The sequence below is a fragment of the Archocentrus centrarchus genome, chromosome 16, assembly GCF_007364275.1.
Source record: "Archocentrus centrarchus isolate MPI-CPG fArcCen1 chromosome 16, fArcCen1, whole genome shotgun sequence".
Taxonomy (NCBI): domain Eukaryota; kingdom Metazoa; phylum Chordata; class Actinopteri; order Cichliformes; family Cichlidae; genus Archocentrus; species Archocentrus centrarchus.
In genome coordinates this window covers 24,579,978-24,832,543 of record NC_044361.1, presented here as the reverse complement: position 1 = coordinate 24,832,543, position 252,566 = coordinate 24,579,978, and the positions used below count along the sequence as shown (strand labels likewise).

The window sequence follows — 252,566 nt, the reverse complement described above, 5'->3', positions numbered from 1 at the left end:
CAGTTGGTTAAATGATTCATACTTTTCAAGTCCTAAAAGGTTGCTTGACTTCAAGGGACATGTTGTGTTTTTAATACACTTACTTACTTTCCAGTCAAGAGTTAGATGAAAACACTGATGCCACCCACACAGATTAAAGGCCTATACACGCATACACTATATGAGCAAAAGCACTGGGCCACACCTCTTAATCTTTGAATTCAGGTGTATAAAATCAAGTCAAACAAAACATTTGTAAAAGAACAGGTCATTCTAAATAGCTGAATATGAAGGCAGTACTGTAATAGGATGCTGACACTGGGGACACAGGGAGAGAGAAAACAAAAATATAACAATATGCTGCAGTGGTATAAAAACATGTGTCAAGTGAAAAGAGTTACTCAGTGCATCATGGGAAGCCCCCCCAGCAGCCTGGGTCTACAGCAGCGTACCTAAGAGAGAGTTCAGGGTTACCTGATCCAGCCCTAACCATGAGCTTTATCTTAAAAGTATAGAGGGTGTCTGTCTCCTGAATCCAAACTGGGAGCTGGTTCTGCAGGAGGGGCCTGAAAGCTGAAGGCCCAGCCTCCCATTTTACTTTTAAATACCCTAGGAACCACAAGTAAGCCAGCAGTCTGAGAGTTAAGTGTTCTATTATGATAACAAGGTACTCTGAGGACTTTAAGAGAAGATAGGACCTGATCATTCAAAACTTTAAATTCAGTCCAGGCTTTAATGGGGAGCCAATGAAGAGAAGCCAATATGGGAGAAATACTCTCTCTCTTTCTAGTCTCTGTCAGTACTCTCACTGCAGCATTCTGGATCAAAAGAAGACTTTTCAGGGAGGTTTGAGAGAGACCTGATAACTAGAAATTAGACTAATCCAGCCTAGAAGAAATAAATGCATGAACTAGTTTTTCAGCATCACTCTGAGACAGGATGTTTCTAATTTTAGAGATATTGCGTATATGCAAGAAAGCAGCCCACATATTTATTTAATGTGCATACTGAAGGACATGTGCTGGTCAAAAATTACTCCAAGATTCCAAGGTAATGCCACCCAGAGTATCTAGTTAGATGCCATGTTTATAAGATTTGTAGGGCCAAGTACAGTAACTTCCATTTTTTTCTGAATTTAGGTGAAGAAATGTACAAAATATCCTGGCCTTTATGACTTTAAGATATGTCTGTAGTTTAACTAATTGATTTGAATAAAGACCACATATAGTTACAGAGTAGGGTTGCTAAGTGCTGAGGCTCATAGTGCATAAAGATGTTATATCTTAAAAAACTAAGTCTACAAATGTCAAATGTTAGGACTAAAACCTTGCTTGAGTCTTTCCTTCTTTGCTGCTGTTCAGTATTTTTGATTTTGGCTTTTTTTTAAATTTTATTTTATTTTACACTTTATGCTTTAGAGGTGCTGGTAGGTGGGTGGTTGTTGATGATGTTAGCTAACTGTCCATTTGACATACATTAGACACAGACACGAGAGTGGTATTGATCTTCTCATCTTGGGCAAAAAAGGTTAAAAGGAATCGCTCCCAACATGTCGGCCTAATCCATTAAATGTCCTCATTCATAGATTTTATGTTATTGCAGCTGTGGAGGTTTACTGGACAAATAGAGACTCGAAATCTTTTGGGCTGGACAGTGAACCTCTTGACCAATCATCAAATGGTCAGAGTTCGGGCAGTGGGCATGCCTCTAATGGCAGGAAATGCCACTTGGATTACAGGGTACAGCTGATTGACAGCAGATGTGCTTTAACAACAAGCAGGCCGTTAAGGGTCCTGGAAATGGAAAAGAGGGTGGGGGAAAATGACAAAATGATATCAGACAGACATTTACATTGATGTAATAAGTGAAAAAAGTACAGATGGATTCCTGAAGGAGGAAATCAGAGTTGATAAAACTTTAAAAAAAACAAAACTATCTTGTCTTAACTCCTTTTCTTGCCCTGCAGCTGTGTGTAGTTACGGTGTGACCCCAGTAAAGTCCCCTCCTCTGCCTCCTGCTCTAATAAAAGAGGTAAATAACTACCCCTCCCTCTCTGTTTATTGCCCCCTGGGGCAGTAAAAGGCAGCTGTCTGGCCCCCTTCAAAACGCCCTGCTTGCACCGGACTCCTGTAAAAAAAAAAACACACACACACGGACACCCGTGCCCACATTCACATCACAAACTAAAAACACACATTGTGGCAACTTTTCTCACACACCATCAAACACTCACACTGTATATGCAGTTTATAAAATGCTACGCACAAAAACCTTTGAAAAAGGTAGCCTGAAAACGTTCTCTGTCTGCTGATGACATCCTGACTGCATCATTATTTCTGCAGGTTGCTGATGTTGCAGAAAACATAACAAGGAACAGGAGATAACTTTTCTTTGGCAACCTCCGGACAAACACGCTGCACGCCAACGCTCTGTAAGAGCAAACCAAGAAACAGAAACGGACATGCTGGTGAGGGGAAAATGCAGACATGCATACACACAAGATAACAAAAAATAACATCAGCATGATTAATGACGACAACGCTCCATCTATCAGATTTAAGTGGAAACTTGACACCACCTGAACATGTATAACAAAGTAACCATCAGCAATCTTAGATGTCTGAACAGAAACTAGACGTTGGTGTTGTTGAAGTTCGTGGGGGAACAAGTTAGATTAGGTTCCCCCGGGCCGCGGCTGACTCAGGGTGGCATTTGATAAATGACTTACATGCGTGCAGGAGTTGAGTGTGTTCTTGTCTGCATACTTGAGTGTGTGTCACAAAAGTCAAGACAGGTGATTTGTGATCTGGTTGAAGGAATTACTGTGCAAAAGGGTCAAGTGCATTCTGGGCTAGATAGTAAAGAAGTGGGAGGCCTCAGAGAAAAATGTCCTGCGGGTGCTCGGGGAGCACGATGGGCAAAAAAGAGGTGCATTCCCACTATGCCTTCATGATACACATATTCATAGGAAAAGTATGCAGATGGCAGTGTGATGACAGGTTAAACACCCTCACACACTGTACTGCCTGTGTCCAGAATATTGATTTACATTCAACACACATACATCTGCAGGTAAAGTGCACCATTCTCCTGTGGTAAATACTATTAGACCACCCAGGATCCTTTGAGGTCTCTTGTAAAACACTGGTCAAGAATAGCGCACATGACATCATACCACACACACATTTTACAGTGTAGAAAAAAAAGTCACCGCAACCATGCTGTCCCTCGACACATGGAAATCCACAATTTTAAACACATCCACAAGCTCACACACAAAAATGAAATTAACTTTTCTTCCCCCAATCAAATTAGAAGTTATTCAGGCATGGGAAAGACATGAGAGAGAGGGGAAGGCATGCAGTGAAGGTCAGGGGAAGAAGCCTGGAAATCAAAAGTATACGACCGGCACCCTGACCCACTGTGGCGCACAGCACACTCAAACCAAAAATATCCACACTTTAACATCTGGGCAGAGAATCCTTCCATTAGGGGAAAATAAAAGAGGAGCGCAACAGGGAGACATGGAGGCATTGAGTCAGAGACTGAAGAGGCAGTCTAGGGTCTAGTTGTATAAAAGATGACAAATTCACTTATACACAATGAGGCCAAGGATTTACTTTGCTGAGGCTTGCCATGTCTACTCATTGAGGGGAATCTCCAAACTAGTATCACAGTGTAGTATGAGCATACTCATCCTTCTCCTCTAAGTACAGTACAATGGTCTTACAGTATGCTGGAAATGGACTGAATGAAGTCTTTGTAGAGTTGAAGAATGTAATAAATCTGATTACAGACTCTTAACGTTGAACTCTGGATACACTGCAGGACACAAAGAAGATGAGAGATAGTGTCTGAAGACGGAGAGAGAGAGAGACAGTGAACTTTATAGGTAGAGTGATTGCAGTGATCTGACATTGCAGCGATAGTATTTACTTGTGAATTAATTTTCCCCATCAATAAAGGGAAGTTAAATAGGTACAGAGGCAGCAATGCAGTCATTATGCTCACCCGCCATATGTCAACATTAAGCTGGTATCTTGCTATTGGTTTTGCAGTGAACCTTTTATACCTTAATCCCACCTTAGTTTCATCAGCGCAGAGTTTAACCTCATTTGGCATTTAAGAATTCCTTTAGGGCAAGTTTCCTGCAGTCTCTTTTTATGGGGGCATGGTTCATAAATAGCAAACTCAAAATGCAAGTCAAAGTAGCTCTAACACACTCACTCCTGACTTCAATTATCTTTTGTTGATGTCATTAGCTCAAGGGTTCACGTACTTTTCCCAGCTTACACTGTTAGTGTTTAAATTATTAAAAAAAAGAAGTGGAATGAAAAAGTGCAATATTTAAAACAGATCATCTTTCGACCTTACAGCAACCCGTATCTGAATAGAACCCATATGCTGTAAGGCAGAGGTCCAGGTCTGAGTCCGCCCAGAGGCAATTTACTGCTTGTCATCCCCTGGTCTTTCCCCTGGTCATTTTCCCAGCCTTCTTGTCTTCTCTGCACTATCCTATCACAATATATAGATATCCACCCATCCATTTTCTTCCACTCATCCAATTTATGGGGCCATGGGTGGTGTGTGTGTGTGTGTGTGTGTGTGTGTGTGTGTGTGTGTGTGTGTGTGTGTGTGTGTGTGTGTGACTTCACACCCATGGACACAAAGTAACCTAATCCCACTAACCCCACTGTCTTTGGACTGTGGGAGGAGAACCCATGCAGACATGGGGTGAAGATGCAAACTTCACATAGAAAGGTCCCAGCAAATATATATATATATAACAACAATATATACCCCAGGTAAAAGTTCCTTTTACTGTAACTAAGGGGTCGAGCCCAACTCCTGAAAAACAACCCCACACCACAATCCCCCCTACACCAAATTTTATGCTTGGTACAGTGCAGTCAGACAAATATCGTTCTCCTGGCAGCCACAAAACCCATACTCATCCATCGGCTTGCCAGACGGAGAGGTGTGATTTGTTACTACAGAGAACACTTCTGCTCGAGTCCAGGGGCAGCGTGCTTTACACCTCTATATACGCCTTGCATTGCACTTGGTGATGTAAGGCTTGGATGCAGCTGCTCAGCTATGGAAACCCAATCCATGAAGTTCTACACAATGTTCTTGAGCTAATCTGAAGGCCACATGAGGTTTGGAGGTCTTTAGCAATCGACTCTGCATAAAGTATGCAACCTCTGTGCACGATGCACCTCAGCATCTGCTGACCCTCTGTGATTTTTTTTTTTGTGGCCTACCACTTCGTGGCTGAGTTGCTGTCATTCCCAATCACTTCCACTTTGTTATAATACCACTAACAGTTTATTAGCAAGGAAATTTCATGACTGGACTTGTTGCACAGGTGGCATCCTATCCCGGTACCACGCTGGAATTCACTGAGCTCTTTCATAAATGTTTGTGGTGCTTCATTTTATACACGCCTGGAAGTGATTGGAACACCTGAATTCCATGATTTGGATGTGTGAGTGAATGCTTTTGGCCATATAGTGTGTCATACCACTCTTGAATTGTAGTTTGTCCACTAAAGTAGCTACATGCACGTGTGCATATGCTTTGATCTAATAGATCATCATTTATACAACATGAACTGTTTTTTGTGTTGATTGTGAGTGAAGATCGGTGTCCAGAAGGATCATTAGGCCTTACAACTTCTGCAACCATTAAATCTCCATGACCCACTCCCTGTAAAGTTTCATACATGCACCAATACATAAAACAACACGGACACAAAATTGAACACACATGAAAGCTGAAAAAGCATATTTCAATTGTGATGCTTCTAAAGATTAACTTATTTTAATATTCTTTCTTTTTTTTTTTTTACCTGGACTTGAACATTTTCTGTCTGTTAAACTTCACACATGAGGTTCATCCTCTTTCCTTTTTTTATTCCCCCCCATCGCTCCCTCTCCCTCTCTCGCTGTCTCTATCTCTTTCCTCTTTTAAGCACGCTGCGGAACAGCATGCAGTTGCAGAGCACTGTGATTTGGGAAGCAGGGGTGGAGGAAGCACACCTTGTGAAAACTTTTATTGGCTGCTGCACACACACACACACACACACACACACACACACACACACACACACACACACACACACACACACACACACACACACACACACACACACACACACACACAAAACATGTGTGTACATGAAAACGTCCCAAAGCTGCTACTCAGAATTTGGTGCATGTGTCAGAGAGCAAAAAGAGTGTGAGTGTTTTCCTCATGGGAATAGATTAAAGGTGGAGTAATCCATTTTGGAAAATACTCTTAATACTTGAACACGGTGGCTAAACAAACACGCCACTCCTGTCATGGCTTCATGGATGCACAAACAAGGCAAAAACACAATTTAACAGTTATAGGCCCACCAATAAGCTTTTGTTTTAATGTTTAAAAAGTCAACTTCATTTACATTTAATGACCAGTGTACTACTTTTAGCTCTGCTGACCCAGTTTTACTCGGAAATCTCCGGGCATGCAGTTCAGTCAGGACTGGGAGAAACTGAGACTTTTGGAAACAATGACACATATGTCTGCACTTGTTTCCTCATTTGGTCTTTGCTGTCACAAAAATTAAACCAGTAATTATACCTAGGCTCCCTGATTTCATCATTCTCGTGCGGTTACTCCAATCCTAAGGCTTCCTCTGACCAAGTACCAATCTAAATATGCCACCGTATTCCCAACAGCACCCAGTCTTCATGTGCTACTCTGATTAACAGTTCCACTTTATCCCAAAGAAATTTCTCATCTTCTCATTTTGTTCTTCTTCCCTAGTTTGTTCTTCAAACAACCAAGCCACCACTTTTACAGCAGCATGGATACTCAACACATTTGTCAATTCTACCATATGCACAACACATTTGTGCCTCACACATTACAGCTTTCTGTGTTTATGATTGGAGTTAGGAGGCACAGCCACCAACAGAGTGGATTAGGACAAAACCCGACCAACTCAACCAGCTGCAAACAAAGTTTCAAAACAATGAGAGTGTCACAGCATTAAGCATCTGTGATGTAATTACAATCACAAGTCTCATCATCATCTACAAAGGCTCTTTCTGCTCTTTGGCATGTTAACTGGTCTGGCTGAATAGAGACTGCAGTGCTGTCATTAAGCTATATTTTTTATGAAGACAAAAGCAAAGCATTCACACATTATACTGGGGAGAGAAGATATATGTGATCCATTTTATTGATGTGTACACTGTCAAGTTGCAGGGTAGGAACCTTGCCAGTCATTGGGTAAGCCATTTGACTAGCCTCGATACCTGTTTTCTGCTTCTTCTCAATTTGCTTCCCTGCAGTATCAGCCAATCAACCAAGGAAAAAGCAGACTGAAGGAATAGCCCAGCATTCTCAAATTCATTGATTGTGTGGATTTCAGGTTGTTTTCTTCTTTCTGCCAACGTCTACTGAAATCCTAAATATGATGACAGAGACAAAATGCAGGACAAACTAGAAACCCAAAGAAACACCAGTTAGCATAACATGGATGATGGCACTGTACCGGATCCTTTGAGAGGCCATGCAGACTGACAGAAAAACATTATGATAAATGTTAGTATAAAACACTGGCAGAATTCCAACCAAACCCAACAGGAGTGACGTCTCAGGGGCACCTGATGATAGAAAGGAAAAAAGGCTTGTCTACTAACACCACACTGTCACTACTGTCTAACGAGCCACAAATCACAGTTACTGTACTGTACTGATAAAATGTAACACACTGGTGCTATAGTCTCCTACAGCCCTGCATCTATCTATCTACAGAGCCAGACTCAAGGTCTGACGTTGATTTACGTATGATACAACAGGCAAAATATCCCACAGAGCCGCCAACTAATGCAATACGCCCAGTGGGCATTCCGTGTTCAGCTCATGCTGAAATGCGCATTTGCTTGGAAAGCAGACATACTGAGCAGCAGACATCAATCCAACATACAGCTCCTGCTGCTGAACTCACAGTTCCACAGTTTAAAACCCAGTCTTTGACCTGAAAATACAAGAATGTAGATCAGTCTAATATACTATCAGGAATAATAATCAAACATGCATGGGATAACTAACCAAAAATCACCAAAGTCTTGCTAGTCTTCATCTTTAAAGTTGCAGCAAAGATCTAGAAATAGTAAAACAGTGCTTACTTGTGCATCATCAGTTTTTTAGGCAATACAGGGAATAAAATAAATAAAATATATTTAATGTGCAGCAGTGGTTTCAAAAGGCTATAAAAGTTATCTACTCAGCTTTGATTTAAGTTGTGTTGTCACAGCAGCATGATTCTGCAAAGTTTGATTTTATGTCTGATGTTAATGGGCTCCTGCATAGTGCCAACTGGTGTGAAACAGTGTGTGTGTGTGTGTGTGTGTGTGTGTGAGAGAGAGAGAGAGAGAGAGAGAGAGAGAGAGAGAGAGAGAGAGTTGGCTCTCACACTGGTTTCACCTCAGTGCAAGACTCAGTGATTGTGTACAGTGACGTTTGGTTTCGTGAGAGCGGGTGTATCTGACTTTAGATGCAGCTGCCAGTTCGCACAACTATGTTGCCAATCGAGTAACAGAAACCAACACGTGCCAAACATGCTAGCATACATAATTCCAAAAATAATACTGGCTTGGTGTTTCTTTGAGTCACTGTGCATGGATGTCATGGGAGTATCTAATGCCTCTCACTGGATTCTCTGTGAGGAAGACAGTAGATGGAGAGAGAAGGTGGAGGCAATAATGTCAAGGACACTGATGAAGACCAATGTCAATTGCGCAGTAAATGTGAGGGGAATGCTGGAGAGAGTGAGGTCAGTTTTCCAATAATCATTAACTTTACCTCATGGACCCATGAATCAACACAAATGGAGTCCTTCAAGATGTGCTGGCCAATTATGAGTTTGCGCTGCAAACCCACTGCACCGAGTGCTGCCACTGGCAGAAACCCATCACCACATGATGAGCCTGGAAAAGCTGATTTCCAGCTCGCAAGAGACAGAAAAAAAGAGAGATTCCACAGCATTCCTTCAAGTGTGAATGGAGTAATTCAGAATAATATGAATCTGACATCAGCTGACCATCATGAGACACTGCACTGACAGTCAGAAGGCAAGCTGGCCTCGGATGAGCTATGCAATTAGCTTTAAAAGGAGACCACCAGTTTTCAAGAGCGGTTACAGAGTGTACGTGCACAATATGAGGCTGTTCAGCCAACTCTGCCCAGGGAATTACAAGAGCAGAAACACTGCGACACCATGTGGTTATAAATGGAATAGCAGCAGCAGCCTTTTTAGCACTAGCTGCATTGAATAAAGCATTATTTACACTCTTAAACACAATATCAAAAAGTATTATATGAAATTATTTACAATCAAATACTAGTGACAGAAGTGCATACATTTATTTTTGCAAAGTTCAGTGATTCACTTATTGAGGAGGGCCAAAAAACAGGGTCAAAAAGACAACTTTACACATCCTGCAGAAAGTGGGTAACAGGTTCTCTTTGCACCCCACTAAGGAAGTAAGACCAATTTTCACAGAGGTATTTAGGAAAAAAATTACATAAGCATGTTACTGTTCAAGTACCTCAGTAATGGGAGAGAGAAACATGCAGTTATCTAACAGCTGCTGATGACAATGAAGGAAAAAATACAAATATTTACATCACTGCATTAATTTTACTCCCTGTGAACAATACTGCAAATAATGGAAGTCAGTCTTTTTGGACACTTATCAGGTGTGTGCGTCCGTGTGCGTGTGTGTGTGTGTGTGTGTGCATGTGTGTCTGTGTGTGTGTGTGTGGGGGGGGGGGGGGGGTGTAACAATATCAGGGCGGTGTAAAGTAAGAAACACGAGCCTCTCTTAGTGACTGTTTCCTCTAAGCTGAAACCACATTGATGAAGTAAAACTGCAAATTTAATATCTCAACATTATCTGGACATGTGAACTATAGATGCCCAAGGCAGGGGAGCCCACAGGTGTACAGGTAGTAACAATTCAGGTTTTCTACAGGAAAGAAGAAATAATTATGCTTTAAGTAATTTTAAGTGTGTAACTTTTGAGAAATTTAACAGAAAAACAACTTTTATCCCCATCTTGTCCTGTAAATACACTGTATTATGTCGTATTATTATGTATTTTTATCATGCATTATTGGTATATATACAGTACCAGTTAAAGGTTTGGACACACCTTCTCATTCATTGTTTTTATTTTTATTATATTTTCTGCATTGCAAATTAATATGAAGGAATAAAAAGGAATCATGTAGTAAACTTAAAAGCATTAAGCAAACCAAAATATGAAGAAAAACTCCATCACCCTCTTTCTTTGTCAATTAGCCCTTTTATAGCGTGGAGGTGTGTTTGGGGTCATTGTCCTGTTTAAAAACAAACCATGGCCCCACTAAGTGCAAACCAGATGGGATGGAATGCTGTGGTAGCCGTGCTGGTCAAGTGTGCTTTGGATTTTAAATAAAAAAACAACCAGTGTCACCAGCAAAGCTCCCCCATACCATCACATTTCCTCTCCAATACTTCAAGCTGGGAGCTACACAGGTAGGTACCATCCGCTCACCTTTTCTGTGTCTCACAAAGACATGACGTTTGGAACCAAAAATCTCAAATTTGGACTCATCAGATCAAATGAGAGATTTCTACTGGTCTGATGTCCATTACTTGTGTTCACTGGGCCAAGCCATTCTCTTCCCCTTGTTGTTCTGCCTTAGAAGTGGCTTCTTTGGAGCAATTCGACCATAACGTCCAGATTGACGCAGTCATCTCTGAACAGTTGATGTTGAGATGTGATCTCTTCACAACACAAATAATGGTTTCAAACACATTAAGAGGGCAAGAAATTCAAGAAATTAACTCTTGGCAAGGCACAGCTGTTAATTAAAATCCATTCCAGGTGATTGCCACATAAAGCTGACTGAGAAAATGCCCAGATGTGCAAAGCTGTCATCTAAGCAAGAGGTGCTGACTTTGAAGAATGTAAAACATAAAGCGTATTGTGGTTTGTTTAACACTTTATTGTTTACTAAACAATTCCACATGCATTTCTTCATCATGTGGATGACTTTATTATTAATCTACAAGGCAGACAATTTTTAAATAATGAAAAACCACTGAATTAGAAGGTGTGTCCAAACTTTTGACTGGTACTGAATGTTCCACTCTTAAATTGCCCTCTTATATTACACTGTGTTATTACAATGTGATAAAGATTTTTCTGCCTTTCCTACTTACAAGACAAAATAAACACAAGCAAACACTGCAGGGCCCATGTGACCTAATAATGATGACGCCAAGTTGATTGTCATATTTGAGTGGAGGGAGGCACGGTGCCAACCCATGCACACAGCAGTGTATCCACAAGGGGGCTGTCAGGTAGAGCAAATGAAACATTTTCTTAACAAGGCACTGCACACATCTGCAAAGATAAAAGTCCAACAAAGCATTGCATGATCTAAGAGGGCACGAAGAGCAGAAGGAACAACACTGGTAAGAAAACAGGAGGACCAACCAAACACAAGAGGAAAGGCAGGAATACATATGCAAACAGATGAAACTAATAAGAACATGGACTGCATGGTATATATATAGCGTTTTTCTACTCGATTTGAGCACTCAAAGCACTTATACTACAAGCCCCATTCACACAAGCACTTTTAACCTAACAGTCTCACTCCAGTAAATGTACCCCAGGCAACTCAGGGTTCACTTTTTTGCCCATGCAAGCTAGAGGAGCAACCACCCGATTAGTAGACTTCCTGCTCTTCCTCCTCCTGATGCACAGCCTCCCCAGCAGGTGTGACGACCCTGCTGAGAGGAAGCACACCTGCTGGCACTTGGCTAATTGTTTATAAAGGTTTGGTTATTAACGTTCACTCTTCTCCCCAGCAGGCTTTTTTAGATTTGTTTAGGTTTATTTTTCTTTTTTACTTTTAAAAATTGGCTGAACAACAAAACCAAGAACACTATACAAGGGTTAAAGTAGCCCTAAATATACACTCACCGACCACTTCATTAGGTACACCTGTTCAGCAGCTCGTTAACGCAAATATCTAACCAGGAAATCACATGGCAGCAACTCCATGCTTTTTCTTTCCAGGGTTCTGGCACCTTGAACATCGCAGCCTATGTGAGTATGGGTGCTGACCATGTCCATGCCTTTATGACCACAGTGTACAGATCTTCTGATGGCTGCTTCCAGGAGGCTTACACACCATGTCACAAAGTTCATATCATCTCAAATTGGTTTCTTGAACATGCCAATGAGTTCACTGTACTAAAATGGCCTCCACAGTCACCAGATATCAATTTCAATAGAGCACATTTGAGACACGGTGGAATGGGAGATTCACATCATGGATGTGCAACCGACAAATCTGCAGCAACTGTGTGATTCTGCCATGTCAATATGGACCAAAATTCATAAGGAATGTTTCCAGCACCTTGTTGAATCTGTGCCATGAAGAATTAAGGTAGTTCTGAAGGCAAAAGGGAGTCCAGCCCAGTACTAGCAAGGTGTACCTAATAAAGTGTGTGGTGAGTGTATACAATTTGCCACGAGCACTGTTACTGGTATTGCATTGTAGATCTTATCATAAAGCATTAGGCTGTGACGGAAGAATGGGAAGACATGTGCCACATGTTTAAAATGACATCTCTGAAGCAAAGATGTCTCATTTTGTTTCTTCCTCGTGTCTCTATCTCTCCACCCCTCTGGTGGGAGGACTAAGATGCAATAAGAGGATGCGAGTGCAAGAATCGAAGATGGAACCGAGAAATGGAAAGGGTCAGGTGGGCACAGAAGATAAGGTCAGTTATCTGTACAACAGGACAGATGCAAAAAAAAAAAAAAAAAATCATAAAAGGTGGTTACACCAAACCAACACTAAAAATAATGATCACTGCATGACTGCAATTTAAGGATGTGATAATAATCAAGATTTTATGTGTGTTCTTGGTTTTGATCAGATACTTATAAAAAAGCCTCAGTGCTCAGATTATATTAGATCTTCAGATTACTTTTTTGGCCCACTTTATGCTAGTGTAGCATTGTGAGTTGGATAACAGCTGGAAAAACATCAAGTAGTCCGTCACCACAAACCTCGAGAACATTAGTGCTCCTTGTTTTAGACTCTCAAAATTTATGTATGACATGTTATCCCAAACCCTCTTACAGTAGCTCAGTGGGGCTGAGATGAGGTGACTAAAAACAATAACTGGTGGCTCACAACATGCCCTGTAGATGGCGCCCTTGTCATTCCCGAAGAGATGCCTTTTAAGATAGACTCATTTCACCAAAGGAGCACTCAGAAATTGGAGCACTCAGGAATGGCTTTAAACACGCGTTATAAGGCACGTGGATTTAAATTTTCTTACACTAAAATTTTATCATTAGTTAGTAAAGAATTAAACATAAGTAGCTCAAGTAGTTGTTCTAATAGTTTTTTTTATGCACCTCCCAGTCTAAGACATTGAAATTAAGGTTTACTGTCTACAGTGTTCAGTGGCGGTCCTAGCCTGTTTGGCGCCCTGGGCGAGCATCCCCGCCGGCGCCCCCCCCCCACACACACACACACAATAGCGATCGCCGCACTACTACACTTGGGGGGGTAATGAGCGACTGCTGTGTGGTGTATGTAGCTTTCTGCCATGGTCTGACAGACAGGCTTTAACAGAAGGTCCCCCCACCATCACAGGCACACTCAGAATTTCTTTTAAATTTTTATTTGAAAAAACATGGAAGAAACTGAAATATTACACAGCTTCTGCTTACCTTTATCTTTGCTTGTTTCTCCTCTTCTTCTTTTCTCTTTTTCCTAAACTGTGCACCTGATGGCTTTGACCTTTTCCTTTCCATCTGCCACAATTCGCCACCACCACCGCCCATCCCCAGGGTTGTCAGATCTGACTGACAGTTGCCAGCCCAACACAACAAAACCTCCACTGAAACTCATGTTAATAGCACCAGGTGTGATATATATTTAAATATACAAGCTTTGGGTAACTTGTTAAAATTTTGGCTGCTTTTCACCATATTTGGTAGGTTTTTAGGAAGTTTTTATTGTAAAATTATATATCTATATAATTTTATAATTATATAGAAATATCTATATAATATTCCACCCCAATGTGTTCACAAGCTGCCCAATCTGGCAACACTGCGCCATCCACCAACATTTGTCCAAACTGTCTAGATTCGTATTTGTGTTATTTTTTTTATCAGGATTCGGGTTCACACAAATACTGTGATTTAATGACCATATTTACAGTATTATAAATGAAATTGGCTTTGTGTTCTATCAGTTGTGTGCATCTAATTTTATTAGACGCACAGATTCATTCTGTGGAACATGGGAGGAAAAAAAAAAAAAAAAAGTCAGTTTTGCATATCTCGCAAAAGTTTTGCGAGATCCTGAGTTACTTTTGCGAGATCTCGCAAAACTTTTCAATATTAGGACATACACTTCGCGTTAATCTTGATATGGCAGTGTCCGTGAGGATGAAAGGTTTGGCGAGAGACTGCCAGCAAAAGTCGCCTTTATTTATAATTCAGCGGTTACTGTTGGCTGTAACCAGGCCCAAACTGTACAGGCATGAATGAATGAACCCGGCTGACAGTCACAGTCTCACGCCATCACTGCTTCACTCGACTCGCACCCCAGGCTGAGAGGAGAAGGGGGCGGGGCAGCGCTGTGTGTGTGACGATCGAGTGAAGCAGTGACAGCGAGACAGAGAGAGAATCCCCCGCCTGCCCTTTTTCTTCTGTTACAACCTGTCAGACCATGGCAGAAAGCTACATGCAATACACAGCAAGCAGAGGGCGCCCATTATCCCACAAGTGGAGCAGTGCGGTAGGCGTTGCTGCGGCGATCGCAATACGTTGGGGGGAGGGGGGCGGTCATGCCGCCCTAGATGAAATGCCGCCCTGGGCGGCTGCCCATGTCGCCCATATCAGAAACCGCCACTGACAGTGTTTGTTTGTTTGTACCAACTTAATTTGACAGGATCAGAGCACTTCGTTCTTTTTCATATGAGTCAGATTCATGCCACTTTTTGATCAGACGTTTTGATCTGTTATAGCAGAAGCAGCACCGGGTTTATGAAACTGGTTTTTTATGAGCCTCCCGTTGAGTGCTGTTAATCATTATTTTCCCGTTAATAAAATATTTGATTTGCCAGTTTAGCGCAAATTGACGGCTTTGCCTTTTATGACCGCATCCCTTCTGAAAAGGATCTATCAATGATGTATTAACTGCAGCTGACTCTTACTCTCACCGGTGGCACGCATATAAAAGTGGAGCTTTATAAAGTGGTGCTAAAAGTCGGATAGGCTAGCCGGTGAAATAGGACGCTTTATTCATAAATCACAAAACAAGAAAAGTGAACAAGATTTTGAGAGTAAAACTGTCCGAGTTTATCTGGGAGAAAAAAAAAAAACGAGTGTAAGGAGAGAAAGGGGGAGATGTGGGGTTGAGGTTTGTGAACCAGTCGCTCAGAGAGGAGTCTGGTGGATGGAGGGAGGGGAGCTGTGAGGATAAATGCGCTCTTTCATTTCAACGTGAGAGAAATCCGTTACTAGAGGCACATATTTACATGAGCAGAGAAGCAAGCTGAAATAAGGGGAATAAGCGGAGCGGATCATGAATAACGTGTTACCAAACATACCGCACACAACAGCTCTCCTCAGATTTTGGGATTGATGAGCGGAGTTTTTGTCAGAGGAGAGTTTGAGCTTCAAAGACGCGCTCCGGAGACCGGAGGGATAAAGCCCTCTGCTGACTGCCTGTTTGGGAAGGTGTTACGCATTTGCAATGGTTTAATGACTCGGAACTGCGGCCTCTTGTTGGATGGGACAGGTGCAGTTATTTTCACGCCATGGGTCACTGAGGCGTCACAAAGTTGTTGTTTTTTCTTTTGTTTTTACTTGCTCATTAAGATTTTTTTTTTTTTAAACATAAGACTCGTTTTCAATAAGTTTATTTGATTAAAATCAGTATTTACAGACTGCCTGTGTAAACGAATCGGTCTTAAACTTTAATCCCACTCACGCACAGATGCCACCGCGGCACAGTTTGACCGTGGGTTTACGCATCTCTTGGGAAGAGAGAGAGCTGAAAAAAGCGTGTCTGTGTGCATTTTTGTGAGGTGGGCATCAACGCGCTGCCTTTCCACCAGTTCACTTTGTAAACAAACGAGGGGGGAAAAAAACATAAGAGAGGGACTTCTTTCATTCGGATTCATAAATGGAGCTGCGTAAATACCTGTTGTGCCTGGAGTTTATCCTCCTTCTTAAAGGTAAGAGACACATTTCAGTCCATTTATTATTTATTTTACCTGAAAACAAAAACCTAAAGGACAGTTTAAATTCAGGTGAAGCTGCTGAATAAATATAAGTAAGTAAGTTATTCATTCATTGATACTGTGAACCCACATCTGGGTATGTTCATCTCTATGTAAAATCAGCCTGGTGTCTCTCCACTGCCCGGGTCCTTGCCTGTCCCTCAGCACTCTCTTACTGGGTGATATTGTAACTTACTCAGCTTTAACAGACGGCATGTGCCAATGGTGGTGTGGCAGCCTCCCTGAGGCCCATTTTCCTCTGCGTGACAGTAAATTACTGACCGTGAAGACAATCCTCAGACGATTCTGTGCATAAAGAAAAAAAAAAAGCAGGCATCTTAAAACACCTGGACACACTCCATTTGCCAAATAAATCAAAGGTAAAGGAAGTTGTGCATGAGTCCAAAAAAAAGTACTGGTTCTTGGTTCAAAGTCTGATCCTTTGGTAAATCTATCATCTCTGTTAGAACTGAGGACATATTTCATTTTTGTTGGAGGCCTTCAACTACCATCAGAGATATGTGTACTAAGATCTGAAAGGTTACTGGTTCATCTCCGCTTATAGCTGACACATACAAGCCCTGGCAGCTGTGTAACATGACCTTAGTGGTCATATCAGCCATTTCCATCTCTTAGACTTGATGTCTAAAGTTCCCCTAATAAGGTGCCTATGCCATGTGTGTTTCTCCATGGAGCATGAACATCAGCTCCCCTCCAGTACTCATGTTCGCTGTGGCACAGAACAAACCAAGACATTCCTACTCACCAGAAAGTGAAGAAAAAGACCATTGTTGTCTGCATACACTGCAGCTGATAAGCAGCGGGTTAACGCTGCGTTATGGCATGCAACCACGATCCGAAATGAGATCAATAGACTTAGAGATTGTGTTGTGCAAGGCATGTTAAATCTGTACCTGTCTCAAATCTCACACAGTCGCTGAAGTTAATCTATAGAAGGAAATGTTGCCAATTGCGGCAATTTGTGGCGTGATTACCCATGCTGCCCATTTTCACCCTTGTTCAGAACCCGAGGAATGAATGAGGAATGCACGGAGTACGGAGGTTTCACGCTTTACACTCACAGGCACATATACCCTTTATAGAAACACCAGCAGCCTGTGGTTTGGTTTTACACATTCCACTCCATTACGTGTTTAAATAACGCATGAACAAGCCAGCATTTTTTCTCACCTTTTTAACCATGTAATCTTTAATTTGTAAAGTAGCTCAGTGTTTACGCTCGTGCCTGTGTGTGAGTTTATAAGCCTGAGCATGTGTCACACAGGAGCATGTAGGTGAGTGAGTATGTGTGTAATGTTAATGGTTTCAGCAGAGCTTCCCTGATGCGGTCACCAGGCATCCCATGTCTGTTACACTCTGTTATGCTTTTACTGAGATGTCAAACACAGGTGTGTTTGCATGCATGTGTATTTCACTCTGTTTCACCGCTCATTCATAAATTCTTCCTATTATCCTCCCAGCTATCTTCTTGCATGTTTTTTTTTTAACTTTCCCATAATTTGCTGACTTTCATTCTTACTCCCCCTCTTCTTTGTCCACCCCCATTCCCCACGAGAGGGTGACAGATATGAGAACAGAACACGATGGAGATAATGGAGAGAAAATCTGTGAAAGGGTGTAAGAAGAGGCGAAAGAAGGGGAATGAGTGGGGAACATTATGAGTCAGTTCAATGCAGATGATCGAAACAGACTGTAAACAAGACATCTGTACTGACGGACGTTTCACAGAGGTGCCAGAAGTCAGATGTGTAAATTAAAGAGGCTGAGAAACTGATGGGGGGCAGGGACATACATCACTGTCTTTCCTTAATGCTCTGAGTGCTGGCATGTCTCTACAGTCTCCAAAACACTGTAGTGTCAAGTTCAGTTCCTTTTTCCCAACATGTGCACACACTGCGCACATACACATACTGTACTACACAATCATAACCATTCACATTGAGCAGCAGTCGCGCACAGAGCTGAGCGTGTGGTTGAGAGAATCTGGACTTACTTTGGCTTGATAAATGTTTGCCGGCAGTTGTCATGGCAATGGGTGGTCAGACAGCTTGTGGTAAAGTGTCATATATAAACCAAGATGAAAACAGTACCAGAGGAGGGAGGACAGGACAGGGAAAACAGGGAATGACGGTATTGTGTTCTGGAAGCTGTAGGGGTTGAGAAGGGAGATGGGGGCCTTGTGGTGCATTTACAGCGTGAGCGTTTGTGCGTGTCTGTGCATTTTATAGCATAGTGGGCAAAAAAATAAAACGAGCAATTTAGGGTTCATGAGAGAATGAGTTAAACACGAGGATAAAAGAGAACATCAGTAGCAGGAGCCGTTATCAGAGGCTTGCTTTGTTGTGGGAAGAAATCTGGAGTTGGAGTGTGGGTGCTGTTGCCACAAGAAAAGAGAGGAACAGTTTACTACAGCGTGTGTGTAAGAGGGGTGGAGGATGTCAATCTAAAAGAATAGCTAATTGCAAAAAGCCTGGGAAGGTGGATTTTCTTTATCTGGCAGTGAAAATAAAGACTGCAGAATTATTATACTACTGCCTACGCACAGCCCTGTTGTTGAAGCGCATTAAAACATCTGTGTAGAATTGGATGGATGCATGAATCTCGTCATAGCCACTGGAGGCTTGGATAAAGAAATACTGGAAGCTCACATTGATGTGCAAAATCAGCAGAAACCAGATTTAACGGTCTGCAGTTATGCCAGCAGCCCTGTGAGGCTGTATTTGAGATAATGCTAATCGGTTCTTCCAGTGTCAGAGCTTCATAAACTCGTACCATAGCAGCCATACAGTCCTGAAAGGTTCTGGCTACAGGTTGACTACGTTTTGAATAATACAGTTAGCATAATAGATGAATCCTTAATTATGTAATTTATATATCACTCAAACAAAGTGTAACATGAAGACCATATTTTGCTAAAATAATTTGAACTGCAATTTCTCAATGGAATACGTATGTGAAGGCCCCAAAATGATTATAAATCACTGTAATAATGAAAATGCTTAGGGATGAAATAAACGATTAATCGATCGATTGATCTAAAAATGGCCTGTAGTTTGGCGCATTTAGATAAATTCAGTGTAAGATGAGAGCTAGTCATAGAATCTGTTGAGCTAACTACAGCCCACAGAATGTCTTTACATTTTTTTTGCTCATTAAAATGCAACATTTTAATGAGCAGTTTATGTAATCAGACAGCCACATAATGATCAACTCCAAGTATTCTGACTTTGTGTTAGCTATGTTAGGGTTATGTTGGCGAGTTGTCTAATCTTGTCTTTCCTCTCATTTTTTAATCAATGGAAAATTGCTCAGTGAGACTTAACAGAACACAGATGAGTCTATTAATCGATCCATTATTCTCATCCAGCTTGGGGTCATGGGGGTCCTGTGGCCTAGCCATAGGCAGTAGCTACCTTGATATCACCCAGTGGTTTCTGAAGTCCCGTTGTGAAGCTTTGAGATGAGCATTTTTGCCACCTCCATTTTGGTGGGGGTTTTTGTTTTTTTTAAATTTTCACAATGTTTATTTCTTTTATGACACAATTTCCATACATACAGTGGCTTGCAAAAGTATTCATACCCCTTGAACCTTTCCATATTTTGTCACATTACAACCACAAACATAAATATATTTCACTGGAATTTGAAGTGAAAGACCAACACAAAGTGGTATACAATTGTGAAGTGGAAAGAAAATTATACATGATTCAAAACATTTTTTACAAATAAAAAACTGAAAAGTGCGGTGTGCAAAAGTATTCAGCCCCCCTGAGTCAATACTTTGTGGAACCACCTTTTGCTGCAATTACAGCTGCAGGTCTTTTAGGGTATGTCTCCACCAGCTTTGCACATCTAGTGACTGAAATTTTTGCCCGTTCTTTGCAAAACAGCTCAAGCTCAGTCAGATTAGATGGAGAGCATTTGTGAACAGCAGTTTTCAGAGCTTGCCACAAATTCTCGATTGGGTTTAGGTCTGGACTTTGACTGGGCCGTTCGAACACATGAATATGTTTGGTTTTAAACCATTCCATTGTAGCCCTGGCTTTATGTTTAGGGTCGTTGTCCTGCTGGAAGGTGAACTTCCGCCCCAGTCTCAAGTCTTCTGCAGACTCCAACAGGTTTTCTTCCAAGATTGCCCTGTATTTGGCTCCATCCATCTTCCCATCAACTCTGACCAACTTACCTGTCCCTGCTGAAGAGAAGCAGCCCCAGAGCATGATGCTGCCACCACCATATTTGACAGTGGGGATGGTGTGTTCAGAGTGATGTGCAGTGTTAATTCTCCGCCACACATAGCATTTTGCATTTTGGCCAAAAAGTTCAATTTTGGTGTCATCTGACCAAAGCACCTTGTTCCACATGTTTGCTGTGTCCCCAACATGGCTTCTGGTAAACTGCAAATGGGACTTTTTATGGTTTTCTTTTAACAATGGCTTTCTTCTCTTCCATAAAGACCACATTTGTGCAGTGCACGACTAATAGTTGTCCTGTGGACAGATTCCCCCACCTGAGCTGTGGATCTCTGCATTTCGTCCAGAGTCACCATGGGCCTCTTGGCTGCATCTCTGATCAGTGCTCTCCTTGTTCAGCCTGTAAGTTTAGGTGGACGGCCTCGTCTGGTAACCCAGGAGGAGAGGATTCTGGCCTGAATGGCCAATATAAAGTGCTCTATATTTGGTAAGCCCCATCCCCCCTGTACCTCTGGCAGTTGTAGAGTAGCTAATTTTACTTTAGGTTTCCTGCCAGCCCAGATAAAATCTGTCATTGCTTTATTGATAACTTTAATATCCTCTGATTTTAATATCACAAACAGCATAATTTTTGGGAGTACTGACATCTTAAGATTAATTCTGCCTAGAAATGATATTGGAAGATTCATCCATCTGTTTAAACTGTCTTTAAGTTCTTTTATCCGTTTTGGTGTTTTTAAACAAATGTGATGCAAGAGGAGCAGGTTTGACTGTAAAACCAAACACTCATTGGCTAACAACTTGTCAAAAAGAGTCATTAGCCAATGACTCCTATAATCCTCCTTTCTGAAACATAATATGACCAAAATTTACAAAATTGACTTAATATTTTATTCAGTATTACTGAAAATAAGTAAGACTATAAACTCAGCAGGAAAGTGCCAGAAAGGATCTTTTCCATACATGAGACTTTTTGCCAATTATCTTAACATGCATGGATGATTGGAAGGACCCCAGGAAGCTACAACAAGAACATGGAGATCTATACATAAGTGAACCAGTTGGCAGCAGGTTTGAACCCAGGCTCTTCTTACTGTGAGGTGACAGTGGTGCTAACCACTGCACCATTGTACCATTGATAACTTAATTTGCACCAAAGTGGGAGAAGGACACTGCCAGAACCATGTGCTGCTGCATGGCTGAAAACCTCCATCTTTGTAGTGATGTGCAGTGAATCCATCTAGGCAGAAGAAACAGAAGAAATCTGTGTGAAAAGTGCAGTTAAATTGCAAGAAAGACAGTCTGTTGAGGAAAGTGAAGAAGCAGATAGGAGAAACTACAGTATGTGAGAAAAGTATGAGCAGAGCAGAGAAGGAAGAGAAACTTTAAACATATCTAGTTTCATTCTCTAAACCAAGTGGAAGCCCAATCTGACTGGCTTGGCTGAGGTACAGTGCAAAAGTCTTGAGCCACCCCTCAGCAGATGAACAGTATCTGCTTTAGATAGTTTTTAGGTTTGCCACTTATTTTTTTTCTTTTCTTTTCTTTTTCTTTTTGTCTACTTGTCCAGTTTCTTCAAATTTTGTAAGGAAACCGTGCTGAAATATGCCAAGTTTTCAGCTAACAGCTCTTTGGGAATCACCTTGTTGGTACAAAATATTAATTTGTGCCTGTCAAACTGTGCTATCATTGGCATTTTTCATAAAAAAAAAAAAATAATGTGTTTTTGTGCCTAAAGATACAATTAAAAGCTGGTTCTTTGCTAAGTTGTCTGGTATGTGCCGACACAACACTGGTTCATCCCTCAAGTTAGGCTTTATTTTTTTTTAAGTTTGAATGATTTAAAGGTCAGTGTGTGAGTAGCTGTTTCATAATTATGCCAGCAGTGTTTTATTCTATTTCCTAGTTTGGGAGTACAGGAAAAGTTACAGTACTATAAGGAACTGTAGATACTCTAAGATGTTGCTAAACTGCTTGGTAAGTTGAATGCATTCTGAAAACCTCTTTTAGCAACCACATTCAACACACCCTACAAATAACATACAGTAGACACACAAGTAGGACAAGTTAAATACTGACTGTCAAGAGCTACACAGGAAACACACATATAGCTACTTACTCATCAGTCTATTTATGAGTCTTTGGAAATAACCTGGACATAACAGTGGTGTACATGTAAATACATTTAATTACATTTTTGCACTTAAACACAAATTTCACAAATTTGTGGTCCACTTGAGTTTTTTTTCATGCTACTTTCTACTTGTACGCCACTACATCTCAAAGGGAAACATTGCTTTCTCCCTCACTGCCATTATCTGGCAGATATAGTTACTCTTTACTTACAGTATATGATGATACTGGACGTTCTGTTATAAATTAAACTTTTCAGCAGTTCAAACAAGTACAGCTGAAACAATTAATTAATCAGCTATGCAAATATCAGAAAGCTGGCAGTTATTTTAATAACAGTTTGACCCCGTTTGGTAGCATTTCTCACTGTTTTGTGAATTAAAAAATGTGAAATCATTACATTAATCCATAATGAAAACAAATATAAATTGTAGTTGGACTTTTCTGCATCTGCTGTGATGGCCACAGTGCTGGCCTTGTTTTCTTTGTTGCCTGTGTCCATCTCTTTGAGGTAACTGGTGGGTAGAGCTGACCCAATTTAGGATGCAGCCTACCTGAGCAGGTGGGGCTCAGGGCACTATAAAGGATCACTGCCAGAACTTCTTGGGGGCTCTTTTTCTGCTCCTCTCCCATCCCCATTTGGTTTCTCTTGTACTCTGCACTCAGATATAGCATACACACTGATGTGCTGACAACCACTCATACTAATCTTTTATTTAATTAAGTAATTTAATGCCATCCTAAGACTCTGAGTGGTCACCCTCTTTTTGCCACATACTTTGAGCCAGGGTGTGACACACCTGAAACACAAGCTTGCCAAGTCTTCGCTATCAATTCCAAACACCTTATTCTGCTATTGAGTCTTGTTTGGTGTCGTTTATTGGATTGGATGATTGAAGTCTAAAGAACCAAGGCATATCGGTAATTTAACAATTTATTCATTTAACAAGCAGGGCCCTCAGTAGCATGTGGAAGAACCATACACAGCCACAACAGCCTGGCACCTCCTCCTCATGCTGGTCACCAGCTTGGTCACACACGGCTGTGGGATGGCATCCCATTCTTCAACCAGCATTTATCACAAGTCAGCCAATGCAGTTGTGCTGGTCATTCCAAGCTGATTCCACAAGTGTTCAATGGGGGTGAGGTCAGGACTGCAGGCAGGCAATTCCATCTTCTCCACTCCCAAATTCTGGAGGTAGTCTCTGCTAAACCTGCTCTGTGGGGGCGAGCGTTGTTATTTTGGAGGCTAGAGTTCGGTCCCAGACTGTGGAGATATGGGATTGCCGTTGGTTGCAGAGTCTCATCTTGATATCTCTCTGCATTGAGATTGCCTCCAGTGATGACAGGCCTGATTGTCAGGACCGGTGGAACCAGAAGCTCATGACAACAGTCAATAGCAGAATAAGCTGTTTGGCATTGACAGAGAAGATTTGGTGATTTTAATTTTTTTTCATGGGTGCAACACATACTCAACTGTGCAGGACTGTGTGTTTAAAGTGTAGTATAAGTAGTTGTATTTGAGTAAATGATGTGAATACTTCCTCCATCACAGTCCTTACAGTATGTTGGCGTCTGTTGGGACTGAAGATTACAAGTCTGACACTGAAAAACAATCTGAGGGTGTGGTGTTAGAAGTGAGCTTAGAGCTCTGTGGCCTGTTCCTCATCTCAATTTGAGACCAGCAGCTACATTAGCTGCCCCTAGCATAACACACCTGAATTACCAGACTGTCTGTTGCTTAGCTGTGGCTCACGTGCGTGCCATGTGCAAATGTGTATGAATTAACAGTCCAGTGTCTGTTTTTCTGCTGCACCCGTTTCAATTAGGTTGAAATGGATGCTGAATAAGTGCAGTCCTCCTTTAAATTCTTGGTAAACACAGATTCATATATTTTACAAACTTCAGACAAATTCACGAACTAATTGTGACATCTGTGTTATTCATCTGACTTAAACTGACTCCTAAATCTTTATTCATTTACCTTACCTGTGATCAGAGTAAACCGTGCTGTGTGTTTAGTTTTGTCAGTTCAAACATGCTTCAGCTTGCATGTAAATATAAACAGCTCAGTGAGCTACCATCTTGCTGATCTGTCTTCTCTGTGTCTCCCTCACTTCTCCCTGTATGCATGAAGGGCGCGCTTGTGTGTCATAACAGGGAGCTTACTATACTTATAGTTTTTCTAACCCACACCCTGCTTTGCTTCTTCTCTTCTCTCTCCCTCTTTCCCCTTAGGCTGAACTCTCTTTTTCCTCAGAGACGGCCTTTGGTCATTTTGTTTATCCATCTTTTTGCACCCCCCTCTCCCTCCCCCAATCCTTCTCCAAGGGCCAAGACAAGAAATAATAATCTGACTCTGCACTGTAGCTCTAACTACAATTGAGTACACACAGTTTCCAGCTCCAGGTTTTGCAGGTTTTTCACTCATTTTAATAGCTTATGAAAAAAAAGTTTATGTAGTGCCATAGAGGAAAAAAAAAAAAAAGAAGAAGAAAATGTTGCTGAGGTATATGAGATTTATATCTGCACTACCACGTCTATAAATAAGAAGTTATACAGAAATAACTTTACAAAGAACCCTCCCCAAAGACATTGCTTGTTGTTGATACAATATTAACATTTTAAAGTATTAATTGGCAATGCCCTTGGTGTGGCAGTTAGCACCGTCTCCTCACAGCAAGAAGGCCCTTGGTTTGAAACCAGGAGCCTTTCTGTGCAGAGTTTGCATGTTCTCCTGGTGCCTGCATGGGTTCTCTTCAGGTACTCGAGCTTCCTCCCACAGTCCGACATGTATATTAGGTTAACTGGTGGTTCAAAATTGGCCGTAGGTGTGAAAGTGAGCATGAATAGTTGACTGTCTCTTTGTGTTAGCCCTGCAACAAACTGGCAGCCTGACCATGATGCACCCTGCCCTATGACAGCTTTTTGTTTTCTCCATTTCAAACTGTTCCATTAATGCAGTTTCCCCACTTTCATTTTAGGCTCATCTTTAAGTGAAAAAAATGTCATTCTGCACTTAAATCACATCAACACCAACTGGCTACAACACATAACACAGCAAAATGTGGGGTAGTGTACTGTAGGTCCCTCCTGCCAAAACAAATTTGACTGGGGCACTAACATTCGATCTTAGGGAGTGTCCTGTGGTGTCTGGCACTCGGACACTGGCAGCTGGCAGCCATGGGTTTCTAGCAGAACGTTGCATTGTAATGAGATGATTATTATTGGTCACTGCTCCTGTTTGCAGTTTTCATGTTGTGCTTGAACAGTGTTTGCTCTGTTTCAGCCTGTTTCGACTCCCTATTGATTAGTTGATGTTTACACCTGCTGAAATATCGGAGCATTCCATATTTTCTGTGGCTGCATCATTTCATTGAATAAAATTAATATAGCTATGGGAATGTCAACAATATTTTATTGTCTTTTTGTTGTCATCTGCATCATACTCTTCTTCCTCATGTCTTCCAGAGCTTTGTCAGTGTTTTAACATAGATGTAAAGCACCCGCGAATCTTCACCGGTCCAGAGGATGCACTGTTTGGCTTCTCTGTCTTGCAGCATGAAGCAGATGGGGAGAAATCGTAAGTGTGTGAGGGAGACAGTGAGATATAAGCTAAGAGAAAGACGCATTGGTAATTAAACCTTCATAGTATGTACAGAAAGAGGATGCTGGATGACATTTTGATGATAGATGAATGACTGTGTGACTCTGTAAAGGATGCTGGTTGGTGCTCCCTGGGACGGGCCTCCCAACAACAGGAAAGGAGATGTTTACAAATGCATTGTGGGAGAGGAGAAGAACTCAAACTGCAACAAAGTGAATCTAGGTGAGAGAAACAATGACTTGCAGAAAATATGTGAATTAAAAATCATCATTTCAAGTTTGGATATGTTGCCTCAGTACTAAGCTGTTTGTCTCTCTCAGGTGAGACGGCTCTCCAGAATGTTTCTAAAAATCTGAGGAATTCTCACTTGGGAATGACCCTCACACCAGCTTCACCTGATGGCTTCCTGGTATGTGGCATCAACACTGGAAAACAGGGCTTTTTATTTTTGTTATGTGGGCAGTGGGCTTGGGCGTGGGAGCCTGAAGGGATGTGGTCAGACCAGGCTGAGTTTGTTCGACAGAATTTTGATGAATTAGCTCCCTTGGAGTGTTTTTAGTTGAATTTAGATTTGACCACATATGGTTCACTGAACCTCCTCTTCCTTTTCCTTAATTTTGGAGATGCATATGCACATGGATTTACTGTTATATCTGTGCAGTATATAAAATCATTCAAATCTCAAGTGTGTCAGAAGTCTTAAGAGTGTGAAGCCAGTTCATGTCTTCAGAAGCAAATTATAAGTCTAAATAAAAGCCTTTTAGGTTTGAATGGTCAGAGTTTCAAAATATTTGCATGTTTTCATTTTAGAATTACAGCAATGAAGCATATTTAGCCTGTGAGCCAGTTAAGGGAGTCAACTTTAGTCTGCCAACACATGCACAAAGCATACTTCTCTGACTGAAGTGCCCTTTTCATTATTCCAGATTGCTACCACACTCAAAGCTCTGCTTTTGCTTTTCCTGTTATAAGTTAATGTATGGATACTTTTTAATACCTTTTAAAAGGAAAAATATAAAGTGAATGCATAAAAAGGCAGTGCATAATGTAAATTAGGCAAAGAATTTCTAAGGTCCAAGATGATGCCGAAAGACTGGTAGTTTTATCTATCCTGTAGCCCCCACACCTATTTATGGTGATGTAAAACAGAGAGAGGCAGGAGATATTCACTAGATACTCCAGATATTCATTAGTAGTTGGTAAATGATTACAACAGCAAACAATAGATCAGTTAGGTTAATTACTGCCGATCAACTGTCATTCAAGTGTGTGTGAGACATCAGTAATGATCTTAGAGAAGCAGCTATTGCTGCCCATCAATCTGGGAAAAAATTACAAATTTAAATTTAAAACAAAATTTACAGTCCATCATTGGACTGTGAGAAAGATTTTTCACAAGTGGAAAACATTCCAGACAGCTGCCAATCTTCCCATGAGTGGATGTCCCAGCAAATTCACCCCACAGACCCCAAGTGCTGCATCTCGGACTCTACAAGCTTCAGTTAGCATGTTAAATATTAAAGTTCATGACAGTGACAGTACATTAGAAAAAGACTGAACAAGTATGGCTTGTTTGGAAGGGTAGCCATGAGAAAGCTTTTTCTCTCTAAAAAAGAACATGGCAGCACAGTTTATGAACAAACCACAAGACTTCTGGAACAATGTCCTTTTGCATGGTGCCATTTTTGGTGAAAACAAACACGGTATCACCACAAACACGTCATACCAACTGTCAAGCACGGTGGTGGAGGGGTGATGATTTGGGCTTGTTTTGCAGCCGCAGGACCTGGGCACCTTGCAGTCATTGAGTCGACCCTGAACTCCACTGAATACCAAAGTATTTTCGAGTCAAACGTGAGGTCATCTGTCTGACAGATAAAGCTTGGCTAAACTGAGTCACGCAGCAGGACAACAATCCCAAGCACAGCAGCAAATCTACAACAAAACAGCTAAAAAAAAAAAAAATCATAAGCTGCAGCGGCCCAGTCAAAGTCCAGACCTCATCCTGATTGAAATGCTGTGGTGGGACCTTAAGAGAGCTGTGCATGAATAAATACCCACAAATGAACTGAAGCAACACTGCAAAAGAAGAGTGAGAGACTGAAAGTCATACATAAGTAAAGCCACAGTGTAATATGTCAGTATGTTGTTGTTCACCTGAGGTTGTCTTTAAATAATCTTAGAACCTGGCAAGGACCTGGCAACAATTTTTTGTTGTTGTTGTTGCGATGGGTAAAACCTTAGAATCGAAGAAGAAATATTTTCTTTTTACCGTGACTATAATCCATGTCAGTTGACTGAGAGATCTTACTGAGCTTGTAGTCACTGACACAACAACCAAAAATGAATAGTGTATGGTTCTTCAAAGTCAAATTCATGAGGTCACACATCTCAGCAGTCAAGTGCAACGCAGCATTTAGTGACAGAATCCAACTCAAGTTTAAATTGAAGTTAAGTTTGAGTCTTTAGCTTTGACGTATTTCTCTCATCTACCCTAATTTCTCCTCCTCTGAGGCTTCTGGCTTGCAGACAGACACATTTATGCCTTAGCCAGGAGACAGCAGTTTGTGTTACATCCCCTCTTTGTATAACTGCATGTGCATGTTGGGCAAGTGAGCTTGCGTGTTTTGGTGTCTGCCAGGTTTTTTACTGCTTCTTCGGGCGTGGAGTTGTGCACAGTTCAAAAACGCTAGCCAGCTTAGGCCACTTGTGTGTGTGTGTGTGTGTGTGTGTGTGTGTGTGTGTGTGTGTGTGTGTGTGTGTGTGTGTGTGTGTGTTTATCTTAACCCCAGTGGTCAGGTCTATAACAGGATCGGAATGCGTCTCCGGCCCTTTGTTAATGACAGACCTACCAAAAGCCATAGCACCTCTTTCGCTTTTCTCCATCTTCTCCCTCCATCGTTTCCTTCCAGCTCTCTCTCCATCCTTTCTTCTCTGCCTGTCTGTGTGCCTGAGGAGAAACCCTTCCATAATGACAGGGCAAGAAAAACCAGGATGTTTCTCTTTCTCTCATTCTACCCCCACTTCACCCCACTTTCAGTCTCCCTCTTTTGTCTTTCTACTAACTTCCTTTTATCTCTTTTCTCGGCACTCTCCCCTTATTCTTTCCTCTTGCTATGAAAAGGCAAATAAACGGCACGCTTTGAAGGCAGAAATATTTTTATAGGGTGCCCCTCACCCTCACCCCCAATGAACCTCCTTATTCACCCACCCTACATTTAACACAATCAAATTTAAATGGCTCATACTGGTCTTCCAGCTCTGTTAAACCACTCATGACAACAGTGCCTGCCAGCATGTCAACAATAGTCTCCCTCTCTCTGCCTCTCCCTCCTTCTTCTGTCCTCCAAACCACTCTATTGTAGTTTTTCCATGACTTCTTCCCTCTTGTGACTTGTTTTCTTTTTGTTCTTTATCTGACCCGATTCACTTGTTTTAGTTTTGTGCATTTGTGTGTGTGTTTATACTGGGGTCACTCCAGCATTTGTTTACATTTTTAAACTCTTTGATACACATTTAGTGTGCATAAAACAAACACTTAGAAAGAATAAACTCTGCTCAAATTAATTGTAGCTACTTCTAAAATTCACCTGTAAAACAGATGCTTGTGTGTGTGTGTGTGTGTGTGTGTGTGTGTGTGTGTGTGTGTGTGTGTGTGTGTGTGTGTGTGTGTGTGTGTGTGTGTGTGTGTGTGTGTGTGTGCACGCGCGCTTCTGTTTTGCAGGCATGTGCTCCACTGTGGTCGCAAGAGTGCGGTACATCTATGTTCAGCACTGGCATCTGTGCTTCTGTCAGCGATGACCTAGAACCAAGAGGGACTATTGCTCCAACAGCACAACGTAACTACACACACACACACACACACACACACACGTGCACATTGTGGGAGAGAAACAAGTTGCAGGCCTGCTTCAACCAAGCAAACAATTGTAAACTCCCATATCTGGCAGGGTGCTCGACATACATGGACATCGTGATTGTGCTGGATGGCTCCAACAGTATCTACCCCTGGTACGAGGTCCAGAACTTCCTCAGTAACATCCTCAGCAAGTTCCACATCAGCTCAGACCAGATGCAGGTAAAACTCCAAGTTGACATGTATTTGCACAGCCGATAAATATTATTTACATTAGTAATGGAAACTTGTGGGTTTGGATTTGAGTGAGTCTCCCACATATCTGGAACCCTTTAGCTGCTGCCCAGAGCAGTAAGACAAGCTAGTCCCTTGAATGAAAACATGCTGACAGGGACATATTAAGAACCAGTTTGGCAAATATGTCCAGAATGAATAGTTGGAATAATGTAAAGGGACATGAGCCCAGCTCACTTGAGGTTGAGGAGGAATGGGAGTTGGGGGTTGGTGGTTATGGTGATGGTGATAGTGTGTTTGTCTGTGCGTGCGTGCGTGTGTGTGTGTGCTGGGCAGGGAGGGGGGCATCTAGTGACATTATTCAGAGCTAAACAACTAGAAGAGTGAGAAGGGAATTGAGTTACTAAAAGGGGAGGTGGGGGGTAAGGGGTAGCAGGCAATGTGAGGTGAAGAGGAAATACCTCTGGTTTTTGAATGAATTCAAAAATTCCCCAAGTGCACTGTTTGCTTTAAGAAGAGGACTGGTACTTAAAGAGATAGTTCAACCCAGAAACAAAAGTCTCAGATGTTGCTTTCCACAATTATGCACAAGCACAACCAGTAACATGTGGCATTGTTGAAATGCTTGTGTGTTTCTATGTGTGTGTGTGTGTGTGTGTGTGTGTGCGTATTTAGGTTGGTATTCTGCAGTATGGCGAGGTAGCTGTTCATGAGTGGTCTCTGAAGGACTACCAGACCACACAGGAGGTAGTGGAGGCCGCCAAGAACATCAGCCGCCAGGAGGGACGGGAGACGCGCACTGCATATGCCATCGAAACAGCCTGGTAGGCATGGCAATTACTGATGAGGGTTGATTTTTCACAGTTTAATGCATGATGTAGATTTGGCAGGCTACGTGGAAACTGTGTGACTGTTTGGATTTTGTTGGTGTTTATAAATAGAACACTGTATAATTTGTAGTTGTGGCAATCAGATCTGTTTTCTTCTTCTCTGTTCTTCTTTCCAATGATATGCTCCATGTTTGATTAATGGCAACCTATTAGATGAAGGCTCACAATGTATCACCTGATTATGTTATCCAAAATTAGTCAGTAGTAGTGACAGTCCACCACACAAGTATGATAAATCCTCAGCAGTATTTGGAGCACTTTAATGTCTTTCAGCCCATTGTTTTGGTTCTGGCAGTTTCACAGTCTTGGTTCATTCTCACTGATATCAGGCAGCTGTTGTCTGCAAAAAAAGCTGAAACAAACTGCTGTGCACTCCCTGCCTAGTACCCAACAAGTTCAGAGGTAACTGGCAAACACTGTGGAGCATTTAGGAGCTTTAAGTCCAAGCTGTTTGCCTTAGGGACCGGTGGAAGCAAAATATAGATTTTACATCCACCCATTAAGGAATCACTAGTCTTAATTTCTTTAAATACTTCACTGGGCTTCTTGAAGGATACTCAAAGCTCTGGTTTGTATGTTGGCTGCATTTTATTTTCTTTCTCTATAAAGATGATCCCACACCGCTTCAAGAATTTTGACATCTGGGCTCTGGGGGGGGGGGGGGGGGGGGGGGGGGGGGGGCAATTCATGACTGATAGAGACTCATTGTGTGTTTTTCTATCCAGGTAGGCTTTTACTACATTGGCAGTATCTTTCGGATTATTGCCATGCTGAAAAATGAAGTTGTTACCAGTCAGACACTTTCCAGATGGTATTTTTTATGGTGGATCAAAATCTGATGGTACTTTTCTGTGTTCATAATTTTATCAGTTTTAACAGCACCACTGGCTGAAATGCAGCCCCAAACCATGACAGAGCCTCCACCGTGTTTTACAGATGGCTTTAGACCCTCACTTTTGTGCCTCTCTCTGGACCTCCTCTGTACATGTTGACAGCAGCTTGTACCAAAGATTTCAAATTTGATTCATTACTCCATCAGGCCTGTTGCCACTGATTTTCAGTTCAGTCCTTGTGTCCTTTGGTATACCTCAACCTTATTTGGTTGTTTCCCTTCCTTAAGAATGGCTTCTTGACAGCCACTCTTACACAGACCATTTCTGATGAGCAAACAGTTCAATTCAATTCAGTTTTATTTATGTAGCCTCAAGGCGCATTGTATTGTAAGGTAAAGACTCTACAATAATTACAAAACAGTAGATGGATCAAGTGAAGGGCCAGATGCATCTCTTAGGTCTTTGCTGTATTTTTTTGTATTTCTTAAGGACATTCTATTTCTTAAAATAGTTTCTTTGCTAAGTTGTGTACACAACACTAGTTCATCCCTTGAGTCAGGTGTTATTTTATGCTTGAATGTTAAAGAAAGTGGTCAGGTACAAGGACTGGACTGAAAGGAGTGAAAAATCAAAGAAGCAAAAAAAAAAAGCTTTTAAAGACTATCAGAAGCCTGAAGAACTATTGCTCAAGATCACTTAAAAATGAAGAAAATCTGACTCCTCGGAAGCAAAGTATAAAGAAATGAGGGTTGGCTCAGTATTGTAAGCTCAAATCTCGACAAAATGCATGAGAGATCTTTAAAGGGACCCATAAATTACTCGTGGCTGTACTGTTACCCAGTTTCTCCACACCTTCAAGACTTTGTCGAAGTATGCTGAGGGGTATTAGTGCTAGTAACCCAAATCTAAAGAAACACTTGGCAGGTCAGTGACTAAGTGAAAAATCTTAAAATATCGCTTTCTTTTCAAAACAAAATTCCTGCTTTATTAAAATCATACCCACATAGAGCACCACACCCAGACCTGATGTGTGGCCACGACTGCTGTTTTGGGATGTGTGTCTCTGAGCTGCATTGTAGTGCCACAGACTCATGCACACACACACATAACCACACAGGTAATTGGAGGGTTCCTGTTTTCTGGTACATTTAAAGGTAAAAGCTTGACATTTAAAAGGTAGTTGAAAAGCAGTGGCTACAAATGGAACCAGTAAAAAGTTTTAAAGCTGCAGCTCTAAAACACCAGTGACACTAACTTTACCTTTCACTGTAACTGTCACCTTTCCTTCCTTCCAGATGTAGCACTTGTCACACTTAAGTCATGTACTGTGTACATGTATGTGTGTGTTGCATAAACAAGTAAAATACAAGTATTAATTTGACATCAAGAGGCGGTACTATCAAAAGATAACTGCTAAACTGACACCCTACTTCCACTCTCACATACTCATGCACAGATGGGCAGATAGCAGCCCTGGCACTGGCAGGAAAATGACGGGGTAAAAAAAACAGCAAGATTAGCTGATCTGGGCCGGCTGGCTGCTGACTCAGCACGGCTGCAGGTGTGGCACGACCTGACCCAGAGTGGTCAGCCAAGTACTTCTTCTACAGCTGTAAAAATACACTCAGAAACACGTACAGTATGCACGTGCACACGTATGCACACATCAGGCACTCATGCATCACTCATTAAATTCATGGACACTATTCATTCAAGATATTTACAGCATTTGTTCCCTGACCTCCTAACCCCAACATTAACCCTATTCACTGCGAGTTTTACTTTCAGCCTTTACCCTAACCCTAACCCTTAACCTTAAAATGAAGCACTTACATAAAATAGCTCCTGAAAGAACAAACAGAAGATTTCAAGTTCTTGGGATCTTGGGAGAGTGATCAGTGCAGATTTAAACTGGGCTTTGAATTTTGATGTCAGACTTTATTCACACTAATGCCATAAAAATCAGGAATTTATGTTTGATTTCAAGTTGACTGCTCTGAGTCTTTGCATATTTGAGAGCTAATTGTTTTGATGAGGAGAGCTATTTGGGAATGGAGGTATGGTAGTTTATTCAAAGTATTAACTTTTCACACCTAATTTAGTAGAAATAATGCTACCAAATCTACTGTGTGTAACCTGACAAGCCTTCTATGAAAGTGCAGCTGTGGAAAAACACACAAAGAAACCCAAAAAATAAAGAGATGCTGTGAGCTAGGCTAGCTACTGCTAGTGAAAACTAATAACATACAATGAGATGGCCACATTCAAGGTAAACTTGATTTCAGCATTTGCCGTCTTATTTTATTTTATTTTTTTCAGAAAAAGTTGTGTTGCTGTCTAAAATGTAAATAAAAACAGAATGCAGTGATTTGCAGATCTCATCACCCTATATTTTATTCAGATTAGAACATTAAAAACATATCAGATGTTTAAACTGAGGCATTTTGCTATTGTTTGAAAAATTTTAGCTCATTTTGAATTTGATGGCAGCAACACATCACAAAAAGTTGGAACAGGAACATGTTCGCCACTGTGTAGCATCCCTTCTTCTTTTAACAACAGCCTGTAAACATTTAAAAACTGGGAAGACCAACTAATCCTTTTGTAAGAGGAATGTTGTCTGGACAAAAGACATCTGGATGGGAGCAGATGTTATATATACCTTTCAGCATTAATGGTGCCTTTCCAGATGTGCAAGCTGCCAGTTCCATGGGCACTACTGCACCCCCATACTATCAGAGATCCAGGTTTTTTTTTTAATTGAGCATCTCTTCAAATTTCAAATTTTGATTTGGCTGACCACAGAACAGTTTTCCGCTTTGCCTCTGTTCATTTTAAGTGAGATTTGGCTTGGAAAAGACAGCAGCATTTCTGGATCATGCTCACATATGGGTTCTTCTTGTTGCATGATAGAGCTTTAACCTGTATTTTTGGATGGCACAGTGAACTGCGCTCACAGACAGTTATTTCTGGAAGTGTTCCTGAGCCCATGCAGTGATTTCCATGACAGAATCATGCCTGTTTTTAATACAGTGCCACTTGAGGGCCCAAAGATCACTGGAAATCAATGTTGATTTTTAGCCCTGTCTCTTGCACACAGAGATTTCTGCATATTTTCAGAAGCTTTTAATGATATTAAATACAACAGAAGATGAGATGTTCAAAGTCTTTGCAATTTTATGTTGAGGAACATCATTCTGAAATTGTTCCAAAATCTGTTAAAACAGTTTTTTGCAGACAGGTGCCCATCTTTACTTCTGAGAAACTCTGCCTCTCTAAGATGCTCCTTTTGTACTCAGTCATGTTACTGACCTGCTGTCAGTTGACCTAACTGGCTGAAACATGTTTCTCTGTCTGTTTCTTTTTAATACCACTTAGGCCTGATTTAGACTTCTGCATTGAGTCTTTGTGGGGCTCACATATGTAACCGGAAACCCCTCTCAACCATACGCGGTAATTACAATTCTTGTGGGCTACATCAACCCAACCTGTAGTTACATTTCTTGAAAGGTGCACTCAGGTTACGATGTAGGTTACTGTGTAGGGTTCAGAGGGGTTTCCACTTACGCTTGTAGGTCCCCACAAAGACCCAATGAAGAAGTCTAAATCAGGCCTTGCTTTTCCAGCCTTTTGTTGCTGCTGTCCCAACTTTGTCGCAGACATCAAATTCAAAATGAGCTAATATTTTTCACAAAATGGCAAAAAGACTCAGTTTAAACATTTGACATGCTTCTATATTCTGTCGTGAATAAAAATGTAGGTTTATGCAGTTTGCAAATCATTGCTTTCTGTTTTTATTTACATTTTAAACAGGATTTCAACATTTTAAGAATTAGGTTTGTAAATTGGATTTGACAAACAAGCAGTGCATCTGACAGAGAAACTGAGCACACTGCATACTCGTACAGTAGCAACTTATCAATCAAAAGATTGTCCCAATCTAAAGGATGCTCTGCTTTATTGTCTTTATTTTACCGTAAATGAGAGAATGAACCACCAAATGAACATAACATTGTATTAAAAAGACCTGAAACTAGCAGCTGACATCTTAAAGACTATTAGAAAAATTTTACTGAGGTATTAAATTAAGTGAGTAATAGGATAGCTTATATATAGATTTTTATGCAGTGTGTTTCAGCTGTGTCTGTTTGGAAGATTCACTCTCACCCATTGAAGTAATCAGTGGGTGAGAGTTTTTATTAGTTTTTATTCTTGATTTAGTTATGTTTGGGCACAAAAATTACAGAGTTACAACCCCCCAAAATCTAAAAATGATATTACCAGCGCATATTTTGCATGTGCTTCTTTGCACTGCTGGAAGTGCTGCTAGAAGTTCTTTAACTCACAATAACCACTTGCACGAGTGACATACAGTATCCTGTCTTTTGTGTGGGAGGAAAGTCAAGGACCTGACCTGAATCTGACTGCCGCTTGAAAGCAGCTGTGTAGTCTAGTCACACACTTTAACTAAAACTTGGTTCTTTTATATTTCTTTACAGTATTATACCAGACTAGTACCAGACTGTAGAGTACAATTTGAATGCAGACTAGATGACTGCTCCATTAACATGAAATAACCCATCCACAACTGGATTTGCCACTGATTTTTATATCACTCCACCCGTCTGAGACGCGCGCACACACACACACACACACACACACACACACACACACACACACACACACACACACACACAAACTAAAGTACACACACAGACCGCTGTGCTATGTCATTACCACACTGCTATGACTCCATAAAATGGCTAGTAAATACAGCCAGGCCTCCCAATTAGCTCCCATCACTTTCTCTGCTCTTTCATCTTCTGTTCTTCTTTCTCATCTTACTGTTTCTTTCTTTAAATTTTTTATTTTTTTTTCCATCTTACCTGTTTGTGTCTGTCTTGTCTCCTTATTTTTTTGTCTCCACCACTGCCCCACTCTTCTGAGTTTCTCTCTTTGCCAATAAAATAAAATTGTTCTGCTGTATGATTCACTAAATTTTAACATTATGTTTACCAAAGCTGGTTTTGTACTCATAATGTTTGACTTAACTTTGCTGTCTGTATTTGTCTTGTTCTTGAAGTTTGTATTATAATTCCATTCTTATTTCTCTGCCTCTTGTGTTTGTATTTTACCTATTTGGTGCTTTTTTTCTCATCTTAATGTCTTTTCTCATTTATTTGTTCTTTTTCTTTTAACTCCTCGCCTTTCTTTCTCCTCTCCGTCTCTGCACCCTGTGTAATTTGCAGACTGCATAGGGGAAACGGTTGTTTTTAACTCAGAGTTTCTTGTGGCTGACCACAATGTTATATTTAGTCAAAGGCTGGAGTTAGGCCTGAAAATGACTGAGTTCACTAGCAGTGACTTCTCTGCCTCGTACACTCTGTGTGTGTGTGTGTGTGTGTGTGTGTGTGTGTGTGTGTGTGTGTGTGTGTGTGTGTGTGTCCGTGCGTGTGTGTGTGTGTGTGTGTGTGTGTGTCCGTGCGTGTGTGTGTGTGTGTGCGTGTGTGTGTGCGTGTGTGTGTGTGTGCGTGTGTGTGTGTGTGTGTGTGTGTGCGTGTTAGTCTGAGGCTTACCAACCCTCTTCAGCGCTTGAATCAGCTCCCACCGAGAACAGGTTTCCTCCAGACAAACAGGGTGCAGCTCGGGTCTGTTTGTGTGTTTATCATTTAGGTTTTCATGCCAGTGTCACAGCACAACTGGACTGGAATGCACAAATGTGGTTGCTGTGGGCAGTGACATGCAGAGACCAGTTGGAATCAACAGACAGCTGACAGTGTGTCACGTCGGACTAATAAAGTTGTGGAAATATCCAGCTGTAATGTGGGCCATTTATTTTGCGCTTGATGGAAACCAACAGTGTCTCAGTGTTTTTATTAGCTTTTCTTCTTCTCAGAGAAATGCTTGATGTTCCGTGTTATCTTACAGAGGATGTTTATTTGAGTTATTTGATACTCAGTGGTATCCTCCCTTTCATTCATTTCCTAGCTAGACTCTGGCTCCCTTTTCCTCTCGTTCTCAGAGTCTCAAATCTGATTCAGTTTCACAGGATCAGCGTGATCACTTGACTTTTTTTTTTTTTTTTTTAGCTTCATCTGTCTCGTTTTCTTTCTTTGTAGCACAGAGGCTTTCAGTCCTGAGCGTGGAGCGAGAGAAGGTGCCACTAAGGTGATGATTGTGGTCACAGACGGAGAGTCCCATGATGGGGACGAGCTAGAAGGCGCGCTGGAGAAGTGCAAAGAAAGAAACATCACTCGATATGCCATCGCTGTGAGTACATTTTTTCCAGTCTGGGCAGGTGTTGCCCTGACAGAATGATAATTCTTGGGCTTTTATTTGAGCATTTGAGAGTGCTATGGTGCTCAAATTGTTGATTCAGAAACTCTTTCTACAGTACTGGTAAAATTATTGTGGGAAACACAGAAACAACTAACCTACATGATCTGTGGGATGTGAAGAGCATCCCTGACATTCCTCACACATTGTGTGAAAGTGGTATAGTGACTATACACCCCAAGGAACCAGACAATATCACCACCACCCCACCCCAAAATAACTCCAAATTGCAAAATGAACCACTTGGATCCACTAAAATAGCCAAGTGGGAACAAAAACTCTTCCTTTCCAGCCCCACCCGACCCCCTCAACACACAGAAATACACCGAATGGTGGCGTGGTTTGTATCTGAGAGCCAGACTGACTCTAGTTGGCAGGACTGTTTGCAGACCCCTCCCTACCCCACAAGAGAAGCAAATGAACCTAAAGACTCCACTGGAACCGCAGAAGAGGAGAACATGAGCCAACCATGCAGGAAGAGTGGCAAAGGGCCACTGTGGAAACAGATGTAGATTGGTGAAAATCAGATAAACTGATCAGTGGATGGAGAAGCTTATTTACAGAACAAGTCAGTTATAATAATTCATTGTGTTGAAGCAAGGGGTTTGCCCTGCCCTGGGAACAACAGATCCTGCAGTTTCATCAGACCAACACTGCAATGAATATTCTCCCAGGTCTCGCGGAATCTGCTTCTTTAATGCTTCACTACAGCAAAACATGTAGGGAAACTATTCATTTCACTGCTTCACAGCTTTTTTTTCCCAACAGCTTTTAGTGGTATCATATGCAGATAAGTTGTGTGCCTGTGATACCCAAATGGAATTTTAAAATATTCTTTATAATAGTTTGGGGCTATAATAACAGGTGTGTGTTACTTGGAGCTAGATGTTACTTTTTATATTATTTTCACTAAAAAATCATATTTGTTCAACTTAGTGTTATTCCATAATTTCCCTTTTTTATGCTAAAATACAAAAATCAGCCACATGGAGAAAATGCTGGATTATTTTTCCAAAGCAATTTGGATTCACCATCTACAAACCAGAGGATGAATCCTTTACATTCTATAGTTGTGTCAGCCAATGGTGTGTCTTCAGAAATCACCTGAAGAAAGTGATAAAATATGCTGTAGAAACAAAGTGCTAGGTGAACCACAGTTTCAAAGAGGGAATGAGACAGGCAGCGCCAGAAACCTAAGAATCTAAGGTGCAGTTAGAGCAGACATTACATACACAGTCACAACTTTAAATAACAAAAGAAACAAACAAAAAATGGCTGAAAGAAACAACGGGGAATGATTCGGTTTGGTGGTTTGAATGTTTGCCCGAAAACGTCACTGCGATGACAGGTAATTATTGCTTGTAACAGCTCTGTGTGTGTGTGTGTGTGTGTGTGTGTGTGTGTGTGTGTGTGTGTGTGTGTGTGTGTGTGTGTGTGTGTGTGTGTGTGTGTGTAGTGAAAATGGCTCGCAAAGGAGGTCGGAATTCTCAAAATAAGAGCAAAACATGAGTACAGTCACTGAAAACTGTGTTTTATGCATCAGCGCAGCCCAGAGGCAAAAGCATTCCTGCAGCACCGTGTGCAGCATGTATGGACGCTCGTAAAGTAGAATCAAACCAATCAGGAGATTTGTTACATTTACTTCACCGTTCTTCTTTTCCTCTTGCCTTTTCATGACCATGTGAGAGCTCGCAGCACTTGGCAGTCTGCGTGGAATTTCTCAACTCCTATAAGTTCATAATGTTCATATTTATACACAGGCTTGCCTTATGTTACACATACACCCTGCTCTATCCCCTGCCCTTTGAAAACAGAGGATTTCCTTAGTTTGCTTGGCAGGGAAAGTCACAGGGGGAGATCTTGGGTTTGGTTTCTCTTATGGAATTTTCTCATTTGTACTTGAGGCGTTAAGCCATAAGCCTTTGCTGCTGCAGTATATTCTCTGCATCAGTCATCTCTTCACCTCTCAGCTAGGCCTGTGCTCCTCATTTACAAGTCTCTGGTGGTTGCCATTTCCTTCCATCTTATGCTTTCCAGTTGATTTGTTGACTGTAGGTATCTGTTTATTACTGGTAAATTACACAGACACTGGCACACCTCCAAACTGTGTTGATTTTACTGACAGGCACTCTCCAGCAGAAACATGGACATGTAATCACTCTGATACCTCTTTGCATAAATCAGAATTTCATCTGCTGTCATTTACTATGTCTTCATTTTTTAAAGTATTTTACCTATCTAACTTTCTTCAGGTTCTGGGTCATTACATCCGGAGACAGCAAGATCCTGAAAGTTTCATTAAAGAGATCAAGTTCATCGCCAGCGACCCTGATGACAAATATTTTTTCAATGTGACGGACGAAGCTGCGCTCAATGACATTGTGGATGCACTGGGCGACCGCATTTTCACTCTGGAAGGTGACAGTGTTTAAAAAGAAAGCCAAACTGGCCTTCATCTGCATGTTTAGCCTTTCAAACCACACATTTATGACCATTTATGAACAGTATTATGTAGCATGATACTAAGTACTAGCTGTTGCTCAAAAGCAAAGAGATAATGGTTGCACATTACTGGGCAAAAGTATTGAGCCATCCCTCATTTTTATACATTCTGCTTTCAATGAGGCAGATGTCCCTGTGCATTTTTAAAGTGGCCTTGAGCAATAGTTCTCCATGCCTTTTTTTTTTAAGGTCTTTGAAAGTTTTTCTTTGGATAATGGCCACTCATTTTCAGTCCAGTCTTTCCACCTGACCATTTTAGATAAATTTTGTTTTGTTTGTTCAGCCACTTAGCACAAATGAATCATTGAAGAATAAAAAAAGGTTATTGAAGCAGTGTGGGATCATCTTGAGTGAGAACAGAACAAAAGGCAATCAAGATCCAAATAAGAGCTTTGAATGTCCTTCAAGAAGCCTGGAGAACTATTCCCGAAGACTGCTTAAAGAAATGACAAGAAAGCTGCCTAACAGAGTTCAGGCTATGTTGAAGACTAAAGGTGGTCATACCAAACATTGGCTTTGAAGCTGGTTAGAATTGTCTTTGCCTTAGTTACTATATTTCCATTTATGTTTGCATGTTTCAATAAACCCTTCTTTGTGTTGGAGTATTTACAATGTAACAGAGTGTACAGATTATTTTCAATAATGCAGTTCAAATGCTGACTCCTTTGAAGATGAAAAATAATTCCTCAATCAAGCAAATGAATCAAGAAAAATATATTTATCCATCTGTCTATTTGATAAAGAAAACTACATATAGAAAGAAGTGAGTGAGGAGTATGTACATAGGAGAGGAAAACAGTCAAAGGAAGCTAAAAAAAAAAAGAGCATGTTCAGCTATCAGTAGTTGTGGGAAGATGAGAGGAAGGATGATGAAAAGCGATGCCACCCTTGAATGTTCAGGGAAATCTGAGAGGAAGAGACAGTAGAAAAGGAAATGTCTGCCACCTTCAGTGTCTGTCTTCAGCGTGAGTGAGGATGCTAATGATCAGATCCCAAGCGGGAGAGGGAGGAAAAGGAAGGGAGGAGAAGTGCAAAGGAGCACGGTTTGACTTGTGCTCCACCTTTAGGTACACTGGGTTACAACGAGAGCTCGTTCCACATGGAGATGTCTCAGATTGGCTTCTCCACGCACACTCTGGATGTAAGTCCAACCTTGAATTAATTATTTGAGAGCCTGATTAATTGAGTTTCACCTGTGCACGTCATTCATATCCCGCCCCATTCTTCAGGACGGAATTCTGTTTGGCATGGTGGGGGCCTATGACTGGGATGGCGGTGTGTTGAAAGAAAGCACCAACGGACGAATCATGCCATCGAGAGAGGCCTTTGAAAGCGAGTTTCCTCTGGAGCTCAAAAACCATGCTGCTTATTTAGGTAAACAGAGATCACACCACTGAATATGATGTTTTTGCTTTGTTTTTGCAGTCATTGTGAGGTATTGTTTTATCTGATTTAAAAAAAAAAAACAAACAAAGTCTGTCTTCATGGGTGAAAAATTCATGTGATGATGGGAAGCTCTGGTATTGCAAGCACAGAAGACCATATTAAACCACGAAGAACCTACAAATACTGAACATATTAAATGAATCTGCTGCTTATTTTCTCAGTTAACTTTCTGAGGACATTCACTGTTTTGTTTATAAAATATCAAATAATGACTCCCGAGCTTACCATTTAATATCACACAAAATAATTGTCAGAGAGAGAACCTTGAGCCATTTTAAAGCCTTTACACAGCTGATAATTGAGCTTTGACTGGGTGAAATATGTACATGGGAGAACTTGCTTTCTGATTTCTGTGTCAGACTACACTTTTCACCGTATGAAGTATATAACGCAACAAGATGTAAATTTTCAAGTTGATCTTTATTGTTGGCATAATTGATTACAAATATGTTACAACGTTAATACAACTCTTTAATGAAAGTCATAGATAAGGTTTTCAGTGGTGAATGAGGTGTATTTTTATGTGTTCCCAGGTTACACGGTGTCCTCTGTGATAATTGGTGACTGGAAGAGGCTGTATGTAGCTGGAGCTCCTCGTTTTAAACACAAAGGCAAAGTTATTCTGTTTGAACTCAGTGATGAAGGCGATGTCAACATTCTGCAAGCACTCAATGGAGAACAGGTAAAGCCCTTACATGATTTTCTCTCCTCCCCACAGCTTGTTTTTCTTTTAAACATTTCAGCAGTAAACTGTAGGAGTTCATGATTTTTTTTATAGATTAAGGCAAGCACTCCACCTGCTGGCAGTAAGATGAAATAACGTGTTTCTGTGTTCAGATTGGCTCCTATTATGGCAGTGAAGTGTGTGGGTTGGATATCGACCAGGACGGCATCACTGATGTCCTTCTGGTTGCTGCTCCAATGTACCTTGGCTCAGGAAACAAGGAGGCTGGTAGAGTCTACATCTACACCCTCAGTGGAGTAAGACAGCGGCTGCATGCATCAGTCACCTTTATGTCAATTATTGGGCAAACATTCTTATAATATCATTGTATTCCTACAGTGTCTTCTGTTACCATCAACTCATCCATCTTTCTTTCCTCCTCGTTCTGTCTCTCAGGAGGAGGTTTTTGTACCCAACGGTACACTGAAGTCAGACAATAAGTCCCAGGATGCCAGGTTTGGTTATGCACTGGCAGCCGCTCCAGATCTTAACCATGATGGCTTCACTGATTTGCTGGTGGGAGCCCCACTCGAGGATGAACACCGGGGGGCCATCTATGTCTATCATGGAGACCGTATTTATGTCATCCACAACTATAAACAGGTATCCTCTTTTTACAATTACAAGTTTTACTGGTACATCTCAGAACTCAGTCAAACTAATTTCTGCCTCTTTCCACAGCGTATAGCTGCATCATCAGTTTCCCCATCGCTGCAGTATTTTGGCCGAAGTTTGAGCGCTCGGTTAGATTTGGATGGAGATAACCTAATAGACTTGGCAGTGGGAGCGCAGGGAAGTGCTGTACTGCTCAGGTGGGTAGGTACTGAGGAGGAAAGGTATAACGTGAAGGCAAAATCATACATCTCCAAGCACTGGGAGATAATGAAGCCACATAAAACATAAAAATGTGTATCAGCTTTAAACAGCTAGGCCCCCCACCCCCCCCCAAAAAAATCTACTGGCTTTTACAACTGCTCAGTGTCACATGGCTAAATACTGCTTTTCCACCATCACTCCTGTCCTTAGCTCTCGCAGCATCGTCCAGATCAATGTGAGTCTCTCCTTCCAGCCGCACTCCATCAATGTCATTCAGAAGACCTGCCAGAGGGGAGGGAGAGAATCAGCCTGTCTGAACGCCACTGCCTGCTTTACAGCCGTCTCCCGTTCCCCCGGACCACAAAGCAACAGTTTCGGTTGAAACCTTTCTTTTTTTTCATAAACCCCACATTCAGTAGCTTACTCATTCTTTTTGACAACAGGACAGGGATTGAAATTATTCTCTACTATTCTAGAGTTAGAGTTTTATAAATAAATCACCTGTCTTCTCTTCAGATCTGTGGGTGTGGGCCATGTTGGATGACAGGAAGTTGTCAGCACGAGCCCTATTTGATGACACCTCCCACCGGCAGACCCAGCTGGCAGTCCAAGTCCAGACAGGGAAAACTCTGTGCTACAAATTGCCCTTCCATGTCTATGTGAGTGTCGGCACACTTCCATCCTTCATTCATACAAAGCAGGATGAGAAGAGTCACTCTCTCTTTTTTTTTTTTTTTTTTACATTTGTTTCTGTTTTCAATGTAGGATACAGCAGATTACATCCGTCCTATCAGCTTCTCACTGTGGTTTAAGATCAACGATACAGAAAGTGGTCCTGTGCTGGATGAAGGGTGGCCAACTACTGTCAAGAAATCTGTGAGTGGCTCAGATTTAAAGTTAGATATCCTTGATGTTTTCCACATTCATTAAACATGCTGCCCGTGACTTCTATACCTGTCCAGATCCAATTTTTTAAAGACTGTGGTGAGGATGATGTGTGTACAACTGACCTGGTACTACAAGCACACATGGACATCTCCGGGACAAGGTACAGATTAGAGAGATTCTGGTGCTCCCCTTCTTTTCCACAGCAGTTTAACAAGCTCAGCGTTTACTCAGTTGTTGGGTCTCAGTGAGCTTTTATTGTGTTTTCTCCACAGACAGAAGCCTTATGTGATTCGCAGCCCTCGTAGGCGTCTGGCAGTGGAGGTGCAGCTTCAGAACAGACTGGAAAACGCCTACAACACCAGCCTGACGCTGCACTACTCACGCAACCTCCACTTCTCCAGCCTTAGCATCAGGGTAAACAAAACATTGCAATTACATGAGGAACCATGTATAATTAACCATAAACATTTATCTACATGCACAGATCCTCTCTTTATTCATGTCTTTTTTTTACTGCTGTAGGAGGTTGCCCACTTCAAGATCGAGTGCACAGCACTTAGCGCCAACAGCCACTCATGCAACGTCAGTTATCCAGTGTTCCGCTCCCAGTCAAAGGTACGTTCATGCTGAGGAAATAGCTCCATCAATCACTCAATTCAGCCCACTCGTACTTCACTTCCTCCAGGTGAGATGTGGCACTTCAGCAAGTTGCTGCTCTCTTTTTTGTTTGCAGGTTAACTTTATGTTGGAGTTTGAATTCAGCTGCACATCTTTGAACAATCGAGTGCAAATGAAGCTCCATGCATCCAGGTAGCTGTCTGCAAAGTAGTATGCATTCACGCACGCTTTGAGTTGCTGGAGTATTTAGCAGATGATGAGACACTGAAACTGTTCTTTGACAGGATGAGTTTCTGTAATGTTTGTCTTACAGTGACAGTGTGGAGAGAGAAGACACTTTGGGGGACAACAGTGTTCAGCTGCAGACTTTTGTTCAGTATGAACCAGATCTTTTTGTTAGCAGGTATGTTTTGTCAGGATTGATATATTTAAGTTTCATTTATAAAGCAGCTTATCTCTGCACAAGTATTCATGCGCTGCTGTTCTTTCCCCCTTTTTTTTTCTGCACAGTGAATCTAATTTAAACCGCTATGAGGTCCATCCTACTCGGACAATGTCGGAAGCAATTGGACCAGAATTCTACATACAGCTCAGGGTAAATATATACAGTATAGCTTCTATAGCTGTCCCAATAAAAAGCATGTATTTCTGATAACAGTAAGAAAAATAAGACAAGGCAAGCATTTTAGCTTTGTTTGTCTGTAGCTGCAGAATCTCGGCTGTTACTCTGTGAGTAATCTGGAGCTGCGGCTGCATCTGCCCTCTGTGGCTGCAGGAGACAGTGTCTTCATGACTGTCACTGATGTCTTCTCAACAAACGTGAGTACTACTACTACTGTGTATTCTTATCGCACTTTAAGATCACACCTGACACATTTAAATGACCCCATAGGCCACAGTGAACTGCAGTGTGCTCAGTGATGTAGTACAGCTGAAGGCCAGACAGGGAGATGTGCGCCCCCTTCATCCTGAAGACATGATGCAGGATGACATATTGGTGAGGCCCCAAATTGCCGCACAGCAGCTGCTAAAAACTACAAAAGCATGGATGTTGATATGGCTTGTGTTTGTATGTCTACGTGCCTAGAACTGTAGCAGGTCATGGTGCACAGAGGTCGTGTGTCAGGTCAAGCAGCTTCCAAGAGGGAAGGATGCCATTATTCGGGTCAGCCGCAGGGTTCATGATGATTTCTTCAGACAAGTGAGCAACAGAACAGCACGCAAATTTTTCAAATTTCTGTTCCTGTGACACAAACATTGGTCATAAATGTGTGTGTCTCTTTCTGTAGGCCAAATATAAGTCAGTGAGGATAATAGGTGTATATCGCCTCGCGGCTCAGGAGACTAACCTCATTACTTTGAGCGCAGGAACAGTCTGGAGGGAGGTAAGACCCCAGGAGGATTCTGAGTAGCACAATATGCATAAAATTAATTTTCTCTCATCTCATCTCTCCCTTCATCTCTTTTCTTTAGACTGTGCTCGAGGTGCTGAAGGGCCGAGCTATTCCCATCTCGCTCTGGATTCTGATTGGTAGCATCATAGGGGGTTTGCTGCTGCTGGCCCTCATTATCTTTGTACTGTGGAAGGTATTTTGAACTCAAATTTCATGTCAGATTTCTTCAAGGAAATCTCAAAGTATTAAAACAATCTCAATCTTTTTTTTTTTTTTTTTTTTTTTTTGGTATGTCAGCTTGGATTCTTCACACGCAAACAGAGAGAAGAGGATGAAAACCACGAGGACTGAGCACAGCTTCTGCTGCCACGAACACACTCATCTGCAATGAAAACGACCCACCTCCTAGCAGACAGAGATAATCCTGGGATGGGACTTGAGTCACAGACGCAGCAGGGATCTTCAGGACCAAAGAGAGTATTGGGGGGGATATAGGGTGGGGTTCAACAATAATGCACTACCCACCATTTCCAGGGTCAGTGGCACTTATGTAAATAATCTTTTTCTAATTTTAAAGAAACGCAAAGCGTATTAAACCACAGTTCTTCTATTTAACTTGCAGACATTTTTATGGTTTTATATTTCAGTCACTTGGTCCTTCGGTTTTTGTTTGTTCTTTAAATAAAACAGTTAAAAGACACATTCTTGTTCTTTATTTATTCATTGCTGATATGTAATAAAAAAGGCAAAAGAAATCTGATTTTATTTCCCTCCAAACAGAAAAATCCCAGTTATAAACTATATAATAATCATACTTGACAGCATTCAAATGAACTGCACAGATGAAACGTGAAGACTGAGTCATGATGTGGTGGTTGAGCTGATGTAGGACTCCAGAAGAAAGATGGTTTCATCTACTTGATTTTCTGCAGAATCTAACCTAAAAGACAAAGAAACAATGAAAACAGGAACACCGAAGAGCCCTCATCACCTTTAGAAAAGGGGAATTTTAATTTTGTCTTCTTACTTATTGATATGAACCCTTAAGGTATGCAGCTGTTGCTTTTCAGGAGCAGTGATCATCTCCTCAACTTCAGTTAGCTGCTCAGGCTCGGCCCCGCTGGCCTGCAGAGATGCCAAGATGGCTTCGATTCGCTGAGATTTCTCCAGCAGGCGCCTGTTAACCAAAAACCGTCAACCACCAATCCATTTCTCTGCGGCAGTGTGTGTGCCAGACAAAAGATATTATTTGCCTTGCAGTAAGATGCATCAAAATAAATCACTAATGAATCAGACTCACTTGCTCTCTTTGGTCTCAAAGAGGCGTCGCTCTATGAGGTTGGCTACAGTCTGCAGAAGAAAAATATTCAGATAAGATATTAATGAAAGCAAAAACCAGAATGAAAGATGATTTGCGGCCTTTTTCTGTTCAGAGCTCTAAAAGTTACATGCACCGAGTTTATCGGCTTACCTTGTAGCAGTTCTGTAGCAGCATTCTTGCAGTAGGGAGTTGATTAACAGTGTAAAGGTAGAAGGTGCGAGAAGGAGCATAGTCAGGAGTCTTTGGGATTTCCTGAAAAACAATAATGCATTAATGGTTGCTGTGAGATTGAGGGCAGGTGCAGTGCTGTGAAAAAGGATCTGACCCATTCAAGATTTCTTATTTTTTGCATATTTGTCACACTTAAAAGTTTAATATCAGACAAAGGTAACACGAGTAAATACAAAATGCAGTTCTGTTAAATCATGAATTAACTGTGATTAACCACAATTTTGGGAATCAAGAAATCACCTATAAATTCAATTTTATTTGTATGGCACCAAACCACAACAACAGTCGCTTTATACTGTAAAGACCCTACAATAATAGCAAGAAAATCCCAAGCAGCAAAAGCTGCCAGACAAGATAGGCTAAATAAATAAATAAACTTAAGAGCAGATGAGAAACAAAGTCCTTGACATCTATCAGTCTGGAAGGAGTTACAAAGCCATATTCATGATTCAACAATAAGAAAGAAACTAAGCAAAAATGGCATCCGTGGAGGAGCTCCAAAGAGAAAAGCACTGCTGACCAAAAAGAACACAAAGGCTCGTCTCACATTTGCCAAAAAACATCTTGATGATCCCCAAGAAAATATTCTGTGGACTGATGAAACAAAAGCTGACCTTTCTGGAAAGGTTTGAGTCCTGTTACATCATAAAACTAACACAGAATTTTAAAAAAAGAACATCATACCAACAGTCAAACACGGTGGTGGTAGTGTGATGATCTGGGGCTGCTTTGCTGCTTCAGGATCTGGGCAACTTGCAGTAATTGATAGAAACATGAATTCTGCTCTCTACCAAAAAATCCTGGAGGAGAATGTCCGGCCATCAGTTCATGCTCTGAATCTCAAGCACGCTGAGGTTTTGCAGCAGATCAAAGTGGTGAAAACTCCAGTTATCGCAAACACTTAATTCTAGTTCTTGCTATCAAGGGTGGCACAACAAGGTATTACGTTTTTTACACAGGACCAGGTAGGTTAAATAAATAAATTAAATCATTTAATCGTTTAAAAACTGCATTTTGTAATTACTCGGGTTATCTTTGTCTGAGATTAGAATTTATATGACGATCTGAAACATTTAAGTGTCAAAAATATGCACAAAAAAATCAGGAAGGGGAAAAATGCTTTTTCACAGCACTGCAGATTAAAAAGATTGACTGTGGCCTTGAGTTTTACAGTTTAAATAAACTGTGTGCACACTAAAACTGTCAACTAACCAATTTTATTAAATTCTCCTTGTGACACCATTCCAAAAAAACCAACTTGCTTTTGAAACATATCTCATCCATTTAAAGCAAAAAAAAAAAAAAAGTGTGCCAAATCATTTTCAAAGTAGGTTCTGGATGAGATTTTTTTTGGATTACTTCTCTTTTCTCATCAGTCACTCCTGATAACAGGCAAGTATTCTGGCTCAAAAAGACCTACTTCATCCATTTAAATTCATTTTGGTGAGAGTTTTATCTTATTATTCATTCAGATTCATCAATTCAAAAACTGCAGTCCATGATCCACATACCTGTAGCTGGACCAGGTTCTGTGACAACAGTGTGTACAGCATGTCTTTAGCCTCTTTGGCTGGAATCATAGCAAAGTCCTCCACCTGCTTCTGCTCCAGGTGGCGTTTTCTTAGCAACAGACGAAAGATGCGAGCTGATCGGGAGCCAAACCTGATATCAGATTAAAAGTGTCTTAATTAATAAGGAGCTGATGATAATAGGACAATCACATCTATGCATATTTAACATACACGCTGTCTTACCTCTCCTGTACTACAGACTCAAGTGTGGCCCGTGCCAGATTGGCCAGTGCTTTGTGCAGATCTGAGAGAGGAGCTTAGAAAAGCTACTGTGATTCATGAATTAAATCATACAAATCAGCGTGTTGGTTCAGCTCAGGACACTCAGGACCTCCTAAATTTGTAAAAGGATACTGACAACAAACATCCCTCCTCCACTTTCACCAGCCTTCCCCACGAACTCCATCTTAAAAATGAAGAGGAGAAGAAGACGTAGACATTTTGTGTGGATTGAAGAAAAAAAAAAATTAGAAAACATAATGTTAGTCAGAGGTCATACCGGGTCATCCACCAGCAGAGTGAGGTACTGGTCTAAGATGGGTCTGGGGATGTTGTAGTTGGGGGGGAGGGACCTGAAGATCTCATTGGCTGAGAGGGGCTTTGTGCAGATGGCCACAGGTGAGGTTGTAACCTCACTCATCCTCAACATGGTCCTCACGATTTCACTGCTAGTCTGTGTAGCAAGATGATAATTAATCATTATACCCCTAATCAAGTCAAGGCTTTCAGATCTGGAGCTCCCTGCGTGAAGCACTAATGCTTACATAATCAGCAAAATCTTTAAGTGTATGGTCAAAATGTACCTTTTATAAATAAACTCAATGTTTGGAATTTGTTGCACTTTTATTGCTGAATCTTTAATGGTGTATTTTTTCACCTGGTCCAGCTTGTTGGCGACAGCACTGATGATGGTTTGGTCTCTGAAGTGGAGATGGAACCGTTCAAAATTCACTTGCCAGTAAATCCCCTCATCACCATGTGTCTGACCAAACAATGCACAGCATATGGAAAACAAACAGAGAAATAAAAGGTCACAAGAACAATAAGTTAGATAGATATAAGGGACCGATGACTAAAGAGGTAACTGGAGTTTATGCTGCAAATTTGTTAAAAGTAATCAAAAATATTCCAAACACTGACCTCTGGATCCATTCTGGCCCTTTTTGCACTTCTTTGCTCCTCTCCATCCTCACTGGCGAGCTGGCGTTTGCCCCGCCCCACAAGTCTCACACTGGGCACCTTATAGCATTCAGGGAAGCTCTCTGGTGTGGGCGGGGTGGCGTTAACAGGGGCAGCAGGAGTACCAGGAGCGGCAGGAGTCTCACTTGGAGCAGAGCTGTCTTTAGCTCCAGCTCCTGCCAATGGAGGGCAGCGCTGAAGAAAATGGGTCTCCACCAGTTTGGAAAAGGCAGAGGACACTTCAGTGTAATCCATGCTGGAGCCCTCTGCAGCAACAGCAGAAAAAAACTGCTGTCAAATCCCTTTTCAAACAGTCCAAGTATTAGCGGTTCTAAAGCTATTCCAACATTAATAAAGTCAAAGTAGAAACTGAGACTCAGTCTAGTTGACTCATGGGTTTTGGAGATATTCATTTGAAACCCTATTTGTTAATGCTGACCTTTTTTTTTTCCACACAAATCTTTAATCTTGTGTCCACTGGCTGTAATAAAATGGCAAACCCACGTACTCCACCAAAATTTAGCCTTCAAAACATCCATTCATTAGATTGCACAGGATTCTTTGACTGATGCCAACACTGACCCTCCATGTTCTGCGTGAGGCGGTCTGCCACCGTCTTAACCGTGCTGCTCATCGTCGTGTGGCCTCTCTGTAGTAACTCTTCTATGATCAGCTCTCCCGTGTCACCATACAAGGTTTTTGCGGTGTAAATGTATCTTGGGTAGCGCAGAATCCTAAGGATTCGGTCACAGCTGGCATGATACTCTGTGGGGCTCCCGGGTCCTCTGCGGCCTGAACTGAATGTACAGGCCCCATGCTGCACGAGGACGCACAGAGACTTCTTCACCTGGATTAAGAAAAAAAAAAAAGACAGAAGAAGAAATAAATCGCTTCCTTTGGTATGCACTAAAACTCACAACAGTCAGGTGAAGACAGAAGCACTAGCATAAAAAAACATTAAGTCCAAAAAAAAGCAAGTGCCATAAAATAAGTAAAAAGACATGTTAACTGTGTGATTCAGCTTTCACTGATACTGATGAAAAAAAAAACAAAAAAAAAAAAACAGGCATTTACATCATTTTCATTGTCTGGTTTGCTAGCTCTGAAGTTGCTGTTGTTTCTACTAGCAAAGTTTTATTTGAGAATGGCAACATGGAGAAAGCTTAAGAGGATAATAAGAGCATAAAATGCGTGGCCCGTGACAGGCTAATACCTGTAATCAACATCCAGTTAGTTAGATTATGCAGCACAAGTATGAAGGTCTCTGCAGAAGAACTGCAGCTTAACCATTTTCTCCCTTACAAATGGAAACCAAATTTTTTTTGCATTAATAAGATGAAAGTCGGATTTAATGGCATAACTACAGAGTACATGCACTTTCTTGGCTTTTGTCTTGTGTGTGATGCTCACAAAACTTGATACCCTTAAAAGCTACTTTTTATTGATCTCTTATTCACAAAGGGCCACCACAGTGGGCAGCTCTGCATGTTTGATTTGGCAGATTTTCACACCAGATGCCCTTTTTGAACCAGGGATCTTACACTTGTTGGGCAAATGCGTAAACCACCACACTTTGGAGCCATCTATCATACTGTACTGTATGTCCTTAGCTTTTATTAAATACAAGACAACAGAATTTCCAATTAAATGGCCACAAAGTTGTAGCTGTCATAACACTGACAAGCAAAAAGTGCATGCGTGGGAGAGATGGTGTGTAGATGATAAATATCTATAAAAATCAACAAGCTTAACAAGCTGAGACAGAGTTAGTCCAGGAGTCCTACCAAGTCCACTGAGAGGCCCGTTTCATGAATGATGGTTCTTAAATTTTGTGCTCCACTTCTGAGCAGGTGTGTTCCCACTTTCTCTACCACCTCTCCAAAGTGCTCCCGCAGCAAAAGACCACACAGGCGCACCTCTTGGGCTGTCATCTGCATAAACAAAACAGAAACACGCAGGTGATGAAAGCTCTACAATCTAGGTTAGCTGTAAGTTTTCATACAACCAAAATAACCATTTATATCCATACAAAATTAGTACACCACTGTCTATACTTGTTTAACATAGTGTAGTGTCAGATTTTTCTGAACACCTGAATGTAATAAAGCTCCAACTAGAAGCATGCTAGGATGCAAGAGATCGGTAAAGGTTAAATAAATTTGGCACTAGAAAAAAACAAACTCTTATCTTTGTAAAGAATTACACAGTTCTACAGAGAAATAAATCCTTTTCATGCAGTGTGTTAAATGTATTTTTATTATTTTTATTATGTCAGAGGTGCACTGTTGTTGCTATGTGCAAATCACTTGTTATATGGTTTTGTACGTTTTCATATATGTTCATATATAAAAACGTACAAAAAAAATCATACATTTGTGTCTCCTTACTAGAAAGTGCTGACAATTTACACTGTCCATCTACCACCACGTAGGGGAATATAATTCAAAAAGGCAAAATTTTAAACTGTAAAGGAATACTAATACAAGAAATACTGGATGTGTCACATACCTCTGAGCCTGTCAGCTGATTTTATCAATATGGGCATGCTTTCTAACAATGGACTCTTCATACACTTGTCTTAGCTAATTATAGGCCAATCTCCAACCTTCCTTTTATCTAAAAATTCCTTGAAAGAGTAGTTGTAAAATAGCTAACTGATCATCTGCAGAGGAACAGTTTATTTGAAGTGTTTCAGTCTGGCTTCAGAATTCATCACAGTACAGAAACAGCATTAGTGAAGGTTGCAAATGGTCTTATGCCCTCTGACAGTGGACTCATCTCTGTGCTTGTCCTGCTAGACCTCAGAGCAGCTTTTGATACTGTTGACCACAATATTTTATTACAGAGATTAGAGCACACTGTAGATATTAAAGGTACCAAACTGCAGTAATTTGAATCATATCTGTCTAATAGATTCCAGTGTAAATGGGGAGTCTTATTCACACACTAAGGTTAATTATGGAGTTCCACAGGGTTCTGTGCTAAGACCAGTTTTATTTACACTATGCATGCTTCCCTCAGGCAGTATTATTATTAGAAAGCACTGCATACATTTTCATTGCTATGCAGTTTTATCTATGCATGAAGCCAGATGACATACACCAATTAGTTAAACTGCAGGAATGTCTTAAAGACATAGAGGCCTGAATGACCTCTAATTTCCTGCTTCTAAATTCAGATAAAACTAAGGTTATTGCAGTCTGCCTTAAAAATTATAGTGCCTAACTAGTTACTCTGGATACCATTACCTTGGCCTCCAGTAACACTGTGAGGAAACTTGGGAGTCATTTTTGACCAGGATATGTCCTTCAATGCTAATATTAAACAAATATGTAGGACTGCTTTCTTGCATTTGCGCACTCTCTCTAAAATCAGAAACATCCTGTCTCAGAGTGATGCTGAAAAACTAGTTCACGCATTTATTACTTCTAGGCTGGACTATCGTAATTCATTATCCAGATGTCCTAAAAGCTCCCTGAAAAGCCTTCAGCTGATCCAAAATGCTGCAGCTAGAGTACTGACAGGGACTAGAAAGAGAGAGCAGATTTCTCCCATATTATTATCCCTTCATTGGCTCCCTGTTAAATCCAGAATTTATTTTGAAATCCTTCTTCTCACATACAAGACCTTGAATAATCAGGCCCCATCTTATCTTAAAGACCTTATAGTACCATATCATCCCAATAGAGCACTTCGCTCTCAGACTGCTGGCTTACTTGTGGTTCCTAGGATAATTATGAGTAGAATGGGAGGCAGAGCCTTCAGCTTTCAGGCCCCTCTTTTGTGGAACCAGCTCCCAATTTCGATTTGGGAAACAGACACCCTCTCTATTTTTAAGATTAGGCTTAAAACCTTCCTTTTTGATCAAGCTTATAGTTAGTGCTGGATCAGGTAACCCTAAACCATCCCTTAGTTATGTTGCAACAGGCCTAGGCTGCCGGGGGGTTCCCATGATGCAGTGAGTGTTTCTTCTTCAGTCACCTCTTTTCACTCTCTGTGATTATACACCACTCTGCATTTAATCAGTATTAATCTCTGGCTCTCTTCCACAGCATATCTTTTGTCCAGTCTCCCTCCCCTCATCCCCAACTGGTCGTAGCAGATGGCTTCCCCTCCCTGAGCCTGGTCCTGCGCAATCATCGTCTTAGTCATTAATAATGATAATGTTATTAATAATGGGAACTGTAAGACCTAGGGCTTTAGGTAATTAATATTTTTATCAACAAGCGAAGGTCCATTGCTTGGTAACTGACTATGTAATTAACCAGCAGCATTAAGACCCAGCATAGGCAACATGGTGGTGCAGTGGATAGCACTGTCGCCTCACAGCGAGAAGGCCCTGGCCTCATCCATTGGAGTGGAGTTTGTATGTTCTCCCTGTGCTTGCCACTCTGACTGGCATTGTTTAGGTTAACTGGCAATTCTAAAATGGGCATAGGTGTGAATGTGAGCGTGAATGATTGGCTTATGTGTTAGCTCTACGATAGACCCCTGAACCCTATCCCAGCTGTCACAACCCCACACAACCCTGCATTGGATAAACCTTTAAGGAAATGAATGGATGAACTGTACACCGTACAATACAGAGAATATAGTTTCGTCTAACTACAAGCGAACCTCGAGCCCTGCACGCTGGCCAGCTTAAAATCTAACATCTACAACTAAACATTCCATCTGTTATTTTAGATTTCACACAAACCTTTTCAGCTGAGAAGTTTCTGAATACACGCTGCTTTTTTTTTTTTGTTTGTTTGTTTGTTTGTTTTTACAGCATCACCCGGACTGACCCCTTCACATGCGACTTCGCGATGTCAACACACCAACACTTCTTCTTCCGCTCCTCGGTGCGCTGGGACTCGGCCAAAGGCGCCGCGGTGCATGCCGGGCTGGAGGCGGACGGCTGTCTTCGTTTCGTGGAGGACCGACGTCAGTGTTTGTGCTGCTCTGGGGAAGATGGCGGAGGCTGCGGCTGTTCCCCCGCATCGGTTTTTCTGTCACTGTTGTAAAGGGGAAGTAAACCCCAAACTCCCGGTAAGCAGGAGGCTTTTTTTGTTTATCTATCATACTCTTGTAGAATAGCAGCGGCTGACAGGTCTGCCTCACCGCTAACAACCATTTGTTCCGCTTTGCTTTCTCGCTACAGCTAAACCATAGCTAGCCTGTTAGCAGTTAGCGGCGTTTGCTGTTGTTAACTCAATAAATAAGCTCCAGCTATGGTCTCCGTCAAAAGAAAAATAAAATAATACAGACATCAAAAACAAACATCGACAGGTCTCGTTAGACTTGAAGGTTTGAGGTGGTTTTGTCAAAGCACTCTACTCGAAGCTCTGCTTTGACAGTTTGGGGGATTGTTGTGTTTTTCCTCAAAACAACAAACACTTGGCGAAAGCATTTGTGTTACTACGCTTTTGTTCAGTGCTACACACTTAACTTTAGTTGACTGACAGCAGGTTATTTTTTTTTTTTTTTAACGCAGTGTTGTCAGGACGAGTTGCGGGGATTTTCAGAAACATACTTAAACATGTCGCATTCAGTTTCAGTTTTGAAGTTAAAAGTAGAGGCTAAACTCTGAATGAAGGAATGACCCAAATCGTGACGTATGTAATAACCTTAATGTGCTTTAAACATATCCTCTACATCCTAAATAGTATGGAGGTATAGCACGGAAAAGTTTATTAAATACACCAACCTAAAATGAACCCACTCGAATACAATCTTATAGTCAGCTGTAGCTTTCTTACACTTCTAAGTGGCAGTGTCTATTTCGGTGGTGTTTTGTTGAGTAAATCTTAAACCATTAATGAATTAATTGATTCATTTGATTAGTCTTGAAGCTGAAATATACATTTTTGCCCAAACTTGCTGGTTTTCATAGTCCTTTATGATAGTATTCTTTTGGTTAGACAAAAACAAAGTGAGACTGTATTTTTTTTAGGAAACTGTGATGATAGCTTTAATTGTTGCTTCACAAACAAAAATATTATATCACGTACACATGTACATGTGGTTTAAAAATATAATATTCACAGTACACTGGGAACTGAGTTTATATTGCCACTAGAGTCGCATTAATCTTTTATTTTTATTATCCAGCTGAGGGTAATTCCAAGCCTCCCTGTCACTGACTCTAAACAGTGTCAGGCACACTCAGTCCGATGGCATGTCTTCACCAACCCAGTTGACTACAACACATAAAATTATCGCCCTGTGCTACTGCAGTACAGCCCAGGGCCCATTTCCCAGTCATTTGTCCATTTTATACAACAGACTAGATAACCTGTGAGCAAATGACACAACCTATTTTGCTTACGGGAAGGTTTCTTAACATATACTGACCACAAAATTAGTTTTAGATCCCCAAATTTCTGTAAGCCGAGTGAATACAAATTTTAAAATTGTCATGTGAACTTAAGCATGGTATAAGTGTAATACAAAAAGCTAATATTTTTGTGACCTACTTTGTGATACACATATGCTGTTCAACAAGGGTATCACTTTAATCTCTCAATGCCCTATCTGTATATTAAATGACCTCACTTCTATCCTGTTTTCATTGTTTTAAGAGTCTGGGCTTTCAGTGCACAACTGCACCGGCTGCACAAACTGGCAGCAGTTTTATTTTTTGTTTTTTTTTTTTCTCATTCTGTTCTACGGTTTTCTATTGCGCCTCTCTTTAGGTGTGGTTGGCAGACCAGCTCTACCTCCTTGGTTGCATTCACAAAATGCAGGCTGTCATACAGTTCTGACAGATATTAGCCAACTCTAATCTTTTGTGGACCAAACTAGCCAGCCAAATGTCATTACAATGCTTTTATGATTTCCTGGAAGGTTTGCTGATTGACAATAGAATATTTTTTTCATATTTCAAAGTATGTCAACTGTAGACAAACACTTTCACACATTTAAAACAGTCTGTAGTTAATCAACACAAAGCTTGTCAGTTGATTGTTCAATTTAATTTTAATATAGAAATTTCAGAAATTTATTGATTCCAACTTCTTCAGTGTGAAAATTTATATCATAACTGAATACTGGGTAGTTGATGTACCTAAAACACATTTGAATAGGGGAATTAAATGGTAAGTGGACTGGCACTTATATAGCAATTTTCTACTCAATTTGAGCACTCAGAATGCTTTCTAACTACAAGCCTCATTTTTTCTGTACCTAAGCATTTTTAAGCTAATGTTTACACACTCACACTAATGGAATTGAACCAGCAACCTTCCGATTGGCAGACGACACGCTCTGCCTTTTGAGCCTCAGCCACAGCTGATTAGGGTCTAGGAAATTAAAACGATCATTTGTCCTATCCTGTTTGACTCTCACATGGCTCGATCTGTTGTGACACTTTCCAGGAGTACATCTGTCCAAGATGTGATTCAGGTTTCATTGAGGAAGTAACAGAAGACTCCAGGTAAGATCTTTTTTTTTTTTTTGTAGCATTCTCACTATCCATTTCACTTCTCCAGACAGCATATGATGTTAAAACTTGCATGTGTTAGTCTGGAACAAGAGCAGGGGCATGTACCAAAGAACGCTGATGTTGCACTGTTGAAACTTGTAGGCTCACTCTGCAGTTTTGTTCCAGGCTTACACTACAGCTGAACAGTGCATGTTGCTAATAATGAGTCTTTTGTCCCCTTGTGCGCTGTTTCCCTCAGTTTCCTAGAGGGTGGCGCTAATGGGCTAGATGACACAGCCACACAGTTTGCAGAGGTATGACTTGATTTGGAAGGATTTGGAAGTATAGGAAAGAAAATGGGATAAAGAGGTTTAAATAATGTGATTGTGTGCTTTACTTAATCTTTTTCGTTTTTTCTTCTCTCCCTGCTCTTTATTTATTCATCAAGTTGTGGCACCTCTTGTTAGTTGAGCGGCCATTTACAAGAGACATTGACAGCCCAGACTCAGAACCTAGGCTCCCTGGTGGGCGCCTCGGGAGTTTCAGTGACCTGGGAGGGTTAGGACGGGGACCAATTGGGGGATCTGTCCCAGCAGGCTTAGGAGAATCCATGGGGGGCCTACTAGGACCCGGGGAACACTGGGGACCAGGACGCCCGCCTCGTCTGAGCAGCCAGAGGAGATACCGGTCTAGAGGCAGCAGTAGGCCAGAACGCTCACCCGCTGTGGAAGGGTGAGTAGCACTGGATCGTCGTCTTTCCTGGCTCTTGTCTCTGCCTTGCATACTCCCACTTATAATGACAGTGCTATTTATGCTCTCACAATTTGAACTTGTTTCTTATTTTTGACAATGACATTAACTGTTGTACATTTTCTGTTTGTCAGAATTGTACAACAGTTTCTTGCTGGTCTTTTTGCCAACTCTGGAATCCCTGGCTCCCCTCCCCTGTCATGGTAATATGACATTACAGTTGCAACAATGTGTTAGTGCAGTTTAAAATAGCATTACTGTTTATTATTATTATTATTATTATTATTATTATTATTAAAAAGGTCTGTTTGTGTCTCTTTCAGGACAGGGATGCTGCACTCTAACCCTGGGGATTATGCGTGGGGGCAGGGAGGATTAGATGCTGTGATAACACAGGTAGACAAACTATAAAATGGCTTACAAAATTTATGTTCTTTTTGTGTATTTACAGACGTCTGTGTCTGTCTAGTTACTAGGTCAGCTGGAGAACACAGGACCTCCACCAGCAGAGAAGGAGAAGATTTCTTCTCTCCCAACTGTTAATATATCTCAGGAACAAGCAGGTCAGTCACCTCCGATTTCAAATTTTTAGTAACATCTGCTTGGTTTCAATTGGTGGCTGCACCATTCATACCCCTTGAAATCAGTGGTGCTGTATGTTGCCCATTTACAAAACAATCAGTAATATAAACTTGAAAACCATCAGTCAGTCTTCTGTACTTTGCTTTAGTTATATTTGCATACTCAGACGTGTTTCCATATAATGATGTTTTTATTGTTATTTATTTATTTTTAGCTTTGTAAAAACTAGCTAAGGACATAATGGCTAATGTTTGTTTCCAAATCTACATAGCATTTGAATACAGCATTTAAATTATTTATGTACAGTTGCTGCCTGCTAAAAGGAGCTTCTGAAACTGTGTCTTGTTGGGATGAAATGCCGAGTAACTTTGACTATATATACATGCATACATTTTCTTGCTTTTTCTTTCACCTCTCCCAATTTTCTTTCCTCTTTTGGTTCTGTTCTTCTTGACTTCCTCTTCTTTGTATGCTGTCCTGTTTTACCACTCAGCTATAAGTGTGTGCTTAGTTATGCAGCCTGGCTCCTGCAGGACTGTTGATAGTTGACTTTTAGGGATAGATAAATGTCTGTTTGGGGCTTTGTAAAAATTAGTGAAAATATCCCAATCAAGAATGACAAGGCTATTGATCCCTGGTGACAGTTTAAAAACACATTTCTTTGTCAATAGACTGCTGTATGGAATGCCCTGTGTGCAAAGAGGACTTTGGAGTTGGAGAGCCAGTCAGACAGCTACCCTGTAACCACTTCTTTCACTCAGACTGTATAGTACCATGGCTGGAAATGGTGAGTGAACAAAAATGACAAACCTTTATAAATAATAAAGGTTTGTCGAAATCATAAATCACATGTAGCACTCTGTGATATATATTGACTGAGCTTATGAAAGTATTCAGCTCTAAAGGAACCTCAAATATGTGCTTTGGTTATCTGAGTCATTATGGAAATACCATGTAGGTGGGATTTGAGTAACACTTAAATTGATGTTAATGGAGTGGAACTGATGAACTGTTGTTGTTTAATTCTAGGTCTGTATACAGAATAATGCATCATTATTAGGGCTGCAACTAAAGGTTATTTTGGTAGTCGAATAATCTGTCGTTTTTGTTATCGATTAGTCAACGATTATTTCAGTCTTAATTCACCTGTTCAAGCCTGCCCACCTGTTAACACCACCTTGTTCTCTTCTCACAATTAAAATAATGACCCATAAAAATACGAGTTTGAAACTAATCAAATGTATTTTTAACATTAATGTGACCATCACAATAAATATCAAATAAAAAATGCATATTAAAGTAAATGCCATTTTTATTTTTAAATGAAAATATAATGTGCAAATAAATAAAAATGGCCTCTGTCCAAAAGTTCAAATAAGGCTTCAAATTAAATCAAAAAGATTTTTCCATCCAAAACACCTGAAAAGTTTACAGACGATTCAGTTCATACAGAGGTTTATTATTCAGGATGAACGCTGATATTAATATGAGGGGGAAAAAAACAGGAGCCAATGTGGCTGCTCATATTGTCCTTCACTCGTTAGCTAACATCACTGAAATGGCGGTGCTTAGCAAACATTATCCGTTAGAGCTTGTTTCTGACAGGTAAACTAACAGAAACTTTACTGTACAAACATTAACAGGTATCTACGACGCACTAACGTAAACATCCAGAGCTGACGTCACAGCTCCAGGGTGCCGGCGATTTAAACGCTCAGCACTGCAGTGATGCTGCCGTGGAAGGAAAGCTCTGCTTTGCACAGTCTGCATTCAGCTTTATTTTTTTTTTCTGTCAAATGCTCCCACACCTTTGACAGTCTGTCTCCATTTTCTTTCATTTTCACTACCCTCCTCTCTGTTCCACTAGCCTTACGCTGTTCTGTTACTTTCTTCTTCGTTAGTATTGTTGTTGCTGGCAGACAATGGAGGCAATACTGCCCCCATATCTTCCTGTAGTGTATTGCAATTACAAAATCACACGATAAGCGGAACAAAATAGATGGATGGGTTTAAAAGTACGACACTTCGACGATGAAATTCCACGTCGACAAATTTTTGTAGTCGACGTCATCGATTACGTCGATGAATCGTTGCAGCCCTAATCATTATAGTTTATTTATTGCAGTGATACAATCAGTGTGTTGCTGGCCAGTTAAATACAGAGTGTTTTTATTAATGTTGAGTGCTTTTAGTATGTTATTCTCTTCTGTGAATACACTACTCTGAAAATCTGCATAGAATATGTATGGAGTTGGGACAAAAGGTAGGTGTACGACAGAAAGAAAAAGAAAATTTGGATATGTTCATCTTCCAGTTATTTGATGTTAGCAGTAGGGAGGCTTTGGTAGTGTATAATTGGCTGAGCAGAGAAAAAAAGAGTCACAGCCAAAGACAAAGAGTGGCCTGAGTATCATTTAAAACAGGCCTGAAATGAGGTTCCACTTGTCAAAACTCTTCTCAGACACTTGTGAGAAAACTGTGCTTAGCAACTGTTTTCTACATTTTGTTCTGGGGCCATGCAGCATGACACATGTCCAGTGTGTAGGAAGAGTTTGAACGGAGAAGACAGCAGCAGCCAGCCCCCATCAGAGTCTCCCTCGCTCTCCACGGACCCTCGCACACAGGAGAGATGGTCCTTCTGAGACACCCACCTGTCTCATCCCTTTAGTTCTCCTCGCCTACATTAAATAACCCACTGGGAAGACGAAATGCTTCTCACTTTTCTCTGTTCATCTGTTGCAGTCATAATCATCTCTGTCTGACTTTTTTGTATTTTTACTTTTTATTATAATGCCTTTCTCCTCACATGTGTACCAATGCAGACGTCTTAATAGTCAGTTAAGTTCTGATTTCTTTTTTTCTTTTTTTTTTATTGCATAATAACAAACCAGCCTAGATTGTTTATCAACCCCATGTCTTCTGTACTTTGAACCCTCCAGCAAACTGCTTTTACATCTTTCTTTAAATGTGCCGCTGCAATACACTATGGTGGAGAAATGCCAGACTTGTTCATGCTTTTCCCTCTTTTCACATCTTAAAATGACCTAAATCCTGCAACTGAGCCCTGTAAGGCATATGATAAGACTGTAGGGGATTTGTTCACTCTACTCATGCACAGAGGCAAGAGAAAACAGCGTGAACACCTTTAGCTCTGAAATGAATGCTGTTTATGAAGGGTCTGTATAATGTTTTTGTTGAGATTGTGTCAGAAAGATGTCGAGTGACTGTTGATGTTAGTGTCTAATTGGATTGGACTGTAAAGGTGTTCATGTCATTGTGTCCACACTCAGTGTATTTCAATACAGGAGCACAACAGAGTCTTGTGTAGGCATCATGTTGAGTCACTGCTGTTAAACAGTCACAAACAGAAGGTCTGACTGACTTCAGAGGAAAGTAAGGGATTCACGGCACCTTCCAGGACTCTTCTAAATTTGGAAAAAATGAAGTAAAATAAACCCAGTACCAGCAAGGGAATAAAAATAAGCCCTCAGAGCTTGGCCCCTTATGTAATGTTTAATATTTCAACATACTCCTCCTGGTGTGTATATAAACAGACAGCATCCCTCTGTCATTTTATTCCTCTGTTTACGACTGTCTTTTGTTTCACATTTTTATCACTTTTTTTGATGTAAATAATTTTAGTCCAACAACTTAAAGTTTGCAAAAAAATGAGAATGGAGGCTCAAATGTGAAATACCTGGTAACTGTATATTATATATATGAAAAAAAAATGTCTATGATAAACTGAATAAACTGTCTATGATGTATTAATAAACTGAAAAAAGTCCTTGCTTAATTTTCACTGTTCACAACCCATGTAAATAGGTGTCATTTGAGTTCGTCTTTTCGTTAAAAGACACTTTTCAAATTTTAAACGGTATTTTATTTAACATAAAAGATTAAATAGCAACAACTTAAGGAATTTACAAATTCAGTACACCAAATGATTTCTTCAGAGCCATGATGCTGTGAGCATATTTTCAAGCGTCTTATTAAAAGGAAATCAAGGCACCGGTGAATTTGTAGCAAATTATTACATACATTGTTTTCATGCTGAAATGATTAAAGTTATGGTAAAAATCACAGCAAACAAAATAAGATGTCTCTGTAAGCATGAAATTGAAAATGCACTCAAAAGCACTTTGTATTAGAGGGGGTTTTGGACCAAACAGTTCAGAGGACTCCCTAAGCCCCCACTGAGGAGCTTTCTCAAGGGCTTCAAGGACTTTTCTCCTGTTTGTGTTCACACTGCCAAAAGGAATGCTGAAATGATGCAGTTGTCCTATATTTATGTCCTCTAGTTCTCTTTGGTCCAGAGGTAGGAGATAATTGAAGAGTCTTTAATTTTATTATTATTTTTTTTAATCTGGAGTCTGTAGATCTGTGAACATCTTGTGTGCAAATGTGCAGAGAAATTATTTTGACGTGGTTCTGCTGAAACCAATATAAAGTCTGTGAAACTGCTTTAATGATCACTGCGTTTTCCAAGCGAGTGTGAGTAGAGAATGAGCTGGAGCAGTGGAGGGGATGTAACCCACAACAGGGTCCCAGACTTCAAACTGGATCTCTGATGATGATCTTTAGAGGAAAAAAAAAAAAAGCACATGCCCAGTTCAACATTTACCCATCAGTCACATTTTCTAAAACAGATTAAATATGCGTTACCTGTTGAGTATGATGAGCACTACTGAGCCATCTGCTCGGATGAAGGCAGAAAATTCCAGGTGTGTTTCTCCACTGGCAGACACCCCCACTCTCTGAGAGCCCTCCCATAGAAACGCACTGTGTAGAAAGACCATGTCAGAGGATCTCACTGAAATACAGCATTCAGTGTGAGCAGAGATCCAGGCTACCTGAAGTGGGCCATGCTGTAGAAAGATGGCTGCTTGTAGAAGACATCACGCTTTGCATCCACTATAACAGCGCTGTCCACGAAGTTTTTAACCCAGTTTGGGCCACCATTCAGGTCCAGCGCCAGGTTCCAGTCAGTCCATCCTACCACATAATGATTTAAGTCCTGCCACAGGGGAAAACACCAGCAGTTTACTATCTGCTGCCTCATCTGTGTTTTGAAGCTTTCTACTAAGATGTGTAGTTTAGTCAGTCTGCTGAACCAGTGTTTTGTTTAAATATTGCAAGGATTGCACATCTACATAAACAAATCCCTCCAGATTCTCAGAGCATCTGCAGCCTGAATTCACCCATGCAAAAGAGAGCGAATGGAAGGAGTCCAATTTCCCTTGAGACAGAGTAAAGAAAGAAGAAACAAAACACCAGTTCCAGCTTGCTCTGACAGCCTGCAGGCCTGCAGTCTCTGAAGTGTGTGCAGCAGAGTGCAACTTGTAAACCTGCACTGCAGCACGGAGGGAGGTGACTCACCTTTCTGGAACAGCTCACAGCTTGTCAAATTGTCTTTTTGCAGTGGATCTGACTGAACAAGCACAAACCTCCACGCATCAGATAATATGATCTTACCTCTATAATGTCATGTGCATACTGTTCAGCTCTGTCCCAGCTTCCCAGCTTCACTCCTCTGTCTAGCGCATTCCAGCCAGTACAGGCCTCTGTGCCAAACAGGTAATACTCCGGGTAGAGGTGATGGGTGGTTCCCAGGCTGATCTCAGCTGGGACAATGTTGTCCCAGTACCAGTGGACCGCCACACCATGAATGTACCTTCCTGCATGAACATCACTTAAGATCTGGAGGGACAAAGGGGAAAAAAAAAAATTAATATAGAAAACATTGGCTTTATTTAGCCCCCAAAAGTGTCGGTGAAGTCTTTAAATACACTGCTCAAAAGAATTAAGAGAACACTTTGAAAGCACGTCAGAGCTCAATGGGAAAAATATCATGCTGGATAGCTATGCTGATATGGACTTGGTAATGTGTAAGGAACAAAATTATTCCATAATGTTTGATGGAAATGAAAACTATTAACCTACAGAGAGCTGAATTCAAAGACACCGCAAAAATCAAAGTGAAAAAAAAAGTGATACAACAGGCTAGTCCACTTTGCCAAAATGTCATTGCAGTAAATGTCATTGCTGCCCTCTGGCAGGCGATACAGGTGTGTATATTGTGTAATATCCAATATTCATTCACTAGTGCAATACTCACCATCTTCATTATTATATGTATACACTTATTTTATTTTTTTACAATGTATATATTTTTATACATTCTCTTATTTTCTGTATTTTTAATACATTTTATTTTCTGTATATTTTATACATACTGTTTTCTGTATATTTTTAGATTATATTAGATTATTTTATTTTTATTTTAGAAAGTTAGGGTGCTTAAATGCATGATTGACAACATTGGAGCACGCTCCTGTCAAAGAGACTGAGATCCCCGAGGCCTCATCCACCTGGGACTGTCTAAATAAGGGGCATCATATCCAGCCCTATTATAGCTGGTAAAGTATGGAGTTCAGAAATAAATATATATGTGATTGTGCTAATTGTAATTTTGCTTGAAATGCAATAATGCAAATGCAACAAAGCAAGTGAGTGTAAATATTCTATAATGACTCTGAATGAAAGAAGTGTGATGATGTTATGAACAGAAAGTTACTCTGCACAAGGGTCATGATGTACAGAAAAACACTGGAAAATAGGAAGTAAGCATGGTGCAACTGGAGACGTGGGTCAAGACTGAGCTCAGCAAGAGTGATGAAACAGAAGTGAAAAAAAAATGAGGTGGCAGGACAAACCCATTTTGCCAAAATTTCATTGCAGCAACTCAGCAACTTTTGATCCAAAATGTTGCATCTAGAGTACTGAAAGGGACTAGAAAGACAGCAGATTTCTCCCATACTGGCTTTTCTTCATTGGCTCCCTGTTAAATCCAGAATTGAATTTAAAATCCTTCTTCTTACATACAAGGCATTGAATAACCAGGCCCCATCACCCCAATAGAGCACTTCGCTCTCAGACTGCTGGCTTACTTGTGGTTCCTAGGATAATTAAAAGTAGAATGGGAGACAGAGCCTTCAGCTTTCAGGCCCCTCTTCTGTGGAACCAGCTCCCAGTCTGGATTCGAGAGACAGACACCCTCTCTATTTTTAAGATTAGCCTTAAAACTTACCTTTTTGATCAAGCTTATCGTTAGGGCAGGATCAGGTGATCCTGAACTATCCCTTAGTTACACTGCAATAGGCCTAGGCTGCTGGGGGTTCCCATGATGCACTGTTTTCTTTTCATTCACCTCTTTATACACCACTCTGCTCCCTTCCACACTGTGTCCTTTGTCCTGTCTCCCTCCCCTCAACCCCAACCAGTCACAGCAGATGACTGCCCCTCCCTGAGCCTGGTTCTGCCGGAGGGTTCTTCCTGTTAAAAGGGAGTTTATCCTTCCCACTGTCGCCAAGAGCTTGCTCATGAGGGGTTGTTTTGATTGTTGGGTTTTCTCTGTAATTACTGTATGCTCTTTATCTTACAATATAAAGCTCCTTGAGGTGATCATTTCTTGTGATTTGGCGCTATATAAATACAACTGAATTTAACTGAAAATGGAAGTCAATAGGTTGTATGGCCCCCATGTGCTTGTATGCATGTCTAACAACATTGGGGCATGCGCCTAATGAGATGGCAGATGGTGTCCTGGGGAATGTCCTCTCAGATCTCACCAGGAGCTCCTCTCACTGAGCTCCTGGATAGTCTGAAGTGCAACCTGGTGGCATTGGATGGACCGAAACATAATGTCCCAGAGGTGCTCTATTGGATTTAGTGGGAGCCAGTCAATGGTATCAATTCCTTCATCCTCTGGGAACTGCCTGCATCCTCTTGTCACATGAGACCAGGCATTGTCATGCACCAGGACGAACCCAGGACCCACTGTACAAGCGTAAGGGTCTGATAATGGGTCCAAGGATTTCATCCTGATACCTCTTTTTTTTTTAAATTGTTCTATTTTGGGCACCTACAGGTGAAGCACTCCTAAGTTTGTTGTGTTTTTTATGATACAATGACTATAAAGGCGTCTAATCTAATCATCTAATCCAAGGTTCTCCACAGCTTCTCCAGACTCTTCCATGACTGTCACATGTGCTCAGGGTGAACCTGCTCTCATCTGTGAAAAGCACACTATCGTAAATATCCTTTTATGATTCCAAGCTGTCAGCACTCTGACCTATTATTTTTATTTTTAAAGTACCTCCCTGAGCTACAGTAGGCCAACTAGGAAGCTAATTATGTTATAATGGGTAAGTACTGATTTTATCAAAAACTTGGTTAAATTCGTATACCACTTTTACCTGTTCATTGCACTTGTCTGTTACTAACTGTTTTCGGCTCAACACCTGCCCCCCCCCTTTTGTATTTTATTTTATATATATCATTTTTTTAGGTTGTAACTGGTTAATTCAACCATACACTCTATACTGAATATCCCTTTGCAGGTCATTTAATAGGAATTATTGTTCAACAGTGCTAAACAAGACCTTTAAAATGCAAAATAATGCATTTTATTCAACATAATTGTGAAACAAATTACAGTGTTAGTGGCTTTAAAAATGTCTTCAATTTAATGTGTTGAACTGCTGCAGAAAATTTGCATTAGTCTGCTTTTAGTCTGGTTTTATTGTGTTCTTAACATTTGTGGAATGGCAAGATAAGCATCTTTACTTGTGTTGATTCCTATCAGCAGCAGATTGAAGCGCTTCCCTTTGCAGAACAGTTTGGACGCCAAGCACGTGAGACTTCAAGTCTATAAAGTCCATTATTCCCAGTAAATGAACATATTTACTTAACAACATATCATCTTCTTTATGTTGTTAACTTGTATTACACTACAGTAAGTTATCATGTTAAAATGTTTTGGATTCATTTATTCTTCTAAACTGATTCATTTTGAATTTCTTATTCACTTATCTGCAGCCTCAGACAGCCTCAGGTAAAATAAAGTTCGCCATGACCTTTCCCGCTACCCTTCTGTTTACTGACTCACCACTTTGGCCCAGTGGGGCAACAGTATGCGGATGTCATCCAGTATGAGAATGTGTGTATGTGGGTATGACGAGGCATGCAAGGCAGGGCCCAGGTCCAGAGCCACCCAGTCTCTCTGCTCCTCGGGAGTGAAGCCCAGGGCTTGAAAACTGCAGTAAGACAAAGATACTTGTCAGTCTGCTGCAAAATTTAGTATCCACAGCTCAGTGTTTAATATTGTTTTCCATAAAACCAATTCAAATGCATGTGAGGAGACCTGTAGTTTGTCATCTTTCCTGCAGAGGGCTCATTTCCTGTCGTCACTGCCCAGAAGGTCAAGTTATGTTTAGCGTATTCCTCTAGGAACCTGAGAGGAAATAATTAAAGTGGCCATCAGAATAACTTTCTCTTCAATCATGTGCTTCCAATATGCAATATTATTCAGAGGTAAAGCCACAGAAGTCACCTGACATAGTACTGAGCCCAGGTTTTATGCTCCTTGCCCCCTGGCTCGCCCTTCAAGGAGCCCTTTCCTGTGAGTGCACCATTCGTTTTCATCCAGGCGGGGGCACTCCAGGCGCTGGCCAGCAGAGACAGGGGGCGAGGAGACAAGGCCTGTGCGCGCTGCAGGAGAGGGATCTGAAACACAAAACGGGAAAGATGAGAAAGGTGCAATAATGGCCACGTCAGCATGTAAGATGAAAGACAAACACCTTCATTTTGATGTCTTCTGGTGCCAGAGTGAAATTGTCCAGGTTGTAGTCGCCAAGCGTGTCAGCGTAGGTGTACAGACGAGTGGAGAAGTCACAGCTGGCCATGGGGACACGCACTACACTGTAGCCAATACCTGCCACAAAACACATTATAGCATGTAAATAAGTGAGACCCTTTCAGCATTCAGCCTACAGTTTGTAAAGCTCAACCAAAGCTTGTAATTTTAGTCTATTGGTTGATTATAGTGAGTTTTGCACACCTAAGGTAGACTTTACACTCATCTATAAAAAAAAAACAAGTGAAAAAAAAATATGTTTTACAAGATTGGTGTTCTAGCCATGCAGTAGATTTCCAGAAATCTGAAGTAACATCATGCACTGAAGCTGTTCTGGCAGCATGCCCTTCATAGTAGCTGAGTCATGGCTGTAGTCATGGCCAGGAGAAGAGCTCTGCAGGTGTGCTCAACCTTCATAGTCTTTCAGCTTTTTCTGCTAACCTATGCCAGCCTCGTGCTCCAGTCCTAGTGACCAGGCTCCACACAGAAGGGAATCCCAGACAGCTCAGCTCCAATGAGAAAAACCATGTCTGCTCCCCTTTTGTCCGTACATTTGCTGGACAGCTGTTGGCATTTACTGGTCGACCGTTTTCCCACAATACACTCAGTTTCACTCAAACAATTTCCTCCCTTCTCTTGACCAGATAAACACATCTGGCCTCAGCAGAGGAGGGAAGTAGGACATCTGGGAACTGGAAAATAACTGAAGTAAGGATACGTTTTTGGCTAGAAACTCTTTCCTTCCTGAATGAAGGTAATTGTGTCTAATAAGCTGGTATTTTTTTTCCTTCTCTTTGGCTGCTCTAATATATCTACAAGTGTCAATATTACTTTCATCACGGCACCATCTATACCTGCCTTGGGTTTTGTTTTTCATGCCATCAGGGTTTACATTTCTGACCAAACTGTAACTAAATTAGATAAGACTCTCCTTTAAAGGGGGATTAATTATTAATTTCCAGCTCCATATTTTTATTCTTTGACTCTACGAGAGTAATGTTGCATGAGTCACAGTTCAAAATTTACCATATCTGCATGTTATTGGGCCTTGGGGCAGTTTCATACATCATGAAACAAGTTGTTTTTGGGGTTTTTTTCAGCTCCCTTCCTCCTTACTTTAAATCCACTTTGTTCTGATTGACTATCCCTCATACACAGACGGTCTGAAGTGTCTGATGTTGTATTGCCCTTTCTCAACCTGCAAAGCAGTGTCTCCCTGGTACAGTGTACCTTCACTGGAGAAGTACTGTCTCAGCAGCTGCTCCTGTGCACCAGCAGAAAGAGAAAGTATGTTGATGGCTGCTGCATCTGTCATCGCTCCACCGAATCCCCTGATCTTCTGGTACTTCTGGTAGGGAACGATAGTCAGCCTGAGCCCTGAAAGAAACACAGAAACAGACAGAAATGCTCTGCACCTGCTCCACCACCACTGACGGCACAATAAATTGCGGCTCCTCTACCCACCCCCTCCGGTGCTCTTAGGCTGGACTTCACCCTGACAGGCCTCCAGTCTGCTGCCCGCCATGCTGCTCAGGTAGGAGGAGAACTGGCCCAGTGGAGGGAGGGTGACCGATGCGATGCTATCACAGTATGTCGAATTACACTCACACACCACAGAGTCATAGCCAAAGTTTCTGGCAACACATTTATTATATCCTAGGAGGAGAATAAATCTAGTTAACAGTTATTCTTCTGCAGCAATAGAGGATACAAGCAGTGTGTGTGTGTGTGTGTGTGTTTGTTTTGCTGGTTACCTGCAGAGAGGATCACTTGTGCTGCCATGAAAACAACAGCCAAAAGGACAAATGATGGAGATGAAAGGGCCATTTTATCTGGAAACAGAGTAGTTTCAAACATACAGGTGCGAATTTATATTTGGCAAAACACGAAGTGAAATCAGAGCTGCGTGCTGTTTACTCAGCTGACAGATTTCATTGTCATTCAGCGCATTTTACACAGTAAACTTGGAAGAAGATCATGATCTCACCTTAGATGTTGCTATAGGTTAGCTCATGTCCTGTAGAGTAGCTCAAACATTCAGTCTTCTACACACTGCCATATATATATATATATATATATAGAAATATGCCATACCAGTGTTCCCCACGCACTTCCTACCTATTTGCCAGTCATGTGACTTTACAAACGTTCACGTGAACACCCATGCAATAATCCGTACCAGCAGCCAGGTGGTGCTGTACCTTCTTCTTTTTTTTTTTTTCACTTTTTAAAATGTTTTTTTTTTAGGTCAACTTTATTGCAACATACGGAACATAAAGTGCAAAGAAGGGAATACTCAGGAAATACCCATAACCCAACAACTGGGCAATAGAACAGTATAATTTAAGTAAATAAATAAGTAAACGTAAAAAAATAAGAAAAAAAATGCCAGGCGTCAACAAAGCTTTAATAGCTTTGTTCTGAGGAAATAAACCATGATCAGACTAGCATGAGATCATTTTAATTTTGATCATACAGACACGCAAGAGAGTTAACTAGAGGATATTGAAAACACTCCTCCATTCATAAATTCAGATGAATATTTTCAGATTAAAGAGAGTAAAGTTTACATCCTGCAAAAATATTGCTGTAAACCAGAAAAGACAAAACAGATAAGTTGTCCAGGATGTGTTTAAATTCATTAAACATGTATCCACTTTTCATAATAAGTAGTGCTGGAGATCCCAGCAAACTAATGTGGGGCACAGGGTCTGTTTGTGTAAGACAGTGTTGCATGTTTTCCTAATGCTCAGTCTGAAGTTATTGAGAAACTTTATATATAAAAAAAAAAGACCACAAATTATTGAGGTTACTGGCTTTGATCTTGTAAGGAATAAATGCACTTTACCAATTAAATAGTTTTTAATAAGTATAAAAGTAAACTGAAGCTCTTTGTACATTTCTGTATTGTCTTTTTTTCTTACAGTAAATGTTAAAATTGTTGTGATTTCAGCTGCTTTTCTGTCTGGTAATCATATTTGGGTTTCAGTGTGGATGCATCGATCTCTTCTTCTAGCTCTTCATCTCTTTCTGTGCCACACATGTGCTGTGAGACATGAGTTCAGTTTTTGAAACCTGAGCCAATCAAGATGTGGGCCATTGTCTTAATATGTGGGACAGGAGCACAAGGGATAAAAATGCTGTGAAGTGGGACACATGCTGGAGAACTGTGATTTATTGTTAATTACATGGAAATGAACTAGTAGTACGATTACTAGTATGGCATTTTGAAGCAGCTTTCTGCTGTGACTTGCATAGTAGCTCATGCTAAATCAAGCAATGTATTTAGTTTTGCATACATTTTAGTGTACTTTTTTTTTAAATATACACACACTTTCTAAAACTCAATCTGAATGTATTAGATGCTAACTAGTCATAAAAGACTGATTACTGCCATTTATTAACAAATGTTCAGAGGCTGTTATATTCTGCTGCACAAGTTACCTGACAAAATAAAGCCTCGGTCACACAGGCGTACACACTTAATGACTGAAATTCAAATTTTCATTTACTAGCTGGTTGGATAGAGGAATGCACATTTTTCCCTAGCAGATGGTGGTTGCCATGGAGTTGCCAACCAGTATCTAGGCCTGTGTGACTGGAGATTTAGTAATCCTGCTTGGTACAATAGATGCACCTGGACTTTGGTCCAGATTTTTGAAAGGCATGTTTCTGTACCTGAGATGCACTCTCTCTCATGAATGGTATTTTGTTTTTTTGTGTAATCTGAGAACAAGTGCAGCCCAACTGAGTGGTACCTTTGCTATCACATGACTTTTATATATGTTGTTATAATTTCATATCACAAGTTGGTTTTTTTTGTTTAACAATATACTTAAAAAATACTCTGTCAGTAGTTTTGATGCACCTCAGTGTAAAAAACATTCAAAATGTTCAAAGTAAATATCCAGATGCTGATAAAACTAAAAAGTGCTGCTGGTTTTAACATTTTATTATCAAAGTAGCACACGTACATCATAGTTTACAGTGGTATACATATTAATAGACATGAACATTTGTATGTGTTTGCACTTCTGGTACATTTATATTGTGTGTGTGTGAGATGTGTGTCTGTGATTTAAACTTTTATGCAACCTCATAAGAAGCCACAAATTCTGTCCACCACTGATGGATTCCTGTTGGTCAAGAAGATGAGTTCTTTCTTCCCTTCCTCAGTTCGGCCTGATGAGAGGAGGAAAAAAAAAAAAAAAAAAGTTAAACTATCAGTAAAACAGCCTCATTTACATGTTATCAGCACCATCATTATCATCACTCACTCTGTGGATGCTGCAGCCAGTGGCGGTCCATATAGTAGAGGTAACAGCTCTCAAACTCCTTCTCGCTGTAGTTGGGCACCGAAACCGGGATGAAAGGATCCATGGTGTCAAACCCCCTCTGATGAGCAAAACACAAACAAGAGATCAGAAAATAGACCCTGAATAACATAAAAACATAAACATTAACAAAAATCCAACAATACAAATATCAGTGTTTCCATAATTTAGATGCACAAGGAGGGAGGGGGGGGGGGGCAATAATGAATATTTCTAAATATGAAATAATGTATTTAAAAGGAAAGAAAACGTTCGGGTCAAGCCCACACACTGTGAACTTCTATCACAGACACCTTTTAATGTGATGGGATCAGAATGTTTTATGAGCCTGCTCTGAGTTTTATTGTTTAATCGTTGTCCAGAGTCTGAGGTGGCTGACAAAGATGGATTTATTGGTCTATTTGTAAATGAATCTTGTGACACGCATTCATCTGAAAAATATGACTGTGATAAACAGAATCGACTGACTTGCCACAGTCACGCTATATACCTGCAAAACTGAACCGAATGAGCAGAATGGGGACACTACAGTTGCTTATAATGTATCTCTGCTGCATATAAGAGCCAGCTTACTAAAGGCGTGTATGCACTTAGAGAATGAGACTCATTCTTTACTGGCAAATATCACAAGAAATCTGTTTTCTGACAATATTTCTGGATATAATGCCTGATTTGTTGCTCACAGTCAACAAAATGTTGCTCAGTCTGCAATTTCCCAACTAATAGCCAAAGCTGAAACTGACAAGCAAAAGACAAATCTGCTGTCACAGCTTGAGGGCGAGTGCTACAGATAATAAGGCACAATCAAATGACCTCTAACCTCTCCGAGTAGCTCTTGAGGCAAGTAGGCAGATTTTGGGATGTAGAGAGACCCTGTCTGGGACAGAGTGGTGATAATGGCACCTCCAGTCTGAGACAAGAGAGTGAATGTTAATGGAAAATTTCTGCAATCTAATATTCTTATGCAGCTGTGGTGAACACTTTGTGTTCTTCTCACCCAGTCGTTCCTCGTGAGCTTCCTCAGGTTATAAATCAAAGTGAGCTCCTCGGGATCCACCTGGTAACAGTGAGAAAAGTGAGACACGTAAGATTTCCCATCTGTGGCAGCTGCAGAAGAAGCAGCACAAAAAACAACTACGAGGCATGACAGGACTGTAAATGTGTCTGCTCACAGCACTCTTATCCTCCTTCTTGATGGCAGATCTTCCCCACAGGGCATTGACACCATCCACTGCTACAGCCAAGCGGAAGTCTGATCCCGGTTGCCCGCTTTGCAGCCTCAACTCCTTCATCACCGCCCCCACCACATCACTGCTGCTCTTCACACGAGAAATACCCTACAGCAAAGAAAACACCATTTGTAATGGAAGTAAAATCAAGAATATAAATAACAGTAAGTCTGCAGTAGAAGAAAATCTGAGTTATTGTAGCGTGTGAATGGGGGAGGGGGGGGGGCAGTGAAGTAGAGTCAATTTATGCACAATTTATTTCATTTCTAAACCTGTAAACATCCAGCTGTTTGATACAAAAGCCAAAACAGGAGAGAAAAAAAAAATCCTGCATACCTGTCTCTCTACCCACTGCGGTCAGAGTGCTGCTTAATGTAAGCTTTAATCACATTAATATAGCACAAGCTTACGTCTACATTAAGAAAATAATAAATAAACAAAATATTTTAGCTCCATCTCTTAAATAAATGGGATCAAAACAACTGATACAAAGTGGGAAATACACAAGCAGCTGCTTTCTGCAGGATTTGTCAACGTGCATGGTGCAAAAACATTATTCTGATCCATCACAGTGCTATTGATCTCCACCGAGCACAGGCAAGGTGAAAGATGAAACTTTAATGACCCCTGTGTTGGGAATCAGTCAGGCAGTACAAAAGAATCGGTAAAGGATGATGAAAATGTTTTGGAGGATAAACATAAATCCTCAAAGGCACAAAACTAACCAACCAACAAAACTCCCACTTATTTGTATAGAGACACACCTGATCCACCAGCTCTCCTAGCTGACTTCCCTCCTCGGTGAACTCTCTCTTTGTCCAAATGTAGCGATGCTTTGTCTTTATCTGGAAGAGAAACAGAATGATTTCATTGATCATTTACTGAAGAGCTTTTATGACCACCTGCATATATGCGCCTGCAATGTGTGCTGAATCTCCTCCCGTGTGTTCAAATGGCAATCCTTCAATTTTATTTTAAGAGTTTAAAGTCACAGGGCAGCCAGATCTGATGAGTAGGGTAGGTGAGGAGCCAAGGCTGCGTTAGTGCAGCAAAAAACATCCGGCCTTACAATTATGTAGCCTGTCCTACAGTTGCAGTACAACAGCAGACAACAAACCGCGGCCATTCAGAAGCATTTTTTTCTGTGTGCAAGTTTGAGGTACAAGTGCAAGTAGTCACAACAGAACTAGACGTGCATGAGGAGAAGACCTTGTAGAGGGAATTTAAAGGACGAAAATGTACATTTTGAGTTTGATATTTATACATATTTTTCTTGGGGCTGCATTTGAAGCCTTTATGAAATAGGACAGTGTAGAATAGTCACAAATGCGGTGTGTGTCAAACGTAATTTTAATGGGTAGATTTAAGTGGTGTCATTAAGCAATTTAACTTAGACCTAAACTACATCACAGAAGGGTCTTGTAAAGCTTGTTGATGAGCCTTTTTCTCACTTTGGCTACTCAAAGTGAGTTAAAAAAAACAAAACAAACACAAAAAAAAAAAAGACTCTCTGTGTTCATACTGTTACCTTTGACAGGAAGCGTTCATTGGTGATTCTGAAGTTGCGTAACCATGTCGTGGCTTGTAATGGCTGATCAAAGCGGGATTCATTATAGGATGAAGGCAGCAGCTCCTTACAATTCTTCACCCATAGATGAGCTGCATGAGCGAAGAAGATATTGATGGTTAACTTCTCACACAAGAGATGCACTGATTGTGAAATAAACAATACGCCTTCTTTCTGTTTACAATCAGATATTTGCCCTGTGTGACCGTGTCTGTCTCACCATCAGGAACATGCAGCACCAGCCATCCCTGTGTGTAGCAGAAGTGGACCGCATGACAGAGAGACATCGTCTTCCCAGTACCCTTCAACCCATCTGAAAACCCTGATAAGGACGACGACAGCTTTATGCAGGATCAAGAGATGAGTATGTTCGTGTTTTGAAGGATACAGAATAAATATCGCAGAGGAGGTTTGCTGTAGTCTGTTTTCTTCAGGTAAGAGATGACCTCCACAGCTGGCTGCCTCACCATGATGCAGGCTTCGTTAAACGTCTTTACCTAAAATCGGAGAGAGAAATTTATCAGTGCCAGATGTTTTAATGCTTAAAAAATAAAGAAATAAACAAAAACAAAAGATGATGCCGCAATCTACAAACCAGATCACATTTGCTAATTTTCTATGCACATACATTCTCACATCCAGAGAGAAACCTGCCTGTTGTTGATAGCGCCAGGGGAGGCCACTAGGGAACAGAGTGCGAATATGTGCAGAGGGCAGAGTGTAGTACTGTCCAATATGCTTCTGTGAATGACATGCCTAGAAAGAGACAAAGGTCAGCATCATAAGCTCCTGTCAGACATACACTCATCTCCATTTACGTGACAGCATATTAAGATGCCAACTTCATGTCCGAATAAACACTGCTGTCACATTTCCATAAAAGCTGCAAAGAAAATGTTACTAGGTTGGGCCTTTGTGAGTTGCTTGGTACTCTAGAGATTGCCCTAAACAGAAATACACATCTACAGAATAAAATTTGATCTCACCAACTGTAACCATTTGTAATTTGCAATAAGCTTAAGGCATTCGTCTATGATGCATTTTCAGTAGATAAATCTGAGTCTGTGTGCAATGGTCATAAAACAGCTCTCATGCAGTTTGTGCAGCACATACAGAGATCTTTGGGACAATGGGAGAAAGAATGAAACATGATAAAATCAATGCTAACAACACTGACAACGCTCATTGCCACACGAGCAACAAATTCTTTGCAAACACAGCAAATATTGTGAGTACATCACTGTTCTAGGGACTACATTCTTGTAAAGTTAAGACTAATGAAAAAGTGACTGATGCCTGCAGAGTGAGAGGTAGAGGAAGACAGTATCACTCTGCTCTGGAAGGAGGTTGGACTGACATGTGAGAAGACTATATCAAAGAGCTCTAGATCCAACACCATTTATTCTTGCTTCCTCTGCAGAAAAATAATTTGTAATGAAAAAAAATGAAAAACACCAATGAACCTTGTTTTTTTTTTATGTCAAAATGATTACAGACTCACACTACATATTATGCACCGGATGAGACAAATGATGTCAAACAACAAAAATATATAAAGGTTTAAGAAGGTTTGGGGAACAGATAGATGGAATCACAGAAAGGTTGCCTTAACCATTTCAATCTTTGACATTTTCTGCCCCTCTCCAAATCATTTCTGTCTCAGAGCATTAGCTGTGTGTCCTCAGAGCCGGCTCTGCCTCGTGTTTTGCTTACCGGATCGTTCTCCCGGGTTCTGAAGACTGACATGGGCTCAGCTTCTGAAACTGCAGCCACAGCCTCCTGCTGCTGCCCGCATCCACTGCTATGAAGGGACCTTACGTGGGTTACCTGCAAAATTATGCCATAACAGCTCTCAGTGAAAGCATTTTTGACCTCCTGTCTTTGACAGCTTGACTATGACAGAAATATTTAAGCACTGTAACTGTTCAGATTATTCAACTGCAGCTTCCGAAGTGGCACTAAAGCCTATCCTCACCGCTGGCCGTAGCCTGAAGGACAATCTGTGAAGGGCCATGATCTGAAACAGGGTGGACAGAGAGAAATGATTCAAACACCAGATGAACCCAATGCGCAGGGAATGTATAAACACACAGCAGTGCCCTGTAACCTTGCATAAACTCAGAGCTAACAGAACAGAAAACACGACCCCCCCCCCGAGCTGTGAGGACACCGAAAGCTGCTCACCTGCGAGTCACTTCATTCGATGCGCAGTGAGGAGGATTTCGACAAATGTCATGTGCTGAAAACGCTCCCCAGGCTCAAGTCACAGAGAGTAAATACTGCAAAACCCGACTCGAAGTCAATGTGCCAGACCTGTCATGGACACCGCCATCATGCTGTACTGAAAGGAAGTGACGAAACACGGCGGTTAGCCAATCAGACCGCACGAGCGAGGCGACAACAAATGAGGAAAATGGAGTTTATCAGACTTTGACGTTTGGCCTCTGATAATTACGGTACAGTTATTATGAGTGCTTAATAGACATTTTAGGGTAAAGACAGCGCCTTTTAAAGCCTTAGATATACCCCTGTTCTCCGAATTTATGTAAGGTTAATAGCAACAGTACAGTAATCTTAGTTAACCATCAGATTAGTTGCTGGGAGGTTGAACAAAGTTGCAAAGCCCTTTGAGAAGTACTCATGATGAGAAAAAATCAGCTAAATATATATCTAATAATGCAATATACTTTGTCTTCTTCTTTCAGCTGTTCCCTTTAGGGAAGTAGTGGATCTCTCTCCCCATCTCACCCTCTCCCTGGCATCCTCCTCTGTCACACCAACCATCTGCATGCCCTCCTTCACTTTATCCACAAATCTTCTTCCTCTTTTCGTCCTGTCTGAGAGCTCCATATTCAGCGTCTTTTGTCCAGTATATCCACTATCCCTCCTCTGCACATGTCCAAACCATCTCAGCCTAGCCTTTCTAACTCAAACCTGATCTGTCTCCCTGGTGTACTAATTTCTAATCCTGTCCCTGCTGGTCACACCCAATGAAAATCTGAGCATCTTCAACTCTGCCACCTCCAGCTCAGCCTCCTGTCTTTTTGCTAGTGCCACTGTCTCCAAACCATACATCATAGCAGGTCTCCCTACCTTCTTCTAAACCTTCCCTTTTACTCTTGCTGGTATCCTCGTCTCCACCCTGCTTGCACTCTCTTCTTTACCTCTCTTGTGCACTGTCTGTTGCTTTGGATGGCTGACCCCAGCCATTGAAACTCATGTACCTTCACTATCTCTCTTCCTTGCAACTTCACCTTTCCACCTGTCTCCCTCTCATTCACACATCTTTCTTCTTGCTTCTACTGACTTTCATTCCTTCTGTTGAGAGCATACTCTCCAGGCTCTCTTCCACTTGCTCCCTACTCTCACTACAGATCACAATGTCTTCTGCAAACACCATAGTCCATGGAGACTCCTGTCTGACCTCATCTATCAACCTGTCCATCAAAACTGCAAAGAAGAAGGAGCTCAGAGTCAATCCCTGATGTAATCCCACCCCCACCTTGAACCTATCTGTCACTCCTACTGCACACCTCACCACTGTCTTGCTGTCATATCTCCTGTTCCTCTTTTATCACCCTATCATATACTTTCTGTAGCTCCACAAAGACACAGTACACCCCCCTTTGACCTTCTCTGTATTCTCCATCAACACTCTCAAAGCAAACATCGCATCTGTAGCGCTTTTTCTTGGCATGAAGCCATGTTGCTGCTCACTGATCGTCACCTCTCTTCTCAGCATAGCTTCAACAACTCTTTCCCATAGCTTCATGGTATGGCTCATTAATTTTTATCCCTCTGTAGTTAGTACAACTCTGCACATAACCCTTGTCCTTGAAATTTGGTACCAGTGTACTTCTCCATTGCTCAGGAATCCTCTCACTCTCCAAGATTGTTTCAAACAATCTGGTATAAAAATAAATAAATAAAAACTCAGTCTCGTGTAGACATCTCCATACGTCCACAAGTATGTAACCTGGACCAACTGCCTTTCCAGTCTCCATCCTCTTCATAGCCGCCCTCACTTCCTCTTTACTAATTCCCTGCACATTCTGATTCACTATCTTTCCTCCATACGTCCTCCTCTCACTCTTCATTCATGAGATCCTCAAAGTACTCCTTTCATCTTCTCCACACTCTCCCTTAATTTGTTAGTAGATTTTTCTGTCTTTATTTCTTCTGTATATTTTATCCTTTAGCCTACAGTCTCAACATCCTCCCCTTATAATGTGCTGTACATGGTTTCACTCATTTTCCCTTATATTTTGTTTATATTTGATATTTATGTAATACAAAAAAAAAAAAAGATTTCTTTGTATTTTTCTTAGTTTTATTCATTTGAATTGCAAGTAGTATGCACGTTTTACTCATATTATGTGCAAATGCACATGTGGTAAATAAATATTGTTTCCAAACATAACATCTACCCAAAATCACTAATTAATGCAACCTACAGGAAAATTGCTCCCATGACTGACTAAATTAACCAAGTTCACTGTATGGCAATGGTAATTTATTCATTAATAACTTTATTTTGGAAAATTAGAGTACAATATAGTATAATATTTACTACGACTGGTCTGCATGATTACCTAGTGTTGTTTATTTTAGATTTTTAAAGTGTTTGAGATTGAAAAGCTCTGCACACTTAGGACTAACGCAGGTGTTTAATGAAAAAAAAAAAGACGTATTCACTTGTTTATCACAACAAAAAGATGCAGAGCATTCCTCACTTAATGTCTGGCATCTGTAGCACTTGTTGCTAATAATCTTGAAAGTTGATGATCTCATAATGCACACATGCACATTTATGTGACTTTTTGAGCAAAACTTCAGTTCAGTATTGATTTCTGCTGCTCGTATTTTTTTCCCCTGGGCGCTAGCACCAATGCGCGTATTTAATAAAACTTTCAATTGTTAAACTTTCACCTTTGCAAAAACGTTAGATTGTGACCTAAAGTCTTTCATTCTCAGGACTTCATGTTTTTGCACTGCGTCATGAGTACACGGATCCTAAAAACGCACGAATGCGCTGATTGAACATTTCTAAATAAGGCTGTGTTTGATCAATATGCTCCAAACTGATTTACAGATCCTGGCTTCAGTGTGAGTACTCTTACGCTAGACCCTATTTATGGCAAATTATGTTTGACAGAGCACAGAAAATTGAATGTAAGAGCTCACCGATGAGTCATAGCGGCCAAACAATTTTCTCTGATGGCCCAGATAGCCAGAGGGACTACCAGAGGGACTATTTGATTTGTTGTAATTTACATACTTGTTAATTTGCCTTTCAACTTTGTAAGACTTTTTGGAACAAAAATATCTGCTTTTTGTGATATAGTCCTTACATGGTGCGTATTTTCACGAATTTCTGGAACTACTAACAATTGCTGGGCATGCAGACAAGCGTCAGCAGGTAGAGTCTGCAGTGTGTGTTTAATGGTTATTTAGAGGTCACAGCGTAAACAAGGTGTAGCGTGTAGGAGGTACAGGGGGGCCAATCCTATATGCGTAAGAGGACCCCACAGTAGACAAAACCAGCACGCTCTATGGAGGAATTGCTGCTTCTACTGCAAATATACAAACTAAACCATTATAATACTGTAATTATATATCGGTTACTGCTGTTTTTATCACTACTGGGTATCACTGTGTTTATAGTAAAACATACTTATGTAAATGCTTCATTTTCAGATTGTGTGCCTTTCCATTATTCGGGGGGAGGGGGGTGCATTGGATCGTTTAACAAACGCACGATAAACAGCTCTCACATATCAACTTTTAATATCCCCGTGTGCCTCTCCCACTCGTGTAAGCTGGATCGTGTATTGCATTACGCGATGCAACTTTTCAGCTGCTCCCCCAAATCCTACCAGCAGCCTACTTTCGCCAAGTCGTCGCCATTTTATTAAGCGCCCAAATAGCCCTCCCCAATCGCCTATTATGAACCGCTATGCGATCCTGTGCTGTGTTCACCGTTTTATCTCCTCCTCTGGCCACATGAAAATGGCCACGCAGTTGCATTCCCGCACATCCAACAAACCCTCTGCGCTGCCAGCCTGTACCCCGAGCACACACACACACACACGCACATACGCACACACACACACACACACACACACACACACACACACACACACACACACACACACACACACACACACACACACACACGCAGCTGCAGCCTTCAGCCCGTCGCCACGACACGTTAGCAGCCTTGTGCGCATACGAGAGCACAATCTGAGCCATTATAACTGGCGGGAGCGGTATAACTTTCCCCGAGAGAGAGAGAGAGAAGTGGTCAAAATAAGATCCAGCGTAACCAGTCCGCCACCTAGCTGCGGAGACGCGCCGACGGAGATCTGTCGACTGTATGATTATGAAAACACCCGCGCCAATGTTGTTGCACAGTAGGCTCTGCGCTCTGATGGGACTGAAACTCGGTTTTAGGGGGTGTTTTAACCTCCGCTGGCCTTAGTTATGTAATCAAAGCAACATCTAATGCACCAAAAGCTGTGGATTGCTGTTGGTGCGAAGGGGGAGAGCAGGACAGCAACACCTTAACCTCCTGCCTAAACGCAGTTGGCTCTGGGACGCGCTCTCGGGTAAGTAGCCTACGTAGCCTTATTACAGCTTGTCATGGCAGTCTGTATTAATGTGTGCAGGCCTGTCATCATCAGCGGGCTCAAAGCACAGCAGGTTAAGAATTTTGTGCATCCGCTTTGCGCTAATTTTATCCCTTGTTGCTGAGTGTGTTTCCCTCCCCTCTGTTCTCCTTGCACGGTGATATTTCTTATTTCAATGTTGCTGACACCAGCAGAAGGACTGGCAGAGGACAGATAGAAAGAGGGGGGGAAGGTGGCTCGGTACTAATCCGCACCACCACAAACACCACCAGCAAGCACATTTTTTCGTGCTACGTAGCCTCCCACTTCCATGTTGAGTTTCAAATGTGCGGCTGGGTTAGGTTTTAGGGTGCGTAGATGTGCGATATATTTTTTTTTTTATAATGGAAATAGGAGTGACGACAACAACAACACGTGCATGTGTGTATCATTCGTAAGTGCGACAGCATCAGGCGGATAGTGATTTTCCGAGGTGCGCAAAGTCGTTATGGAGAAGGAAGCTCCTGTTGACGTCCTCGGTAAACCAGTGATGGGTTGCTCCAGTGCGGTAACTCCCCCACTGCCCATACTGTATCTACAGTAGCAACATCAGGGAGCCTACGCAGCTGCGACCTGGGTACACAATGTACGGCCAACACACTAAAAAGAGGGAAAATGTGGGTGCGCGTGAGGAGGGAGACTCACGTGAGAAACTTCCCTGTACGTGGAGTGAAGGCTGCGCTTACCGCGAGGCTTCATGGTTCAATAATTTGAGATGCCATCACAGAAGCCCAGTTTCCAGCCTGGCTCATGCTGTTGTCAGGCAGATGATAACGGTGTTGTAGTTATCGATGATAACAATGTCATGGGATGGTGATGATGGCTGGAAATATGGTGGGCCATTATCATGATTTAATCGTTGCTTCAGCGCTCCCGAGGAACCACGCTGACTACAGTGTCAAGTCCACCCATCATCCTGTCACTGGAAATAGCTTCTGGTCTAATGTTAGAATAATTTTGAGTTATGTTTGAGAGGTATAGCTCTGGAGACTATAAAAAGCCATTAGTATGCACTTTGACTGATGTTGAATGGGCTTGCCCTTTTAAGTCAGAAAATCTGCCACTCGCACTTTACTCTTAGAGGGAGTTTTCATAAACAGGATTGTAATCCACAGTACTTCTCCTCATGGCCCCTCCATGCAGGCTTCTGGAGCAGACCTCATAATAAAAGTTCAAGAGGACCACTGTCCACCTCTGTGCTCATTTTCTTTTATTGTGAGGAGGATTGGCCTTGAAAATGCTTTCCAAAACGGTTACATAACAGCTGTTACTGGAACAGATGTTGATTTGAGCTCGTAGGATTCAAGGGAAGGGTTTGGGTGTGGAGGGACCGAGAGGCACGAGAGATAGCCCACTGAGCTCTTAAATGAAAACATTATCTGAGATGCTCTCGTAAGTCTAAGGGGGCAGTTCAGAGCGCTGAGAGACAGATGAGCTATTTCATAAGAGGCTCTCAGGAGAGAGCTGCAAGAATGCTTGCCAGGGTGTGTTTTATTAGAAAATGGATGAGTGTCTCCCTTAATGAGAGGGAGCGAATAACGAAGGAAGCATGACAGAAGATGCTGCTTCCATTCAACATGTTAAAAAAGCTGGTCTGGAAACAGCACGAGTGAGAGTGAAAGTTTTTTTCTGTTGGGGGAGAGTGTTGTTTAAGGGTGTGTTACTTTGCTATAATGTCACATTAAAAGTCCATTTACAATGGGGTCAATGAAAAGCTTACTTGACTTAGAGGAAGCAATGGGAGGAGAAGGAATTTGCACTCCTTTCCAAAAATAAGTTTTACCCTTTCCTACGGATTTGTGTTACCACTACTGAAAGGGGAGGAGGGGAACAGTCAGACTGTGAATGGAGAGATTTAAGTTGGAGAGACGGAAAAGAACGACAAGGAAGAGGAAATATGGTTCAGATTAACATGGATACATTGACCATTTTACTGTGTGGTCTACGCAGAGAGCGAGAGAGAGAGAGAGAAAGCGAGAGAGTGGAAGGGACTAATAGAGAATGCATGCAAAAGCTTGCTGCCAAACATGAAAAGGGGAGTTTCGGAGAGAAAAGAAAAGTACAGCAGCGGGAAGGGTGGGAGGAGAAGTGCTTGTGGGAGTAGCTGAGAACAGAAGGCGCAAAGACAGTGGAGAGAGGAGGGGAGGAGACTGGATCAAGTGTTTGAATTAGCCAGGAGCTGATTGATTGATAGATTGATTTGCAGAGAGATACAGGAAGGATTACAACATAAGTGTGAGTGTAGAGGTCTGGGGTGTGTTTGCTGTCTTTTAGATCCATCGATATTTACGGATTGTCGGCGCAAACTAGCCCAGGCTGTTTTTGGGGAGTGCAAGTCTGTCTTCCAGTTAGTGCCGACATTCTGGGAATCGGCGACGTTGATTGGCCCCCTGGGTTTTCTGTATGATGAGATCATCTCTGTGGACACAGACTTTAGCACCTCTCTACAGCTGCCTGCAGGAAGGGGACTTTCCCCTCAATTCCTGTACTGCTGCTGTTCAACATCTCAGCTCACTGAAATGACTAATCACTGGCCTCTCTATCTTTCTGTCTTTTCTTCCACTTTCCTTCTGCCTCATATTTACTTTGTCTCAGTGTAACCCTAAAGGACATCAGAGAGACCTTCCCTTGCTGGATGAAGGCATAGAGCTGCACTTGGACTGTTACTGGAACTTTTTTTCTAACCCTTCTGAGTGATACCTGCGTTCTGCTTTTCACACTTAACCACACCAACCCCATTGGAGTCATTTAAAAGTGTTATACTGGGAACTTCACAGCATCCTACTTCTCCCCTTGACTTCTCTGATGGACCAGAGAGTGAAGGGGGGAACCCCTCCGACCACAGGCTCCACTCTGGACCCCGCCTCTGCACCTGAAGACTCTGAGCAAGACCAAGTGGCAGAGAAAAAGAGGAGAGGGGAGGTGGAGAATGGCGAGGCAGTGGGAAAAAAGGAGGAGGAGAAAAAGGGAGGAGGAAGAAAGAGAGAAGGAGACAAGGGGGCAGTGCTGGAGCTGCTCATTGAGGGGCGCTGTGGCAGTGTGGGGCAGCAGCAGCTTCAGCTCTCTGGCAGAGAGACCAGCTGCCCTGAGGGGAATGTAAGAGTCCGAATTGGTCTCCAAACCAAGCGTACCAAGAAACCGCCTAAGATCTTGGAGAGCTACGTCTGCAAACCCACCATCAGGACCTATCAGAGACAGGCCAGGGGCGGGCTGCTGAAGGGCGATGGAGAAGGAGGGGGAGCGGGCCAGCAGAGTAAAACCAGCTCTGCCCCAGACGAAGCAAACAGAGAGCAACACTCAGGCTTGGATGCTGTCCAGACCACATCCAAACAAACTGCATCTGCTGCTTCACCACCAGTTACATCATCAATACCGGTGTCGTCTCCGTCATCACAGTCACTGTCGCTATCACCGACATTTCCTACAGCTTCCAGCCCAGCCTCTGTCCCTGCCGTAACCAGCCAAGGGACAAAGTCTGTCAAACAGGTAAGTTAAGGAAAAGGGCAGTGTGCCTCACACACACACACACACACACACACACACACACACACACACACACACACACACACACACACACACACACACACACACACACACACACACACACACAGAGCCTTCCTCATGTCAGCTGCCAACACTACTTCTGCAATTAGGTGAAGTTACCCTGAAAAATGGCGCATGTGTGCTCTGTTTGGGTTTTTACAATTAACTACTATTCTTATAGATTCCTTGATATGATGCTAAATCATCAAGCTTTCAACTCACTTGCAACTCACTTTCCTCTAATAGCCATTGTCTCAATCCTGAAAATCAAGCAGCACATTTTAAAAAACAGACCTATAAATAGGACAACAGCACGGCAACCACTTGGAGTTCTAACAGACACTGGACCATCAGTCCTTATGACAATCACCCAAGGGAAAGCTTATAGCTTTAGCTGCACAAACGCCACTCAAGCTGCAGCATACCAAAATTACTGAACAAGTATGAAATGTCAAGCCTTCTCATCTGTATTAGTGGCAATTTATAGCCACCAATAGCAAGGCTTTCTCTCTCTCTTTCTGTCTCTACTTGGTTCTCTATATCTGTCCCTCTCTTCTATTTTTACATCCCCTTCTTTCTCTACCTGCTCTCATTTATCTTTCACTCCCCCTCTGTCCCTGTCCCACTCCCTTCCTCTCCATTTCTCTGCCTTTGTATTCCTCCTTTCTTCGTCAACCCCATTCCTGTTTCCACTCTCTCCTCCTCAGTGTGCCCTGGTTTCTCTGCCTGATTGAGTCGTTTTTATATTCACTCTCTTTTTTAATGGGCGAACAATAACAAAAGCATTTCAGTTACTGTCTCTTTTCCATTGTCCGCCACTGTTTTTGACAGCAAGCTAAAGGATGACTGTGACAGAGATTTTCTTTCTTTTTTTTTTATTTGTGTTTCCCAGGTTCCTATCAAGCTGGCCGATAAGACAGAGGTGAATTCAAATGGCTCATCCGAGAGAGTGAAGAAAGATAAAGCTCAGAGTGTCAATGGCCAGCCCGTCCTTGCAGGACCCAAACCCTGCTCACCCACAACAGACCAGGCAGCTTCAATTACTCCTTCCAGCCCATGCATCCAGACACAATCTCCACTGGAAACCAGGAAAGATGAAAACATCTCCAAGAAGCATAATGGTTTGGTCCAGACAACCAAACAAAAGGGACTGTCGAATGGGAAAGGCTCCTCTAACATTCTTGGCACTCCCACTTCATCCAAAGTCAGAGTTGGAAAACACAGCACTTCCACCTCTACTTCTTCCATGGACTCTTCAACAAGACCTCCAGTCTCCACTGGTTCCCACAAAGAACTTAGCCTTTCCAATAAGAGCAGGCCAGACTCTCCCTCCTATCCCTCAATTAACCCAAAACCACAGTCCTCCCCTGCTGTGGAACTCTCCTCTGCCCAGTTCCAAGGTCACGATCCCTCTGTAGAGCCCCTGCTAGAGAAAAAGAGAGAGAAAGAGAGAAAAGCAAAGAAAGAGAAACGCAAAGACAAGAAATCAAAGCGAGATAGATTGGAGGCTGATAAAGCAAAAAACGAGGGCAGAAAGGAGGAGGTTAAGAAGAAGAAAAAGGAAAAGGGGAAGGACGGGAAATCGAGACATGGCAAAGAAAAGGACGAAAGACATAGAGGTGATGATGTATGGAAGGATGATCTAAAGAGTGACAGAGGGAAGGCTGAGAAAAAGAGGGATAAGCTGAGCCCAGACAGACAAAGAACAGAGGATAATAATACAAAAAGTGGGGAAACAGCTGACAACAGCAAACTAGATAAAACCTGTAAATTAGTGAATACAGGCAGAGCAGATGAGAAGGAGAAGACAGATGACAGTTGCAAGCCAGTTAAACAAGCTGAGGCAGCAACAACAACAGGTGACACCAGTAAATCAAAAGAGCAGGACGTCTCAAGACATTCAACAGTGCCTGCAAGCCACCCCTCCTCTTCTGCTCCTCCCCCTGTGCCCACGCCTTCTGCCCATTCTCCCGTTTCTCCCCCTTCTTCCCCAAAAGAGCAGGATAGCCGACCGCTCAAAAAACGTAAGGCCAGAAGGCCCAGCTGGACCAAGCTGGTGCATCGGGCTCAGAGAGTGGAAAATCAGGAAGCCACTTCTGATTCTCTACAAAATCCTTCACTCAGTTTCCCCCAGAACACCAAGACGTTCCTTCCTGCCAAAGCCACTATTCAGCAGAGTGATGAGTCACACCCGGCAACCTCTGGCTCCCTAACCAGCAGCTCCTCCCCGGTGTCTTCTGCAACCAAACCTCCAACCCCAAAGCAGAATCACCCCTCATCAGAATCTAGCCCCCCTGCTTCCAGAAGCCCCATAAACACAGTCCGAAAAAGGGGTCGTCCTAAATCCTACAGCTCTAGTTTAGATGAACCTCCCCCTCAACTTACACCAAACGATATCCCAACTGAGGTGCCTCTCCGGTGCTGTGACGGAGTTCAAAAAGCCCCTGTGCTGGAGCCAAGTACAATACTGCAGTGTGCCGCTCAGTCTAAATCCAGCCCCAAGAAGCGTGGCCGGCCTCCGAAACGACCTTTCCCTGAGGACACGAGTGGAGATGCACTGAATCACACTGGTCATACAGTGAGCGGTAAAGATTTTCATCCTCCTGAAAAGGGAAACAGGCAGCTAAAGATCAGGAGGCTGATTAATGAGATGAAGAAAAGAAAGAAGAGGAGATTTCACAAAGTAATGTTGTCTGGGTATGTAGGAAAGGAAGGAAGGGCAGGAGAGGCAGCAGATGGTGAGACTTCTCAGAGAATGTGTAAATCAATAGAAGCTACAACAGTACACACTCTCTCAGCCCTGTCCTCCTCCTTTGGGAGTAAGCTGGGCCCTCAGATCAATGTGAGCAAGAGAGGGACCATCTACATGGGCAAGAGGCGAGGACGCAAGCCTAAATCCCAAACTGCTAACCTAAATTCCAACTCCCAGAACTCCACTCACTCATCTCTGTTTACCAATACCTCGGAAACATCTCTCTTCTCGTCTAACCAACCTCAGCCTCCTCCTTCTCACCCGTTTCCCTCCCCATCTCTTACTCACTCCAGCGGGGCCCAGAGTCCTTACAGTGAAGGCAGCCTCACAGAACCAACATCCTCCCTACTTTTCCCTCACCCCTTCTCCCTCCCATCCCCATCCTCCTCCTGTACCTCCCCTCGCCCCCCCTCATCCTCATCACTCTCTCCCTTTGTGAAGAAGAGCTGTCCATGTCAGGGAAGGCATCACTTCCCCTTTCACCAGTCTTCATGTAAGCTTTCCTGTCCCACTCCTCCACTGCATCACATACCTGGCTCTCCTGGCCACCTGAAAGAGGCCACGCCCTCCCCGAGGAGTGAATCACACAGTGAAGAGACCCTGCCTAGTGACAGCGGGATTGGAACAGACAATAACAGTGTCTCTGAGCGAGGTGAGATGAGGGGACCTCGGGGCATGCTGAGGATGGGTCAGGGGTCAGGAGTGATTCTAGGTGGTCAAAGGCACCCTTCTTCTATCGTGGACCGTCCCTCTCCAGTCTCTTCGCCCCTCTCTCACATGCCCAGACACACAAACCCCATGGCTAACTCAAATAGTGCGGAGCGGCACAGAGACCGACATCGGCACAGGCGCAGGGATTTCGACTGTTCCCCTTCCTGTACCTGCTTGTGTCCTTGTCCCTGTCCAGGACACAACAAGTGCGCTCATTCAGACTATTATTCATGCGTTGGGCACAATGCGCTGAAGAGACCGAAAAACAAACATAAGAAGAAGCACCAGCAGCTGCACATGCAGGATCCAGAGTTTCTGGCCGATCTCGAAGATTTAATCGGTCAGTTCAGTGAGGTACATATCGGACGGCGTAGTTGGGCGAGGACAGGACTGGGACAGGGCTTTGAAGGGAGTGCAAATGCTGCTGGAGGAAGGCGACATCACTCTTCCTCTCATTCTCACCGCTCCAACATCTTCAGGATCAATCTAAATGGCTTTTACTCTCCTCACCCATCATCTTTCTCTGCTAATCCCACATTCTCCCCCCAGCCTTTCTACCCTTGCCACTGCAACAGGAAGCCAGACCGCAGGCAATGTGGCTGCCCTTCAAAGTTCCAGGAGACCATTGAGAATATGGGCTTCTACAACAGCTATCCCCCAGCCACAACACTTTACCACCACCTCCCCAGCTCCTACACCCTTCCATCTCCTCACCAGTATGCCCACCATCAGCCCCACCATGCCCACTTTCTCCTTAACCCACCTAGATTTCACAGGCGGAGGAGTAGGCTGCTGAGGGAGGGGGCTTTAGGAGGGGAAATTGAGGGAGACATAGGGGGAGGCAGTGGAGGACGCCCACACCTCAGCTCAGGGTTCACATCCGGCTTCTCTTATGGCTGCGGGAGGAGCGAACACAAACACAAACATAAACATCGTCACAGGCACTGTGAGCGAGACATGGATGACGAAGAGGAGATACATGAAGATGAGGAGGAAGACGGAGTGGAAAGAGAAGGGCTGGCCTGTTCAAAGTCAAGGTTGGGGTTCATTTTGGGGCAAGGAGAAGGAGGAAGGAAAGGGGTAAGGGCAACAGGGAGCATGCTGGGTAAAGAATCAACTTGGTTACGTGAGAATGGAAATGATTCCTTTTCTGCTGCTGCTGCCTCATCGTCATCATCCGCAGACAGATACAAACACACATCTCTCACCTCACTGGGTCTGGGTTCCTCTCATCTGTCTTCTTTTGGAGGAGGATGGGGTGGCTTGGGCCAGAGCTGGGTGAAATTTGGGAGTCTGGGAGCTACAGGATTTGGAAACTCAAACCCCAGCTGGAGAGGTTTCACTGGAGACCAGCATACAGGCCGAATGATTGCATCAGACGGAGAGGACGAAGATGGGGACGAGGACGTTCAAGAGTCGCACCTGTACAGGACGTCCCCATCGCCGACACACACCAACCTGTTCACGTCTGCTGTCATGGCAACAGGAGGGAGGGGTCTGAGGAGTGGATTGGCCATTAGGAATCAAGGAAGTGGAGAGAGGTTGTGGAGGAGAGACGAACCAGCGTGGACAGAGAGGAGAGATGCAGGTGAGGATGCATGAATGATTTGATCACTAACAAGTCTTTGCTTTCACCTGATCAATCAGTATGAGGCTGTAATCGCATGAGAGTATTTCTCTGTGCTGATGAATGGTACAGAAATCTTCACTGAGAGCTACTAAGTTGTGTGAATAGGCTGTCGTATTCTGTTACTGTTTCATCAGCGGAAAATATGAATATATAGAATACTGACAGTAATCTAGATAAAGCAGGGAATCTATCACCAAATGCACCTACCACTGAAATATGACAGCAGCAAGCAAATCATGACAGCTAGCTGAGTGAATAAGATTTATTCCAAGAGCCTCTTTCCACTTGCACAGTATGACAGATTTTTATATTTGTACAATGTGGAGATGAAACTGTGGTTGCGGTACTCTTCCCGGTATAGGGACAGCACTGCTTTTTCTCAAGTGTTGTTAAGCCACACATCAAAGCCTGGAGGGTGTTTGAGAGGAAATCAGACTCCATTCTTTTTATAGCTAATTTCAGACTCTCTCTGCTGTGCGAGAGACGTGCCTGACACAAACACGTAGCCTCTCAGCAACCACTATCTGCTGGAATTTTTATAAAGTGTTATAGCAGGAGGGCAGCGTCTTGATGGGAATCTGCCAGAAAATCTTTGAAATCTTCCTGGTCTGCAGCGAACCACACGCTGTTGCAGCCTAGGGCTACCCAGTGAGAACAGTCATTAGTTAACCACCAGATTGGCTATTTAAAGATTGGCCTATCCCTCACTGCTGGCCAACAAGGCCTGTTTGACTTGGAAAAATCCAATAAGGAAAGAGTGGTCAGTCTTGTCAGTGACTGTGGAAAATGGAACAAAAAGACAAATGATCTCAGAGAGATGGATAAAGGAATAGCGCAGAGGTCAGACTGCGGGCAAAAAGAAGCGGTGGAATACATTTGACATCCGTTCACCGCCTATAGCTGCTAAGCTTTCTAAGGTTGTGTTTCAGAGTAACTCATTTTGTAAAAATAAATTGTGTGCTCAGTGCATATTTGTGCATGCTCACTGAGAAAGTATGCATGATGCACTGTGTTTATGTCTGCTTTTTGTTTTTTGTGGTGTGCATAAATCACTTTTTAATGTGTTTCCCAGAAGTGAAATGGTCAGAGGAAATGTTGTGACTCACCTAATGTGCGGCCTATGTGCATGACTCAGCCTAGACTGGCCTCACCTCACACCTCCTGCCGGCTCAATCACAGATCCACATCTGTCTCATTTCCGCTCCGCCATTTACACCCCACCCTCCCCTCATGCCTCCAACTGCCCCAACTCCCTACCCCCGATCCCCCCTCCCTCTTGTTATTTCGATGACTGCAGGTTTACAAGGTGACTCGAGAAGCCGAGGGCAGCAGAAAAGTGCGCCCACATCAGACAGCGTGGCTTTGAAAAACAAAAGAAGGCCGGGACGGCCCAGGAAGCACCCGTTGCCCTCCTCTGTATCCTCTCCCGCGCACTTATCTGCAACGCCGTCCATGTCCGCACCTGAAATCTTGCCAGGACACAGCCACATCAGAGATGGGAGAGGAGTGGGAGGGAGAACAGAAGAAAGGCTGCCAGAGAGAGAGAGAGGAGGAGGTGACCCAGTGCAGCAGGTGACAGAGTTGGAGCTGCAGGCCAAGAGGAAGAGAGGACGGAAGAGAAAACACAGTGACTCTCCCTGTCATCAGAGGTAAACATCTGAGCTGGTTGACTTGAAAATTCAATACAACCACTCACTACTGTCCTATTAACCCATTGTTTTCAGCACTGTGTGCTAAACCAGTGCCTTTCTCTCTTTCTTTTTCCTCTCTATCATTCTATCTCTCTCTTCATGCTTTCCTTTTAGTGTCGCTGAGGATAAATCCGAGTGCGACGCCCTCCCTGAGTGTTTTAGCCAATCAGATGTCGAGCAGGCTCCGTCCCAACCGGTTACCATCCAAAGAGAGGAAAAGGCTGACGGTCCTCCGAGGAAGAAATTCCTGAGGGCAGGTCTTTACTCTGATGACTACAAAACTACCGAGTGAGTTGACTGAATCCATAAACAAACTATTATAACATTTTTTTCATTATCTGGGTTTTTTTTTTTTGTTTATATATGTATGGTGTGTCTTTCCTAGCCCCCCCTCCCAAGCCCAGAAGAACTGCAAAGAGAACATGGTGTACACACCAGGGGAGCACGAGTATAGCCTTTTACCTGCTCCCATGCATGTTGGTGAGTATATAAGAGAATGGAAACACTGTTAATGTTTACTATGTTGTAGTAACTTGACTAAGCTCCCTTTATCTTCTTCAGGGAAGTACTTGAGGCTAAAAAGAATTCATTTCCAGCTGCCCTATGATGTGATGTGGCTGTGGCAACACAACCAGGTACAGATGCGCCACATCAGAAAGTTAGCGGGGCTTGAGCCCAAAGCATCTTTGGAGACAAATGAGTGTGGATTTTTTTTGGAGCATTAAAAAAAATGTACTAGGATGTAAGTTTCATGTCGTTTGGTTACAGCTTCACCGGCAGCCTGCTGTCCCCCTGAAGAGGAAGCGGCGTTACTGTGAGTTGCCGTTGCTGGATGTGTTACAGTACATGTTAGATGTCATCAGGTTTAGCTGATGTGCCAGATCATTTCTCTCTGTGTTTCTTTCTCTCGGGTTCACTCAGGCCGGCTGAAAGAAAGGACTGAAAGAAAGCAGACAGTGGTGAGTTTTTTGGCTCGTGGTTATTTGATTCCAGTGATGAATGTTTCTGCAATAATCTGTTCAGAATCTTACATGCATCTCTGCATTTATTGTAAAGGAGGAGAGCTCGAGTGACATTACCAGCTTGTTCCCTCACCTCGACATGGAGCCTTTGACCACCAGTGAGAGGTATGGAAAGAACACGGCGATTCACGTCTCATATTAAACTACTTGATGCACTATTACTGAATTAATGTCAGTGGTTAATGTTTCTCCCTGTGTGCCGGGCCAGGAGCTTTGTGGTGAAGCACCATGTGTTCCTCGTGAGGAACTGGGAGCTGGTGAGAGACAGGCAAATCCGAATGAGAATAGAGAGGGAGCGAGAACAAGACGCAGAGGGAGAGGGAGAGGAGGGCGACCCACGACATCTGTCCTGTGAAGGAGCCAATGGGGACGACAGCCACATCAAGTCAGGTCCATGAAGCAAGTGTGTGTGTTAGTTTTTGTTTCTGTAGGTGTTTGTGTATGCACCCGTGTATGTGGTTAAACTCTATACGTTTTCATTTTTACCGTGCAGACTTCTGTTTGTGTCTCGTGTTGTGTCTTTCACTTCATGTGTGCATGTATGTGTACGTGTGTGCTGCACAGCCTGCCATCCTCACAACTGGCTTGTCTCTGCATATCATACTCAGCAGCAAAAACTAAGTGGTTTTCCAACCACAGAATTCAGCCTGCAGAAATGTTTCCCCATTTCTGTCATCCACCGCTGGTGTCCAAGAACCCAGCAGGCATCAACTTTCCCCATTAACAGTGAAACCACACACAGTTTCCATCAAAGACTCCATGACTGATTGCAGATAGAAATCAAGGGAAAAAAAGGACACTTGCATAATTACAGACATTTCTGTAAAAAGAAATGAGCAAAGTTTTCATTCCCTCCTACATCGCCTTCACTAACATATAGAACACTCTTTGGCCTTTGACCCTCAGATCATCCAGTGGGGGTGGAAGTGACGGTAATCAGCAGTGACCCCCACCACCAAAGTCAGGACACCTCCAGCTCGTTCACTGCCAGCCCCTGTGTGAGTCAACAAATCTACAAACAGAAAAAAAAAGAACCACATTTTAACAATGCAAATTTCCACAAGGATAAAAATCTGCTTTTGAAATTAACTGTGCATACTTGTTCACTCCAGCCCACCAAAACCCAGAGCAGACAAGAGGAGGAGGGAGAGGAAGAAAAACAAGGGGAAGGAGAGGTCTGCAGCAGAGAACAGAGGAGGAAACGGCTGAATGATTTACTTTTGAACCTGCAGCATTCATAAGCTAAAAAAGAGGGGGTAAGTGAAGCATCTGCCACAGAAGCAAAAGCCACAAGTATGTGCACTGTTTAGTTGACAGTAACTTGTCTTTATGCAGGTGGGACCACTCTGAGAAAGGGACCAGGCCCACCACTGGACAGATGAACTGATGTCACAACACTGCTACTAACAATAGCAGTGCCACAGAGAAGAAGCAAGGCAAGGGAGAGGAGAGCTGGAGAATTATTAGCAGCTGAAAAATGCAAAAGAAAGACATCTCACATGCTGACAGATGAGTGTGTTGAACCTAGCTTTCTGAAGGGCATCCACATCAAGGATGAAACCATGGCAACACATCTTTTGTCCGAGTGGTGAGGGATGAGAGAAACAGAGATAGACTGTCCTGTATGAAAGAAAAAAGAAAGAAAGAAAGAAAAAAGAAAGAAACAGACCAGCTGAAATGAATTTGCACTAGTGCTGATTGAACAAGCACACTAAAAACTGTATGTATGCTGAGTGGACACACTATAAACACACACATACTGTACACTTTGATTGCTCTTACTTCAGCACCTTAAGCAAATTTGGGAAAGACGGACATTGCAGGGGAGTTTGCAAATGGACTTATATGGTACTCAGCATTTCAGCTCTGAGGTTTCCAAGAGACGAGGAGCTCACAAGCTGCCCAGAGCAATAGAAATGTAGCCTGGGCCCTAAGTAGGTCAAAATTGAACGCTCATTTAGTTGTTAAGCTTTCAAAGTCACATTGCACCTTTGGGAAATGACACGAGAGGAGAAGTGAGCCAGTTAAAAGCTGTTGAGACAGTGTTAGGGGTTTTCTTCACTTTACCAAGACAGTGTCTGCTATGTACCCATGAATAGGCAGGGGAGGGGGTGGGCTTAGTGATAGGAATTTTGGCATCGCTGCAAGAGAATTTGTAATGAGGTTTTAAGAAAGAAGTTATTTTTTTTGAAAAAAAACAAACAAACAAACAAAAAAAAAAAAAAAAGATGGCTCGAGTCCTGTCCGCTAAAGAAATGAGAGAAATATATTCACGATAGGAATGTTTATTGTTAACTATTTTACAGTATTGCTTCTGAGGGAGGAGAGGTGGACGTGTAAAAAGTGTTTTTGTTTACTTCAGACTGCCTTTGAGAATGTTTCACTCTTTGCTTCAGAGCATTGACAATCAGAATGTCCTCGGCGGGAGGGAGAAAGGAGAGCGGAGAGGGAATGAGAATCGATTTGCCCCAAATGCTCTGTAGAAGTGCCATGTTGTCTTGTGTACGTACCTAAGCGAACTCATGCAGTCTTTAAAAAGCAATATCTCCTCTGATAAGGACTATATAAGAACTTCCTTTTTTTTTAAAAAAAAAAAAGAAAAAAAAAGTTGTGAATATTTGAGGCTTGGAGGTCATTTTTCTGTACAGATGCAAAGTAGTTTGTTCTCATCTTAGGAACATCGGGCTAATCCACTTATTGGAAGTAACATAAGCGTTTAGTTACATGTGAATGTACAGTACATCGAGAGACCTGTTTTCCTTCTGTCAGCAGTAGCGTGTAAAATTAGTATTATACACAATACAGTCTGGATTATACATAAAAGTTAATAATCAATCCTTTCATTTTACTAAGATGTTTTTAACAAACTATACAGCTGACCAATATATCAGACATTTCTCCTTATGATTGACTATGATTGTATATGATTTTTTTTTTTTTGTAGAACATAACTTGTCTGTTTCTTTTGTTTGTTTGTTTTAGCTGAGCGTACTTTTGTTTTTGGTCAGACAATCAGTGACAGTGACTTAGTTTTTCCAGTGTTACATTTTTGCTCTCTTTCAGTAGTGTGGCTTCTAATAACAAGCCAAGAAAGTGCAATTTCTTTGACTGTTTACATACTGTATGTATATTTTTCCCTCTTTCCTTTTTTAAACTAAGAGCACTACATTATTGCCAGTGGATGATTAACTTTATAGCAAAGGTACACGTAAAGAGTTATTTATCTAGTTTGCATGACATGTAACCTTTGCCTGTTGCCTCTGATAATGTGCATAAAAAAAAAACAGTGATAACTCAATGCCATAGAATGTCAGCTCAAACTTTTTGCCTCTGTATCCATAATAATAAAAGCATTTTATGTCTACTAGTACTAAACCCTGAAAGCTTGTGGTGTCTCAGCTAAAAGGTCTCCTTCTTGCTGTGTGTGCTATTGGGGGGTGGGGGTGGGGGGGTGGCACTGCAGTGATGTTAATCAGCTTGAGCTAACAGTGCTATCTAGTGGCCTTAGATTGTATATCTCACTGTGTTGTCCTCCATAATGACCCACAATGGAGGACGCTACCAAAGAAACACGTTTACAAGATTGTGGGGTGGGGGGGCTGCAGCTCGCCCTGGAGACGTTTTCTCCTCTTTCTGCCCTTCAGAACATCCAAAAGGCACTCGAGGATCTTGATCTGAGCAAATAAAGTGAGAGAAATCTTCTGAAGGATTTCCCAGGAGCTTAAAGAGATTTTACAGGAGACTACACAGTGAGCTTTCTTCATTTCCTCTGTAATCTCACACATGCAGGTAGCTTCCTGTTACATTTCAGACAGCAACAAAAAAAGGAAATGTAATTAAGAGACATGCAGAGCACCCCCACCCCCAACTGCTTAACATAACTCTTGCTTGAAGGAGACCTATTATGCTCATTTAAAGCTCCAAGTTTTTATTCTTAAGAGTAGTTATGCATGACTCGCAGTTTAAAATAATCCTTTCTGATCTTATACTGGGCCTTGATCAGAGGGGCCGTTGGGCTCACAGCCAGAGCTTCTTACCTGAGATGTCCCCTCTATGACAACATGAAGATCCAAGAGTCTGAAACCTTCAGCTTTTTGCTCATGGATTACCTGCACATTAGCTAATCTTATTTGAAACTTTGGCATGTTTACTATGAGCGTCCACCACTGTGACGCATATACAGGACAGAAAATATGGAAAAGTATAACAGAGCCTCTTCAATATATACTATAGTGCAAAAAAAGACTCAAACAGGTGATCAGGTTTGGTTTATACATATTTTATTTGGTGTATTTACAAACAAGCACATGCAGGAGCTGAACAGTGACTGACACTAAAGGGGCACTCAACTATACGCAACAGTAGGACAAAGGGATGTCTACAGGCTACATGACACCAGAGAGAAAGAAGAGGAGGAGAGGGAGGAACAGAACTAACTGACACACACACACACACACACACACACGTGAAAGTGCAGGATGTGCTGACACATAGAAGTGCTTACACTCATCTCTGCTTTCACTTCCACACACGCCACCATGCGCGCATTCTGGCACACAAAGAACCCGGGTAGATAGTGAGCTATTCCTTTCAGAAGCCTCGAGATCAATAAATAATACATCCCATAAATAAATAGCTTTCAAACAAATGCATTTATAATCTCACATCGGAAAGAAACAAACTAAACAATTTAATGCGTCTACTGATATTTTATCTGTTTATGGACTTTGTTTCTTTTAAACACCCAGATATTCGCGTGCTGGCATTTTTTTTTCTGATCATGAGTTATGACTGTGGTTTAAGTTAATGCCACTGGACTGTTGCCAGTAATCTCATGCTACACTGAAATTCTGAAAAACGGATCTTTCCCTGATTAATCAATGGCAATAAAACCTGATGATTAAATAAAGGTCCATTAGCGTTTGCCTTTCCTAGCCACGCTCTTTAATTTTTCTTTTCTTAATTTAAGCATTTAACATTTTATGCTTTAGAATTTCCATTTGCATGATAACATCAAATTAAAACTGACTTTGGAACCAACTGAACACACTTCTAGTTGCACATTTAAATATATGCATAGTCATCAATACAGATAACTAATAAATATATGACACAAAACAACAAATTTTTTTCATTTAAGCAACAACAAAACAAACAAATCACTTCCACCGCTACCACTACCATTAATATCAATGATTATGATCGGCAAACATGGCAGGAAGGGGTTAAGATAAATACAAAAGCTGAGGTACGAGGTGAAGACCAGCCACCAAACCTACAGACTTTACTTGAAGCAGTTATGAGTTAACATTACATCTGGAATTTTCTCACTGCATTAATTTTAAAATCAGATAATGCTGAACGAGAGCAGGGCAAAGTTTTGGCTCTGTGAGATTTTGGCTACAGATTGCTGCCGTCTATAACTGTGTGGGATATCTAAGATATTTTCATTCAAAGCATTCATGGTACAGTGCATACAGAGTTTGAAAGGTATGAGCTAAAGCTAATCATGTTATGACAATGGCAATACATAAAGCACACAATAGGGAAGATACTGGATTGCATACTTAAAATAAACACATATTCATTTGTTTTTGCAGGTATGACAACTGCTTATTGTTGTTGCAAATGTAAAGATGAACAATCACTCCATCAATACGGCCACAGTCTTGAGCTGCTGCTTTCACTTGTTTGTCTACCTTTCTATCTATCTTGGCAATATCAATCTCATTATATATACCTATATATATTTTTTTTATATGTATATTTATACAGTCAAATACAGTAGCAGAAACATGTCAAACACACATAAACCAGGCGAGAAAGATCAGAGGTCAATAAGGGTGAAAGGTCAATAGAACAGGTCTACACAGCTACAGTTCACTACATTACTACGCAGTATGCAACAGGAGCTACGGCCCACTACTCTTAACATGCTTTCCCCACTCGACGATGTGCCAAGACTCTCTGCAGCCAGGGCTGTCGACCGTCGCCTCCTCACGACAGATAGCCGCTGATCTGAAAGCACTCGAGTGTGACAGACTGCAAAGAATTTTGCGATCGCTTTCAGATCAGCAGCCGGCAAGGATGGCGGACATTGAGAAAAAGTCATTTAAAGGGATACTTCACTCGGAGATCAAAGGTCTTCTGGTTTGAAATGATCTAAGTTTGAGTCGAGTCATTATTTCACACCATCTGCTCAATTCCTGCTGCTAAAATCTATTAGCTGAATGCTACCAAACTGAACTGATTGTGATGGGAAACGCTCCAATATGTTCATAACAGGAGGGGGGCTGCAGATTGCCTCTGATGCACATAAAGCACAACAGATGGTGCGCACGCTTAACTCAAATTGTAACCGAGCCTGTGTGAAATATCCCTTTCAGAGTAGTGCAGCCTCACCATAACCTCTCAATACTCACCTAAAATATATATACTTTATTTATTTATTTATTTTAGTATTGATTAAGTGCAGCAGTTATGGTCACATGATGAGAGAGGTGTAGCCAATAGGTACCAGCCCCTCTTTGTCTCCCTGACGACAGCGAATCCAATCTTGATCTACGCCTCCCAACACCACGAGCTCCTCCCCTTTGCGGAAGCTGAGCTCGGAACCGGATCCAGCGTGGTCACACAACGTTCGCACTGACCTGAGACAGAGGAAACTCTCAGCTGCAGTGATTGACAGTTACAGCAGCCACAAACAGTAACGTCAGCATGTGATGTCAGGCTGGATGAGTCACAATCAGGATCACTCACAGTCAGGCTGGTGAGTCACCATTTATAAGAGTTCACAATGATAACAGCAGATATTCTGGTGTCTCTTACCGCCCCTGCTGGCCTTTATCAGGGGGAAAAAATCTGAATTTCCAAAAGGAAAATACAAAAATAACCATGTCACCCACTGTGACCACTGTAGTTTTTTTGAATCCAGATAAGTGAAATCTGAATGATAAATTGAGGACTCTGCACACTCAGAAGGCAGGCAACCTTATCATCTAATTTACTCTGGGTGGAAATGTGAAATTTGACTTAAAACCAGCAATTGAGCTCATAAAGTCATGAGGAAATTTTACTGAGGTCACAGAAGAAGGGAGATGTAGGATTGTTTTCTCACAGATTTCTATACAATGGGACTTCTCAGATGAGTAGAAGGATGCAGGCTTGAGGCACTGGGCTGGCCTCGCTTTTCATGCCTTGAAGCTGGGTCCATCTTTCATATACAGACTAGGATCCCACTTATTGTGTAAAGTTTTGACTCAAAATTACAGTGCTGTCATCTGGTTTTGTCAGTTTTGGGCTTTGAGATGTTAGCATTCACTTAATGAAGACAGCATAAGTTATTTAAAGCTTGTAAAATGTGACAAAACACACCATTCCTCCAAATTTAATTAAAACCTCATAAACTTATTTAAAACTTGGAAGCAGAATCAGCGGTTGCAAAGTTAACTGTGATAAAACAATAGCCCTGTGTCACTGCTCCTCATCCACTGTTGCCATTACTTCCTGTCTGCTGTACCTGAGTGGTCTGGGTTTGTCCTTCATCTCCAGCGTGTCGACATCTTTCTCTGACTCTGATCCGGTCTCTCCCGGGGGCTCAGGGGCCCTTCTTAGTATTGGCGTGGAGCTGCTGCTCACTATTCGGGTCAGTGCAGTGACACCAGGAGCAAACCACTGAGAGGGACGTCTGAGGAGGGATACAGAAGATTTACAGATACAGATTTAATCTGTTTTCAGAAGCTGTGTGTTCAATAGCTAACACACTAATGATATGTTACTCGGTAAAAACAGTGGCTGCTGTACAGACCATATAAAAAGTATTACACATTTAAAGGCGGACCTGGTTGGTAGTGTGTGATCTGTCGGGCTGCTGGGAGTTTTAGAGGCTCCAAAGAGCCGGCCCAGACCCCAGGGAACCTGAGTGCCACCGCTGACTGGACTGTAATCACTTCCTGCCTGAGCCTGGAGATCTGGCAGATCAGTTTTCACTTCATCCTTCTTCACTGCAGACAGGCTCAACTCAGCCAGGTTCTGACTCAGTCGGCCTCCCCAGCGCACCACTGCACCCCATCCCTGTTGGATCACCTATAAATAAATAAATAAATAAATAAATATTTCTGCATAAACACACAATCATAATTGAATACAAGCACAGAGCAGCTGAACAGTTGTGGCTACCTGTCCTGCCTGCTGAGCGAGGCTGTCTTCCTCAACATCAGGAGGAGGCAAATCTTCAATTTCTTTTTCCTGCACCCACAACAGCTGAGGACTTGTCTCTCCCAGAGTGACTGAAGCCTTTATGGGTCCAGCATGGGTATCTGTTGATGCTCCTGATCCTCCGTTTTCAGAATTAGCCAGGGGTGATGATTTAGCATCTTTAGCTGCCTGATGATCTGGGTTTCCAAAGTGTACTTCTGAGAGGCTTTCAGTGTACCTGCTGCCTGGAATCTTGGATTGGGACCCCTTTATTGCTGTCTCCTTTATTGACAACTGGAACCCAGAATCCAGAAAGGGAGGGCTGGGGATCTCTGGCCTGTGACTCTCTGGCTCTAAATGGTGGTGCTGGAAGAGCAGGTCGAGGTTGAAGGTCAGCAGGCTGAGAGGCTGCAACACAAGGAGCAGCTCCTCAAACAGAGGCTGGCAGGCAGTCAGCGACAGACGCATAAAAGAGGTGGGGTGGTAATATGTCTCCAGCACATCTGAGAAAAGAGAAAGAGGTCACTGTTACAATACTTACATTCATGCCCTTCATTCACACCTCACCTTTGTAGGACATTCTGATTTGACTGTTTCTTATTTTGGCTGATAAAATTTTATCCCTACCAGGGATGATTTTTTTTTTTTTTTTTTTTTAGCAGAAGCAGGGACATGTAGACCTGATCCCCGCATCTCACCTGGCGAAGGGTGTGACTTGCCAGATGTGATGCTAGAAGAGAAGGAAACTTACCACTGCAAGACTGAAGGTGAGACAGCCAGAAGTCAAGAAGCTTGGTACTACGAGACAAAAACAGAAAGAAGATCAGTAACGAGGATACAAAGCCGATATTTGCACAGAAATTAATATGCAGTTTGGGCCAGATTTACAAAGGAGGGCAAATTAGCAACCGCAAAAATGTGCCCATGGGAGTGGAAAGTTCTGTGGGTGTTCTACTAACAATGTGCTAATTTATAAACAAGGACACAGTCAGTTCACTTCAATAAGGACCAGCATTCTACCAAGAGCAGCATGAATTAGCTGGTCATAACCAAGCGGACTCAGACAGACAATTCACACAAATGTCAACCAGCTGCAGGAAAATCAATTTGGTTTTGATACAAGGCTGAACTCATCTGTTAGAAATTACTGGGGAGTGTGTGCAGTCCTCAGGTGGAGCACAGATGAGAGCTGTGTTATTATAAACTATTCCACTACATAAATCTGTGTAACAGCTGACCTGTACCACGCGTAGAAGAACACAAATCACGATTTATTGTCCATGTGTTAATGAAGATACTGTTACTGTGCCACGTGTGTAACTGCACGCATCCTCATTTTTTCTCCCCCCTGCAGGCTGTGTGAAGCTGTAAGCACTTATTAAAGTTACTATCACATATTATAAGATTAAGATGTTTTTAACAAAAGTCCCGTTAATACCATTTTCATTTCAGTTCCACATTTCAATAATGGTATGTAATAGCTTTGACAGACAGATGTAAAAAAAAAAAAAACAAGAGAGAAAGCTAAAAGAAACATGAATATTGCTCTATATGTGCGTACTGTTGAGAAAAAGACACACATATGCTTTCATTGTGCACCTGATCTCTGTGTAGAAATGAGACTAAAAGCCTAAAACACTGCAAATCTATCAGCTCACTGTAAAATATAACTCGGCTGCCTATTTAACTTCAGTTCAGTTCAGTCCAGCTCTGTTTCATCAAAATACCAGGATTACTACGGACCACAAATATGTGGAGCTCGGCTCTAAACACACAGGGTTAAGACTGAATGAAGAATTACAGGATGCAGCCAAAATGTTTACACCACACTCGTTTGCGCCATCCACCCATGTTAATTACGCACTCTCTCTGATAGCCTCTCCCCGTCTCATTCCAAATAAAGGAAAACTCCACTGCAACTATCACAACCACATCAGGCGCAAAGTAAGACATGCTCTTTTCTTCATTAAATTTAGTGCGATTTGCGGTAAAACGAATGACACAAACTTTAATAAATCACATTTGTGAGACTGATTTGAATATTCTCCCAAAATCTTGCACGCTTGAAAAGGAGTTTTTTCACAAATACATCTACAATAAGTTCCTGCTGCAGAAATACTAAACATCTGCACCTTTTCACCTTTATTAAATCCCAACCAAATATTTTTTCTTAATGCCAAAAGAGGGTTTTGTGCTGGCGCACACCATTAGTAAATCTGGCCCTGTGAGTGCAACAATGAAATGAATAATGTGCTCCTAAATGAGTTGTCAGTGGAGATCAGGAATTTTTATTAGCTACTGCTTACTTCAGTAGGCCGAGGAGGAATGCGTTGAACCTGTGCTTGCTCTGTCTGAGGTGGGGCAGCTCGCCAACTCGCACTTGCAGGTTGAACAAGGCATGAGTTTTAGGACCTTGGGAGATTGGGTTGGAGGAACATAGAGAGAGATAGAGAAAGGGATCAATGAAGCAGTTTACAGAAGTGAGTGAAAAATTGCTGTGAAGCTTGGCACTCACATACCAATCAATACCTGTGTCCCGTTATTCACTTTATTCAGCATTTTAGACAATAAAATCAACAAGTATTGAGTGATGTGGGAGAAAATTGGAGACAGACGAATCGCAGGGTTTATCACTATCAACCAGGCAAAAAAAAAAAACAAAAAGCAAAACAACCAAAAAAAAAAAAAACACAAGAAGAACAGGGTAATATCTGATTCTTAATATTCCAGGCTATAATGCATGATATGCTACCTGCCCTGGTTGAGGCCTGGACTAGACTCCAGGCAGAATTTGGCCTCCTGCCTGCAATCAGGTCACTCTGGTAAGGTTTCAAGCCATCAGTCAGCAAGCTGTGAAGGGCAGGGCAGAGGCACTGCAGCACCAGGCGGCCCAGTGATGGATTTATAGCGCTGTCTCCTGATAAGGCCTGAGGAGAGGAGAAGAAAGGAGAGGAGCACGGGTTGGGAAAACGGTCGGGTGAGGAGGAAGATTTGTCGTGATTGGGAGAGATGGGGGAGAAGATGTGAAAGGATGACTCAGAGAGAGAGGGAGGGGAGGAAAAGGGGAAAGTATGTGGTGATGGTCAGCATGATGTGATGAGGGATGATTTGGGAGGTGAGTGAGCAATAAGTTGATAAAGAAATTTGTCTGACTAAGAGACTGGGTTATCTAAAGATATTCTAGTACCCTGTTAACTGAGAGGGACTGAGGAAAGAGAAACAAGAGTCAAAACAAGAAGGAAGGGGGAAACATTTTTGAAGGTAAACAATAAATTGAATATACATGACATTTAGCCAAAAACACATTGTTTATAAAGGATGACAAACAAATCAAGAAGCACACAAACACAGGAACATAATCAATCATTCTAGCTAGTGTCTTCAGTCCAGCAGGTACTGACCTTCTGAACTACAGTCCTTGAAGAACTGAACTGGGCCAATATGGCTTCCACTGCCACACTGACTGCACCGACCAGAGCTGAGGAGAAGAACCAGGGGCCAGAATTAAAGAGTAAAACTTACAGCTGGATAGAAGAGCGTGCACGAGCAAACACATGCACATCCTGTACATGTATATCCAATCCCACCTTTCTTTTCCTGGAGGCACAGAGAGGACAGGCCAAGACCTCTCATTGGATGCTTAACATCTTCACCCATCCAGGGTGTCTCTGTCTTCTGCACAGAGCCAGCGAATGAGACACTGCGAACAGCTGACAGCGACACTTAGAAAGAAAGAAAGAAAGAAAGAAAGAAAGAAAGGAAAAGAGAGGAAGAAAGAAAAGCAATTACTTTGTTTGCAAGTGTTTAAAAGATTTACAAATTCACAGATTAAAAAATGAATCACCACCAAAAGAAATAAAATAACTAAAATATTAGCATTATTAGCAGGAGCAGTTAAGCAATGAAGGAGCCAGATAGAAGCAGATGGAAGCAATTGTTACTGCTGACAATGAACAGTGAGTGAGCACATCCTGTAAGATTACTGTGATGAGGTTTTCACAACTGGATCTGTGAGGACAACTTTTTGTCTGCTTCAGGGTTAAACAGGATCCCATGCATTAACCTCAAACCACACAAATACACTTATACAAATACTCACATACTTAATATAGGCATACACGAAGAAACTGCAGAGCTAGGAACAAAGAAGTGTAGGAACTACCACAAGAATCAGGTCAGAAGAAAGTACATACATGTGCAAAGGGCAGGTGTAAAGTACATTTTGGTGTTTATATAAATGTATTTATATAAACTAGATAGATAAATGCAAATGTGTACAATGAACAGGATGCTGTGGATCTTAACTGAACACAGAACAATAAAAATGATAACTTTTTAATTTTTTTAATTCTTTATTTTTGCATCACATCATCAAGCAGCTACTTGAGGTTCACTCTGCATGAAATGCACGTCTATGCTGGCGCACCATGCAAAAACGCAAAAGAAGACACAAACAACATCGAGACAAAGAGACAGACAGGTAGAGAAAGACAGAAAGAGTGATGAGAGTGACTCTAGACACCCTGTGACAGAAACAGCTGTTACCCTTCTGAAGGCCCTTTGCAGATTTGAAAGGACAGAGTAGATAAGATGTATCAGATGGCCCGCGGGGAGCAGCTTTCTGATATATGAAACAGCTAGAGTTACCTAGTTCTTTCAAATCTGTAAACCCCCAGGGCTGCAGGTGACACAAGCGTGTAGGCCACCATATCCAGACGAGAGAACAGAGACAGAAATAGAGACAGACAGACATGCACGCAAGCAAGATGTCAAACAAGGCGAGAAAGTGTAAGATGTATGGACACATAGAGAGAGAGAGAGAGAGAGAAAGAGAGTGAGAGTGAGAGAGAGAGAGAGAGAGAAATCTTACTCGCCACGCGTGACTGCAGAGGAGCCTGGTAGAGTTTTGGGGGTAGGGGGGGCGCCCTGGGCGGTATAGGAGGGTAGAGGTTTGGATAGTAGAGGGGAGCAGCGAGGGCAGGCAAGGTGTGAGAGCGGGGGAAAAGCGGAGAGCTGAGGGAGGAGCTTCCTGCACCTGGAGGGGGTGCTCCAGAGCGGTGGGGAGGGGAGAGGGCTCCGATAGGGGAGAGGCGAGGGGGAGCACCCCTGTGAAGCGGGCAGTTCTTAGGGTGGTACAGGTAACAGGTGGGGAGAGGAGGAAGCTCTTTGGATGCCCTAGCCTTGATGCTGTCCTGGTCTGACTGTGAGTGTGAGCGCTTTTCTGAATACAGCGAATCCATAGCACTCCTGCTGTTTGAATACATCAACATAACATCAATATTCTTATATGGTGTGGTGCAACCTGGCGCTTCATTTGTGCTACTAACAGGTGCTTCAGAGGCAGTGTGAGCATCATTCTGCCTCTCTGAATCACTTCCGTAAAGGGAGTCAAAATTACAGATTGAGTCAGTTGCAAAGTCCGTTTCACTGGTTTTGGGATCGCTGTTATATTGGTATGCTGAACGTGTGCTTTGCTTAAACTTATCCCCATAGTCACGTGGAGACTCTACACCAAAATCAACCAGGGATTCATCGTTAAACCCAGAGCTTATAACAGAGCTGGATTCATCTCTGTGGCTATAAGCTGAGCTGGCAGCAGGGGTCCACCGTGTGGTGCAGTGTGTGTCTGTGGGCTCTTGGCCTACATGACTGCGGGGCCTGGGATCTGCAAGGGGGTGGGAGTAACAGTAGCCTGGGCGAAAGGAAGGGACAGCAGTGTGGAGGAAGTAGGGTTGGGAGGACTGGGCGAGGGAGAGCGGGGGTGAGGAAACTGCTTAGTTCAAAGGGAGACAAAGGCCAAAAAGTGCAGGAGTTAGGATGGAGAGGGCAGACGCATAAGCGTAAGTGATATGAGGGAGTGATGCCAAAGTGGAGACACCCAAATGGAAACAAACCGATTGGGATGGAAAAGTGAGAAAAACAAGGAAGATAAAAGAAAAGGTGGCAAAGAAATGGGAAGGAGAGAGAGATGCAGAACATGTTAGTGTCTGTTGAGAGAAAAAGATGTACATGTGTATTCTAGCAGAAATCGTCATCTTCAAAACACGGAGCAGTATTCAAACCAGTCAAACAGCCGATTGATAGTTATACACCGACAGTGCATGGAAGTCAATGGAGCTGATTTATGAAGAGCAATAAACACAGTCTTTCGCTTAGGAGGGGGCTGACACAACAGGAAATGATACAGAGGCTGTAAAAGAATAATTACCGAGCAGTCTCACAGCTGCACAGTAGAAGGACTCGGGGCTGTCATTCACTCGCTTAATTCATCATAATTAAAATGCCAATCCTGAAGAGTCACCGTATTCCAACATATGTGAAGCATTCAGGTTTTCTTTATGGCAACAGATTTCTGTTTCACACCTGAGAGTTATGAGTGTTAACCACAATCAGTGCCTGATGTTGTTAAACGTTTTGTACTTTACTGCAGTGCGTGCTACCACCACCTCTGGATCACCTTCTCTCTCTCTCTCTATTCTCTGCTTTTAGTTTCTCTCTCTCTCTCTAGCTTTTTCCCCACCACCCCTCCCTTCTCCTCCAGTAAGGCAAACACTGTACTGCTGAGTCAGTTAACAGATAACTGATTTCTGTTCCTTTCTGCTTAATCACCGGGTCTGCCTTTGTGGAATTTCACAGTGGCACCATGACTGTCACTACACTGCATTACCTTTAACTACAAAAGGAGCTAGAAAGGAAGCATACCTTGGTTAGCTGTGTCTGAAGTGCAACACATACATGATACTTCCTATTTTTCTGACACTGGCTCAGTGTAATTGGTCCATATACTAGGAGCCACCCCCTTGAGCTCTTAAAGGTGTACACACCTATTACTGCTTTGCGCCCCATACTTACTTTGCTGCAGTAGTTTTGAGGAAAGATCTGAATTTTTTTACAGGGTAATCCACTTGAATTATATGTAAACCTATAAAACTTTTATCAGAGAAATAGTTTCAATAACAAGATCAGTGATTTGGTATTAAATACGCTGCTGTATGTGGACACCAATGATCTAAACCTTAGGTTTAATGTAGCCTAATGCAGGACCATATGAGATAAGTAACTTGATCTGAGCTATCTGTGCTGCTCCAGGGAGCAGAGGGTGGGGTGATGGGGAGGAAACAGGATAGACAGCAATTAAAAAGCACATAAATATCCCAAAGATAGAATTTAAAACTGTTTAAATATTTTAGGATGCATACACAGAAAGAAAAGACAAAAAACGGGAAAGAGGAAAAGTAGGATTTAAAGGGAGAAAGGTAGTGAGCTCTGTTATTCCTCTCCCTTCAATCCAAAGAGTGGATGAATAATTGAATAAGGCTATGATGACATCACATGTTGATAACCCATACAGGAAATACTGGCTGGAAAGTTTCCAACCTCCCCTTTCTCCTCATATTACCTTCACTAGCCTCACTATATTCCTCCATCTCTCACTGTTGTTCACATTTTTTTACTCCACTATCTAAAATCACCCTGTTTATCCCCTGCCATCATATCATGCATCATCCTTTTCGGTGACTCATGTTCCCGCTCCATCTCTCTTCTGTGATTCCATTTATTATTTTCCACAAAAGAGTGTATTTTTTCCTTTTCCCTTGGCTTTCTTTTTCTTTGTATTTTAATGTCAAAGGATATTATTTGTGCATCACTGAAGAACTGAGCAAGCCGACTGTTAGTCTGTCTTTTCCCCATCTGTTCCTCTCCATCATCTGCCCATCCCAGATCTGTTCTGTCATCCAATTTGCACTGACTTATTTTTCGTGTGTTTACTTTCTTCTATGCACACACACACACACACACACACACACACACACACACACACACACACACACACACACACACACACACACACACACACACAGGCAGGAATGTACAACTGAATGTATAACTGAATTTAATTTCCAATTTACGATAATTAAAATCATACTCACCTGTATTTCTTGATTCAAAAGTCCATCCTCCATCAGCTTGCCCTCTCACCTCCACCTCCTTTTGTTCATCCTTCCCCTCCTTTTCTTCCTTCTTAATTTCTTCCCCCTCCCACTCTCTGTCCAAGGTCCACAGGCTGCTATCACTGATCGAGCAGCCAATCTTCTGTGATGGGCACAGTTCTAACTGTTCCCCCTCCTTATCAGCTCTCTGGAGCATTTCCTGCAGAGCAGCCATTGAGGTGAGGGCTGGCGGTGGCTGCATGAAGAGGGCCTGAGCTTGAGAAGTGTACTCCCACTGGCTGCCATCACTTCCTTCCTTCTGCTTCCTCCACTTTAAGTTGTAGAGTATATCTGGATCTGGAGTGATTACTGTGGGGTCAGGATCAGGCTCAGTGATCACTTTAGTCGGAGGAGAGGCGCTTTTGTTGCGGAAACGCAGCTCTTTAAAGGTTGTGACCTTTGGAGCTGACCTTGGAGATGTACCTGATGAACTGGGCTTCTTTGGGGTTTCTATGAGAGATTTTCTTTTTTCTAGGGGCGGCTGCTGTGGTGGGGCTTCACATTCAGGTGTGAATGCTATCAGCCAATCAAACCGCTCAGGTTGTTCAGAGTTGGCAGGCAGAGTGCTGACTTTGACGGATGGCAAAGAAGGAGGAATGGGTGGCAGGGGGCGAGGAGGTGGAGGAGGTGGCGGTGTCTCTGGTGACTCAGCAGAAAAACGGGAAGCCTCAAAGCTCATATTCTTTGCTTTAGCTTCATGCGTATTGCTTAAACTGGTGCTGTAGTACTGGTCAAATGCCAAACCAGTGTTCTTCTTCCTTCTTCTTGCCATTTCAGTAAATGAAGTGGTTCTCTGTGTGTCCCTACTCTCCTCTTTCTTTTTGCCTTCTTCAGCCATATCTGCTTTACGATCTCCATCCAACTTTTCTGTGTCGATCCATCTATCTCTGGCCACCAACTCTGTGTCAGGTTCACGCTCCTCTTTCCTGTACTGCAGACTGAACTCTTGTGACTCCAGAGATTTAGATTTAATGAAATTATCTCCATCTCCCTCGTCTTCTAACCCCCCGATACAGACGCCAAGCTCAGGGCTCAGTTTGAGGAGCTCAGCTTGGGTCAATCCAGCAAGCATGAGCAGTTTCCGAATCTCTACATCCAGTGCATGGAAGGAGGGCGGAGGAGGCAGTGCAGGTGGAGGTGGTATGGCAGGAGGAGAAGAAGAAGAGACTGAGATAACAGGTGGAGGAGGCAGAGGTGGGGGGCGCGTGGTAGGTGGCGGGAGGGACAGGGGGGTCTTTTCCTGTTCGGCTTGAAGAGCAGCGAGGCGCTGCGCTTCCTTCCTGGCGAGGTGTCGCTTTCGAGGGGGAGGGATAGGAGGGGTTGGGGTGGGGATAGAGGGAGGTGGAGAAGGAGTGGTATAGAGAGTGAGGTAAGGAACTGGCTTCGAAGCAGGGAGAGGAGGGATGGATGGTGGAGATGAAGGTAGTGATTTCTCACACCTAAAAGTGGTGAATGTGGGGGATGAGGAGTTAGGTGAGAAGGTAGACAAAGTAGGAGAGGTGGAAACAGCCATGGAAGTGGTCTCTCTGCTGATATTTATGTAGGTGTGGAGGTCCGAGCTCACGCTGGCATGTCGTGCTGGAGGTTTTGGGGGTCTAGGTGGTGGCACAACAGGGGAAGGTGTGAGGGAATCTGGAACAAGGGGATCATCACAGTCTGATGGAGCAGTTAAGTCAACCCCAGCATCCGAAAACTCCTGAGATTCTCCCATTGTTCCATCATGTGTTTTATACAGCTTCCAGGAGATATCAATGTTACCCATTTCATCCATGACATCCGAGAGGTCCTGCTCATCCAGATCTCCAAGATCAAGTCCTTTGTCATGGAGTCTGGCGATGTAGGACAGTTTTACTTCCCTATTCACCTTTTCCAAACGATCCAGGTGATCTAAGCGATCCCGCAAAACATCCCACTGCTGTTCCCCCTCCAGATCCCAATGAGCCACTTGGATCACCTGGCTGAACCGCTCCATTTTTCCAAACTCCCCGACTGATTCTAGAAAGTCAAGCAAGCCTAGTTTGGTGACATCAGAATCACCTTTGACTCCTAAGTAGTCAGGGGAAGGTGAGTCAAGTGCAGAAGGGTAACCCTCATCTGGGGAGCAAGGTGAACTTGGGGAATGAGATGTCAAAGAGAAGGGATTCTGGTTCAGCGGAAGGGATGGAGGTGAGCGAGCAGGAGGCTGGCTTTCAGGGCCTTGTGGGAGAGAGTGGTCTCTGGAGGACAGAGAGATGGACAGATTGTCTTGATCTTGGGAAGAGCAGATGGAGGCAGATTGATCAGCACAGTCAGACTCCAGATCAGAGCAGGAGCTGATGGAAGTGGAGGAAGAGGAGGTAGAAGAGGAGAGCGAGAACTCCAGGAGGGAGGGGGGGCAGTCGCAGCATGAAGGGACCAGGGTGTCATCGTCTTCATCATCGTCATCATCGTTATCTTCCTCTTCATCATCAATCTCAATATCGCCGCTGCTCTCTTCCTCGTCATCTTCCTCCACCTTTGCGTTTTTCTTATTGTCTAGTTCACTGTTCTCATCTGAATTCTTCTCTACATTTTCCAGATTGGCAGCAGGGCAGGCGGAGAGCTCCATCTGGGCCTGTGGCTGTGCCTGCTCCTTGGCCCCTGTCCCATCCTGCCTCTGGGGCATCGGGGCCGGAGGAGGCGGTAGCTGCAGTTGCTGTCTGAGGGAGATGGTGTTGTTGTTGTTATGGTTGTGGTTGAACATGCTGTTGTTGTCCTGAGGGGATCGGCCATCACAGCACAGACACGGGAGGCTCGGCTCATTGCAGTTGGGGTCAACAGGGAGAACCGAGGGAGGCGGAGGAGGTGGACCAGCTGCAGGTACAATCTTGGTTGCTGCGAATGCACGGGCACTCTTAGGTTTGGGTTTAGCTGATTTAGCGACGGCAGAACCCTGTTTTTGCGAGCTTAGCCTGGACTGGCTTACTGGCGCTCGAGACTGCACACCCACTTTGGTCCTGGAGGGAGCGGTAGTGCCTTTGGTGGCCCGCCGTGGGGACGACGTGGTGATTGTGTTCATGTTTTTATCCTCCCTCTGAAACCCAGGGCCATGAGGCTTTGGTCCAGCTAAGTTATTGGTCCGCCTGCTGACGTCAAAGCGCCGTGGTTTTGGAGGCTGAGAAGACTGCATCGTGGGAATGGGACTTTTTTGGATATGCTGATATTTCTGTTGCTATGGAAACAAGTATTGTAGAGCCTCCAAAGTATGACGCGCCGTGACAGTCACATCTCGGCGTGACTCCCGAGATCCTGTAACATCAAAGAAGACACACAGTGAATAACAAATATTCACCCATCCAACCCACCCACCCAAGCAGCCTCCGTTCATCAAAGGCCGCTTTCTTACTCTACACACGTTATCATGTTTAATCTTTGAAGTGAACCCATCATCAAGACTCTTCATTAAAACTCAACTGCTTTTGGGGGGTTTCTGTTCTCTAATTATCACAGCCTGGGAAGCCACACACTGTGACTCACAGTTAGAGTAGCACATTACCTATCATTGCCCCTTAAAATAAATACATCTGAAACTCTAAATATTTTCCTTTGGGAAAGGTATTTTTCTTTTGGTGGTTTAAACCAAGTATCTGTGTGTAGCAGACTGACTTAAAAACAAGACATCTGATTGTCATTCAATACATAAAGACCCAAAATACACGGAAAAGATTTGCTCTTTCCATCCCACAGCCCCTCAACAGACAGTAAATAATTTGACTGAAAGGGAATCAGCAGCAGTCATAATCAAATAATCATTTAACCCCATCATCATTGATAAGCCCTGACCCTATGATTTGGAGATAAATAAAAGGGCTTTTTTGAAGGAAAAAAAAATGTAAAGCATTTTTGATGTGTGTTTAGACTGGAGGCAGTGGTTTACACCTTTTCCTAACGAATGAAATATCCCGATTTCATCCCAGGAAGAGACACAAATCCCTTTGGGGTTGCATCAGGAAGAGCATCAGGTATAAATAAAAACGTGCTGAGCTACCTGCTGTGGTGGCCCCCTTGTGAATAAGGGAGAAGCCAAAAGTAGCTCTATTATTTAGACCGGCACAATTATGTTTAAAGGCCAAAAATGAGATATTCTGATATTTTTAGAGTTAAATTTAGGAAGGAAGGGTTAGAGATACTTTGACATCACAGGTTTACGTTGCAACATTGCCAAACTGGTGTACAGTTCTCAATTGTAAATTTGCTTGCGTTGGTCGTTATGATACATGAATTTCAAAATGAGATCTAAGGACGTCACCTGGGACTCATCTGTTTGAAAAATGTTGTCTTTTTAATATCTTTTGATGTTTTAAAAGACTAAAATGACTATTAACATGATCAGAAATATATTATTCAGATTTGGGCACCTGTCCAGAGTGAACCCTACGACAGCTGAGGTAGCCTCCACTGTCCCTGTGACCCAGAGTGGGAAAAGCAGTTCAGATAATGAATGGAGGTCCACATCAACAGAAAATGACACTGTTGTAACACTGAAGGTGTCTTCCCTACAAAATTTCTAATACTTCATTCTTGCATTCCTGCAGCTAAATAAATATTTATGGAGCTTCTCTCTTTGTATGAAGTGTCTCTGCAAGATACCTGCACACCTCGTTTCTGCTGTTGGTTTCACACAACATTCAACTATTCAAACATCCACCCACATAATATGAAACGATCCCCCTGTAATAATAATTGTCAGCTAATTTATAGCCAGATAACTGTCACTTATCATCTGCTATGCTCAGATTCACCGAGCGATGATATTCATGAGATTACTTTAGTCAAGCTGCCTCCATCTATGGCAGTCCATCCTTACAGGCTGAAAAGAGACATTGAGATCTAGATCAAAATAAAATTAAATAAATGAATAAAGAGAAAACACGCATAACTAGAGCGGTAGCTGTACATAATGCACATTTAAGTGGAGCATTAAATAATCATTCAGCAGCAGAGAACAACACCCAACACAGTCTGCTTTTTAAAAGCTCATCTACCGAAGGCTATTTCTCATATATTCCTCCACAGTGCCCTTCACATCACTGAAGAATATAAATCACTGGAGTGCCTGTTTACACTGCTGGGCCTCCGTCGGGATGGCCACTGGAGCGAACTAAGCCTTGAAATAAAACACACACACACAAAATAAAAAAACAACCCCCCCAGCATACTGTCATATGTAATGCAATCCGTCCCGTGCTCAGGGTTTAACCCTGTATTTATTGATCCCACAGAGCTGATGGAGACAGGGGTGGATGGGTGGAGGAGGGAGGAGGGTACCTCCAGCCCGCATAGCTCTGTTATACGGGCCCATACCCCCCTATTATAACTCAGATAAAACATATCATTTTCACACTACAATTAGAACAGACAAAACAATCATTTGCGTATTTACGCAAAGCTGTTTAATCCGAAAAATAGCACCGGTGAGAGCGGAATTTATTGTCTTTTATCCTACGCAGTCACGCAGAGGGAAGAGGAAGATCTTCTAACCCGATTGCCTCATGCAGGTTAATTTGAAAAACAGCTACATGCACAATAAAGGGAATAAAAATGCACCGGACTCACGTTCAAATTCACATAAAGATGGATGAAGGTCTCCATCTCGTCGGGCTCCCTCACATCCCCAGTCCGTGAGAATGTGAATCTCGAACAGCCTCAGCATCTGTCTTCTCGCGAGCATCCAGCAATCTCACCCCCCCCCCCCCCCCCCCCCCCCAATCAAACCACACCCCTCCTTGCCCCTGGCCTTAGCATCACATTCGTTAGTCCTTTTCAGCTTCGCATCCTTAAAATAATGAGTCTCGAGTGCCCCCCCCCCCCGCTGATTTATACATTTAGTGATTATTCTATCAGAAAATTAACTCACACACACACACACACACACACACACACACACACATATATATATATATATATATATATATATATATATATAGAGAGAGAGAGAGAGAGAGAGAGAGAGAGAGAGAGAGAGGGATAGATTTTTTTTTAGAATTTTGTATGAGTTAATTTTCTTGAATTTCTTGCCCTCTTAATGTATTTGAGACCATCAGTTGTGTTGTGAAGAGGTAGAGTTGGTATGCAGTGAATAGTCCCAATGTTCTAATCCATATTATGGAAAGAACTACACAACTAAATAAAGAAAAACGACCATCATTACTTTATGATGAAAAATTTCAAAACTACAGTTGCAAAGACCATCAAACTTTATTATGAAACTGGCTCTCATCAGGACCGCCCCAGGAAAGGAAGACCAAGAGTTTCCTCTGTTGCATAGGATAAGTTCATCAGAGTTCCCAGCCTCAGAAACCGCAAGTTAACAGCGCCCCAGATAAGAGCCCACCTAAACGCTTCACAGAGTTCAAGCAGCGTCCACATCTCAACATCCACTGTTCAGAGATGACTGCATGAATCTGGACTTTATGGCTGAATTGCTGCAAAGAAGCCACTTCTAAGGAAGAACAAGAGAAAGAGAATGGCTTGGGCCAAGGAACAAGGAATGAACATTAGACCAGTGGAAATCTGTCCTTTGGTCTGATGAGTCCAAATGTGAGATTTTTGGTTCTAAATGCCATGTTTTTGTAAAATGCAGAAAAGGTGAGCGGATGGTTCCTACATGTGTAGTTTCCACCGTGACGTATGGAGGAGTGTGATGGTATGGGGGTGCTTTGCTGGTGACACTGTTGGCGATTTATTTAAAATCCAAGGCACACTTAACCAGCACAGCTACCACAGCATTCTACAGCGACATGCCATCCCATCTGGTTTGTGCGTAATGGGACCATCATTTGTTTTTAAACAGGACAGTAACCCCAAACACACCTCCAGGCTATTTGACCAAGAAAGAGGGTGTTGGAGTGTTGCGTCAGATGACCTGGCCTCCACAATCACCTGATCTAAACCCAGCTGAGACGATTACCTCATGAAGTTGAATGAGAGAATACCAAGAGTGTGCAAAGTTGTAATCAAAGCAAACGGTGCCTATGTTGAAGAATCTAAAACACATACATATATATATATATATACACACACACACACACACATATATATATATATAGGTTAATTGCTGATTCTAAATTGGCGGTCAGTCTGTCATAAAGCCTTCCATAGAGAAGACTATTTAATATCTAAAAAGTTTGCTTTATCAATTACTTGTTTAGATCTGGAACCACACAAAATGATCAGACACACGTTTGTTTATATTTATTAAAAACAATTAAAATCCTGGCCAGTACAGACTTTAAACACTATAAAACATATCAAACAAATAGGCTGGTCAGTTTTAATCATCTGTCCTCTGCAGCTACATTCCTTTTGTTATGCAATCAAAAATAAATAAATCTATCATCCCGTCATGTGTTCCTCGGTTCCGGCAAACACTGAAGTTAAATCAAGCCCTCTGTGATTCACTCCAAAGTTATCCTATCAATCACATTCTGACAGAGAACACGGTCTATTATGCAACCAAAGTCCTGGCTGGGTTATGCTGTTAAAGTCTGAAACACACTCTTTAAATAAAAGAGAGGGGAACTTTATTCTGCAGCTTGATTACAGTCAAAAATGGAACCAGACTTGTGTATTTGACACTGTCAATATATTTTCTCACAAGCAGCAAGCCCTCTCACTTGTTTCTCTTGTAGATTTTCTTGGCAAAATTGAGGAAGACAGAGTGAGGAAGGTTTTGAGCATGACTAGCGATGAGTTTCTGTAGGCGCTGGTAGCTTTCCTCTTCATATTTTTGGTACAATGATGGCATGTGCAGGGTGTTGTACAGTGTTTTGACCTTTTCCACGCTGGCTTCATCGGGTTGCCCGTAACACCCCTGAGGAGGAGATGAAAATGAACTTGTTAACACATACAAATGACTAGTCATGAGTCCACAAAAGGTGGAAACAGAGCCAAGACAAATACCAAAGAATTAAAAAGGTACAATATGTAGACCAATAAGGGTGCATTACACTGCTCCACAAGGGGTCAGTCCTGTTTCTGTTAAAGACACTGGAGCTGCTCCATTACATAAACATATTTCTGTTTTAATACAGATTTAAATGGGGGGGGTCCAAACATAAAATTGCCAGAGACCATACAATGTTGATGACATTCAGCATCATCAAGCAAGGATATGCAATTTAACAGCAGGACACGTAACGTGGGCGGGTCCAGAGGTAAACTTTTAATGCACCTGAAACAACTACCAATGAAAGCAAAGCATACATGATTGACACCAGAGCTTGGAATATCTGCTAGTAACCAACTTTCAGCTACAAATAGAACCGTGATGATATGGACGGGGACAGTTTTGTTCAAGATTAGCAATTTTCTGTTTCAACCATGTGTCAGAACAAACAGTCAATTGATTACTTAATCAGAAACTAGTATTGATTTCTTTCAGCGTGTCAAACGCACGCAAGCCAGCACAGCAAGCTTTGAAGCACAGAGCTGCATAACTGTCAGCACTAAATCAAGCTGCAGGCTAGGTGGGCACGTTCAGCAGACTGTGTAGTTTGTTGTAGTTGGATGTAGCTCAATTTGTTGTCCTAGGAGCAGATAATAGTGAGTGAGATTATTTCTATGCTACTGCAGAGTCTGACGATGGTATACATAAACAGTGGTTGTGCTCTTGTCTGTAAGAAAAATTCTCTCATGCTGAGGGTAGACTGGATGCTATATTAACTCACCATCGCCTCTTTGGGTACAAAATAGTATCACAAGAGGGTAAGTGCTAGTGCTAGCTAGTGAGCTTGGTACTTTCAGTATATCTCTGCAACATAATGCATGGATGCTCTTAATTATGCATGTTTTGCTCACAATGTTAGTTAAAAAAAAATGCACCTTTAAAACATAAAAGTTAAGCATTATTCAAATAAAAATCCTACCCATTGCTATAATTATATTAAATGTTTTATTATGCATTATTTCTGCATGATGTTTTCGAACAACTGAAAATTTCTAGTTTGAGACCCAGAATAACTGCACAATATTTACAGCAACCTAATGTTGCCACATATGTATTCATTTTACTACATGTTAAAACAGAAACGTTTGTTTTATGAGGCCCAACCTGGAGCTCTGCTTTTTGCTCAGGAGTCATGATTTCCAGGGCTGTCACTACCAGCCAGCTGCATTTGTTATCCTGGATGTCTGTGCCAATCTTTCCTGTCACAGCAGGGTCACCATAACAGTCTAAGTAGTCATCCTGCAAAGGAACACATCAGATGGTTATTGAAATAGGTCAGCAGCATATTACGCAACATGTGCAGCTAATGAATAAAAAAAAAAAATGAATGAACAATATGATGCTATGGTGGTCAGTGATGAGCGAGAGTAGTTACCTGTATTTGAAAGAACTCCCCCATCTCAAGTAAGATGTGTTTGGCATTATTGTGTTCTTCTTCACTATTGACTCCTGCCTAAAAAAGAAAAGGTACAAAGAGTGTGACATAACTATTTTAACTCCCTTTGTGTAAAATATAATGTTAACACACTCACCATATACATTGCAGCTGCCACTGGGAGATAAAATGAGTAAAAGGCAGTCTTGTATTTTACAATAGCTTTATACCTGAAAGACAATAAATAAATAAATAAATAAAAAAAAAAAAATCTTTACTGTGATAACACCCCCCCCCCCCCCCCCCCCCCCCCCACCCCCCAACAGCCTCTCCCCTTTTTACCTTTCCATAGTGAATCTGCTGAGGTCAATGTCACTAGGTGGAGCTGTCATGAGGTCCAGAGCCTGACCGAGCTCTGTCTGGAAAGTGACCTGAAGAGGGAGGGGACACACACACACACACACACACACACACACACACACACACACACACACACACAAGTTCAATAAAAACCTGCCCATACATGTAAATTTTAGAGCTGAAAACACTGTTCAGAAAATTAATCTGCAAATATTTTAACAGCTGATGAACCATCTGAGATATTTTAATTAAACATAAGAAATTGTGTTGAAAATTTTCTGGTTTTTTTTATGACATTAAACTACATATGCTGGCTGACTAAATTTGTTGGCTGAATAAAACATGCATCAGCAAGATGGCAGTGTTGGCTCCAGGAAAAGGCTGTAAAAGACATTTTTTCCCCCTCCCCCTTACGACAACAACTCCAGCCATCCAATAAAGGGTCTTGGAGAGATAAGTGGTAAAGGAAACGGACGGATGGATGTTTTCCATTTTGAAGAGTAGTTTGTGGACAGTGGACAATGCTGAAGATCACTAAGTGTTGCACTGGATTTAACTATGTAATATTATATTGCTCAAGCCGGACAGTTGGGTAAAACCATGCATAACCACAGTCCCTCTTCAGCAGCCTCTCAGTGGTTTTTAAGAGCAGCAGAAAGTTACAACAGGAATCGTATGAATAAAGTGATTTATTGCCAAACGCATAAGCACACATTCAACCAAGAAGACTCACCTCATTGAACAGCTCTAGTAGGTGAACATAGTAGGGTTGATCCCTGCAGTGTCTGCGGAGTAGTCTGTAGATTGACCCCTCTAATAGAAAGGAGTCATTAATAGCATCCAGACCTATTCCATCCTTAAAAAAACAAAAAACAAAAAAAAAACAAGCAGGATTTATATGGGAAACCAGAGAGAACTGTGAAAATAAATAACCACACCACAAAGTCATACTAGTCTCTTTCTAGAATACATAAAGTCTCACCTTCTTGTACCAGCAGGGCTGTCCTCTCCGAGTCACAGATCCATCCATGATATCATCTGCCACGAGGAAAAATGCTTGAAGCTGCAAGTAACAGACACACAGTGGCAACACCTACATTTGATAACGTAACACTTGTGCAAAGTGTCCCCACTGCAGTCTCACAAGCAGTCAAGAGTCTGCTTGTGAGACAAAGTTATAGAGAGATGCTGGGCTGCATATCACAGCTACCTTTCGATCAAAATTTTGTAAAATCCAACCTAAATGTTGTGACGCTCGAGTCACAAACCAGAAATAAATTAACATGGTTTAAGATGACAAAAGAGGAGGATAGTGTGAAATTTACTGGTTAAAAAGAGTAACAGCCTACAGTTTCTGCTCAGTATTGTGCAAAAATTATTATTAACCTCAGTTTTAACTTTTGCTTCTGTCATCAATAAAATAAAAACACAAAACCAACAATGAATTTGTCTGTTTCTTCATAGTTTCTCGACTTCTGGTACCTTCTGGCATCTGAACACTTGGTCCCAAGCTCATTTGCTCCTTAAGTCTTTACAGGGGGATATAACTATGTAATATAACCTTTTAAAGCACTTAAATATCTCCCTTAAACAGCTAGACACTAGAAACTTAATATCTTGGTGCTCATTTTTTTAAATAGATTTTGGAACAGCATTAAAATCAGCTTCATCTGACTGTGACCATCACAAATCCTCACCAGTTCAATGCACCAGCCAACCAACAGAGCCCGCTGCACTTTGTCCTGGGTAAGTTGGGAGGGCGGGACAAGTTCCCTGAGAGAGCCAATCACAGACAGTCCTCGGTTCCTCTTTCCTCCAGGGGTGTTGTATACCAAAACCTTAAAGCAAACCATTTACACATGATCTTCAACATACTATTGCACTCGTCTGCAAAACTCAGCAAGAGACCAGTCATACCTCTCTCAGTCTTTTCAAGGCGTCAGCCAGCACGGGGTCTGTAAAGTCTCTCTCTGTGAGCTCCGTCACGAGCGCCTCAAACTGGTCTTCAAACAGCTGAGGGTCTGCCAGCAGCGCCTTTTTGGTGTGAGTCCCATTGCCAACTCTGTCTCCCTGCAAAGATGAGGCGCACAGCAGGTGAGAGGTGTTTCCTAACCTGAGGGGGGATACGGTCAGCCACACGGTCCGGATGACTTTATGGGCACTGAAGACCCAGCTCAGCAGGCGTCTCATTATCTTTCCCTCCAGAGTAACAAACAAGCTAGTGTCAAACGTTTTTACGGGTAGCTACTTAAGTAAAATCACATGGTTGCTCCAGGTGGCGAGCAGCCAGGTGATTGTGGCACCTCGAAGCTAGCTTAGAGCCATGCTCTAACTAGCAGAGTGGATTAACATAAAGAGAAGCTGTTATTAGCTACCCAGTTCCGCTGTCAGAAGAAGAAGCGTTTGCTGACTTTAGCTTCTATCGTTTTCCTTCATCCAGTCTGTCCACTAAGCTTGCTATAGCGTAACGAATGAAAATGTTTTTTGTTCATGCACATGCTTTTGCTTACCATAGTGACACCGTCCTCTTATCCCAAACTGAACGATGTAATACAGCACAAAAAGTCAGTCTTCACTTTCTCAGTCTGGCTGTCAAATTGGAGTCTGTGAACGTCTCCTCAAACCAGGATATCAGACTGTAGTTTGCTATCGCGCTGCTGCCTGTTTTATTACACAGCTTTCGAACTAAATGTCCCAACGTTCTTTGCGAGTGGTTCATGTGGGCGGGGTTTAAAAAAAAAAAAAAAGGCTCCATTTGACATTAACCGATTTAATTGGTTTGCTACATCGAACCAGGATGGGCTTTCACAATGGTGAGCCAATAGGATTTGACAAGAGGCGGAGCTTGAGTGGAGTGGCACGAGTGGCGAGAGAAAGAATAAAACAAGGGAAATTAAGAAATGTAAATACTGTATTGTTTCTGATATTTTGTCCTCCATAACAGATACGTATTTTACAGTGTTGGCAAGTCTTGAGCCACCCCTCATTTCTTTGTGTTTTCTTCCAAGTAATCAGATTTACTTGTAATTTAATAAAGTGGTCTTGAGCAATAGCTCCCCAGGCTTCCTAGAAGTCTCTTGGTCTTTGGACATTGGTAGTCTTTTCACTCATCTTTTCAGTCCTTGTACCAGAATATTTTCAGATATTTTGTGTTTGTTAAGCCATGTAACACTGACCTACAAATCATTCAAGCGTAGAAATGCACCTAACTCACAGGATGAACCAGCATTCTGTCCATACATAACAGGCAACTTTAGAAAATTTAGCAATTTTAGATTCCATCCTGTTGCAAAAATGCATAATTTGTTACCATTTCTTTATTTTTATTCTACAAAATATATAAATAAATAAATTAAAAACAAAAATTCCAAAGATAACACAGTTTGACAAGCATCAAATTTTTGCACCAAAAGTTGAATTCCAAAATAGAAAATCTGGCATATCTGATGCATCTGGCCCTTCGGCTGATCCATCTAATGTTGGCCAAATAAGGGTGGCTGTCATGTGTGCCAAATTACACAAGAACTGAACAAATCAGTGGCAACAGATCTTATGCTTCAAATTGACATCAGTATGTAAGAAGGAGGTCAGGAGAGAGGTACAATAGGTACAATAGTGAGTGTCTACATCAGTAAAACATGCTGGAGATTCTGTCATGGTTTGGGGCTGCATTTCAGTCAGTGGTGTTGGGAATCTTGCCAAAATTGATGGAACTGTGAAAACAGAAAAGTTCAGTCAGACATGATCCACCATGTAACACCATCTAGAAACCTTCTGATTGGTAAAAACTTCATTTTTCAGCATGACAATGATCCCAAACACACTGCCAATGCAGGAAAAGTATACCTGGATAGAAAAACATACAGTGGAACACTATCAGTCATGGATTGGCCTTCCCAGAGCCTGGATCTCAACATTATTGAAGCAGCGTGGGATCATTGTTACAGAGGATGGAGCCAACAGGTAACCAACGTCCAAACAAGAACTTTGAATGTCCTTCAAAAATCCTGGAGAACTATTCCTGAAGACTGCTTAAAGAAATGACAAGAATGCTGCCTACGAGAGTTCAGGCTGTGCTGAAGACTGAAGGTGCTCATACCAAATATTGACTTTCAAACTCATCAGAATTGTAAAAACATGTTTTTCCCCTTATATACTGTATTTATATGCATGCTTGCACTTATTTCAATAAATCGCTGCGCTTCCCTTTTTTTTTTTTTTTTTTTAGCAAAATATAAAGAAATGAGGAGTTGCTCAAGACTTTTGCACAATACTATATTTTGTCTATCATTTATTTCATTTCATGAAATACATTGACACTGCATTTAAAATCTGGAATAGGTGTCATATTTAGATTACATTTATTGTTCAGGTTTCAAGGCTCTGTCCCGATAAGCCCGCATTACAGATATACATTTCTTTAAATAAATTACATTTTATGCAAGACAGGAGGTAGAAATACAGCTCAGTGCCTTTATAAGTGTATGCATGTGCCTGTGTGTATGTGTGTCAATTTTTAAAATTAGTTACATACATATGAGTGTATCCAAAATGTGCCTTTACTGATACGGATTCAGTATCATCACTTAGTGAGCACACCAGAAAGTCTTTCTAAAGAAAAAAAGAAATCCCATCTGATACAAATATATTATTACACTTCAAAATTCAGTACCCAGAGCTGCAAGACCCATCATAAGTTCCCTGTCACAAGAGTGTCTGGAAGATTTGTTTTTTTTTTTGTTTTTTTTTTTCATTCAACTAATCATCAGTAACTCGTAGAGTCCACAGGGACATGTGCTAACACATTTTTGTGAAGCCTGACCACAAATTCATCTGTACTTTTACTGCAAGAGACTCTTTATGTCATCAGAGCACAATTTACACCTATTTATCTTACAGGATCGAGCTGCTTTAGCCAGCGTCACATATTCAAACTCTATTAAATTCAAACTGGATACAGAGGCATGTTTGGAACCATCTGGCAGGAAACTGGGAGCGCTGCAGATCCTTGTCCTTAGAGCTAGCTATGAAAACAAATACATTTTAAATGTCTAATATCATAGGGCTTGGGTGCAAGAGGGAAAAAAGAAGCATAGTCAAAACATGCAGATAAAGACATTCTGAAGGACATGTTACTTAATTACAGACAGTCAGGAATTAATGCACAGGGTTCCTGCTGTATCGCCGGTTGTAGTAAAACATGCGCACAGGCAAATTAAATGACCGTGTCCAGGGGCCACCCACAGAGAGTGCATTTCAAAGGCTGAGCATGTGTCTGTGGCGTGCATTATTGTCAGTGTTTGGATGCTGGCTGCCTTATTTTTGAAGGCCATAGTGTAGGTGGAAAAAGTGTGATTGAATTACAAAAACACAAAATTAGCAACTCAGCAATGTGAAAGCATTTGTCCTCACGTGTTACTTTATCAGTTTAGCTTACATTGTACTCAGCTGACTATACGTGTATTGATGCATTTTGTTCAATCAATGGAAGACAAAGAGTTTTCCTTGATCACTTCACCTGAACGATCCTGTGAATGAATAGCAATGTACAAAAGGGCCAGAAGCATATTGCAAACCATTGTTTAACAGACTGAAAGTAAATGAAAGTGGGTTGAATGCTAGTCGAGTTCTGTTTCCAGTCTTGAGGACAAGATTTTTCCAGTTGATTATTGAGAGGGAGGAGGTCAACGTATGGCAGAAAAGATGTAGGTTGATCTTGGCCAATGATTGGTATGTTCTCTAAAGAGAGACTGTCAGAAATAAACATCTAGTGAGCACTGCTGTTAGTCTGTGAGGGAGCTCTAGGATGTTGTTCACATGATAGAGAGCACCACTAAATAAGGCCATTTGCACAGCTGGCTTCAAGAACTGGAAGTGAAGAAGAGATAAAGGTGGGAAGACAATATCTCAATAGGCTACTAGATAGTTTCCCCTACAATCCTGTCATCTTGTATGCCATCTATCTTCCTCCTCCACCCCTACTTCACTGTCCTCTTCTCCTCACAGTGCAGACTCTGAATAGAGAGCTCCTGATGACCCATGTGGTGCATGAGGCGTCACTAATCGACGTAGTGACACTGAAGAAGAAGAGCTTAAATCTCCACAGCTGCGCAGGTGGATCCCTTCAGGTGCCCGGGTGCTGTGGTGCCGGTTGTGTCGACTGTCACTGTGGGAATGGTGATGTCCACGGCGATGAGGATGATGGGAATGATGGTTGGGTTGTCCTCGGCTTGTGCTCCAAGGCGTCCGCAACACCTGAAGATAATTTTATCAAGTTGTGACAAAGGGCAGAAGGTTTGCTGCAAAGAGAAATTCTTGAGCTTAATCAGAACTTGTTGTCATACCTGCTCCAAGGGCAAGTGGTTGGCACCGTCAGCTCCACTCCTCCTCTTAGGCCCCTGCCCTGTGCTGCCAGCATGCTCGGATGAGGGTGCCAGGTTACGTTTGGAGCGCTGCAGGAAGCGAGCCACCAGAACCCGAGTGACCTGAAGGAAATGAAATGAGATCAGAGAATGAGCAGACTGCGGAGCCATTCAAATTCGCCAGCTTACTGCTCCTGTAACTTCCATCAGGAATTTTCTGACTTGCCTTAAGGTCTCCGAGAGAACGGTGGCAGTCTTTAGGTAAACGTACTGGCGAGGCGGGTGCGGGTTTAGAGGGGACCTGGACTCCCGTGGCTGCCAGTTTGATGCTGCCTTTCCTGGGCAGAGCAGCAACCGGAGGAACAGAATTGCGGGGCAACAGACACGCTTCAGAGGATGGACCTTTGCATAAGAAGAAAAAAGATTTTGTTACACACAGAGTTATAATGCCCTTATAGCTGATCCAGCAGCAGAGTTGCCAGCTCTGTGTGATAAAACCAGCCCAATGCCAAGTCAAAAATAACCTAAAAAAAAACAGACATGGGCACCGAACAGTGGAGACCATAACAGCAAGGTGTGTGAGTGCGTGTATGAGGTTGATGTGTTGGAGACCATGGTGCTGATCTGCAGGGGCTAAGAATAAATAAATTATTTTTCCATGCATGTATCCATCCAGCTCTCATAGGACGAAAGGCAAGGTTCACCCTGAACAAGTTGCCAGGGTCAGGGCCAATTACTTAATTTAAAATATGGATTTTTATTTACTATACTCAATTAATTTTATCCAATCAGCAGTATAAATAACTGCAACAACACTTAGTGGCTGCAGTATGAGTAGAAAAATGCCACAAGAAAACTGCAGACCTCTCCAGAGTACAGGGCAATATGTGTCAATATTTTTATTCTTGCTATATAACAGAGGCTTAAATAAAGTTTTAGGGAGAGTCTAGGACAAAATTGCAAACCAAAATTCTCTCAGCTGATAGAAAACCAAAACGGTGAAACACAACCTCACCGTGCTAAAAGTAAATACATATGAAAGGGGGAAAGTAAGGGAAACAAAAAGGCAGCTCTTCACTTACAGAGCTGCAGGTAGATATAACTGAAATTTAACAACTGAAGTATAAACATTCTGACTTGTGCTGCCTAATAAAAAAGGTGAAACACCTCCAAATACAGAAATACTGCTGCCCAGATACAAAGAAGTATAATGTATATCTACTGTAGGAAGCGCTGTTGGGCATCATAGACTCTCCCGGACTGTCCTCCTGCTCTACAAGACAGTCAAGGGCACTTAGTGTGTCTCATAGAAAAATCCACTATAACAAATTAGGCTTCCTAAAATCTTATGCCTGTGATAGTGACATTAAGGCCTGTGGTCAAGGATGATTGCATTTTTTTCATGACACACTGTAAAAATGACTTTGCCGTTGAAGCATCTATCCTTTGGGGTCTATCATTTGAAAAAAATCGTGCAGATAAGAAGCTGACGAGGTAAGTTATTGTTTCCATGGTGTGATGTAATTTATCAATGTGTAATCAGTTCACTGATAATTTAGATGTTGTGGAAAAGTTTCATAAATCACATGCACATTGATTTGTGTGTCTCCTCTGAAGCGTTAAGTTTCCAGTTGTTGCTAAGAGGGTTTGATGAATGAGGGCCATTAGCAGCAAATGAGTTGAGCTATGTCTCATCAAAACAACATAGACATGATTTCTTTTGGGATTTCTCCTTTTAATTAGACAATCTAGAGTAAAAAGTGACGGAAAGGAAGAGAGAGGTGGTGATGACTTGCAGCAAAGGTTCAGATCTTTAAATAAAGAACATTTTGCACATTGGGCTGACTGATTGAGACACTTGAACATCCGATCTTTAAGCCTCATAGGAGAGAGCTCTTACCTGTGTCTATAGATGCCTTGCTGCTTCCAGAGCCAAAGTCAACTAGAGAAATATAAGGTTAGACAGGATATGGGAACTGTAAAACTAGTTTAAGACATGTATTTATGTTGGGATCTGACTTACCTGTCTCAGTAGAGGAACCCAGGCCTGGCTCACTGAGTGACCTCACAAGGCGCAGAAAGCCTTCCCGGTCTTTTCTCACATTTTCTCCATCTCTTTCACTCTTCCCAGCCCTTCGTCGAAGATAGAGGGGTTGGCGCGGAAGGGGCTGCCCGCTAAACTGCTCACTGGCAGCAGAGGAGGATGAAGTAAGGAGAGCAGAAGAGGCTGGGATGGCTCCTTGGACTGAGGGGGTGGACGGGTGAATTTGAATCTCTGGGATGGAGGATTGATGTTTAGAGGTGCAACTCCCTATTGCTTCCAGCTGAGAACAGCTACTAGCCAGCATGGCCTGGCGCCGCAGTACTGGAGACCTGGATAGCAAAACAGGACAATGTCAAAATATCTGACATATATATCTGTGTGTGGTTACAGTTTTAACTTCTGATTCTAACCTGGCACCATGTGTTTGCACTCACCTATAGGTGGTGGTAGCTGTGCTGGGTGAAGAGCAGGAGTTTGACCGCTCTCCTCTGATGAATCGCCTGGCTCTCGGCCCTCCTGCCAGAGGACTCTCTGGTGTTTGAGATGGTGGGCCACCTAAGTTGATATACTCCCCACCGTCTCCTCCGTCTCCAGCCTCATTAGCGTTCCTGTTGCTCCTCTCCCCCTGGTTCCTCAGCCCAACCTCCATGAGGCAGGAGTCCTCAGAGGGGGAGGAATCATCGGGGATGTCCACAATCTCTGACATTAACAGAGATCCACTGTCCATGGACACTAATAAAAAAAGGTAAATATTATGAGTTTATTACAAGTTTTTATTTCATTTATAGCACAGTTTGAAAGTTTTGTGGAACTCCTTACCATATTTCAGCAATAATATTCCTGTTATACAATAATGCAAAGTTTGTACAATTCTAACTAGCTTGAAAGTCAATATTTGGTATGACTGTCATGTCTTTAAGTAGTCTTCAGGAACAGTTCTCCAGACTCCTTGAAGGACATTCAAAGCTCTTCTTTGGATGTTGGCTGCCTTGTGTTCTGTTCTCTGTTAAGATGATCCCACACTGCTTCAATAATGTTGTGGTCCAGGCTCTGAGGAGCCCGAGCTCCCCGACTTTTTCTACCCAAGTATGCTTTTACTTCATTGGCAGTGTATTTGGGATAATTGTCATGCTGAAAAATTAAGCCTTAGCCAATTGGATGCTTTCCTGATGGTACAGCAGAAAACTTTTCTGCATTCGTAATACCATCAGTTTTGACAAGATCCCTAACTCATCCCCATCTCTTAGGTCCTGTGCCAGGTCTTTGCTGGATTTTTTTTCTACTTTTTAAGCACATGACTTTCAGATACTGTTCATCTGCTGTAGATAGTCTTTTAATCCTGCCACTTCTTCTTCTGTCTTCCAGTTGTCCAGTTTTTTTTTGTTTTTTTTGGCCACAGCGGCTTTTATTGACAGTGGAGAGAGACAGGAAATGGGGGAAAGATACATACACATGCCGTGTTGCGGCATGTGTATGTTGTCGCCGGCTTCACCACTAAGCCACCCAGGCGCCCCTTTACTCAGTTTTTTTAATGACACACTACACATCATTCCAAGATATGCCAAGGCTAATAACTCTTTGGGAATCACCTTGTTGGTGCAAACATACTATTTTATATGTGTCAAACTGTTAAATAAATAAAATGTCTAAAGATACAATTTAAAATGAGTTCTTTGTTAAGTTGTCTGTTATGTGTAAACACAATACTGGTTCATCTTTAGAGTTAGGCGCCTTTTTTATGCATGAATGATTCCTAGGTCAGTGTTAATTGGGTTATCAAGGGAATAATAATAATAACTAAAGAATAAGTAAAAGAAATAATGAAATAATTCCTCTGAAGATGGTCTGATACAAGGACTGGAATGAAAATGAATGAAAAAGCAGCCAATGTCCAAACAAAGACCTCCAGAACTCTTTGCTCAAGATGACAAAATGACAACAAAGTCTGGCTCCTTAGAAGCCAAATGAGGAGTGGCACAAGACTTTTGAACAGTACTTTATGTTTAATGACTCTAGGTCTCATTTTGAAATACAGATCTGATTACTTCAGTATAGTTACTGTAAGTGAATATTGATTTTAACACACTGTCAAATCCTCGTATTTCCTTTTAGTACATTGCTGACAATTTTAAAAATACTGTCACTGACTGAAGAGGTTTTAGATTTGACAACACTTGTGTTAAATTCAAGGTATAATAAACCCTAAAATCAAATACATGTTTTTTTATTCTGGGCTGTAGTGTTTTCTAATTGATCTGTCCATCTTTTGGCTGTAGAGAGATCTGCCTTTCCATTGGATGGAACTAGATGTCACTGGGCTTATGGTGCTCAAAGTGCCAAAACACGCACTCCTACACACACACACAAACAAAATCCAAAAACCCAGCAGTAATGCCCCTTCTCAGAAATCATGGCAAAGGTAAACCAAAAAAATCGTAGGGGAGGGGATGTTATGGACATATTTCACAGCATATTTATTTAAAATAGAAGGTAAACACTGGTTTACCTAAAACACCTGTTTGCGTACCTGTACAGGTACAGAGCATGTATTAATGTGATTAGTAACACCTATATTAATCTACTATCTTGTGCCAAAATGGTTTTAATTAGAATAGGTGCATTAATGTTTGCATCTTCTTACAAGCATGAACCTCTCATCATAAGTAGACGCCGGCTTCCTTTGGCACTGTGATTGTATTTGGCAAACAGCAGTTTTGATGGATAAACATGTATATTTGCTTTGGGGGTGAAGTGCCCCTTAAGGTTTAGACCTACAGTTTTAAATTAATAATTACGTTGATTTTTAGCAGCTTTTTCTAATAAATGTTAAATCTATTAAATGTCACAAAATTTGACAAGAATGACCTGTTTTGCTAAACCAGTGACAACATCCTTTGCCTCCAAATTCTTTGGAATAATTAAAATGTCAAATCTTTAAAAAATTGCCTTTATGACAGATTTTTTTTTTATATTCCAAATGCAAATGGCTCTGTAAAAATGTGTTCTGTTAGCACACCTTCTCCACTGAAGGCAGTAGAAGTTCCTCTCTCTCCAGACAGCTCAGTGCCATGGGGGTCAAACACTGTTGCCTTGATAGTGACAAAAGACAAGGATCAGCATGGTCACTAGGTACATCACACAAACACAGGTACACTCAACAAAAAAATAAAAGCACAAACCCAAAAGGTTAAGTTAAAATGACCTATCCCTTAACATGCCCGTGCACTCCAGGGGGAATGCAACAACATCCCACAGGCCACTAGTGACAGTATGGTGATGTTTATGTGCCGCAGATGCGTGATGCCAACGGTGGACACAATTGGTACTGAGTGCTCTGAACTCTGATTGCTGACCATGCTGTGTTTGCTTTGTGATAACACATGGACTGTTGCATAAAGATCTGAAACACTGGTTGCTATTGAAGCCTGAAATGATACTGAGTGTATACACAAATTGTTGCGCTTATACATTGTTGATTGGTTATGAGGTGAAATAGAGAAACTGTTCTGTGCGTTTATATTTTTGTTGCGTGTACATGCATGCCCATACTTACTTGGCTGGCAGCTCTCTGTCCCATCACAGCTTCATAAGGAGGAGGGCAGTCAGTGGGGTAGAGGGGAACAGGGCTCTCCATGGAGCCATTATAGGTGATGCTAAATGTAGGCACAAAAATATTAATCATTTTCTTAAAATATGTAGCCGAGTCATGTAAGTGAATGGCTATTACACGTTCCAAAGAAGTGATATTGATGCATATTAAGTGCATGTTTAGTACCTCTGTGCATCTGTCTCAGAGCTGCAGGTGTACTCAGGAGGATAGTAGGGGGGTGGAGGGATGGGTGGAACAAACTCCTCAAAGTCCATGATGTTGGTCAGGAAGGCATCCTGAGGAGTGGTGCATTCTGGATTGACTGCCCGAGAGCGATGTGGGGCCAGCTGGATGGGAATAACAAGTAGGGTTTGTTTGTGTACAGTCTCTAAAACATTATCCTGAACACTCTAAAACACCTCTTTTTTTTTTTTTTGCATATTTATCACACTTACATATTTCAGAACATCAAATACATTTTAATATTAAATGAAAATTTACCCCTATCTTGATGATCCCCAAGACTTTTAGGAAAATATTCTGTGGACTGACGAGACAAAAGTTGAACTTTTTGGAAAGTTTGAGTCCTGTTACATCTGGAGTAAAACTAACTCAGCATTTCATAAAAAGAACATCATACCGACAGTCAAACATAGTGGTGGTAGTGTGATGGTCTGGGCCTGCTCTGCTGCTTCAGGACCTGGATGACTTGACTCATGGAACCATGAGTTTTGCTCTCTACCAGAAAATCCTGAAGGAGAATGTCTGACCATCCGTTTGTGCCTTGAAGCTCAAGCGAACTTGACCCGAAACACACCACCAAGTCCACCTCTGAATGGCTCAGAGAAAACAGGAGTGGCCTAGTCAAAGTCTGGATTCAAATCAGATTGAGATGCTTTGGCATGACCTTAAACAGGCCGTTCATACTTGAAAACCCTCCAATGTGGCTGAATTCAAACAATTCTACAAAGAAGAGTGGGCCAAAATTCCTCCAAAGTGATGTGAAAGACTCATTGCCAGTTATCTCAAATGCTTGATTTCAGTTCTTGCTGCCAAGGGTGGCACAACCAGTTCTTAAGTTTAGGAGGTAATTACTTTTTCGCACAGGGCCAGGTAGGTTTGGATAGCTTTTTTCCTTAATAAATGAAATCATCATTTAAAAACTGCATTTTGGGTTATCTTTGTCTAAAATGTGTTTGAAACATGTAAGTGTGACAATATGCAAAAAATAAGAAATCAGGAAGGGGGCAAATACTTCTTCACAGCAATGTATATTCAAATCTCTTAAGGCAGCAGTACAGCACATTTGCAGGGTACACATTTTAAATGTAAAATGTGCTGTGTCTGTTCTCACCAGGTGCAAGAGGTCCAGGGAGAATATGTGGATACTGCAGGTCACGGTGGACAGGGTACAAATTATGGTGGAGAGAATGCTGAGACCACATGCACTGAACAAAAGGTCCTGCAGAAAAATATGCATTCAAAAAAAAATCTACATCCTACAAGTGTTGTTTTTCAGAATTTTAGCTGTTAGTTTGTGTAATTTTTTTATGTGCAAAATGGATTTCCAGCGTGGATGAAAAATATTCTACCTACCTTCAGCTGTTTTCTGACTGAGTGGCACTCAGTATCCTGGTTGAGGATCAGCTTCTCCTCATCTATGGAGCAGGGGTCTGTGCGTGCACAGCACACACACAGACCATTTTCCACCTAAACACATTAGATCAGTGTGAAACACCAATCCACACACCAAAAGAACATACTTGCAACTATTCCTGGCACGCATGCATCTGGCATGAAAGTGGAAGACCACGCTTGCATAATGTTGTGCACTGTACCTTGCAGGTGAACATAGATTTGACCATCTGTGCATTCTGACAGGAGAGCATTGAACCGGCCAGACTGAGTATCACACACACTGCAGAAAGCAGCATAAACAGTGACACCTGTGGAGATACACAGAGATGATGTTTGAGTTAGAGTGTGGCATGCAACCAAAGACCACAGCAGGATATTTTATGGTTTAAAAAGCTTTCAACCAGAGTGAAGAACATGTTCAATGAAAGCGCCTGTTTTAGTTTCCAAATATACTAAAATCTTGTATGCCCGTAGACCCATTACTAAGCTTGCTAAGTGTTTAACTGTTTTACGTCATGATGTTATGCACAATATAAAATATTATAGTTTTTTTCATAAAGATATAGAAATGTTAAAACTGCACTTTGACACAACACCCCACTACAAAGACCCTCAAGATTATGTAACAATGCAGAGCCTGTGGTAAAGCACGTTTTGAACCTCAGCTTTTATGTCAACATGGATGAAAAAAATTAGATGTAATATACTGTGCATACCACCAGCGTCAGAGGTCTTCTCCATGAGATTATTCCAACAATCCCCGATGCCACCACCTGGAAACAGAAAGCATATACACCATGAAATACCTCCTTTAGGATATCTGCTGTTACATACTCTTAATACCATTCACTTTCAGTAGGATTTACACTTACAAAGAAACCAGCCCAGAATGGACAGGACTGCCTTACGCGAGGAGTGGTGGTGAAGGCCATGCTGGTGAAAGAGAAGGCCAGGACCATTGCTCCCAAGCCCAGGTGGCACAGCCCTAGGTAAAGAAGCAGTCGGGCCCCACCAGGCCCCCGGCCCGACATGCCCCTACGGCTGTCTGACCAACCCCGGGACCCAGAGGCCGAAGCCACGCTGCTGGAGTCTGAAGGTGAAGGCATGTTTGGCTTGTGGAGGAGGCAGGGAGAGGTTTTACGCTTACAGTGGGTTCATAAAACAAGTTGTGTGGGCAGAAGCACAGGAGAGTAGGAGAGAGAGAGAGACATAAATGCTGGCTTCAGAGCTCGACTCTGTCACAGTTATGCACCAAATTCTCCACTGGCAGGTCCTGCGCAATGTCCCATGGTGCGCATTATAGTCCAGTCAGTGAGTCCAAGAACTTTGTCAGCAGAAAGTTGAGAAATGAGCTACTACACAGTCGCAGCCACCATACTCACCTCATTTGACGTTTCAGCCTTTATACTAAGTCCACACAGTGTCTCTATCACCCCATACAGTTCACAAGCCACTGTAGCTTATAGAGTACAGTCTGCGCCATTCTCCTGCCCAGACGTTCTTTTAATAAAACACAAGCAGGTAAATTGGGCAATTCTTTTCCTTTTAAATCTTCACATTATTGCTATTATTACTCGTTTGCTTTTTGCTGCTTTCTGCTCTCCACCTTCTCTCTCCCCCCCAGCTCTCCTCTAGCCCGTGGCATTGCGGTAACCGGAGATCTGAGCAGGCCGCAAATTCTAAAGCATCCCAGAGAAAGCAGCTGATCGTTTGTAGTTTCACTCCCAGCAGACGCGGCATGTGGCGATCAGTCCGAAGGAAACAACATCCGAACATGTGCGCTCCCCTCACGCTTTCTTTCTTTAGGTCCTCATCCTGTCAAGGAAAAAAAAAAAAAAAAAAAAAAGACGGCGTGGAGATCAATGCCCTAAGATCACATCGGTTCGCTCTGGAAGCGAGACTAATTAGCTATCCCAACAGGAAACAGGAAATAAATATCTTCCATCGATTTTCAAACTGCACCAAAATAGCAGCCAGGCTGGAAGAAATATTTCCCTACAGATTTTCTATCTTTGTTAACTCCACCTCGGAGGTTTTGCGGCGGTCCACACACGCACCTAGACCCCCCTCCTCCTCCTCCTCGTCTTCCTCCTGTTCTTCCTCCGCCGCCTCTTTCCTCCCTGCAGTCACGCGGGCATCCCGTTCAGCCCGTGTGTTTGTGAATGTATGTACCCCCCGACGTTTACCTCACTGCCTTCCACCAGACGTCACACTAATACAGCAGCATAGCCTTCCCATCCCCTCATAACATAGCTACTTAAGTTTATCTTTCATTTTTATTTTTACTCGCCCTTCCTCTCCGCTGCCTTCGCATCTCTTCCTGTGTTTGCCGAGCTCTGAAACTGGCAGAGGGACGGATCGTGTTTGCAAACCACAACCTGCCCTATACGTAATGACAAGGCACGCAGAACGTGCAGCCAACTCGGAGATGCGGCAGAGAGCGTGAACACAGTCGTGGTGCTGATGCTGAGAAGGAGGAGTGGTTGCCTAGCGACAGGCTCCAGTTCTTACTGCTGCAGCAATGATGAAAAAACACGAAGTCGCCGCTGCCTGTTGGCAGGAAAGTTAAAAGAAAGAAAGAAAGAAAGAAATGGCAGCAATGATTCCTCTAGGTCCTATAGGTGGCTCCTCTACAACAACCGGAAATGTGTCTATCATATGTCATGTTTCTTGTCATTTAGAGTACAGAGCGTAAGGAGGATATAGATTCAATTTGGACTGAGTGATGCTAGTGGCAGAAAGCAGATGAAGTAAACTGGTAGTGACAAACAGTAGTGACAACAGAAGGAACTTGGTGTGTCAGATTTTCAAAATAAAAGACCCCAGTAACATACAGGACCTTACCATGATGCTTGGATGATAGATTTTGACAATAAAAGCCCCGAGTTTCTTCTGGAATGACCATTATGCTTTACTTAATCATAAGCAGTATGACATGGATGTATCTTCCAGATTGGAAAAATGAAGCCAATGTGGAAGTACCGTAAAACTGATCTCTATCTGAAGGCTTCTGGTTCTGTAGAAATTGGAAATTGACTTTCTGACTTGACCTCTGTAAACACTTTCTTGTTGAGTTTATGGGCCCAGTCACTTATTTAGGGTGATATTAAATAAAAAAAAAAAAAAAGAAGTAGTGTATTTTGTAAATCATACCATGTTTCAAAATGGAGGATAATCTGTGGTATGAAACTAGATGCTCATTGACTAACAACTTCTCAATCCCAAGTCGTTAGCCAATGAGTGAGCAGTTTCACAGTCAGACCTGCCCCTATTTGTCATATAAGTTTTTTTTGCAACCAACATGGTGATAACGGAAAATGCTCATCTCCAGCTTCGAAATGGGACTTCAAAAACCAATGGATGACGCCACAGTGGCTATGTCCATCTTTTATACTCACTATGGCTTAAACATGGGAAATTTCCAGAACAAAAGCTCCCACTCAGTTATGGGAAATCATAGTCATAGCTGGGGCTGTAACCAGAGGTGTGTCAGTTTTGAAAAAGAGAAGTTCCTAGTTATAAAAATTTAAAGAATGTTTTATGGTGGTTCTTGCCTCCAGTTGCTTACTGGATATCATCAAATTGCTTTGAGACTGCAGACCAAAACCAAAAGCCTCACTTAGTTGTAGATCTCAAACTAAGGATGCTCAGTAAAATGTCAGATTTTCATTATAAAAGCCTCACATCTCATGTTTTTGTTCAACCTTTTAGTATTTTACTCAATTAACTGCTTGTTTGTACAAACCTTCATATATATATATATATATATATATATATATATATATATATATATATATATATATATATATATATTTTTTTTTTTTTTTTTTTTTTTAGCAAACCTATGTAGCTTCAATTTTTTTTAGAAGCAAGTAGAAACCCAGATGCAATTTATCCAGAAACTGCAGAGTCTCATTAATGTATGTTCTTTGCACAAGTTTTTAAACCGGTGATCTCATGGTGGCTAAGTCCTTCTTTTATATACAGTCTATGGACTAGGACATGGCCTTTGAAATTGTGCCGCTGTCATTTCTATCCACTGTGTAAATACATTAGCTATTTCACATATCTGGGAATCACTGCTCCGTTGCTCTTCCTGAGGTTTCCGTCTTTCCCCCCTCTTAAATGGATTCTGTAAGGAGTTTTTCCTTTATCAAAATTGAGAATCTAAAGATAGACGATGCTGTATGCTGTACAGACTGTAAAGGCCCTTGAGGCGAATGTGAGATTTTGGCCTATCTAAAAAGAATACACCAAAATTTATGAGAATGCTAGACCAGAAAAGAAAAACCAGATTGTCTGACTGATCATGTTACTAGGCCAACAGGAACTTAAAAAAAAATACAAAAAAATATATAGTTTTGCAATTTTATTCATCAAGCATCAGGTCTGTAAACTACATACAAAGTCTGGTGGCAGGTGTAAGAAGACTAACAATGTGGAAGAAACACAAAAGAAGACAGAACTTGAGTGTGCAGAAAAAAAAAAGAACTGTCACGATCAGATGAAGATCTGTAATCAGTCATTTTGAATGATCATCAAACTGCCTGAACAGTGAGGCTGTCATGTCAGCTGTAGCTAATATGTGGTACTGTTTAGAAAGAGATTTACCAGGCACTTCAGATAAAAGGCAATACCCACTAAATCAATTCACAATGAGGGGCGTGCACAAGCTGCCACTTCCTAGGCATTTACATCCTGTCCATTCACTTGCTTTATCCATCACTCTTTTCTCTCTCCACTCATCTTCTCATATTGCACTTATCACTGTCCATATCTAATATCTATATCCACATTCTGAATCCATTCATCTATCAAAACAAGGCTTTGTTTTCCACAGAATTTGTTTCAGATTCAACTGTAGCAACCAGCTTGTTTCATCATTAATGTGCATGTCATATTTTCACCTTCTTAACCTGGAAATTTTCCACACCATAAACGCTGGAGCTCTAACAGTGGCACCTGTTCCTGTAGTTTCTGTTGAATGTGATAAAACAGTAGTTGAAGTAATAGATATTATTCAGCGAATAGTGGGTGGCTGGATAGAAGGTGCAGGGTTTCATTCTGGAAACGTGCATTTAGGTGGGTTGCATATTTATACCTATATGGAATAAAAATGTGTTTCATTTGACATAAAAGTATGGGATATCTTTTTGTCTGTGATGTCATGAAATAGTACCAACAGTTATTTTATAATTTATAACTTTAAGCAGGCCTGTTATGCTTTTCTCTTTCTTGTCATACATTTGCTGCTATGGTCATATTAAACAATGCCAAAGCTTCAAATAATGAAGTCAATGTTTGTGTAAGCAATTCACGCGAGCCAAAGGCTCGGGCTTTAGACCGCTCAAAATGCTCGGTTTTATGCTTTTCTACGCTTGGATCTTTATGATGTCAGTGAGTGCCGATATAGATCCCTAATATGTTTGACTCAAGCACACGCTGTCTCTGTGAGCACAGCAGCCCCACCCACCTGCTGTTCAAATCTTTTGTTTGCATGAAGTTGCCAGTAAGAAGAATACCGGGAAAGCTTGCTTACCGAGCAGGGGGAAGGAGCTAAAACTGCTTGTTTCAGGCAGTGGATTAACTGAGGACCTGCACAAAGGTCACCCATAAAGAGAAAAAAAAAGGATTATTTTGAACTGTGATTCATGCATAGCTGCATGAATGAATAAAATGGTAACATTAAAACACAGCTGTGTTTCTTTTAAGTGCTCTTGTACTGTTGTAGGAATGATAACGCAAGCAAGAAAAATACACAGTTCAGTGATAGGAACCTATGAAATGGTGGGGACCGGTTTTTGAAATGCTACCAGGGCTCAGAGTCAGACTCCACCAACTTTTTATGGAATAATTTCTGTCGCAGTAGATGTCACATAAAGAATATGTTCAGTTTGAAATACTGGGGCTGTTTTAAAAGAGTAATCCATATATTATTTTGGGGACAGGACAATTCTTGTGGAACAACTTATAAAAGGGAAGTATAGTGTAGTTTAGGTATAAAACAGATTTTTAGCACCTCTGTGTATTTGATTTTTAAAAAACTTGGCACATTTTCCCTCGTCAAACACAGGTGCTCTTCAGTTTCGATGCCCTTTCTTCCACGCTCTAGTGACATCGTGTCTAGAGAAGAACGCACTTAGAGGATTTTTTCTCTGTGCTGCTGGTGATTTTCACCTCTCGCCCCGCGGGGCCCTGTCAAACAAAACAAAGAAATTAAATTACAATCACACAGCAGGCAGAGCATGCAAAAATAGTCTTTACAGAGCAACAAATGTATAGCTGCATTATTGATGTTCTGTTCTGACTTACTTGCTTCTTGCTGGATTTTTGCAGTATGTCTCGTGCCAAAGCCAGAAAAGACTGCAGGGACAGATGGATTGAAGCACAGAAAGAGAGAAAAATGTAGGTGTGTTTCACATTAACACATAAACACTAACAAAACAGCCACAGTAAAACAAGCTTAATGTGTAAGGTTCGATGAGGCATGTAGAAACAGCAGTCATTCACAGCTCACCTCCTCGACATTAATGTTGGACTTTGCACTGGTCTCAAAGAACCTGATGCCGTGATCTTTGGCCAGCTGTCAACAGCAGACAAAGAGCTGGTTAAAGGAGGTCAGGATATGGGTAATAATCACTTCCTGGTATTTATATAGAGTAAATTTAGAGACTTCAAGTGATCCTGCCCTCTCAAATTTGAAAGGTAGGAATCCATACAATATTCTTTCTCAAAATTAAACCTTATTTTGCAAGGTGGAACCACAAATGATTAATTTTCCATCCATCCACTCATGTGTACTATTCCCTGGATGAGCTTTTCTACTACTTTTAACTACTGTCAAAGTGCACCCACACCTCGGCTGCTTCAAACCTACATTTTTACCAACAGAACACCACAAGAGACAGGTTACATCTCACCTTTTCTCCTGTCTCCTTGGAAACTTTCCGCTTCCCCTCAATGTCACACTTATTGCCTAGTAACATCCGACTGACCCCAGCTGATGCATTCTGGGAAAGAGGGAAAGGGATTACTTGACCAGAACAAAGTGACTTCAGCAGAGCAAAAGACACCACAGAGAGCTCAACAGAGGGAACGGGCCTGTTCAGACACAACAACAACAGCTGTTTGTCAGCAGCGTGGTTTCTCCCTTTAAACCCAAACTGTGTCACTGAAATCTTTCCTTGCAGGCTTTCTGCAGTTTGTCAGTGCTGCCGTCTACAGTTTGTTTTCAGGCAGAACAAGCTGCCTGCTCCCCCCCCCCCCCCCCCCCCCCCCCCCCCCCCCAAACAAATCCCTCAGAGTCACTGACAACATTCAGGCTACACATACATGAAATTATAACTGCTGTAGCTGCTTTTTCAAAACCTGACTGCACCAGTCATATGTTTCATAACAATTGTTTTTCCTCCAAATACCTGTGATGCTTACATGAGAATGGGTTAAAAAAAACAAACAAAGAGTAAGCAAGTATACAAACAGTAGGTGGACAATAACACTGGGTATGCATATATAGCTATAATATGTTCTTGGCTTTAATTATTATAAAGATTTATAAAATTTATAAAGGGGTTTGCATATTGTCTGTTTTAATTTTAATATTCTAGTCAGCATTTATCTACTTAAAAAATTAAAGTCTACTTCTACTTTACTCGGATGTTTATACAACATTAAAGAGTCGCCGGGTGTGGTGCCTACCCCAGCTGGTAGGTCCATCACAGGGCTAACACAAAGAGATATCCTCACGACTGCTCACATCTACACCTATGTCCAATTTAGAATCATCAATCAACCTTATTTTAAAGCATCTCCAATCTTTGGACAGAGGGAATAATCAGGAGGCACAGGGAGAACATGCACACTCCAGCAGACCAGGAGCTTCAAAGCACCTTCTTGCTGTGAGACAACAGTGGCAACTTTCCTTTGATGCTCTCCCCTTGTTAGTTTGGCTTCCAGCACTTAGTCGATAATTCTGCAACTTTCTGAGGAACAGGCTGCGATATCTGCCTCTCTGCAACAAATGGGAGAGGTCTTCCACACAGCATTACACCTAGCTGACAGGACAGTAGAAAACTTCTTCAGTCCTTATATCTTAATCAACTAAAAGTAGTTTTACTTGGATGAAAAACATCATTAACAAAGTGAGGGCACAAGGCCATGCTGGATACTTTTTTGCTCGTTTATAAAGGGGGAAGATTTGAAAACCAAACAGACATGTTTTCAAGAGGTTATTTCACATGCATCGTGGTGGACGTGTGATTATTTCCTCAGTAGAAGCTACAGGTTAAAAAAATATTTGCTATTTTAGAAAACCGTCTCACTTCTTTGATGCTCTTCATCCAGTTCTGAATGTTCTCAAAGGACTTCTCGTCAGTGATGTCATACACCAGGATGATGCCCTGACAAACAGAGACGAGACGGAAGAGAGATGATTTAAGGAGTCAGTCAGAGGTGCAAACCGAGCACACAGAGGCAGTGATGTCAGCCTGATTATCCACCCCTGTTTGTCTTGCAGGCGTACTGTGCTCACCATGGCTCCTCTGTAGTAGGCTGTTGTAATGGTCTTGAATCTCTCCTGCCCTGCTGTGTCCCTACAAAACACACACACACACTTGGAATTAAAAAGAACCCGCAAGGTTTTTGTAATACTACTACCATAAAAAACCTGGAATGTAGCAGAATGCAGGGCGATTCACTGAAGGGGAGACACTACAGAAGATTAGGCTAAGTTTTTACTAATAGATTCTTCCCAACTGGAACACTTTCATTAAGAATATTTTGATTATATTACCGTTTTTCTGAAACTGTATGTTTTAATATGCAAATAAAACATTACTGATTTAAAATTGGGCTAATTTGGACACTTTTCCAGGTTATAAATTTAACCATTGGATAATGCTAACAGTAGCAAAAAAGTCAATTTTTACCAGGTATTCAGAAACAAAAAGCTTCTATAAATCTGGTTCTCAGTGATATATATATATATATATATATATATAAATAAACATAAACAAGCCTCTGCCTGGGTATGAATGTGTGTGTAAATGTTAGACACGAAAAAAAGGGGGGGGCTGTATGAATGTGTGTGTGATTGGGTGAATGAAACTTGTAGTAAGAATTGCTTTGAGTGCTCGGTTAGAGTAGAAAAGCGCTAAATAATTACCAGCCCATTTAAAAACCTTCAGAATAGAGAGAGATCAGTGTATGCGAGTGCTACTGAATGTGCTTTCTGGTTCAGAGTATGAGGGGCGGATTGAGAAAATGTTTTGTAAAAATCCATACATTTTTAGTTGGAAAATGCACTATACTGCCAAAAGTATTCGCTTGTCTGCCTTCACATGCACATAAACTTGAGTGACATCCCATTCTTAATCCATGAGGTTTAATATGATGTAGTCGCACCCTTTGCAGCTACAACAGCTTCAACTCTTCTGGGAAGGCTTTCCACAAGGTTTAGGAGTGTTTATGGGAAGTGTGAGGTCAGACACTGATGCTGGACGAGAAGGCCTGGCTCACAGTCTCTACTCTAACTTATCCCAAAGGTGTTCTGTCAGGTTGAGGTCAGGACTCTATGCAGGCCAATCAAATTCTTCCACACCAAACTCACTCATCCATGTCTTTATGGACCTGCTTTGTGCACTGGTGCGCAGTCATGTGGGAACAGGAAGGGGCCATCCCCAAACTGTTCCCACAAAGTTGGGAGCATGAAATTGTCCAAAATGTCTTGGTATGCTGAAACATTCAGAGTTCCTTTGACTGGAACTAAGGGGCCGAGCCCAACTCCTGAAAAATAACCCCACCCCATAATCCCCCCTCCACCAAACTTTACACTTGGCACAATGCAGTCAGACAAGCACTGTTCTGGCAACCACCACACCCAGACTCGTCCAACAGATTGCCAGATGGAGAAGCGTGATTCATCACTCAGAGAACACGTCTCCACTGCTCTAAAGTCCAGAGGTAGTGTGCTTTACACCACTGCATCCAACGCTTTGCATTGCACTTGGTGATGTAAGGCTTGGATGCAGCTGCTCGACAATGGTAACCCATTCCATGAAGCTCTCTACACACTGTTCTTGAACTAATCAGAAGGCCACATGAAGTTTGGAGGTCTGTAGAGAAATGTTACATTTAAATATGAAAATGAGGTACTCTCATAAAATATGAACTACTTTGCATAAATGTTAAAAAAAACAAAAAACAAAAAAAAACATCTAAATTAGTATTTTATACATTTCCTTTCCACCAGTCTGAAAGAAGGCATATTACAGAAGTGAAAACTGAGCGAGAAAACAAAACATGTTTTTGCCTGTACTGGTATTTGACACTGCTATATCTTCTCTAGCAGCACCCTTATATGACATGGAGTGGCTGTCTGTGGTGGCCATGTGTGATGGACTTGGACATGAACCCTGTCATAAAAATCCTGATTTGGAGAACAAGAGGGAGGTTCCTCTTTCCTCTCAGGAAAATGTGCCAGAGGCAGTCAGAGGGCAGAGGAAGATAACTCAACAAATCAGGATTATCTGCTTCGCCATATCACAAAGCACTTGCAGACAAACAACCAGATGCCATCTCTTACCAGACTTGCAGTTTCACTTTCTTTCCATCCACATCAATGGTTTTTACTTTAAAGTCGATTCCTGGGGGATAACAAGGGAGGGGGTGGGGGTGGGGGCAAAGATTGAGTTAGATACCTCTGATGAAAAATAAAAATTCACACACTTCAGTAAATATGAGTCGCTCTCACTCATGTGGCAACTGTGAAGGTCATTTCACTGACCCCACAGGGAGGTCCCATCCACAAGCAGACATAAAGAACAGACATGCAGGCCTGCACTGCAGACTGCTTTGTTTTTTCCTGCTGGATGGACAAGCTGACAGACAGTGCAGGGCAGAAAGAGGGGGCTGTCCTGTGCAAAACTGTGCATGCCAGAAAGCCAGCCATTCTTCTGGGAACGTAGAGATGGTAAAAGAGATAGGAATGAGGGTGGGTGGACCCTCTGTGAGCCAAGTGAGAGGAATGAGATCTGAGGGAGAGATGGGGGAGAGGGTCATGAAAGAGAGCGCACACACATTCAATAAGGAAAGAAAAAAAAAGAGAGAGAGAGAGTGAAAAATAAAGCACAAAAAATTAGAGAGCACAGACAAGCTGGGACATGAAATCAGTCCGGGAAACCAGTTTGTAGTGCAAACAGAGGCAGAACGGAGCTTGAAATGTCAGCAAACATTTATCTTGCTCGTATCCCAAGTTTCAGAGAGGCCAATCATAAGCTGAAGCAGAAATGTCGCAGCCTGTAATTCAAACATTAAACCGCAGCAACGTACCGATGGTGGAAATGTACGTGGAGTTGAAATTGTCCTCAGCAAAACGAATGATCAGACATGTTTTTCCCACTCCGCTGTCCCCGATGAGTAACAGTTTGAAAAGGAAATCATACTTTTTCGCCATGGTTGGAGCTGTTCTTCAAACAGAACTCGGGGAGGGGGGGGAGAAGTTGGGTCTGTCTCTTCACCGGAGATCCTTCTCATCCACTGGACGCTTTAAATTAAATTTCCTTTCCTTTCCTTTGTTAAAACAAGCAGGTTCCTTAAAAACGGTGCTCCATGTAGCGAGCGGATCCAGTTTTTCACCCCCCTTTTCAATCCCAGACTTGTCACCGGTAAATTCCGATCCTCCTCAGTGCCTCTGTGTTGTGTTGGGACTGCGCAGGATAAAGTTGAACTGTCTATATCAGATCAGCTCTCGTGTGTTAAAGTTTCATTCTGCTGCCATCAGAGAGTCGGTATTTTTCTGTCTACAAGCATATCGGGAGGCTACAGGTTTTTCCAGCGTGCAAAAATAATGGTAATAAAAAAAAGTACTCGCTGTCGGCCCCAATCCCACATCGGCTCAAAGGCTACGTGTGGGAGAGTTTTATGGGAGTGAACGGTTCACAGTGCGCAGGGAACCGAACCAGCATGGTCACTAGGTGGCACCATTTGACCAGTAAACACACGTGTAGGGAAGGCACCGGGGAGTTTTTTTCTAGATGTATCATGAAATAAGATTATATATATATATATATATATATATATATATATATATATATATATATATATATATATATATATATATATATATATATATATATATATAATTTTTTGTTTTCACGACACTTTGTTGCTATCAATTCCTTCAGAGGCAAGTATTGTACTTCTTACTACAGTGTACTATGATTGACTGTTTACATGTTACAATAAAACTTTTTTTTTTGGGCAAACAAACATATAAAGTGTTTAGAGAATGCAGATATTTGTTTCAAATCACTGTCAGTACATTCAAGAGCTGACTGAAAAATAATAAATGGTAAAAAAAAAAAATACCAACCTGTTTGGGTAATAATTTAAAGTATTTAAGGGAAATAATCACTGGTTGAAGTAAAAAAAAAATATTCAAAACCTATCTCAACCTACCTAACCCAGTTACAACAATAAAATGCTGCTTAAAGTTCTTCTGCATTAAGACCACTCTCCCCATCCAAGAGTACTTTTACCTAAACCTTTACTTAAGTAACCTAATCAAGGGCTTTACTTGGAGTATCTTTTAAGGGAATACTTTACACCCTTAATATCAGACAGCAATACCAAGATAACTTTGTCTAAGTTTAGTCAAATAACAACAAACCTAATATACTACATCCACGCACAAAAGACACTGTTGGATATCAGAGTCATCATTAAAAATACGAACAGTAAGCATGAAAGCTGACCTTGATAAAAGAATATATAAAGTTAAGGTGCATTTTCTAAATTCCGCTCACTGCTTTTGTACTTCCAGTCTCCTGACATCATTTTTACTGTCATTTACTTTCCACTCATAGTGGATGTTGACATTATTACACTAGGACTAACTGTATTTTAGTGCAAAAAGATCGGACTGGGCCCTTTGGGCTCCCCTGCTTTACAAATAAAAAAATAGGCTTAGTTAATTAGAGCATATTTTCTGATGGCTACACTTAAGGATTTAAGCTTAAGTATTTCACATATAGATGAAGAAGGGCCTGGCCAGCTTCCTAACAGCTGTTATTGTTGAAAAAAATATTTAAACTATAGGATAATTGTCTCTTTCCCCCAGAAAACCAATATAAGATTTAATTAAAGGCGACAGAAAAATACATTAAAATGTATTCACGGTACATTTACACAACTGAGTTAATTTCTAGTATGTATTCGATCTTATCTAACGGATAGTGAAATATAAACACGAGCAAGTATTTTTTATTTTTTTTATTTCTTCCTTCGGGACTTCCTCCTAGTCAGTCAGCAGTTTCCGGTACGTGGACAGCGAGTCTTTTTCCGGTGAGAGTCCAAACACGCAGACATGCCTGTAAGTAACAAAAGCGTCTTTGTACTTCCTAACTTGCCGTCAGTCGTTAAAGAGCGTGTTTACAATACAGTTAAAATATATTAGAGCTTTAACAAATGCGTTTTTTAATATATTGGACTCAGTGGGTTTACGTTAATGTAAACGTCAAATTTTGAACCAGCGCAATATGGCGAAACACGTGTTCAGCAAGCAGCCCACGCGGCTCACTGACAACGTTAAAATCTCAGCATTTAGTGCGTTTATTATCTTTATTAGGGCTGAAGCCGGTTAATGTCGCGCGTAAATATAAGTCAGCAGTCGGATAACTGTCGTGGTCATCTGTGTTTACTTGTTGGGCATGTTGGGTGTTTCGAAGGGTAATCAAACTCTTAACGATGTTTCTTCTGCTATTTTTGATCGTGGGCATCGCGGCGACTGCGTTAAGATTATTTTATTTCTTTCCTTTCAGTTTCCTCATCTGAAAAGTGTAACCGGGTCTCGACCTTTGCCTCGCTGTAACTAAGGCCTATGACCACAACAATTATTTAATCACATATTAAAGTCGTTTCAGCGCCGTCCGGGTTATTTATATATGTTAACTGATTTGGACTTGTTTAAATAAACTGTTTTATTTTTTTTATTTTATTTTTTTTTTAATTCTTCCAGCTCGCAAAGGATCTTTTGCACCCAAGTCCCGACCTGGAGAAGAGGAGACACAAGAAAAAACGTCTTGTTCAGAGTCCTAACTCCTATTTCATGGATGTCAAATGTCCAGGTCGGTTTACTTATGAATAATATATAAGATTCAAGAGGTGAAATGTCCAGTAACTGTAAGCACATTTGCTTGAGTACTGCACCTAATTACAGTTGTGAATTTCCCATCTATAAGGCATATTTGAGGGGAAGTATTTGCTTGGGTATTTCAGTGTTTTTCTATCTATCCTGGAAAGGAAAAAAAAAAAAAAAATAAAAAAAAAAAAATATATAAATATAAATATATATAAATATAAATATATATATATATATATATATATATATATATATATATATATATTCCACTCCTTCCACTCCTGTATACATTTGCCTTTATGTGTTGCCCTTTCATTGCTTCCTTAGTGATTGGGGTGTCAACTAAGGCATACAGTGAAGTTTGTGGTTGTCTATGAAATGAGTTTCCAGTGACTCCTCTACAGAAACAACTGCAACGACACACCAGTCATCAGTACTGCACCTGATATGTAATTGTTCTGTAGCTTTAGTTAAATGGTTTGCATGCTGTTTGCAGGTTGCTACAAGATCACCACAGTCTTCAGTCATGCTCAGACGGTAGTTCTGTGTGTCGGCTGCTCCACGGTCCTGTGTCAGCCGACAGGAGGGAAAGCTCGCCTGACAGAAGGTACAGGAAAACTAGACATCCTTAGTCCTGACTGTATATATAGAATTACATAACTAGCGGCACTGTAGTTACCTTTTTTTTTATGCCGGACGCCCTTCCTGGCACCTTTGTGTCTCCGGGATCTTTAGCTTCTTAGGCAAATATGTAAACTGCTACATGAGCCACTTAATAATTGCAAATTTAGATAATGGCTCAAAATAACTGCCTAAATAGGTGATTGGCAGCAATTCAGGATGGCTGCTGAGTAACGATACTTGATTCTAGACTAACCAGTGAACCCACAGTGCAGCTTTACATATAGTAGGCAAATATAATTGAACACAGTGATCAAATTTTAGTGACTTTGAATACTCCATCAAATCATTTACCTGCCTATCTTTGTCTCCACCTCTACCTGTCTATCTCCACTTGCATCCTTTTTTTTTTTTTTTTTTTCCCCCTCTCTCTGATTCTTGCCCAGTGGGGTGTTTGCTTTCGCTCCCCCTCACTTGTTCTCTGTGTGGTAGAATTACATGTGAATGTCTCAGCCTTAGATAATTTTATTGTATTTCTTTGAATCATATTGTTTTGAATTTATCTGCAAATGCTTCACATTAAGAGCCTTGTTGAGACCTCAAAGGTTATACCAAGTGGTCTCCTTCAGGTCATGAAGGAGAGAGGGGAACAATACAAATATTATATAAGTAAACAGCATGCCTTTTGTCCTCTCTCTCTCCGCTCTTTTCTCTTTCCCCTCAAAACCAACTAGGGTTTAATCCCGAGATCCGGGATTCCCGGGAAATGCGATCAGAACCATTTCCCGTTTCCCGGGAAACGTTAGACGGGAAACCGGGAAAAAAGTCGCGCGCGTCGATTTGACTTTCAGAAAGAAAAGAAAGCTTCAGAATGTTAAATTTAAGGAAATATTGAGAGAAGGGTTCGTTTAATGCGAAAAGCATTACTCTTCATTTCAGGCATGTTCAGCCTCCGTTTAAGGCTTCAGCCTTCATCTCAAGCGTTTTAATAGAGGTATTACACAGTTGTGCTTTTTTCCTCTTTAATTTGTTGAAATCGTAGGCAATGTGTTTACCCTAAGGTATTTTGTATTATATAATTTTATATTATTATATATTGTTATATTGCATTATATAGCCTATAAAATATGCCTGCCCTGAACAATAAAGAAATATCTGTTTAACTTCGAGTGTTTCTTTTCCTCGTTTGCAGCCGCTTACTAACAATCATGAATTAGGATACGGGCCTAATGTGTGAAGAAATTATCATGAAATAGATTGCTTTAACATTTACTTTCGCTTTTAAAACGGAGTTGAGTAAAATGTATATTTTTTTAGGCTATAAGGATAGACGATTCACAGCGAACCTACTTTAACCCTCAGACACGGTGTTATAAATTTGCTGTTGCCAGAATGGCAATGACCAAGTCGTAGTGCATTACTCAAGGCCCCGTGTTATGCCATATTATAGTGAAGTACGGTAGTTAACTTTTCAATGACTATTACAGCGTTCCACTGGTGGAGATATAGTGCAACAGATGTCGCCACGACAGCGTGGCTGAGCCTTTATCAATGCTGTGGAGATGAACCGTATTGTTTTGCACCAGCAGTTGTAAAATAGCTTGGTATAATTCCATGTACAATGGAGGAATATTCGAATTATATTTGTTAAGGGAGTGTTGAGGAACGACACAACACCGCATAGCTCGAGCACTCGAATGTCGAGATGTAGGTTTTATTGCGTTAATCAAGCCGACGTTACCCCCTACTGGGCATAACAGGACATAGCTGGAAAGCTACCTCTACAATATCAGAATAGGTTAAGGCCGACACAGGCTACAGAAGGCCTAATTAAAATAAAAAAATAAATAAACTTTTTCCCGGGATTCCCGGGAAATGGCTCTTCATTTCCCGGGATTTGATCCATGTCATTTTCGGGAAAAATATTAAACCCTAAAACCAACCAGTCGCGGCAGATGGCTGCCCCTCCCTGAGTCTGGTTCTACTGGAGGTTTCTTCATGTTAAAGGGAGTTTTTTTTCTTCCCGCTGTTGCCAAGTGCTTGCTCATAGGTGGCTGTTTTATTTTTGGGGTTTCTTTCTAGTACTCTAAGGTCTTTCCTTATGATATAAAGTGCCTTGAGGTGACTGTTACATTAATAAAATTGAACTGTACTTGACCCAATGCAGAAACTTGTCCCAGAATCCCCAAATTTTGTTGCTGGAGACTGGTAGCCAAACTTGATTGTACACACACTCTGCATTACTCTATCACATTTGCCTTTGTGTTGCCCTCTCACTGTGTCCTTCATGAACAGGGTGTCAACTAAGGCATACAGTAACTCTCGTGGCTGTGAGAGAAATTCATCATCACTGATTAATTTCTACACAATTAGCTGCGAGCACAACACACAATTTTTTTTCATTCACGCACATTTTTTAGTCTAACAGGTAAACCAGATATTAGATTCAGGGGGATAGCTAATCTTTTCCATTTGAAAGAAGCCTGGTGACTTAAAAAAAAACCTTTTAAGTAATGCTGTTACTCTGTTTAGTGAGTTAGTGAAAAGTTTGAGATTAAAGTGGACCTGTTGGTGTGCATTTCCAGCTTCATATTTTTATTGTTGGACTCTACTGGAACCCTGAGACATCATTAGAAGTCATTATCTAAATATTTATGGACGTGTGTGTGTTTGCATAGACAGAATAAGGCAAGGCATGATAGGTCCCCTTTAAGTTCAAGGTTCAAGTTTACTGATATTGTCATTGTCCCGCCCACTCTACCTTCTGCTGCTGTTGCCTTTGGCAATAAAACCATAAGTCTGGTGGTGATTCAGTCTTTGAAAAGGCAGATGGTAACATGAATGTTATTGTCCTCTTATCTTATCTTATGTCTTTTCAGCACTGAGTTAGTTGGTACACCTTGCTGCACTGATTGGCTTTCGCAAGATTGACCATTTTTATAGGCTGTAGATATATATGATGAATTATAAGGCTACAATATAATCAAGACTTCTCTAAGTGATTTTTTTTTCTTTTTTAATTAAAACTATCTTGTTTATTTTAAGCCCTGTCTAAACTACAGTCTCACCCTCTTTCCACAGGCTGCTCATTCAGGAGGAAACAGCACTAACCTGATCAGATGTGATTTGACACCCTTGAGGAGAAGAGTAAGAACTTGATGGACATCAAGTGACGCTGCCATAGAACTGATGCAGGGGATGACACAGAGAGCTGGAATATAAATCATGTAATATAAGAGGTTGTCTATATACATAATGTGCAGAGAAATGCCTGGCCTTGTTGAGACACCACCACCATTTTCCAAAATTCATTCTTCTGTCTAAATAAACTTTTTTTGGGATAAATAATCTCTTTAGGTATTTTGCAATCGCTCATTTAGCTGGTAAAATACATCTTTTGTCTCCTGACAGCCCCTTTCAAGTGACATGATGCATACGGGGTTTCTGTTTATCTTGCATTTGTTTGCATTACACCCTTTACTGACAAACCTGCCTTTACAGGAAGATGTGGTCAAAGATGAGGCCCAGCACTAGAGATGTATGTAAATATCCTCTGGAGAGCCAGTTCTAGAAAAGGAGACAAACTGTGGCTACATCTCAAGAAAGGTGACTTTAATGCAGAGTTTTGCTGTGTAAAAAGGGCACTCTGCATGAATATTAATTGATATGTTGATTTTTTCTGTGTTAATCCCACAGTGATGTCAGTGGTATCTGTGCAGGGTTCCCTCAGTCTGAATGAGGGTTGATTCAGGGAAGGTTGCATTGCTTGCTCTGCTTTTTAAAAAAAAACAAAAAAAAAAAAAAACACAGTACAAAATGAAATTAATTGCATTTTAATTTACAATGTTGTGCATTTATGTATGCTTGTGAGCTTCCTGTGCAAATGATGATGTCGGATGAATTCTTGTCAGGTTGTGAAAAATCACTAGCTTTGGAAGGGCCAGCACTGCAGGAGGAGTTTGTGACCGCAGGTTACTCTCACCTTTGGTTTATGCTTGTGCGCACGTAGGCCCTTTTTTGCACAGCCTATGTGACAGCAGCGATTTGTACACTGAATAAATAAAAATTAAATCAGGAGACGGCGCGATTTGATAACTTTGTTGTTGCCATGGTTACATTTTTATTGCCTTGTTTGTGTTGGACACTAAAATAAAATTATGGTAAACAGGAAATGAGATTCTTGTGCTTATTGAATGACTAACACAGGATAAATATCACATTCTAAATTTACCTCAGTTTTTCATATTAAGTTCTGACAATGCTACTTTCACTATTCAAATTTTGTCTTTTGTTCACACTTTGAATTATATAGAGCACTCGTACAGCAACTTATTCATTTTTCAGACATAATGTGTCATTCAGAATATGAATGGGTTTAGATTTCGTTTACCTTTGTGGAACTAGACAAGTGGCAGGTCTAAGAAAATATCTGCAGGAGAACAGTATCTGAAAGTTGTGTTCTTAAGAAATACTAAAAAAATCCAGCAACAGGACCTGAGAGATGCATCTGGACCTTCAGCTGATCCATCTGCTGTTCCCCAAAGCCTCATCAGAAATGGTCTCAGTGGAAGGGTGGCTGTCAAGAAGCCATTCTTACGGAAGGGAAATGGGGAGAAAAGGCTGAGGTGTGCCAGATTACACAAGAACTGCACTGAAAATCAGTGGCAACAGGTCTGATGGAGCGATGAATCAAAATTTGAAACTTTTGGTTCAAATCATTGTTAATATGTACAGGAGAGAGGTACAACAGTGAGTGTCTACAGTCATCTGTAAAACACGCTGGAGGTTCTGTTATGGTTTTGGGCTGCATTTCAGTCAGTGGTGTTGAAGATCTTGTCAAAATTGATAGAATTATGAATACTGAAAAGTACCATCAGATTTTGATCCACCATTCAATACCATCTGGAAAGACTCATTGGTAACGGCTTCATTTTTCAGCATGACAATGATCTCAAACACACTGCCAGTGCAGTAAAAGCATACCTGGATAGAAAAAAAACACAATGGAACACTATCAGTCATGGACTGCCCTCCCCAGAGCCTGGACCTCACCCAGTATTTATGTTTGTACATTTCAATAAATCGCTGCACCTATTTCCCATTTTCTTAGCAAAATATAAAGAAATCAATGGTGGTTCAAGACTTTTGCACAGTACTTGAAGTTTACCAACCACCCTACATATCCAGCAAAAAATTAACAGAAAATGTGTTGCTTTACCATACTGTCACACCTGAGCACACAGTAATGATGAGCTTACTGGTTTGCTGCCTGTACTGCAGGCAGACAATTGCAGTGACAGAACCTGTGAATCTGACCAGCAGACATGGGGCTGTCATAAGGTCACTGACTATTCTGATGTATGTCTGCTCAGTGTAATTATACTGGTGGAGTGAAGGCAGGGTCTGAACTCTACTCAGTGAGGTGGTGACGTTCAGTGGATTCAGCTGTGGAAATGTACTCAGGAGGAAGTATGGCTGTCACTATATAGTCATGTCCAAAATAAAAAACAACAACAACAAAAAAACAAAACAAAAAAAAGCCCCAAAACCTGTCAAACATCAACTGAAACCTGAAAGTGTTTGTGGTAACAAGTTCTCTGAATTGCTCAAATTTAACACCTAATATTAATTTAACCCAGAACCTGTTTCTTTGTTTAATGTAAATATTCTGGTTAAATTACCGGTAATTCATTTGTAACAGTATACGCTGATCAAAAAATTAAAGGAACATTTTAAAAACATCAGATCTTAATGGGAAAATAGTCGACCAAAACACAATTTCTCTGAGGTGTTCTATTGGATTTAGGTCAGGTGAGCGTGGGGCCCAGTCAATGCTATCAATTCCTTCATGCTCCAGGAACTGCCTACATACTCTTGCCACATGAGGCCAGGGATTGTCATGCACCAGGAGGAACCCAGGACCCACTGCACCAGCGTAGAGTCTGACAGTGAGTCCAAGGATTTCATCCCGATACGTAAAGGCAGTCAGGGTGCTGTTGCCTAGCATACAGAGGTGTGTGTGTCCCTCCATGGATATGCCTCCCCAGACCATCACTGACCCACCACCAAAGCGCTCATGCTAAACAAGCAGCATAATGTTTTCCATGGCTTCTCCAGACCCTTTCATGTCTGTCACGTGCTCAGGGTGAACCTGCTCTCATCTGTGAAAAGCACAGGGTGCCAGTGGTGGACCTACCAATTTTAGTATTCTATGGAAAATTTCAATCGGGCTCCATGGTGCCAGGCAGTGAGCACAGGGACCGCTAGAGGACACTGGGCCCTCAGGCCACCCTCATGAAGTCTGTTTCTGATTGTTCCTCCTTGCACAAAGGAGCAGATACTGGTGCTGATGGGTTAAGGACCTTCTCCAGTCTTGTCCAGCTCTCCTAGAGTAACTGCCTGTCTCCTGGAATCTCCTCCACGCTCTTGAGACCGTGCTGGGAGACACAGCAAACCTTCTGGCAATGACATATATTGATGTGCCATTCTGGAGGATTTGGACTACCTGTGTAACCTCTGTAGGGTCCAGGTATCGCCTCATGCAACCAGTAGTGAAACTGACTCTAACCAAATTAGCCAAATGCTAAACTAGTCAAAAAAACAGTCAAAAAGATGAGGAGCGTTGTTTCATTGTTGCCATTCCAGTGCACCTGTTGTTTCATTAACACAAAGCAGCTAATAACCCCTGACAACATTTAAATTCCATCCATCCATCCATTTTAACAGCAGGAATTTAAATGTTAAAAAATGGAAATAAGATACTATAGCTATAGATACACATACAAGTAAACTCGACTTGTTTCAAAGAACATGACTAAAGTGAACTACACACACAACAATTCTAGTCCTTTCAGCTTCCAAAATGAGGAGTCTTTACTCGAGACAATGGAAGCAGATAATGGACTTCAAACAGCCTTTTTGTCTGTCAAAGAAATTACATGATGTCAAGAAGACTGCAGTTCACGTTCCATGTGTTTTGATTGATTTTCACTCACTTTTTGTTTTTGTTTTTTTCCACATTACTTTTCATAACAGGCCACTAAATTTGCTCATTTGTAGGTAACTATGCAATAAGGCTCAAATAATCTATGTGTGCATGCTTGCATGACACACACACGACAGCAGGTTCTTGCTGCCCATCACAGTAAACTCAACCCCAGGCTGAGCGACAGTGAGCAACACAGATTGGTGGAATGCCAACAGGTTGGGCAGCACCTCTGGGCCACCTGAGAGCAGCTCTGACAGAAAGGGGACTGACCCCACAAAGAGAGGGCCCATCAATAACAGCTGGTAACAAACCCCTCCTGAGACAGACAGACAGTGACTGTCTGTAAACAACTGCAGGGAATGAATGACAGGGGAAGAGTCTGTTATTAGAAAGCCAAAGATTTTGGCACCAACTGCAAAATGATAAATTGTAGGTAGGGGGAGCTAAAGAGCAAGATTAACTAAGATTTCTTAGAGGATGGAGCATAAAAGTGACTGACAACCATTAAGAGTGAAATGAGGTAAAAAAAAAAAGAAAGATGCATGCTGATATTGATTTATGCTGGTCCTCACATGCTTTAGTTTACTGTGTGCAAACAAACATGATGTGTGTGTTTGCACAAACAGGTTAAAAGAATAGGGACAGTGGATGGGTCATTTTCAGAGAACATGAGTCCACTGATTAGACATTACCAGCCTAAACTCTACCCATTTGTATTCATTAAATTCCTGTCCTGTAGCATTGTATGCTCACCTTTTTGTCTGGTACTGATCGTGCTGCATTCTCCTTCTGAACTGATTTGGAAATGCAAAACATTAACATATTGGGGATTACAGTCACTGAGGGAGGTGTCACTGGCCCTGACAAAACTCTTTGTTCTGCAAAGTCTGGACTTCAAATTTGTCTGTCAAAATGTGAAGTAATCAGTGTCAGGTCATCTCTGAGTGGGAGGCAGAGTGGAGGATGGGACAGGAGGATCGATAGAGAAGGGCAGAAAAATCACTGAGAGACATGGCAGATGACTTTTTATAGTATTGATCTGAGCAGTTAGGGTTCTCTTTCTCAGTGTTAAATTTGGTAAGACGAGAGCTGCAATAGAATGAAAAATTGACATGAAAGAGGGCTGTTGAGAAAGAAAGAGAAATCCAGAGCCAGAAACTGTGGAGAAATTAAATGACTGTAAAAGAAAGGCTGTGGAGGTGTGTGCATGTTGTAAGTGTAGCACTACTGACCAAGGTTATCACAGAATAGTGACTTATAACAAAGGAAAGGCAGGCTGACTGGGCCCTCCCACGCTGTAGCAGAAGCACAAACCACTCTGGTGAGACACAGTTCATCTGCACACATGTGTCTCTTTGTTTGCCTTTGCCAAGGACAGAGTCATTACACTTCATTAGTATACCCTACATAATTAACTGACCTGAACACTTGAGCAAGGTCTGGCCGACCCTACGTCTCCACAGCGACGACCTCAAGCAGAGTCAGTGCCTGGGCCACTAGTCAGCATCCCCTGGGAGTCCACAGTGACAAGTCGTGTCCTGTCATACACTGACACAAAGCGTGGCGCACAGGCCAGATGGCATCTCTGAGACACAAGACAACAACAACACAGAAGTTATGTCAAACAGACTTTGAGGTTTTTTTTCTTTTTTTTGTTTTTTTTTTTTGTCGGTGTCCAATATTTACTGAAGAAGAAAAATGTTTTTTGTTCTGCCAGCTGAAAGCCATCAGCACCCACAACTAAAATAAAAAAATGGAAGGACTGTTTATTTGGAAATATTTTAAATTATATTTAGCAGAATGACTGCTTTGGGAAGTCCAAGGAAGGGAGAGCAGCAAGCAAGCACGATTAAAAATGATCAGTGCCAAAATGCAGGTAGTAATTGTACAAAACACAATTTCATTCACTTTCTGTTTAATTTATGGACACTTAACATCGATGAATAATTTTTATTATCTCCCAGTCTTCCCCACTGTTGATTATTCTGACCTGCCGCTGTTATATGACCAGGCCCTGTTTACCTTAAACCTCATACCGAATGGCTATAAAGAGTGTATTTCAAACATACTGAGCTACAGAGACAGCAAAAGATTTTACATGTGACGAGATAAAGATGATGAAATGTGAAAGCACACGCCCCTGACAGGTCATGTCAGGGTAGCTGTAGAGGTCTCAGGTGACTGTGCTCTGCTAAATATCGTCTGCCATCTCAGAATAGCAACCCCTTACCTCCACAGTCACAAGGTTGATAAATTAGTAAACATATGCTTAATGACACACATACACACATAAGCTTGCATTCACACCCACATAAAAACACACACTGAACACATCTCTGCGGGACTGAGGGTCACTGTGATGGATGCTATCCCTGGATGGCCGTGAGCAATAAAAGCCCGGTGGCCTGGTACCAACAATTAGTCATGTCAGTGTTGTCAGAGGTTGAAATGAATCATTCTTGTCTCGGTGATCACTTCCTGCATTAATTATTCTGACGATATAGCTGAAATAGTCTGCAAGCTGTGAATGTCTCCGTGTGTGAGAACATTTAGGGAGATGGAGCGAAGCTTGCAGAGTCACTGAGAGGAATCGGAGGTTGTCAAACTGTACCCCCTTCTGGTCACACTCTGCTAACTGCAGCTCTACATCCTTACTGCATGACGCTGGGAGGAAAATGAGAGGAGAAAGCTACATAAAGAAAATATAAGTGACAGAATATCCATGCAGATATCTGGCAATGCAACGAGTAGAGTGAGTGAGAGAGTTGGAGGAAGAAAAACAAGGCGGCAGAGAAGAAATGTAAACACAGGCTCTTCCTGCTTTGTCTTGGCCAATCCCAGGCTAGCTCTTAATGGAGGAGACAGATAATGCGCTAGGACTGTTGTCAATAGTTAACAAGAGGGAGAGGCTCACAAAATGTAAATATATAATCACTAGCCAGATGCCACTCGGTTGTTTTGTGGTTATCCAAGTCATTGCCAAATAGTCTTACACAGAGATAAAAATGATTTATTTCCCCTGTCAGAAATGTTCTGCAGTATATTAATGCATATTTCAGTTGGTGTTTTACATAATGTCAAGTATTGCAATTCTGCATTTGAGCAACAATTTATGCAAAATGCATTAATGTGAAAATGATGGCACTGAATGTGCTGGTACAAAGTTCAGTCTAGCACCGTTCATTCATTTGTTCATTGTTTATGTCCATACATCACAGATATCTGGGATCTTGCCATGCAGGGAGCACAGAAGCACACTCACAACAATAGGCAATTTACAGTCTCCAGTCCACCTGACCTACATTCCTCTGGAAAGTAAGAGAGCACTGCAGCAGCACACCGACAGAGAAACACGCGTATCAAGAAGAATGCCACACACCAAACACAACATGGACAAATTTATCAGGTACAAAAATGGTCACTGTTAGAGGATATACTGTGCAACAAAGAAAGGGTATTCATTATTTATCCTAAATTTGATGTCACAAGTAGCAGCAAAATAACTGTTGCCCGAAAGGGAACTTGAATTCTCTATAAAATAATAAAGAAAAATCTTCACCGATTCAAGTTCACTTTTCCCTCACATTACATCAAGGGCCACAAAAATTCCAAGGGACTTGAATACCCAATTTGTGATATACTGCATCTTATTCCTGTTGGAATCACCCAATCAACAGATTTTCCTGAGCTCATTAAAAATAAACACTCAGTGTGAAGGACACGGTGATTGCAAATCAACAGATTTACAAACGCATGCATGCGAGTGAGTGAGAGTGTGTGTATTTTTGTGGCTCCCCGTGCTCAACATCGCTTTCAGTCAGCATGAGGAAACTCCCCTCTAACATAGACACAGGCGGTTACTATAGAAACCAACATCACTTTTCAGGGAAGCAAGCTGGGGAAGGTTGGAAAGAGGCAGCGAGGAGAGGAGCCAGGTAAAAGCACAGAGTTCAAATGAATATGAAATTATAATGTAACTCTGTGTGTGTGCGTGTGTGTGTGTGTGTGTGTGTGTGTGCTGATGCACGCACCTCATTGTCTGTCTATGAGTGCATAACTGTGATAAGCAGAAGAAGGTGTAGCAGCTAGCAGCAGGGAGGCAAGATAGAAAAGAGTAGAGGAAATTAAACTAAATGAAAAAAACTTGCGGTGCTTGTGGGGTACTGAGACAGAGGGTGGGATCTGGGGTGAACAGAGGAGGAGGAGGAGGAGGAGGAGGAGGATGGGGGATAGAAGAGGGACAGAGACAAAGAAGAACAAGTTATAGACCACTTACCGCCTCTTGTTCTAGAGGGCAGATGTTTTGAAGCTACTGGAAATACACACAGGCATGCATTATTAAAATAAACCCAAAGTAGTGAGTGAATCAGGCTATATTACTAAAAATATCTCATAAGATTTGATCAACATACTAGAGTCTCACATATATAAAGATGGAAACAGTTTAGGTTAAAAGTTAAATCAATAGATGTTTTTCACAGTAGAGACAGGTAAAGTAGGTAAAGCTCTTGTGTATTAATGATGGCTGCATTTTCATAGGGGAGATGCTGATTCACTGAACTGGGACACTTAATGGAAATGAGCCATTGTTAATGCAATTTGTGGTTTCCATGGTATGCCAATGAAAATTGATTACTAGAAAGATGTTCCTCAAACTTTCTACAGGCCATCAGGGGATGACATCATTGGTCCAAAAAAAAAAAAAAAAAAAAAAGCCAGATTGTATGAAAGTCTATGAGAAAATGACTTTAATTCTGACTCGACTTATGACCCCAGCCTATATGCCTTCATACTCAGTTTACTGTTTTAATTGCCAGTTTTAGGTCTTACTGAATAGAACACAATGAGTCATTTGTAAATACTGTTCATATGTAGAGTAAATAGATGATCCAACAGGCATGATTTAGCACGTGCATTGTAATTGCCAAGTAAGAGAGTGCACTGTCCTCGGTTTCTCAAACTGACCGACCCCTCACTCGAGACATTTGGTTAAAAAAAAACACCATGACTGCTGCGATAACTTGCCAAACTCATTGCTTAAAAAGGTGAGTTCATGAACCAGTGGTTGGTATAAGGTCCCATCTGGATGCTGATAGTGAGAAGAGTGCCATTGCTGGTTGACTGCTGACCATTCCTAGCTTCTAATTAGCTGACTTTCTCCACCATCAGCCAGAACACTCTCTCTCCTAAGGGGCTGAAGTCACCAGCTTGAGACATGCCTCATATACAATGAGCTCTGACACACAAAAAAAAAGACACACAGAGAATAAAAGTGAACAGGGACTTAAAGATATAAGTGGCGCTGGGCCTTGACTGTGGGTATAATATGCAGAAGGGTTTACAAGCAGCCCAGTTATGTCAGTTATGCCAGTGGAAGTCGTATCAAGGGAGGAAGCAATGCACAAGTCCCCCACGGCATCATTAAAAACCCCATCATTTCTCCCTTCATCCCAATTCATACAAACAGCCTGAAAATAGGTCAATCAGCAACCTCTGCTCTCATTCCCCCCCTCCTCTCTTGCACGCACATATACAGGTAAGTCTCCTGTACGCAGCCTGAGCGAAGTGTGGGAGGGCAGCGTTACCATGGAGCCAATATTTTACCGGTCCGCTTCTGTGGTGACAATGGTATGGCCATGATTCACTGCTTCTACCTGCACAGGAACCTGAACCATGATCAGCAAAGTTTACAGACACGCAGACATCATTTTTACTTTCTCACCACACTTAGTAGGTTTCTCACACATTGTGGAGAAGAAAAAGGACAACTCATGCATAGCAGCCTGCTCCCTGGAGAATACAGCATTTCAACTTTAGCAGTTCTTTCTAGGAACAATCATCCCCTTTTAATAAGCGCCTAGCTGGACATATATATGCAGTACACATCACCATATAAATTCCTCTTCGGGTGGAGGCCAATCTTCTTATGTGTACATAAAACATTAATAGATTTTGAAAATAAAAGCACTGCAGTATAGTCAGGGTGTGTTAGTCAAATTTTAATACAGAGGAAGCTGACTGCCCATTCAGCTAAAGCTTGACTGGACCAGGCAGACATTTAAGAGCCTGTAATTTGATCTGTTATACCAACAAAAACAAGACATTAATAATTCAAAAACATTACTCCCAAGATTGAATGTGTATTATAGAACCTGCTGATCTAGTTATATTTGTAATGGACTTAGCATGAGAAAGGTTAATTGAACAGAAAAGACTCGACGCATATTGCTTTAAACTCCTTAGTAATTTCTTTTATGCATCAAGGATTAAAAAATAATGCCCATGCAGGTGTCTATGAAATGAGGGCTTGAGAGTAAGTAAGTGAGGGATGGCGATGTGCTTCGAGAACAGCTTACTCTGGCCAATCTGAAGACCCCACACACCCACCACGAATGTTAAGATGCTAAAGTGCTGCAGTAACTAGAAGTTGCGGGGGTGTGGGGCAGACGCTGACTCAGAAAAAATACAGACCAGGCTAATAGAGACGGGTTCAAAGAATGCGGAATAGGTTCACAGGAAGAACACAAAGGCAGTATGGCACATCAAGATGGGAAAATGGTTGGTATGAACGTACTATCTTAATGAGCAAATTTGGGACCACAAAAATAATACATGATCTAGTAACTCTTGCCAGTGGTGGTGCCTAATCTAGAATAGGTTCCATCCATTCCAGCAAAAAAAAAGCATTGATGGCTGTGCCAAAAGAGCTGGCTTGACTAAAGCACTGACTAATTGCTGGACCCAAAGTTGGAACCACTGACGTCATTGGCTATGAGAGGGTCTAATGCAAAAAAAGATTCCCAGATGATTCGCACATGAGGCATGCATATTCTGTCCAGCATGATTTTCTTCAAATCATCCCTAATTTCTTCGTCTTCGCAAAATGCATCAAACTAGCCAGAAATGGCGCTGCACCAGTGGCAAAGAAGTACATGGGGAGGAAAAGAGGCACAAAGAACAGGTGTCACTATGAGACAACAGCTGGGCGCATATTTTGCCTTTGTTTATGCGGCTTTATTTTTACGTCTCTGAGCCTGTCACTCATCTTTTCTGTCGGCGGTGTTTTAATGGTTAACTGCATCAGCTTTATGAATTGCAGTCTTGCCCAGCTTCTTTCACAGCTATTGCAGTACTTCTCCTTTGATCATCACCACAGCAACATCGCTGTCCAGGCTCACAGTAAAAGCTCCCCACATCTACCTGCTCGGACATTTAGACACAAACACGTACAAACACACACCAAACACACACCAAACACAGTGGCTGTGGAGTCAAAACTGCCTGTACTCTCTCTCACATACGTACATGCAGATATATATATGTGTGTTTTGTTATATCTGCTCCTGTAGTTATCAGGTAAACACCTGGACAGAGCAGGAAAATGAGCACATCAGTCTGCACATCTGCACATCAGCCCTTGCAGTCACCTTAAGGGTCCTGCTGTCATGAAAAGTAAAAAGTAGTAGTTCAGTCACATGTGTACACATGTGCGCTTTCTTATACAAAGCCATATGTCTAAGTGTGTGCTGCTGACCTGCTGAAGAAGATAATATGTTTAGTTTGCAGAGGGTTCCAATATAAAACAACCGAGCTCTACGAAGCTAGAGATAAAAGATGCAGTCACGAGTCTCCTGCTGACAGAACCTGGTGATATCTGGGATGATTCTAAAAAATGATGACATTGCATTTGACAGGTATACCACATGAGCACGGACCAGTGCAGACATCCAGCAACTTTTCCACTTACAAAGCTCAATGTCATGCGTGCACTCGTTAGTCATCCTCGCTGACACAAAAGTGTAGTGTTAGGTGACCGTTTTCAGACTTAATGAGGCAGCTGGTGTCCACTGCGCAGAAGGAGCGGTAGAATCAGTTAGGCTGGGGGGGGGGACATGAATAAACCAACTTATATGGAAACAGACAGCCATGTATACCTTACAAATGCATGGTGGTTAAGTGGTTAGCACGGTTACCTCACAGAATGAAAACCCTAGGTTCAAACCCAGACAGGGCCCATCTGCCTGGAATGTTCCCACCATGCTTATGCAGATTTTCTCTGGCTATTGGGGAGGATCATACTGTCTATATCAGCCTAGGACCATCTTGCTGGGACAGTCTAGGAAAGTCAGACACTGAGCCCTTAAAACTACAAAGAAAAAAAAAAAAACCCAGATGGCAACTGATGTACTCTGCTTAAAAATCTACGTTTTGCAGAGTTATTTACTCCCTCACTAAGGCTTGGAATCTTAAACTGGTGTTCAGATGGGAGTCTTTAAGGAACATCTTCCAAAACCTAGACCCCAGAGGTAAGTGATTTAAACAAACATGAATATTGCACCCATTTGCAACAATTTAATATCCAGCCTTTCAATTCAATCATTTCGGCTAAGGTAAAGCAATCCTGAAACATCCTTTCATGCTGGGGAACCAAACTAAATGTATGTTTTCCTTCACATGAATGGCCTTCAGTCAGTTCCTAACTTCCTAAAAACACACCACATAAAAATGCAAATAGGAAACCACTAAAATATATCTAACCATATCTAATAAATGAAAGTTTGTGAAGTTATTTTCATCCTCTATCTAAGGCTACAAACTAGAATCACGTTTTTCTCTGACTGAATGGTATTTCAAGGGTTGACTGCACACAGGAGCTTGGTCGGCCTGTGTACAATAAAGGTATTAAGTGTATGTTGCACTATTTGATAAAAATCTATTGATTAATCAAACAAAACTATTTGAAAAATAACTGCATTTCAATGCTGGTGAATTTCTTTTAGTTCTGGCTAAAACCTTTATGGGGGAGCTAAAGAGTCGTCTATGCCAGACAAACCCTGGATATAGTGTGATATGCTTCAGCTTTTTATAGGCAGTGTAAGCTATAAGCTTGGAAACTCTAGAAACCACAAGAAAACCTGCAGTCTGCGAGCTCTACTGGTACTCTTGTCTAGTCCTAGTGTGAGTACTAGGATGGATAATGGGATGTAAAACAAGTTGAGTAGATTAAATATCAGTCTTGTCATCTTCTAGGCAGAATATCTGATGCTCCTATTCAAAGTGATCTGTGTTTTTTTTGTTTTTTTTTTCTTTTCTGGATTGCATTTATATAGTGCTCTTATTGTAAGTGCTCTACAAGCTGCCTCTCATTCACCCACTGGCAGCACACCTATGGCAACAAGCCACTATGCAATCCACTAATTAAGGCGTTAAAGCCAGTGTCTTACTCAACGTGTGGAAAGGAGCCTGGAATTGAACTGCCAACACTGTTATCAATGCACAATCTGCCCACAGCTAGTCATTATTTTAGAGACTAAAGACACATTTCGAAAGTGATCAGTTTGAAAAATTGTTTTTTAAACCTGAATAATGCCAGTTTTTTGCACCCTGTGTTCTTTCTAGTGCCTCATTCTTGGCAGTTTCTTGCTTTTGCTTTTAGCGAATCATACCTACTCAATAAAATGTCTTGCAGACATATTTTCACAATTTTTGGCTAGATTTGGCTGGAAATGAGTAAAAGTATATGTTCCATTTTCCATCTTGTCTGTATTCTTTGCTACCCTTGACTCAGACGGCGATCCTGAAAGTGTAATCGGGTTTCCAGAAAAATGGAGATGGGCCGAGAGACCGGTGAAAGGAGGAAGAGAGAAAAAAAAAGACTAGGCTACAGACATTACCTTGGCCTTAAAATTATAGAACCCAATCATGAAAATTCACATCGCCTAAGAGAGATGATGAAAGCCCTGGGGGCAGTAGAGCCTGCCAGTAAATAACACAGATAACAAGCTCATCACATCTGGGTATGTGCAGTGCCCGGGGCAGAGCACTGCCTCAGGCTGCCTGGCTTTCACACCTCTGTTATTCTACTTTATTTTCACTCTCGGCTAAACACCCAACAGGCTGGTTTATATGAAACCCAGTTCATGAAAAAAATAACAAACACTCTCCTACGTCAAAGAAGGATCGTGTGAATGTTGTGGACGATTAATTTATTTACTCATAATAAGCCATTAGATAGGGTGTGATCATCTTTGGGACAAGCGTCGGTGTGAACTAATTGGAAGGTGTTTAATTTAAATAGCTTCGACGTTCATCAACATCTGTCATACATCTGTAAGAACAAAGACCTTGAGTAAGTTATGCAGCATATAAAAAGTTGTTGGGATATCAGGTAAGTGCTCAGTAATCAAAGAAATATTTGGTCAGTTTAATCTAAACACTATTATGTGCCAAACTTCTCTACCCACTGGCAGTCACACTTTATTGAAAACCTTGTACTCTACCAGAAATAGCGGGACAAATCCACAAAGCATATTCTACAGGTAAGACAAAACTGAAAAAGTGAAGTAACAGAAAACAAATCAAAGGCAAGAGAAAACTTACTTTACCTTATTTCCATGTCGATTATGAGCATTATTCACTGCTAAAACATTATCCCTAATGCCTGCAACAGTGAGATTATAAACCAAAGGATTACACCTAATTAGAATGAAGATGCCTGACAAACAATAGGCAAGAAAGACTTCCAAACACAATTTGAATTACAGAAAAATGTAAAGTAGGACAAAGTGTCTCACAGTATGACCTGAAAGTCTTTTACCACAGTAATTAGGCGAGGTCCACACTGAGGATCACATCTGCTGCTACATAAGCCAATGAAGTAAATACAAGTGCAACATAGCCTTTCTTCTTGTATTTGAGTGTTGTTGTTCTTATTATTATCACACAGCGAACAGTTCCTGCTGGCTTTCAATCATCTGAAGCTTTTGCGATAAGACCCGGTATGCTGCATCCTATTTTATATTTGAGTCTTAATTCTAAGCACCAGCAAAATGTTGTTCAGCTGCATTAATGTGTGGCTGCAGCAAGTTTACTCCAAACCTTTCAAAGGAGTATCACGGCTAGATTAAGAAAGATTTATTGTTCATTTTGAGAGTATTATTGAAATATTAAGAATTATGTCTTAATAATGTCCATGGGCATTTCTCAATACGTGTTCTTGTGGACTTGCAAAAGTCCATCAGTCCCAGCTGGATCTTCTGATACCACATACTGTACTGCACCAATCTATAACCATTAATATCCTTGTATCTGTCCATTTCTGGCTATTTCACATTGGTCACATACAGTCAACTCTTCCAAGTCTGTGTGTGTGTGTTTTTTTTTCTTCTGAACAGTTTTCTGCACCATCTCTTCCAAGTCCTTACACTTATCCCACACGTGTTTATGTGCTAAAAGAAAAATCATTTCCTTGTTACTAAAACCGATTCTGAAGTTTGCCTTTACGAACTCATCAACACACTGCAAACTCGTCCGAGATTTTTAGTAGATGCATCTATGGTGGGAATTTGAACATTCTAGCTCACATCATTCTCGAGTTACGGCCAGTGTTAAAGTTTTTGTGGAACAGTCGCTGGTGCCAACGCTGACGCCAAGGCTGTGAACAATACCTTGACTTTTCCTTTGAAACAGCTGAGCTAAACATGGGAAAGTCCAAGGAACTCGGTGAAGATCTAAGAAGGTCTGAGAGGGTGCTGACCAAGAAAGGAGCCCCTGCTCCAAAATGGACCCCTTCAAGCTCAATTGAAATTTGCAGTTGCCCACAGGGACAAGCTAAATGCCTTCTGGAGAAAGGTTTCATCGTCAGATGAGACAAAGATTGAACTATTTGGCCACAGTGACAAGAGGTATGTTTGGAGGATTCAAGATGAGGCATTTCAAACCTAAGAACACTGTAACAGCTGTCAAGCATGGTGGTGGTAGCATCATGCTGTAGGGCTGTTTTGCTGCCAGTGGTACTGGTACACTGCACAAAGTGGATGGAATAATGAAGAAGGAGGACTACCTCCAAATTCTTTATCGTCACCTCAAACCAACACCTAGATGATTGAACCTTGGATACAGTTGGCTGTTCCAATAGGACAATGATTTCAAACACACATCAAAACTGGTTTTGAAATGGATAAAGCAGGCTAACATTAAGCTTCTGGAGTGGCCTTCCCAAAGCCCCATCATCATTCCTATTGAAAATTTGTGGACTGCACTTTAAAGCTGGGTCCGTGCCAGGAAACCAGCCAATTTAAGTTAGAATGGTCAAATATCCAGCCAGAAATATGTCAGGAGCTTGGTCGAGGTGCAACTTGCTAAGGGAGATTTAACCAAATAACCTGTATGTATACTTTTGAGCCTGTGTGATTTAGAGAAAATCCAAAATAAATTCAAACGTGCGCACCCAATCCTTGTTTTTAAAGTCATTAAAGAAGTATGCTATATAATCATTCCAGCCTGAGAAAAAAGACCAGTTCAAGGAAATCATTAAAAGCCTGAAATTACCAAGACATTCATGCCCATGATGGGTGTATTTAAACTTCTAACCTGCATATTTCTAATGTGGCTCTTATACTCTCTTGTATAACCTTGACATCTTGACATTTCTGTACACATTAATTGTAACTTAACCTAAAATAAGACACAACTAATCCTTTGTTTGTTCTGAATGCAAATGCAGTAAGAACAAATTGAGGGTTGCAGCTACTTGGATGGCTTTTCCTAGTTATTAGGAAAGGAAAGGAACAAACCGACAATCTATACTTACCCTCAGCAGAATCCACACTCATTTAATGCTGTTGGCACAAGCATAGAGGACACTGGTAAGGAAAAGAGAAAGGAGGACCTGCTTCACACTGAGAAATAATGAATAGAGGGAGTCTTGGACACTGGGAAGAGACTGGACACTGAGTGCTTACACACCCACCCACCACCCACAAATACATCTTTCCCCCCCCCCCCCCCTTGTCCTCTCAGAATTAGATTCACACACAATCAAAGTCATATATCACAGCTCCCACTGACATTATAACACAGTGAATGACTGTGTTCTGCCACAGCACGTTTTCTCTTCAGTACTAATGTGTTATGTTTTAATAACAGTGTGCACTTTTCAAAGTAGATACGCCGCGACAGTCATATTAATATTGTATTGTGACAGCAAAAACACATTTTTTTTTTTAATAGAGAGTGACAATGTTACCTCGATTTTGTATGCAAACATGCACCCCCCCCAAGTATTCAACAAGCTCAAGAAAGCAAACTATACTGCTATAAAGTGTGGTGTACTTTCACAGTAACTTACCACAGTAAAGCTTTTTTTTTTTTTTAACCTTTATTTTACCAGGTAAAATGTCTGAGAACCAGTTCTCATTTACACACGTGATCTGACTATGCTAGCCATCCGCTACTTATATAATTATAGGCATTAACAAATTAATAACTTAACTAGCTCAAAGCTTCCACATAAAAATAAATAAGAGCTTATTTTAATTAAAAAACTTTCAATTTGCTACTGCCCCTAGAGATATGCCTGAGTACGGCCCTGCGCTTACGTAGTTACACCGCGTTAAGTCGCTGTCCGTAGAGCTGTTTCCAAACACCGCGAGAATGAGCGAGAGAGCCGCTCACAATCAGTGCGAAGACACACACAGGCCGCAAAAAATAAATAAATAAATAAAATAATTGAAAGCATGTAGCAGTTCTTAAAATTCCAATAATATTTATGTATTTAACAAATAACCCACAAAATGCGCTCATTATGTCATAGAAAGACAGTTACGCTGAACGTAACGTAATCTGTACAGCACGAGTTAATGTTTACAGCAGCTTTATTTAGATTAATCCCGGCACCATATGAAACACCCGAAAAACAGAAGACAAGAAAAAATAAATAAATAAAAACAAATAAAAACTGCGACTCATTAAACATGAAAGCTGTAATGTTATAGATATATACTTTATTAATTCTCTCTGATAAAATAAAATTACAAAATAATTTCAACCTCAAACGGCACTTTCCTTGTTCGTGATTATTTAACGTATTGATAATACATATATCATAATTGTCATGACGAATGAGAAGAATAGTATAGTTTAATAAGGTAAGATATCAGCTATAACTGCGTTTAATCATAATGGTAGAAAAGACTAAGCAATACAAAGCTATATTTCGTTAACAGCATACTGTACAATATTCCAAGCGTATGTAATTCAGTATTCCGGCCACAGCGTGTCGCTAAAAGATAGTTTTCAATATTGTCTCCAATGTAAAGGTAGGCTTGTCCCTTTTTCCTTCACGCCATTACAATTCCTCTCAGATATATCTTAGTCTTCAATTCTATATTTTATTTATTTCATGAACACCTGTTCCTTCATGGCCATTTATCCTTTGTAAGGTTTATTTGTGTTCCCTTGTGTTCATCCGTAGTCCACCTTCATCTGTTAGAGCAGTCCATGTACAGCACTGTAGCAAGTCCATGCTCAGATTTTCACAGTTATTCCCTCAGAAATATTGTCAAGATATCTGCAACGCCTCCTGCTATCTTTTGTCCCCAGTGACAGCAGTGTTCCCTGCCTCTTATTGAAGTCCATTTAAGAGAGAGCACTTTGGTTGTCGAGGTGTGTGTACATATCTGTGTTCATGTGTGTGTGCGTGTGTGTGTGTGTGGGTGTCTGTGTGGCAGTTTAAGTGATTGAGCAAGCGAGAGTGTTTGAGTGTATTTCTTTACGCAGAATACATTCATGGTAATAGTGAGCTGTTTTGGGACCGCAAGTTTGACAAAGAATGGCAGTAAAGTACAAGATCGCCTTGTCTTCATGAAGGGTCAAAAAAAAATAATCATAGCAACTTACAGTAATATAGCTAGATCCCTTTGGATTTTTAACACGTACCGATGTACAGACAATATTTATACAATTGCATCTTGGTCAGTCTGACTAGTCAACTAAAGGAATAAGTAGAATATTTTTTCTGACTACAGTTAGTTCCATAATTTGTTGGGCAAAGACAGATCTTTTTTTTTGGTAGTTTTGTCTCTGTACACCACCACAGTGGATTTGAAATCAAATAATCAAGATGGGATTGAAGTGCAGACATTCAGCCTTAACTCAAGCGGTTTTCCAAAATTTTGGAATAAACCGTTTAGGCATTACAGTCATTGTTATACACAGTTCCCCATTTTCAGAGGCTCAAAAGTAATTGGACAAACTAACATACTTTTTAATAACAGGATTGTTTTTAATATTTAGATGCAAATCTTTTGCAGTCATTGACTGCCTAAAGTCTAGAGGCAATGGTCATCACCAAATGCTGTGTTTCCTCTCTTGAGATGCTCTGCCAGGTTGCTGCTTGACTGTGGGCCTCTGAATTCAGTTTCGTCTTCAGCACGCTCTGTTGGGCTGAGATCAGGTAACTGACTTGGCCACTGAAGAATATACAATTTCTCTGCCTTAAGAAACTCTTGGGCTGCGTTTGCAGTATGCTTTGGCTCATTATCCGTTTGCCTGATCAGTTTTGCAGCATTTGGCTGAGGCTGAGCAGAGAGTATAGCCCTGTACACTTCACAGTTCATCCTGCTGCTTCTATCAGCAGTCACATCATCAAGAAACACCAGTGACCCGGTTTCACTGGCAGCCATACATGCCAATGCCATCACACTGACTCCACCATGTTTGACAGATACTGTGGTATGAGCTGTTTCTCTCCTTCCCCATACTTTTCTCTTCCCATCATTCTGGTACAAGTTCATCTTTGTTTCATCTGTGCAAAGATTTTCTTTTTTTTTTTCCAGAGCTGTGCAGGCTTTTTGAGGTGTTTTATGGCAACTTCTAATCCTGCCTTCGTCTTGAGTGTAACCAGTGATTTGCAGCTTGGGACTTTTTAAGCCCAGTGATGACCTCCCTCACTTGCATTGACATCTCTTTGGGCTTCATATTTAAAGTGACGATGAAGAAAATACAAATTCAAATCTTTGAAACATGTCATGAAATAACAAGGCAATAAGCTTCACCCAATCATGAAACTGCTCGTCAGTCAATTGTCCAGTTGCTGCTGAGCCTCTGAAAACGGGGGACTGTGCAGAAAATAACGCCTGTAATTCCTAAATGCAAAATTTTTCTAAAACCCCGTGATTTAAATTTGAAAGTCTATACTTCAATCTTAGTGTCACTGTTTGATTTATAATCCACTGTGGTTGTGTATGGAGGCAAAATTACAAAAAAATGTGTCTTTGCCCGACAAATTATGGACCTAACTGCATCTGTAGTAGATCTTTGGGCCAATGCACCCAAATTTAGTAGGATTAAACGAGAACTCGCACTAAATGTGGGGCGTCGAGACTGTGCAAAGCGTCAACTTTTAGAGTCCCTCAGGGTTTGTTTTAACGAGTATCATCTTCAAAAATTAATCAACCGTTTTTAAATGCCAGTATAATAAATGTGTGTATAATAAGCTAATCTTTCTTCTAACAGCCACCCCAGTGTTATTGCACTTAATACTATTAACTGTCCATTTTCTGTTGCTGTCATACGAAACATCCACAGAAATGAAACCAAATCAAAGTCTCATTTCAGCACAGCAAAGTACACTTAAACATCAACTCAGCCCAATCTGTAATTCGGTAAATGCAGTAATAAAGTCCTGCTTTAGTTGTGTTAGGTTATTTTACCAACAGCTACTGTCTTCATCATCACAAATAGACATTATGATGACTCATGTCCCTCTGTATCAGCTTGTTCCAGCTTGATCTATAATTTGTGTAGTTCACTGAACGGTTACAATTCTCCCAGCTGAGTAGTTAAAATGTCACAACTATGCATTGTAAGTCTAAACTACTGCATCAGCTCACACCCACAAAAGATAAATTGTTAAGATGAAGATTTTTTTTTTTTACAGTGTGTCTACATTGCTTGGCAGTGCTCTATGGAGATTGACAGTGCATCATGTGCTTGGCAGTATAGGCTTTAGTATCATCTTATGGGCTAGTGCATTATATTTTCTGTGTGAGTGTAAATAGGGCCTGCATTGTGATAGATTGTATATTCGTGTTTGTGCTGTGTTAACTTGTATTGCGTGGATGACGTGATTTTTGTATGTGTGTGTGTGTGTGTGTGTGTGTGTGTGTGTGGTGCATGCCACTAGTTTGTTTTTGTTTTTTGTTTGTTTTTTTTTTCCATTTTTATTTTTTTAATCATGGTCGTATTGATCGAACCTTCTGTTAAAGGGATGCTCGTTAATACACAATTAGCATTCAGATAGAAAATACATCATAAGGATAAAAAGTCATGGTCATTAATTCCTGATGATGAGAGTGAGGGATTGGGAAGGGGGAAGGAAAGAGAGGGAGAAAGAGAGACATAGAAGAGAGAGAGAGATAGAGATAATAAAAGGCATTCTTCAGTAATTGGAGTGGATTCCATTTAGGAGTTCATATAATTATTCTTCGTTATTTCTCCTCCTCTCTACTTCGTCCTCCTCATTCTCTCTACCTCCATTTCTCACCCTCTTGGCATCCTTCCTCCCCCTCACACCTTTTAGAGTCTCCATTTTATCCCCATTTTTCTTCTCCTTCCTTCATCAAGTAAAGCGCCCCAAAGTCCCTAACATGTCTCATCACTCATACAGGCCCTCCATCTTAATCCCATTATTTCTCCTCATAGTCTTCCTCCCTCCCATGCAGAGCGTTAGTTTCCGAGGATCACCAGACATTTCTCTCGTCCCTCATTTCTCTCCTTTAGTCTGAAGTGAGAGGACTAGCGCAGCCCCCATCCTTCCTCCCCATTTTTTTCCTCATATTTGTCCTCTCCTGGTCTGAAAAAAAAAAAGAAGCTGTCCTCAGCAGCTGGAGGTGCACGTGTTGGGGTTGGAAGTAGCCTCCAAACTTCCCTCTGGGCTCAGGGGTGGGGGCGACAGAGGGGACTCCAAGGCCAAAGTAGAGACCGGGGCTGAGGGTGGTGCAGGAGCTGTGACCTGAACTGGAGACATTGGAGCTGGCGCAGTGGTTAAAGAAGCAGCAGGGGACAATGGGACCACAGCACCTCCACCTCCACCTCCTCCTCCTCCCCCTCTACCATCCCTTGCATCCCTCTCCCGGAGCAGGTGAACCAGGGCAGCATGCTGGGCACTGAGGGTTGCAGAGAGGTGTGCGGGCAAGGCATTGAAGCCTGCTGTGAGCTGCTCCACCCGCTGCTCCAGGGACAGCATCTGACGCTCCAAGTCCTCGCTGCGGTCGTTGAGCTCGGACATGAGCTCATACATGACACTCTGCATCTAGGACAGGAAGGAGCGGAGAATGGGAGATGAGTCAGTGCACACAGTGTACTTTGAAGAAGGGAGACAGACTGCAAACACGTAAAAACGGGGCAAAAAAATCTTTGGTATTGAGTAAAGAGAGACACTAAGTAGAGCAGGGATGTCAAACTTAATTTAGTTTTGCCACATGCAACCCAGTTTGATCTAAAGTGAACTGGATGAGTAAACCACTGCATAATAAGCTAAAAAAAAACCAGCTTGAAACTTGTTTCCTTTCTTTTAGTATAAAGAAGAACATTCTGAAAAAGTTCACTTTTAATGAAATACAAACAGCTTGATATTTAAAAAACAGGAGGAATTTTAATAATATGCCTCAGCTTTTCCACAAGTGACAGCCTACAGACAATACAAAGAAATCAAGCACCTTGGCACGGCTCCTTGGCTTAGCCGCCTTACCTTGGCTTGGTAAGAAAGCTGTGAAACTGGCCATTCTGATGATCAAATTCACAATTTGGGCAACGGCTCTAATGAATTCAATGCAATTTAAAATGATTTTAAGGCAGTGACGTTTGGCTGCCTGTCTATAACCATCACTGCAAAAAAAAGACATGAATTTTAGATGTTTGTAGTTTCAAAGTTTTTAATTCAGTTGTTCTGCTTTTGTAAAAAACAAAACAAAAACTTTTCCTGTGTATGACTATTTTGTATGGACTTTTCTGTAACCACTGTTCATTGTGCTGCTGCCTATCTTTGCATTCACAAAGAATATTTTAAATCTCAACAGTCGTGCCTCCTGTCGCTGCAAATTTTTTTACACTCAAGTGAGTCAGTTTGGTGGAGCAGTTGGGGCTTATGGGCCATGTTTGACACCTATGGCTACAGAATAAGGTAAAGTATAAGAACGAGCAAGACTAAGCAAAAGGAAGAAAATATCCAAGAGGGATTAGAAGTTAGAAATCACACTAGGGTGGGTATTATAACATTGTGAAGAAAGAATAAGAGCAAGATGAGATAGAGAATGAAAGGAAGTCAACGCAGTGTCCCTGACTTGCACATCCCTGTCTCTGTAACCATGGTAAATGCACAAGCAGCAAATTGAGACTGAGATTGCAAAACTGCAAAATATTTGGTGCTAAAGGCATTGCTTCTCTGAAAGAACACACACACACACACACACACACACACACACACACACACACACACACACACACACACACACACACACACACACACACACACACACACACACACACACACACACACACACACCCCAGCCTCGCTCAATCTTTGTCTCCCTCTGATTCAAATCTGTATCTCACTCACTCTCCTCTGTTTGTATCTCTCTCTTTCACAGCCACACACACACATACGCACGCACACACATGTGCACTTACATTCTCACTCAAACACCCACACAGTAACAGAAAAAACATGAGCACCCCCCCCTCCCTCCTCTCATTTCCTCCTCACTCTCTCACTCAGTCATCCCTGTTTTAACACTTCTTCTGGTTGCTAGGAGACGCAAAGCCACAGAAACGGGCAGGTCAGCATGGAAACGGAGAAATGCTGTGCTAAATTTTTTTTTTTGGGGTGGGGTGGGGGGGGGACAAAAGCATGTCAGGTATGAGTGACTAACCTGTACGCAAAAATGCAGAGCATTGATGTGTGTCTCACCTTTGAGAGATCCACTAGTGTGTTGGCCTGATCGCTGAGTTTCCTCTGCTCCATTTTCACACTGCGTAATCTGCAAACAGATGCACACATAAAACACACATGCAGGGTGGAAACCCAGTAAATATGCTGTGGTCGGACCAGAGAGTTAATCCCTCAGGGTTCAGACAACACCACTCTGGAGCGGTCACCTTGCCAAGTTGTACTTCATTTCTACCTGCAGTATGTCCCTGGATTTGAATGTACAAATGTACAATCACAGCAAGCACATAGTGTGGCCTGCAACATAGTCATTTTATATATATATATATAAAATTTTTATTAAGAAAACTTCAGGGGCACAAGACCTGCAGGAGGGAAATAAACCAACAGGAAAAAAAAAATCATTGCACTTCAGTTCAATTAAAACCTATTGGACTCTCAAAGCACAATACAATAATTGGTGAACTAACCTGTGTTTTCATAAAGCAAACCCTGTGAGGCTGATTTTATGAGACTGAACCTCCAACTGAGCCTGTCTCCCTGCTATGCTAACAGGTTTTAACCACAAAATGTACCGCTATTCCCACCAAGCCAGCTTGGCTACTGTGTTGACACAGCCAACCCTTCAATCCACAGTCCACATGCATAAGGATTAGCCTTTCAATATTAGAATTAAGAGTCTTAGGTCTCTCGACTCTGGCTTTTGAACCGTCCTTGAGTTGAACTGTTAAAGATCAAAGGATCAGGAAACATTAAAGGAACACTTCATTTAGATGCTGGACAGAGGATATCTAAAAATCTTTTTTATGTGTGAATTATGCTCTATGCACTTGTAACACCAGCAACACTTTTTGGGAGAGATGATAGGATGATCAGAGTGTCTCTAACAGTACACAATGCACTGATTATCCATTCCCACAAGTGTATTTGCCTGGAATGAACCTGCCCTTTAGTAGATGATGAATCACAGCGTGTGTGTGTGTGTGTGTGTGTGTGTGTGTGTGCGCGCGCGTGTTTGTGTCTGTGTGCGTGTGCGTGTGTGTGTGTGGGGATTAATCCATTTTATCTGATGATCAGTGTTGATTCAACCTGTGGGTGGATAGAAAGTACAGCTGATTTCAAAGGCTTCATCAGCTCAGCAGCGCCGTCATGTGCTTTTTGCTCGTGTGCACGAGTGTGTGCATGTGTGGATGTATGTAGGTGTGTGTGAGGTGCGGTCTCACTGATGTATAGCCTGGAGGAACTTCCGTTGGTGTTTGCGGACTCTGGAATGGTCGATCTTCTTCATTAGCTTGGTGTGTTTGTAGATGAGCCAAGTCTCTCTTAGTACGTTAGCAGCTGCATTCTTTATCTGGTCCCAAAAACAATAAACACACACATATACACACATATTGTTAGCAACAGGTGGTCCTTGGCAACTGAAACTGGCAACAGGTTTGCCCAGCCCTCTTCTCTTTCTCTTTTTTCCCCTGGTTTCTCTATTATCTATGCAAAGGAAAAAGCTAAACCATCATTCTCTTCTTAGAGGTTGCCCTCATTCTCTCTGTCTCTCTTTCTCTCTACGCATACCGGCTTGCCTGCCAATGCTTTTCATGTGTGCATAAACAGCTCTCTCCTTAGGGAGATTGGCAATGAGAACCAACAGGAGTCTCCCCCTCACACACACACACACACACACACTTCTCTCTTCTCTTGGTCTGTCTACATGCCACATTATATCTTAGACTTATTCAAATGGGCTGCATTATCCTGGCTGGCTGAAGTAATTCAGCGCAGCACCATCGCAGCGTATTAAAACTAGTGATCTTCTATTTAATTATGACAACAACTGAACGCAACAATCGTTGCACAGTCACTGCACTCAAACTAGATGTCAAAGACATTCCTCATCTTTACAGAGTAGGAACATTAGTCTATGTAATGATGCTCAGTTGTGGAGAGCCACTCCAAGATGGTTATTTTTCTTCGATTCATTTGTTTGGACCAGCTGAATGTAAGATTTCTATGATTTAATAAAATGCTGATTTCAAATGTCAGTATCTGATCATTTTCTGTAGATAAATATCAGGATTCTTTTACCTTCACACGTATCCATATTTGCTCCTGTATATTTCATGTATTTTATAGGTTGCTATGTAATTACAACACAGGGGTCTGACACCCATCGAAAAAAGCGAGGGTGGACACCATAGAGAGGGGAGAGAGAATCTGTAAGGACATAAATTGAATGAGAGACTTCAAAGAGATGCTGAGCATTGAACAAAGAACAATTATACCCCCGTCTGAGGAGCACAAAAGACCCCGGCAGCTTGGCTAATCAGCACCCATCCACCGCAGTCAAGGACTGCTCACTCACATACACGCCTACACATACACACATGCAGACACACACACACTATTGGCTACAGATGAAGAGAGTAGGAGGCTGTGGGCCTTGCAGATGTGTTTTCAATAACACAGAGGAAGTCAAACCAAATACAGATCATCCAGCAAACTATAGATAATATGTGAGGCCCCCGTGATTCACCAAATTCTACATGTTGCCAACCACATTTAACTTTTTAATTTTATGCTGCTTGCTCATAGAATATTAAAACATGGCATGTAAATTTCATAAAAAATGAAATCCTACAAAATAAAGCACATATTTTTATGTTAAAATGAATGGCATGACATAATTTGATTGTGCAGGGCTGAAAAATAGAGGTAAAACTGCTATCCTGAGATTTTCTGAGTCTCATCTTCCAGTGTGTATCAATGGGATTACAGAACTCCCAACTATGTGGCAAACACAGGCACTGACAGACCTACAAAGACCTTAAAGAGGCATCACAAGCATGACATGTTGTCAGTAGACCTAGGGCACTAATGTTGTTAATCTCTTCATAGTAGCACGTTTTTAGACAGTCTAAATCTAGATGTCTAAATCACAGCTACATATGCTGCTGAAGAGGATACATTTAAGGATGTGTTAATTAGTGTTAATTTGCTTGGATTATTATTGGAACAAATGCAGTTCATCTAGTTTTTTTTTTCTTTACAGGCCGGGATACTAAAGAGCACATTCAGTACTGGTTAAAACTACAAGCCCTGTGGTGAACTGAAATGCCAGATCTTGTTTATCACATGATTAATCACTGCTGGCTGAGTGAAAAATGATGATTGATGGCATCTTGTGTCTGACTGAATAGCAGGCTGTGGAAGTTTTTTCACAATTTTCAAACTCAGGTCCACCATTGCGGAGGGAGCCTGTACCACTGCTGGCCATTTTTATTTTATTATTATTATTTTTTTTTTTTTTGCAGACAATGACAAAGCATCATTGAAATCCTGGAAACAAAAAAATTAAACCTAACTATTTATTTTTTTTGCAAATACCCCACCACCAGCACGCTGTATTTAATTGTCACTCTCCTCCTGTGAATCAGTGTAGATATTGACACAAAGACAGCAACTCCATTAACAAAACTAAAAGACTCAACATGAACTGCTAAGAATACACCACGAGAAACCAAACGACAGCAGCGGCAGCCATTCCTGGACCATATGGCTTGTACTTGGGCAACCCTGTTCGAGCCATCTGGCTGCTTTGGGTCAAAGATCTGTTCTGACTGCTCCCCTGCATGGCACACCTTATGGCAGGTACATGCAAAATCTGTTAAAGCAAGGGGCTCCCACATCTCAGCATGTTATGCAGTTGATGACATATTGCAGAATATATATCAATCAGCAGAAACAGAAACATTTTACTGATGTTACTATATATAATACCTGTATGTAACACAGTAATCACACTTTGTATTTATTAAATAAATATGAACGCAAATACTAACACTGAGAAAAGAAGAGATAAAGAGAAAATAGATTTATTTTTTCTCATCCATTTGTGTAGCATTGGAAACAAGATCAGAGGTAAAGCTGAGGTGCTTGATTTGTCCAACCTAAGAAAGACTCAACCCTTTCTGTCCTGGAGGCCCCTGTACCAGGATTATAGAGACACAACCAGTGCCATTTTCAAAGGTTGCCAAATGTGACACATTCACTTAAAAGGCAATAGGCTTATTGGTGCTGTGAATAAAACGGATGCAGAGTTTTAGACTAGATTCAAAAACATTAGTGTCACTGACTTATGTATCCTCACGGCCACTTTATTAGGTACACGTGTTCAACTGCTCATGAAGGCATTGTTAATGCAAATATTTAATCAGCCAATCCCAAGGCAGCAACTCAATACATTTAGACATAGTCAAGATGACCTGCTGAAGTTCAAACCGAGTATCAGAACGGGAAGGAAAGAGATTTAAGTGTGTTTGAATGTGGCGTGGGTGTTGGTGCCAGACAAGGCTGGTCTGTGGATTTTCCAAACTGTTGATCTGCCGGGATTCTCTCGGGTTTCCAGAGAATAGTCTTAAAAAGAGAACATATCCTGCAAGCAGCGGTTCTCTAGGTGAAAATGCCTTGTTGATGTCAGAGATCAGATTGCTTCGAGCTCATATGAAGGCAACAGTAACTCAAAAAACAACAACAACACTCGTTACAACAGAGGTATGCAGAAAAGCATCTCTGAATGCACAACATACTGAACTGCTACAGCAGCAGTGTAATGGTGCGGGGGATTCCCCTTAGTATCAATTGAGTATTGTTGACCATGTTCATCTCCTCTTGACCACAGTGTACCCATATTCTTATGGCTACTTCCAGCAGGATAATGCACCATGTCAAAAAGCTCAAATGGGTTCACTGTAATCAAATGGCCTCCACAGTCACTGTATCTCAATCCAATGGAGCACCTTTGGGATGTGGTGGAACAGGACATTCAGATCATGGATGTGCAGCTGACAAATCTACAGCAACTGGGGCAAAATCTCAGAGGAATGTTTCCAATGAAGAATTAATGCAGTTCTGAAGATAACTCGGCACTAGCCAGCCATACCTAATAAAATGGCCTGTATAAGGTTGCTATTTAAATGCACATTTTTGAAGAGGTTTTCACATCTCATTCTGGATAAAGAGTCATTATATTTCAAAATGAATCCCAAATTTCGTAATTTTGGCCCTACAGTTTTGCAGCTGTAGATTAGAACTGGAGATTTTTCCTCAGTTGGACATTTAAACAAAAGCCTTGGGCTTATGGGGTTAATGACCTGTGCGTGCACTTAGTAATTAGGTTCTGAGATGCTGGACACACAATGCTGTTTTTTCAGGAGATCAGAAAACAAACTCATCCATGTGCCACTGTGACACGTGGTCTTACCTGCTCTGACCTTCCCCTCACAGACAGGGTGTCAAAGGGACAAGGAGACGCTTAGGCAGACACACAAACATGGCCACACATAAGGAAAATAATCACTATCTCAACATCCAAAACAAAGCAGAGTGATGCCCTTAGGCTCAATTAAAAGGTGAAACAAATCAATAAAATCTCACAGAGCACTTAAAATAGTTAAAATAATCACTGGATCCTATTGGCAGTTTAAAACATTTTTCTCTCCTGAATTCTCCATTAGAAGGAGGATCACATGCAGGTCTGACTGGTAAAAATGGAAAAACATCAATGAGATATGGAAATGCATTAAATGAATTGTTTTGTTACTGTCACAATATGACTACACTAATAACCAATAAAGTGGCTTGCATATAAATTAAAAGGCTGCTGAAAGTCATTTTTACTGTGTGGAGTGGAAGCTAGCTTAGTGGAAATCTTCGGGGGTTAGATTGCTCCCATTTGGCTAGTGGTGTAAACATTGGAAGGCACTGCAGCACCTCCTCCTTGGCCAGCATCCAGAGTGCACTCTGAATATTCAGACAGGCTCAAGATCTGAACGTGCCGCAGGGACTCATGAAAGTGCCCTGAATTAAGCAATCGTCCAGCGTGGAATCAGAATATGCATTCAGAGTGCAAACTTTTTTCAGTTCCCAACTTTGGAACAAGATTTTAAAAGCCTGAAAAAAAAACAAACAAAAAAAAAACTAATGGCCTCAGATACAAACACTGTCAGCCACAGTCACACGGTCAACTGGCTTATTGCTTCAATAAGTGGAATTTAACCCAGGAATTTGACATCGTAGTGCCATCAAAAGGAAGGAGATGTTAGCCCACTGACTTGGCATCTGAGTAAGCATATTCTCCTTTTCTCGGTGTTGAGTGCACTCTCTGAATCAACCAAAGCTTCAGTATGTGGCCACAAAAAAGAAAAAAAAAAACCCCAAACAACAGCTGCAAGCAGAATGACGGCCTTTTAAACAAACTAAGCATCAAGAAAAAAAATCTTGACATCAAACAACAGCACTTCACATCTCAGACATTGTCGACTTAAGGACTAGGTTAACTGCTATTTAATTAACATTTGCATTAATCCTATCAAAAGGAGAGACTTCAGTGAGCACTGCATGAAAATTAACCCTGTGCATCAGTCTCTGGAAGGAAATCATTATCCCTGATAAGGTTATTAGGTTCTCCACACCCAGTCCGCACTGCACAAGATTTCAAGATATCAACTTCAATCTTGATAGCTGTGTATAAAAATCTAATCTGAGGATGAAAGCAGAAAGTATTCAAATCATGAAAACTGAAAGGATTTAAAAATATGTTTAAAAAAAAAAGGGTAAAAAATAATAAGGAAAAGTTCATTTCCTTATTATTTTTGACCCTCGCTTGATTTTTTGTTTTTTTTTTTTGATTTAGGCATCTGGCTCTGATTTTGTTGCCGGTAGATAACCACACCCTATTCTTTACACAACATTACAAAATTACATTAGATTGCACAACACCCTGTTCAGATCAACTAATAGCTTCTCCCTGGCATTTAATTGACATTCTTGTTAATCCTTCAAAGGGAACTAGACAGCACTGCAGCGAGTTAGAAAGACAGAGTGTGTGCTCTCCTGTCTGTTTGTGTGCGTGCGCACATATGATGATGGCAGGATGTTGGAGCTATTGTTGCATTATTTATTATAAAGCTTTGACTGATTGTATTCTCTTGGTACAAAGATGTGGCAAAGAATGGCCCCGACTATGTAAATCAATGCGCACACAACAGCTTCAATCATTGGTCTCTTAGTGATAGAGGGCAGGAGACAATTACCACAGCGTAAACCGTCGACCCTTTGAAGGGAAATGTCACCAAGCAGCATGGTGCATATTGCTGTATGAGGCCTCAGTTACTTGATGAGCAGGTTTATTAAGATCCTGAATTACCTGTATTGATGATGGCATTTACTTCAAAATATAAAATATGATCTTTGTGCTTCAGGGGCTGATAAAATTGATCAGTGTGACAAAAAAAATACAATACTTTTCTAGTTACCAATAAAAGACATCAGGATTTGATGTGACTTTCCTCAACCTTTACACCTTAAGGCGTATATGTAGCGCAGCAGGTACGTTTGTAATTACCAGGAGGTTTGTGAAAAGATTGCAGGTTAGCCCAGTAAACGATAAAAATTGATTTGATTATAGTATTTAGTACATTTACAGCCACAATTACCAGCTACACAAACTACACAGCCTCCACATAACCTGATCTGAATTGTGCTGAGCAGAAAGGCTGAAAAGGGTACAAAACTAATGGATAAATGATTGATATGTACATTGTCTGCCCCTTGAAGAGGTGAACATAAATTTGCATTTTAATGAGTAATATGAATGCAAATCAAGCTAACTTGCTGAAACAAGAACACAAGTCTTTAGGCATGCTAGTGAAGCTGTGCTTTGAGCTAAACTGATCATGCTAATATGATCACTACACTGCTTTACCAGGCTGCCAGCAGGACTAAAGGCTACAGTATTCACTGTACTGATGAAGAAACTTTCTACCAATAACAAAAAACAATAACAAAACCAAGTTTCAGCTGGCAAGGTAAAACAGATTTATCAAACTTCTAAAATTAGAGAGCACACTGTACTGCTGCAGAATTTAAATAGCTACCAGTTCAATAATTAGGCCCCAGTCACACACAGAATGATTGGCAACCACTTGCAACTGGTTGCTAGGGAAAAATGTGAATTCCCCCAACTGGTTGCAGGAGGCTGGTGGCAGTTGTGGTATAATGGCTAATATAATTCATGCAGGCCTTCAGACCGTTCAGTGACCCTCTGGTAACCATGGGTTTTTGCAAGTTGCCTGCGAACACTTGCAAACTACGTGCTGTGGTAGGGTTTTAAAATGCAGCATTGATAAACATATATAGCCTAATGTTTTTGGTCTTTAGAGCAAATTATACAGTTGTCATAAATTGTAAAACTGTATAATTTTTATGTTATTCACCCATTTATGTTATTCCAGGGTAAAGATCTACTTTGCAATAGGAATTATGCAAAGTTTCAGGGGTGCTTTTACATTTTTTTTCTAGCATCATTTTGTCAGGAGAAAGTTTTAGAAAACTACTTGAACAAGGTCCTTCAAAAGTTTTCAGGGTAAATATCTGGTACAATGACTGTGGATATGGACTCTCAGGAGTGAGGCTCAAGTTAAGATAGAGTGATGGATGCTTGAATTCCCTAAAATATCTGGATGTCTAAACTCTTACAGCAGATTTGGAGGCCCGCAGAAACTACAGTTTTGTAGGTAAGGGACAGATATTTATTTACAGCTTCTCCTATACAAGGTGCATTTTCCAAGTGTGACACCTTATACCATATAAAAATTAACTTTATTAGACAAAGCAAGTTTCTGTTAAAGCCAAAATTTCTGATGGTGTTATCTCTCATTTTCCTATTATGAATTTCTGAAATACTCACATTTATGCACGGCACTCAAACATTGTTTTGAAAACAGAGCAAGAGGTTTTAAGTTCATTTACCAAAAACCTATTTAAAAAAGGCAGACTGGAGGCTTGGACACAGCTGTCAGCAATACAATTTATAGTCACGTGGGCAACAGCCTTCTTTTATGTACAGTCTTTGACTAAAAAGCCAGGAAGCCAAAAATCCAAAGATGCCAAACTGGGGACTACCAAACTCTCACTGATTCATCCTTTGAGGAATATCTGCCCACAATTTAAGGCAATCCACTGAATTGTTGCTAAGATATTTCAGCCTGGACCAAATGACGGACAACTAAAAATCACTGTGTTTCACATAAAAAGGTCATAATATCTTATTTTGAATCATAAAGGGTTAATTTCAGATTCATTCAGTTTGCAAGAAATGTCCACCCTCACAAACACTCATGTAGCGCACGGTTAAGGATGGTAAACATCTTTTGAAAACAGACCTTGTTTGACCTGGCCAAAGACTGCGGGAACATAAAGGGAGAGTCTGGCTCCAACTGACACAGAGTCTATTTGGTTTCTTTGTCAATATCTTACCCACGCTCAAATTATTGATCACCCCACCCCATTCAGTCACCCATATAACCCTGCTGCCATCATGTACCCTACATATTTGATATGGGAGCTATTTTTAAAACTTGGATCTTTCAACAGTATGAAAAATTGAAAAGGACCAGAGGAGGGAGGGAGGGAGTGAGAGATGGGGTGGGGGACGGAGCCTGGGAGGGGGCAAGAAAAGGAGAAAGCGGTGGAGGAAGGAGAGGAGCGAACGTGACAGATAGAGAGAGAGAAAGGGATTTACTGTAAGAGAGACAAATGTCAGAGGAGAGGGGAGGTGTGGGAGGAAAAAGATCGGAGATGGAAAGAAAAAGAGAGCGACGGTAAGCGAGGGAGCGGAACAGAGAGAGGGGGACAGAGATGACCTTTTATTGCCTTCGCTCACTCAAATAACATGGCACTCTGTCACAACAATACAGGGTGTAATGTGCTAGTTGGGGAGGGTGAAGCAGTGGCAGTGAAAGAACAATCCGTTTAGCCAGGCTCTCGATGCCAAAAAAAATTCTACAGTGTAAAATCACCTGCACTGGACATAAAAACTGCACTTTTACAAATCACAGCTGCAAAGAGAATAAGTGCTCTTTACACGCTGTAGCTTTGCTTTATTTCTGCTTCAGACAACACATTCATTCACACCACTGACATCGCACAAGCCTACACACCCTCTTGGTGAGTTGCGTGTCCATCATGAAGTTGTGTACATGTTTCTCAGCCTTGGTCAGCTCCAACTTCCTGGCTACCACGGCAACCACCAGAGCCGTACAGCCTGCACCCTGTGAGAGACAAGCCGGGAGGGTGGAGGAGGAGAAACGAGAGCAACGCGTCAGTCAGTACAGAGGTGGAATTGGTAAATCTGTGGTTTTTGGACAGGGAATTAGTTCAGATGATTGAAGGGAGCAAGGACAAATATGAAGATGACAGAAGGAGAAGTGAATGGGAGAGAGGAGAGGATTAGGAGGAATAGCTCTGTTCCAGATCCACATTTCCTCATGTTGAGAGGCAAGCCAAGTCTATTTTCACCTCCAATCCATCTGGTGTGAGATGCCTTCTATATCGCCTCTATATGTAGCTGAAAAATGTGCCCCTTACAGATAAAAGAAGAAGAAGAAGAAAAAAAACTCAACGACTGACACCAACTAATTTCATTTAATTGGATGTTGTCAATCTGAATTATGTGGTGTCAGTCTTCTCCTGTCACTGGTGGCTTGAGGCCTGCAGGATGTGTAAAAGTGTAAAACAGGACTAGTTTTTCTGTATCTCAGCTCAACCCACGTGGGACTCCCGGCAAATTCATTTGGGAGAGAATGACAGCAGTCTCTCAACCAAAAAGACATGCTTGAGAGGAGAAGAGGAGCAGGAACACAGGGAAGAAGACAGACTTAATTAACTTTTAGATTAGACACTGTTTTCAATGGGGCTGTTGAGTGCTCACAGGTTCCTCTGAAGGGGCAGGCACCGAGAGGAAAAAAAAGGGAGAAGGGAAGAAAAGATAAAGAAAGTAAAGAGAAATGAGTAAATATAAATGGAGAAGGAAGGAAACACGAAAGAGACGGATGAATGCATGAGGCGAGGGTGTGCACATGGAATAGGAGGCGAGAAAAATGGAGAAGAAGGCAATGTTAATGAGGTCACATATCCCCTGATAAGTAATGAATTAAGATTAAGAGTGTTTAATGAAAATGTATGAGTGTCTTCCTTCCTGCCTGTAAGTGTGCGCATCACACAGTTGGCAGAGTATAGGAGTGACAGAATAAAGAGATATAAGGAGAGAAACATAGTGAGTTAGAGCAAGAGCGAGGGAGCATGCAACATTTTGAAGCGTGCAGGAAATAGCCAAGACTTCCTCATGCACACTCTTGAACGACAAGACAGGTTTGCCAAAAATAACCTTGGCTGGGTTCAGTAAAATGTAACGCACAAACAGGCATTAGTGCCCACGTCTATACACTCATCCACTCTCTATTTGTGTTTATTCAAAAACTATGAATAAAATATGATGAGAGCACATGGAAACCCCTTAGAGCATTTGTACATGTCTGCGCTTTAGGGAAAAGAGCCCTCTGTTAACAAACACCACAAAATGCAGCGCAGTGTGCACATGGTCACAAATGACCTCCTTGGTCAGAAACAGCTGGGTACTGATTGGTTTGTGAGGGCAGGCTTTGTGTGTATGTGCACACATGTGCTGACGAAGTGCCAGCATATGTGCTTATATGTCAATTTGTTTGTGCATGCATCGGTATCTGTTTGCTTCCAGCGGGGCTCCCTGTGAAATGTCCACGCAGTGACACGACTGATGATGGCTGCGCTGCTGTGATTTCTTTCATTTACCAGGGTGTTTCCCTTGTTTCTGTCAGTACAGCGCAGCTGTCTACCCACACAGAAAAGGGGGAATCACCCATCTGTGCCTTTGTGTAACACCCACACACTCCAGGTAAAAAGTGAATGTAAAAAGCAGTGGAAAATGGTTTCCAAAACAGGTCAGTGGGAACATACAGAGCGAGGAAAGAAAGATGCTAGAAAAAAACCCCACTCTCCCCCCAAAAACATTTAACATGCTCAATTAGTCTTCAAAATCAAAGCACTTAGAGCAGAAAAGGCACAAAAAGGTTTAAAATGGTAGCTTGTTTGCATCTATTTAACCTGCAGCCAATCCATAACTGCAAAATGACACAGTATGAATTTAATGCCCCCATTTAGGATTAATCTGCATTATATAAACATTTGATGTATAGCTCACTGTAATGTAGGTATACAATGTGTCACTTTAAAGGAGACCTCCTGCTCCTGAATTTAATTGTATACATAATGCATTCATACTAAAGGAATCCTACCTTTGTGATTTTTTTTTTCCAGCCCCATATTTTTGTTCTTGGACTCCACTGAGGTCAGTTTGTGTGATTCACAGTTCAAAAACCCCTCATTTATCTCATCTTGGCTCTTTATGTAGCCCTCTGAGTTCATCCATTGAAAACAGGCAATCTCTTTAAAGACCCATTCCTAAAAGCCCACTTTCTTCTGATTGCCTGCCTTTTGACTGGTTTCTGTACGCACAATCTGGTGCTTATGAGCACTGCAGCTTCCTGTAGCCACTGTGGATGTTCTGAAAACAAATTGTAAACCTTCTACAAAATATAAATTCTCCATCTTCATTGGAAATGGCAACATCTTAAACCAGTCTCCACATATTTGTGCCCGAGAGTGGACGACATCATAAGCAACAAAAGCTTTGACTGAAAACACAGGCGGCTCTACCGCTGGCTGTATGCTAAGCTTTATTGCCGCTAATTTGATTTAGCTGACCTCTTGACTGCTTTTGTGGTTTGGAGCATTTTTTTTAATGCACTTATCCAGCAAATAATATGGCTTGTGTGACTAACTGCACAGCCTGTAGAAGTCTGCGTTTAGTAAGTGTAATTTATTTGTATGATACACAACCCTTTTATTGGGTATCTGTGTGTTGCATGCAGTTTATGGATGAAGCTTGCGAGCATTAGCTAGCTTGGTTAGCTGAGATGTTTGAGATGCAAAAAAAAAAGAGAGAGAGAAAGCTCAAAATAACCTTTTCCAGATCAAAACCTTTTCCACTTTTTAATCTGAGCTATAACCTGTGCAATTCAAGTGAAAAACAAACTGAAATATTTTAGGAAACCAAAAAAAAAAAAAGAAAAGAAACTAAAATAATACAGTTGTATCAATGTGCACATCCTCTTTTAACTGGGGATGTGGCTGTCTCTAAAATGAGCTAGTCACTTTATACAGTTAAAGTAACTAATTTAAAATCAAAGAAAGAAAGACAAAGCTGTAGAGGACGTTCACCTTTCTGGACAGCAATGTCCCAAAATGTGCTAAATATATTGCCAAATATAACAAAATCAAGATTATAGACTCCTACCCAAAAAGATTGAATGCTGTAATATTATCAAAAGGTGCTTAAAGAAAGTTTTAAGGGGCATCCATACAAGACGCAATTAGCTTGTCATGTGTTGCTTTGTTGCTGACAGTCAGTCACTAGTGAGCATTCCAGGCTGCAGTCGCCTCTGATGTATTTACCACTCTGACATATGTCAATCAATGGTGCTCAATGATAGTCACTTGCCTCATAGTTGAGAAAAGTTAAACTCAGGACCGTATATGACAGAAACAGGAAAAAGCATAATGAGCACATATTGGATTTTTATTAACATATACAGTAGTACTTGCCAAGTAGTAACTCCTTGACTGTAATGAAGTTATATAATTACAGCTGTGTCTTATTATACTCTTTTCATTCATTTGTTTATACACCAAGATTTACTTATGGGTGAAGCTTAATAAACATTTATATCTGTGTACAACATGAACTGCATTACCACATATGCTGTATTCAGAACAGTTTGTAGTATAGTCTACCTAACCTCCATCTCTCCATCCACCCACACACAACAGCACACGACCACACACAAATACACACTAATACCTGGCGCACCCCCAGGTAGCCTTGGGGCAGTGGTATATTCCAACATCGTTGGCCTTCATGTGTTGTCATAGTAACAACAGTGAAAATTTCTGATTACAATAATTTTCAAGCAAGCAAAAAAAAAAAATAAATAAAAAATTCATACCCCATTTTCTGCCTTAACCTGTCACCCTTGTGGGGACCCCCCCCCCCAACCCACTTATTTTCCACAACACGCTGTGCGTGGTTTAATTTTCACACATATATCTATGCTTTACCTTTCTCTTTATACCTACAGCCTCACTCTGTCTGTGATGATCAACAAAAATAAAGCACTCTGACCACTGTGAAGAGTGTGATGAGAATGTGTTTGTGTGTGACAGGAGAGGAGTGAGTGTGTGTGGGAGCTGTACTAAGAGTGTATGTCAAGTTCTGTGTCAGTGTTGTGTGGAGGATGTGGAGTCTGTAACAGTGGGCTTGGGACCATGTGTATGCACCCCATTTTGTGTCTTTGTGTATGTGTGTTACGGTAAGAGTAGTACTCTATCTCAAACACAGACTGGATGATTCATCCAGAAAATGGGGGTATGTGTGTGAAAGTGTGTGTTTATTCACACATTTAATGGGCTATACGGTGAATAGAGAAAGGACCTGGCAGAAACAGAGAGGATAGACAAAGTGAGGATGAAAGAATACACATGCAGGTTTTTGGTACTTATGGGGATAAGAAATCCATTTGAATTAACTACTTCAGTCTAACAGATACTTTTCAAAGACCACAAGTACACACTACAGAAGACACAAAGAGTTCTGATTGTGCGAGTTATTTTAAGTTGCTCCCTCGATTTTTTTTTAAACCATCATCTAGCAGTCAACAAATTACATCTCAAGGCACTTCAACTTCAATATTGTTGTAAATGGCAGTGGCAATAAAACACTGTAGGTGTTCAAAGAAAATGCAGAGATTTCATACTTCTAAGCTGGTGGTCTTATAAAAACCATAAAGATTAGAAGGCTCTTGAAATATTTCAAACTGAGAATTTGCACCCTTTATACAACAATTTGATTTGTGAAACCCCTCCAACTGTCTTGGAGGTCCTAGCTTGCTCTGGAGGACAACTGGCTGACATGGGAGGGCTGTCAGTAAATGGGTTGTGCCTGGGTCTTCTGGCTGTGGCCCACTTGCTCTTTCTTCTATATGACATCAACCATCTTTGCATCTGTGTTTTTGCAAAGGTGGTTGATGTACTGTCAATAATACACTATGTTACTTAAGTTAACCTTGTGCATGGACTCCTATCTGTCTTGAGCTAGTTTGGGGGCTTATCCAGGATATCGGAAACCTGTTTGATAAGGTTTAAGCTTACTTAGATGTATTATATGGAGTTGTTAATGACTAGCTTATGCAAATACAAAATCAAGTAAAATTTGTTTTCTTCAGTAAAATAAGATATTCTATAAACAATTTAACAGATATAACATTCTCCCTAGCACTCCTTTTTTGTGATTCAACCTCAGGTGCCTTGCCACCCTGACACAAGAAAGGAATGGCAGCAACTGTTGCAGTCTGTACATATATGAAACAAAGTAAAAACTTACGCAATATTACACTACAGTCACCTTTAGCAATAATTACCTGAAATAATCACTTTCTGTGTGACTTCAGTCTCTCTCATCATTGTGGAGAAAATTTGACCCACTCATTTTGGCCTTGCTTCTTTCATTGAGGTTTGCAGGCATTCATTTATGCACAGCCCTCTTAATCACATGGAATTAGACTGGGCCATTGCAATGCCTTGATTCTTTTTCAGCCTTGGGATCATTGTCCTGCTGTATGACCCAATCTGGGCCAAACTTTAGCTGCTGGACAGATTGTCTCACATTTGACTCTAGAATACTTTGGTATACAGAGGAGTTCATTTTCGACTCAATGACTCATGCCCTGGTCCTGTGGCTGCCAAACAAGCCCAAATCATCACCCCTCCACCACCATACTGACAGTTGGAATGAAGTGTTTGTGTTGATATGCTGTGTTTAGTTTTTATTAAATATTACACTGTGCATTATGGACAAACATCTCCACTTTGGTTTTGTCAGTTCAAAAGATATTATTCCAGAAGTCTTGCAGTTTACTCAGATGCAACTTGCAAACCTAAGTCGTGCTGCCATGTTCTTATTAGAGAGAAGAGGCTTTCTACTGGCAAAACTTCCAAGCAAGCCATACTTGTTCAGACTTTTTCTAATTATACTGCCATGGTCATGAACTTTATTATTTATCATGATAACTGAGGCCCGTAGAATCTGAGCTATAGTTTTCTTTATCATTTTTTGGGGGTTTCTCTGAGCATTGTATAGTCTAACATCAGGGTGCATTTGCTAGATGTCCCCTCCTGGTAAGATTCTGGCATTGTGTTAACACACACCTGAATGCTGCAGGACAGTAAACTGGAAGAAATCTGTCCTTTTATAGAGGTGCTCACACTTGCTGATGATCAATTAATCAAGTACATTTGATTAGCAACAGCTGGCTGCTGCTTACCTTCTTAATTCCTATGGAAACAGCAGGGGTGTATTTAGTAAAACATAGAGTCCTATGGAAACTTTCATCACCTACTCATATAAGTCTTTTATGATGCATCCTTTGAATCACATTGTTGTATAAAGCATTAATGTATTTGTGCTTTTTATGGTTATTCAAACAGCAATTACTATTTGCAGAAACAGATGCAAAAACTCTGCTGTTTGATAATCTCTCAGCTAGTGGCCACATAATCACATCTTACCATATACCTTGATTCATCTAAGGACTGGTTAGAAGTATTTTTTTAATTGTCTTCTTTTATATGAACACATTGTTTTTACAAGCTCAACTGTGCTAGTGCCATAATTTCCATGAGTACAAGCTTATCTGGAATGATTGTTTCCAAGAATAAATAAAGATAAACAACATATTACATTATTTATAAACAGTTCATGGCAAGCAACATTTCCAGTGTCTCATCCAAGCTTTCTCATATTTTCTACTTAAGAAATTTTAAGAAACAGACTGATAAAATGGAACTTGGTAGTAATGCTTTGGAAAAATCAATTTGGAAAATGAATATGTAATCTGTTAAAAACAGCAATTCCCCCAAATCAGGCGAGGGACTGAACAGTGAAGCTCAGCTTTTTATCTGAATAAAGTCTCCCATCACTCACTGTATTCTCCTCTGGCAACACGAACATGAGCAGCGTGCCCTTTGAGAAAAGTATTCCCAGGAAGCATTTTTTTAAACTTATTTGTGTTTTCCTGACCTTAGAAAATCTGCAAAATCTAACATACTTAGCACATTTTAGATTATATAACAGCTAGTTATTGAGCTATTAGAAAAAGTCCAATTTTCTTGTATTTGAAAAGACACTAATTGCCTCCACTCATTCAGGGAAGTGTTAAAATAATAGTGACAAAGACGGAGAGCGAGAAAGTGAAAGAAATGTTTGAAGGAGGAACGAACACCTGTGAAGTGAAGCAAATAGAGGATCAGTCGGCAGCTTAAACATTGACAGATGGATGGTAGATAGAAATAAACACATGGCCTCGGGGAAGGGGAGATGGACAGTGAGAAAAAAGATAGAGGGAGAAACACAAAAAAGAGAGATAGCACAAGAGAGAAGGAAAGTGGTAAAGAAAGAAAATGAAAGACCGACAGTGGAAAAAAAAAAGAGAGTGGGAGGACATGGCACACTGAAAGGTAGGACCTTCATTATGCAATGAGGACAGACAAGGGAATAACATGCAGAAAAGCACGCGCACGCACACAGACACACACACACACACACACACACACACACACACACACACACACACACACACACACACACACACACACACACACACACACACACACACGAAGTACTAACATGCTCTTGTTTGCACGCCTACACACCCAAAACACACAGAAGCACAGATGCAGGCTAATTCAGAGAGGATTGCCCAAATTACACAAATGGGAGAATTTCTCTTGCAAATGACAGCATGCGCTCTAATCTGCTGACCTTTGAACGGGGGGGAGGAGAGCACCACTGGGAGAGTGGAGAGAGAGAGGAAGGAGAGGAAAAGTACTGACCATGATGCCTGTGAGCAGACAGACTCCTTTGCCACAGTATGTGTGAGGAACCATGTCTCCATAACCAATAGACAAGAAAGTAATGGAGATGAGCCACATGGCTCCCAGGAAGTTACTGGTCACGTCCTGGGCATCATGATACCTGAAAGTAAACAACTTTAGTGTTGGAGGATAAAGTCAGTCAATAGTAAAACATCAAAATCATAATAATAATGAATAAAAAACCCAAACTATAACTGGCCCACTGATCTAGTCTGCAGATGTGGGCGTCTAACCTAAAACATGTTTCCAGCAATTTTGCCTGACACATAACACACATAACTGTATCTCTTGCCTCCATCATTCCCGCCCTACACGCAACACTGTTACCGTAGCAACCAAACCTGGTGCAGCTCTGAAACAAAGTTTTTCTTTCAAAAAAACTATTTAGGAGAAATACAACAAGATGTAACCTTGAATATTAGTGACAGATTTATTTACTCTGAAGTCTCTATTCTCTAAGCCTGAAAAGTCACATCTTTGGAACACGTTTGAAGAGGTTTTAATTGTATTTCTTTAGGTATGTCTTTGTTAATTTGGTTTGGAGAGAAGCAGAAATGCCACTTTTAGTTGGATGTGGACCAAATGAGGACTTCCCAGCAGCCAGGCAATGATGCATTTAATCAAGCCTATTAACCAGCTGACATTTTCCTATATTTCCTTTATTTATCTGCAAAAGCATTTGAACACATCACTTTTTGTTTTCCTCGTGATGGTACATTACATAATCTGTAAAATCTAATAAACAATCTCTTAAATGTAACTGAACAACTGGATCAAGTGTTCTTTAATAACAGAGAAACAGATATGTCAGTAGGCTGTTTCATTTTTGAGCGTCTGCCTGCTGGATATAAGAGTGGTCGATAAATCACCGGTCTGCACTGCCATGCTTGCTGCTGTATTGAGTATGATATGGATTTCTCTTAATGTTAAATATATATGACATGAAAAAAAAACACTGTCAGATGTTAAAAGGAAAATAAAGCTTTATAACACATTATAGTGCAATGGTAAGCTGATATAATTATACTTTAAAACATTAATTAATATATTTGTTAACAACTATATAGCCTCCTGTAAAACATCTGCAGCAGGTATATAAATAATTAGAGGAACTGTTTGACATTTTGGGAAATAGTACTCTGAGCTCTGTCCGGTAAATAACTAAGCATAAAAAGCAAGGAAAAACAAATAACCCAGCTCTGTCCAAAGAAACAAAGATTCAGGCAATTATAGGATGTAGAGACTTGTTGGAGTCACTGCTGGCTGCCCACCATACAGTGACATCACAAAGACATACACATACTAACACATAAGCCCTTGTAAAACCGCAATTTGTACATTTGTACATTAAATCAAAGAATGAGATATAACATGTCAGATGCTGATATATTAGCTACTGTTTTTTTTTTTTTTTACATCAAAAGGAAACACTTAAAAGTGGTATCAGTCACACCTCTGTCATTATGAAAGCCAGTAAGCTAATAATAATTCAAACTAATATTTCCAAAGTCAAGAAAGAACCTGGGAGCTCAGAACGCCTTCAAAAATTTGGATTCACATTTTGATACAATGCTTAAGTGTTGGCTGTGAATGATCTATGAATCTCTGAGGATTTGGAACTGTGTTTGTTCATCTACTGTTTCATTATAATGTAGTGATGACAGCTATATTTTACTTTTATTACTATTCCTTTTTCTGTTGACAGAAGATCAACTGTTAAGTCCTTAATTAGGTCCTTAGTGTCTTTCAAGCTATGTTCTAGTGTGCCGTAACAATATCAACTTGTTTATTGCTTAGAAATGCTTTATTGGAGGGTCATTAATGTTAATTAATGTTTTTCTCTGGACACCATTATATTTATTTTAAAAAATTTTTAGCCTGACAAAATAGACAAATGAAGTAACAAATTAATTGCCTGAACAACTGGTGAGAAAGCCTCATAAACTGAAGTCTAAAGAGGGATTATGTTGCACAGATGTCCCAGATTATATATTCTGCCAGTTGAATTTATTTTCTGAGTTGAATTCCTCGTCTGATCACAGTCCAACGCTCACGCTCTCATGGGCACACAATAAACACCAAATCACAATCACAAATGGACCAGTTTTAGTGCTAACCTCTCACACACGCGTACGGTCCAGGCAGCAATGATCCACAGAGAGATGCTGAAGACCAGCAGCACCGTCCCAGGGCAGATAGTCATAAGAGTTTTCATTACAAATCGTGTGTTAAAATGGACCTAAAAGACATATAGATACACACACACAAACACACAAACACATATGCTGATTAATGACACTGTTTCACTTTTTTTTCCCAGGAGTTAATACTGTGCAGCTCTGAATCCTCATCCTGTACACTGGTTCCCAAGCGGACTTGATGTTTTACTAATTAGTCTTTTGATTAGCTTTTGATAGCGGCAGCACTCAGAGAATCTCCACTGTAATTGGAGTCGAGATCAGGGCTTGCCCTCTGACTCAGGTCAAGCTATACAGTGTCTTTGAGTAACTGGCCTGTGTCAGTGCAGTTTTTATCCGTGGCTCATTCGTCAGTAAGAGGCAGACCATCAACTTCTGGCAGATGGATCATTTGATGGTTGAGCTCTGGAAGGCTAAAGCAGCTGATAAATGAGTTGTCATTTACAGCTGCACTTCAGTGGCAGCTTCACCTTCCCTCCACATCAGTGCAGCCTGAGGGTCAGAAGAGAGCAATCGCAGACACACTCGTCACCTGCTAGATTACTCATCTAAAAAAATCTGCTCCATCTCTCGCGCCGCCCTTCCTCTCCTCCACCTAGTTTACACGTTTGCAACATGCTACATCTCTACTTCCTGATCTTACGGTAATGTTTGTCATATAAAGTCATTACAAACCTGGCAACAGTCATTTATTGCATGACTTCAACACATTTCTCTGCGCTCATACTGCAGTTTTATTCGAGTTCTGTCTCTTCATGGCCCATTTGAGCCGTATGCAATATCTTGTTCCCATTTCACGCTCCCATCTCATATTGTATTATGAAAGATCCACCATAGCTTACATCTAAGTCTCTAAGCACAGTGACAACAAAAGGACAGGAAGGGGATTTGAACTGCTAGATGAAAAGAAACAGGTGGACTAGAAGCACAGAAGGGCAAGGAAGAACTTCAGATAGTTAAAGAGATGGAGGCCAAGGATAAAAGGGACAGCATGGACACAGATTTAATTCAGAGGAAAGAACTCTTGACCTTAATACCTTTACAACTCCCTCACCTGTTTCCAGCTAAACCTTTCACAACCACACTTCTGAATGCATACCACTCAGGCAAACACCTACAAGATTAAAACTCTCCTGACCTTATTGAGGGCACCTATACTCCTGGAGGAAGCGTCGGTGAACAATTTGCTGTGCAGAAGCATGACTCTGGCAATGAGGTAGAGGCGCAGGAACATGGGCACGCTCAGCACCATGTCCAGGTCGGCCTCGGCCTGCGAAGGTGCATATGAGAAGGCCAGCCGTGCCCGCCACTGAAACTTAAAGTCCCCAGGCACTGGATGCACAGCAGAAACGAGCAGCTCCAGGGCGATTAGCAGAACCCTCTCCATCGTCATGGCGATTCGCCAGTCGTCGGCTCCGTTGTCGATGACAAACAGCTGCAGGGACAGGAAGGACATGAGGAGAGTCAAGTGAGGAGAGGAGTTACACTTCTTTTAATGTGTTACAGAGAAAACTTTTCATCATGATGCTCTGTTGGCAAAGTCTTTTTCTCATCAGTACAGCTGACTGATCTGATGATTAAAGAAAGCTGTGGCAATTCAGAGTAAATGTCTTTCCTGAGATGGAAAACACCATCCATTTAATCAGTAATCTATTCAGTCCCCACACAGTGCTTTGGCTCATTTTCATATAACCTGCAACTCTTGTCTTACTAAAATTAAACTGAAGATGCTGATTCATGTGGCGCAGTGGCTCTTAACCAAAACAGGTTTCTAATTATCAGAGTCACAATATTTAAAAATAAGGGCAGTATGCTGTGATTTCAGCGGGTCTCATGGGCACACGCCAGCCAACGTTACTTTAACTCAGTGACTCTGAAACCGGTGGGACACTGAGCCACTGCAGATGGGGCTTGGACAACCAGGGGGAAAATATGAAGTGAAACTAAGTTGAATGAATATGATTTTTTTTTTTTGTAGGGAAAATAAATAAAGAGGAGTTTGCAGATGGTATAGTGCTGGCCTTTATTTAATTAAAAATCAACTTGGATCCTTTTTTATTATTAATTATTCGTAAAATCTTTGCTGCGCTGTGTGAATAGCCTTGTAAGTGAGCCAGAAAGTTTAACAACGACTGCTTTAATTGTAGTTTTCCTTCCTCATCGTGTGTTGACTATTTGGGTTCGTAATTGCTGTGGTTACGCTTGATATTGTCACTAAAGTCACAGTTATAAGGAAGTGGTAAGAGCAGGTTTCATTATAGGGGCCCTCCTCCAGACGGTGCTGACAAGAGCTGGGGGTTAGCGAGGAGGAGGAGGAGGAGGTGGTGGTGGGGTTGATGAGACAAGGGGGTGGTGGAAAAAGATGGATGAAGTGCAGAGGAAATGAAGAGATAAAGATAGGAACGAGGAAATATCGGGGCAGAAAAAAAACCTGTTTAAAGACCCTTTTAACTTTTTTGGTGTTTATTTTTACTAACACAAAATTAAAAAAAAAAATCCACACTGTACAACATTTTTGAAGCTCGCTGATCTGCATTTGGGATGGGTTGTAACTCAGCAGTGCACTGGCATACATTTTTCACTTCTTAAAACAAAATGCTAGGGCTCAGTTGTAAAATTGATAGGAGATTACTGCTGCGGGTAGGAAAGGTTAAGGAGCGAGAGAGAACCAGAAAACCAGAAAACAGAGACGAAAAAGAAAGGTCGGGACATGGGGAGAGAAATGAGGAACTCCCCTGCTGGAAGTCAGCTGAGTTTACCAATTGATGTACTGCCTGGAGAAACAGCTAGTGCTAACAATTGCTTTTTACCACATGATTCATCTCAAGGGCTTTTAGCCCACACCAACATTTATTTAGGAAAACAAAACAAATACAACAAGAGGTCAAATGAAAGAGCAAGTGGGCATGACAGCAGTGTGTGTGTGTGTGTGTGTGTGTGTGTGTGTGTGTGTGTGTGTGTGTCACAGCCACCTGGTCACTGGCATGATAAAGCTTTCTCAACCACCTATAGATATGCACCTCGACATTAATCATCACCTTCATCTAGCACAGCAGATTGTATGTTTTATTACATGTATTCACACATGTTGACTACATGTGGACACATACACACATATGTAGCCTGTGCACACACCTGAGTCATTGTGCAAGCTATCATTTGAACCGAGGGTCAAACGTTGGCTGTATTCTTTAATGGTCTCGCAGAGGTTGTGTGTGTGTGTGTGTGTGTGTGTGTGTGTGTGTGCATTTGCATGTGTGTTCGTGTGCATGTGTGTACTGTACTTGTGTGTATTTGTGTATGCCTGGATGAGCTGGTGAGAGAGTGTGCAGACCCAGCCTCGTCATGGTGACTGTTGCCAAGGCGACAACATCAAAGAGCAGCCAAGCTTAATTAGGATCCCCAGTGCGAGAGAGAGAGAGAGAGAGAGAGCGAGAGAGAGAGAGTCAAAAAGATAGAAACGCAAGGGAGAGACGAGGCAAGAAGATGGAAAAAGGAGACACGAGAAAAAAGACTGAGGTATGCGCGACAGCGAGTGAAGAGGTACAGAGAGGAAAGCACAGACAGGTTGTCTAGCACCCATGTTCCCTGCAATGTTTTTGTGTGTGTGCGTGCGTGTGACTACTCGAATTTTGGTGACAAAAATCTGTTCACACTGTCACATTATTGGGACTCACCACCCATTTACAGCAATAAGTTTGATTTTTATGGCTCATTTTTGGGGTTAATATAGTTATGTTCAAGTTTAGGATAAGTATCCAGTGTAAGCTATGAATTCCTGTGTGATTAAAAACAGGTTTCTGTGTCCACATGAATGTTATCCATGCAGTAAAATGTATGTATATTCATTCATACTCACACTTTTTGCCCACAAGCCAGCTGTCACTCATTCTTTTCTCCCTGTGTATGAATTTGTGTTTCTTGGTGTCTTTTTTCCATTTTTCTTTCTCCATCCCTCACTCCTGTTCACTTTCTCACTGAATGACATTTCTCCAAATCAAAACAGAGGTGATCCAGTTTCTTGCCACAGGAGGAAATGAGCACCTCTCCCTTCCTCTAGCCCCCCCCAGCCTTCCCCTCCTGCCCTGTCCTCCCGCACACTGCTGATGCTGTCGGTCTTTTCCTGGCTAAATCGCCACGAGGAAGGGATAAATAATTAAATTCCATTAGGAAAGTAATCTGTCAATGGGAATGAGTGAGTGCCACTGCCCCCACATGAGCAAGACAGAGGGGGAGGATGAGGGAGGAGAGTGTGGGAAAAGCATATGCATGTGTGCACATGTTCCTGTATATGAAAGCCAGGAGGCAAAAAAAGAGAGGAAGAGAGGACAAGTAAATTAAAAAAAAAGAACTAAAAAACTTGGACACAAAGGACCAGCCTGGTAACACTGATCAAGATCAAGATCAAGAGAAAACAGTTAAATTTAAAGTATGTGCTATCAGAAGCTGAGGGCAAGGGGCAAGGAATATAACGGAAAGCAGACAGGACAGAAGGAGGTTAAAGGAAGAGGAAAAAAAAAAATAAGAGCCTGCCAGCAAGAGACAAGAGGGACAAAAAGGAAAAGGGGAAATGTGCAAAGATGACAGCACTAAAGATAGACTGAGATTTCTCCACAGGTGAAGGTGTGAGGTCTGACAGGACACTCTCCACCTTAAGCATTCCCTGCTCCAGCTGCTACATCTGCAAGCTGCTGGTCAGTTTGTGACTTCATCTTTTCTTCTCAGCCGTCCAGCCAACCATGGCTCAACCCTTTCTGGTTACCCTCAGGCCATTCTACCTCTCTAATCGGGTTAAGTCCCTGATTGCAGATGTCTTTCATCACAGAACCAGATGCAGCGCTGGTCAGACCCTACCAAGCGAGCAAGTGAGGACAATTTTGCACACTCACATGCACATGCGTGCACATGCACACATCCAGAGGATCCTGTAAAGTGCAGCACAGGCTTCTAAAAGAAGAGACAGATGCATGCAAATCAGCCTCAAGTCTCCATTTTCCATGGGAGGGAAAAAGACTAAACCTCAGTCTGGGGCAGAGACAGTCCTAATCACTGAAGGAGATGATGATAGAGCGTACACTAAAAAGCATGCACACATACTCTTACACACAGTCAAAGCTCTGGGGGGGATGTCTGGGTCCTACAGCATGGAAATCCCTAGAACAGGCAGAAAATAGATTCACACACCCTGATATACGCAAATATTCAGAGAGGAACACACTTTCCCTGACTGTGATTGCAGCTCTGAGGGAACACCCCTGTGGCTGTTTCTATGAAAGAGGAAACGAAGGGGAGAGGGTTCACCAAAGTGAAAAGGAAGTGTTGGAAAGTGTGAGAGATGAGGAAAGGTTCGCGTTTATGACGTGCGCATGTGTGATGCTGCCTCGTTTGCCACTAGTCTAAAAACAGCAAGTGGGAGAGCGTGAAGAGAGGTTTCCAGCAGTGTTGTCTGGAGACCAGGAATTTCCTCAGTGCAAATATATGAAAGATAAACTGAGATGTGAATAATGGCCAGCGGTTACAAATTGATATTTCTAGGAAGTAAATGGCTGAAATGCTTCCTTCATCTTAAGAGTCTAAAGTGGATGCTGTAGTTTACCTCTTCATTATAGTTTCAAGGGCAGATGTACATTATGCCAAATCCGAGAGCAAGACATCACGAAATGCCCATCCAACTATTAAACATCTTATGGCTGCACTTCACTTTAAATAACAGAACACAGCCTTTTTTGAGGACTGCTGCTCACTTTATTACCATAATGCCATCCTGCCTGCATTTGAGTAGCTGTGAGTGCCAAGCTCGTGTCTTCTTGATCAATTGACTGCTTCTAAAATTCTCCAAAAGTAACCGAATAGCACAGCTCTGTAATGCTTAAAGTGCACTAATGGACTTGGGAAACATCCGTTTCGCACACACTCTCTTAGAGTTTCTATTTGATTAATTTCAACAACAATTCAATTTTTGCCTTTCTCGTCTGGATTTCTTTCAAGTTTATGAGCTAAAATGAATCCCTTCATTTTAGAGATGCGTGTTACTTGTTGCTGGGTATGTAAAAGTATGCGTCTGTGTGTGGATGTCTGTGTATGTATGAAGAACAGGAGAGAAGGCCACTCGTGAGCTGGCAGAGTGAATCACGTAACAGACCAGAACTTCAAATACCTGAATGTCTCTGGACGCTACATCAAACAAAACTGAGATAAGGTGCAACCTTCTGAAATATTCTTTTTTTTAAGCAGACATTTAGGCTTTGAAATCATCTCTCATTATCTTTCTAATCAGCCAAAGGTCAGTTGCAAACTTGGGTGTTTTTTAAATTCGTCACGGGCTAGACTGGCGCTACTGTATATAAATCCCTGTTCAGGTTCTGTTGATATTTGTACGCTGACTTTATCTGGATAGAGTTAAACATAGCTGCAAAAACTTCCTGAAGAACATAAAGCAAGGTTAAACTCAATCTTTTAAAATAGAACTCATTCATTAATGAAATGCATTGTCAAAGACAGTGATTTAACTATGATTAGATTATTGGAGAATACTTATTTTCATATTGAGAACTGAGGAGATCGAACCTTGATTGCTTTGTATTTTCAATACACGTCACCTTTCCTCAGTGCCGAGTTCAATAACAAGACAGGTGGCCAGTGTTTCAGACAGCAAGCATAAATAACTCTCCGAATTTTCTTTTAAGATATTGATTTTTTTTCCCCAACCAGATATTATACTTGCAAGAAAATGATCAAATGAGTCTTCTTTCAGCTGCTCCTTTTAGAGGTCACCGCAGCAGATCATTTGCCTCCATCTCACCCTATTCCTAGCATCCTCTTCTATCACAGCAGCTCTCTGCATGTCATCCTTCACTACATCCATCAATCTTCTCTGAGGTCTTCCTCTTTCCCTCTTGCCCGGCAGCTCCACCTTCAACATCCTTTGTCCAATATAGCCACTACCCCTCCTGTACATATCCAAACCATTTCAGCATTTCCTCTCTAACTTTACTCCAAAGTGCTCAACCTCAGCAGTCCCTCTGATGTCTTTTTGTCAGTGCCACTGTGTCCAAACCATCCATCATAGCAGGTCTCACTACCATCTTCTAAACCTTCCCTTTCACTCTTGCTACTATCCTCCTTTCACCAATCACCCCTGACACTCATCTCCACTCAGTCCACCCTGCCTGCACGCTCTTCTTCTCCTCTCTTGTGCACTTGTCTGTTGCCTACTGTCAGCTGTCAGTAGGTCAAAAAGTAGATGCTAGAACAATTAGAGTAGCTCTGGTAACTCTGTAAATGGCAAAGGAGGACTGGGCCTGCACGAAGAGATGAAGGAGAAGATGGAGAGCGACAGAACCTGAAAATTTTCCTTTGATGGGCATTCACTCAGTGGAGTGTGCTCTGGTAACTGAGACGGTTCAAAAAGTGACATTAATTTGGAATTATTTTTGCTAGATCAGTAGGTAAAAAAATCTGTCTACTCATTAGCCAAATAGAGCTGGGTGTTTTAAAACAGAATGTGCACCTTTAAGCGTGAGCAAGAGTCAGGGGTGCACAGGAAGGTGTCTACTGCCTAGAAGCCTAGAAGTTGATTTAAATACTCCCTAATTTTGCTGAATTTATCATTCATCATGTTTACTGTTGAACAACATCAAGTTTCCAAACATCAGGTATCAGCTGGGGAGCAACTTTTGAGATACACAGTCTTCAAAAACTGGGGCCTAATACAACTCAACTGTCAGCAGTTTGGTCAGTGAATTTGGATATTATGAGCATATTGGGTTTAACATGTTCCATCATGGTGTAGGTTAAATTAGAGACTTTTACCATGTTAAAGATATGTTTACAAGCTCCATTTTTTAATTTTCTGGGTGCTAACATGAAAAGTACCCAGTACACATAAACATGTACTTTTCCCCTTGTCCACTGAAGGTTGCTTAACATTTAAATGGAACTATAGGTCATAATCCACAATTTGTCGTAAAGCAACCTCCAGCTTTCTCAAGTCTAGGAAAAGTTGTCTATGTTATTAATTGATGTAGTGTAAACCCCCAAGAAGCCTGTTTTGTTATCAGGATTATTACTGTACCTAATAAATTGTCTAAACTATCCTAAGTGCTGCCTTTTCCATGTTTGCATTTGGGTCCACCTTGAACCTTGGCCATTGAGCTTGACGCTCGCAAAAATGAACTATGGACAATCTCAGCGAAAGAGTTCCCTGCTTTTTTGACATGTCCAGGAGAAGTTAAATCTGTGCAATAACCTTCTAAAGACTACGAGCGCCCCCCCCCCCCATCACAGCTGTTAATGCAGTATAACCCAGCAGGCCTCTGAACTGAAACTGTAAGGAGCAAATTGCCCCTTTAAAAGCTCAAAGTTCTTTTTAACTCGACTGCTTTCTGATGAAATGTCCTAACTTTTTCACCAAGCCACAGCCAGCAGGGTCTGATGGCCACTTGTAGTCCATTCTCGTGCATTTATGCAAATCACACAGCAGAGTTGGAAATACCAGACAAGACGTACCAACAAGCATCTGAACAAGTGCTTGAGAAGTGTAGATTTTTGCTGAGACATTTTCAAAACAAGAAGAGGCTTTGCTATTCCTCACTGAGGAAAACAGAGAGAAAAGGTGGAAACATTATTCAGCTGTACAGGTGTATCTGGATTAGCGCCTCCTCATGAATGTTTTAAGAATGTCTGGAAAAGATATAGGGTGATGATAAAAATGCATTGCTTATTATTTTATCAATGAAGGCAATTCCTGCTATAAGTCTATAATTAGTAAAAGCTTTTAATTTAATTTACTAATGTTAAAGATTAAACCAGCATCTGTCTTCAACTTTAAGTAAATGAAACAGAATATAGACAGTTAAACATAGTTCACAAGCTGAAATACTGAAGGTCTCAAACCCATCTGTGCTGCAAAAACAATTCATAAATTCCCAAATCTTCTAAAATTAATAATTTTTTTATGTACAACAGTGATACTGAGATGGTGTATTTGCATCTTTGTGTAAGAGCTGGGACACTAGCTGGCTTGTTAAAGCTTTAAATGGGGATTTGCTCAAAAAAATATGTAAGAACAACCAAGAGAACATAAGACAGAAGTTTTTTGTGGAAACCAGCAGCAATCTAGAAAAAAAAAAATTGGAACGTGATTGGAACATTTGGGTATTTTCACAGCAAATATCGCTGTTTGGCAGTTTGGTGAGCAGGCTAATTTGTTCTCCACTGACTGCATCTAAGCATAGAGTGAAGTAATGAAAATCTAAGTTACAACAGAAGCATCTTGTAAAAGTTTGTATTTGCTTTTTGTTTTTTGTTTTTAGCCAGGATTGTCGCATTCCAGTTTGCTGAATTAAAAATGAAAGAAACAAACCCAGGAGTGTCAGCGGGGCTCAGCTGACTGAGCACAAAATGTTCTGACAAATCAAACATTTCTCGTGTCAGCTCCTTGTCACTTTTCACTGTGAAGCCAAAAGTGACAACACACACACACACACACACACACACACACACACACACACACACACACACACACACACACACACACACACACACACACGCTTCATCTTGAACCACATACCCCTATGTGGCATTATTTCTGAAGGCACCAAGAAGTTAACCAGAACTCAAGCAGAAATGCTGAAGCTAAAATGATTCATCAATTAGCCAATTGACACCTGGCAACTGAAGTCATTTGGACTTCTTCTTCTCCTTCTTTTTTTTTTTTGGCTGGTGCCTTTTGGGGTCACCAGAGCAGATGATCTGCCTCCATCTCACTCTACCCCACTATTCTCCTCTGTTACACCAACCCTCTGGATGTCCTTCTTCACTACATCCATAAACCTCCTCTGTGGTCTTCTTTTTTCTTCTTTTTCTCCTGCCTGGCAGCTCCATAGTCAACATTCTTTTTTACCAGTGTATCCACTATCTCTTCTCTGCACATTCCCAAACCATCTCAGCCTTGTTTCTCTAACTTGGTCTTCAAACTGCTCGACCTGAGCTGTCCATTCTGGTCACTCCCAATGAAAATCTGAGCATCTCCAGCTCTTCCACCTCTTACCACCTAATAAAAAAACTACAAACAATTCACTGACAACAGTTTCCCGAGTTTGAATATACAGTCGTGAAAAAGAAAGCTTTCGCAGGGTTCTATGCAGTCCTGTGAAAAACTAAACACACCTCATGATTCAGTAGCTTGTAGAACCCCCTTTAACAGCAGTAATTTGAAATTCTTGTTTCTATGTGACTTTATCAGTTTCTCCCATCATTGTGGAGGAATTTGCTTCATTGAGGTTTGTAGGTATCCGTTCATGCACAGCTCTCTTAAGGTCCCACTACAGCATTAGAATCAGGTAGCAGTCTGAACTTTGACTGGACCATTGCAGCACCTTGATTCTTTCATTTTTCAGCCATTCTGCTGTAGTTTTACTGCTGCGCTTGGGATCACTGTCCTGTTGCATGACCCAGTTTGGGCCAAGCTTTAGACAGAGGCCCTCACATTTGACTCTAGAATACTTTGGCTCACAGTGGAGTTTGTGGTCGACTCAAATGAATGAAAGGTGCCCAGGTTCTGTGGCTGCAAAACAAGCCCCAATCATCAGCCCTCCACCAGCATGCATGAAAGTTGGTATGAGGTATTTGTGCTGATATGCTGTCTTTGGACAAAAAGGACATTGCTCCAGAAGTCTTGTGGTTTCGTTAGATGCAACTTTGAAAACCTAAGCCATGCTGCTATGATCTTTTTAAAGAGAGAGGTTTTCTCTGTTAACCCTTCCAAACAAACCACTTATCAAATCTTTTTCTAATTGTACTGTCATGAACTTGAACATTTAACATGCTATCTGAGGCTTGTAGAGTCTGAGATGCAGCTCTTGGGTTTTTTTTTTTTTTTTTTGCAGTTTCTCTGCAGAGTCTTGTCTTTGAAGTGAATTTTGTGGCATTGTGTTAACACACACCTGAATGATCCAGACCCACAAACTGCCCAAACGTCTGCTTTTACAGCGGTGCTCACACTTGTTAATGAGCAGTTAATTAAGAGCAGTACCTGGCTACTACTTACACTCTTAATTCCTATGGAAGCAGTAAGCAGTGTACTTAGTTTTTTTAGGACTCCATACAGTCATGTGAAAACCTTTTTCACATGACTGTATGTAATTTTCACTAGTCGTGATAATAAACTCCTCGTTTTTGTTGTTGGGCAGAAAAAACAAAACAAATTAAATCAATGAATAAATCATTTTTAAGCATGCCACTAACATATTTAGGTGATATTAGTCTTTATACAGAAATAAAATGACACATGTTGACAGCTGAACTATTTATTGGTTGCAACCTTATAGTATGCCCATGATTAAATAATAGTACTTTGTCTTAGGTTTTCTGAGATTTAAAGCAATTTAAAAAACAACAGGAACAATAACAAAAAGACAAATGATTATGGACTAAAACAACATTTTTTTTTAAAGATGTCACAACCAGTTTGAGCCACAAGATGGGGTACCTATCAGAAGTGCTGTTTTATGGGTATTTATTTAAAAAAAAAAGAGCAATTTATCAAAATAGATAGACTCAAATACTGGGGTAATCCTGCCCTCTTATAAATCACCTATTATATCTGGTTGACAATACGACCTTACTTCATTTTATTAATGATCACTTTTCCCCAACAAGATTATTACTGTCAGGGCTCTTTTTTTCCTGTTTGATGGCTGCGGATAAGGGGAAATATTTGTAATCTGTGATGATTACCAATGAGCTGCACTGTAGCTGAGATGGATTGTTTTTCCATGTTTCATGCTGAGCACAATTACTTTGGGCTGTCCCCTGACAGATTAGACAAGAGAGAAAGAGGAGGAAGATGAGAGAAACTTCCAAAAGAGGAAGGCGAGGGGGTGGGGGTGTGTGTGCAGAGAAACACCCTGTGAAAAGGAGGCAAGATAAAAGAAGAAGAGAAATGTGGATGAGTGCTAAAGTACAGCAGGAGGAGGGTGAATAGGTGAGAACCTGAATGCTGTGTAACAAGGGAGGAGAGGTGTCTGGGAGAAGGAGGATGTGTAACTTAACAACAAAATTGAATTGAGGCCTAGTGAAGAAGAAGGGAGATAGCTCTAATGTGATAATAATGGAGAAGCAGGAAAGAAAGAAGAAAGAAAGACAAAGAGAAGCATATTGATGCTGGTATACAGAAAGCACTGTGAGATTAAAGACTTACAGAGGGAAACATCATTCTGCTCTCAAGTAACTGTGCATCTACAATGAACCACAAATACACTGATCAGCCACAAGATTAAAACCACAGCTGAGTGAAGTGAATAACACTTGTCCGCTTTTTATGTTCTGCTGGGAAACCTTTGGTGCTGGCATTCATCTGGATGTTACTTAGAAGTGAACCTAAATATTGGCCCAAGCACACGCTCAGTGTGCGGATAAGGGGAAGAAACTGCTGAGGAACATCTCAAAGCACTGTCCCATCCTGCAATCCCAATCGGATTGAGAGCCTATGGGATGACCCGGACAAAGCCAGATCAATGGACGCCCCACCCTGCAACCCCACAGGACCCAAAGGATCTGCTGCCAACACCCCAGTGCCAGATATCACAGTACACCCTGAGAGGTCCTGTGCCAACGCTCTGATGGGCTGAAGCTGTTCTGGCAACACAGCAGACACCAATCCAGTATTAGTCTGGCGGTTTTAATGTTGTTGGTGATTGTCTGTGTGTGTGTGTGTGTGTGTGTGTGTGTGTGTGTGTGTGTGTGTGTGTGTGTGTGTGTGTGTGTGTGTGTGTATGTAATATCCTGTTACATGCTGGACACAATGCTCCCGCAGAGTGTCATAATCTGAAAATGAGATCTTTATTGAACAATGCCTTTCATTTTGCACAGCATTACTTCTCATACGTGCGTGTTTTTGTGCTCGAACCGTCCAACCAAAAACAAAAAACAGAGGCAAACGGGCACATTTTATGTTGACATGCATCTAAGCAAGCAGGCTTGGCTTCAGCAGGTAGGTGCTAAACATTATAACTAACATGCATTTAATGAAGCATGTATGTTCTCAACATTAAAGCACGTTTTCATGCATGTACAAACAACAACAACAAAAAAACAAACTCTGGTGGCTGTCACTGTCATAACACGCTGTAGATCTGAATTCCTGTTTTAAAAACTATAGATCTTAATTCACGTTTTACTTTTACATTTTTTCTAGAAAAAAAAAAATCCCATTTAGTAGCACGGTGAATTACAGTACACCTTGCTAAACAGGTGAGCAAGCCGGCGCTCAGATTAGCTGATAATTTTCCAACTATAGTACAAATTGGTCAATTATAATCTTAAAAATTAAAAAATGAATGTGATAGCTATAAGACCATATTTACTGTATTTGAATTGTTCGCTTGTCCACTATATAATGAGTCAGTCATTTTTTAGTGCCAGCAGAAGATGGACATAGACCATCGTGCATTGAAGTCCATCTACCTCTTCTTAGAAGTAACAAAAGGAGCAATCAAAGATTTTGTTACTGGTCGAGTGTGCCTGGTGAGCATAATAGTTCACAGACATCTCACACTGTTGAGTGCAGCTTTGTGCAGTCTTTGTATTTTTAGTGTTTTATCACATCTTTATGACATCTTCTCATGTTTTTTAGATATATTTGCACATAGACTCTAATTATGGAGCCAAAATAAAAGGGTTATTTTACTGTACTTATTTGACTGCTTTGAATGACCTATGTTAATTCCCTATTAATATAAATTTTAATAATATTTTGAAGATCATTAGCACAATTAAAATAGTAGTCTCCACCAAATTTGTGTAAATGGATAAGGGTCAGCTAAAGTATTTAAATAAAGTCACCTATATGGAGATTTGTGCCATAAAGCTTTATTTGTGCTGTAATGTTACAACAACAGTATGAGTGATGTTCTGCAGTTTGTTTATGTGGCTGATGGAATTCTGAATATTTAGTGTGTAGTTATGTGGCAGCATTACATCAAATAGAGTGTAAATAATATATCAGCAGCTGACAGCACTCTATAAGTTCACTTTGTAGCAAACAGTGGATGAGTGAGTCAGTGAAGAAGTGGAAAAACAAAATACAACCTTAAAAATGACAGTCAACAACAGTCTTTGACTGCACCTATGTGCTAAGCTAGGTGTAACATGTCCTAAGATGCACACAATAAATAATTAATCATCTTTAATTTTTCTGTGGCTGTTCTCGTTTGCCAGGCACCAGGAGCAGGCAGACAGTTGATGAAAGCCACATGATATAATGTTGAGAAAGGCTGTGTTCCAAGGAGTTCTGTTACTTCCAGACCAAAAAACCTGGAAGTTCAAGCTCTACTCACAGATGGCGTTCATGGTGACACATCTCCAAATTAATGCTAATATTGCTCCAAATGTGTTGAAGGATTGCTATCTGCAGATTCATCATGTACCAACTTAAAAAGGAATCTGTATCCGTGTTTATTGCTTGTTTTTACTTCCACGTTAATTTATCTAAGAGGTCTTTATTCCTATAGGTAAACATGGTATTGTGCTCACAAAGCTAAACTGTGGGAACACTGCAACAAAAAGCAGTCCTGATTAACCAAATATGTTTGGAAGAAACATAAAGATAAACCGTAAAATCAGAAGTATGTTATTATTTTAATTTTGACTAAGGTTTAATTGTGCTTATAAACATAGTGTTCCTGTGCGATGGTGAAACATTACCGTTATTTCAGGTTTCCTCAACTTTGGTTTGTCTTAATGAGGAAAATCTGGCTTAATTGTTTTTATATTATTTAAAGTCTGTCTAATCAACCTACAGTAATGTCAGATCTTGGGCCTCAGTCACACAAGCCCAGAGGCCAGTCAGTGACCTCTGTGGCAATCTCTGGCCACTAGGGAAAAATGTGTATTCCCCTACCAGTTGGTGAGTGGTTGCTACAGGTTGCTGGCTGTTGCTGAGTGAAATCGATTGTAAAGCTGGTGCTGCACCAAAAACGTCCTTGTGATTGCTCTGGTTGCTATTAGATTGCCACGCTCACCTGGACTTTTCATGGAAGACACCAACTTTGTCTACAAATACTTGGTAACCAACCACCCAGGGGTACTGAAACTTAAGAAAGTGCCACCAGGGGGTGCTGGTTTAGCTCACCGGGTACAACAAGCCCCCCTGTTGTATGGCATAAAGCTAACTTTTACTTTGAAGTCTAATGTTCTCTGTTTCTGGTTTGCATCTTCACAGTTTTACAACTGCTTAGAGAGTAGTTTACAAGTGTTGGCAGACAAGGTGGCATCTTCCATATAGACGATGGGCGACTGTGTCAATCTGCTTGCAACCAAAGCAATTACAAGTAGGTTTTAGCTACACCACCATAAACCTCTTTGCAGCCCATTTCACTTAGTAACAGCAATCAACATCCAGCGGTCACTTGCCAACATACCTAGTGACCAGGGAGGGTCACTGAATGGTCTCTAGACTTGTATAATTGGGGTCATCATATGCTGTTGGCATCACAATGGATTCAACCCCTGGTGTCCAATCTGACAGTCCTCTACCTAACCCACTGCATCACATCTTATTTACAATGTTGGATTTCTTAGGTCTTTGTAATGTTTTACATAAGTCACTCAATCTGTCACTTGATTTCACAGTGACTGCCAGCAACCACTCACAACCGCACAGGGAATATTCATTTTCCCTCAGCAACCAGTCTCTAGGCTTGTGTGACTTGGGGGTTCAGCAATTTTAGTGATTACAGTGTTATAATATTAAATTGAAATGGTATCCAAAAGAAGAAGAACAAAAATGTAAACTAAATGTACTCCAGAAGCTTTTGTCAGCTTGTGTGAGGTAAAAATTATCAGCATTCTCATTCAAGTTATTATGAAAAATGATTTTTGGTGAATCCCAACATTACCACCCCCATCCAGCTGGCATTCCCGCCCAAGCACACCTTGACTGCATTCTCCCTAAACTCCTAACTTCATTTAATCAAAAGGAATTATTCCTCAAGTAGATTAACAGAACACCCTTTTATCTCTGTTGGCCTGACAGTAGCCGCTCTCAATCTCCTGTTCTTCTGTCGGTATTAGCGTTCCTGTCACGTGTGGAAGCCACAGTGTGTGTGGGTGGATGACTGACTCTGTATGTGAATGAGACAACAGATTTGTGAGCAGAAATGAAGGGTCTTTTATCAATGAATGCTAAACTGCATCCACGTTTATTCACATGTACCACTTCTGCACACTGTGCTGGCTGCTTAATACTATTCAAGACTAATTACCAGCCTATCAGTCCTTGTGTACAACAGTGAATAAGAAATCACTGTGTAGTTATCGATTCGCAAACAGAGAGCCTGAACCTCAGAGCATTTAATAGACATTTTCAACATCAGCCAAGCTGTGATGTAATAATAAAAAAAAATCACAGCATTAAACAAGCACATCGTTAGATGGATGAGTGTGGCTCCGTGGTTTGGCTGGTGGGTGTAATAGCTGGTGTGGGGGTACTCATTGGGTCTGATTCCCGCAAGGCTCCCATAAATAGTCAATGCACATCGATTGCAAATGGCTTCGGATGAAATCCACGACTAAATGACTGTGCTACCATTGTATTAGTAAAATGACAAACAGCAAAACAGATATCATGAAGCATGAAAGCCTTGCTGATTGATTATTTCAGACTTACAAGGGGCTGAGCAGCGTGTGCACTGTGTGACTCCTGTGTGAGTGTTTGCATATTTATTTGTGCTTTCTGTGCCGCTATTGAATGACAGGACTGTAATTGGCTGAATGTGTATTTAACATTCAGTGTTCATGCGAAGCCACGCGGACTGTTTTGCCGATCCCACAAAGACTTTCATTAATGTCATTAATGGGCTGGATTCGACACACATCTGTGTCCCTTTGTCTGTCTCAGAGGCCTAAGGGACGACAACATAATGTGAACAGTCTGGACAGAGAACAGATGGGCCTCAAAAGAAAACCACTCCTAAAACAAAAACATAATAAAAATAGCTGCCGTTTCGGGAACTTCCCAGATACTAAAATGTAGAAATCTAGAAAAATATATGCCAGACACCCTTCTTTCTGCAGCTCTCCCCTCCCACCATATGAGCGTGGGTCATCATTTGCTGTTGGCATCACAAAGGATTCAACTGCTGGTCTTCAAACTAACAGTCATCTGCCTATCCCACTGCATCACATCTTATTTCCAACCTTGGATTTCTTTAGTCTTTGTAACATCTTACACAAGCCACTCAATCTGTCCTGAATAAACCTCAGACTGTATATAAAAAGGAAGTGAGGGCAGTGAGAGGTCATGCACTGGTTTCTGGACTGCTGTTTTGAAGCTATCACCATCATGGATTTCTGAAACCAGATGTGATGTGAGATCTGAGTGAGAACTGAGGATGCTGCAGGCTCAATCCCAACATAACCAGACCTCAAAGCACACGCTCCTCTGTCATCTCTTTTACTCCAAATGGGACCATAATTTACAAAATAAGACTTGACACCACAAACTCATTAGGAGGTGTTTACTGAGGTTGTAAATAAAGTGTGAAACAAGCTTGTTTTATTGTACACTGCTATAAAAATCAGACTTCTTTTTGTGACTTGAGGGGTCGCCCCTGGCTGTCCATTAGAAAGAATGCAGGTTTAAGGGATAAAAACCTTCACTTGTTAGCGTCGCTTTGTTGACCAAAGGCTCCCGTCATGAGCTAGATTTTCTAAAGCCTGGAAGCAAAGCCCAGGGGAGGTGCAGGAGTCTAGTTCCTTCATAATTTGAATTACAATATGCTGAAAGGTTATCATGGATTTTTTTGTCCAGTGAAGCCAAAGACATGTGGCACTACCCGGAGATTTAGTGGCAACTTGTTGTTTTACAGTCTGCGGGGGGATATTTCTTGGCCTGGTATAGGGAATTGTGGTTTACATTTCATCTTTTTGCCTGGATCAGAAAAGTGAGACACAATAGAAATGTACGTATGTTTTACCTGAACCTCCCGCGCATGGTAAGCTATGATGAGCCCCAGCAGGATGACTGTGGACAGGCTGATCAGACATTTCAGGGCCAGAGAGTACATGGAGCTCTGTAGAGAGAAAATTGAAACACTTATCATTAGAGACACAACATTAGAGCTCAAATGTAATATGCACAGATTGACTTTGCACTGATGGTTGGTTTAATATTCAGAGTACAATGATGGACGACAGCACATACTAACAGCCCCTCGGGAGCACCGGGACATTTCTTCATGGCCCGAGGGTTATTTTGACCTGCCATGAACAGCCAACTTGACCAACAATATATATAATGCAAGAAAGACCTTGCACTGACCTCTAGCTAAAACACACACTCACACTCACACGCACATATGCATACAATTAGTGTAGTCTACTTGCATTTTTATACCTAGTAATGTGCATATATGCACATAGTTTTTTGATATTATATGAAATGTTTGATGGTTAAAGTAACTATGTATGTTGCTTTTTGTATAAAAGTAACGAGTAATCATCATGTAGTTACGGCACATACAAGGCTGGATCAGTATGTGCTATTGCTGTTGTGAGTTTTAAAGTGCACAGTCCATATGACATTTTGAAAACTAAGTGTCCTTTGTAGTCCCAAATGTTATAATCTGGACAGCCGTCCTCTCAGATGAACATAGTGATTTAATGTCTAACTAATCTGCTACGTGCTACAACAAGGGTTACCATTCACAATCAGCTATATCTCAGCCTGGATTAGGACCTATGCCCATTTCCAACTCCATATGTTTTTATGTTTTGGTAGCTCTGCATGACTCACAATTCAAAATAATACTTATTTACCTTATACGAGCCTGTGTGCCATCCCTCAGTACATCCGTTGTCTGAAGCAAGGCATGAACCTTTGGCTCATTGAGATAACTTTCACATATGCTCATCCTTTATATTATCTCTGACATTATCTCATTGTTTGAAATTTCAGCCTGTTTAGTAAGAGCATCCACCATTGTAACAGTATATACATTCATAAAATCATTGGCCACTTTATTAGGGACACCTGTACAACGACTCATTGTTGCAAATATCTAATCAGCCAATCACATGGCAGGAACTCAATGCATTTAAGCATGTAGACAAGACGGTCAAACTGGGCATCAGAAATGGTGAGAATTTCCACAGTAAATCTTTGTACTAATGAAGTGGTTGGTTAGTTAATATATAAATTCACCACCCACTTCATTAGGTACATGATATTAGTACTGGTTTGGACCCCCATTTGCCTTCAGCACTGCCTTAATTGTTCATGGTACAGATTCGGTGAGCCTGTCCTTCTTAAAAAAACAACTTTATAGGTTGTTTTCGCAGGCACGCTTCACAACCAATACCTGTGTTTTAAAATAAAATTAAGTGACCTCCTGTAGTCGTACATGAAAGGGTGTGTGAATAACGTATTCAGTTTTCTCTGGCAAAGAAATATGTAAATATAGATTTTCTCAGATTTCTGAAAAGTCTATGGGGAATAAATGGCATTAGATGCCACAGGAAAAGCATTATATAAATAAACTGGTAATTATATAGCACTTTTCTACTCTACTTGAACTTTAAACAGCATGCCTCATTCACACCCGATCATACAAGCACTTCAATATTTTGCCCAAGGATACTTTGGCATGCAGACTGGAGCAGCCAGGGATCAAACCATGAACCTTCCAATTAGTAGGTGGCCTGCTCTAATTCCTGAGCTACAGCTACATTACACGCTGACCTGACACACAAAGCCACATGTAGGAGTGCTCAAAGGGCTGACACTGTCATTCTGATAGGAGGACATGTTGGATTCAACAAGATGGTGGAACCCTTCATCTGTGATTTTGGTCCATGATAGCATCACTCTGTTGCTCCAGATTCATCAGCTGCGCTTCCACAATGTGAATCTTCTGTTCCACCACATCCCAAAGGTTGGATTGAAATCTGGTCACTGAGCACAGTGAACTCATTTCCATGTTCCAGAAACCAGTTTGAGATGATTTGAACTTTGTGATATGGCGCATTATCCTGCTAAGCAGCCATCAGAAGATGAGTACACTGTGGTCATAAAGGGATGGACGTGGTCAGCAGCAGTAGTCAGGAAGCTGTGGTGTTTAATGCTCACTTAGTACTAAGGGCTCTAAGGTATGCCAAGAAAATATCCCCCACACTATGACACTACCCACAGCTTGAACCACTGACAGGGTGGATGCATACATTCATGTTGTTTATGCAACATTTGGATGACCCTGCCACCTGAATGTTGGAGCAAAAATCAAGACTCCTCAGACCACGCAAGTATTTATCAGTTTTTCCAATATTCTATTGTCCAGTTTTGGTGAGCCAGTGTAAATTGGAGCCTCAGTTTCTTGTTCATAGCTGACAGCAGTGGCACCTGATGTGGTCTTCTGCCTTCTTTATTGGGTCTACATACCTAAATGCATTGAGTTGCTGCCATGTGATTGGCTGATATTTGTGTTAATGAGCAGTTGAACAGGTGTACATAAAAAAGTGGTCGTGAAAAGAAAAGAAAAATGTCTCATTTCAGTCTCATAACAGAATCTTAAAAGGAGCTTGAGCATCCAGACTCAGTCACTAGTCTGGTTTTGCAGATGTCCCACTCACTCACTCCTCACTCACTCCTTTGCGAAAATAGCATCGGCACTGTTGCCGCAATGCCTCAGCAAAGACAAAACAAAATAACCCTTGCAAAAGCCAGTTTCAAAGAACAGAAGTTGAATGGTTGTTTTTCGCCTGTCAATATCTTTCTGCAGTCGAGCGTTAAGTCCTCAGCCTGTCTGGCTTCACGGGGCTTATAATCAACACCCAGTATCTTCCAATCAATACAACTCATAGCACTTCTTTGGCTTCTTTAACCCCACCTCACCTTTCACACTCCAACAGCAGCAACACTTATGTGAGCTATCATACGCATGTTTGCACACATGTACACAACACATTCGCGCATTTAGTCAGGATATACTTACACTCAGCAATACTCACCTGATGTAGACAGAGATTCAAAGGGGAAAGTGCATTAGATTAATTTGTTAGATGTTCTCTGTAGAGTCTGGCTGTCTACTTCAGAATATGTCTATACTGATAACTACGTATCTGGTTGTGTTAGTCAAATATAAATACAGGAAAGAAAAGATTTCAGATGTACAATTGTTAACAGTAATAAAAACAGACTGACAGACTTTCTAAACCTATAAAAACTTCATAAGCGTCTGATAAAAGTACACCAGTTTCACGCTGCCTTTTAATCCATCACCAATAAAGCATGTGACCTTTTATCAGAAATTGCATTTTATCAGAGGTGTTCATTACCTTTTCATTCAGTGCAAATACTCAGTTTCAAAGGATTTTCTAACCTATTTAACATTAGCAAAAAAAAAAAAAAAGAGATTCAGCACACAAAAGCAAAAGTTCAGAATCTCAAACAAAACACACTGTTTGACTCATTTGCTAATTCTTTGAAAAAAAAAAACTAACCGAACTGACTCATTTGTTCACTTCAGCTCAAGGACTGTGCTTTGAATTGCAAAATAAAATACACACACACACACACACACACACACACACACACACACACACACACACACACACACACACACACACACACACACACACACACACACACACACACAAAACCCCAAACCACATTCGCGGGATCCGCAAGGTCATGCTATGAGTGCCACCCCCTTACGTCCTCTACAAGAAAAGACCTGAGCCACCATAAGACTTCTACTTTTGAAATCAGATAGACTGGGGGTAAAGTAGGAGGTTGTTACGCATTAATCACTGCTCTTTAATCCAAGTGTGCACTCTGAGTTTAGACGCATATTACTCAGGCTTTCCTCCGTTGTGTTATTAAGCAGAATCCACATTGCATTTTGGGTTCATGAATATATATTGCAACTCAGCCTCCTGGAAAATAGAGTGCGTTAGTGTGTTATTGTGTTTATTTAGGGTCTCTGTAGATGCTTCATGGCCTTAATGGTATTAATTCAACGTCAAACAAACATGCAGAAGCACGCACAGGAGTCTAGTTTGTTAATACACACTGACATCCTCCTCTGTTGACTTTAATCATAGCAATCTGAGAATGAATGTGAAACTGGGAACCCCCTTCCACCATTTATATAATACACAAAAATGCATGTACTGTATGGACATATTCATGTCCTCATTTGATGCGCATGTCAGTACAGGCATGGACCACTGCACAACACTGTAAAACTATCTTTGGCTCTCACCTATTTCTACCAGCTTACCCAAAGCGCTGTTGTCTTTCCGTCTTTATTTGCTTGTGCTTGCTTGTCTAGTCTCAGTCTCCCTCTCCAATGCTGCTAACATCTCATTTGTACCCACTGAAGCAAACTAGGTGCAAATGAAGCCAACATTGTTGCGCTAATGAGAAAAATGCTGGTTTCACTCTTGGCTTTCAGCACCATATCTGTTTAAACACGGTCACACTAGTGAGTTGCATGCAATGTGATGGGAGATTACACCCCCCCCCCCCCCCTTCCCCCCTCTCTCTCGCTCCCTTTTCTATCTATTCATTTACACCCAGCAGTCTGCTGGTCATTCTGATTTTTTGACAGTTGCCCCATTGCACTGTCAAAAGCATTTTCTTTGCCTGTTTCCACTTCACTTATTCCACCTGTATAGTGAATAACAACTGCAATGAAGATACATGCCCCCACTGGCTTGCCGTCTGTTCATTTAGGCTTTTTTAACGCATGATTTTTGGATTCTAACAGACTGGCAGAAGTCTATTATTTTCTAGTACCAGACACCTTTTGATTCAAGTGTTTGCATTGTAAATGAATGCACCAGCATTAAAGCCTTTATAGACAAAGGCAGTCAGACTCTAATGTCAGTACAAACAGATGCGAAAGTGGATAGCTGCAGGCTTGACAGCACACACATACTTTGCACGCTGCAGTCTGTAGTCTGTGCCTTTAGATTTCTAGAGCCCGTGTGCACTTTTGCAGACGCAGGTAGATGATGAAATTTATATCACATGAACCCTTAAAACAAGCATGACTTGTGCCTTAATTAAAAAAAGAAAAGTTAAAAAGCTTTGAAACTGTGATGCTTGTGGAACAAGTTACCTTTCTGCCTTGGAAAACGTTTGCTATCTTGCTGAGAGAGCAGCTTAGCATAAAGGCTGGAAGCAGTGGGGAAATGGCTATAATGCTCTGTCCAAAGTTCAAAAAGGTACCACCTGCCAGCACCTCTAGCACTGACTAATTAATGACAAGCTGTGGTTTCACAGGCAGATTATGCGCAGGCAAATTTCTGGGCTTCTCATGGTGGCTTTCTTTCCTTACCTACCCACCTTTCCTTACCTTGTTTAATCCTTAAAAATATGCCATGAGACAATATTACACCCTGTTTAATTAATTCATTTCATTCAATTAAGCTCTTATCTTTCTTGCATTCTTCAAAGTGTTTTTTGTTAACATTCTGGAAGAGAAATGTCATAAATGACAAAAAGCATTATTTTCCATTACTTTTTTTTCTCAATAAAAAGTAAATGTGATTCAAGATACATGGATCTAAGACGGTTCCTTTTTTACTGATGCTAAGAAGGTGAAAGCTTTTAAAGCTATGTTTTCCAACTTGACTTCATCGGGGACATAAATATGCCGGCCGTCTCCGCTCCTCTGTGAAGCACATGTGCAGCTTGCACAGCCGAGTTGAAATGACCACAAGCAACTGACCGGGATTAGTGTTTACTGTACTGACTAATTTTGGATTTGTAAATCTCAGACCGTACAGTGTTACAGAGCTTATATGAGAGAGACAAGCAGTCAAAGGATCCTGAATAGAAAACTATGGAAGAAATCTGTAAGACGGCTGTTTTCCTGCCCCTCCCCAAAAAAGGGGCCAATCGTCTTTAAGTTTATTTGGTATTTTTATTTTAAATTATGTTTACAAGCAGAATGATTTTGATATGTGTCATAATCTGCATCATATTAATGCTGGGTTGCTGAGGTGTGTTAGAGAAAAGCAGATGTATTTAAGGGTTAATCTGCTCATAACCAAAAATGTAAGGATTAATTGTTTATCGAGATACACGCTCATCAAGTCGTTTCGTGATGAACAACATCAACTGGATTTTTGTCACAGTGGGGTTGCCAGGCAACAAGTAATGTGCAAACACAGGTGCAATTAATAAAAGAAAAAAATAAGTGGCTGAATTTCATTTAGCTGCTTCAGTTTCAGAGTACTCTTATTGCAGGCTCACTAACACGCTGCCATCGCTTACCGTGAGAGCTGAAAAAAGTGAAATTATTTCAAATACTATTAGTAACACCTGTGCTTTAGCGGTGAAAAGAAGGTTGACGTCAGGAAACGGCACACAGCTCCCTACCGCAAATTATGCATACAACCACAACCACAAATTTTGTGTGTATCAATTAACCTCTTAACATTTACCAAGTCACCTGTGACCTGTTTAGGGTTAGGCTCTGTTTTACCCACATACTGGACAAGCACAGTTTAGGAAATTAGAATACAAACATAAAAGTATTTTAACCTTACAGACAGCAACATTTGATAAAAATGGATGAATGTTAACCTAATATTGCACCATCCTACACGAAAGTGGTTGATATGGTCGATACTTTAGGGTATCTAGTGCATCTGCTTCATTATCTTGATTCAACAAGCCTATGTCACCATCTAATAAATGGGGAGAGAGCCGTAACTTTAATCTCAATGGCCACATGGGACGTAAATACTTAATGTAAAGATTCACCATTCAAATGTGATAAACACACACACACACACACACACACACACACACACACACACACACACACACACACACACACACACACACACACACAAAAGATTAAAAAGTTTGATAAGTTGTCTCAAAATACGGATTTAAAAGACTTTTCCCTGCAGGCTATACTTCTGCTACACAAGTACAAAACTGCACAACATTACGGCTTCATTTATGGCTCAATCCAGAGAGCTAACTTTATACAATGCCTCTGGCTCATCCCACTACAGCACTTGAACAAATGCCAGACTCCCGATATGGCTTCAGTGAGCTTACCTTCATTTTTACAACAACAGCAGGTAGATATGGCTGCCACCACAAACAAAAGCCCTGGGTTTTGAGTTTTGGACTGTTAAATTCATGGTTTTATAGTATTCTCTGTTTGGTTCCTAGTTTGTTTATTGATCTCATTTTCTTATTATGTATGTTCATTAGTATTTTGAGTCTTAGCTATTAGTTCCAGTTTTTGGTTGTTCCTTTAGATCTGTTCCTTCCTCCATTCTAACCTCCTGTGCCAATTTCTCCCGTGTCCGGTGTTCGAGTTATTTATTTCATGTCTTATTTTGGTAATCACGTGTCTCCTGTGTCTTGGATTTAATTTTATTACCTGTCATTGATTAATTAGTTAGCTGTGTCTCATTCCCTTAATTAGTGTTTCTTTGTGTGTATATATATATATGTGTGTGTGTGTGTTTTTGTCTCATGGACTTTATACTTCTGGAAGCACTTTTCTGTCACTATTAAAAAGTGTGTTTTGACTTTATCTGTTTTGGTGTCCTTGCCATCCCCATGACAGACAACAAACCTGAAGCGACTTACTGACTTACTTTCGGTCAGTCAGTCATTGATGACTGAATGATCAAAAATCATTAATGGCTACAGAAGTCCTAGTCATAGACCTATTGTACAACACTGTTTTTAGCCACATAAATACGGGAAACCACATCACACATCCACCCTTATCAAAGCCTAAACACTGAAATAATAAATGCAACATGGATAAATTGAGGATTTCATGGTAAAAAAATTAATAGTTCCTTGAGTCTTCAACAATATGTAGATATCAGATTAAATGGACCAATTTAAATGAAGTAAGGACAATGTTTCAAACTGTTGTGAACTTGAACTGTGCAACAACTACAAAGTGGGATTTGAGCTTATCCAGGTAATTCAAGGTTTAACCCAGGTTTTCAGGATTGCAAAGGATGTTTACTTGTTGCTGGAGTACATTGTCATGGTAACTTCTGCTGGTTATGTTTAAGATTAGAAATCAGCAGGTATGAAATCACCACCTGCTGGCCAATCAGATCTCAAAACAGCATCACTATTCCTGGGAAATCCCTCAGTCCTCTTTGGATGGATGTCACGAGGGTCTACATGTCTGTGTAGATTCTCAGTCATCCAGGTCATGATAGTCTCAAGAGCTTGAAAATGGCGACAAGAGGCTTCTTCAGTTCTAAAATTAAAAGGTGGAGAGTCCCAGATATTTAAACCCTAGTGGGGGCTGTCCCCTTTGGAGGTGGTCTTTGACCCACCCCCACTAGGATTTTAGAACTGAAGAAGCCTTTTGGATAAGAAGTGAAACATCTTCAAAGAAATTTAAATAAGTCCAGTTGCCTTTTTCAAGCTCTTGAGACCATGAGGGTCGACAGTTTTCAGTAGTGTCTAAAATCTTTGTTTCCCTGATGACCATCAGTAGAAAATGTGGATTCTTAAATGCAACTTTTTCCTTGTTTTTTTTTTTTTTTTTTTTAAACAAGTTCATTGTTCTACAAACCTTAATATATGATCCTAAACTGGGGCACTTTTGGATCTTACATTAAAATTGCATGTAGTATTTAATCTTTAGCCTACTCTCAGACCCTTAAACCTCAAATCTTTAAAACATCTAAATATTAATTTAGCGGAATAACAATTCAAATCCACCAGATACTCCTGTGTCCTAATGACAGCACATTGATACTAACACAGTCAGCATTTTACCAACTTTTCTTCCTGCCTTCAAATAGGCAAAACTTTATTAAGGCACTGTATCTCTTCTAACCTTACTCACCAAAGCACCCATCCATAAAGCACTTTTTAAGCGTATACTACTGTTTAGTGTTTTTTATGTTGCACACACTCACACTGCTGATTTGCCTTCAGCTGCTGGGTTGGCTTCAGTCTGTATTATGTGTTTAACCTCTACATATTTTGTGAAAGCACATCTATGTCTGTAACTGGTCAGATGCTGCTAACAGCACACTTTAATGTGAACGCGCATGTAGCTGGATGGATAAACCCTGGTTGACTTATTGAGTCAGTAAACACCTTGGTGTGACTGCTTAGCCTGATAACAGAAAGATATCCTGAGTGTACAGAACTTGCTTTATAGTAAAGGGACAAGACTGACTCATATGATTCCTGATTTGGCTGTTTTTTTTATTTATTTTTTTTATTTATTATTTTTTTTATTTATTTATTTTTATTGTTTTATTTGATTTGGCTGTTTTAAAGCAGATGATTGGCTCTTTGGTGCTCCTCTGTTGGAAAATACAACTTACATCTGCTTTTTTTCTTTCTTTTTTAGCCAGCTGTGCATAAGTGTGCAATTAGTGCATATTGATCACTGGCTCTGTGGACAACATGCAGGGATAATGAGCTTTTTGAGCTTCTTTAGTTCAATTAGCGCGCGCACACACACACACACACACACACGCACACGCACACATAGCATCTAGAGGGTTTCCCCCAATTGTCCCCACCTCACCTTGCTTACCATGCAACACATTTGTAATGAGTATGAATGTGTGTGCACGTGTGTGCGTGCGCGCACGTGTGTGTGATGTAATGACTTAGCCTTGGGGGTCTCTCCCTGTCAGGAGTGATGCCTCCTTGCAATCAGTCTCCAGGGAAACAGGCAATAGACAGAGAAGCGATGTCACCCTTCCAAGATACACACACACACACACACGCCACATGCACACACTCGACTGCACATCGGCACACACCATTATGGCCATACACACTCAATTAAATCCAGACAAAGGGAGATGTGAACACACACAAATTAGCAGGTGCATCAGTGGGTACTAACATGACAGAGCTAAATACATAAAGACACGCACTCCATACGTGCGTCTATACACAAAGAAGACACATTACACCCTGTGACGTGAATGTTTACCAGCAGAGGATATAGGTTTTAACATAACCATGTAAGTACCAGTACTTACACATATAGCCAGAGGTAGCTTAGCCTTGTTATACTCAAAGAAATAAGCATATTTGTACCTGTTAGTTGTAGGACCTCTGGGATCTATAGTTGCTTAGAAGTCTGTGATCTAGAAGATGAAGGGAGTGTGGAGTGGACTGAAGGAAAAGGGTGAGGAGGAGAGGAGGCGCAGTTGCACAGAAATGTCGAGATGGCTGATAGCTCCTTTAGAAAATATGGTGGGAGTTGGTGAGTTTAATTCCCTGATCGACCTCATGTACTGTCTCAAAAGCAGCGTGCAGCCACTGTAAGTGGCCTAGCAGAGAAATGTCCAGAAAGGTCTACCAGTAAATGTCACAGATAGCAGAGCAAGGGCAGAACGGGAGGGATGGTGGTGATGCAGAGGGACTGAGGAAGAGGTTTTAAGGCTACTGAGATGGCAATGACTCCCGTGGGGAAACGGAGGCATATTTAAGACTCGCCAAGGGAGGGACTTAAACACTCTGACAGTGACAAGAAGGAAGAAATCAAGGAAGGAAAGGGAAAATAGGAGGCAGCATTGCTGCACATCAATGAAATCACTGAGGCTTGTGCTGAGAAGCAGACAGTGAGAGGGTACATACTCACACTTGATACCCTCACACGTGTCAAGTGCACACATTGATAGTGTGACAGGTGAAGTCGACAACTGCTGGGCATTGCCTCAGAATAGCAACGTTGCATTGCAGGCCTGAAACATGGCTTGGAGCTTCGCCCCGAGGAGCTATGTGGGCCTTAGTGAAAGATCTATTGATCTGACTGTGACAGCCCACATGCTAGGGTCCCAAATGTCCAAGGGTCCCAGTTATTCTCAGAGAGAGACACATGTCAGACCGGGACCCCCTGTTCCTCATAAAAAATAATAATAGAAGCATACAGAAGGCCGTCCTCATACTGCTGTTAAAACACTGACATGTCAAGATCCTGGGCTGGTGGCAGTGACCATGAAGAGAGGTCACAGAACAGGCAGAGCTAAAAATGCATGACACTCATGACAGCTGTTTAAAGGCTCAGCATTACTTTTTACCTTTGAAGCGTTTTGTGTGAAAAGTCACCATTCTGCCTGAGAGAAAATTAAATAATTTCACATTCATGAATTATTTCATCATTTAATATTCTCTCTACATAATCTATCTAGGCTCAACAACTGTGCCTGGATATTTACAGTGCAGGAATTCACTGCTGCGGCTCAGAGCGCTGAAGGCTGTACAAGATAATAGTTTTTATCTGCAATCAAACTGTGTCCTACAGATGTGGCCTTCATCACGGACTTGAACTTAACTTAAATGCAAAGGCTGATAAATGAAGATGACTACAAAGCACTGAAATGAAAGTCTTAGATGTGGCTACAGTGTGTGCTGGTAGGGTTTGTGCTGTTTCCGCACATGAATACAGGTATATATGCTTACTCACTATTCCCACAGTCACGAAACACTGTGTCCTCCTCAGTTAACCTCTCTCCCTTTATCCTTCCAACACACAGAAACACACACGCTCCACACAATCCAGCCAACCCTGTTTGGTTCCATTCTTATTCTTCATCTCTATTTTTGGGAGCAACGATAGAGCAGCTGGACCTTCTGAAAAAAGGGCAGGAGCTTAGATAGAGCTACACAGACCGGCAGTATACAGTGACATTTAGTTTACAGCTATTGTCAGAAACAGGAGATCTAACGGAGCCATTAAGAGGTTATATTTATGCACATGCGCTATATATTTTCAATCTATGACGAATGCTCTTCACCAATCACATTTCAACACAAGCTCTCAAGGATGGCTTCCCTGAAAGGCAGCGTCCATTTTCAATAAACGAGTTTGTGCAGCATGTGCATGCGGAGGTACACAGTGCATGTGTGGGGGTGTGATTATCAATAATCAATAGAAGAAATCATTCAAACCTCGCCCCTCTAGACTCGTTTAAAGCACCGCACGAACCTCTCCACCTTCCTCTGTGCTACCCTCCCATTCATCTCCCAGTCCGATCGTTCTTTCATTCTCGGGATCTCGATCTATTTTTCTCACAACAGCCAGCAGGCTTCTATCCACCTCAATTATCTAAGTGAGGGTTTTAGCTGTCTGATGGGACTCCAGTGTCTGTTGGAGTCAAACCAAATGCACGGCCATAAAGAAGACAGAAAATTTACAGTCTCCATTTAAGATGAATTTTGATGCACACTTAACTCTCTGGATTCTCTCTTTAGAAATGTGTAATGCTGAAGGTAGACCATGATGTTTTGCTATGTTTTACATACTATTTTCCTCAATCTGCTCTGATGATCATAAATTAATTAACATAGCGAGAGCGCTGACAAACACTTTGATTACGCCGCTCGGAATCACTCAGTCTATTGATTCGTATTGATAGATAATGCTGCCTGTTTGAGATGAGGACTAAATTGATTGTAGCTTAAGAACCTAAACCAGGCTTTTCATTATCGCCTTTCCTTTTTTCTCTCCTTCCACAGACTTTCATTCTCACCCAGTCGCTTCTCTCTTCCGATCACACTCCCCCAGTTTGACGCCCACTGGAAGAGCAGAGGAGCAGAGGGAGAGAGACAGTGAAGGGGAAAAAATTAAAGAAAGAAAGGAATGAAGAAAACAGGACAAAGAGACAGGCGTAGAGTTGAAATAGAAAAGGCACGGGCAGGAAAAGAAGAAATAAATCTTTGCCATGTCCTTCAGGAAAAAAAGAAAAGGCCGACAGAAGAGGAATAAAAGAGAAGAGAAGGGATTGAAAGGGAATTAGAGACCATGCATTTTCATTAATAAAAAAGGACCTCTAAAGCAGTGATTTTCATAAAGTAGAAGAACAGACACAGCAGTTAGATTCTTCTAGCAATGGCAGTAACAGAAAGAGACTGGAGACCACAGACTACAAAGGAGGGTGAGAGAGATGGGGAGACACACCCAGATGGGCTGTTCTAATAGGCTACCTGCTAATCTGTGCACTCAGATGATCCCACATACTACTTCACATCATCAGTGATCCACATATGACAAGCTGCATAAGTGGAAGTAATGTTTCTACCTTATGAACTAAAGAACCCAAAGCCTGTGCCATATCTCAGACCGAAAAGAAGGATAGAACGAGGACGAAAGTGTCTCACAGGAAGGTGAGCACAACATGCTCCAAGGCTCTCTGACACACACGCACGTACGCACACACACACACACACACACACACACACACACACACACACACACACACACACACACACACACACACACACACACACACACACACACACACACACACACACACACACACACACAAAATAAACAGACAACAGCAGCCAGGGGCCTATTCAGCTTATTACACTCACCATTACACAAACAAATGAGACCCTGGCCTCCTTCTGATAATCTACCCCCCCCATTGTCCTTGGCATCCTTGTATTACATCACCCAAAAGCAGCAAGGGTCAAGCTTGGTCATTGCAATGGTTGGTGCAATCCTGAATTCAGGGACCAAAGGATTAGCCTGGCCTGACTAAACCAGGTAAAAATGGGGTGTCCTAGTGCCTTGGAGGGTCAATAATTGTACTTCCTAATGTTCAAATCTGGCTGGTGACCTTTGGGACATGTAATCTTCTTTATTTCTTTATCCCCTACATTTCCTGTCAGAGTTTATGGGATGCTTGTTTAAAAAAAAAAAAAAAAAAGCAGCATAAATGAGACAAACTTAATCCAGGAGATTCCAGATAAAGATACAACTCTGACATGTATGACAGTCTGGTTTCGTAGTAGTTACTTATATGTAATGTAGCTGCATTAAAGGGGCACTCTAAAAGCCTGGGGGACTTGTGATAGTTTAAAACCAATCAGCAACTAAAATTAAAGCAGCAGAGGCTAAGATATTGTGTGTTTTAGGCCTTTGCCAAAGACAGTGGCTCCTACTTTTCCCATAAGGCAACTTCATAGTGTCTTTCTCTAAACCCTTCTGCCTGATAAATTCACAGGCTTGTCCACACTCCAAGTTTGTAATGCATGCTGTCTTGTATAAATTTTCGAGTGTGAGATGAGGTAACCCTCTTTATTTTGCTATGTCATCATCAGGCTTATTTTCTAAGCCATGGCTGGAGTGCAACTTGATTCCTCCAGAGACAGTTAACTACTGACTAGGGTAAGTTATTAGCAATTGGATGACTTTTGAGCAGTTTTTTTTGCTAACTTTATGTTCTGCCTCCTGAGTTTAACTCAGTAAATAATAGATTGTATATCTGAAATTGCTGGTTAGAACACTATCCTAAACATATCACCCAGCATTGGTCCTAATCATAAGTGGCCTTTATTGGAGTGCCTTTTTAAGCATCACTCATTCGTCCCCTCACCTTAGTGTACACGCCCCACGACAGCTCTGTCTCAATCACCATGACTACGATGCCAAACATTCCAAAGATGAGGGCGTAGTCACTCAGCCTCTTCCTCTTCTCAAACAGCGCCCTGCGGTGCCCCAGTTTATAGCCAATGTTTTGGTTCTTACGTTTGGGAGCCTTGGAGGTGCTGCCCCTGGTCCCGGTGCCCACTGCCCCAACCCCTCCCTGCCTGCTGCCCCTCCTTGGCTGCCGCCTGCTCTCTACTAGTGCATGGTTCTGGTGGTAAATGGACATCTGGTTGGATGTGGAGTCAGTGATGTCATAACCTCCTCTGGGATATGGGGAATCTTCTTTGGATGAAATCACAATCTCTGGGGGACTCTGAATTGGGGGTTGGTTGGTAGAGGAGTGGGTCACCGAATAAGTAGGAGGGGCTTCTCGCTGACGGTCATGTCCCCCCGCAGCAGTTGCGCCAGCAACAGCTGAAACGCCACCCTCTTTGGTTTCGCTGCTGCTGTCTGACTCGATTAGGTTTCTCCGGGACGCGCTGAGGCGGCTCAGGGGCTTCATGACCCCGCCTGTGTACTTACAGGAGCTCATGGCGATCTCCGTGAAGGGGTTACTGTCCCTACGGTGAACCAGAGGGCTGGCCTGTCTGTGTTTGCAACCCCTCTCCCTTTCCCTTTCCCTGTCCCTGTCCCTGTCACGCTCTCTGTCCCTCTCCCGCTCCATGGACGGGGAATGAGAGGAGTAAAAAAGGGCGTTGTAGACTGGGGAATTGTCTCCACTCAGGCTGTGCTGTGAGCCCAGGCAGGAAGAAAGTGGGGTGCTGGTGGGGTGCAGGGCATTAGGGATGGGTGGAGGCAAAGGTTGGGCTCCGGCAGAGGAAAGGGGCAACTTGGGGAGAGTTGCTGGAGGCAAGTTGGGCGGGGCAGGTGATGGGGATGAGGTGCTGCCATTTAGACGGTCAAGGCTTGATCCTCCCATGTGGTTGGAATGGTTTGATCCTGGCTGGGTGCCAGTGGTGGAAGGATGGGATATACTGCCCAGGGGAAGGAGGAATCGCTGGTCCTCATCCTCGCTCCCTCCTAGCAGAGCCAAGCTCAGAGAAGGGGGAGGCTCCATGATCACAGCTGTGGTCACACACCTGTCTAGGAAGAGAAGAGAGAAGAAATGTAAAGTGGAACCCACAGAAAACAGTACAGAATACAGGTTCCTTATCATAATGGTTCTATTGAAGGACAGACAGAAAAGAAAAAAGGAAGGAGCAAGACAACATTATGATGGATGGTTAAAACAAACGAGGGAGAAGACTGAACTCCAAAAGCTGAGGATGTCTAACAAAGAGGGAACACAGAGTGAAGACAAGCGCTCATAATTGGGAAATATGTTATTCCTTGAGTCACATTTGAGTCAGTTGCCCAGTCAGCCTCTCTCAGCGCTTCCCCTCCCGGTTTCCCAGTGTCTTCTTGTTCTCTCACATCCCACAGTGCTTCCAGCAATCTATTCCATAAATGTCATCTGTGTTGTTAGCCAGGAGGATGGTGCAAATCTTCTGGCTTTACACTATGGAAATGAGATCAGCCTCAGAGACTAAAGGATAATAATTCCAGATCAGTCGATTTTGATAGCAGGGGAAGTGTGACTGTGTGAAAGCCTCAGTTAATCACAAGTTGGCTGCGTTTTTGTAGCCTCTGATTGATCCAAAACAATAACCTACTTTCAGTATGATATAACCAGACACCTTCCCGGCCCCCCTCTCCTCCTCGACTGTTCCCCTATACCTACCTCCGACCTCTTCAGCCTCAGTCCCTTTCCCCCAGGTTAGTTGTGTCGAATCACTGACTGGATGAAAAACAGAGCACAACTCTTTTTCTTTTTCATGTTGTCACGGCCATCCCGTCATCTTTTCGCTTCATCTCCCTTCATATAGGTCCTCCACAGGTCTTATCTCTCGAAAATGCGCGTCGCTTCCCCACTGATGATGCCTCCGTCTTCCGCTCACTTGATAAGATCAGTTTGTTTCTCTCCCAGTCACCGGTGATGTATCGATTGTTCCCATTTTGATCCTGTCAGTGACAATCGGCAGTAGATGAAGAGGAATAATCCATGGTGACTGGGATAAATCGGTCAACCTGTGGCTGCACGTCAGCACCATAAAACTGGGCTAAAATAAAAAAAGAAAAGAAAAAAAAAGACGACAGCGTGTTTGTGAAGTAACAGTCCCCAGATGTGCAGTAAAGTCTGCGATTTAATATGTGACTCCACCGACAAACACTCAGTCCACGGCTCTCCGTCTCTCCGAATCTGTCTCTCACTCTCTCCTCCAACTTCTCTCCCTCTTTTCTCCGCCTCCAGACCGGCCGCTCAATCCTATTGGACGGAGTAGGAAAGGCGAAATAACAGGTGGCAGGATTTGTAAGATGTGGCTACCAAACGGTTGTCTAGATTTATTGTACCCGGGTTATTTCGGGGTTATTATTTTTACTGTAGCCTCAGAAAACCAGTGATCCGTGTGGCATCCGTAGCTACTGTCTCTGTAATAAACACTAGATGAGCCATTCGTTTTATTTATTTATTATTTTTTACGGCACCTGTTGAAGTACAGCACTGAAGGATGCTGGTACTGCGAAATCCATGTCAGGAATACACCCATGGATACATTTCCACTCTCACAGAACAAACACATGTGAAACTCAACCCCCCCCCCCCCCCCAAAAAAAATAAGGGGGGGGGGGGGGGGGCATATCTAAAACAAATATATATTTTAATGTAGGCCCATAGAAGCAAACCTACAACGCAACATATGCAACATTTGTTTTTAATTGAAATAAGCTAATTCAGCTGTTCCCAGAGGCTTCATAGCTTATGCTAGATCATGATTAGATGATACATGGGCTCATTTTACTAACCAAATATGGTGATTTTCTTATATATCTGTTTTTGTGGTCAGTTGCCGTATAAATAAGTGCAATTTTATTGACTTTTGATTGATTGTGAGGTGAAATGAATTACCTTGAGAAAACCAATTTAGGTTTGGTCAAAAATATCTCTGTATATATATATATATATATATATATATATATATATATATATATATATATATATATATATATATATATATATATTAGGGGTGGGACTTTAACGCGTTAATTTTGATTAATTAATTACGGGGAAATTAACGCGTTAAAAATTTTAACGCATTTTAATCGCACTTTGCACCGTGGAACGTTTCTCAGTGCGCGAGTTCCCGGCATACAGATTATATCGACGCACAATGTCCAAATTAGGGGCCGCATCCTGCGAAGGACCCGGCCCACGTCTTTCGCAGCCCACGAACACCACAAAGGCCGGAAGTGAGCGGCTAGCCGTCATATCAGCTGCCGTCACCTCTGCGTAGCTCATGTCGCCTAGCAACCGTGAGTGCGAAGCACAGCTGTGTAAAAGCAGCTGTTAAACGGAGAACGAACTTTTTCTCCTTTTTGTGGTTTAATTTTAAGTCTTTAATTCAAAATAAGCTGTTAAAACAAGCATAACACATTTCAACATCAAGGAATACAGCTGAGCTAATGATTAATTTCCAACTATAACAAGTGAGACATTAATGTTGAATAAAACTATCCAGTTATGATGCTTAACTTTAATTTCAGGAGTTTGCTTATCACAGGAGCACTTCCACCCTTCATTGGTCTGTGTAGCAGACTGGTGGGAAAATAAACAAAATTTTGAAGTTTAAGCTTATGTATATTGATTTATTCATCAACTAAACTTAAATTAATATTTCTCATGTCAAATATTGAAATGCGATTAAAATGCGATTAATTTCGATTAATTAATTACAAAGCTTGTAATTAATTCGATTAATTTTTTTAATCGAGTCCCACCCCTAATATATATATATAGTTAAATCTGAGACCCCCTCAGAATCAGCTTGTATACAGTCCTGTGAAAAAGTCTCAAGCCACCCTTCATTCCTATATATTTTGCTAGTAAAATGGAAAACAGGTGGGAAACAGTATATAAGGCAAAACAGAGTTTGTATAATTCTAACAAGCTTGAAAGTCAATATTTGGTATGGTCACCTTTATTCTCCAACACAGCATGATCTCTCTTAGGCAGCTTTCTTGTCATTTCTTTAAGCAGTCTTCAGGAATAGTTCTCCAGGCTTCTTGAAGGACATCCAAAGCTCTTCTTTGGATGTTGGCTGCCTTTTGTTCCATTCTCTTCAAGATGATCCCACACTGTGCCAGTAATTTTGAGGCCCGAGCTCTGGGGAGGCCCATCCATGACTGATAGAGCTCCTTTGTGTGTTTTTCTATCTAGGTACATGCATTGGCAGCAGATTAGGGATCACTGTCAAGTTGGAAAGCCTTTGTCAATCAGATGCTTGGTATTGCATAATGCATCAAAATCTGATGGATCAAATTCTGAGTTCATATTTCCATCAATTTTGGAAAGATCCCCAACAGCAGCCCCAAACCATGATGGAGCCTCCACCATGTTTTACAGACGTCTGCAGACATTCACTGTTGTACTTCTCTGCTGACCTCTTCTGGACATATTGATGATGTTATGAACCGAAATTTTCAAATTTAGATTCATCCCTACATCAGACCTGTTGCAACTGATTTTCAGTCCAGTTCTTCTGTAATGTGGCATACCTCAGCCTTTTCTCCCCGTTTCACTTCCTTAAGAATTGCTTCTTGACAGCCACCCTTCCACTGAGACCATTCCTGATCACCTCTGTGCTGGATTTTTTTCCTGTTTCTTAAGGACATGACTTTCAGATACTGTTCATCTGCTGTAGTTAGTTTTTTTTAAGTCTTCCAGTTTCCTCAGATTTTTAGGGACACATAGAATTCTGAAATATGGCAAGCTTTTGGCTAACAGCCCTTTGGGAACTAAAAATTTAAATTGGTTGTTTGCTAAGTTGTCTGTTAAGCTTAGACACAACACTAGTGCTTCCAGTCTTTCATAGGTCAGTGTGAAGTGGCTTAACAAAGAAACAAAAACATTCCTCCACAGGAATGTTTTTGTTGTGAGATATATATATATATTGTAAGCGCCATTTATATTTGAGTCATGATTTGTGGAAGTAACAATTTTGATGCACACTCTTAATTTTATGTTTGAGAATGTTTGTGTCATTTCAGTTCATTTTGAAGGTTTCTCCAGGAAGTTGAACTTTATTTTGAAAGTTTTTTGGTGAAAATAAATAAAGAAGCGGACGGTGGAGCGACACGATGGTTTTACCGTCTTCGTCGTTGTTGCTGATGAACCGACGCGTTAAAACAGTTGCCAGTCCGTCCCGAGTGTGGTTATTTTAAGTATAAAATTACACCAGAACGAGAAGAACTGAGATAGCCACTACATCAAGTAAAACCATCAGGCTTCAGAGAGAGACAACTGCATCACCATGAGATCGCACAAGCTGAACAAGACTGAATACGACAGAGCAGATAAGTCTTAAGAGTTGTGTCTATGAAGAAGACATAAAGGAATAAGCCTCTGCAAATGTTCTGGACTGTGATGCGCTGCGAGCTACGGCCATTTCTACGAACACTTGTTGAACTGGAAGCTGCGTAAAAGAAGTTAAGATGGCGGACGAAAACATGAGCAATTCCAGGTACAGAGCACGGAGCTGCAGCAGCGAGGCTGGCCACAAGAGGGCACAAAAGTACACCCAAAAGGGTCGGGAAGAACGGCTGGGCAGGCACGTAAACACAAGAAGGTCCAAGCTGTCACAATTAACTTTGAAAATGAATAAAATTAATGGACTAATGAAAGATAATGAGAGTCTTGAGATTGTTGATGAACAGTTAAATGAACTCTCAAAACTACACGTCGAGTTTATACGTGCAAATGATGATGTACAGATGCTGTTGCCAGAAGATGAAAAGGGGGCGGACCAAACATTTTGGTTCAAACCAAAGAAAGAACAGTTTAGCAATTTCATAACTCAAGTTGAAAAATGGATTACTGCGACGAGGCAGCAGCATCAAGAAGATGTGAGCCCAGATGATAGTGTGTCAGTGACCGATACACCAGCCAACGAGAAATCTGGTCTCAGTGCAGCAAGAAGCGCAGTCAGTAGCGGCACATCACGATCATCCAGAGTCTCATCCATATCATCTGTGCGGCGGAAAGAAGAAGCTGAGCGTGCTGGTCTTCTCGCACGTGCAGCATCCCTGAAGCAGCGACAAGCTTTAGACATTGAAGAATGCAAGTTGAAGGCAAAGAAGGAGCAGCTTGATATCGAGACAGCTATTGCTGCTTCAACAGCCAAGATAAAGGTGTTAGAAGCTTGTGAATATGATAACTGCAAAAATGATGTATATGATTGTGCGGCTGCTGATGAAGAATTATCAGGTATTCACCAGTTAAGCATTCAAGAGCCAAAGGTATATCGTGAACCTAATGAGCAGTCAAAGGGAAATGATCATTATGTAAAACAAAATGATAATATACACCAAACTGATGTCAGTGGTGTTCCAGTCAACTTATGTGAGGTGATGTTGAAACAAAATGACATTACTGAGATGTTAGTCAAACAGCATAGACTGTCACATTTGCCCCAAAGAGATGTTTCAATCTTTAGTGGTGATCCACTTGAGTTCATATCGTTTGCAAGAGCCTTTGACCATAACATTCATGATAAAACTGATAGTGACAGTGACAGGTTGTATTACCTTGAACAGTTTACCAGAGGTGAACCCAGAGACTTGGTAAGAAGTTGTCAACACATGAATCCCCAACAAGGTTATAGTGAGGCGAGGAAGTTGCTATCATATCATTATGGTAACGAACTGAGAATTGCAACTGCCTACATGACTCAAGCATTCAACTGGCCACAGATCAAACCAGATGATGGTAAGGCACTTCATAGTTACTCTCTGTTTCTCACTAGCTGTAATAATGCGATGCAGGACATTAATCAACTGCAGGAAATGGATAATCCCACTAATCTAAGAGTAATGGTATCTAAGTTGCCATATAAAATGAGAGACATGTGGAGAATCTGTGCATTTGACATTCAGGAAGCCAGTGGAAGGAGAGCAAAGTTTTCGAATCTGGTTAGTTTCGTGAACAGACAAGCAAGAATAGCTGCAGATCCTATGTTTGGTGACATTAAGGATGCTGAAGATAAAGCAAAGTCGTATCCAAATGCGAGAATGACTAGAGCATCCAGACCAAAGGGAAGCACATTTGCCACGAGTGTTTCACAAGTTGCAAATGAAAGTAGCAAAAACCTTTCTTGTCAAAGTAGTAGTGCCTTTCAGAAGCCGTGCATGTACTGCGAAAAACAGCATACATTGGCAGATTGTCAAAGGGTCAGAAACCAGCCTTATAAAGAAAGGCTAGAGTTCCTTAGAGTAAACGGGCTGTGTTTCGCATGTTTGACACAAGGTCATTTGAGCAAGGACTGTAAGAAGAGAGCATCATGTGAGCACTGCTCCAAAAGACATCCAAGCATGCTTCATTGCACTAGGGAAGAGGACAGTAAGGTAAATGAGTGTGCTCAGAGAAGCATTTCTGATAGCCCCACGACAAGTGATGCAACACACGTTTCAAGCAGAATTTGTGGCGCCACCGGGGCCGGAAGAAACATTCATGTTTTAGCAATCGTTCCCGTGTGCATCAAGTTAAAGAAAGGCAACAAGATAATAGAAACTTATACATTCATGGACAATGGGAGCCAAGCCACATTCTGCTCAGAGAAGCTGATGAGACAGCTTGACATAGAGGGTAAGAAAACAAAAATCCTGCTCCGCACCATGGGACAGGAAAAGTTGGAGATAAGCTACCAGATTTCAGGCTTAGAAGTGTGTGGTTTGAATGAGAACATTTACATTGACTTACCTGACATTTACACGCATTCAGACATTCCTGTGTCTAGAGAGAACATTCCTACACAGGAGGACTTAAAGAAGTGGCCACACCTCCAGCAAATCCAGTTGCCACACGTAGATGCAGACATTGGCCTTTTGATAGGATGTGATGTGCATAAGGCTATGGAACCCTGGGAGGTCATTCATAGTCAGGATGATGGGCCATACGCTGTTCGAACTGTGCTAGGTTGGGTTATCAATGGTCCTCTCAAGAGAGGTCATTGCTCTGCTCCCTTTGACAGAGAGCTAAGTGTATCAGTGAATCGCATCTCTGTGACAAACGTTGAAAATCTGTTGATGCAACAGTTCAACTATGACTTTCCAGAGAAAGCTTGTGAAGAAAAACAGGAACTGTCACGAGAAGACATTCAATTTTTGGACTCTGTTAATGAAACAGTCAAAATGGTTGATGGGCATTATAGCATAGGTCTCCCATTGAGAAACAAAGCCATTAAAATGCCAAACAACCGCAATGTGGTAATGCAGAGAGCAGAAAATCTGAAAAGAAAACTTGTCAGAAACAAAGAGTTCCACAAAGAGTATCAGAGCTTTATGTATGACTTACTGAGCAAAGGCTATGCCATTGAGGCACCACAGGAAAGGTCTGTGTCTGAAAATGAGCAAGTGTGGTATTTACCACACCATGGAGTGTACCACCCCCAAAAGGGAAAGCTCCGTGTAGTTTTTGACTGTGCAGCATCTTATCGAGGCAAGTCACTAAATGGAGAACTTTTGCAAGGCCCAGATTTAACAAACTCCTTAATTGGAGTACTGACACGATTCAGATGTGAACACATTGCTTTAATGTCAGACATAGAGGCTATGTATCACCAGGTACGAGTGCCACCTGAAGACAGCAATCTTTTGCGGTTTTTCTGGTGGCCAAATGGTAACTTGAATGAACCTCTACAAGAATACAAAATGGCAGTGCACTTGTTTGGGGCAACGTCCTCTCCCAGCTGTGCCAACTTTGCACTGAAGAAGGCAGCTGAAGACGCAAAAGATAAGGTGCCTGCAGCAGCAGTTAATGCTGTTCTGAACAATTTTTACGTAGATGATTGTCTTCTTTCAGTTTCTGATGAAACCAAAGCATGTGACATGGTTAGGGACTTAACGGCACTGTGTAAAAGTGGAGGATTTCGTTTGACAAAGTGGATGAGTAACAGCAGAGTTGTTCTCGCTTCCATTCCCGAAGCAGAAAGAGCAAAAGAGATTAAAGACTTGGATCTGAGTAATGACACATTACCTGATGAGAGAGTACTTGGAATAAACTGGAGCACAGAGTCAGATGTGTTCAAGATTAGAATGAATGAAAGGCAGATGAAACATACAAGGCGTGGCATCCTTTCATTTGTAAGTGCAATATATGATCCTTTGGGATTTTTGTCTCCTGCCATCTTACCAGCCAAAATAATTCTGCAAGAATTGTGTGGCAGGAAACTCTCTTGGGATGAGGAGATCCCGTCAGAGCTAGCTCAAAGGTCACGAGTATGGCAGTCTGGTCTTGCAAAACTTCATGGTTTCACTGTAGACAGGTGTCTGAAACCTACTGGATTTGGAGCAGTCAAGTCAGCACAGCTGCATCATTTTGCTGATGCCAGTGAGAAAGGTTATGGAGTTGTCACTTACATGCGCATGACAAATAAAAAAGGGGCAATTCACTGCTCATTTATCATTGGCAAGTCCAGAGTGTCTCCTCTAAAACAAACAACGATTCCAAGGCTTGAATTGACAGCAGCTGCAGTAGCTGTGAAAATGGACAGGCTCATGAGAAAGGAGTTGCAAATGCTGTCAGAAGAATCTGTGTTTTGGTCTGACAGTACCACTGTGCTAAAGTACATTTCCAGTGATAATGTCAGGTTTAAGACATTTGTAGCAAATAGAGTGTCTTTTATTAGAGACAATACAAGGACAAGTCAATGGATGTACGTGAACTCTGATCTAAATCCCGCTGATCACGCTTCAAGAGGGATGAGCGCAGACACTTTTACAAAGTGTCTTGACTGGATTGCTGGGCCAGAGTTTTTAGCAAAGGACCAGGAAAACTGGCCGATTTCACCGGATATTAGAGAAATACAAAAGAATGATGTTGAGGTTAAAGAAGTAATGAGTGTACAATTTACAGAGGTGCATGTGAGCCCACTAAACAAGCTCATCTGGCACTATTCCGATTGGCACCGTCTAAAAAAGGCAGTTTCCTGGATGGTGATATTTAAGCAGCTACTCAGCAAGCTGAGCACGCATCGGAAGCTGCTCATGTCACAACCAAATGACTGTGAAAATAGTAAGAAAAAGGCTGAAAAAGTTGCGAATCAAATGCAGCAGTTTAGATCAGGTATCAAGGTATCGCCACTCACTGTTACGGACGTTGCAGTAGGAGAATCTGTGATCATTAAGTGTTGTCAAGGTCAGAGCTTCCGTGATGAACTTGCAACTCTTCAGAAAGGTGATAACCTTAGAAGGAGTAGTCACATTGCAAAGCTTGATCCTTTTATCCAGGATGGGATTTTAAGGGTTGGAGGAAGACTGCATAAAGCTGAATTACCAACAGATGCTAAACATCCAGTGATTCTTCCTAAAGGTCATCACATTTCTGATTTAATTCTGAGACACATTCACCAAGAAACCGGTCATGGTGGAAGGAATTACACCTTATCCAGCCTGAGAGAAAGGTTTTGGATTCCACAGGCAAACTCAGCAATCAGAAAGATACTGTCAAAATGTGTTACATGCAAGAAGACATTTGCAAAACCTGGTGAACAAAGGATGGCAAATTTGCCACAAGATCGTTTGATGCCTGATAAACCTCCTTTTACCAATGTTGGCATAGACTATTTCGGACCTTTTGAGGTCAAGTGTGGGCGTAGCAGAGTTAAAAGATATGGTGTATTGTTTACATGTCTTACTGTTAGAGCTATACACATAGAAGTTGCCCATTCACTTGAGACTGATTCCTGTATAAATGCATTTAGGAGATTTGTAGCTAGGAGAGGCCAGGTATCTGTCATGAGATCAGATAATGGCACTAACCTGGTGGGTGCGGAAAAAGAGATGCGTGAAGCAATTAAAGCATGGAACCACTCAAAAATCTCAGAAATGCTGATTCAGAAAGGTGTTACCTGGATATTTAATCCTCCAGCAGGGTCACATTTTGGAGGAATCTGGGAAAGGCAAATACGTTCAGTGAGGAGAGTTCTCAACCAGATGCTGAAACAGCAACCTCTTGACGATGAACATTTGCAGACACTGTTATGTGAAGTTGAGGCGGTTGTCAATGGTAGACCAATAACAAGAGTGTCAAACGATCCCAATGATTTAGAGGCACTTACACCCAACCACCTACTTCTTCTAAAAGGGCAACCAATATTGCCACCTGGTTTGTTCCAGAAGGAGGACTTGTATGCCAAGAAAAGATGGAGACAAGTGCAGTACCTGTCTGAAATCTTTTGGAAGCGCTGGATCAAAGAATACTTGCCACTTCTGCAAGAAAGACAGAAATGGTTAGTGACCAGGAGAAATCTGGAACCAGGAGATGTTGTTCTCATAGTTGATGACACTGCTCCAAGGAGCTCCTGGCTACTGGGAAAGGTTGAGAGAACTATTCCTGACTCAAAGGGATTTGTCAGACGTGTGTTTGTCAAGACCAAAACCAGTGTTTTGGAGAGGCCAATAGATAAGTTGTGTTTGTTGCTTGAAATGGATGAGAAAGTTTGAAATTTTATGTTATGTGTTGGAGATTTGGGTTTAAGGCACAAGATTTATGTCTCACAGGATTCCACTTTAAATGAATGACTTTTGAGTTTAAGATTAAATGACGCTTTAATGTGATAATGTGTAATTGTTGGCCCAGCAGTAACAATTAGGGGCCGGAATGTAAGCGCCATTTATATTTGAGTCATGATTTGTGGAAGTAACAATTTTGATGCACACTCTTAATTTTATGTTTGAGAATGTTTGTGTCATTTCAGTTCATTTTGAAGGTTTCTCCAGGAAGTTGAACTTTATTTTGAAAGTTTTTTGGTGAAAATAAATAAAGAAGCGGACGGTGGAGCGACACGATGGTTTTACCGTCTTCGTCGTTGTTGCTGATGAACCGACGCGTTAAAACAGTTGCCAGTCCGTCCCGAGTGTGGTTATTTTAAGTATAAAATTACACCAGAACGAGAAGAACTGAGATAGCCACTACATATATATATATATATGATAATTCTAGCATATCTAAGAACGTAATGATAATGTTTTTTAGCTTTTACTGTGAATATTTTTGAAATTACAGGCCCAAGAAGTACACACATTAGGAGTAACTTAAAATTTGGCACTTTTGGATGTTGTCTTATTTTTTCCTTCTCAAGTATGAAAATTGCAGAGCTGAAAAACACATTTAGATTCTGTTAAAAACTGCAACCAAATCAATCTTACACCAACTCCAAGTGTCACAATTTAAAGCCAACACCGTGTTTTTCCAAGAACATTTCTTTTTACTCTGACAGACTTTGAACATCAGTATCATGTGGGATATACTGCAGATTCAACAGCGTAACTGCAGCAGTCTAACGTGCGTGACCATTTGTACCCTGATATGTTTTCTGATAATTCAGTGGCGCGGTGGTTAGCACTGCTACCTCACAGTTAGAATACTATCTTGGAGGCCTGGGTTCAATTCTGCCTTGGCCTGCCCTCTGCCTCTCTCTGTGTGGAGTTTGCATGTTCTCCCTGTGTCTGTGTGGCCTTTCTCCAGGTACTCCGGTTTCCTTCCAAAGTCATATCAGATTCTTCTAGTTTCAGCGGCAGAAAATTTCCTGTATTTTTAAACACAAAATTTGACAGGTATGACCTCCACCGTTAGCCAGGGTTTGAGACCACTGTTACCAGCCGGCACCGCGAGGAGGTGGTGGTAGGGTTTTGCACGGCCAAAATTTAGAGTGTCCAATTAAGTTAAATTACAATAAGATTGCCTTTATTATTATCTTAAAATTTAGAGTATCCAATTAAATTAAACTCCAAAAGAAAAGGACGGAGAGAGAAGAAAGAAAGAAAGGCACAGAGGAGAGGTCAAAGTGAAGGAGATGGATTAAAGGTGGTGGCAGCTTTGTTTCAGGTGAAGAAGAGTTTCTCCGGAAAAACTTGAAGCGTTTTTTCTTTTTCAAGCAGAGCTCTTGCAGGTCTTTTTGCTGCAGTATGATGTTATGGAGATCTCTGACACTTTCTGCGTTCAGCTCTTCAAGTTTCTCACACCTCATCTTCAGTCCTTCAGTTTGTTCATGCTTTTCTGCATGGCTTTCTTTCAGCTCTTTAAATTTCTGTTCCACCAATTTCTGTGCTTCCTGAATGTCTTTAAGCATCTTCTCCTGTTGTTTTGCTTTGTGCTGGGCATTCTTATGGAGCTCTTCCAGTTCTGCGTTTTTGCGCATCATAACTTCAATGCCCACACACATTTTCTCAGCACAGATTTTCTCCATCTCTTGTTTGCATTGCTGCAGTTTTTTGATTTTCTCCCTGAGTTCTCCGTTGCTCCTTTCAGAGTTTTGGAGAACTTCTTGCAGCTGTCTCTGTGATGTGGAGAGCTGTTGTTTCTCCTTCAGCACTTTAGCATATTTCTCCTCGCTTTCATGGAGCTTGCACTGGATGTTTGTGTGCTTTTGTTCCATCTTCTGGAGATCTGCTCTGTGCTCAGCTTTCATTTCTTTAATCACAGCCGCATTGCTTTGGTGGGCTTTATGAAGCGATCCATGTAAGCTTTTATTTTGCTTCTTCATGTCTTCTAGTTTGACCTGCACCACCCTGTGCTTCTTTTCAGTTTCTTCAAGTCTTGCTTTGACTTCTACGTGCTTCATTTTCAGCTCTTTCTTCTCTTGCAGTATCGTTGCTTTCTTCCCCAAGGCAAGATCAAGCTTTTGTTGCAAGCTTTCATTTTCTCCCGCCATCTCACAGTTAGAATAACATCTGGAAGGTCTGGGTTTGATTCCACCTTGGCCCAGGCCTCTCCCTCTCTCTGTGTGGAGTTTGCATGTTTTCCCCGTGCTTGCGTGGGTTTCCTCCGGGTACACCGGTTTCCTCCCACATTCCTAAGACAACCTAACCCCTAACTGGTTAATGGCTACATTAAATTGCCCATGGGTGTGAATGAGAGTGTGAAAGGTTGTTTGTCACTTTGTGTTGGCCCTGCGACAGGCTGGCGACCTGTTCAGGGTGTACCCTGCCTCTCGCCCTATGACAGCTGGGATAGGCTCCAGCGACCCTGACCCTGGATGGATGGTCCTATAATTTATGCTTTTTTGATTGGCAACCAGTAATAGCTTCTCCTTTTTTGTTCACACAGTATGTCAAATCATGAACAGTCATACATAATATCTAATTTAACATCTATTTAAAGTAACCTCAGTTGATTAAATACCAATTCTTTTATTTTTCCTACTAGACAACCCCCGGCAAATGCAATATTACAGTCTCAGTTTGTGTTTGTTTAATCCATCAACGTATGACACACGTATGTGACCTAACAGTCACCAAAATTTGTATCGGCAGTTGAATTTATTTTGAGTCACCACTAAATATGGAATGAAGACTTTGAAAAACACAGAACTGTTTTGTTTTCGATAACTAGTGAGACCATTGTTCAATCAATGAAATATACATATTTCAAACTTACTTAATATATGTGTGTTATCTTTTTCAACCTAGTCTCCTTGAGCAGGTTTAACTTAAAATGCGTACTTGTTAAGCCCACACAAGCCAGTTAATTTGAGACAACTTAACCAAGCTGAGTGAATCGCACAATTAATATGCCAAACTAAAATGTCCTGATGACAAAGACCGCAAAGGCCGGAAGTGAGCGGCTAGCTTTCATATCAGCGTCGCCTGCCGTCACCTCTGCGTAGCTCATGTCGGCTAGCAACGTGAGTGTGAAGCACAGCTGTTTAAAAGCAGCCGGTTAAACGGAGAACGAACTTTTTCTCCTTTTTGTGGTTTAATTTTAATTATTTTATTCAAAATAAGCTGTTAAAACAAGCATAACACATTTTAACATCAAGGAATACAGCTGAGCGAATGATTGATTTCCAACTATATTAAGTGAGACATTAATGTTGACTAAAACTATGCAGTTATGATGCTTAACTTTAATTTTAGGAGTTTGCTTATCACAGGAGCACTTCCGCCCTTCGTTGGTCTGTGTAGTAGACTGGTGGGAAAATAAACTAAATTTTGAAGTTTAAGCTTATGTACACTGATTCATTCATCATCCAAACTTAAATTCATATTTCTCATGTTAAATATTGAAATGTGATTAAAATATGATTAATTTCGATTAATTAATTACAAAGCTTCTAATTAATTTGATTCATTGTTTTAATCGAGTCCCACCCCCAATATATATATATATATATATATATATATATATATATATATATATATATATATATATATATATATATATATACACATACACACATATATATATATATACATATATATAATATATGAGACTATTTTCATTGGAATTCTCTTCATTCCTATAGACTTGTCAAGTTATAATCCCAACTGAGCCAAGTCTGTATCCTACAGCAAAATCTTATATAATTACACTATTCTACCTAGCTTAATCGGTTTAACATTAGGCTGTGGCTTTCTGGTAATGTTGTAATCTGATGAGAGCAGACACGGAATTGTGTGGGAGCAGATTAGACCGTTTCCTTATGACAGGTCAACCTATCCAGCCATTATGCAACATGACAGACATCCATAAAGCAAATCATAGCATATGAAGGATGAGTTCAAGTATTTATACATCACCAGCCTTACACCAACAGCTCACTCACTCACTGATAATGAAACAAAGTAGAAATGAGGAAATGAGGGCAACCTCATACATCTAAGTTTTAGTCTTCTCTCAGTAGGCCTGTGTATTTGTATATTTCTTCCAGTCTGATTGCTCTAAATTTGATATTATTTCATATGTTTCTTTGCCATGACTTGGTATAAACATTTTGCTGTGTTGTTTCTGTGGATTTGTGATTGGTAAGGGTTGAAGAGTGGCTGGTTCAACACAGGAGAAGTTATTCCTAAACAAAAAAAACTAGTGGTTAAAGTTCATGTCTTCACCCTTACAAAGAAAAGCTATTTACTTGTTTATAGAATTGCTTTAGTCCAAGAGTGACAGATTAATAAGGCCAAAAAAAAGCCCCCCAAAAAGAATATGTGAGTTTTAGGGTAGGAAGAGTGTTTTAGGGTTAAACCTAATGTTTCAAGTGAGGACTGCAAAGCTGCAAAAATGTGTTTACTGAAAATATTTTTTTAACTGCCTTTCATCAAACAATTTTCATTTCCAGCTTCATCTTTTATACCAACTATTTAAACTATTCCTTCAAGATGTCATGTTGGACAAAAATGTTCTCAGCAAGGACGTTTTTATAATTTCTCAGAATTTTACAGAATAACTGATGAATAAAATAACACATGCTGCTCGAGTGCAAAGGCTGATTGTGAAGGGGCGTTAACCCGCATAGTTGGCCTGTTTCTCACTGACGTGCTGTTTCATAAAACCCTCAAAATGCATCATGTAAAACAACATTAATCCCACCTGAACCTGAATGTTCTGGCAGGAATTTTCTTTTAAACAGCTGTTTGGTCAGTAGAACACAGAAGGGCAAGTAAAAAAAAAAAGAAAAAAAGTGGGGGGGGTGGGGGGGTGACAAAAACAATACAACACAGTGAGGCTTGGTAAATGGAAAAAGGAGTGCCAGAGACCCAGGGGGAGATTAGAACTGACAGGAAATAGGAACAGTGACCGGCCACAATGTATACCCTTCACAAGTCTTAATATTGTCCACAGCGGTTAGCGGGCCGGAGGAAAAGATGGAGAGTGTGGAATGACAGAGAAGAGTAATGATGGGCCCTTTGAATGAAAAGGTTAGTCCACAGTCTTGCCCTGCAGCATGTGTCAGATGTATGGTGTGAGAAATATGTAAAAGAGAAAGTGAATAATAGAATAAAAAGAATAATAATAAAGTGGTTTGACAGTTGCTATGCCAACGCTGTAGCGTACAGATGAGTTCTCAGTCTGCCCGAGCTATCTTTCTTCCTGGACTCCCTCTGAGTTTAAAGCAACATAAAAGCCCGACTACAGGAAATGATACCGTATAAATCACATAAAACTCCTAAATGACACAACAAGCAGGTGGGCGGGAGAGGAAATGGAAGATTGGAGTAATGTGCACTGGACAGAGGAGAGAGATGTAGAGGAAATGTGAGAATTTGGAAAAGGAAGCTCATGAGTGAAAAGAGGGAGAGAAACTGATTAGATTCTAACTGAATGGAAAAAAAAACTAACCCCCCCCCCCCCACACACACACACACACACAAGGTAGCAATCACACATGCATGTCCTTTCTTCACATTTGTCCCAAACCTCCTCACATTTTTTTGACATATTTTATTTACTGTTGTTGAAATACACAAATACATCCATTCAGAAAACACTGGTTTGCTTTTCCCTTTACATCTTCTTAGCTGTTAGGCCTTCCCTTAAACAACAAGAGGGGTGGAAGAAGTATTCCATTCAGGTCCTATACTTAGAAAGGATAGCTAGATAGGAGTGAGAAGATCAATACCACTTTCATGTCTCTCCAGTAAATATGAAATTACTTGCATGGCACAAAGACTGGAAACAGGGAGAAACAATGAGACTGGCTTTGCTCAAAGAAACAAAATCTGCTTACAAGTGCTGCATAAAAAACCGAAATGTATTGCACATTGTGGCTTTATGTATCCCACTGGAACAACTTCTTGGGCAGGTGCAGCCGAGAAGTTTCCTGCAGTCTTGTCATTACAGGAAGTGAACACTGAGGCAAATATAACTGAGGTCTTCAGAAGATGTGACACAGTGAACCTTAGTGGTTGTGGGAAATGGGTTCTGTCACCAGGCAGGGTAACATAGATTTATATTTACTACAGACATGCGAGTGGTAGTGGTCTCATCATCCAACTCTCAGCACAAATGTTATGTAGAGACTATTTAGACAAAAACTGCATGAACAGGAAGATGGTTAATGTAAGCACATTGATTCAGTGGGCCTAATACATAATGCAAAGCTTTTATCTAAAGGTTACTAACATTACTAATAACTCCATGTGCTGCTGATCACTGAAGAAGAAACCTCCTGGGTTGAAAAAATGAAGTCAGTGCAAAAATGGTAAAAACTGCAATTCTTCAAATGAAGCTAGATCTAAAAGTGAGCAAATCTCACCATGTTATAATAAATGCGGAGTGGTGTAGAAACACATAGAGAGTGACAAGAGGCGAGTAAAGAAGAAACACTCAGTGCATCATAGGAAGCCCTGAGCAGCCTAGGCCTATTGCAGCGCAACTAAGGGTGACTTCAGGATCACCTGATCGAGCCCTAACTATAAGCTTCATCAAAAAGGAAATTTTTAAGCCTTTTTAAAGAAAGTTTTTAAAAATAGAGAGTGTGTCTGTCTCCCAAAGCAGCTCCCAAGCTGGGAGCTGGTTCCACAGAAGAGGGGCCTGAAAGCTGAAGACGCTGCCTCCCATTTTACTTTTAAATATCCGAGGAACCACAAGTAAGCCTGCAGTCTGAGAGTGAGGTGCTCTATTAGGGTGAAACGGTACTATGAGGTCTTTAAGATAAGGTGGGGCATGATTACTTAAGGCCTTGCATGTGAGGAGAATGAATTTGATTCTAGATTTAACAGGGAGCCAATGAAGAGAAGCCAGTATGGGAAAAATATGCTCTCTCTTTCTAGTCCTTGTCAGTACTCTAGCTGCAGCATTTTGGATCAGCTAACGGCTTTTCAGGGAGCTTTTAGGACAGCCTGATAATAATGAATAATAATAAATAAATTAAAATAAATTAGACGCAATCCAGGCCTTTATGTCTTGAAGACATTCCTGCAGTTTAACTAATTGGTGTATGTCAACTGGCTTCATTGATAGATAAAACTGGGTATTATCTGCATAGCAATAAAAATGTATGCAATGCTTTCTAATAATACTGCCTAAGGGAAGCATATGTAATGTAAATAGAACTGGTCCTAGCACAGAACCCTGTGGAACTCCATAATTAACCTTAGTGTGTGAAGAAGACTCCCCATTTACGTGAACAAATTGAACTGAATTAGATAGATATGATTCAAACCACTGCAGCACAGTATCTATAATACCTTTAACATCTCTGTAATAAAATATTATGGTCAACAGTATTGAATGCTGCACTGAGGTCTAGCAGGGCAAGCACTGAGATGAGCCCACTGTCAGAGGCCATAAGAAGATCATTTGTAACCTTCACTAACGCTGTTTCCATACTGTAATGAATTCTGAAACCCATTGAAACTCAATGCTTCTGCAGACGACCAGCTGGCTGTTTTACAACTAGTCTTTCAAGAAAATTTACCATGGAATTTTTATGAATTCAGGGTGGGTGTAATTTTTTAATACCTAAAAGCACTTGCTGGACCCTTTAAGGCTTAAATTGTAGGTGTAGCAGAACAAAGGAGTAAAAATTGAAAGTGTTAGAATCACAACCAGGAAAAGCATAATGGCTCAACTTATCTCAGTGATAGCAACATATAAAGGATGGCAAACCTGAGTCTTAGTTTACCAACAAAGGAGGAAAGAAGGAGTGTCAGCCAGTCATACAATGGACTATTTGACCCTGAATTTCCTTCCCCAAACTAATGAGGCAAGAAAACAAAATTTAAAAAAAGAAAGAAAGAAAACTAAATTAACAAATAAAGCCAAGAAAAAAAGACTACCAGTGCCTAATTTTTCATTTGAAACTGAAAAAGTGAGAGTAACTTGCAAACAAACTGAAAAACAAAAACAGGAAATAAAAGCAATGAACTTTCAAGCAAGGAAAATAAATAAATAAATAAATCTGCACTATATTTTCTGAAAAACCATTTCATTGGCAAGAGTTTTTTTTACCTCCAGATGATCTCTTCATATGTGAGCATAAAAAAAAAATTACAGTCTGCAAAATAATGTGCATTAAAACTTAATAAGGTCATATAATACAGCCTAACACTTCAAATAGTTACAGTGTAAGAAAGGGAAACATTGGGGTTTTTTGTTGTTGTTTTAAAATACTCAGTAATTAAAAACTATTTGGAGCATAATTTGTGCCTTCTTTCCTGCAAATCTGCAATTTTTACTCTGTGATTCTACTGGTATTTTCAGGTACTGAAAAATTACACCATAAATTCAGAGGAATTATATAGGAAATACTGGGAAATTATATCCCAAAGCATGGACTGTACTAAGAAGTACTTTAACTTTCTGTTTTGTGTCACATTTCTGTGATGAGAGCTGAAAGAACTAAATGTTCACTTGGCCAGCTGGTTTAATCTTACAGGCAACAGAAAATAATTAGGAATTGAGAACACAGCATGAGCATGTGAGAGAATCTGGCAGAAAACAATAGCAAGATGGCAGGTATAAATACAACATGGCTGATTGAGAAATTGGGAATAAGTGACGTGGGTGTGTGTCAGGTGACTGGGAACAGAAGGAAGGCGCTGGAGATCTAGTGGGTGGAGGAAGGAGTGAAAGAATAAAAACAAAACAGGGTAAAGATAAGGACTGTGACAGCGCTGCACTGTGAAAGCTTGGTTTTATTGCTTAGACATTACATTTTCATTGGTGACAGGGAGCACACATTTATTCTTTCCACATTTTCCCCTCTTTAATTAAAAGTACCACACTGAAAAATTCAGCTACAAGTAACAGTCCTGCAGTAAAAAGTTTTGCTTGAGAAATCATATAAAGATATTAAATATATAAACAGAAAAGTATGTTTAATGTGTAACAAAAATCATTATACAAAATGCATTTTTATGACTGAATCAGTCTTATGCTTGCATCAATGTATAGCTATCATTTTAATGGTGTAGCTAGGGGAAGAAAGCAATTTCAAGTAGTTCATACACCAATGGGCAGTTTAATGTATTTAAACTCATCATATTTTTAAATAATGATTTGCTTGTAATGTCAGACAAAAATAGTGGAGAAAAACTATAAAATATTTTAAAGAATGTCATAGAGTGGAAGTATAAAGTTATGCTATAGTGCAAACCCAATTTCAAAAAAGCTGGGACACTGTGTAACATGTAAATAAACCAGAATGCAACCCTGTGCAAACCCACATTTTATTCTCAATAAACTACAGAAAACTTATCAAATGTTTGAACTGAGACACTTCACTATTTAATGAAAAATATTAGCAAATTTTAAATTTGATTGCCAGAAATCACTGTCTGTGAACACAGTTAAACATGGCATCCACAAACGCAGGTTAATCATGCAAAGAAGAAGCCGTGTGTGAGCATGAGCCAAACATCACCATCTTCTCTGAGCCAAAGCACATTTAACATGCCAACATTTGGGATGGCACGGAGGTGCATTAGTGCCTATGGAATTGGAAGCTTGCGCATCTGGAACATCATCATCAAGGCTGAAAAGCATGTTTTAGCTCAACATGTACTCCCATCCAGATGATGGCATTTTCAGGGAAGACCTTGGATATCGCAGCAAGACGATGCTAAACCGCATGAAACAAAAAAATAGATTTTTCTCTTTCCCAAATAATGCACCTGTTGTTGGCTACACTTATGATGGATGTCAGGGAAGTGATGAGTAAGTGCACTGCATAGCTGCATGAGTCTTCTTAATAGAGCACTGGGCTGGCCCTGCTGTATCAGACATGCTCTAATCGTTGCCCTACACCAACTCCACTGTATCCTAATGGCTCAGATTGCACTATAGAGGTCTAGAAGCTTTGTCATCTAACCGACAGCCTGAAAACGATGGATGTATGCAGATGGATTTCTGCAGAGCAAACAGCTCTCTGAACCTACTGCTTGAGAAAGACTAATCAAATCTGGAGAATGGGAGACTACAGGGGGTAAAAGATACAGGAAGGGAGGGGCGCAGAGAGGGGGGAGAGTGAATGGCGCTTGCGGAAAGCCGTGGGTAACACGTCCGCTTTCCCGTTCAAGTGGCGAGCAATCAGTGCCGAACATCTCGCCTCCAAACAACTGTGGCCTTTTAATGAAAGGACTGACACACATTCAGACACACAAACATATGTAAACACAGCATATTTGCACAGCTTTATCAGAATCCATGTCTGTCAGAAAGTGTATCACAGACCGAGCAAAATATTAGTCACCATGCCATGTTTTATAACATATATAGAAAGGGCATCATCAGCCCTCGACTGAAGAGCTGGTTGGTTAAGTGTGCTGCTCACAAGCGTGTGCAGCTGTCATGTTAGTAATAGTCGATGTTTGAAGAGTTCAGGGGGTAACTACAGTTTCACAGTGTCAGCATGAAACCAAAGTGTTGGCTGTGGTGATGCTGATGTACTGGATGAGTGTTTGTGTCAGCTGTCTGCTGACTAAAAAAACCCACCAGTCAGCAGACTAGTGACACTGCTGGATTTCCACTTATATACACTTTTCCCGACACTGTAAGGTTCAGCAACCATTTTTCCCCTCTGATGGTCATGCATGGCTTTAAGGTCTTTTTTTGGTTTGAAGTCAGGGGTACTACAAGTAAGGTAATCAGTAATTAGTTTGGCTTGTGATTTAGAAATCTATCACAGGGCCAGAGAAGCCGGTAACCTCATATTCCTGGGTGCTGTGATGACCCAGATCGTGGCTGGAGGCGGCGACTCCTTGATTGAACAACTCGCTTCCAGATTTTATAGTCTACACGGCTGAGTTCCACTAAAACAATCTCTGGCTTGGTATCCTTTCTGCTGATTGAAATTCAATACTGGGCTTTCAAGATGTCTTGGAAGTGTAAAAGAGAGTTTCAACATGCTTTTTCTGCTGCTTCTCCATCTCTTGCTGGCTACAGCTGCTTCTAACAGACCCCAACAAAGTTATTTTCTGGCAGAGATTTGAACTAAACATTCTTCATCTCGGTTGATCAATAGAATTCCTTTCACGGCATAATTATTGCCACCATATCCAGTGTCTTCTTTGACTTTACTGTCCCACTGACGTCATTGTTAAGCTGAGTAGAAAATTGTAGCTGATATTTTTGCTGGGATTTTATGTCCTTAGAATGGAAAATGGCAAATGGCAATAAGCGAAGGTACCTGGCCTGGGATGTTGTGCTTCATGGTTTGTGCCTTAAACCTGCAGGCCTGAATGTTGATATCGAGCTACTTAAGAGAATGACATCCCAGATTCTCATTCCTGTCCCCTAATCTGTATATTTTTCTCCAACCAGCAGAAGTGGCCATTAAGGAGCTCAGTTGAATCCATGAAAAAAAATGTGAGATTTATCTGGCATTATGCTTGTTATGGAAATTTTGTGAGACCAGGTTGTCTCATGCAGAAATGGTCTTTTATTACAAAAATGCTAGTTTATCCCTACATGGGAAGTTTCTTTATGCTCCCTTTTTTCCACTGATAGTAATGGTCATAGTTTTTGTGATGTAAGAGGTGTGAGAGATATTTGGCCTTTTCTGTTTCCTCACAGATCTGAGAGGTGGTCTCAAGTTTAGCTCTCTTTCATGTATAGGCAGCAGGAGGTCAAGGCCTCTGGCCCTCTCAAAAAAGGAATGCTGTGGTATACTGTGTGCTATGTACCACCCTGGATTGAACAGGCAGTTCACTAAGTATGCCTGGAAGTGTGTGCAGATGACCTCATACTAACAATTCAAAGTACTACAGGCTGTCCAGAGGAGAAGCCCAGTTTTAAAGCAGTATGACAGTAAAGTCTATGCAGAGCTGGTGATTGTGTGTCTCTGAGGTGACTGCAGTATTCCTGATTCAGCTGTCTTCCGTCTCTCAGCTAAATGAAACTGCTTTATTTTGGCCACAAAAGTGCCATTACACAGTAAAATCGATTTTACTTCATTTAAGTTACCTTGCCAGTCACGGCGTGTCCAAATTACAATGTCACTCCACTTACAAAATTGACTAGTACTGTAGCATCAAAGTGCTTATTACACTGAGATACCTAATTTAAATAGCAAAACAATTAACATCTTAAATGCTACAGGTCAAGTAAAATACAAATAACTGGTTCTGTGCATGTGTTATGGTTTAAAAAGTAGATAGAAGCACATGAACAGATAAAAGTAAAACTCCTCAATGCAATTAAAAATAAAAAAGATCCAACTGTTTAGGCATTTAAACTGTTTTCTTAGGATTTTCCCTATTAGCGAGCTCAACTTTCTGCTTTCCACCTGACAAATTAGGATATAAAATATGCTCCTAATTAGCAATATGCTGTAGATCTCACACATGAACTGGATGATAGGTTCACAGTTGGCCAAGCTGATGTAAGAGAAAGAGCAAAGCTTACTTGACCATTCTAATAATGACACTTGGTGGCATAACTCATGGTTTAGCCTGTGGCAAAATACATTTTTAGTGGTTCTGAATTCAGACTGCCATTATGTTTTAATGCAATAATATTATTTAAGTGTATTTTTTTCTGAGAACCACTGCAAAATGATCAATAG

The 252,566-nt window shown here is 41.4% G+C and overlaps 12 protein-coding genes and 1 non-coding gene across 19 annotated transcripts; 5 read left to right on the top strand and 8 right to left on the bottom strand.

The window, feature by feature from the left end:
- Positions 1–15,581: 15,581 nt before the first annotated feature.
- Positions 15,582–47,487, top strand: itga10 (integrin, alpha 10). 2 transcript variants are annotated; one of them, XM_030749852.1, is made up of 30 exons: positions 15,582–16,303; positions 26,164–26,275; positions 26,412–26,521; positions 26,620–26,708; positions 30,024–30,138; positions 30,250–30,377; positions 31,065–31,213; positions 38,232–38,382; positions 40,701–40,866; positions 42,018–42,091; positions 42,180–42,324; positions 42,930–43,078; positions 43,234–43,377; positions 43,517–43,723; positions 43,802–43,932; positions 44,147–44,313; positions 44,453–44,595; positions 44,702–44,812; positions 44,899–44,984; positions 45,097–45,238; positions 45,347–45,439; positions 45,558–45,634; positions 45,756–45,845; positions 45,953–46,037; positions 46,148–46,261; positions 46,335–46,439; positions 46,530–46,643; positions 46,732–46,827; positions 46,916–47,029; positions 47,134–47,487. In XM_030749852.1, exons 1-30 carry the CDS (start codon positions 16,252–16,254, stop codon positions 47,185–47,187), a joined length of 3,513 nt encoding a protein of 1,170 aa, XP_030605712.1. In that variant the 5' UTR covers positions 15,582–16,251; the 3' UTR covers positions 47,188–47,487. The 2 variants fall into 2 exon arrangements, with proteins under 2 accessions (XP_030605712.1, XP_030605711.1); XM_030749851.1 differs by having other exon boundaries at positions 30,024–30,377.
- Positions 47,488–47,567: 80 nt separating this feature from the next.
- Positions 47,568–56,025, bottom strand: polr3c (polymerase (RNA) III (DNA directed) polypeptide C). The gene is made up of 13 exons (XM_030749198.1): positions 55,838–56,025; positions 52,923–53,069; positions 51,721–51,985; positions 51,100–51,404; positions 50,837–50,941; positions 50,459–50,632; positions 50,314–50,365; positions 50,143–50,203; positions 49,900–50,050; positions 48,308–48,409; positions 48,137–48,186; positions 47,864–48,013; positions 47,568–47,776 (listed from the first exon to the last, which is right to left on the bottom strand). Exons 2-13 carry the CDS (start codon positions 53,067–53,069, stop codon positions 47,698–47,700), a joined length of 1,641 nt encoding a protein of 546 aa, XP_030605058.1. The 5' UTR covers positions 55,838–56,025; the 3' UTR covers positions 47,568–47,697.
- On the top strand, positions 55,984–63,651 carry rnf115a (ring finger protein 115a). Its single transcript, XM_030749201.1, has 9 exons — positions 55,984–56,169; positions 58,497–58,555; positions 58,803–58,857; positions 58,992–59,275; positions 59,428–59,496; positions 59,617–59,689; positions 59,763–59,856; positions 60,547–60,662; positions 62,398–63,651. Exons 1-9 carry the CDS (start codon positions 56,017–56,019, stop codon positions 62,515–62,517), a joined length of 1,023 nt encoding a protein of 340 aa, XP_030605061.1. The 5' UTR covers positions 55,984–56,016; the 3' UTR covers positions 62,518–63,651.
- A 92-nt stretch (positions 63,652–63,743) lies between these two features.
- On the bottom strand, positions 63,744–71,700 carry gba1 (glucosylceramidase beta 1). Its single transcript, XM_030749199.1, has 12 exons — positions 71,560–71,700; positions 71,327–71,404; positions 71,037–71,228; positions 70,803–70,949; positions 69,517–69,650; positions 69,270–69,442; positions 69,081–69,170; positions 68,826–68,973; positions 65,351–65,575; positions 64,729–64,892; positions 64,541–64,657; positions 63,744–64,453 (listed from the first exon to the last, which is right to left on the bottom strand). The coding sequence occupies exons 2-12, from the start codon at positions 71,397–71,399 to the stop codon at positions 64,348–64,350; spliced, it is 1,569 nt and encodes a 522-aa protein (XP_030605059.1). The 5' UTR covers positions 71,400–71,404; positions 71,560–71,700; the 3' UTR covers positions 63,744–64,347.
- A 1,817-nt stretch (positions 71,701–73,517) lies between these two features.
- On the bottom strand, positions 73,518–79,064 carry dap3 (death associated protein 3). Its single transcript, XM_030749200.1, has 13 exons — positions 78,887–79,064; positions 78,678–78,719; positions 78,416–78,529; positions 77,357–77,458; positions 77,091–77,199; positions 76,923–77,015; positions 76,664–76,794; positions 75,900–75,980; positions 75,079–75,243; positions 74,904–74,963; positions 74,727–74,816; positions 73,850–73,967; positions 73,518–73,754 (listed from the first exon to the last, which is right to left on the bottom strand). Exons 2-13 carry the CDS (start codon positions 78,714–78,716, stop codon positions 73,669–73,671), a joined length of 1,188 nt encoding a protein of 395 aa, XP_030605060.1. The 5' UTR covers positions 78,717–78,719; positions 78,887–79,064; the 3' UTR covers positions 73,518–73,668.
- A 3,820-nt stretch (positions 79,065–82,884) lies between these two features.
- On the top strand, positions 82,885–96,238 carry LOC115794071 (histone-lysine N-methyltransferase ASH1L-like). Of its 4 annotated transcripts, XM_030749314.1 has the most exons (14): positions 82,885–83,310; positions 85,966–86,856; positions 87,806–91,964; positions 93,304–93,655; positions 93,812–93,985; positions 94,083–94,177; positions 94,259–94,332; positions 94,466–94,511; positions 94,619–94,656; positions 94,754–94,824; positions 94,928–95,109; positions 95,626–95,717; positions 95,832–95,975; positions 96,055–96,238. In XM_030749314.1, exons 2-13 carry the CDS (start codon positions 86,176–86,178, stop codon positions 95,958–95,960), a joined length of 6,093 nt encoding a protein of 2,030 aa, XP_030605174.1. In that variant the 5' UTR covers positions 82,885–83,310; positions 85,966–86,175; the 3' UTR covers positions 95,961–95,975; positions 96,055–96,238. The 4 variants fall into 4 exon arrangements, 3 of the variants coding, with proteins under 3 accessions (XP_030605174.1, XP_030605175.1, XP_030605176.1); XR_004021157.1 differs by lacking the exon at positions 96,055–96,238 and having other exon boundaries at positions 94,928–95,122; positions 95,832–95,861; XM_030749315.1 differs by lacking the exons at positions 95,832–95,975; positions 96,055–96,238 and having other exon boundaries at positions 94,928–95,124.
- A 2,734-nt stretch (positions 96,239–98,972) lies between these two features.
- On the bottom strand, positions 98,973–116,564 carry rusc1 (RUN and SH3 domain containing 1). Its single transcript, XM_030749464.1, has 16 exons — positions 116,481–116,564; positions 112,744–114,173; positions 112,194–112,446; positions 110,847–111,800; positions 107,786–108,685; positions 106,503–106,637; positions 106,317–106,393; positions 106,103–106,120; positions 105,668–105,842; positions 105,222–105,327; positions 103,667–103,713; positions 102,898–103,418; positions 102,560–102,804; positions 102,239–102,406; positions 101,204–101,369; positions 98,973–100,022 (listed from the first exon to the last, which is right to left on the bottom strand). The coding sequence occupies exons 2-15, from the start codon at positions 114,052–114,054 to the stop codon at positions 101,204–101,206; spliced, it is 5,076 nt and encodes a 1,691-aa protein (XP_030605324.1). The 5' UTR covers positions 114,055–114,173; positions 116,481–116,564; the 3' UTR covers positions 98,973–100,022.
- A 1,539-nt stretch (positions 116,565–118,103) lies between these two features.
- On the bottom strand, positions 118,104–123,281 carry fdps (farnesyl diphosphate synthase (farnesyl pyrophosphate synthetase, dimethylallyltranstransferase, geranyltranstransferase)). Of its 3 annotated transcripts, XM_030749880.1 has the most exons (10): positions 123,118–123,281; positions 122,525–122,677; positions 122,305–122,445; positions 121,590–121,670; positions 121,341–121,463; positions 120,590–120,678; positions 120,405–120,477; positions 120,248–120,325; positions 119,977–120,111; positions 118,104–118,737 (listed from the first exon to the last, which is right to left on the bottom strand). In XM_030749880.1, the coding sequence occupies exons 1-10, from the start codon at positions 123,118–123,120 to the stop codon at positions 118,537–118,539; spliced, it is 1,077 nt and encodes a 358-aa protein (XP_030605740.1). In that variant the 5' UTR covers positions 123,121–123,281; the 3' UTR covers positions 118,104–118,536. The 3 variants fall into 3 exon arrangements, with proteins under 3 accessions (XP_030605740.1, XP_030605739.1, XP_030605741.1); XM_030749879.1 differs by lacking the exon at positions 123,118–123,281 and having other exon boundaries at positions 122,525–122,968; XM_030749881.1 differs by lacking the exons at positions 122,525–122,677; positions 123,118–123,281 and having other exon boundaries at positions 121,590–121,645; positions 122,305–122,421.
- Positions 123,282–124,945: 1,664 nt separating this feature from the next.
- fam189b (family with sequence similarity 189 member B) lies at positions 124,946–136,050 on the bottom strand. Its single transcript, XM_030749027.1, has 14 exons — positions 135,113–136,050; positions 134,957–135,013; positions 134,441–134,548; positions 134,199–134,312; positions 133,957–134,064; positions 132,789–132,949; positions 132,567–132,666; positions 132,030–132,102; positions 129,448–129,745; positions 128,993–129,342; positions 128,870–128,911; positions 127,196–127,371; positions 126,952–127,092; positions 124,946–126,862 (listed from the first exon to the last, which is right to left on the bottom strand). Exons 1-14 carry the CDS (start codon positions 135,344–135,346, stop codon positions 126,608–126,610), a joined length of 2,217 nt encoding a protein of 738 aa, XP_030604887.1. The 5' UTR covers positions 135,347–136,050; the 3' UTR covers positions 124,946–126,607.
- A 2,544-nt stretch (positions 136,051–138,594) lies between these two features.
- Positions 138,595–146,167, bottom strand: rab13 (RAB13, member RAS oncogene family). Its single transcript, XM_030750081.1, has 8 exons — positions 145,569–146,167; positions 144,823–144,883; positions 142,771–142,831; positions 142,562–142,639; positions 141,161–141,250; positions 140,758–140,823; positions 140,553–140,603; positions 138,595–140,435 (listed from the first exon to the last, which is right to left on the bottom strand). The coding sequence occupies exons 1-8, from the start codon at positions 145,690–145,692 to the stop codon at positions 140,364–140,366; spliced, it is 603 nt and encodes a 200-aa protein (XP_030605941.1). The 5' UTR covers positions 145,693–146,167; the 3' UTR covers positions 138,595–140,363.
- A 1,375-nt stretch (positions 146,168–147,542) lies between these two features.
- rps27.2 (ribosomal protein S27, isoform 2) lies at positions 147,543–152,803 on the top strand. Its single transcript, XM_030750560.1, has 4 exons — positions 147,543–147,609; positions 148,255–148,363; positions 148,874–148,984; positions 152,080–152,803. Exons 1-4 carry the CDS (start codon positions 147,604–147,606, stop codon positions 152,106–152,108), a joined length of 255 nt encoding a protein of 84 aa, XP_030606420.1. The 5' UTR covers positions 147,543–147,603; the 3' UTR covers positions 152,109–152,803.
- LOC115795164 (small nucleolar RNA SNORA13) lies at positions 148,670–148,801 on the top strand. Its single transcript, XR_004021237.1, has one exon. It is a non-coding gene; the product is annotated as a small nucleolar RNA SNORA13 (small nucleolar RNA).
- A 16,984-nt stretch (positions 152,804–169,787) lies between the features above and the next one.
- kcnn3 (potassium intermediate/small conductance calcium-activated channel, subfamily N, member 3) lies at positions 169,788–230,471 on the bottom strand. Its single transcript, XM_030750642.1, has 10 exons — positions 229,970–230,471; positions 228,197–229,332; positions 213,808–213,903; positions 196,968–197,264; positions 195,749–195,870; positions 193,590–193,731; positions 185,708–185,818; positions 176,939–177,066; positions 175,737–175,806; positions 169,788–174,080 (listed from the first exon to the last, which is right to left on the bottom strand). The coding sequence occupies exons 2-10, from the start codon at positions 229,304–229,306 to the stop codon at positions 173,646–173,648; spliced, it is 2,511 nt and encodes an 836-aa protein (XP_030606502.1). The 5' UTR covers positions 229,307–229,332; positions 229,970–230,471; the 3' UTR covers positions 169,788–173,645.
- Positions 230,472–252,566: the final 22,095 nt, after the last annotated feature.

Coding starts and splice junctions, on each gene's coding strand:
- itga10 (XM_030749851.1), top strand. CDS start 16,252: ATGGAGCTGCGTAAATACCTGTTGTGCCTGGAGTTTATCCTCCTTCTT. Junction 45,239..45,346: donor TCTCCAGCCTTAGCATCAGG/GTAAACAAAACA, acceptor TTACTGCTGTAG/GAGGTTGCCCACTTCAAGAT. Junction 46,828..46,915: donor CAGGAACAGTCTGGAGGGAG/GTAAGACCCCAG, acceptor TCTTTTCTTTAG/ACTGTGCTCGAGGTGCTGAA.
- polr3c (XM_030749198.1), bottom strand. CDS start 53,069: ATGACAGCCCAAGAGGTGCGCCTGTGTGGTCTTTTGCTGCGGGAGCAC. Junction 48,014..48,136: donor TTTGAGACCAAAGAGAGCAA/GTGAGTCTGATT, acceptor TTTGGTTAACAG/GCGCCTGCTGGAGAAATCTC. Junction 47,777..47,863: donor TTAAGGGTTCATATCAATAA/GTAAGAAGACAA, acceptor TTTGTCTTTTAG/GTTAGATTCTGCAGAAAATC.
- rnf115a (XM_030749201.1), top strand. CDS start 56,017: ATGCCGGGCTGGAGGCGGACGGCTGTCTTCGTTTCGTGGAGGACCGAC. Junction 58,556..58,802: donor GAAGTAACAGAAGACTCCAG/GTAAGATCTTTT, acceptor TGTTTCCCTCAG/TTTCCTAGAGGGTGGCGCTA. Junction 59,857..60,546: donor TATATCTCAGGAACAAGCAG/GTCAGTCACCTC, acceptor CTTTGTCAATAG/ACTGCTGTATGGAATGCCCT.
- gba1 (XM_030749199.1), bottom strand. CDS start 71,399: ATGGCCCTTTCATCTCCATCATTTGTCCTTTTGGCTGTTGTTTTCATG. Junction 71,229..71,326: donor ACAAGTGATCCTCTCTGCAG/GTAACCAGCAAA, acceptor TTCTCCTCCTAG/GATATAATAAATGTGTTGCC. Junction 68,974..69,080: donor GGAAAGATGACAAACTACAG/GTCTCCTCACAT, acceptor GTCTTACTGCAG/TTTTCAAGCCCTGGGCTTCA.
- dap3 (XM_030749200.1), bottom strand. CDS start 78,716: ATGGCCCTTCACAGATTGTCCTTCAGGCTACGGCCAGCG. Junction 77,459..78,415: donor GAACCCGGGAGAACGATCCG/GTAAGCAAAACA, acceptor GTCTCTTTCTAG/GCATGTCATTCACAGAAGCA. Junction 74,964..75,078: donor AGAAGGAGGATAAGAGTGCT/GTGAGCAGACAC, acceptor CACTGTTACCAG/GTGGATCCCGAGGAGCTCAC.
- LOC115794071 (XM_030749314.1), top strand. CDS start 86,176: ATGGACCAGAGAGTGAAGGGGGGAACCCCTCCGACCACAGGCTCCACT. Junction 86,857..87,805: donor GGACAAAGTCTGTCAAACAG/GTAAGTTAAGGA, acceptor TGTGTTTCCCAG/GTTCCTATCAAGCTGGCCGA. Junction 95,718..95,831: donor CGTTCACTGCCAGCCCCTGT/GTGAGTCAACAA, acceptor TGTTCACTCCAG/CCCACCAAAACCCAGAGCAG.
- rusc1 (XM_030749464.1), bottom strand. CDS start 114,054: ATGCAGTCTTCTCAGCCTCCAAAACCACGGCGCTTTGACGTCAGCAGG. Junction 103,419..103,666: donor TCACCTTCAGTCTTGCAGTG/GTAAGTTTCCTT, acceptor CTCTTTTCTCAG/ATGTGCTGGAGACATATTAC. Junction 102,805..102,897: donor TCGCTCAGCAGGCAGGACAG/GTAGCCACAACT, acceptor ATTTATTTATAG/GTGATCCAACAGGGATGGGG.
- fdps (XM_030749879.1), bottom strand. CDS start 122,797: ATGAGACGCCTGCTGAGCTGGGTCTTCAGTGCCCATAAAGTCATCCGG. Junction 121,464..121,589: donor AGCCCTGCTGGTACAAGAAG/GTGAGACTTTAT, acceptor TGTTTTTTTAAG/GATGGAATAGGTCTGGATGC. Junction 118,738..119,976: donor AGCAAAAAGCAGAGCTCCAG/GTTGGGCCTCAT, acceptor TCTCCTCCTCAG/GGGTGTTACGGGCAACCCGA.
- fam189b (XM_030749027.1), bottom strand. CDS start 135,346: ATGCCTTCACCTTCAGACTCCAGCAGCGTGGCTTCGGCCTCTGGGTCC. Junction 134,549..134,956: donor GAAGACCTCTGACGCTGGTG/GTATGCACAGTA, acceptor GTATCTCCACAG/GTGTCACTGTTTATGCTGCT. Junction 127,093..127,195: donor GTTCTCTCGGAGACCTTAAG/GCAAGTCAGAAA, acceptor CATTTCCTTCAG/GTCACTCGGGTTCTGGTGGC.
- rab13 (XM_030750081.1), bottom strand. CDS start 145,692: ATGGCGAAAAAGTATGATTTCCTTTTCAAACTGTTACTCATCGGGGAC. Junction 140,604..140,757: donor CCAACATTAATGTCGAGGAG/GTGAGCTGTGAA, acceptor CTGTCCCTGCAG/TCTTTTCTGGCTTTGGCACG. Junction 140,436..140,552: donor AAAAATCCAGCAAGAAGCAA/GTAAGTCAGAAC, acceptor TTTGTTTGACAG/GGCCCCGCGGGGCGAGAGGT.
- rps27.2 (XM_030750560.1), top strand. Junction 148,364..148,873: donor CATGGATGTCAAATGTCCAG/GTCGGTTTACTT, acceptor TGCTGTTTGCAG/GTTGCTACAAGATCACCACA. Junction 148,985..152,079: donor GAAAGCTCGCCTGACAGAAG/GTACAGGAAAAC, acceptor CTCTTTCCACAG/GCTGCTCATTCAGGAGGAAA.
- kcnn3 (XM_030750642.1), bottom strand. CDS start 229,306: ATGGAGCCTCCCCCTTCTCTGAGCTTGGCTCTGCTAGGAGGGAGCGAG. Junction 193,732..195,748: donor ACCGTACGCGTGTGTGAGAG/GTTAGCACTAAA, acceptor GTTTACTTTCAG/GTATCATGATGCCCAGGACG. Junction 175,807..176,938: donor TTCCTCCAGGCTATACATCA/GTGAGACCGCAC, acceptor ATCTGTTTGCAG/ATTACGCAGTGTGAAAATGG.